The sequence below is a fragment of the Pan troglodytes genome, chromosome 11 (assembly GCF_028858775.2).
Source record: "Pan troglodytes isolate AG18354 chromosome 11, NHGRI_mPanTro3-v2.0_pri, whole genome shotgun sequence".
Taxonomy (NCBI): Eukaryota; Metazoa; Chordata; class Mammalia; order Primates; family Hominidae; genus Pan; species Pan troglodytes.
In genome coordinates, this window is record NC_072409.2 from 29079904 (window position 1) to 29287189 (window position 207286).

The 207286-nt window shown below is 45.1% G+C and overlaps 1 protein-coding gene and 1 non-coding gene across 10 annotated transcripts; both read left to right on the top strand.

Moving 5' to 3' along the window:
- The first annotated feature begins 54577 nt into the window (after positions 1-54577).
- On the top strand, positions 54578-202938 carry EPB41L4B (erythrocyte membrane protein band 4.1 like 4B). Of its 9 annotated transcripts, none has more exons than XM_016961401.4 (28): positions 55174-55479; positions 95448-95552; positions 106576-106618; positions 107458-107536; positions 110006-110050; positions 111927-111979; positions 116719-116839; positions 118536-118623; positions 118792-118880; positions 119174-119243; positions 119337-119506; positions 121466-121575; positions 123507-123537; positions 127318-127351; positions 131419-131483; positions 157813-158036; positions 161144-161262; positions 166909-167034; positions 171229-171296; positions 174616-174714; positions 180526-180712; positions 181790-181864; positions 182577-182654; positions 183030-183143; positions 189327-189443; positions 192138-192206; positions 198249-198394; positions 200290-202938. In XM_016961401.4, exons 1-28 carry the CDS (start codon positions 55174-55176, stop codon positions 200357-200359), a joined length of 2901 nt encoding a protein of 966 aa, XP_016816890.2. In that variant the 3' UTR covers positions 200360-202938. The 9 variants fall into 9 exon arrangements, with proteins under 9 accessions (XP_016816895.2, XP_054514347.1, XP_016816897.1 ...); XM_016961402.4 differs by having other exon boundaries at positions 180535-180712; XM_016961404.4 differs by lacking the exon at positions 183030-183143.
- Positions 178618-178726, top strand: LOC112204525 (U6 spliceosomal RNA). Its single transcript, XR_002938157.1, has one exon. It is a non-coding gene; the product is annotated as a U6 spliceosomal RNA (small nuclear RNA).
- Positions 202939-207286: the final 4348 nt, after the last annotated feature.

Genomic DNA, 207286 nt, shown 5'->3' on the forward strand with positions numbered 1-207286 from the left:
ATCCAAGGTGAGATTTGGGTGGGGGACACAGCCAAATTATATCACCTGGTGTGGCAAGTTCTATACCCAAATTAGGTTCCACCATCCTGACGAGTAGCTTTCACATAGTACAAGTTCACCTTTTGTCCTGCAGGGCTGCCAGGGTGGCTTTATGGTCACCAGGGTCCCACGTTCCTCCCCACTTGTTGCTCGGCCATCCTCAGTCTGCAGCTCCATCACATTCCAGCTAGCAGGAGGGAGGCAAGGGGAGGAGAAAAGTATGATCCCTCCCTGGAGGAGGTGCCACCTGGGTATTGTACATCCTGTCGATCAGAACTTTGTCACAGGGCCATACCTACTGCAAGGAAGAGAGTAGAGGGAAGGTCATTTTTATTCCAGGAAACCATGTGCCTAACAAATTCAGGGCTTCTATCTCTGAGAAACAAAATAATAGGTTTGAGGGACAATTAGTGCTCTCTGCCATCGCTCAACCCTTTGGCTGCCCTTCTTCTGTGACATAGAATCTGCTCTGTTGCCCAGGCTGGAGTGTAGGATCTTGCTGTGTTGACCAGGTTGGTCCCAAAATCCTGGGCTCAAGTGATCCTCCCATGTTGGCATTCCCAAAGTGCTGGGATTACAGGCGTGAGGCACCGCACTTGGCCCACCACAGCTTCTATAGCCTGCTTACTCCTTGGGCAGTTTTGGGGGAGTCCCCAGGGTTACTTTCGTGGTTCAGGAAGACCAGGCATGCAGTTTCTTAGACAATAGAATCCATCAGCTACTCACAGCGGAATATCTGCTCTGCTTCTGCCTCTTCGACATAAACGTGGTTGCCTTGAGGCTGCCTAAAAGAGAAGCATGGGTGGGAGCAACACCCTTAGTCTGGTCTTTGAAGCAACCTGGTTTGCATTTTCTGGCAGAGAAGCCTTATCTGCACTAAGACTGCCACTTCAAGGCCACTGCGCTTAATAGCTGCAGTTTGAAGGACAAAAGCAGTTGTCATTTTCAGTGCTTCAAGACTTTAATCAACTTTGAGTGCAGCTATTGACAGCACCTCTCTGAGCAAAGCAAGATTCCCTCCTGTCTTAGCCTGCTTACTGTTGCTATGCAGGAATACCTGAGGCTGGGCAATTTATAAAGAAAAGAGGTTTATTTGCCTCAGTTCTGCAGACTGTACAAAAAGCATGGCACCCACATCTGCATCTGGTGAGGGCCTCAGGCCTCTTCCACTCATGGTGAAAGGCAAAGGGGAGTGAGTGTGTGCAGATCACATGATGAGACAGGAAGCAAGAGAGAGCGGGGAGAAGGGCCAGGCTTTTTTTAACAACCTGCTCTTACCAAAATGAAGAGAGTGAGAACTCACCCCATCCTCAGGGAGGACATTATTCATGAGAGATTTACCTTTATGACCCAAACACCTCCCATTAGGCCCCACCTCCAACTTTGGGGAATGCGTTTCAACATGAGATTTGGAGAAGACAAACATCAACTGTAACACCTCCCATCTCTGCAAGCTGGCTGGCTGTAGCCCCAGTTCATCTCATGTATAGGACTGTGAAAAGCAACAAGGAGCAACATTCACACTTCTTGCATCCTCCCACCATTTTCTCTTGCTGTGTGTGGCCTCAGTCTGAATGTAGTCCATCTTCCACATACCCAGTAGCAGATAACAATTTCATCAATGTTTAGCCATTACACAAAAGGCAATATTTGTATCTTTGCCATCTGCTGGCCCACCAATTCCACTAAGCCACTGCCACATTTTAGATACTATTTGCAGCATTTTGTCTTCAGGTATCAAATTCTGAATCTGAAAGTCAAAGTAAAGGTGGTTCAAGCAAAACGGTTTATTTTTGTCTCACATAAACACCAGCAGCCCACAGCTGGTACCACTCACTGGGGACCCAGTTTCCTCCAATCTGGTCACTCCACTGTCCTCAACACAGAGCTTCTACATCATAGTCCAAAATGGCTGCTCCAGCTCCAACCATCACATCAACATTCCAGCAAGAAAAACAAAAGAATGCCCTTTCCCTCTAAGTATACCTCCTCAAAATTTCATGCACTACTCTGACTTACAAACAGTTGGCCAGAACTTAATCATATGGATACACTGTGCTGCAAGACAGGTTAGGAAAGGTAGTCTTTATCCTAGATGGCAGTACACAGCCAAAATTCAACAGGCTGAATTCAAGAGGCTTTTATTGAAAAAGAAATTATTATTAGGGCACAATTAGCAGCTTCCCCTGCATATTCTTTGACTTCAGATCTACTAAAGGGCTGATTCATGAGGAGTTAACCTTACTCAAGACCCAGCATACAGGAACAAATGCAATTCTGTCGTTTAAGCAAGACCGACCCACTTTTTTTTTTTTTTTTTTAGACAGAATCTCTCTCTGTCTCCCAGGCTGGAGTGCAGTGGCGTAATCTCAGCTCACTGCAACCTCTACCTCCCGGTTTCAAGTGATTCTCGTGCCTCAACCCCCGGGGTAGCTGGGATTACAGGCGTGCACCACCACACCCTGCTAATTTTTGTATTTTTAGTAGAGACAGGGTTTCACCATGTTGGCCAGGCTGGTCTTGAATTCCCGACCTCGGGTGATCTGCCCACCTCAGCCTCCCAAAGTGCTGGGACTGCAGGTGTGAGTCACCATGCCTGGCTGTGACCCACCGTCTTGAAGTATAGCACTGATAGCTTTTGACAGGATCAGCACCCAACCATTATGTACATGAACCATTTGAGTAAGAATGGACAGATAACAAACTTCTAGAAATCCCAGAACCCTACCCCCTAATTATACAGGCCAGTCCTCATCTGTGACTGCCCTTGTAACCTTTGGTGGTTAGTCTCTAAGCCTCTGGATTCCTTTTAGGATCCAGGAAGTCCCCGGAATTTTCCTTGAGGCTGCCCCAGGACTTTCAACATGATTACCCAAACCAGAGGAAGAACCAGGTAAGACTTGTTGGGATGCAGCAGCAGAGTTCTCAGGAGAGATGGTGGCAGTGAGGATGGAGGTGAAGTGATCACAACCCAGACATGATTAAAAAGAAAAGTAATGAGTTGAGACCTGGCAGGTGTGCAGAGGGAGAAACAGGGGATAGGGCCATTTCATAAGTTGGGCAACTGTGTGGATGTTGGTGCTACCAACAAGAATTAGAAATGGGACAATGGTGAGATTGTTCTTTGGGCCTCTAACACTGGGGACATGTGTAACCAGTCTGAAGAGTCTCAGGCAGCTATGTCTGAACACAAACCTTTATTCTCAAAATGATGCAGACACTTCTGAGTCCTGAGCACTTCAATCAGCCACGGTAAATGCCTTTTCTTTTGTGCCATTCCTATTTACATTTTAATCCATTCAAATGATTTCTTTTTTTATTAAAAAAAAAAAAGAGAGAGATGGAATTGTGCTTTGTTGTCCAGGCTGGTCTCCAACTCCTGGCTTCAAGCAATCCTCCTGCCTCGACCTCCCAAAGTGCTGGAATTACAGGCATGAACCATTGCACTTGGCCCTATTCAAATGATTCTGTAATCAAATCCAGTTATTAAAATTGCCTCTCTGGGGATAAGCATGCAGTTGTCTTAATCTGCTCAGGCTTCTATAACAAAACCATAAACTAGGTGGCTTAAGCAATAGATATTTATTTCCCACAGTTCTGGAGGCAGGGAGTCCAAAGTCAAGATGCCAGCAAATTTGTTTCCTGGCCAGGACTCTCTTCCTAGAAGGCAAATGGCCATCTTCCTGCTGTGTCCTCAAATGGTGACAACAGGGAGCCTGCATCTCTTCCTGTCTTTGTAAGGACACTAATTCCATCATGAGAGCCCCATCCTCCTGGCCTCACCTAACCTACCTCCAAAGGCTTCTCCAAATACCACCCCATGGGGGTCAGGGCTTCAGCATATGAATTTGGGAGCCGACATAATTCAGTGCATAGTGTAGTCGAAGTCATATTTTATCATAATTCTAAACAGAAGTCCAAGTCCTCTCTCTCAGAGGCCTTGTTGTCCCCCAGAGCCCCACAACAAGACAGGTGAGGAGGGGAGGACTGCTCATGTGGGGTCCCCAGGCTCGTCCTGTGTGGTCCTCTGCTGGCTGGTGGTCTTGGCGCAGGCATTGTGTGCTTTCCTTTAGTAGGGTTCAGCTTTACCCTGGCCCTCTCCAACATGGATAAACAACCCTCTTCCTTCCTCTCAGGGGTGTGGGGAAACACGCCATCTTCCAGCCACCACCCCAACCCAGTTTCTGAGTCATGCAGCCCATCACTCAGCCAGGTGGCTCCATGGACAACCTTATGTTTTTACCATCTCTGTTCCTCCATAGACGGCAATGTAAAGGAGGCCCCCCGGAGCTATGCAAGGTAGCAGTACTGACCATGCTTCCTCACATAGACCACAAGAACCACTGTGCCAAATTCTGCACTGCCCTGGAGCTCCGCAGGTATCGCATCGCAACTGATGGCTTTCTGGCCTAACCTGAAACCTGCTCCAGCTGGAACTCCATCCCCTTCCCATCTGTTGACCTTCATACTGCCCCTTTTACCACCCAACAGTCAGCCCAAGATTCTGATGGAATACTTGTTGCAAATAAGCCTCATGCCTTGGAGGCTTTAACTTGCATCTTTTCATTTAATGCCAAGTAGACAATTGTGAGTAAAGGGAGGAATTCTCTCTCCCCTCCCCTCTCCCAGCTTCATACCCCAGGGAGAAATGGTGGTGCTTCTAAAGTGGTGTGGCAAAAGAACAAAAATAAAAATAAAAAATAAACTGGCGTGGCCAGTAACAATGTCAAAATCCCATCTCAGACCTGGTCCCTGAGAACCCCCCTACCACGGCCCCTAAGCACAGAGCACGGCGTGAACTGTTGACACCACTGAGGCCCACCCTACCCTGGACCCTGACTAGATGGGGCCCTGCAACTACCACCCTCACTGTAACTAATCTACATTGTTCATGCTTCTTGGCTTCTCTGAATTCTGATTAAGAGTTGGGGGCAGGCTGGATGCAGTGGCTCATGCCCTGTAATCCCTTTGGGAGGGAGGTGGGAGACTGAGGCAGGAGAATCACTTAAGGCCAGGAATTCAAGACCAGTCTGGGCAACATAGCAAGTCCTCATCTCTGTTTAATAAAAAAAAATAGAGATGATCTCTGGCAGAGCCTAGCTCGTGTGCCCATGCCTAGCTGCAAGGGAGGCTGAAAATGCAAGAATTTGGCATTTTCCGCCTCTGTAATTTGAGATGTGGGAATTGATTTCTGCCTTACACGGTGGAGATGTCTCCAAATGAGAAGCTGGATGATCAAAACAAATGTCCGCTATAGTCCACCCCTTTCGCTCTCAATATTCTCCTCATACTTGTAAAATATAACAGCACCTGGCAAATAATGACCATCCCTCATGTAAGTGAAAATGCTCACCCTTCCGCAAAAGCGGCCAAACAGAACACTCCTCAACTTCAACTAGGGGCAAATCCCAGATCTCAATTTTTTTTCTATTTGGTCATGAGCCTATCTCATTTTCCTGTACTCTATGAGCTAAATTGTGTGTGATAACTATCAGCATTCCCTATAACACAATAAAAGAAAAAGGAGGAGAGAAGTAAAATTAGATATTTTAAATTATACATAACACAGCAAAAGAAAAAATACAATAGAACTCCCTGGTGTGAGAGGGCATTGCCCACCAGGCAGGTGCTGTCTGGACTCTGTCCAGAGTGTGAGTCACTCTGCCCTAGGCCTCTGGGGCTCCACTGAGAAACTGAGATTTCACTGAGGTCAGGGGTAGGGTTTTGGTTGCAGTAAGAGACCTACCCGGCAAACAGGGAAGGTGTGTGAGGGAGAACGTGCTTGATTGTGATCAAGGCCAGTAAGTCCAGTTTCTAAACAAAAGAGATGCTATTTATAAACCTCCATCAAAACTCAGTCACTTGAAACCAACAACTGAGAAAAGCCTAGAAATATACTTTCTAAAATAATGATTAAAGTTACAGCCCCTACCGTGGTCCATTTCTTGCACCAAATCCAGATTGTCCTCAATTACAAAGAGTTTGTAGGAATTCTATTTTTGCCTTGTATAGAATTGTCTGAAAGCGCAAGAGCGCAAGGGGCCAAAGAGCTGATATTTTCCTTCTAGACACCTCCCTGCAAACCTCTTTTACTTTTCTGTTTTCCTATTTAAGTAAATTGGCCTCAGGCAAATCCTCTCTGACAATTTTTTTTTTTAATCTTCATCTTTTCAAATCTACCTCATTCATTTCAGGAAAGCTCTCCTCTCCCTTTTCTTCATACCATCAAAAACTGAAAAAGATGTTCATAGCAGCATTCTTCATAATGGCCAAAAAGTAGATACAATTACAATGTCCATCAGCTAATGAATCAATAAACAAAACATAGTTGGCCAGGTGCAGTGGTTCACACCTGTAATCCCAGCATTTTGGGAGGCCGACGTGGACGGATCATTTGAGCCTAGGAGTTCAAGATCAGCCGGGGCAACGTGGCCAAACCCTGTCTCTACAAAAAAATACAAAAAAAAAAAATATATCCAGGCATGGTGCTGTGCTCCTATGGTCCCAGCTACTCCAGAGGCTGAGGTGGGAGGATCACTTGAACCCAGGAGGTCGAGACTGCAGTGAACCATGATTGTGCCAGTGCACTCCAGCCTAGGCACAAGAGTGAGACCCTGTCTCAAACAAACAAACAAAAAGTGGTGTATGTGCACAGTGGAATAGTATTTGGCCATAAAAAGGAGTGAAGTGCTGACACATGGTAGAACATAGATGACTTTGAAAACATTATGCTGAGCAGAAGAAACCAGACACAAAAGGCCCCATATTATATAATTCCATTTGTAAGAAATGCCCAGAATAGGCAATTCCATAGAGACCGAAAGTGGATCAGTGGTTGCCAGGGGCTGGAAGGAAGAGGAATGGGAAGTGACTGCTGATGGGTTTCTTTTTGGAGTGATGAAAATATTCTGGAATTAGAGGGTGCTGATGGTGGTACAATGTTGTGAATACACTAAAAACCACTGAATTTCACACTGTGAATAGTGACTTCTATGTTATGTAAATTAAATCTCAACTTTAAACAATAGAAGGAAAAAAATTAAAAACAGCCTCATCAGCCCCAGGAGGAAGAGCTTAAGTTGTTCTGAGTGGCAGTTTGTTTGCAGACATCAAAGCCCCATAACATATGGGAAACCACTAACCCAGTAATTTCGCCTCTGGGAATTTGACCTAAGAGAATAACTTAAGGGATTTGTTTTATGATATAAAGACAGTTTTTAATATGATTTTTACAGCAAGTTATCTTTATAATAGTGAAAATTTTGAAACAATCTCAGTGCTCATTAGTCTGAATGTGGTTCAGTAAACATTGAGGTATCTTTGTTACGAGACACCACGCAACTCTGAAAGTGGATTTGGGAACTGTAGGTGTCTATACACAGAAAGTAGCCATGATGGCCAGATGCAGTGGCTCACAACCATAATCCCAGCACTTTGGAAGGCCGAGGCGGGCGGATCACGAGGTCAAGAGATTGAGATCATCCTGGTCAACATGGTGAAACCCTGTCTCTACTAAAAATACAAAAATTAGCTGGGTGTGGGAGGCACATGCCTGTTGTCTCAGCTACTCAGGAGGCTAAGGCAGGAGAATCGCTTGAACCCAGGAGGTGGAGGTTGCAGTGAGCCAAGATCGTACCACTGCACTCCAGCCTGGTGACAGAGTGAGACTGCATCTCAAAAAAAAAAAAAAAAAAAAAGAAAGTAGCCATGATATTTTGATAAGTAAGAAACACAAGTGACAAAATGGTATCATGATGTAATTCAAACTTTTTTTTGAAATAGAATCTCACTCTGTCATGCAGGCTGGAATGCAGTGGTGCTCATCATGGCTCACCGCAGCCTCGAAATCCTGGGCTCAAACGATCCTCCCACCTCAACCTCCCAAGTAGCTGGGACTACAGGTGTCAGTCGCCATGTCCAGATAATTTTTAAATGTTGTGTAAAGATGGAGTCTTGCTATGTTGCCCAGGCCGGTCTCAGACTCCTGGGCTCAAGTGATCCTCCCTTGACCTCCCTGGGATTAAAAGTCCCAGCCACCACACTTGGCTTGGATTCGAACTTTAGCTAAAGTCAGTATAGTGTGTGGGCTAAGAATAGATATTATGGAGCCAAACAATCTAGATTCAAATTCCAGCTTCTCACCATTTACCAGTTGTATGTCCTGGTAAGTTACCTAAACTCTCTGGTCTGTTTTCTTTAACCCTTCGGAGTTTCAGTCTTCTCATCTATAGACTGAGGATAATAATGTCACCTATCTCATAGGGTTGGCATGAAAATTGAGTTGTTACGTGGCAAATTAGACCATTCGTGGTGCATAAGTGCTCTGTTATCTATTACTGTTTTAGATAAATAGATGATAATAGATCAGTGACAAATAAATAAATCAAAGATAGCTCATAGATTGACATGATAGATAGATAGATGATAGATAGATAGATAGATAGATAGATAGACAGATAATAGCAAAAGTGGAGAACCACCAACGTGTTAAGAATGATTCTTGCATGCCTGTAATCTCAGAATTTTGGGAGGCCGAGGCAGGTGGATAGCTTGAGGCCAGGAGTTCGAGACCAGCCTGGGCAACATGGCAAAACCTTGTCTTTACCAAAAATACAAAAATTAGCCAGGCATGGTGGTGCACACCTGTGTTCACAGCTATTCGGGAGGCTGAGGTGGAGGATGGTTTGAGCCTGGGAGGCAGATGTTGCAGTGAGCCGAGATCTTGCTGCTGTACTCCAACCTGGGCAACAGAGCCAGACCCTGTCTGGAAAAAAAAGAATGGCTGTCTAGTCTGGGTGCAGTTGTTTACACCTGTAATCTGAGCACTTTGGGAAGCTGAGGCCAGAGGATTGCTTGAGCCCAGGAGTTCAAGACCAGCCTGGGCAACATAGTAAGACCCTGTCTCTAAAAAAACCCAAACTTGGCTGGGTGCTGTGGCTCACGGCTGTAATCCCAGCATTTTGGGAGGCCAAGGTGTATGGATCACCTGAGGTCAGGAGTTTGAGATCAGCCTGGCCAACATGGTGAAACCCTGTCTCTACTAAAAATACAAAAATTAGTTGGGCATGGTGGCGTGCACCTGTAATCCCAGCTACTCGGGAAGCTGAGGCAGGAGAAACCCTTGAACCTGGGAGACAGAGGTTGCAGTGAGCCAAGATTGCACCACTGCACTCCAGCCTGGGCCACAGGGTGAGACCCCATCTCAAAAAAAAAAAAAAAAAAAAAAAAAACTTGGGAGGCCGGGTGAATCGCCTGAGGTCAGGAGTTCATGACCAGCCTGACCAACATGGTGAAACCCTGTCTCCACTCAAAATACAAAAACTAGCCAGGCATGGTGGTGTGTGCCTGTATTCCCAGCTACTCAGGAGGCTGAGGCAGGAGAATTGCTTGAACCCGGGAGGCAGAGCAGTGAACCGAGATTGTGCTACTGCACCCCAGCGTGAGTGACAGAGCAAAACTCCATCTCAAAAAATAAATAAATACAAACAAATAAAGAATGGTTATCTCTACTTATAGGGTTATAGGTGAATTTCTTTTTCTTCTTTTTGCTAACTGGTATAGTCTGTTTCTGTAATGAACATGTGTCATTTGTAAATTTTTTAAAGGCTAGAATATTGCTACAGAGACATATATATGGAAGAAGGAAGAAACATTAACCTTGGCAGTGAAATTAGATGTAAGAGTCAGAGCCTTTCACTCCTCATTGTGTCAGAAAGGATTCTTTTGATTGCAAGTGACAATAACCCAACTCAGACTAGCTTAAGCCAAAAAGGGTGACTCCTGGGCAAGACACGAGGGAGGTGCCAGAATGGAGGGAAGGTTTCAGGAAGTAGGGCGGCTTGATGGAAGAGTTGGATTCTTGGCTCCTTTTAATTCTGTTTCTCTCAGACTTCATTATCTTGGATGTCTTCAAATAGCCTGGTAGGTGGCTCTTCCTCACAGCTCCAAAGCCAAAAAGGAAAGAGAACATTCCCTCCATTCCAATTCAGCCCTGCTTAGCAGAGCTGTCTGATTGGCCCACCTCAGGGTATTTGCTCACCCCGAAGGCCAATTAGTGTTGACCACCCCAACAGAACTCAAGAGCAGCAGAAAGGAACAGCTCCCCAGAGAAAGGAGGGGTCCATTGGGGTAGACTAAGCTCTAAAAGGCCCTGATATTTTGGCTGGCCCTAAAATCAGCCCATCACTGACCCAAACACTTGACAAACGGGCTTCTTCCACAAGCCCCTGAAGAGTGTCCACAGGCCGCCTTCAAAGTTGCAAGAGTTACCTAGTCCCTGCCTCATGTTATTTGAATTACAACTGTATTACTCCATAGAAATTGAGGATAAGAAAGAAGAAAAGACAAAACAAAAACCAAACTGTATTACTTCAAGGACCAGCCTTCAAGAAGGAGAGGAAACCCATCATTCTATTTCCACTTTGGTTTACGATGTCACCATCCCCAAGGTATTCTAGTTAATATTGCACATATGGTGTGGACGAAGTCAATTTGGAATTCCAAACCTTCATGTGAAGATGACTTGTTTGAACACAACTCTCTTTCCACAAGCCAATCACTTTAAGTTTTTTTTGCCCAGTGCACACATAGTGCCTTCTTACTCCCTCTGACAGGAATGTGACAATAACTTATTTTATTGTGTTTTTTAAAAATAGAGACGGGGGTCTCACTCTGTTGCCCAGGCTGGTCTTGAACTCCTGGGCTCAAGTGATCCTCCTGCCTTGGCCTCCCAAATTGCTGGGATTATAGGCACTGAGCCACTGTGTCCGGCCAGGAATATGACAAGTTCTGTCCTCAGCAATTCCCTCAGCTCTGTCTTCTCCTTTCCTCATATCCACATGCCCCATGGCTTCCCAGTTGCCCAGGTCCAGCTCAAATGTCCTCTCCTCCAGGAAGCCTTCCTTGTCTGCTCCTTTCTCAACTGGAGCCCTGTTTCCTGGAGAGAATCATACATTGTCCATCTCTGTGTCCCTACACAGACACACACACAGTGTTAAGTAGACATTAATACATGCTTTTTGAATGAATATAGGCTAGTACTCTTTCCCTTACACTACCAATCTTCCTTTTTTACATGATTTAATGCCCCATCCTCATGGCAAGAAGTATTTAAGAGCCATGGGGGAGAAAAAATAAAAAGATTTCTAGATCTGACCACACAAAAATTCAGAACACCAGAAACATAATAAAAAAGCAGTCAAGAAACTGAGAAAAGTATTTGGAACAAATATGACAAAATAAAAAATGTGTGTTTTTTTTTTTAGTTTAAACTTGGCAAAAACTAAAAGTCATGTTTTTGAAGCATATGTAGTGATCATTTTGTGAAAAATATTTAAATACAGAAAATCCTGGAAAATCAACAACATTTTAATAGTAATTAGACCAAGATCATGAGCTTATGGGAGAGATTTGTTTTTTTAAGTTTTGCTCTTTTCTAATTTTTTAATAATAAACAAGCATTACATACATAATCAGAAGAAGACAGCAATAGATGGCACCTTTTGCTGAATTTCCTACAAGACTCAATGTTGGTAAGGAAGTGGTGAGATGAAAGATTGGAGCAACTTTCTAGGGGGGCAATTTAATAGAATATATTAAGAACTTCTGGCTGGGTGCAGTGGCTCACACCTGTAATCCCAGCACTTTGGGAGGCTGAGGCAGGCAGATCATAAGGCAGGAGATTGAGAATATCTTGGCCAACATGGTGAAACCCCGTCTGTACTAAAAATACAAAAATTAGCTGGGCATGGTAGCACGCGTCTGTAATCCCTGCTACTCAGGAGGCTGAGGCAGGAGAATTGCTTGAACCCGGGAGGCCGAGGTTGCAGTGAGCCGAGATCGTGTCATTGTACTCCAGCCTGGGTGACGAGAGCGAACCCTGTCTCAAAAAATAAAAAAAGAACTTCCAAAATATTTATATTCTGTAACCCAACTTCTGGTCATTGGTTCTAAAGACTAGAATAAAACAGGACTACAAAAAACTTCCAGTCACTGATTCTAATGACTAGAATACAAAATGACCAGGAAATAAAACAGAAATTGGAACAATGATTTCTGTAAAGCAATATTCATTGCTGAGGTGTCTAACACACAGCAATATTAGAAACTTAAGTATCTAATATTTAAGATGTGGGTGAAAATTATGGTATGGTCATATGGAATATTATGCAATCATGAAAATGCCACTTGTAAATAATATTAAAATAACATGAAGAGTGGCTATGACATATTATTCAGGGTAAAAGACTGGATTTTTAAAAACTAGGTAAACAGTGTGATGTCCAAGATGTGTATGTGTACGTGTATATAAAAAAAAAGGCTCAGATTACACCAATATATTCACAATGAGTGTCTCTAGGTCTATGAATTACAGGGGATCTTAGGGTTTTTCCACTATTACCATGTGTTTTTTTATAAGAAGAAAAAAAATTTTTTAAACATCAGAAATGCACATTACTTTGACCCAGCAATTCAACCATCAGGAACATATAGTCCTCACCTGTGTGAAGTAGACCACACATCCAGTTATTCACTGCAGCACTGTAATGGCAGAAGGTTGGAAACAACACAAATGCCCCTCAGAGAGGTCTACTTCAATAACATGATTTAGACTTACACTGGAATATTCTGCAGTCATAGACAAGAACGAGACACTTTTTATCACTTTATCATTCTATATTAATTTTTTTTTTGAGATAGAGTCTCGCTCTGTTGCCCAGGCTGGAGTGCAATGGCACAATCTCGGCTCACTGCAACCTCCGCTTCCCAGGTTCAAGCGATTCTCTTGCCTCAGCCTCCCGAGTAGCTGGGACTACAGGTATGTGCCATCCACACCCGCCTAATTTTTGTATTTTTAGTAGAGACAGGGTTTCACTATGTTGGCCAGGCTGGTCACAAACTCCTGACCTCAGGTGATCCACCCGCCTCGGCCTCCCAAAGTGCTGGGATTACAGGCGTGAGTCACCATGCCCCACCAATTATTTATTAGTATTAGTAACAGTAAATGTTCTTTTTTTAAAGATAAGTTTGGAGTGTAGTGGCACAATCACGGCTCACTGCAGCCTCAGCCTCCTGGGCAAAAGCAGTCCTCCTTGAAGTAGCTGGGACTACAGGCACATGCTACCATGATGGGCTAATTCTCCTGTTATTTTTTTTGTTTTGTTTTGTTTTGTTTTGTTTTGTTTTGTTTTGTTTTGTTTTTTGAGACGGAGTCTCGCTCTGTCACCCAGGCTGGAGTGCAGTGGTGTGATCTCGGCTCACTGCAACCTCTGCCTCCTGGGTTCAAGCCATTCTCCTGCCTCAGCCTCCTGAGTACCTGGGATTACAGACACCCACTACCACACCAGGCTAATTTTTGTATTTTTAGTAGAGACGGGGTTTCACCATGTTGGCCAGGCTCGTCTCCAACTCCTAACCTGGTGATCTGCCCACTTCAGCCTCCCAAAGTGCTGGAATTACAAGCATGAGCCACTGCGCCCAGCCAATAGTTTAATTCTTAAAAAATTTTTTTGTAGAGATGGGGTGTGGGGACATGGAGGGGGATCTTGCTTTGTTACCTAGGCTGGTCTCAAACTCTTGGCTTCAAGCCATCCTCCCACCTCAGCCTCTCAAAGGGCTAGGATTATAGATGTTAGCCACTACGCCCCGCTGGTAATAGTAAATATTTCACATTATTTTTATCATTATTTACTAACATAATGCTCTCCAAGCTAGAGTGCTAAACAAAAACAGCAAAACAGGCTGGGTGTGGTGGCTGACAGCTGTAATCTCAGCACGTTGGGAGGCCAAAGCGGGTGGATCACTTGAGGTCAGGAGTTCGAGATCAGCCTGGCCAACATGGTGAAACCCCGTCTCTGCTAAAAATACAAAAATTAGCTGGGCATGGTAGTGGGCATCTGTAATCCCAGCTACTCGGGAAGCTGAGGCAGGAGAATGGCTCAAACCTGGGAGGCAGAGGTTGCTGTGAGCTGAGATCATGCCACTGCACTCCAGCCTGGGCAACAGAATGACACTCCATCTCAAAAACAAACAAACAAACAAACAAAAACAGCAGACACAGAACAAGGTATATGGAAGCTTTCAATTATGTAAAAAGGGAGAAAAGAATATCCATCTATGTAGACAGATGTATATGGACACTTGCGTCTGTAGGCATAGCATAACTGGAAGGTTACACAAGAAACTGGGGACACAGGTTGCGTCTAGAGGCAAAGACAGTGGCAGAAGTGAGATGGCTTACTATATGCCCTTTGGAACCTCTTGAATCAGTGACTGTATTACCTATTTGGTAATATGCAATGCATGAAATTCAAGTCAAAATGAATAATCACTGGTTCCTTAACATCATCGTTAAGAGCTTGGACCGTGAATTCAACTTGCCCTTATTTAAATCCCAACTGAATTGCTTGGTGATTGTGTAAACATTAAGGAACTTTCCTCATCCGCAAAATGGAGGAGTTAAAGACAGCTTCCTTGAGGGTTTGTTATGAGGATTAATGAAATTATTAAACAAGGATTAAATGAGATAATCCATTTTCAGTGTTTTATTTTATACATAATAATATATACATTTTATTATTATTCCTTGACTGTCCTGGGGATGGCCACTCCACAGGTGCATTAGAATGTCCCCTGCCTCCCTAGTAAGGAGCATTGTCACCCACTTCATTAGCTCATGAACATGAAACAAGTTAATACATATTTGAAATGCCTGAATCAGTGCCTGGTTCACAGGAAAAGTTATCATTCACAGAAATATCCTCTAAAAAGCCATGCCCATTTATTTCTCACTTCTCTGAATCCACAAGTTCCCTTTATTTTAATCACTGTATTATTTCTTCTCTAAAATTTCTATGTAGATGTTTTTCAAACCTGTCTATTCTTTTCTCATACTGCTCTGCTCTTGCCTTAAGGCTGAAGGCACCTGTTCCCTGATCTCTTAAATTTTGTTTGTTTGTTTGTTTTTGACACTTGAGTCTTGTTCTGTCGCCCAGGCTGGAGTGCAGTAGCGTCATCTTGGCTCACTACAATCACCACCACCAAGGTTCAAGCAATCCTCATGTTTCAGCCTCCCAGGTAGCTGGGATTACAGGTGTATGTCACCATGCTCGGCTAATTTTTTTTTTTGTATTTTTAGTGGAGACGGGGTTTCACCATGTTGGCCAGGCTGGTCTCGAACTCCTGGCCTCAAGTGACCCACCTACCTCAACCTCCCAAAGTGCTGGGATGACAGGCATGAGCCACTGTGCCCAGACAAAAAAAAATCTTTTTAAGACAGCATCTCACTGCTGTCACCCACACTGGAGGAACCCGATCACAGCTCACTGCAGCCTCAACTTCCTGTGCTCAGGCAATCCTCCCACCTTAGCCTCCCGAGTAGCTGGGACTACAAGTGTGTGCCACCATGCCTGGAAAATCTTCAAAAATATTAACTCTGGCTGGGCATGGTGGCTCATGCCTGTAATCCCAGCACTGTAGGAGGCTGAGGCAGGTGGATCACTGGAGGTCAGGAGTTTGAGTCCAGCCTGGCCAACATGGTGAAACCCCGTCTCTACTGAAAATACAAAAAAACTAGCCGGGTATGGTGTCATGTGCCTGTAATCCCAGCTACTCAGGAGGCTGAGGCAGGAGAATCACTTGAACCCGGGAGGTGGAGGTTGTAGTGAGCTGAGATCTCACCACTGCACTCCAGCCTGGGCAACAGAGCGAGACCGTCTCAAAAAAAAAAAAAAATTAACCCTGCTTGTTTCAAAGTTTCAGTCTGTCGTATTATCTTTGGTTTGTAGGGTGCAAAGTCTACTGTTTGTTGCAGCTGCTGACTATGTGTGGCTTATTTCCTTGTGGGTTTGTAAGTATATCTGAAGCTCATCTTCATCAGATTTCTGAGAGTCCGTGATTTCATAGACTCTTAAGTCCCCCAGATTTACTAGTTCTGGACAAGCCTTTCCATGATTTTCTCCACTTGGAATTCTCATACCACACAGATATGCACTCAGACCCCATATCTGCACATGGCCTAGAGCAAAGAGGTAGAGTTTTTCTGGTCCTGCTTCCACGGGGAAGCAGCCCTTTGTGACTCCTAGCTTTTTTTTTTTTTTTTTTTTTTTTTTTTTGAGACAGAGTTTCGCTCTTATCTCCCAGGCTGGAGTGCAATGGCGCAATCCCAGCTCACTGCAACCACCACCTCCTGGGTTCAAGCAATTCTCCTGCCTCAGTCTCTCAAGTAGCTGAGATTACAGGTGCCTGCCACCATGCCTGGTTAATTTTTGTATTTTTAGTAGAGACGGGGTTTCGTCATGTTGGTCAGGCTGATCTCGAACTCCTGACCTCAGGTGATCCACCTGCCTTGGCCTCCCAAAGTGCTAGGATTACAGGTGTGAGCCACCATGCCTGGCCGACTCCTAGCTTTTTTAGGCAGGCAACTCACTTTCATCTCTGTAAGCGCAGAGCCTGTGGCTGGCCTCCCTTCATAGGCAGGTATGAAATATTCCACCCTAATCACCTAGTTATAATACCCTATCAGTCCCTGCCTGTCTTAGTCCATTTAGACTCCTATAACAACATACCATAAACTGGGTGGCTTATAAACAGTAGAAATCTATGTTTCACAGTTCTGGAGGCTGGGAAGTCCAAGATCAAGGCGCTGGCAGATTCAGTGTCTGGGGAGGCCCTCATAGTTGGCCACCTTTTCACTGTGTCCTCACATGGTGGAAGGGAATAATTCTGGTCTCTAGCCCCTTAAATGGGCACTAATCCTATTAATGAGGACTCCAACCCCATGATTTAATCACCCCCAAAGGCCCCCACTTCCTAATGCCATCACATTGGAGGGTAGGTTTCAACATGAATTTTGGAAGGACACAAACATTCAGACCATAGCATGGCCTTTACTTCTTCCATATTATGTGTAGCACATGATATGGAAAAAATATCCATGAATTCTGGACTATGCTGATATCTAAAGACAGAAATGGCCTGTGCAGTGGCTCACACGTATAAACCCAGAACTTTGGGAGGCCGAGGCAGGCAGGTTGCTTGAGCCCAGGAGTTCGAGATCAGCCTGACCAACATGGTGAAACCCCGTCTCTACACAAAATACAAAAATTATCTGGGCATGGTGGTGTGCACCTGTAGTCCCACCTACTCGGGAGGCTGAGGCAGGAGGATCACAGGAGCCCGGGAGGTCAAGGCTACAATGAGCTGTGTTCATGCCACTGCACTTCAGCCTGGGTAACAAAGCAAGACCTTGTTTCAAAAAAAAAAGAAAAATAGAAAAAGAGAAAGGGGCCCAGAAGCAACAGGATGAAACTGGGAGAAGAAAGCAGAAAGTATCTGGCCTAAGTAACTTACTAGAAAATCTATTTCTTTTTTTTTTTTTTTTTTTTTTTGACAGAGTCTCATTCTGTCACCCAGGCTGGAGTGCAGTGGCGCCAACTCAGCTCACTGTAACATCTGCCTCCTGGGTTCAAGTGATTCTCGTGCCTCAGCCTCCCAAGGAGCTGGTACTACAGACGTGCACTACCATGCCCGGCTAATTTTTGCATTTTTAATAGAGACAGGGTTTCGCCATGTCGGGCAGGCTGGTCTCAAACTCTCCACATCAGGTGATCCATCCACCTCGGCCTCCAAAGTGCTGGGATTACAGGCATGAGCCACCATGCCTGGCCCTAGAAAATCAATTTTTCAAAAGCAAATGACACAACCTTGTGGGAAAAGCCTCAGTATTGCAAAGAGATTGTGAAGAAACATACCAAAATGTTAACTGAGCTGGTTTGAGTGTTGGAGGAATGAATGACTTCCTTTTCTAATTTTCTGCATTTTACACGTTTTCTATCCCTTTTACCTTGGGGGACAGGGGAAATTATAAGTCATTTTGTAAAGTGGTTTTCCAATCAGCCAGCAGGAGCTTGCTGTGGTGACAGGAGAGAACCATTTCCTCCTGTCAGAGGTTGGTGGCAAATCAAGGCAGCTGCAGAGAGGGGCTAAACAAGGCCTGGGTGTGGAGGTGGAGGCTTGAGTTGGAGCCCTAGTTCTGCCAACATATTTGTTGGCACACCCACAGAATTAACTTAACCTCTCCTAATCACCTTTTCCTCCTCTGTAAATGGAGACCCATTCATTGGTTCATTCCTTCCACAGCTGTTTATTCAACACGTGCAATGTGCTCAGCAAGGTGGCAGGGCTTGGGGCCACCAGAAAGAACAAGACAGACCCACACTCGAAGTTTGAGTTCTGAGGCAGCACTGTCCGACAGAACTTTCTAGATGACGAAATTGTTCTGTATCTGTGATATCCAATACGGTAGCCACTAGCCACACATGGCCACTACACACTTAAAATGTGGCTCCTGTGACCGAGGAACAGAATTTTTAATTTTCTTTTGTGTAATTAAATTTATTTATTTATTTGAGACAGAGTCTCGCTGTGTTGCCCAGGCTGGAGTGCAGTGGCCCAATCTTGGCTCACTGCAACCTCCGCCTCCCGGGTTCAAGCGACTTTCCTGACTCAGCCTTGCAAGTCTCCTGAGTAGCTGGGACTACAGGTGTAGGCCACCACGCCTCGCTAATTTTTGTATTTTTAGTAGAGACGGGGTTTCACCATGTTGGCCAGGCTGGTCTCAAACTCCTGACCTCAAGTGATCCACCCACCTCGGCCTCCCAAAGTGCTGGGATTACAGGCATGAGCCACCGCTCCTGGCCAGTGTCATTAAATTTAAATTGCCACATGAGGTTAGTGGCTACTGTTTTGGACAGTATCCTAAATAGCAGACAACGCCTCTGGGCCCACCTCAGACAGGGCGTGGGAAGATCCAAGCCATGCAAAAACAGAACTGTGAGGGGGTGTGAGGATGTATCATGCCTCCCTCAGACAGAACAAGCTGTGGGAGGAAACGAGGCTGTGGGGACGTTTAAGACCCGGTGACTGTTGTAAGTGGGCACGGGGAGATGGAAGAAAACACTCAATGCGGCGGAGCACAAAAGCTGCCGTGACTAAGCCCTGGCACGTGGTCTGGGAGCACCTGCCCCGCGGGCAAGCAGCAACTCCCTGCAGAGCCCACCGTATGCAGTAGAGAACAATACCTAACTAAAGCAAGTCTGGTGACACCTGGCTGCGGACTGGTTCTCGCCTCTCCACTGTGGTCGGTTCTGATCTCTCTGCTCCTTCCTTCCCATGGTCCTTCTTCTGTAATACCTGGAGTTCGTTTTAAACTGGGCAGGGCCGCCCCACGTGGTTTCATTCCGCACATACCCACTCCTTCCTCCGCCTCCTTGAACGCTTCATTCCAAATCAAGCCTGCTTTCTCCTTAATTAAGAATATAGGGGCCAGGTGCGGTGGTTCACACCTGTAATCCCAACACTTTGGAAGGACAAGGCGGGCGGGTCACTTGAGACCAGGAGTTCAAGACCAGCTTGGCCAACATGGTGAAACTCTGCCTCTACTAAAAATAAAAATAAAAATTAGGTGGGCGTGGTGGTGCACGCCTGTAGGCCTAGCTACTGAGGAGGCTGAGGCAGGAGGATCACTTGAACCCAGGAGGCAGAGATTGCAGTGAGCCGAGATCACGCCACTACACCCCAGCCTGGGGGACAGAGCAAAACTCTGTCTTAAATAAATAAATAACAAAACAAAACAAAAAACATAGGGCAGCAGCCCTGCCTCCCTGCTGTGCCTGACATGGTGTTCTCATTACTTCCTTTCCCTTCACCTGGGTGCTCTGAAAGCACCTATAATATGCTAGAGTCCTTGCAACACCTCCTCCACCACTCACCCTGCTGAAGGGGAAACCCTAGGGCCACGAACCTCTTCCCCACTCCTTATACCCCACAGCTACTGCTGATTGGCCCAGAGATAAACTGCTGACCCAAAGTCACCCAATCTACAGGATCACTGGCAACCTACAAGGTGGCTTGACTTGAAAAGATGAACTAAGCCCATGAGACACTCTCTTGCAGAAACCAGTTCAGAAATCCCCAGAGAAGGAGGGAATTAGCAATGGAAGATAACATTGAAAAGCCTTGGCCAGGCACGGTGGCTCACACCTGTAATCCCAGCACTTTGGGAAGCTGAGGAGGGTGGATCACTTGAGGTCAGGAGTTCGAGGCCAGCCTGACCAACATGGTGAAACCCCATCTCTATTAAAAATACAAAAATTAGCCAGGTGTGGTGGCATGCACCTGTAGTCCCAGCTACTCGGGAGGCCGAGGCAGAATTGCTTGAACCTGGGAGGGGGAGGTTGTAGTGAGCCAAGATCATGCCAGTGCACTCCAGCCTGGGCAACAGAGCAAAACTCCATCTCAAAAAAAAAAAAAAAAAAGGAAAAGAAGTCTTAAGATGCCATCAGGGCTGCCAGAGGCCATGAAAGCTGGACTTGTCAGGAAGCACTCACGCAGAGAAGCAGAGGAGTAATGAGAGATGGAGAACAGCTGGTCTTGTTGCTCTAGTTCTGCTTCCCAGCCCTGGTGGCTGAAGACACCTGAGAATCTCTTGTGAATTAATTTAGCTTGGGCTTCCTGGAAATAGCCTCTGAGATGGAGGGTTACAAGCAGAAGATTTATTGAGGAATGCTTTGGGAAGATACACCCTTAAGAAGGTGAGAATGGAAGGACTGATTTGGGGAAGAAAAATGAAAGGTAGGTGCAACTGTGCCTCAGTTGATCGTTCAGGGCTCTGTGGAGCCATGGTGGGCTCTCAGAGTTGTCCTAAAATTATGGCAGGGGAGCTGGGCTTTTTTCCCACTCTTTAACCAATCCCTGGCCTTGGGCCACCCTGGGAGGGGGCATAACTTTGGGGTAGGCAGTTCCCTGCTGCTGAAGGCAGTTCCTATTGAGGTGCATGGCTAGGGCTAGCAGCAGCCACACTCCCCCACATCTGGGTGTGGGTGCAGGAGCACTGAAGGGGGCTTGGGTGGAGCACCACAGTACCTATGTGACACATCTCAACACACACTGGGTTCCTCGAGGGCAGACATTATGCCCTTGCCTGGGCAATATGAGGAAACCCCATCTCAACAACAACAACAAAAAAACACAAAAATTAGCCAAGCATGGTGGCATATGCCTATAGTCCCAGCTACTTGGAAGACTGAGGTGAGAGGACTGCCTAAGCCCAGGAGGTTGGGGCTACAGTGAGCCAAGATTACACCACTGCACTCCAGCCTGGGCAACAGAGCAAGACCCTGTCTCAAAAAAAAAAAAAAAAAAAAAAGACTTTATGTCCCGTGGTGTTGGAGGCCTGAGTTGGAGTCCTAGTTCTGCCAACATAGTGTTGGAACACCCACGGGATTAACCTACCTCTCCTAATCACCTTTTCCTCCTCTGTAAATGGAGATTCATTCATCAGTTCATTCCTTCCACAGCTGTTTATTCAACACATGCTATGTGCTCAGCAAGGTGGCGGGGGCTGGTGCCACCAGAAAGAAGACAGACCCACACTCGAAGTTCAAGTTCTGAGGCAGCCTAGCCCCTGGCATAGAATTCTGTTAGATTTAAATTCCACAAATTGAGAATCTATACTGTGCCAGGCATGGTGCTAGGCACATCATATAGATTCTCTCACAGAATCCTCAAAATGGTTCTGTAAAGGGCAAACTTTGTAAAGTATAAATTTTTAGCACCATTTTACAGATGCAGAAATTGAATCTCAGAAAGTGACATGCCCAATGAGCAAGAAGTAAGGGCTAAAGTAGAATTTACATCCCGGATTTCATCTAGGGCTCTTTCCATGACACCATGTATGGCCAAGACAGTTCATTGTCTACCAGATACCTATTCTCTTCTTCTTTCTCACTAAGGGAGCCCTGATTTCATTGGGGGATGACTTGTGCCCAAATAAAAGACTATATTTCCGAGCTCTTTGTGCTTAAAAGGTGGCCAGGGAGACATAAGTAGAAATCATTTGATGAAAATTCCAGAAAGTTCTATGGGAGGGGGGATATTGTCTCAACTTCAAGGTTCACCCTCTTCCTTTCCCACTTTCTTCCTCCTCCTACTTTGAAGTTGACATGATGTCTGAAGGTGCCATTTGGGAGACTTTGAAGATGGAAGACACACTCTCAGATTGGTAGAGCAGAAAGAAGCCTAAGACACACAGAGCTTCCATACCAATCTTCGAAGGCCTACTTGTATCATTTAAGCCCCTTGTTAGTTTAGAATCTTCAGTTCCTTACAGATAGAGTTTGTTTATTATTATCTTATAGATTCTGCTGAATGTTGCACTTGGATTCCCTGGTCCATGAAACTGTATGCTGAAAATGGTTTTTTGCCACAACTGGAAATTCTAGTAGGCAAATATGATATTTTATTAGGTATTATAATGCTCAGTTCTCAAACTAACATATAACATACTTCAGATTAAAGTAATGGTAGTAACACCCTACATTTATTTAGCTCTTTGTGGAATGTGCATAATCTAATTTGGTCTTTACAAGTGTGTGAAGTAGAAAGGGAAGTGCTACTATTTCCAATTTATTAATGACAGAAACTGAAATTCAAGAAAGTCAGTAGAATCATAGCATCCTCAAATCTTGGGACAATAAAAGACCTTAAAGAGTTTGATCATGTTAATCTCATACTCATACTCATCAGTCTCATACTGTCATACTCTGTAGGGAAGTTCTTCTTCTCTACAGAATAGAATCCAAAACTTCCTAGATGGCATTTAAGGCTTTTAAAAATGGGATCCTAGGCTGGGCGCGGTGGCTCATACCTGTAATCCCAGCACTTTGGGAGGCCAAGGCAGGTGGATCACCTGAGGTCGGGACTTTGAGACCAGACTGACCAACATGGAGAAATCCCATCTCTACTAAAAATACAAAATTAGCCAATCGTGATGGCGCATGCCTGTAATCCCAGCTACTTGGGAGGCTGAAGCAGGAGAATTGCTTGAACCTGGGAGGCGGAGGTTGTGGTGAGCCGAGATGGCGCCATTGCACTCCAGCCTGGGCAACAAGAGCAAAACTCCATCTCAAAAGAAAAAAAAGGGGGGGATTCTAACCTAGCTTTTCTACTTTATCTCCTCCCAACAAGAACCTTAATCATAGTATTGCCCCCAGGTCCCAGAAAGAGAAAATATGACTGACAGTTGAGTCTTAGCCTGGGTTTCCTCCAAAAATGGAGACTGAGACAAGAACTTGAGTGCAGACGCCAGGTGCAGTGGCTCATGCCTGTAATCCCAGCATTTTGGGAGGTCTAGGAGCTTGATCACTTGGGTCCAGGAGTTCAAGACCAGCCTGAGCAATGCGGGGAAACCCCAACTCTACAGAAAAAAAAAATACAAAAACTAGCTGGGCATGGTGGCCCACACCTGTAGTCCCAGCTACTTGGCAGGCTAAGGTGGGAGAATTGCTTGAACCCAGGAGTCCGAGGCTGTAGTGAGCTCTGACCATGCCTATGAATAGCCACTGTACTCTGGCCTGGGCAACAGGACAAAACTCCGTCTCTATAATATGTATATGTATAAAAGAGTGAGGTACAAAGGCATGTAAAACAAAGAAAGAGGAAAGCCTGGTTAAAGAGTATGTTATTATGTTAGTCATCATTGGGATAATTGGGGCTTAATCCTACGATTCTGAGAACCCCTCTCAGAATTGTTAGTCAGGTGAGGTAGCGTGCACCTGCAGTCCTAGCTACTTGGAAGGATTGCTTGAGCTCAGGAGCTAGAGACCAGACTGGGCAACATACCAAGACATTGTCTCTTAAAAAAATAAAAAATAAAAAAGTCTACACTAACAGCAATCAGAGGTATTTATCCGTTGACTCCCCTTGACTCCCGTTGACTCCCAGTATTTCAAGGTTGCTCTCAGAAGGCTGTAACTCCCCGGGCTCTTCTGGGGGGCACCTGTGCAAACACCTAGCATCCCACATGGCAGCACTGGAGAAGTCTTGGGGCATAAAATGAAAGGCATGTGCTTGTCCTTGAGGTGAGATGCTGTCAGGCCAAAGCAAATTAAAAGCCCACACAGAGTTCCGTTTCCAATTCTGACTAATCTAAGATCCTGCTAGATGGATTATCTGACAGACAATAGCTATAATATCCTGGCTTGCTACGAATAGTAAGGAGCTCCCTGAAGGCACTAGAAGAGGAACACAAGCAGGCTGATTAAAGGAGGGAAGCTGCACAAAGTGACCTCCCATGTTCATGTCCAGCTGACAGTGTAAAATGGTCCGATATGTGACGAACCAGGAATATAAAACACAGGCTTAAGAGCAAAGAAAATCACTAGGCACAATGGCTCACACCTGTAATCCCAACACTTTGGGAGGGTGAGGCAGGAGGATCACTTGAGTCTGGGAGTTCAAGACCAGCCTGGGCAACACAGCGAGACCCCATCTCTACACATTTTTTTTTTAATTAGCCAGGAGTGATGGCACGTGCCTGTAGTCCCAGCTACTCAGGAGGCTGAGGTGGGAGGATCACTTGAACCTGGGAGGTTGAGGCTGCAGTGAGCTGAGATCACACCACTGCACTTTAGTCTGAGTGACAGAGTGAGACCCGGTCTCAACAACAACAACAACAAAAAAAAAAAAAGAGAGAAAAGAAAAAAGAAAATCAGCTGAAAACAACTCCAAGGTAATCCGGATGTTGAAAGTAGAAGACGAGGGTTTTTAAATGGCTATTCTCAACATACTTTCAATACATTTTTTAAAATAGAAAATATCAACAGAGAAAGAAAAATCAAATGATTTAAAAATGAACTTGAAATTCTAGAAATGAAAGACACAATATCTAAAAATTTTTAAAATGTAACAGATGGACTTAGGAGCAAAATGAAAGTAACCAAGGAAAGAGTAAGTAAACTTGAAAATAGTGCTATAGAAATTATATAACATGAAGAAAAAGATAAACTTTTTTTAAAAAGGAACAGAGTCTATCAATCTGACTCTACCAGACTATTAGATAATATCATCATAATAAGTCTATCATATATGTAATTATAATATCAACATACATGTCTAACACATTTGTAATTGGAATCCCAAAAAGAAAATAAAGATAATTGAGCAGGAAAAAAAATTGAAAAAATGATGACTGAAATATTCCTAAATTTGATTAAAACATGAATTTACAAAGCTGGGCATGGTGGCCCATGTCTACAGTCCCAACTACTCGGGAGGTTGAAGTGGGAGGATCTCTTGAGGCCAGGAATTCAAGGCTGCAGTGAGCTATGATCACGCCTGTGAGAATCCACTGCACTCCAGCCTGAGCAACATAGTAAGATTCTGTCCCAAAAAAAATAAATAAATGAAAACAGGCATTTACAGAGTCATAACTGATACACTCCCCTTGCTCACTGTTACCACAGCTTTACCCATGGGGCAGAGATATTATAGTTAGTGCTCACTAGGTACCTATGAGCTTCCCTGGATTTCTCAGCCTCTGCTGAAGTTAGCTTCGGCCGACTATGTGGTCAGTTCTACCCAATGGACTATGAGCAGGAGTGATGGGTGCTACTTCTGGGTCAAGGCAGTTAATAGCCAATGTACTTCCTCCATCTCTCCTTACCCCACTGTGACAGCACTGTGTTCCATATGGTGTGGTTATACGAAGGAAGAAATCCTCCTAACCTATACTGGACTTTGCACTGGCCAAAAAAAAACAAAAAACAAAAACAAAAAACAAAACAAAAAAAAACCTTTTAATGTGAAAAGCCACTTAGACTTGGGGATAGGGGTTTTCTGTTGCAGCACCTGCCATTAATTACTCTACTATACCCATTCAATTATAGGTCTGTGTTGCTAATCTCTTTCATTAGAATATGATCTATTTGAGGTCACTGGCAGGTGTTCATCTAATAACTCCAGCACCAGTCCCTGTAGAGCCTGGAATATGAAGTGTGCTTATTAAATGTGTGTTGAATGAATTACAAGTGAATGAATCATTCTGCCTGATGTTTCAAGACCTCAAGTAAACACTTACTAGAAACCCAAGGAATTCAAAAATTTCTAGAGCTGGAATTTGAACCCAGAATCTTCTAACTCCAAGCCAAGGGCTTTTTGCACATTATCATTGTGGATAAATGATGGGAACTGTGAATCACCTCCAATGTGTGGCAATTCAGCAGACAGGCAGCCTGTGTGTAGCTTTCTAGGACAATTATTCTGGAAAGTCATTTCTGGGAAAGGGCCCAAGAATCTACACACAGCAGAGGAGAAAGACTTCTTTAAACATTGACTGCTGCTGTTGATCTGGTCTTGAAGCTCTGAAAGCAACACAAGTCAGAATCCTCCTTGGGGACAGAAGAGCATCTGTCTTTTCAAAAATTTAGACATTCCTGTTAAACAATTTCTTGGGAATTAACAAGGAGGAAATTGAGCAGGGAAATTCTTAAAATCCCACAAGTAGACTCGAAAAGTCAATGCGAGTTCAGGGTGGGGAAACATTTTGTGAGAGCTTATGTGAATGTCTGAATTGACTGAAAACTCAGGAATAATACAGATAAATTGCTTTGCTATCATCAGTGAGAGGAGTCTACTGCATGCCAGGTACAGAACTATATATATATTATCCTTTCTTGCTCCTTTTAATAAAGTGGTAAAGTATGTAATTCTGTTCCCACTTGGCAGGTAAAGGAAATGGGTTCAGGTGGGGCATGGTGGCCGACACCTGTAATCCCAGAGCTTTGGCAGGTGGAGGCAGGAGGATCGCTTGAGGCCAGGAGTTTGAGACCAGCCTGGGCAACATAGAAAGACCCCGTCTCTACAAAAAAATTTTTTCTAATTAGGAAAAAAAAAGAAAAAGAAAATGGATTCAGAGTAGTTGTGAAACTTGCTAAAGATTACACAACTAGAAAATGGTTGCTATAAGACTCAAACTCAGGTGTCTTGGACTCCAGAGCCCATGCTCTAGGCTTTTAAATCTGGCCAATGCTGTGGCCAATGCAATTCTTTTATTTGAAAGTCTCAGAAACCCAGGAACTAGTTTAGACAATGGGACTTTATTGGTTCGCAGAATCCAAGAAGGACTGAATGACAATCCACTGGAAAGGCCATGCTATCCTGAGCTTTTGGAGCAACTGCCACCAGATGCCTGAATGCTGCAGCAGTCCCTCTTCACCCATTTCTCTGCTCCTCTCATCCACACCTTGCTCAGCTCCTACCAGGAAAGAGGGTTTGATTTGCTTCCTTCCGGTGTCAGAACTCCCCAGGCAGACATTTAATTGGACAGCTTTGGTCAGGTGCCTCTTCTATAGAAATCCATCTGGCTGGGATCATGGGTCATCTAAAAACAAGTCCTCTCCCTGTTTTGTTTTGTTTTGTCTTTGAGACAGGGTCTCGTTCCGTCACCCAGGCTGGAGTGCAGTAGCACCAACCCAGCTCTCAGCAGCCTCGACCTACTGGGCTCAAGCAATCCTCCTTCCTCAGCCTCCTAAGTAGCTGGGACCACAGGTGCATGCCAACATTCCCAGCTAATTAAAAAAAAAAAAAAAAAACTGTACAGACAGGGTCTCACCGTGTTGCCCAGGCTGGTCTCCAATTCCTGGGCTCAAGCAACCCTCCCGCCTTAGCCTCCCAAAGTGCTGGGATTTCAGGCATGAACGACCTTGTATGGCCTGGAACAGGATCAGTGTTTAAAAAACCAAAATGATCAAAGGAACTAGAAACACTTAGCTTGAAGGAGAGGATACTCAGGGGGACATTCCTGTTATCTTCAAACATTTGAAGGACCAGCGTGAGGAAGACAGAGGATGTGCTCTGGGTCACTATGGGACCAGTAGTAAGAAGTTTCCAAGAGACAGATTTCAGGTTCACATTCAACATCCACTGAGTGCTTCCCATGTGCGGGATATTATACTGAGTTCCTTCACATATATAATCTCTCTTGATCCTCACAACAAATCTGTCATAAATTTCATTACGCCTATTTCACACGTGAGAAGAGACCAAGACAAATAAATTGCCCAAGTGGCATGGATTTGATCCAGGTGTTCTATCTCTGCACTTTTCCCATTACATCATTCTGCTTCTTCACATACAACTCTCTAATAATCATTTCGGTTCAAAGAGAGTTGGTATTTTTCAGGAGCAAAGGGCTGCCCATGTCTAAAGTTGCCCCTGCGAAAGTCCAGTGGTCATCTTCCCAGGACTTGATCAAGGTATGTTGCAAAATGAAAGCCATGGTTGGTCTAGAAAACCCCTAAAGTCCATTCTGACTTTCACTTAATAAATTCTTCAAGCTTTTACAAATTCTTTTTAAAACTCTGTTGGGTTGAGCATAGTGGCATACACCTATAATCCCAGCTATTTGGGAGGCTGGGGCAGGAGGATCACTTGAGCCCAGGAATTCAAGTCCAGCCTGGGCAACATAGCGAGACCCTGTTTCTAAAGACAAAACAACATCAAAAATATCTCTGCTTGATATCTTTTATATGAACACCTCCTAGCCCTAAATCACTCTCTACCCTTTTGTACTCTGCTCTGAGCCTCATGATATGGGTCTGTATGGATTGCATCATGATCTTCCTGCCTGCTGGCTTCAGCTGATTCTGTCTAGCAGGGATCCCCAGGAGATCAGAGGAGGGAGGCAAGTGACAGACACTATGAGGTCACCTTTGGTTGGGTCTTCCCCCAACCGAAAGTCATTGCTCCTCTTACTGTGGCCAGCTGTGTGTCTCTTTCTCCTTCTAGGTTCTGTGAACTCCTTCCTTGCCTCTTCTCTTTCTCCTAGCAATGGTAACAGCTCTGTAGCTCTATACGAAAGACCCTGCAGCATCCCTTGTGATTTCCCCACACTCCCACACTTTTGAAATTAATCCCCTTATCAACGAACCATCCTCAAACCGTTTTGATGTTAGTGTACCACCTGTTTCCTATTGAGGCCCCGACTGATAGAATAACTTTTTCCAGATTGTAAATTCCTGTATCCTAATTATATTTTTCTACAAACTCAGTGTGGGACTTTCAGATATAGACTCAAGAAGAAAATTTAAATGACCTATAATCCCACCCCTAGAAATAGCTAACAGTTGGGGACATTTCTTTCCAACATTTTTCTGTGCACATATTACATACTTCTTTACATTGTGTATATCTCAATGTACGTACAATTTCATTAACACGATAACGTCATGACCATTTTCCCATGTCATTAAAAAGTCTTCATAAACATCAGTGTTTCAAAGTGGTATGCCATACCGTATCATGTTTATTTTTCCACTTCCCTATTTGGGTTACTTATATTTTTTACTATCATAATAAATATCACTGGAACAGGCACGGTGGCTCACGCCTGTAATCCCAGCACTTTGGGGGGCTGAGGTGGGCAGATCACGAGGTCAGGAGTTCAAGACCAGCCTGACCAACATGGTGAAACCCCGTCTCTGCTAAAAATACAAAAATTAGCAGGGCGTGGTGGTGCGCGCCTGTAATCCTAGCTGCTCAGGAGGCTGAGACAGGAGAATCGCTTGAACCCAGGAGGCGGAGGTTGCAGTGAGCCGAGACCATGCCACTGCACTCCAGCCTGGGTGACAGAGCGAGACTCCGTCTCAATAAATAAATAAATAAATATCACTGGTATGATGATCTCCATTCGTAAGTCTTAGTCCAAACATCTGATTATTTCCTTAGGTCCCTCAAAATGTTGATGCTCAAGTAATGCCCAATATATTGAAAACACTAGAGGGAGCTTGAGAGTTCCCTGAAACAATCGTTTTCTGTGCCCTGGTGAAGAATGAAAATAACCTGCCAGGACTGGCAGAAGTATTAAAGGCATTTGAGGGTTTCCCTTTACCACTGGGAAAGCTATGCCTGATCTCACAATAAAACAATGTGGGCATTCTCTTCCCAGGCCTGGTTCCATCGTGGGTCGGGAGAGAGCTTGGTTTGTTATTTCGGCTGACAACAAGTGTGGTCAGGAATCTTTAGATCTGTGGATGACCAAGAGGGTGACCGCAAAGGCCACATTCAGCTTATAAAGAAAGTCGATCTGAGAGGGTTCTGAAAAAAGGCTCCGCTCCAGCCTCAGGGAGCCACAGTCCTGGGGTGGGTTCAGCAGGCCAGACCTTGCTGCAGAACTCGCTGGGCAAGTTCTAAGCAGCTGCTTGAGAGACTGTGGTGGGTAATTGTCCCTAACCAAGGTTCAGAGTCACCAAAAATGAGTGGGTCGCAACTCACGTGATCTGGGCTGTGCTGAGGAGGACGAGGTGGGGGCAGGGACCTGAGCTCCTGAGCCTTTAGCTCCTCTTCTGTTTCCCCTTCCACCCCTTTTGAGAGGGTTCTTACTGTAGAAGACTCTGACACAGGGAGATCCTGCCAGAGCCCGAGCAGCCCATAGTAGCTGGATAAGTGCAGCTGAAAAGAGAGGGAAAAACCCCTCAGCAAGTGACCCAAGAACCCTCAAGGATGAAGATGGCACAAGCTGTTCCCCTTGGGATAAGCATTCTGCCTCTTCCCCCTGGATCTATCTTCCCAGGCATTGGCCCCTCCTGGCCCACCACACTTGACTTGCTCATTTATGCAGGAGACAAATTAAGACCCTCTTTCCTTAAAGCCATAATTGCAGGAAGAACTTAGACTGTATGGAGAGTATGCCTATGACCCTGGAAGTCAATGACGTTTCACAGTTAACAAAGTTGATAAGCTTTGGAAATACCGGGTCTCGGCAGGCTCAAGGTCCATACTTTCAAATACTAAAAGCAACTCAGATAGTTACTGTAAGACCTGCAAGACTTGCCCTTCAAACCCATGCACAATCTTAGTTGTGCAAAAAAAATTACTTGGGGAATTTTTTAAAGTCCTCACACCCAGAGCAATCACAACAAAATCTCTGGGGTTGGGACCCAGACTTTAGTGTCTCTTAAAACTCTCCAGGTGATTTCAACGTGAGTCCAGATTGAGAACCACTGGTCTTAAAAGGATAATGAAAGAAGGCCAACACTTTTAATACTTCAATAGGTATATACATTTTATTTATTTTTTTATTTTTATTTTTATTTTATTTTTTGAGACAGATTCTTGCTCTGTCGCCCAGGCTGGAGTGCAGTGGCACAATCTTGGCTCACTGCAGCCTATGCCTCCTGGGTTCAAGTGATTCTTGTGCCTTGGCCTGCCGAGTAGCTGGGACCACAGGCATGCACCACCACACCCAGCTAATTTTTGTATTTTTAATAAAGATGGGGTTTTGCCATGTTGGCCGGGTGGGTCTCAAACTCCTGACCTCAAGTGATCCACCCACCTCAGCCTCCCAAAGTGTTGGGATTACAGGCATGAGCCACCGCATCCAGCCTCGATAGGCATATAAATTTAATGGCCATATTTCCAATCTGTACTTAGGTGTTCTCTTTCTTTGAATCTTGCTTTATGATGCATTCTGGCCTTCATTTACAAAGCCAATTAGAGATCTATAAATAAGTTATAATTTTAGTAGTTAAATTTAAGAAGAAAAAAATCTTGTGTCACTTGTACTCTGTGAGTTACCCTTGCCTGAGGAAAGTGTCATTGGTTGGCAAACCCAAGGCCACCTTTTTTCACTGAGCAGGCAGAATGGCTCAGCAGAATGAGAGGAAAAGTCAGAGTTCATCAAAGCGAAATCTTAAAGTTAGCAGGTGGAGAAGTTTGGGACAATGAGATATGCATCTAAGGGGCTGGGCGTGTGGCTCACACCTGTAATCTCAGCACTTTAGGAGGCCAAGGCAGGCTGATTACTTGAGGTCAGGAGTTCGAGGCCAGCCTGGCCAACATGGCAAAACCCCATCTCTACTAAAAATACAAAAATTAGCCGGGCGTAGTGGTGGTCACCTGTAATCCCAGGTACTTGGGAGGCTGAAGCACAAGAATCCCTTGAACATGGGAGGCAGAGGCTGCAGTGAGCCAAGACCAGGCCACTGCACTCCAACCTGGGAAACAGAGTGAGACTTGAGCAGAGAATGTTGGAAGTTTTTTTTTTCTTTTTTTTAAGAGACAGTGTCTCACTATGTTGCCTAGGCTTGTTCTCAAACTCTTAGGCTCAAGCTATCCTCCCATGTCAGCCTCCCAAAGTGCTGGGATTACAGACAAGAATCTTGCATTTTAAGTGCAGGAGTATGGCCTACAGGGGCTAGAGGGTGGCAATCAGTCAGGAGCTTATCTGGGTATTCAACTGATATTCAGGAGCCCCTTGGACTGGACTTTGGTTTGTGTTGTAGTCAGGAAAGCTAAGATTCATCAGATCCTGAAGACTCAGCCCTCTAATTTCTGCATCCTCTTTTCTTTTCAACCTCAGCCACCCTCCTCTATGGTTTTTCATGGAGTAATACGGAATATAGAAAGAGCAGGGATCTTGGAATGAGACAGATATGAGTTCACAGCCTAGCTCTGTCGCTGACTGGCTATGTGATGGTCATGAGATGTTTGGCATCTGAGCATTCCGTTTCACATCCATGAACTCAGCAAGTGACCTGAGAATGTGCAGTACTGGTGTGTCAACCCTGCATCACCCATGGATTAACATGGCACCAGCTGTTCTCCTTGGATTAAGGAATTTGCCTCTTCTCCCTGGGTTCGTTGTCCCAAGGATTGGCCTCTCCCGGCAACGCTGTTTGATTAGCTCATTTGTGCAGGAAATGAAGTCAGTAAAACCTTTAAGCTAAGGCAACAGGGGCCCCTGCTGTCATCAACCCTCATCAACCCATCAACTATAAGGCCCTATTCCGGTGTTCTTTTGCCTATACTCGCCCTGCTGGGCAGGGGTTTCATGGGGCCAAAGGGACCTGCCTCTTAGAACAATTGCTTCCCTTTCTTCTTTTTTTTTTTCAAGATGGAGTTTTGCTCTTGTTGCCCAAGCTGGAGTGCAGTAGTGCTATCTTGGCTCACTGCAACCTCCGCCTCCTGGGTTCAAGCGATTCTTCTGCCTCAGCCTCCTGAGTAGCTGGGATTACAGGTGCCCGCCACCACACTTGGCTAATTTTTTGTATTTTTAGTAGAGATGGGGTTTCACCATGTTGGCCAGGCTGGTCTTGAATTCCTGACCTCAGGTGATCCACACACCTTGGCCTCCCAAAGTGCTAGGATTACAGGCGTCAGCCACTGCACCTGGCCCAATTGCTCCCATTTCTAGACCACATTACAAGAGCCAGGACCCTGAAATTCCCTGTCCAAATGAGGCTGAGCCCACTTCTGGGTTCTCTGAAGGTTACTCCCCAGATCTTTCCCCTTGAGGTTGGACTACATGGCCCTTCCTAGGCCCCAAAGCAAGTCAAAGGCATCTGATGGGAAGGGGGTGATCAGAATGGAGGTGGACAGAGCTGGAGCATCCTACTTCCACACAGGTGTGTCCTTGTGGTGGTTCAAGACAGAGTCAGGGTTGAGAAGAGAAGGGGGCAGCTCTCCCTGCCTGGCTACAGTTCAGCACAGAACACTGATGAGCTTAAGAATTCTAAATGTGAACTTGGCCTTCCAGGTCATTAAGAAGACGTGTCAAGTTAGGAGGTTAGCGCATCTTTTAGTTAATAGCTTATTAGCGTAATTTTTAACTTTGAAAAATTGAGGCATATGGTATGTGGACCTCACCCTGGCCCCACAGATGTTACAGGCAGGCCTGGGGAAAATAATACAAGCATTTAGGTTGTTATGAGAATTAAAAAAATATATATGAATGCAGAGTATGCAGAGAAGGTGCTCAGTAAGAATTATTCTCCTTTCTTTCTGGCTTGCCAATTCTGTCTTTAAAAATGCAGTTGTAAAAGAGAATTCTTCTCTAGGTAGGGCCATCGCCTTCCTCCTTTTTTTCTAGGGTACAGCTTCATGCTGTGTTAACACTGGGGCTGGCTAACATGCCCTCAGGCCTTCCCGCTAAGAGGCTGATTCAAGTTTGACAGCTAAGTCAGGAACATTTAGTTAACTGTGGCCAAAAAATTTAAAAATGGCTCTTATGCCAATCAGGAAGGCCTCGGCCCCTCGTGAAGTACCTCTCCAGTGAGGCAGCCTTAAGGTAGGCGGGGCTTCAGGAACCCCAGGCCTTCTGGCAAGACCCACGGAAAGAGACTTCTGGGTGTGGGAAGCAGGGAGGCTCAGCAGCTGCTTTGGGGGCTCTGAGAGCTGTCTGCAGAAGTGCATTGTCCTGAACCAGGAACTGCGCCTGGAAAACTAGCCATACTTCTTCAGGGGCCAAGGAAGGGGTTGATGGGGTGGGACTGATCAGGGGATCAAGAACCCAACAGTTAGGAGAAGCCAGACTTCTCTGATAAGTTGAAAGTAGCAGCTGGGCGCAGTGGCTCATGCCTATAATCCAAGCACTTCGGGAGGCAGAGGCAGGTGGATCACTTGAGATCAGGAGTTCAAAAAAAGCCTGACCAACATGGTGAAACCCCATCTCTACTAAAAATACAAAATTAGCTGGGCGTGGTGGCACATGCCTGTAATCCCAGCTACTCGGGAGGCTGAGGCAAGAGAATCGCTTGAACCCAGAAGGCGGAGGTTGCAGTGAGCCAAGATCGCGCCACCACACTCCAGCCCAGGCAACGGAGTGAGACTCCATCTCAAAACAAAACAAACAAACAAAAACCTAGCAGAACTGGTTCACTGTGCTAAGCATCTCAAATTTGCTGCTGTGTATCTACTTTTTACTTTGAAAATATCCATTTATTTATTTATTATTATTTTTATTTATTTATTTTTTGAGATGGAGTCTCACTCTGTCATCCAGGCTAGAGTGCAGTGGTGCCATATCGGCTCACTGCAACCTCTGCCTCCCGGGTTCAAGCGATTCTCCTGCCTCAGCTTCCCAAGTAGCTGGAATTACAGGTGTGTGCCACCACGCCCAGCTAATTTTGTATTTTTAGTAGAGACAGGGTTTCACCGTATTGGCCAGAGTGGTCTCGAACTCCTGACCTCAGGTGATCCGCCCACCTCAGCTTCCCAAAGTGCTGGGATTACAGGCGTGAGCCACTGCACCTGGCCGAAAATATCCATTTAATTTCTGCATTCTAAACAGCAAGTAGGAGTATGCTAAGCTGTTAGAAATTGGGGCCCAAGGAAAGGAAGACACAGCAGTTTAGGTGGAGGGAACAGTATATGCAAAGACCTGCAGGCAGAAGAGGTAGGGCATCAAAAGACAGGGAAGCATGGCCGGACAAGGTGGCTCACGCCTGTAATCCCAGCTACTCGGGAGGCTGAGACAGGAGAATTGCTTGAACCCGGGAGGCAGAGGTTCCAGTGAGCCAAGATCGTGCCACTGCACTCCAGCCTGGGTGACGCAAAAACAAAAAACAAAAAACAAAAAACAAAACAGTAAAGCATGGACTACAAAGTGTGTGTCGGAGAGGAGGGTGGGAAGGTGATCCGGCCTTATTGAAATGGCTTTGAAGCATTCTGATGTTGCTTCTTGAATCATACAGAAATATGTGCTCAAGACGCTATAAGATGATTTCCTCCTCATTAGAAAAAGCCATCTATAAATTTTGAGAAATTAAAACATTTTGGTTACTAAGTGTCAAGGACTGTTTAACCCATACATACATTGGATCTCTTGTGGCTAAATTTCAAATTAATCTATTTGTCTCTCATCTATCTATGTTTTTAAATCACCAGAAATAGAAAATTATTTTATATTTTTAAATCAAAGACAAATTTATTTGATAAGTTAGGTATCGCACTTAGACCTAAAAAACAGATCCCCTGAAAAAAATCACTATGAAAAAAATGTTCTGGCCAAGAGTGGTGGCTCACTACCTGCAATCCCAAGACTTTAGGAGGTCTAGGTAGGAGGATCACTTGAGCCCAGGGGTTTAACACCGGCCTGGGCAACACAGACCCCTGTCTCTACACAAAATTTTAAAAATTAGCCAAGCATGATGGCACATGCCTATAGTCCCAGCTACTTGGGAGGCTGAAGTGGGAGGATCACCGGAGCCTGGGAGGTTGAGGCTGCAGTGAGCTCAGATCATATGACTGCACTCCAGCCTGGGCCACAAAGCAAGACCCTGTCTAAAAAAAATAAAAAATAAATAAATTCCTGAAGCCCTCCCTCAAGACCTGAAAAACAAACATGACAAATGTTTTCAACGTATTCAAATGCTAAAGAGGGCTGTCACTCTCAGAAACAAGATCTATTCAGTTATGCATCTAGTCATCTAGGGTAGCATTGGCCCTAAAGATCAAGAAATGTATACTCACATTGAGTATACATTTGTACTCTTTTGTTTCAATTTGTACTCTTTACCAAATTTTATCTGAAGGGCCTAGGGGTTAAGGATGCAGTAAATTCACCTCCACACCCATCTTCTCCTCCCCACAACATACATACTTTATATTAACTCCTTCTTGCCTCTCACGTTAAACCCAGGTTGGCTAACTTTGATGATGAAACACACTAGTCCTTTATACTTAAGGTTGGTATAAATGCAACATTGTTTATTTGCCAAATCCCCGAGAGGCAAAGATCTAATTAATCTATTAAGGCTTCTCTTGGAAAAAAGTCAAAATTTTCAGATGGGAAACCTAGGTGGCTATCATCAGGATGTTTTGCAACAGGGCTGGCTGGATTGCTCCAGACGATTCAGACGGCCTCTGCTCATGGAAGTTGTGGGTAGCAGGCTGGGAATGCAAATGAGGGGGCAACTCTGTTTGGGGATGTTCAGCCAGGCCAATGGCCATTGCCCTCTGCAGTGGAACAACTGTTCTGTTCCTGTGCCTCCAGAACTGGGACCAGAATAAGGGAAGGTGCAGATTGAATGGGGCCTCAGGAACCCCCAGGGCATGTCCTTGGAATCTTCCAAACAGCAAACTTGAGAGTTGGGGCTCAGCTCTACTGAGTGAAGGCTTCCTCTGAGGCTTTTGTTGATGGGCATGGCCACTCTTGGGACAGAGTGATCTCCTCAGAAAAGCTCCCAGGGAAGCCACTGTATTGCATGGTACTACTACTAGTTGGCCTAATGAGAGTGAGCAGGGGGAGGGAAGGTTGGTTGGTTTATGTTTAAGCTGCAGCCTTTTATGTTTTCCCCAAACCTTAATGACATTGAAATCCTGGAACTATTCCCCGTTTCAAGGCTTCTCTCTGGCCAGGTGTGGTGGCTTATGCCTGTAATCCCAGTAATTTGGGAGGCTGAGGCAGGAGGATTGCTTGAAGCCAGGAGTCTGAGACCAGCCTGGGCAATAAAGTAAAACCACATGTCTGCAAAATATTTTAAAAATTAGCCAGGTGTTGTGGCAGGCACTTGTGGTCCCCACCGCTTTGGAGGCTGAGGCAGAAGGATCATTTGAGCCCAGGAGTTCGAGGCTGCAGTGAGCTATGATCATGCCACCGCACTCCAGTCTGGGCAACAGAGTGAGAACTTCATCTCTAAAAAGAAGAAAACAAAAAGAGAAAAAGGCTTCTCTCCCTTATAGGAGCACAGAAACAGATCGCCAGCTCATTGAAAGAAGATTATGGCTGCATTGATAGAAAAGACCAAAAGGGGGGAACCAATGAGCCCCCTCTCTCTGCAGAGAGAGAGAAAACCATGAAAAATCTAGAGCCAAGAAGCCCTCCTCAGAGGATTTTTATTACATGGTTTTTGTGCCACTAGATATCCAAACTGTCTGGGTGTGGTTGCTCATGCCTGTAATTTCAGCACTTTGGGAGGCCAAGGTGGGAGAATTGCTTGAGGCCAGGAGTTCAAGACCAGCCTGGGCAACAAAGCAAGACCCCATCTCTATTAAAAAACAAAAAGTCTCCAAGCACAAATACTAAACTCTCAAGAGATTTCCAAACTGGCTTTGTGATATCTGTACCCACAGGGTGGGCACAGCATGACCGACATTTAGCAGGTGGGGAGCAGGGAGGGAACACAGGGACAGAGCTCTGTCCAACAGAACTCTCTGCACTGAAGGAAACGGTTTTCCTCTGCACTGTCTAAAATGGTAGCCGCTAGACACATGTGGCTCTAAAACACTTGAACGTTGCTAGGGCAACTGAGGAGCAGAATTTTCAAATTTTGTTTCATTAAATTTAAATAGCCACAGGTGGCTAGTGGCTCTCATATTAGATAGCACAGCAAGAAGTTCGCTGACCTTGAGATGCTCAGGGAAAGAGGGCATCTTTACCTCTGCCTGGGTTCCTCTTTTATCTTGCAACCCTGGACATTCAGGCTTCTTGTTCATCAGTCTGGCAGCTCCAATACTGAGGCCGCTCCTCAGTTAACCCTACTGCACTGGCCAAACTTCAGCAAGAGGAAACATTACACGATCTGCTTTGAAAAGACTGTGCATGGCCCGGCGCGGTGGCTCACGCCTGTAATCCCAGCACTTTGGGAGGCCGAGGTGGGTGGATCACCTGAGGTCAGGAGTTTGAGACCAGCCTGGCCAACATAATGAAATCCCATCTCTACTAAAAATACAAAAGATTAGCTGGGCATGGTGGTGGGTGCCTGTAATCTCAGCTACTCAGGAGGCTGAGGCGGGAGAATTGATTGAACCTGAGAGGCGAAGGTTGCAGTGAGCCAAGATCGTGCCACTGCACTCCAGCCTGGGCAACAGGAACGAAACTCTGTCTCAAAAAAAAATAATAAGAAGAAAAGACTGTGCATGGCTTTCTCTGAGCAGGATGAGGTTGGCAAGGATCTCTGAAGCTGAGCAGGATGTTCCAAACTGCTAATTTGCTAACATAATTTGGGAAAGTGCTACTTAAAACCCTGACCCAAGTGAAGGCAACATTTCTGAAATTTGTGGGAGGCCAAAGCCCATGCTACTGGAGGTTATATTTGCTAATTGTCTCAGTGGTTGTTTATTACATGGCTATGCAGTATTTATCTCTATTAGAATACTTGGCCAAGTAAGGCAGGCTGGTTCACCTAGATTTTCTACTGTAACCCAAGCTAAAGGGTCAGTTGGATTTCTTATCAACTGGAAATGTGGGATGACATAATCTGCTTTTTCCCCCAAAAGAGCTAGAAGATGTTTTTCTGATTGCCTTTGAAACCAGAGCAAACTGTCTCGTCCATTGGCCCTACTGAGAAGACAGAGGCAGAGAGGCATAGGGGACTGTGTTTTGTATGACCCTGCTCAACCATCTACAGTGGGTGGGATCAGGGCTGGGCACTGACCACAAAGCAAGCTGATTTCATCGGCTGGCCGGTGACCTGTGACTTGGCACATAAGAATATCTTCCAGTCAGATTCTCCCTTTCTGGACTCTAAACTGGAAGCAGAAAGAATCTGACACTGGAAATGGAAGGTAGGGAGTGGGAAGAGAGAAGCCAAACGTAGTCGCTTAGGTAGAGAGCCAAAGACTGATTTTGCACAAATGTGATACCAGCCTTGGACTCTGTGTTTTAAAAATTCCTCAGGGAATTCAAACGCACGAATACCCGCTTCTTAATATTTGCCAGTGTACTTAGTCACCTCCAACAGGACATTTCTACCTCATCTCATACCTCTTCTGTGAAACTTTAGCAAAAGAGACAGCCAGCATTTTACTATTGTCGGTGGTACTTCAGTGTAAGCTTTCTGTTCAATATTTTCTTAGGATAGATTGCTAGCGGTGGGATTACTATGTCAAAGAGATAACTATCTTTGTGGTTCTTGCTACATACTGCCTTCCAACAGGTTGCGTAAATTTACACTGTCATTGTAACCACTGAAACAGACTATGTCAGTTTTATCACAACCTTTCCAGCACTAGGAATACTATTTTGCATTTCCCTCCCACCTCCCCATATTTTTTTTTAGTAAATGTCAGAAAGTGCCCCAAATCTGTTTTAATTTTCATTAACTTTGATTATTAGTGAAGATGAACCATTTCCCATTGGCATTTACTATCCATGTCTTCTCTTTTCCCTGAGTTTCCCAAAAATAATATCTTTTAGACAGCCCCTTTTTCTGCTATTAAGCCTTTTATCCCCAATATTTTCAGAAATAAAACAGAGGTTTCAACATCTCTAGTGACAGCATCCTAAAACCCCACCGGTCAGAAATGCAGCCCTTTTCTGTTTTAGTAAATGCCTGACTGCAGTGTTTCCCATAGGTGTTTTATACACAATGACTGACACACACGCTTATCAAACATCCACGTCACTCTGGTTATGTGGCCAAAGTGTTCGGTGTTCATGTAAAGAAGAGACAACTGGATGAAACAAAATTAAACCGATTTCTCTACTGCAAGACTGATCAGAGCCTTCAATGTTCCTTTAACAAATTCTCAGTGAATCCTTAAGAGGAGAATGTTTGAAGCATCTTTCTGGAATCTATTCTGCCTGCCAAAGGAGTCTCATAGGCTGAAGCATGCTGAAGAAATGGTGTCGTGAAGAAGGTACTTTGAGAATTCCTGCTGCGGCATTACGGTCACCAGCACACTAAATTCACTGTGTGGCCTACAGCAAGAAAAAACAGAGCATCCAGTTACTCCACTGCAGAAACTCACACACGATGTCAAAATGCAAACGCGTCTTAAGAAGTACTTTAAATATACATTTGAAAAGTCAATAAGGATGTTGGAAAGGTATTTTATGGACTGAAAGGGAAAGCTACAACATAGCATGTGGAAAGCATCTTGTTTTTTGTTCAGAAAAAAAATGTATCTGTGGTGCTCCCCAACTCCCCCATACTACTAGAATGTAAATTTCCAAGGTCAGGAATGTGAAATCATACAGACTATTCTAAATTTTCTTTAAATTTTAGGATGTGTTTATATTGGTAGACTATTGCATTTGTTTATTGCACTGTCATGTTCTGTTTTATATTTTATTTAAAAATATTACACTTTTTTTGCTTTATCTAAAGAATGCTGTTTACTTAATATAAAGTTATGCCTGTGTGTATGCACATGTATGGAAATAGAAAAAAATGTCTGAAAAGATGTGTATCAAAATGGTATCTGGTTTTCTTTAAATGATGGGATTGTGTTATTTCTTGTTTTTTGTTTGTCAATTTTTTTTATTTTTATATTTTAGAGACATGGCTGGGTGTGGTGGCTCACGCCTGTAATCCCAGCACTTTGGGAGGCTGAGGTGGGCAGATCACCTGAGGTCAGGAGTTCGAGACTAGCCTGGCCAACATGATGAAACCCCATTTCTACTAAAAATACGAAAATTAGTCGTGTGGTGGCAGGTGCCTGTAGTCCCAGCTACTCGGGAGGCTGAGGCAGGAGAATTGCTTGAACCCAGGAAGCAGAGGTTGCAGTGAACTGAGATCACGCCACTGCACTCCAGCCTGGGTGACAGAGCAAGACTCTGTCTCCAAAATAAATAAATAAATACATACATACATACATACATACATACATACATACATACATAAAACTGTTTTAGAGACAGGGCCTCACTCTGTCACCCAGGCTGAAGTGCAATGGCACTATCATGGCTCCCTGCAGCCTCCAACTCCTGGACTCAAGCCATCCTCCCACCTCAGCCTCCCAAGTACAAGTAGCTGAGACTACAGGCCCATGCCACTTTGCCTGGCCAAACTTATGTTTTTTAAAACTTGTTTCTCTATGTTAGATATTGCCTGAGAAGAATGTTTTCACAAGGAGTATGTTCGTTTTACAATCAAGGAGAGAAATAAAGCTAATTTTGTTTTTGGGAAAAAAAGGCAATAAGGGAAAAAATACTTGAGGAACTATTGTGCTCCAGGCATTTCAACTATGGGATATCTTTAATCCTCTCAATTATCATTCCCCTTTTAAAGTTAAGGAAACTGAGGCATAGATCACTTAATTGACTTGCTCAAGATCATACTGGAAGTGGTAGAGTAGGTTTTCTTTTAACTGTGAATACAGAATTAGGCATGGTAGGGTGCACCTGTAGTCCCAGCTGCTTCGGAGGCTGAGCTAGGAGGATTGATTGGGCCCAGGAGGTCAAGGTTAGTGGGCTATGACTGAGCCACAGCACTCCAGCCTGGGTGACAAAGCGAGACTCTGTCCCCCCCCAAAAAAATTGTGGTAAAATATACATAACGTAAAAACATTACCATTTTAACCAGTTTAAGTCTACTATTACTGGCATTAAATACATTCACAATGTTATACAACCATCATTACCATCTGTGTCCAGAAAGTTTTCATCATCTCAAGCTGAAACTCTGTACCCACTAAATGTTAACTCCCCATTCAGTCTTTCCCTATCCTCTGATTACCTTTATTCTGCTTTCTGTGTCTATGAATTTCCCTATCTAGATACCTCACATAACTGGAATCGTATAATATTTGTCTCTTTGTGTCTGGTTTATTTCATTTAGCATAATGTTTCCAAGTTTCATCCATAACACAGCATGGATCAGTACTTCATTCCTTTTTATAGCCAAATAATAGTCCATTATATTAATATACCATGTTTTGTTTATCCATTTATCTGTTGGTGGACATTTGAATATTTATTTCTACCTTTTAGTTATTGTGGATAATGTTGCTATGAACGTTGGTATACACATATGTGTTTGAGTTTCTCCTTTATTTGTGGGTATATAAACATAGGAGTGGAATTGTTGAATCACAAGATAATTCTATTACAACTTTTGGAGAAACTGCCAGACTGTTTTCCACAGTAGCTGCACCATTTTCTATTCCCACCAGGAATGCCTGAGGGTTCCAGCTTCTCTGCATCCTGGTCAACACTCGGTCTTTTCTGTTTTTTTTTGTTTGTTTGTTTTGTTTTTTAAATAATAGTTATCCTAATAGATGTGAAGTGGTATAAATTATGGTTTTGATTTGCACTTTCCTAATGGTTTGTGGTGTTGAGCAACATTTCATGTGTTTGTTGACCATTTGTATACTTCTCTGGAGAAATAGTTATTCAAATCTTTTGCCCATTTTTGAATTGAGTTGTTTTTTGTTGTTGAATTTTAAATTTTCTTTGTGTGTGTGTGTGAGAGAGAGAGAGAGACAGACTCTTGGATTGTCACTGGGGCTGGGGTGCAGTGGTGCAATCTTGGCTCACTGTAACCTCTGCCTCCTGGGTTCAAGCCATTCTCCTGCCTCAGCCTCCTGAGTAGCTGGGATTACAGGCGCCCGCCACCATGCCCAGTTAATTTTTGTATTTTTAGTAAAGACGGGGTTTCACTATGTTGGCCAGGCTGGTCTCGAACTCCTGACCTGGTGATCCACCTGCCTTGGCCTCCCAAAGTGCTTGGAATACAGGCGTGACCCACTGCTCTGTAAATGTTCTTTATATAGTCTGGATACTAATCCTTTATCATATATATATGATTTTCAAATACTTTGTCTCATTCTGTAGGTCGTCTTCACTTTGTTGATAGTGTCCTTTGATGCACAAAAGTTTCTCATTTAGGCCGGGCGTGGTGGCTCACGCTTGTAATCCCAGCACTTTGGGAGGCCGAGGCGGGCGGATCACGATGTCAGGAGATAGAGACCACGGTGAAACCCCGTCCCTACTAAAAATACAAAAAATTAGCCGGGCGTGGTGGCGGGCGCCTGTAGTCCCAGCTACTCAGAGAGGCTGAGGCAGGAGAATGGTGTGAACCCGGGAGGCGGAGCTTGCAGTGAGCCGAGATCACGCCGCTGCACCTCCAGCCTGGGTGACAGAGCGAGACTCCATCTCAAAAAAAAAAAAAAAAAAAAAAAAAAAAAGTTTCTCATTTAGATGAAGTCCAATTTATCTATTTTTTCTTTTTTTTGCCTGTGCCTTTGATAGTTATATGCAAAAAATTACTGCCAAATTAAATGTCATGAAGATTTTCCCCTATATTTTCTTCTAAGAGTTTTATAGCATTAGTTCTTAGGTTTATGTCTTTGATCTATTTTGAGTTAATTTTTTTATATGATAGAAGGTAAGGGTCCAACTTCACTCTTTTGTATGTGGATATCCAGTTTTTCCCAGCACCACTTATTGAAAAGACTATCCTTTGGCCATTGAATGATGTTGTTATCCTTGTGGGAGTGGGGTTTGAAATCCAGCTCTGTTGGACTTTAAGTGGTGTGGTATGGTTTTAGTAGTAGAGCGTGTGCCCCAGATTTCCCTAAAGCAGCCTTTCTCTCTCTCTCTCAGACCCGGAAGGGCTGTCACAGGCCATGCCTGGAGAGTCCCTGACAGTGCTTCCCAGATGGGAGAGAAAGTCTCAGGCAGTGCCCAAGGGCAGCTGTACTATGGGCAGCCTTCTCCCTACCAGATGCCAGCCTGTACCAGCTAACCCAGCCTGGCTCTGGGACTGCCCAGACCGGTTTGCAGACTTTCTGTTCCCTGGGAGCTTGTTCCCTGGCCACAGCCAAAGCTTGCTTTCTCTCTCTCCCCACCCATCACCACCCCCACTGACCCCCCCGCTCTTCTGCATGGTCCTTGCCAACCCGCAGACCAAAGGCTCTGGGCTGCTGACCTTACTGCTACTCTCCTGCCCGAGGCTTGGGGCCCCTTTCCTCCCTGGGCCCCCTGCCAGGCTAGTCAGGCTCTGACCCAGAAAGTTTCTATTTTTTCAGTGGAAGTAAAATTATCAATAATAACATGACCACTAATGTGAACGATAACAATTCACATTTATTGGGTACTTACCCATCAGAGTTGAGGTGCTTTACATGGTTTACTCCCTACAACAGACCTAGGAGGTCACTACTATTATTATGGCCTCGTAACAGATGAGAAACTAAGGTGTGAGGACTCGAATTCTGTGCCCAAGGTCACATAGCCAAGAAGTGTCACAGCCAGGATTCAAATGCCACCTCCGGACAATGCTTCTGGACTAGATTGTCTGATGTTCACTCTATCGTGGTGACCATGGCTATGTAATGAACAGCTATATATGCCATCCACTCTGTGTGTGTGTGTGTGTGTGTGTGTGTAACGGTTGTAGGGTGCAGGGTTGGGGGGGTAGAGCTCTACCAGGGCAGGCAGGCCCACGGAGAAGTGACTTAACTAAGGTCAAGGGGTGGTGAGCATGGGTAGAATTAGATCTCAAAGATAGTTTTTCAAACCTCAGACTTTTTTTTTTTTTTTTTTTGAGACAGAGTCTCTCTCTGTTGTCCAGGCTGGAGTGAAGTGGTGTGATCTCAGCTCACTGCAACCTCCGCCCCCTGGGTTCAAGCGATTCTCCTGCCTCAGCCTCCTGAGTAGCTGGGATTATAGGCACAAGCCACCATGCCCAGCTAATTTGTGTATTTTTAGTAGAGACGGGGGTTTCACCATGTTGGTCAGGCTGGTCTCGAACTCCTGACCTAGTGATCCGCCCGCCTCGGCCTCCCAAAGTGCTGGGATTACAGGTGTGAGCTATTGCGCCCAGCCTAACCTACAATTCTTTTAAATGAAATTTGTCCATTTAGGCAACAAAGACCACCCAGGGCCCCTTTCAGACTCCTAGAACACTGTGTCCTTTTTGCTGGCGTCCCTTGTCATCAGCCCTGCTGCAAGATTGTCAGTAGGGGAACTATAGGGTCCATCTCCCTTTCAGGAAGTTTACCCTGGGTGCTGCAGAGAGGCTGCAGGAGGAGGCCAGTGCACTGGTCCAGGGGCCTGAGGGATAGCTGGGGAGAAGTTGGGGATTGGGGGTGTAGATGTTGGGGATGAGGGAGAGGAAGAGATGGATGTTTCTAGCTTCAACTGCTATAATGGGCAGAGAGGTCCTGCCCAACTCCCAACACTGGGCAAGTCTCCTTCCTCAGCTCTTCAGAGGAGAGAAAGCTAATCTGATTGGTCGGGTTCCAGTACAGCAGCTAGGCCAAGTTTACTCGCAAATAGGGTCACTGAGTGTAAAAAAAAATGACACACAAGAATGTGGCCCTCTCCTCCTTCCACCCACACCTAAACACACTTGCCTTCGCTTCTCCATCGAGTCTGCTACTGAACAGAAGGAGGAAACATCTCTCAAAGAAGGAGGGCTCGGGCAGAAGGAGAGGCCCTGTTAGGCCTACAGACGGCCGCAGGCTCCATTCCAGCTTTACTGGAGAGCCCTGAGCCCTGGGCAGGCCCCGTAGATAACAAAGTGCAGCCTGTATCCTGTTGCTACGGTCGGTGGCGTCTGGTCCCTTGAGAATCCCACGGGCAGAATGGGGAGTGGCAGAGCAGGATGGTCCTGTCATGGACTCCATCTTACTATTATCAAAATGCCTGCCTTCATTTCTAACAGCTTAATCAAAAGAGAGAAAAGGCCCGGGGGAGGGGGAGATGAAGGGAGGGAGGGTATCTCAGAGCAGAAATTGAAGAGAGGGTGGAGACATCAAGGTCAGAAACTGGCTCCGAGGAGTGGAGAACAGGGGCCCCCTCCCAGTGAGTCAGTCAGGGCGGGAGCCCGTGTGGCCGCTGGGTAGGGCCAGGTTTCAGTTTGAAGAGGACGTCAGCGAGGGAAGGAGGCCCAGCCAAACAGCTGTGGGATCCAGGAGTTCCGATCGTAGACCGCACTGCTGCTTCCCAGCTATGTCACCTGGGGCATGTCCCAGGACTTCTCTGAGCCCCAGTTTCCTCGGTATAAACCGGGGATAAAAACACCTCCCTGCCAGGGTTGTCATAAAGAGTAATTAAATGTGGTAATGTCTGTGACAGCACTTAATAAACCATAAATCTCTGCACAGCATAAAGAGGTGCTATCCTTTTTATTATTCCCTTGGGAATGAAAAGCAGAGTGCCTTTGATAAGCATTTGTCAATTCTCAGCTACACCCAGCTTCCCGGGCCTCATCTTCCCTCCAGCTTCAGAAAACGCCATCTATCTAAAGCAGAAATCACCAGTTAAAAGAAAAGGAAAGGAAGAAAATGCCTTGTATTCCTTCTCCATAAACCTCCTCTTTGTTCTCTGCTGCTCTTCATCCCTTTGGTCTCTCCCTCTCCACAGGCTTCTTCCTTTTTTTTTTTTTTTTGCTCTTCATATACATCAGCCTCCTCAATATTAAAATAAGAACCATGCCCTGGCTGGGTGAGGTGGTTCACGTCTGGAATACCAGCATTTTGGGAGGTTGAGGCGGGTGGATCACTTGAGGTCAGGAGTTCAAGACCAGCCAGGCCAGCATAGTGAAACCCTGTCTCTACTAAAAATACAAAAATATTAGTCAGGGTGGTTGCACATGCCTGTAGTCCCAGCTACTCAGCTATTCGGGAGGCTGAGGCAGAAGAGTCGTTTGAGTCTGGGAGGTGGTGGAGGTTGCAGTGAGCCGAGATCAAGCCACTGCACTCCAGCCTGGGCGACAGAGTGAGACTCTGTCTCAAAAAAGAAAAAAAAAAAAAAAAGAACCATGCCCCTACAACCTTTAATCTCCTTGCCCCATGTTTCCTCCTTCTTCCATTCTTACATTATTATACGATTTTACAGTTTCTAAAGTTTTTTACGCATCAGTTATGTTTTGTCATATAGTGAATGTCATATAGTAATGAAATTTTGAGGTGAGCAGTATTTGCCCATTTTACAGATGAGAAAAGTGAATATCAGATTAGAATTCAGCAGAAGTCCCATAGCTTTTTGGGTTTTTTTTAAGTTATTTTTATTTGAGACCCATGCTAAGGGTCTCACTGTGTTGCCTAGACAGGTCTTGAACTCCTGGGTTCAAGTGATCCTCCTGCTTTGGCCTCCCAAGTAGCTGGCATTACAGGCAGGAGCGACAGTGCATCCCCATGTTCTTTCTTTCACTGCCTCCTTTTGATGCTAACTTTCTTTTCTTTCTTTCTTTTTTTTTTTTTTAAAGACAAAGTCTTGCTCTGTTGCCCAGGCTGGAGTGCAGTGGTGTCATCATAGCTCACTGCAGCCTCAACTTCCTGGGGTCAAGCAGTCCTCCCACCTCAGCCTCCTGAGTAGCTGGGACTACAGGCACATGCCACCATGCCAAGTTAATTTTAAAAATTTTCTGTAGAGACAGGATCTTGCTATGTTGCCCAGGCTAGGCTTGAACTCCTGGGCTCAAGCAACCCTCCTGCCTTAGCCTCCCAAAGTAGTGGGATTATAGGCATGAACGACTACACCTGGCCTGATGCTAAACTTCTAAAATGATGGTCAGGATCTACCATCTGTATTGCCCTGCGTCTATTTTCTCTTAAGCCCATATAAGTCCATTCCTTCCTTGTACCACTGTACCCTCCTCAAGGTCACCAGGATCACTAGCTTCAGGCCAGCTGGCTCACTTCAGAGGCCCTTCACGGCTCTCACTCCTATCAACACTTCACTGGCACGGCTCTGATTCTACTCAAGACATTCTTCTCCAAATTTTCTTTCCTTAGCTTGAACCAGGACTTGAAGTTTCCCAAAGGAGAAGGAGGATATGGGGAGGGTTCCTTTTGTGTCTGTGGTTCCTGTATCTTGGTTGTGTAATGTTAACATAGGTGAGTCACGGGACCCCTACTTTGGAATGCCGCTTCCATGGTGAGCTCTGAGTTGCAGCAGGATTTCAACAGCACATTCCACCACCAGCAGCAGCCCAGCTGCCAAGGGCTTTCCCTGAAAGAACAATTTACCTTGGTTTTGACCAACTTGGCAGGAGCTGGGTTTTTGATTTGATGGCAAAAAGGATTGGAGGTGTCATAGCTTGTGAATTGGCCAGGCATGGGAAAGTTAATGTCAGCAGTCTAGGACAGGGCAAAAGGGGTTACCAGTTGGAACTAGACTTTCCCAAGGGGATTGGACAGGGGCAAGGGAGATGAACCCAATTATATGTGATGGGGTGGGGGTGATGTGGAGTCCTGCATTGTGCAGTATGGTAGCCACTAGTTACATGAGATTATTTAAATTTACTTTTTGTGAATTTAAATTTAAATTTAAGTGAAATCAAATTAAATATTTAGTTCTTCAGTCTCACTAGCCATCTTTCAAGTACGCAATGGTCCCATGTGGCTAGTGGCTGCCGTATTGGATAGAGCAGATGTAAAATGTTTCCATCATTGCAGGAAGTTCTATAGGACAGGACCGATTTTAGTCCATCAAACAGAGAAGAACAAAGGTAAAGCAGTTGGCTAAGAGATTGTAAGGGACAGGCAAGCACATCAGGGATGTCCAGGAAGAGGGAGCATGGCATGGGCAACCCAAGGGTAAGTAACAATGGAGATGGAAGGGGCAGGGTGGGTAGGTGCTATAAGTACCCCCCTTCCACTCTCTGTGTGCATCTTCCATATGGATATTAGGATTATTTTATCAGAGCCACATGTGTTTCCCAAACCAGGATGCACATCCTCTGGGGAAGAAATGGGTCCTCAGATAGGAACCAAGGCTAAGGCTGCCATCAGGTAAGGAGGGGACCCTCCTGTTTCTCTCCAGATACTGATCTCTTGGGGTCTCGATGGAAGGCTAGATAGTAGATGTTTGGAATGGAAAACTAGGGATTAGATGTTGAGGAGGAAGTCAGAAATACCATCTGGAGCAGAGGGAAAGGATTAGCTAAGAATGTAAATTTGGGACTCAGTTGTAGTCACCAAAGAGTCCTTCCATGTTTGCCACTTCTGGATCTAAATGCTTAGATGACTCATTAACTGTCCATTTATTTCTGTACAATTCAGTGATAAGCATTGCATTCTAATTATTTGCCTGGAGATGAGTCCTTTAAATAATAAACAAAGTGAGCACCTATTCAAAATAATGTTTATGTCCTGTGCTCAAGGAAGAGAACAAGAGAACAAAGAGAAGATCTGGGACCTGAAAAACCATTCTAATTCTCTTTAAGTTGTAAATTCCAGGAGCTAGGTCTGGCTTCAGGCATGGCTGAATCCAGGTAGTCAAAATCAAATTGCCCTCTGTGTCTCTCCATCTCTTGACTCTGCCTCTGTTTGTGTTGGTGTCTTCCTCAGGCTTTCTCCAAATTATGTCAAAGTGGGTCTTCAGCAGGCAGTTCCAGGCCTGCACACTTCTCATTCTCCAATTCCAATGGAAAGAAATGGCCCATTCCCAATAATTTCATCCAGAGTTAAAGGGCTGACCTTCATTGGCCTGGCATGGGTTATGGTCCATTCTTGAGCCGGTAGCAGGTCTTTAGGAAATGCAATTCTCTGATTGGCCAGGCCTGATCCTGTGTCCACACCTGCAGCACAGTGTGGGGTCAGCTTCACCTAGACTGTTAGGCCTAGGTGAAATGGCTCCACAAAGTAACCCATGCTCTGTAACCAAAAGAAAGAAAATGGATGCTAGCCTGGCAGAAACCACAGCTGCCTACTATATGGTCTTTAATTAATGATAGCTATTATTACTGTGAAATGATAGAGGAAAGGTTAAGCTGACATTAAACACCTGTGGCAGTAGGGATGGCTTTGTGGCACATAGTAAGTTCTCAATAAATGTTTATTAAAAGAATACATTTATAAGGGAGTGAATAGGAACATACATTAAAGTGTAATCCTGCTCTATGGGAAAAAAAATGGAGCCCAACAAAATGAGGGCACAATGTTGTTGAGTCTAGGAAATGAGCCAGGAAACAAAGGATAGAGACAAATGGCACATTTCTGAGAGGAGTTCCTTAAAGACAGGGCTGAGGGCTGTTTAATTAACATGCAAAATTACTCTGGAGGAAGGGAGTGCATAAGGAACTCTCCAAGGTTTGTTGATGACACAAAACTGAGTAGTGATGGGAAGAATAATGGAAAGTTCTCCTGGAGGAAGTGGGCAAAGAGGTGGTAGTTGAGCTTTAACAAGAAGGCAAGAAGGTGACTCTAGAGATCAAATTCCAAAAGATGCCTATGAGACTAAGGAAGTCAAGCTACTGCTTATGACCAAGAAAAGGATCTAGAAATTAGTGTAGACTGTTTCCTGAGAACTTCAGTCCAAGACAGTTTCAGACAGAAAGGCAGGAGAAATCCTGGGTGTCTTATTCCTTCAGCCTATTCTAACAGAATACCATGAACTTGTATTATAAACAACAGAAATGTATTTCTTATAGTTCTGGAGGCTGGGAAGTCCAACACCAAGTTGCTGACAGATTCAGAGCCTGGTGAGGGCCTGTTTCCTGGTTCATAGATGGCACCTTTTTACTGTGTCCTCACATGGTGCAAGTGGCAAGGAGTCTCTGGGGTCTCTCTCTCTCTTTTCTTTTTTAAGATTACTCAAGTGCAGCAGTGAGAAGGGGAGAAAGAGTCGAACAGGAATTTGATCTGTAACTGACTATGAACACTCAACTGAGATAACTCTCTACCTTCGGACTAGCCTCTGGGGTCTCTTATTTTTTAAAATCTTTTCAGAGATGAGGTCTCATTATGTCATCCAGGTTAGGACCCAACTCCTGAGCTCAAGCTGTCCTCCCCACCGGCCTCCCAAAATGCTGGGATTACAGGCATCAGCCACTGCGCTCGGCTTGGGGTCTCTTTTATAAGGGCACAAATTCCATTCATAAGGGCTCTGTCTTCATGACCTAATAAACCTCCACCTCCTACTCCTTGGGGGTTGGGATTTCAGCATATGCATTTTTGGGGGATACAAACATTCAGACCATAGCACTGGGGGTTATGAATAACCATTTGAAGATCAAAAGGCCCATAAAAGAGCAATGCATTGATAAACAGAAGATATGTACAGCTCTGGCCCATTCACACTGGGCATAAAAGAGGTCCAAGCAAGAGCAATTAAAATCTTTGAAGGGCTGGTTATAGAGTTCAGATAACAAGAATAGGGAATTTTCGGTTCGAAAGACAAAGATTAAGAAAGAGCAAGCATTGAATCACATAATACTGTGAACAGACAAAATGCAAACTTACTCATCAAATATTGAAATTCTAAGGTTGAAACTTGACATAAAATGTAGTCAAAGGAATGCCTGAGCCTTGGCTTTTCCTGTATGGTGGAAAGAATAGTGCTTAAATCACTATTGTGATAAGGATGGAATGAGATCCATGAGGTGACAGTGCCTGACACATAGGAGGTAGAGGTAAAACTAAAGCAATCTGGAGTTCCCGTGTGATTCATGATGACATAGTATTGCCAGTGCTACTATGTAAGAGCCTCCATTCCAGTCTTCATTTTCCCTGTCTCTAAAAGGCAATAACAATATCTACCCCACAGGGCTGTTATGAAGATGAGGTGAGATCTTGCATTCATTCAACAAACGTTTATTGACTGCCTACTACTTATCAGACAGCAGGCTAGGTGCTGGCTGGGGATATAATGATGAATAAGAGAACGTCCTCCAGCATGGGCAACGTGGTGAAACCCCATCTCTACAAAAAATTAGCCAGGTGTGATAGCGAGAATCTGTGGTCCCATTTACTTGGGAGGCTGAGGTGGAGGATTGACTGAGTCTGGAAGATTAAGGCTGCAGTAAGCCGTGATTGCACCACCGTGCTCCAGCCTGGGGGACAGAGCAAGACCCTGTCTTGAAAGAAAGAAAGGGAGGGAGGGAGGGAGGGAGACAAAAAACTCCTATCTTCATATAGCTTAGGTCTAGTGGGAGAGAATGATCATGGATAAATCACAAAACTGAATGGGAGTAGAGGGCTTTGAAAACCATAATGCACCAAAGTAATATATTATTTATCTTTTGTGAAACAGAGTCTCACTCTGTCACCCTAGCTGGAGTGCAGTGGCATTACCTTGGTGCAATGCAGTGCACTGCAACTTCAAACTTCTGTGCACAATCAATCCTCCTGCCTCAGCCTCCCAAGCAGCTGGAAACACAGGCATGTGCCACCACGTGTGGCTAATTAATTTTTTTTTTTTTTTGGTAGAGATAGGGTTTCACCTTGTTGCCCAGGCTGCTCTCGAACTCCTGGGCTCAAGTGATCCTCCCACCTCGGCCTCCCACAGTGCTGGGATTACGGGTGTGAGCCACCACACCCAGCCATATTATTAATAGTGCACTCATATTAGTTTCCTGTTGCTGCTGGAATAAGTTACCACAAACTTAGTGGTTTAGAACAACACAAATGTATTATTTTACAATTCTGGAGGTTTCATGGGCTAAAATCAAGGCTGCATTCCTTCTGGAATCTCTAGGGGTCAATTTGTTCCTTATCTTTTCTAGCTTCTTTCAGCTACCCAGGTTCCTTATATCCTGGTTCCATTATGCTGACTTCTGCTGCCATTGTTGTGACACCTTCTCTGACTCTGACCCTCCTGCTTCCCTCTTATAAGGACCCTTGCGATTACGTTGGATTAATACAAGATAATTGCCCTACTTCAAACTCCTTAACTTAATCACATCTGCAAAGTCTTTTTGGCCACATAAAGGGACATATTCACGGATTCTAGCAATTGGTCTGCGGACATCTTTGGGTGGCTATCAGTCAGTGTGCCACAGCACTCCTGGGCTATATAGTAGGAAATGGACTATCCTTAGAAACCAGTAAGCAGAATTGGACTACCTTTGAACATCTGCTTGTGGCTGTATTCTATTAAATACAGTCTGGGGTGGAGCGGTGGGAGAGGAGTAGATTGGGTACCTGAAGGCCGATTACAGATGCCCTCTCAGAGAACACTGTCACATGGGAGACCTCCATAGTATCATAAAAAGAACATTAGACAATGAGTGAGGGTACTGGCTGCCGCCACTCAGGAGCTCTGAGACCTCGGACAAGGATATTACTTCTCTTAAGACCCGAACTCCAGTCCTATGTGACTTGGGGGTTACATAGAATACCTGGAAAGATTGGAGTGTGGACTAATGAAAATTCCATCCATGAAATCACCTCAGACAGCGCCTGATCCTTAATAAATGTCTGTTTTAGAATGCCTCATAAATGCACTCCTTCCTCTTTGTCTTTTTTTGCTGTGTCCACTGCGTTTTCCAGGCCTCTCAAACATCTTCACTTGCCTGCCAGTCATGCACACACCTCTGCCTGGCAGCAGAGGTAGTGGTTAGCAGCCAACAGCTTTGGAGCTGGGTGAAAGAGCTGGTCTTAACCATGGAATCTGGAGCCCGTCTCTTAAGCTCTCTAAGCTTCAGTTTCCTCCTCTGTACAATGGGGATAAGAACGTCTATCTAACCAGGCTGTTGTGGGGATTGAGATGATGAATGGAAAGGGCTTAGCACGGTGTTTGGCACAAGATTAAGGGAATGATAAATAGTAGTGTTATTCTTCCCAAGAGGCCTGACCTCCTTTCAGCTTCATCCTCTTCCACATTCCTCATTTAGCAGCACTGGTCAACCCTCTTCACTCGAAGCGGACCTTGAACTTGTATACTGGAGGGCCACTGCTTAGAAACAATTCCGTCTCTCTCCAATATTCTCACTGTGTCCTACACTATTCATTCTCAGAGCCTCAGATCTACTCTGCTTCTCAGTAATTTTCAACTTCACTAGCCTTCTCTGTTATTTATCCAGGCCTTTATGTCAATACTGGACCTGAGATCTTGAGGAAAGGTGTTTTCTTGCGTAGCATATTGGAAAAATACTTCCTCTCCTCGCCGGGCCTCAAGTTCCTTATGTGGAATGAGTCCACTGGACTGGAATGACTAAAAAAGTCCTTCCAGCTCTGAGATCTTAAATTGACAGAACTTAAGTAGCAAGGACCTTGTAGATTACCTTGTTGATTACCTAGTCCACCCCTCTCCTTTTCCAGAAGAGGAAACAGTGCTATTTTTTCATGGGGGAAAACTTAGTGCTATTCTGCCTGGTCTCCGGGGCAACGCTTCCCAGAGGGCACGCGGCCTTGTTTTCCTATCGGTGCAAAGGGGCACTCGGCGCCTCCAGGGCTCTGGGCGCCGGAAACACGTGTGTGCTCACCTACGTGTACACACGTGAGCACACCTACAGCAGCAGGGGGCGCTCGGGCCGGCAGGGGGCAGCACAGACCCGGCTTGCAATTACCCGGCGCAGCCCCGAGGGAGGAGGGCGTGCTGCAGTCCCGGCGGCGGCGGCGGCGGCGGCGGCGGCTGGAGGTGCAGCCTCCCAGGTGGGAGGCGGGGGCTGCGGGCGCAGGAAAAGGCGCCTTGGGAGCGGGCGCTCGGCGGGGCCTCCTCGGGCCCCGGGCGCGACGCGGCGAGTGGGAGCGAGCGCGCCAGGACCACGCAGGCGCCCTGCTCCGGCTGGCCCTCGGCCGGCGCGCGGCGCGGGAGCAGCCCGCAGCCCGCCTCCTGCGCCCCCGGCAGCCCCCTGGCAGCCCGCAGCCGCCCGTCGGGAGCAGCCCCTCGGCAGCCCGCGCAGGCCGCCGGCCCGGGAGAGCGCGCAGCGGCGGCGGCGGCGGGACGGCCCCGAGCGCGCCCTCCCGCCTGCGGCCACTCGCAGCCGGCGCTGGCCGGGCCGGCGCGCCCCGCAGGCGGCTAGAGCGCGGCCTCGGCCTCGGCGCGGGCTAGCCGCGGGCCGTAGCCCGCGAGAGGCGGCGCGGGCGGCCGAGGGCACTGACGGCGTCGCGGGACGCTCCCGGGCGGCGGCGCAGCGGCAGCGGCAGCGCAGGGGGCGGAGGCAGGGGGCGCCCCCAGCCAGGATGCTGCGGTTCCTGCGCCGGACCTTTGGCCGCCGCTCCATGCAGCGCTACGCGCGGGGCGCGGCGGGGCGCGGGGCCGCCGGGCTGGGGGACGAGCGCGATGGGGGGCCACGGGGGGGCCCGGCCGCCGCCGCCTCCTCCTCGGCGCTGCCCGCCGCGCCCGGGGGCAGCGTGTTCCCGGCTGGCGGCGGGCCCCTGCTCACCGGCGGCGCGGCCGTGCACATCTCCGCCGCCGGCGCCGCCAAGGCCACCCTCTACTGCCGCGTCTTCCTGCTCGACGGGACCGAAGTGAGCGTGGACCTGCCGGTGAGTGACGGGGCCAGTCTGGGGCACTGGCACCTCGCGCCCCTGGAGGCAGCTCCCCCTCCCCCAGTGCTTGCCTCGGGGGCGCTTCCCTTGCACCTCCCTGGGGATCCCCTCCCCCATCCCCTTCTCCGAGCACTCCTCAACCCTTTTTCTTCTTGGGCCACCCCGTCCCGGTCTCTTCCGGGGCCCCACCTTTGGCCCGCGCCCCCTCCTTGGCACATTGCGCCGCGGGGTTGTGATTTCTCTGGCGCCCACCTAGTCCTTGGGGCCTCGCCCCCTCCCCAGTACACACGGTCCCCAAGTCCCGAGACCCCGCCCCCCCTGGTGTGGGTGGCCGGCGCTCCCCTTCCGTCCCTAGCTTCCAGCAGGGGTCTTCCTGATACTGGGTTATTGGGTAGAAAATCTCAAATCAATGTGAGGCCGTCCCGGGGTGTCCAGCTTGTCCCCCCTCAAACTCGCCATCAGGCCTTGATGAGACAGCAGAGAGGAGATCCCCTCGCTTGCTGCTCGGCAGGCGCCCCAAGTTTGGGAGGCGGGGGTTAGACCATTTCTGCTCTCTGCTGATCCCTTCTGGATACACCCCATTCCCATTCCCTGAGCCCCATCTGCCCCGCAGCCTCCTCGCAGCGGGTAGGGTGACTTGGGAGCTAACTCTAGAGTCGGCTGTCTCAGACCTGCCTGCCTTGCACCGGCAGAGCCCTTTGCTGGGGCGCTGGGAGTCGACCCCGGGGTGCCCGGGGGGCCAGGCGCGCCTGACTTTCTCCCTTGGGCACCGTGCGTGGGGTCGGCGGGGCACCTCAGGGCGGCGGCGCCTGGGCCTGCGTCCCGGGCACCCGCCCACAGGTGGTTGCACCCCCGCCCCGCGCCAGCTGAGAGCTGGGCCGGCTCTGCGGTCCGCTGCAGGGCGTCCAGTTACCAGTGAGTCTTCCTGGCTGAAGGGGCCAGATCAGATCAAATCAAACCACACATTAATCGGGCGCCCACTGTGCACCCGGCGCTGCGGCAGACGGTGCCTTCGGGAATTTCTGGGTGTGACTGAGGACACAGCGGTAATTGAGCTTTAGATGAATGTTACAGATCATCTCGAGGATGTCAAGGGAAGAAATAACATACCCGGACTTCCAAGGAAGTATATAGGCCTTCCCGGGTGGGAGAAATGTTTGGACTTCATGAGAGAACTAGGAACATGTGAAAAGGGTCTCAGATGGGAAAATCAGAGCCTGCCTGGCTTGGAGTTTAACGCTTCCCGGTGTAGGCTGAATTTCGAGACAGTTTCAATTTATGGCAATTTTATTTTTGTGGTTCTTTGTGCTCTCCATAAGATATCATTTTGCTATGAAAATACCCTTTTGGGGCCTTTTTATTGATGGAAAAGGAGCCAACATTCGGGTGCTTAGAGCTGTTGCCTTTAAAATAGCATAAAAATGTTACTGTTCCCCAACAATGAGGCTCTCCAGCTTTTTATTCAGCTGGGAGAGGAGGCCTGAGGAGCCGGGGAGGAGGAGAGGGGAGCAGGCTGCCTCTGGAGTGGGCAGCTTGTGTTAGGAGAGGATGTGGCGTAGTTTGCATCTCGGATCTGGGAAAGGAATGCTATCCTTGGGAAGTTTGACAGTGCTCCTTGCCGGTGGTTTTCTCATCTGTTCCCTGGGGATGATTCGTTTATAAAATGTATTGCTTGTCAGCTCCATGAGACAGGCTTAAGTGGTGTGCATGGTGAATAGACCCAAACAGGTACACAAATGAACAGGTTGGGACAGGAAGGCTGACTGATTCCAGCCAGTGTAGCCCTCAATGGAGCCTGGTGGGGGAAGGGGATATTTGCATCCTAAAAGGTTTCTTCACTTTATAAAAGGCTGCTTGACAAAAGAATTCCCCCGTCCCAGGTATTCCCAGGACGGCAAATTTCTTGATTCCTCTGTGATGTGACTTAGTGAAGCCCACATTGTATTTATGCGCGTGCACACACACACACACACACACACACGTGTATATGCCCCCTGTCCACAGGCAGATAAAAAGCAAATGCTGGCTTGTGTCACATGAGCTCTCAGGGAGGAAAGATGAAGAAAAATCGCCAGTGGGCACGGCTCATCGATTTAAAGATTTATTAGATATTAGGACTGCATCACAGTCTCCTACACTAATCTTCCCAGATCTGAGTGTGTGCTCCTGTAATTAATTCTGAGTTACGAGGTTAACGCCAGGCGGCCAGCTCCCCAATGCATTTGTAGCATTTGCTGCTCCTCAGACCCACTTCACTGGGCTCACTCTTTATGCTGTCCTTTTTGGCATTTGGCCCCGCTTGTCATTATTCTCTTTTGTGTTCCTGGATTTTTACCGCTTCCTGGGCCCTGGTGTTGCCTTGCTGCTTGTCGCAAGATAGGATTTACCTTTGACCGTGATACCCCAAGCTGGCTTCTCAGGCACGCAGGGACATTGCCAGGCTAAATGTCTCCTTTGTAATAAAAACCCTCAGGCGGCGTTAGCCTTGAGAATTCCTTTGCTCAACCTCCTAAAAGTTGGCTATGTGCTGTCATAAACCTTTTTATTAGCCCTAGTTAGGATGCTTGTGTTCTGAAATTGTCTGGAACACAATAACACCCTCAGTGTGACCGTGCTGTGGCACCTCAGTCCAGTCCAGACCACAGTTATTGGGCGTCTCCAATGTGCCAAGCTGTGTGCTGCAGACACAAAGGTGAATGAGATGTGGCCTGGAGGCTCTTGGGAAACGCAGGTGAAAACACGTTTCTTTTATTCTGGGTGATGCTAAGTGATATGACTGGCACACCCAGACAGGGTGCTGTGGCCGGATGGGATGGGGGAATCGGAAGGACTTCCAGGAGACTTTGACACTTGAGATTATGGGGTCTCAGATCCAGTGTCCCTTGGCAAAGCCACAGGCCAATTGTTGTATATAATAAAGAGAAAAGTAGCTGCAATTGTTTCTTCTGACAGGGCTTGGAGCCCCCTTCTCTGGTGATAGGTTGAGTCACCTAGCATCCCTGAGTGTTCTTTTTTTGTTTTGTTTTTTGGATATGGGGTCTCATCTGTCACCCAGGCTGGAGTGCAGTAGTACGACCACAGCTCACTACGGTTTTGATCTCCTAGCCTCAAGCAATCCTCCCACCTCAGCCTCTCTAGTAGCTGGGACTGCGGTTGTGCACCACTACACCCGGCTAATTAAAAAAATTATTTTTATAGACATGGGGTCTCACTGTATTGCCCTGGCTGGTCTCAAACGTGTAGGCTCAAGCGATCCTCCTGCCTCAGCCCCTAACAGTGTTGGGATTACAGGCATGAGCCACTGCGCTTGGCCCCTGGGTGTTCTTAGTCTTTGCTATGGATAGTCAGCAGCTTTCCAGTCTTTGATAAAATAAAATGTGAATAAAAGGATCTTTTAAAAAAAATCTATAACATGCAGTCTAAAGTGGACTTGCTGTACAAACCCAGCCTCCAGATGAGCCCTTGCTCGCCCTACCAACCAGAGTGCCAGCCTGAGCCAGTCCTCTTCAGAAACCCTGGCCCTGCCTTCGACAGCACCTCCCTCTCCTTAGCCTAGCCCAGCCCTGCCCAACCCTCAGGTGTGGTCTGGTCAGAGCAGGGCAGGACTCCCTCCCTCGGCCTGCCCTAGACGCTTTCCTTCTATTAATGCAGCTGAAGATCCCATTAGTGTGCTTGGCAGCGGCACCCACTGTTGACTCATATTAGCTCTCTGTTGACTAAATCCCTGGCATCGCTTTTGCTCGTGTGGCTGTTGCTCAGCCCCGCCTCCCGTTGCCCTGTGTGCTCAGTGTGGAAAGCTGTTAGGATGTGCGGTCGGCCAGTTAGCACTCCCGCCATGCTTTGGAGGGAACGGCCCATGGGCCATTGTTGCATTTGGTGCACTTGCCTCCCCTGCATCTGGAACTCAACATCGACTCATTGTGGTCCAGTGTAAACATGGAGGATTTCAGAATTCGAAGATCTACCTTTGCATATTGCACCCTGGCTCTGCAGCTTTGGGCAATTGCAGCTCTCTGAGCCATTGACTTCCTGATCTTTCAAATGGGGATGTTGGGAGGATTTGGTGACGGGAAGGCCTCACGGTGCAACAGAGTGCTGAAAGGTTGCTAGTAGGTTGTAATCTTAGAAACCTCTCCTTCCTCTACTTTGAACTTTGGAAAGATTTGAAGAAGTTTCTAGTAATAGACATTAAAAAAAAAAAAATGCTGTGCCAGGCAGGCTAACCATTGCTTGGCTCTTCTTTAGTGGAAATTGGAAGTTGGATGTAGTATGAGAAATGCTTTTTAAAAGTTTCACTTTGGATGTGAAAAGTGATGTTTTTTTCAGCAAAAACAGGAGAATCCAGGTTTTTAGAATTTTAGGACTGAAACCTCTGATCTCACATAACATACATGATACAACATAAAGGTCATATGGCTTATTTTGGAGTTGAAAGGGACCCTGGACAGCACCTCCCCGGCCCATTGGAGAAACTGGGAAGCTGTGGTCTGTGGCTATAAAGTGACTTCCCTTCAGTCAGTCAGTGAAAGAGTTGGAACCGGCTGCTTTGGGAACCCTGATTGTCAACGTCTGAAGGTGTCGAGCGTAGGGTCAGCAGTGGGAGGGAAGACTAACCCCACGTCCTAACACAGGATCATGGAAGAAGGATGGGGTACATTCCTGGCAGTTGGAAATAGAACAGATTTTCCCAAACAGTGGAAAAACTCGAGCAAAATGATCCTAACTTCAGTGTTCACAAAGTTCATCTGGGATTTTTTTTCTTCCATTAAAATTCCCAGAGCACACCCCGAGAATTTCTTGATTCAGTATATCAGGAAGCTCAACTTTTAACAAGTTACTCCAGGTGATTCTGATGCAGGTGGTCTCTTCACAGCCAGTGAAAAATCCTGGCCCTAGAACTGTGAGAACAGAGGCAGCTACACCATGCATTATAAACTGCTGTAGCAATGGGGCGAGCAATACCATTGCTGTAGCAATGGTAGGGGGGTTGGCAGTCTTTGAGCTGGGGTTTGACCTGTACTTTAGGGAGCCCATTTTTGTCACAGTGGAGTGGAGGGCTAGGGGAGGGACTGGAGACCAGTCATGCCATTGCAATTGTCAGGTAAGGGGTGATGAGGGCCTGGCTAGGAGAGGGGGGCAACGGTAGAGCAGCTCACAGGTGGAGTCGGGTGAGTGTGTTGGGGAGGGTGAAGGTTTGAGATAGAGCTGTCTTCACTCTTGGTTGGGAAGAATTAAGGGACCCGCAGGAGGTTGAAGACAGCTTCTCATTTCTACCCTTTCCCAAGGCTCTGGCTGCCATTGGCACCCTGGCTTATCCCAGGGCTCTGGGTGGCTTGCTTTTTTTGCCCCTGTAGGGTAGGTATTGGCTAAAGGTGGCCTTCCACTACTTGCCCCACCCACATCCCCTCTCAGACCTGGAATGAGGCCTTGGATATCTAGTAGGTCATGAGTTTGTGTTATTTTTGGGTATGCCTTCTTTGTTTTAAAAGTAAGGCTGAGGTGGGGGGGGGGCGGTGAGAGAGGGGTAATGAACACCCTTCCCAAAGCGGGTGTCGTGATACAAGCAAGAGCACTAACTCCCCTTCTATACTTGCTGGATTTGTCAGTGTTAATAAGGGGCGGGGGTTGGCCTGCAGGGGGAAGGGGCCGCAGCCCAGCCTCTCCAGTGCCGGTAACATGACCCTACACTGGTACAGGGCTCTGAACAAATATTAACTTGCTAAGCACTTTCACGTGCATAATCTCATTGAATTCTGTTCCTAGTACCCTGCAGTGGATGAAGGCACAGGTCTGTTTCGTTTTGAAATAGCAGAAGGTCGATGGGGGTGGGGCCTTCCCTTAAATTCTTGCGTGGGGACTTAGAAAAAAATCCAGCCTGGCAACCACAGAAATCCTCCGCCTACCATTTGTCCTCAAAACACGTGTTCCATCCTTGCCCACTGCTTGACTTCCTTTGGCCGGCTGGGAGTGGGCTCCTCCCCGGGCCTCTCTCTGCCCTGCCTGGAGCCTTCTCCTCCAGTGGGAACTGCACTCCAGTTTCCACCTGTAGCCCGTGGCTGCTGCCTGAGGGCAGGGTCAGCTGCTGATTCATCTGGGTGTGTTTTCCAGGTTCGTGTGTGTGCTCTCCTTTCATTTCTCGTTTACAATGCATTCATCGAAGACCCATTTGAAAATACACAAAGGTTGGAACAACATCTACAGTTTCATTAAACACTGTTAAAATAGGGGTGCGCATTCATCTGTGCTTTATTTCATATTCAGATATAAACATGTTTTTAAAATGATGAACTTAAGTGGGTTGATGGAAGTCTCTGTCTACTCCCACCTCAGCACAGTTGAATAAGGATGGTCGACTTGGAGCTTGTATCTCTTTAGGGTGAGGCCCTCGGCTCTCCTCTCTACATTTCCTGGGACTCTTAGCTGGGGTGGGGAGCCCCCAGTGCTGGTTAGCCATCTGCGCTGTGTGCTGCCTGCTGCCCCTCCCTTGGTAGGAAGCAAGCTGCCTGGCACTCTGACCCTCCTCACCACAATTACTTTCTCTTGCTGGCAGGTTAAAGGTCTTGTTGATGTGACCTCAGAGTCCCCTTGCATCTGAAAGCAGCTGCTATGGGGCAGTCTCGACTCTCGCCAGCCCAGGATGCCTGTGACTCTGCTACCAGCCAGATCTGATCTGGCAGAGTGGGGCTGGAGCCGGGCAGCATCCGTGGTGTGCCCCCCCACCACCCTAATCCCTCTAATCTCACTCCTTCTGCAGCCTCTGTGGCCTCTCTCTAGAGCTGGATTAATTTTACTAGTCCCACCTGATTTTAATTTCTGGTTTATTTTAAATTGTTTTCCAAAATGTTTTTGTTTGCTCACAATATGTTTTCTTCAGTCAGCAAAGGCTTACTGAGCCCTTACACTACATTAAGCATGGGGGAGGGGTATCAGAGAGAGAAGAGTGTTTCTTAAGCTCCCAGTCTTGAGGGGCAGACAGAGTAAACAGATACCCATAAACCAACATGGGGTGGTGCCAGGGGTGAGCAACTGAAGTGTGGGCTGGAGTTGGAGAAGGTTTTTTTTTTCTTTTTTTGGTAACATTGGGGTCTCACTATATTGCCCAGGCTGGCCTGGAACTTCTGGCCTCAGGAGATCCTCCCACTGCGGCCTCCCAAAGCTCAGGGATTACAGGTGTGAGCCACCACACCCGGGCAGCTGGAGAAGGTTTGGTCCCCAGAGTGACAATGGAATTGCCCCAGAGGATGTGTAGGAGTTCAGCTGTGTCTGGGTGGAGGGAACAGCAGGTGGAAACGCGTGGAAGATGGGGGTCAGAAAAGCCCCATCCCTGGGCTCCGGGTTCCTTGGGGTAGGGGATTCAGATGAGTTCTGGCTGTATGCCTGGATCTTAAAGGAGTGAGCGAGTGAGTTGCCTTTGAAATGAAGGTGATGTTGGGAGCCCATCTAGGTGATTATCTTGTTGAATCCTCACAAAAACTGTGTTGATGGTTACTGTTGTTATTCCTGATTCGTAGAGGAAAGAATCAGGGTTTAGCAGACAGGTTAAGAAACTCGTCCAAGGTCACGTAGCTAGTAAAGGCAGACTCTAGCTGGATTTGTGGTCTGGGAAGGTCTCTGACAGCACAGCTGGGCGAGGGGGGTGGGAGGGCTCTGAGCTTGCCCCAGAGGTTCCGAGCTGGATGGGGACCCCTGAGCCCCCAAAGGGTTTCCACCTTTGTAGGCCACTTGGGATCAGATTTACTTCTTTAGTTAGACTCATTGAATGTCATTTCACTCGAGTGCATAATGGTTTGATGGCCATAATTCAACACTCAGATCAGAAGTAGGTGATGTTTTTAAAAAGTGCTTAGTAGAACAACATTAAAATTATCTCAAAGAAAAACATTTTCATATTCCTATCCTGCTGCATAGCAACTGGTTGGTTTCACTTTGTTCCTTTCCATCTTTGTGCTTTTGTATACATGTTTATAAGCGTGGTGTATATCCTTTAAAACATTTTTTTCTTTTCTCCTCCCTATCCACATTTCTTGACAGGCTTCTCACCAGTTTGGTGCCCTCTTTTGTGTGTATTCTAGAATACTTAAATTCAACTCTTATTCTCTGCTGTGTGTGATGTGGTTTGAGTGAGTAATACCTGTCTCTGGGGGCTTGGAGTTGATATGCAAAGCACCTGATCACTTACGCGTCAGGCAGCCCCATCTCCAAGGCATGTAGAATCTGTGTTGCTTCCCTTAATCACTGCTGCCTGGGAAGGTGCACGTTATCATCCCCTTTGCAGATGGTCTCGGAGAGCAGATGGCCTCGGGCCACTCTGCTAGTAAGTATGGGAGAGCCAGATTGAATTTAGGTTTCCGGACTCATTTTCCAGTGCTCTTCCCCTCAGCCCATGCTGTGCACACCCAGCCTTCCTGTGTTAAATATGTGTTCTCTTAGAACTCCCTGGGAAGGTCAGAATTTCATGCAGTAAAATCCCGTCTTTTCTGAACCACTTTGCCTTTCAGCATCTCTGGCATTTGGATTCTGTCTACCATTTCTCAGCATTTTTTGCAGGTTCTTTTCCCCAAAGTCATAGCTGGCTGAGTGCCCAGCATTTTCTTCATGAAGCCAAGAACTGGAAGATGATATCCCAAGGGTCCTGTCCCACCTGTGGGATCATCTGGTGCTTCTTTGTTACCCAGCTCAGTCCCCCCGGGTGGAATGGTCTACCCTGCAGCTGTGAGGATGCCAACTGCCTGGTTCAGCGGGTGCCTGCAGAGCTGGCATCCCTCAGCTCTGTGGTTTCTTTTCCATGCCTGTCTCATGAGCTGAGTGTTGTCTGCAGCATAGCATTCGCTCAGGTGCGTTGAAGTCAGCCTGATAATGCATCTCCTTTGCTCTACCTGTTCACTTGCTGAGCTGCACCTACCCTGAATTATGATTTTTTTTGAAAATCATGGTATTAATATAAATAACATAAAATTTACTATTTTAACCGTGTTTAAGTGTATGCAGTTAAGTGGCATGATGTACATTCACACTGTTTTGCAACCTTCACCACCATTGGTCTCCAGACGTTTTTCATCTTCCCAAACTGAAACTCGGTCCCCATTAAACATTAACTCCCTATTTTCACTCCCCCCAAACCCCGGGCAACCACCATTCTACTTTTTTGTCTATGAATTTAGCTACTCTAGGTACCCCATGTAAGTGGAATCCTACAGTATTTGTCCATTTGTGCTGGCGTATTTCACTTAGCCTAGTATTCTCAAGGTTCATCCATGTTGTATGTAGCAGGTGCCAGAACTTCATTCCTTTTTAACGCTGAGTAATGTTCTCTTGTAAGAGAATACCACTTACAGTTTATCCATTCATGGATTGTGGATGTTTATGCAGGTCTGGACCATCTTAACTCGGTCCTACCCATTCACTTGTGGCACTGCCACCAGAGACTTGGATGTCCCCAGCCCTCACCTCGTGGTGTTATTCTTGGATTCTGACACCTCTTCCCTGGGACTCTTCTGCATCATGCTGATCATCTTCCAAGGCTGTCTGGGCTTCGTTTGGGGGTGTGTGGCAGACAAGTTTTCTCCCCCTTACATTTTTGTCTGAGTTGCGCAGTGTTGGCAAGCCCTCTGTCCAGCACATTCTTTAGATTTTTAAATGATGAAATATAAATACAAAAGACTCTCTGTAACATGAATAGTTTTAGAGAAATAACACAATGAACATCCTTGTGCCCACCACCCAGCTTAGGAACAAAGACCACCACCAATGCTGTGAAAGTCCCCACGTGCTCTGTCTCAGTCACATTCCCCTCCCTCCCTCCCTCCTGAAGTTTGTCTTTCATCCCTTTCTTTTCTTTATAGGTTCTCTGCATATGTACGTTTTCCTAAACAATATCATGTTAGTTTTGCAGGTTTGTGAGCTGTATATACATGAATTTTTCCTTCAATATTGTGTCTGTGAGAATTTGTGTCAGTGAGATGACTGGAGTTCTCACTGTTTTGTAGTTATTCCATTGCATGCATATACCGGAATTGATCCTGTGTGGACATTTGGGATGTTTTCACTTTGGAACTATTAGGGAAAAAAAATACCGCTTTGAACTTTCTGGAATTGGTCTCTGGTGTACATGTGCCAGGAAGCATCTCTCCTGGGTGTGTACCTGGGAGGAAGAGTGGGCGGGGCCCTTTATAATCATACAAAATTGTTTTCCAGAGTCCCCACAGCATGTAAAAGCTTCCCTAATCCATTCTTCTCCAACACTTGGCATTGTCAGCTTCTTTGTTTGATTTTACCAGGATAGTGGGAGTTAGTGGCACCTTTGTAGTCTCTACCTTCCCCCAGTTGTTGATGGGGTTGAGTACCTTTCACCTATCCATCTCTCTCTCTCTCTCTCTCTCTCTCTCTCTCTCTCTCTCTCTGTGTGTGTATTTCTTAATAATAGAGATGGGATCTGGCTGTGTTGCCTAGGCCATTCTCAGACTCCTGGCCTCAAGCAATTCTCCCATCTCAGCCTCCCAAAGTGCTGGCATTATAGGCATGAGCTGCTGCATCTGGCCAGGGTTGAGTGTCTTTCATATGTTGTTAGCAATGTGTAGTTCTTCCTGGAATGTTTTGTTTTATGATTTTCACCTGTGTTTTTAGGTGGAGTTGTATTTTTCTCACTGGCCTCTGGACTCCATGAGATTGTCTCCCGTATCCCCTTCCGCTTCTGAGGTCACCTCGGTGGAATAAGGGAGCGAACACTGTAAGCCCCAAGTTGACAAGCTTCCCTGGCAGGTCTTTCCTCACTAAGTAGGAATTAATGTTTTGACTTCACTTTTCACTGTGAATGAGCTGAAGTTGGTTGCTGCTGGTGGCTTTTTGTGAGAGCAACTACGGGATCTATAGTATTCACATCAGCTCTGCCCACTCTTTTTGAAGTTTTTATTATGGAAATTTCTAAGCATATTCCAGAGTAGTGAGAACTATATATGGACCCTAAGTAGTCATCTTCATTTCCGTACTTATCAGTTTGTGGCCACTCTCCTTTTATACCCCTCCCTACTGCCCTTTCCTGATTATTTTAAACAAATTCTAAACATGTAATTTTTTTTTTTTTAAAGACGGAATCTCGCTTCGTCACCTAGGCTGGAGTGCAGTGCGTGATCTTGGTTCCCTGCAACCTCTGGCTCCAGGATTCAAGCGATTCTCTTGCCTCAGCTTCCTGAATAGCCGGGATTACAGGCATGCGCCACCACGCATGGCTGATTTTTTGTATTTTTAGTAGAGACAGGGTTTCACCATGTTGGCCAGGCTGGTCTTGATATCCTGACTTCAAGCGATCCGCCTGCCTCAGCCTCCCAAAGTGCTGAGATTACAGGCATGAGCCTCCGTGCCTGGCCTAAACATTTAATTTCAAACATGTATTTCAGTAGGTATCTCTAAAAGATAAGGACCAGTTTTAAAAAAATAGAGTTGATTGTGATAGCACACACCTGTAATCCCAGCGACTTGGGAGGCTGAGATGGGAGGATCACTTGAGTCCAGGAATCCGAGGCCAGCCTGGGCAACATCACAAGACTTCATCAAGACTTCTAAAAATAATGAACAATTATTTTTTAGTGTCAGATATTCGGCCAATGTTCAAATTTTCTTCTGTGGTTTTCAGCAAGGTTCTTTCATTGCATTTGATAGATATTCTATCTAAGACTCTTAACCTAAAAACCTTCTCTTCACCTTTTTGAGCCATTTATCTGTTGGAGAAGTGAGGCCGTTTGTCCTATTACAGTTTGTTACTTTCCGAGTTTTGTTGATTGCATCCTCAACATTGGTCACCCCTGAGGTACAGTTAGTACCGGGAATGGTCTTATTTCAAGCATCTGATCAGAGCACACAGAGATCAGTAAGATCCTTATCCTCAAGAAGGCTGAGTGGAGATCAGCTGTTGAATGTCTTCCTCGAGCGTGGGTTCTTCCTCCCTCTAGCTCACTCCTGCTTGGGTCCCCTTCACATACTCGGGAGGCCCTCCATGAACCCTTTCTGTCTCTCCTGGCTGGAGATGCCAGCAGACATTTTAGGGAATGCGGAATCAATGAGAAGGGAATTGGGCCGAGTGTGGGACAGCTTGAACCAGTGGAATTCGCCTCTAAGGGAACCGTTGGAGAACACCTGGTCCAAAATCTCATTCTGGAGGCGGCGAAAGGCCTTTCCCATCTGCCTTGGAAGGCTGCTCACTCCAGTCTGCTGCTGCTCACCTGTGGCAAATGAGCAGTAACAAGGGTGTAATAAGTGTAGCTTCCTGCACGTAGCCCCCCAGCACTTATGAGTGATATCCAGCGAGCCTCTTTGCCTCTCTGAGACTCTGCCATCTCTTCTGAAAGCGACCAGGGTTCTCAACCCTGGCACATGAGAGCTGGGGCTTTCTCCAGCTCTCCTGCCCATGTGATGGACGTGGGCATCATCCAGGGAGGCCGGTAGACTGTAAAAGCCTACCGGGGTTAGTTATTAACCTGCAGCGTACTCTTGACAGCCCATTCCATGGCATTTCACCGACTGGAGTCCTTTTATTGCTCTTGCCTGCTGGGGCCTGAGACCCAAGGCCCATATCACCTCCTGCTCAGTTGGTTACAATCTGTATTGAGTGGCATCAGCACTGCTTTGATGGTAGCAAGAATGGCTGGTTAAAGTCCAGGGAGGGGCCCAAGCTGGCTTGGAACTGGCCCAGGTCATGCACACAGCCAGCAGTGACACATCCAATGGGACACTCCAGGATGAAACCTGAGAAAGGAGGTCTGGGATATGGGATATTGTAATGGGAGAGCAGGAAATTTAAGGTCGGAGGTATTTGTTTAGGATACCTCAGTATTCTAGAGCTATGGGATTTATTTTGCTTTGAAGTCCAGAGGTATTTAGCTTTATTCGAACAGCGATGAAGTTCCTCTTAATTAAAGACGCTCCTGGAAAAAAAAAAAAGGAAAAATTTAATGCTGTCTTTTAAAAGGAAAAGGATTGTATGTACTATAATAGAATTACTGTAACATGTCGTTTATTAACTCGCTTCAGGGAATGAGCTTTTCCACATAGGTAAGTTTTCCAGATAGTTACAGTTGCATCCATTTACTGACAAGAACTGTTTTATTTCAGCTATTTCATTTATTTCTTGAAGAAGAAAAAAAAAACAACAACTGCAGCACATCTAGTGTCTGTAAGGCCCTGTGGGAGGAATACAAAATGGTCAAATGTATGGGCGTTGCTCTAAAGGAGCTCATTTAGGGTGGGGTGTGGATGTTAACTGCATTACCTTGACTTTGCCTTGGTGGCCCCCAGTGGATTCTTGGGTCAGCTCTGTATAGTGTTCCAGCCTTCAAAGCATTGCTTTACTCTGCCTTTTCGAAGGCTGGCTGATTAATAAGTTAATACAACAGTGGTTTTTGATGTTTACTGCATGCTTAGAATCTTCTGGGGAGTTTTTCAAAGTCCAGCTTCTAAGCTATACCCCAGACTACTGCCACCAAGATTGCTGGGCTTGGGAGGTGGGACCCCTTCACCAGAATGTTTTTTTTGTTTTGTTTTTTGTTTTTTGTTTTTTTTGCTCGCTCTGTTGCCCAGGCTGGAGTGCAGTGGCACGATCTTGGCTCACTGCAACCTCCGCCTCCCAGGTTCAAGCTATCCTCCTGCCTCAGCTCCCCCGTAGCTGGGATTACAGGCGCCTACCACCATGCCTGGCTAATTTTTGTATTTTTAATAGAGACGGGGTTTTGCCATATTGGGCCGGCTGGTCTCAAACTCCTGACCTCAGGTGATCCATCCCCACCTCGGCCTCCCAAAGTGCTGGGGTTACAGGCGTGAGCCACCACGCCTGGCCCAGAATGTTTTAAAACTCCCCAGGTGATTCTGAGGTGCAGTCAGGTTTGAGAAACAATGTTTTACAGGGCTCCTTCCCTTCCTTTTGTGTGGTGTTGTAGGTTTAGATCAGGCTTTCACCTTTGATCATTTCATTTAATCCTTATAGCATTTACTCGAGAGAATTTTGGGTGTTCTAATTTTATAGAAAGCTCACCAGTAAGATTTTGGCCCCATATCCCACAGCTAGTAAATACAAAACTAGACTTAAAAGTCATTTCCAGGCTGTTCAAGTCCACTTCTCCGGTTTTTCTTCACAGCCGTCACTCTAGTGGCTCTCTGGCAGCTCTCCAGTGTCCCCTTCACTTCTCACCTGTGTATCTGTACCTGTGCTGCCTTATGTTTTAAATTTAATTTAATTATTTTTTTTGAGACAGAGTCTCGCTCTGCCACCCAGGCTGGACTGCAGTGGCGCGATCTCGACTCACTGCAAGCTCTACCTCCCGCATTCAAGCGATTCTGCTGCCTCAGCCTCCCAAGTAGCTAGAATTATAGGCACTGGGTCACCATGCCCAGCTAATTTTTGTATTTTTAGTAAAGACGGGGTTTCACCATGTTGAACAGGCTGGTCTTGAACTCCCGACCTCAGGTGATCCGCCCACCGCAGCCTCCCAGAGTGCTAGGATTACAGGTGTGAACCACCGCGCCTGGCCTTTTATTTTTATTTTGATTTTTTGAGACAGAGTCTCCCTCTTTCGCCCAGGCTGGAGTGCAGTGGCGCAGTCTCCACTCACTGCAACCTCCTCCTCCTGGGTTCAAGTGATTCTCCTGCCTCAGCCTCCCGAGTAGTTGGGATTACAGGCACCCGCCACCACACACAGCTGATTTTGTATTTTTAGTAGAGACCGGGTTTCACCATGTGAACCAGGCTGGTCTTGAACTCCTGACCACAAGTGATCCACCCGCTTTGGCCTCCCAAAGTGCTGGGATTACAGGCCTGGGCCACCACATCCGGCCTGTGCTGCCTTCGTATTGGCTGATTCTTATCCCTTAAGGGCGTAGCCATCTTTCAGGGCCTGTCTCAGATGATGCCACATTTATGAAGCTTATCCCATCATTCCCCCCATCCTCCTACCCCCCCACCCCACCTTCCCGCGCTTCCTCCACTTCTCCCATATAGCATTCGCTCTCCTCCTAGGAGCTTGCAGGGCATTTTTTTGCCTTGGGTGGGACCTAGCACATGTTATAGTAATTATGTAGTAATTCAAGCAATAGATGACATTATTGACCTTTTTAGTTTTTGCAAGTGATTTTTTAAATTGTAGTAAAATATACGTGACACAAAATCGACCATTAGTGACATTTAGTACGTTGACATTGTTGAGAAACCATCATTACTATCTGGCTCTGGAATATTGTCATCACCCCAAAAGGAAACCCTCTACCTGTTGAGCCGTCATTCCTCCCCTGTTCCTAACCCCGACAGCCGCTAATCTGTCTTCTGTCTCTCTGGATTTGCTGTCCCTGGGTATTTCATATAAATAGAATCATGCAATATGTGGCATTTTATGTCTGGCTTCTTTCACTCAGCATTATGTTTTCAAAGTGGATTGACCATTACATTGTTCCAAGCCCTTTCCATGGCTTCACTCTGACCCCTCATCCCCCCATGGAGTAGGCAGTTCCTATTGTTATCCTCATTATATAGGAGATTGAGGCACACAGAGATCAGGCAACTAGGAGAGAACACACAGTGCCTAAGTACTCTTGGCCCCTGCACTGTCCTGCTGGTGTCTGCTGTTGACTTTGACCTTTAGAAGGGCAAAGATGAAACATCAAGGAAGAATTCATCTATGGTATAAGAACAACATATGATACGGCTCCAGGAGCAGAAATCATTAGAGGTGCCCCTCGGGACTGCAGAACAGAATTCCTGGGGTTGATTGTGCGCTTAAAGTTCTTGGCTTAATTGGAGTGAATCAGTATTGCTGTGAATTTCCCTCAAATGTTAGGGGTCAAGTATAGGATTGTATATCTAGTATTGGAAGCCAGCTGGCGTTCTAAGACCACTGAAATGTTGAGGAATGAGTCTTAAGGACTCAGAATGGCAGAGGTACCCCAAGTAAAGGTTTCTTTTCAAAGTAGTGCTTACTGTGTGCCAGACACAGTTCTGAGCACTTTATGTATCTTTACTTGGTTAATTCTCACAAAATCTTTACAAGGTAGCTACTGCCCTGTTTTATGGATAAGGAAGCAGAAGTGCAAAACTGCTAAATTACCTCATCAAGGTCTTGCCACTAGAATGTGGTGGACCCAGGGAGTCTGGTTCCGGCATCCATCTGCTTCATTCTTTTCCCTTTAAAAAATTTTAATTTTCTTTTTTTGGTTATAACATACCTTTCCCAAGACAGTGAGAACAGAACAGCCTAGTTGCTTGAATAGGAAGAGAAAAAGGGAAAAAACATGATGGGAAAAGCACTGATTTTATTTTTTATAAAACTTATCCGGTCATATCAGTTCTGTGCCTTTAAAAAAAAATAAAAGGCTGGATGTGGTGGCTCACACCATAATCCTAGCATTTAGGGAGACCGAGGTGGGAGGAGTGCTTGAGCCCAGGAGTTCGAGACCAGCCTGGGCAACATTGCAAGAGACCCCTTCTCCACAAAAAGAAAAGAAAAGAAAAGAAAAAAAACCCAGCCAGGCATGGTGACTCACACCTTTGATCCCAGTACTTTGGGAGGCTGAGGTAGGTGGATTGCTTAAGCCTGGGAGTTTGAGACCAGCTTGGGAAACTTGGTGAAACCCTATCTCTACAAAAAACAAAAACAAAAAAACCCAGCCAGGTGTGATGGCGTGCACCTGTAATCCCAGCTACTTGGGAGGCTGAGGTGGGAGGATTGCTTGAGTCTGGGAGGTGGAGGTTGCAGTGAGTCGAGATCACGCCACTGTACCCCAGCCTGGGAGACAGAGCAAGATGCTCTCTCAAAACCCACCCCCCAAAAGAAATCCACAACTTATAAAAATAAAAGTAATACATGTTTATTTGATAATGTTTAGGAATTATTGATTTAAAAAGTTAAAAAAAATTTTTTTTTTATTTATCACTTTCACCAAGTGATCACCACTTCATTAACATTTTGGTGTATATTCTTGCCTCTTTTTTTCTAAGTATGGAGAAAAAAGTTTTTTCAACAAAAATGGGATCATACTATGTATACCCTTTTTTTCCCCTTTTTTTCTTTTCTCTCTTTTTTTTTTTTAGAGATGGGGTCTCAGTCAGTCACCCAGGCTAGAGTACATTGGCATGGTCATGGCTCACTGCAGCCCAGAACTCCTGGGCTTGAGTGATCCTCCCGCCTCGCCTCTTGAGTAGCTGGGACTACAGGCGCATGCTACTGCGCCCAGCTTCTTTTTTTTAATTGTGATAAAATGTAAGCTTAATCTTTATATTACACTGTCTCTTATGTTTGAGGAAAAGCTTAGGGACATCTGGTTCTCATCATGGGAAGGAGAAATCTTATCTTTGCAGCCAGGGAGGCAGCTGCACCCTGGTACAGAAGGATCCAGAATGGCCATGCTGTGAGAAGTCACATTACTGGGCCTTTATGACTCATCATAGGACCGAAGTTGGCCAGCAAGCTCTAAGATCCTGTGGAGAACGTTGGATCTTCGGGTGTGTTCTTAGTTCTCATATAGTCCCCTAGGTCAGGATACCTCAGTATCCTGACAGGGATGACATCCCTGTCAGTCATGGCAGAGGAGGTTCTGCAGTTCCAACTTGGCTAAGGAGGTAGCTGTTTGGGGCTGAATTGTGGCCCCCTCCATTTTCCCCAAATTCATCTGTTGAAGTCCTAACCCCCAGTACCTCAGAATGTGACTGTATTTGGGGATAAGGTCTTCAAAGAGGCATTTAAGTTAAAAGGAGGTCCCAGGGCAGGCCCTAATCCAATATGACTGGTGTCATCTAAGAAGAAGAAATGTGGACACAGACCTGTACAGAGGGAGGACCATGTGAAGACACAGGAGAAGACGACCATCTACCAGCCAAGGAGAGGCCGAGAGCAATGAAGAGACAGGCATTTATTGAGGACCCGCTGTGTACACAGAACCAAGCCAGGCTCCAGGTAGATAAAGACTAAGTCAGGGATGCCACTCTTTCCCTGAGTAACTGCCACTTGGGTAAGAATATGTGTCTTTTGCATCTGCAGAGAACTCTATGGTTTTTACATGCTTTTACCCAGTTTTGGTCTACTTGCTTCTCTGGGGATGTTGAAAGTTGACTCTTGGTGGCCAGAGCTCTGGCATAGTTGTTTTGCTGCACTTGAGGTGCAGGAACTGGCATCTGTTACATGGGACTAAGGGAAGAAGCAGGACTTGAATAGTTTATTGACAAAAATGGTTCTGAATCCAGTTGGAGTTGTTTGTTTATTTATTTTTGAGACAGGGTCTTGCTCAGTCTCCCACGCTGGGGTACAATGGCGCGACCATGGCTCATTGTAGCCTGGAATTCCAGGGCTCAAGAGATCCTCCCACCTTAGCCACCTGAGTATCAGTTGGGGTTATTTTTATCGGAAATATTTATCTCAACGCGTTGTAGCTTACCCATATAAGATGGCACAGGAAGTATGTAGATGTGTCTACATGAGATTAGCCAAAACTGCATATTGAAGGCTTTTTTAATTCATATGCATTATACTGAGTGAAATTAACCTTAAAAGAGTAGCCTCTGTATGATTCCATGTACACGCAGCTCTAGAACTGGCAGAACTAATCTGTGGAGAAAACAAATGAGAATAACTGTTGCCTCGGGGATAGGGAAGCTCAGGGATTGACGAGGAAGGGGACTCCAGGAACTTTCTGGGGAGATGAGAAGGGGCTGAGTGGTAGAGGAGTGTGGGGTACACCAGTCCATTTGTCAAAGTAGGATAACTTAGATTTGTACATTTCAAGGCAAATGCAATTTACTACCATCCCCAAAAAAGTATAAAAAAATTAACGGTGGGCCAGGGAGGAATGAATAGAGGAAAAGATGATACATAGTGTTGATCATTGTCAAAGCTGAGTGACAGGTGTTTACTGTACTCTTCTGTTGACTTTGTGTTTATTTGAAATTGTAATCTTTGTTGATTCCTCCTTCTGAGAAGTCAGCCTGTTGCCTCTTGGGGCAAATGCAGGATCTCAGGGCGGTGGGGCTAAGTGACGGCAAGAAGAGGGTTTGTTTTGTGTTTTCAAATTGCCATTTTATTTTTATGTTGTTGGAAATATCATTAGTGATGTGGAATAAATTAGGCATATGTAAAATTACAGGTTGAGCAGGGCTATGGTGGCCATGAGTATAGGTATAATGAGGCTATTATTTTTTGTTAGTTCTTGAGTGATGGCTCATTTGGGTAGAAATCCTGTTAGTGGGGGCAGTCCTCCTAGGGATAGTAGAGTAACAGGCACTATGGATGTTAGTAGTGGTAACTGATTTCACATATAGGATAGTGATAATGTTGTAGCACTTATATTTGTATTGCTTTTTTTATTGTTGTTGTTTATTTCTTTGTTTTTGAGACAAAGTCTTGCTTTGTCGCCCAGGCTGGAGTACAGTGGCACGATCCTGGCTCACAGCAATGTCCATCTCCGGGGTTCAAGCGATTCTCCTACCTCAGCCTCCGGAGTAGCTGGGATTATGGGCGCCCATCACCACGCCTGGCTAATGTTTATATTTTTAGTAGGGACAGGGTTTCCCCACGTTGGCCAGGCTGTTCTCAAACTTGTGAACACAAGTGGTCTGCCTACCTCGGCCTCCCAAAATGTTGGGATTACAGGCATGAGCCACCATGCCTGGCCTGTATTTGTATTGAATAATATAAATATGGTTACTGTTAATATCAGGTAAAGTAATGGATTTAAGATTGTGATGGTGGGGTTGTAGGTTAAAATTGCGGCTGTTCAACCTATATGAGCAATTGATGAATACGCTAAAATTTTTTGGAGCTGCATTTAATTGAGTCTCCCTCAAACTCCCACTGAGATGGATAGTGCTGCCGTTGTTAATAGTATATTTAGGTCCATTGAGGGAAAGATTTGGAACATGATAGAAAATTTGGGCTAGTTTTTGTCATGGCCCCAGCCACCCTGGCTGTAATCGCTGGACTTGGGTATTCTCTGCCCTGTCGGTGACCGTGAACTTTTAGCTTCTTACCTCTGGCACTTGCCACCGCCCTGTCCCTTCGCTTTCCCTTTTATCTGGGAACAGACCCTCCTCTTCGGTTGACTTTGTCCCCCGCCCCACCTAGTCTCTTCTTATCTCTGCCTCCTCCCTCCTTCTGTGACTCGGAAGCCTTTCTTCACTGTGGTGAATCCACTTGGGTGTTATTTCTGTTCCCCGTAGGGTTATGTTATGGCACTGGTGTGTCTTTGTTCATAGCTGCAAGCTCTGCTGTGAGTGCGGGGATGGGGGTGAGTGGACCATCCCCACACAGCTGTAAAAGAGGCATGCTATATGATTCCATGTGTATGAACTTCAGCACAGGCAGGAGGAATCTGTGGTACCCGTGGGAGGAAAGGAAGGGGTAGAAATTGGAAAGAGGCACACAAGGAACTTTGCGAGGGGTGAGGAGTATTGCTGAAAATGTTCTGTATTTTCACCTTCATGGTGGTTGCCAGGCACATTCACTTGTGGTGATTCTTTGAGTTGTACATGTATGATCTGTGCACTTTTGTCTAGGTATGTGATGCTTCAATTAAAAAAACAAAACAAAACTTGCTGCACATCGTGGCTCATGCCTATAATCCAAGCACTTTGGGAAGCTCAGGCAAGAAAGAGAATCTCTTGGGGCCAGGAGTTCAAGACCAGCCTAGGCAACATAGCAAGACCCGCCCCCCCATCTCAACATAAAGGAAAAAAGTCACCTAGGCATGGTGGTGCATGCCTGTAGTCTCACCTGCTCAGGAGGCTGAGGTGGGAGGATTGCTTGATTCCAGGAAGTCAAGGCTGCAGTGAGCCATGATGGCACCACTGTACTCCAGCCTGGGCAACAGAGTGAGACCTTGTCTTAAAGAAACAAACAAAAAAATCTAGAGAGCCATACAAGGTTCTTAAAAATCTTCCCATTCTACCTAAATAAATAAATAAGTAATCACATTTGTATACTTCCTTGAAAGATTGGAAGATCTGATAGCACGGTCTGATTTCCCATGGAGTGGCAGTTGGCTAGACCTGTGTAGTGACTGCCCACCTCCATTCCTCATAATCCACTTCGCTCGTTAGAATGTCCCCTGTCCTTACAGCATCCAGCAGGAATTCCTCAAAGTGCCTGGTGTGTGGGTGGCAAATGTGTAACCCCATTGCAGAATTCCCTCCTATTTTTGCTTCTCTAGGTATCTTAGAAGGTATAGGGACTGTGGGGGGTTCAGTGCCTGGTCTGGTGGTACTCTTGCAGGGGTACCTTTGGACATGGTGTACTTTTTTTTGTAAGAATACTTTTGGACAATAACTGGGACAGTGGAGCCCTGTGTGCTCAACCATTCCAGATAAATTTGCTCTGCTTGAACTGGAGAAAATTGGGGTTAGCGAAAATTGGTCAACTCTTAGCAGTTAAAAGATGACGAGACGTTACCTAGGTGTTTGGTTCTGTAAATCATTTCCTATTTGTGTCTTCTAAAGTAATATTTCATCATAGTACCAGTTAACACTTGTTCCTTGGCATTCAGTTGTTGCTTTTAAAAATGCGTATATGGGCCAGGCGCCGTGGCTCACGCCTGTAATCCCAGCACTTTGGGAGGCTGAGGTGGGTGGATCACAAGGTCAGGAGTTTGAGACCAGCCTGGCCAACATGGTGAAACCCTGTCTCTACTAAAAATACAAAAATTAGCTGGGTGTGGTGGCAGGCGCCTGTAATCCCAGCTACTCAGGAGGCTGAGGCAGGAGAATTGCTTGAACCCAGGAGGCGGAGGTTGCAGTGAGCCGAGATTGCGCCACTGCACTCCAGCCTGGGTGACAGAGCAAGACCTTGTCTCGGGAAAAAAAAAAAAATCATATATGATTGGGAAATTTTCTTCTTAGTGAATGGGTAAGGAAAGTCTAACTTTTTGTGTGGTGAACTTATAGTCAAGATTCTATTCACAGTGGCTCACCCTAACCACAAACCACAGACCTCAGGGAAATAATCTTGATAATCTGTATAAATCCAAGCCTAAGGAGAGGCTGTCAGCATCACACCTTTCTTTTCTCCAGCTGAACGTGTCATTCTCTGCCTTCTTCCTGCAAGAGGCAGTGACTTTTTTTTTTCTTAAGACTACTGACTCACCCAGAAGAAAAAAGGCTATCTATAAAAAAACAACTTTATTTGTATACTCCTCCATCAGATGAATGGATAGTGATGCCTTAGTTATAGTTTTATGACCCTAACAGCCAAGCTCACCATAGACAGGGTTAAAGGAAAAAAGTTCATGTGCTTTTCCACTCATTCACCTTTTTGAAAATCTTACACGCAGAGCCAAGTACATAGCTCTAAAGTTCTGCTTCTTATGTACAGAATACCAGGCATGAGTGGGACCCAAGGAGCTTGGGGTTCAAGACTGTGCCTTGGCCCAAGAAGCATCCAGGCTATTAGGGACAGCTCTCACCATCAGTTTCAGTTCAGGGGAGTACCGTGCAAAACATCCAGGGGCTGCCATGCAGCGAGACCCCTGATTGCCGCAGGGATGCTGTGGGAAGTCCTGGGGCTTAGAGTCAGAGGTCCTGGGCAGAGGCCCTGGCTTTGCGGGTGGACAGCCGTGACTGTGCCACATGGCGCATCTGCACTGGTTCTCATTTCATCCTCAAATCACTCGGTGGGAAATGCGTGCTATCACCTCCGTTCACAGACAGAAAACAAGCTCAGAAAGGTGAAGGGGCTTTGTTGGGGTCATGCTGGTTGTAAGTAGTGGAGCCCAGATTCAAACCTGCCCTCTAACTTGAAGCCTGTGTTCTTGTCTCTTGTTAGTTTGCTAGGACTGCTGTAACAAAGTACCCCAGACTGGGTGCCTTAAACAACAGCAAGCAATTTATTTTCTCACCATTCTGGAGGCTGGAATCCAAGATCGTGGTGCGGCAGGGTTGGTTTCCTCTGAAGCCTCTCTCCTTGGCTGGCAGATCCCCCCCGACCCTCCCCAGCTGCCTCTTCTCCCTCTGCCTTCATGTGGTCTTTCCCCTGCGTATGTGTCCCTGGTGTCTCTGTGTGTCCCGATCTCCTCTTTTTATAATGACACCAATTGTCATCCAATCAGATTGGATTAGGGTCATTCTAACAACTTCACTTCAGCTTAGTTACCTCTTTAAAAGCCCTGTCTCCAAACACAATCACATTCCAAGGTACCGGGGTTAGGACTTTAACATATTGATTTGGGGTGGGGGGTGTGACACAGTTCAGCCCATAACACTACCCTGTCTCTTAGCCACCATGAGCTCACCTCCCTCATTTTTTTTTTTTTTTTGAGACACGGCCTCGTTCTGCAGTGGTGTGATCATAGCTTACTGCAGCCTCAAACTCCTGGGCTCAAACTCAGTCTTCCCACTTCATACTCCCCAGTGACTGGGGCTACAAATATGTGCCACCATGCCAGATAATTTTTAAAATTTTGTGTAGAGATGGAGGTCTGGCTGTGTTGCCCATGCCAATCTCGAATTCCTGGCCTCAAGTGATCCTCCCACCTCCGCCTCCCAAAGTGCTGGGATTACAGGTGTGAGCCACTGCACCTGGCCTCACCTCCCTCTTCTGTAAATAGGCATGCTACCTAAAATGAGGCTACCTTCATCCCCAGGCCCGTCCCATAGGTGAACCCAGGCCAAGCCCTGTTAAATTCATCATCATTTCATATAATCCTTATAACATCCTTGCTAGGTAAGAAATTTACTGGACATCAAACTTAGCCCAAGCTGAGTAATAGAGTTAGGATTCAAACTCTCACCTGCTGACTCCCGAGTCCATGTCTTCAGTGCACTGCATCATAAGGTGTATTATGAGATTCCAAAACTATGATTTCAGGGCTATGGAAGCTTCATGGCTTATGGGGGAACAGTCACTACAGGACTTGGAAGTTTCAGGAAGCGTCATGTGCGAGATAGCATTGACATGCCTTACTTTTCAAATGTTCTCACATTCCTAAGTTGCAAGGATGGGTAGGGGCAGTCATCCACCCAAAGTGAGTCCTTTCTGTTCACGTTTCTTGGCTAGATTTCCTGGGAATTTGTTGCATATTTATTTATGTGGAGTTATTTGCTTTCAGAATTGCATGGAGGGGGAATCTGCAATCTGGCTGCAAAAAGTAATTTGGCAATTTATTTTCAGGGCTGCCCTTCTTCCAGCAGCTTGTTTCAAATTCAACCTCTGGCACAGAGACATCCATCATTTTAATTGCATGTTACTGTTTAGTGAGGCACAAATTTGTTTCATTTTCTTTTTCTTTCTCCTGTAGTAGTAGGTGGTTGTGGGTTTTTTTCCTGATTTGCCACAAAAAAGAAAAAAAAAGAAAAAAAGAATTACCTAAACCACTTTTTTATGGCCAAGGAGTTTATAACACTGAGCTGTCTGGGGGTTTTTTTTGGTGTTGCATATTTGGTTCTTAACCTTTCAGTAGCAGAAATGCGAGCCTTGCCTTTTCTTTTCCTGTTCAGATAATGTCCATAATACAGTCGCCTGAACATAGTCCCAAGAAGGAAAATTGTATTGGTCTCAGGGTCAGAAGGTTTGCTTTTCATTCTGGTTTTGCAGTGACTGCCTGGCTGTGTGACCTGCCTCTTGCCTCACTTTTTCCATCCATAAAATGAAGGACTTGAATGTGCAGATTTCTAGAACATTCCTATGTTCTTGTGCCTGTAATACTGAGTCCTGGGCAGGGTGGCCATCCAAGTATGTCCACTGAGGAGCTTGTCTTGTTCCATATCGTGATGTTCTTATTCTGCTGGGTTGTGGATTATGGTGCTTTAGTTCAAAGTCAAAAATCAATCCTGTATCCCTGAGCAATCTTCTAAGGGATAAAAATATTGTTTACATAAAATTAGCTTGGGTAGAAAGTTAGCTTTGGTGTTCAAAGCTAAGAACTTAGCTTTCATTGCTGCATATACTTTGTTTCTTGCTGTAAAAGGACGTGGTGTCTGTGAAGTTAGGCACAAAGTCCAGGAGTGCATCCCCTTTATAAGGTGCACCAAGCACTGGGGCGTGGGGACAAAATGTGACTCAACGTCCGTAGGTGGGTGCTGAGTTGGGTGCCAGGACTCTTGTGTATTGTGTTTTGTTTTCACAGTGTGGAAGAGATTAATTGTTAATGGTTTGGAGTAATTTTTTCTGTCTGCATCTCGCAACACTTTCCTCATCACCGTGGATGTCAGACTCTTCACCCAGTGACCTGGAGTCTCCAAGTCAGGGCTCAGCCCACACTGTGCTGACACCCTCCAATCCCCAACTCCTTTGCACGTTACAAAATTTTGTTTTAAGTGTTTATTATGGAGATTTAAAAATATACAAAATATCGAGAAAGTGTGGTGAAACTCTCATGTACACAACACCCACTTATGATTCTGAAATATTTTAAAGCAAGTCCCAGGCAACTTATTGTTTAACCTGTTAATACTTAAATATTCACTAATAAATACTTATACACACACACACACACACATACAGCCACAATATCATTATACTCCACAAAACGAACAATTATTTTTTTTTTTGAGGGGGTACGGGGTCTCTGTTGCCCAGGCTGGAATGCAGTGATGTGATCATGGCTCACTGCAACTTCAACCTCCTGGTCTCAAGCAATCCTCAATCTTCCTCCTACCTCAGTCTCCTGAGTAGCTGAGACTACCGGCATGTGGAACTGCTCTCGGCTAAATTCTTATTTTTAGTAGAGATCAGGTCTCACTGTGTTTCCCAGGCTGGTCTCAAACTCCTGGGCTCAAGCATTCCACCTACCTCGGCCTCCCAAAGTGCTGGGATTATAGGCATGAGCCATCATATCTGGCCTAACAATGATTTTTTTTTTTTTTTTTTTTTTTTGAGGCGGAGTCTCACTCTCTCTCGCCCAGGCTGGAGTGCAGTGGCGTGATCTCGGCTCACTGCAAGCTTCACCTCCTGAGTTCACGCCATTCTCCTGCCTCAGCCTCCCGAGTAGCTGGGACTACAGGCGCCCACCACCACGCCTGCTAATTTTTTTGTATTTTCGTAGAGATGGGGTTTCACTGTGTTAGCCAGGATGGTCTCGATCTCCTGACCTCATGATCTGCCTGACTCAGCCTCCCAAAGTGCTGGGATTACAGGCGTGAGCCACCACACCCGGCCAACAATGATTTCTTAATGTCACCTGATACAAAGTCCTTGATGGGTTTAGTGCAATTATCTTAAAAACCTTTTATAGTTGGTTTGTTTAACCAGAAGCTACTACAGACCACACATTGCATCTAGTAGATATGTCTCTTAAGTTCTTTTTATCTGTACATCCCCTTCTCCTCTTTTCAGTGTGGTTTATTGAGTTCTAATATGGAGTTGGTGATGTAGCGTAAGGCAGCCTCAGAGAGTCCAATATCGTTAACATCTTTCTCCTAAACAGAGTTAGTGCCCTTCAAAAAGCAGTTTTTAGTTTATCTTTTTTTTTTTTTTTTTAAAGAATGTGTATGTTGTCCGGGCATGGTGGCTCACCCCTGTAATCTCAGCACTTTAGGAGGCCAAGACAGGTAGATCACCTGAGGTCAGGAGTTGGAGACCAGCCTGGCTGACATGAAGAAACCCCATCTCTACTAAAAATACAAAAAATTAGCCGAGCGTGGTGGCGGGTGCCTGTAATCCCAGCTACTCAGGAGGCTGAGGCAGGGGAATCACTTGAACCCAGAAGGCAGAGGTTGCAGTGACCTGAGATCATGCCATTGCACTCCAGCCCTGGCAACAAGAGTGAAACTCCGTCTCAAGGAAAAAAAAAAAAAAAGAATGCATATGTTTATTCTGCTTCCTTGTCTTCAAGCAAATGAAACCTAAGTTAAGGTCATGCTGTGGGGATGTCTTAAGAAGAAACATTTTTTAAATTATGAAAAACATCATAAATACAAAATCTTTTATGTACGCATACAATACCATGCATACACACTGTATCTGTGTATATATATGGTTTTCATTCTGGTAATCTTTTGTTGCATAACACACTCCCCCAGTGCTTAGTGCTGTAAAACATGGTAGCTGGCTCTTCCAGAGCAAGCTTCCTAGGAGAACTGTCACCTAGCCTTGGAAATCGCAGAACATCATTAACACCATATTTGATTTGGTTGATGCAGTGACAGGCTCTTCCAGATTCAAGGGAAAAGGACAGAGACCCCCTCTCTTGATAAGAGTGTCAGAGAATTGCAGCCATGTTTGTAAGCTCCACAGTTTAAAAGAATAATACTGAAACTGACACCTTAGGTATTTGGCTACCTGGTACTTTTTAAGTCCCCATGTACTTGCTTGTCTTTTGGTGTAAGATGGAAGCCACTGGGATGGGAGGCACCTGCCTTAGAGGTCATTCAGGGTATCTCCTGCCTCCCATTCCCATTCATGAGGGATTTGAGTGGACTCAATTGGGCAAGCGCACTGTGACAGTTTACATGACTTGCCTTGCCTGATGATAATGGCAACAGTGGGAGGCTCCCAATACAAACTTTAAAAGAAGTTTGTCCAGTGGACCTTTGTGTTAGGGAGGCTGCCTGATATTTTGTTAATGTCCCTGTCAGTAGGGATAATATATTAGCCAGTGTGTCTGCTAGTATTGTGACCAGAAAAAGTGATGGGTGAAACCAAGTCTCAGGGCAGCCAGAATCAAGTAGCTTTAGGTATCCTTGGCTTTAGTGAGCATCTTGAGGAATAAATGGGAAACCCATTCGTAAACTATTGAATCACTGGTGTTAGACATGTTTGGACAGAGCTATAGGTAGACAGGAATTGAGGTCCCTAGCAGATGTTAGGTGTTCTGTGTTGATTGAAAGAGGGTTCATAGGAATGTGACCAGTGGGGTCACACAGTCCTCATAGCAGCCCTGTGAAGGAGATGCTGTTAAAGGAAGAAATGAGCGCTTTGAATCTCTGCAGAGATCTAAATGCAGCATGGCCTAAGGACAGTTTATTGGCCTGGAACAGAGGCTGATCAATAGCTGATCAATAATGCAACACAAAGTCTCAGTGTTTTAAATTGATCCCTCCGTGAGTCGAAGCCAGTGCGACTATGGTTCTGTGGTGGAACAGTTGAGCCTAGAATCTGCCTGTCTGGGCCTCCTACAGCACATTGGAAGCCCCTTGCCCATGGAGTGAGGAGGACCCTGGTCATCCGTGGAACTGATCATCAATGCCTCCTTCCACGGACTCGCACACCAAGATGACAGGCAGTCACTTTCTTCTAAGATTGTTCTTACTTCCTTGTTGATCAAAATTAAGGACAGTTGTTTTGTTGCTTCCTCTGATTTCTAAGAGATTGTTAGCCTGGCAAGTCAGGAAATTAATAACATGTGCTCTGTTTTACCAGAATTGAATTTCCAGGAGCCGCCTAGACTGTTGATGTCCCTTCTCACTACAGCGTCTTGGCCTCTGTGTTAGTTTGTGAGCAAATAATCTGCTTTCCCTGTGCTGCAGCTTTCCTGCCCTTCAGACTAAGTGGGAATTGGGAATTGCCTCCCCACCGTGAGATCTGTTTGTTGGACTGTGTGTGGCCTTGTATCCCAACCCTAGCCAAGACCATGCGTGGAGTAGGCTTTCAGTATGTATGTGTTAAATTGGGCTTAAGAAATATTTCTTGTTTGCAAGGCATATTGTATGTGCTTGGAGCTAAAAAGGTGAATGAGATGGCTAGAGAGGTAGTGGGATGAGATAGAAAGAACTCTGTCCTAAAAATCAGGAAGGCTGGGCCCCTATTATAGTTCTGCTACTTATAAGCGGTATGAACTGATGATGTAATTTCCCTGAGGCTCAGTCTCATCTGCGAAATGGGGTCATAGAACCTTTGTGACATTGAGGCACCCTTCAACTGGGAGGTGAAATTTATAAGCTGGACAGCCTGGCCATAAGTCCAGTAGACCATGGACACTTCTGCATGGTCTTTGCATCATCGTGTTCTAGTTTTGAGTCACCAAATCTTGCTGATGGCTGAGATGGTATTTCTTACTCATGATGAAATGTTAAGGTAACTTATTTGGTAATTTCAGATATTTGTATTTATGATGTCCAAGAGTAAACAGTTCATATTTGTTTATGACGGCTTAGCAGTGTTGGCAATGGGAATTCCTGGGCCACTTGGTGGGGGGGGTGTGTGTGTGTGTGTGAGGTATATATATGTATGTGTGTGTGTGTATATATATATATATATATGGCTAGTTTCCTGCCAAGGCTCATAGAAAGTGGCAAGTTATTGGGGGGAGAGCAGAGCTGGTAACTAATCATGAAATCAGCACTTCCTAGAAATAGCTGAAACAGGCCTTGAGGTTGGTGCCTTCTGGGAACTGCTGGCTGGGAAGCCAACTGCTGATCCCAGGTGGAGCTCTGGGACAGCAATTTAAACTAGGGGTGTTTAAGGACTGGGAAAAGAAGGAATTGATCTCTAGGGATGAACATGGGTTTACAAAAGTCCCCAAACCAGACTAACCTCAATTTTTCTTTCAGTGAAATTACTAAACTTCACATACCTCTATTTTTATTAAGCATCTGACAAAGAGCACACCATGTTATTCCTGTGGACAAGTGGGAGAAATAGGTTTCGATGAAAGTCACAATAATTCCTTTGTGTAGAACACCACAGGGCGCAGTGTATGCTCATTTGCTATCTTGCTTTTTCGTTATTAGCATGATTTAGCAAGAGTGACAGGGCAGATGAGAGTACTCCAAAACTTGGAGGTGCCTAAGGCCATGGTCATATTGCTAGAGAAGTGGTAGAACTAGTTTCCAACCCACCATTTCTGCCTCACAGAGTCCCAGGGCACAGCCCCATGTGGTACAGCTGTGTGCGGTCATGCCTGGGTTTGAAGTTACCATCGGACAGGTGCCGTTAGGTACTGTCGAAGAACAGAAAGATACCCCAGCACCACCACTCCCCACGTCAGACCTGCTTAGCAGATTTCCCACGTGCCATAAAACAGGTATCAATCACTGATAAGTGGAATAACAAACTGAGACTTGTAATGTTCTTAATAGGATAGATCATAGGCCAATTTAAATAGGATGCAATTTAGTTGGAACAAATGCAAAGCCTGCACTTGGGGTTAGAAACCATCACTACAACTATTTTGGTTGTTTTCTAACCTAGGACTTGTTAGCATTTTGTACATAAAAGGCATAGCATTTTGTTAGCCACAAGGATAGGCCATAGTGAGATATGGCTTCCAAAACATCAGTGTCCTAGTGTGCATTAGGACAGACGAGGGGTCTGGAAGGGATGACAGGAGTAACAGGGTTCTGCATCCAGGTCCTGGCCAGCTACAGAGAATTCCAGTGGATTTGGACCAGGCAGATCAGGCTTCTGAAAAGTGAGTTGTTTGAAGACTGTTGTAGGAACTGAGGATTCTCCTTAATCCACATTAGTGTTTATGTTTATTGAGCCTCAGAATGTCAGCTGGCAGAGAAGCAAATATGAATAGGGCAGGGTGCTGCCAACAAGGAAGCTGAATAATGAAGAGTGTTACTTGAAATTGGCCCTGGAAACTGGCTTGCTGCAGGTGGAGAAAGGAATGGGGGTGCGGGAGAAGGGCATCCTAGGCAAAGGAAGGACACGAGCCAAGCCTGAGAGGCGGGGCCTGCTGTGTATGGTGGGGTGGGCCTTGTATTTGGAGAACAACACGCTTCATAGTTTGACCGGAGCCTAGGGTACATGTAGGGTCCTGGGAGGGATAAAACTTGAATTAGGTTGGGCAGGGTTGATGGGTGCAGAGTCCCTGACACCAGGCTGAGGAACCTGCACTTTATTCTCTGGTGGATGTTTTTTGAGCAGAGAAGTGACTAAGACGAGGGCTGTGTTTACGGAAAGACCATTCTGGCAAACACAGGAAAGGTGGGTGTCAGGAGGGACCCACTGGGGGGGTGGGTGTCTTAGTCCTTCTGGGCTACCGTGACCAAATACCTTAGATTGGGTAAATTATAAACAACAGAAACTTTCTTTCCTTTCTTTTTCCTTCCTTTCCTTTTTTTTTTTTTTTTTTTTTTTTTTGACAAGGTCTTGCTGTGTTATCCAGGCTAGAGTGCAGTGGCATGAACAGCTGACTGCAGCCTCAACCTCCTGGGCTCAAGTGATCCTCCCACCTCAGCCTCTTGAGTAGTTGGGACTACAGGCATATACTACCACACCCAGCCTTTTTTTTTTTTTTTTTTTTTTGAGACGGAGTCTCGCTCTGTCACCGAGGCTGGAGTGCAGTGGCACGATCTCGGCTCACTGCAAGCTCCGCCTTTTGGGTTCACTCCATTCTCCTGCCTCAGCCTCCCGAGTAGCTGGGACTACAGGTGCCCGCCACCACGCCCAGCTAATTTTTTGTATTTTGTTTAGTAGAAACAGGGTTTCACCGTGTTAGCCAGGATGGTCTTGATCTCCTGACCTTGTGATCCGCCCGCCTCGGCCTCCCAAAGTGCTGGGATTACAGGCGTGAGCCACTGTGCCTGGCCCTAGTTTTTTTTATTATCTGTAGAGATGGGGTTTCCCTGTCTTGCCCAGGTTGGTCTGGAACTCCTGGACTCAAGCGAACCTCCTGCCTTGGCCTCCCAAACTATTGGGATTATAGACGTGAGCCATCATGCCTGGCCCAGAAACTTTTTCTTACGGTTCTGGGGCCTGGATATCCAAGATCACAGAGCCGGTAGATTCAGTGACTGGTGAGGTACTTGTGGATGGCACCCTGTTGCTGCATCCTCACGCAGCAGCAGGGGCAAGGCTGCTGGCTTCAATGTCTTTCATAAAGGCACTAGTCCCATTCCTGAGGGCAGAGCCCTAGTGATGGGGCCTGAAGGCCCCACTTCTTAGTACCATCACACTGGATATTAGTTTTCAATGTATGAATTTGGACGGACGCCGTTATTCAAACTGTAGCATGGGACCACTTAGGGGCCTGTTGCTGTAGTCCAGGTACAAAGTGACATGACTTGAGCTGTAATGGAGATGGAAGGGAAGAGGCCTTCCCGAAGCTGGCCACAGAAAGACTTGCCAGCCAGGATTGGTGGCTCACACCTGTAATCCCAGCACTTTGGGAGGCTGAGGTAGAAGGATCACTTAAGCCCAGGAGTTTAAGATCAGCCTAGGCAACATAGTGGGACCCCATAGTGGAGTGCACCTGTGGTCTCAGCTACTCGGGAGGCTGAGGTGGGAGGATCGCTTGAGCCCAGGAGATCAAGGCTGCTGTTAGCCATGATGGCACCACTGTAATCCACCCGGGGTAACAGTAAAGACCCTGTCTCAAAAAAGAAAGTCACATCATCTGATGGATGTGGGGCAGGTAGATAAAGGGGAGCCACGTTTACCCTCAAGGAGATGGTTCCTGAGATCACTTTGACTGCATAGGCACCGTGCTTTTGCAATTCACTTCACAAGTAGGATGTATACATCTGACTGGCACGCTCACATACAGCTTATTTCCTCCTTTCAAACCTGCCTGGGATGGCTGGCATCTTATGCTATTGAGACTAATGAGATTTGATGGGTTGGTTTCTATCTTCTTTGTTCTTCCGGGACCAGGTCTGACCTGTTAATGTTGCACCTGGGTCAGGTTGCAGTCAGACATTGTCAGCAGCATCTTACCTAAGAAGGTCAGGATAGTTCATTTATTTTGGGGGGCAGTTAAGACATCAGCTGTCCAGCAGTCTCCCTTATCAGGAGCACAGCTAGGAACCAGTGAATAAGCAAAATGAGAATCTCAGGCTGGCCAGCAAAGATATCCCAATGTCCATCCCTTGTCCTGCTTGCTGCCTGCCTGCCCCAGTCTTTCACTGGCAACTATGTACTCTTATTTTACACATGATTTTAATGAGCTGGGTTATTTTTAGCTCATGTCATCAGAAGGAGCTGCTACAGAGACATAGACTGACTCAAAAACACCAGTTGTTGGTCTTTGGGAAAAGTTAATGTGTTGGCAGAAAAACTAGAAAACATTGATGCAAGAACTCAAAGGTAGGAGCTCTCTGGAGTCTACTGTGTTTGGGAACAGCTCACCATACAAGTCTGGAAGGAGATGGAGCATTATTGCATTTCAGAACGGGGATCCCAACTTAGCTGTCACATTCAGTACATTCTGCTTAAGAAGGCAGGGAGGGAAATGGTGTTGCAACCTCTGGGTTTGCGTTTCAACCCTGTTTTGGATGACTTGGCCCCTCAAGAAGTACTTGTTCAGTGAGAACTTCCTTTAGTTCCTATAGGGCTTCCCATAGTGAGGGAGTAACGTGAGTTGTGTCTGCAACACCCAGAATGGTGGTTGGGACTTGATGAGCAATTGGCAAATATTTGTTAAATGAGTGGATGAATTCGTCACAGAGAGGGAGACCTGGGTAACGATAAGGCAGCAAGAAATGGCTTTCCAGGCTCGTCACAGTAACTCGTCTTCTGTTATAACCACTAGACAACGCGTCGCATAATGGCAACAAAATTATGCTTAGGTAAACAGCTTTGGCAGTGCACACAGTTCCCTAGGTGCTTGTTCATGGAATACTTCATTTGAAAAGATTTTAATGCGTGTATCCTCTTTTTTAGGCCTTCTGCTGGTAGAGCACCACCAGTCTGTTGTCAGTGTTGTAGCATGGCTCATCCAGAACATCTCTTTCTTGGCCCCAGATCTTACCCACCTCCTGCTGCTATCTATCCTTCCATTCACATCCATCCATCTACCCATCCATCCACCCATCCATCCATCCATCCATCCACCCACCCATCCATCCATCCATCCATCCATCCACCCATCCACCCATCCACCCACCCACCCACCTACCTACCCACCTACCCTCCCCTGCATATAATAGTCATTTATGGAGCGCCTGCTGTGTGCCAGCCAGGCACTGTGCTTTGGGGATGGAGGGACAGAGATGTGGGTACTCAGATGAACACAGCTGGTCCCTGTCCTCAGGGAGGGAGTGCTCTCAGTCAGAAGTAGGATTCTGACACAGGAGCACAGGCAGCTGCAGTACAGTGTGATGAGTATGTATATACTTAAGGCACACACCTGCTTACGGGAATGCTGAGGAGGGAGCACTTACTTCTCCGGGGGCGGGAGTAGAGTTGGGGAGGCTCCTGAAAGACGGAATGTTTGGGCTAAGCCTGAAATGACAGTTTGTGTCATCTCAGATTTGTAGGGGTTGCCCCGGGTGGGGTGTCCAGGCTGGTGGTGCAGGCAAAGTAAGTTACCTGGAGCTTTCTTAGTTTTGAGAGGGGACACTGCAGGCTGGGAAGAGTGAGAGATGGTGGTTTCAAGGGCAGTGACCTTGATCACCTTGTCTTCATTCTACCTGGTAACCCACTGGAGACCCCTGTTTGGAGGATCCCTCCATTCCAGCCCTCATAATTTAACCAGATTATTCTTGAAGCTGGAAAGGGCTGTTGGGAATTCTCTCTTCCAGCAGAAGGTAGCAAACAAAGAACATACTTGGGGGACGTATGGGAGGGGCAGTTACAGATATATTTAAAAAAGCATCAGAGTTGAGTAAAGATGATACCTATCCCCCAGCCCCTGCTGTCTTCCACCTCCGAGCCAGCTCAGTGAGCGTCTAGCATGGCAGGAGGGACCTGCCATCCCTTGAAAGATCCCTTTCCCAACCTCCACCTCGAGCCCCTTCTACACTAAGAGCCATTTTAGAAACATCAGAAAAGTGAGATTTGGAATGACCTAGACAGAAACTTAGGCTAACCCTCTTCATTTTACGTAAGTAGAGCTGTGATGGTTCAGTTAATACTCTGTGTGATGGGATGGTCAGCCCAGAACCGAAACAGATGCAGGTGGGGAACGGGTTGGATTTGGGGCCATTTGAGTTTTGGTGGCCCTGTGTATTCAGGGCACCATGGCAGATTTGCTGCTGCAGGATAAGTCTGGGTTGGCGATATGGATTTGGGGAAATTGTGAATTGCTTAAGGTCGCAGTTGGTGGTGCATCTGGGACTAGAGCACAGGTTTCTTGCTTCCTCCTGGCCCAATTTTTCTGCCACATCCTGCTGCTAAAAGTGTTACTTAACTAGTTCTGTCCCACTAGCAGATTCTCTAATGAAGCACTTGAGCCATGATAATAGGTATTGTGTAGAGCCAGTGGCAATGGATAGTAATAGGGAAAAAAATATCCAAAGGGTGGGTTGTTAAGGTCAAGAAGGAAAAGTACCAGAATGGTGATTTTTAAGAAATTGTATTTGGTCTCTGACAACTGCCAGAAGATCACTGTTAAAACTTGGGGAGAAGCCAGGCGTGGGGGCTCACGCCTCCGATCTCAGTGCTTTGGGAAGCTGAGGTGGATCACTTGAGCCCAGAGTTTAAGACCACCATGGGCAACATAGCAAGACCCCACCTCTACAAAATATTTTAAAATTAGCCCAGTGGGGTGGGGTGTGCCCGTAATCCTAGCTACTGGGGAGGCTGAGGCAGGGGGATCCTTTGAGCCCAGGAGTTCAAGGCTACAGTGAACTATGATGCTGCCACTGCACTCCAGCCTGGGCGACAGAGCAAGACCCTGTCTAAAACAAACAAAAAACTTGGGAACAAAGCCATCTGCGGTTTCTCTATGCTTCATCCTAATATAGATGGTTTCCAATTTACAGTGGTTTGACTAAGGATTCTGTGGCTTTATGATGGTGTGAAAGTAATAATGCATTCAGTGAAAACCGTACTTTGGGTACCCATGCAACCATTCTGTTGTTCACTTTCAGTACATTATTCAATAAATTACGTGAGATATTCAATACTTTATCATAGAATAGGCTTTGCGTTCAATGATTTTTGCTGAGCACGTTTAAGGTAGGCTAGGTTAAGCTGTGATGTTCAGTAGGTTAGGTGTATTAAGTGCGTTTTTTCTTTTCTTTTTTTTTAAGTCAAGGTGTCACTCTGTCACCCAGGCTAGAGGTACAATGCAGCTTATTGCAACCTTGAACTTCAAGTGAGCCTTCTGCCTCAGCCTCCTGAGTAGCTAGGACTACAGATGCATGCCACCATGCCCAACTAATTTTTTTTTTTTTTACTTTTTTGTAGAGATGGGGTCTTGCTATGTTGCCCAGGCTGATCTCAAACTCCTGGCCTCAAGCAATCCTCCAGCCTAAGCCTCCCAAAGTACTGGAATTAGAGGCATGAGCCACCATGCCTGGCCTTAAGTGCATTTACAACTTATAATAGGTTTATTGAGATGTAATCCCATCATAAGGAGCATCTGTACAACTATTTTCATTTTAGCAAATTTCCTGTTTTTATCAAGCAGTCTATGTACATAACACATATGTATTTTTATTTAGTTGCAATCACAGCTTGCTTATTCCTTTAAAGTCTGTTTACCTAACATTGTCATTAAAATTTTCCTTGTTTTTTATCTCATCTTCGTAATTATCTTGTATAATGGCTGAACAGTATTCTGGAGTGTTGATGTATCGTGGTTCTGCGTCCCTGTGGTGGAGAGATGAGGCCGTCTCATCCCCCCAGCCTCCTTTCTCCAGTTGCATATCCTGCCTTCTGCTTCTGTTGACCTGTTGCCTTCGGAGGAGTATGTCGAGGAAGGAAAGAGCCTGAAGGCTGTAATCCCATGATGCGGTTTTCATTCTTTGTTTTTACTTTGTGTTACTGCTGCTATGTGTGTCACACAAATACAGCTGCACAAAGGAAACAAAGGTACCCAGTTTACTGGGTTACAAGAAGGCAGACATCCTGGTAACACTACACAAGTCAGGGGAGAACCCTGCCCACCGCCCAGAAGCCCTTAGTGTAACCTTGCCACAAGATCAACAATTACCCTGACTTTATTGTGGCTGCTTCCTTGTTCTTCTCCAGTTTTGTCACCCAAGTGTGCATCTGTAGACGTTGCATTTTCATTTTGCCTTTAAGAAAAAAGTGTATTTTAAATCTCTTTTAATCTGTAGGTATCCCCTCTATCTCTTCTCTTCCCTATATTCTGCTTGTTGAAGAAAGAAATGGAATCATTTGGCCGGGCGCGGTGGCTCACGCCTGTAATCCCAGCACTTTGGGACGCTGAGGTGGGCGGATCACTTGAGGTCGGGAGTTGAGACCAGCCTGGCCAACATGGTGAAACCCTGTCTCTACTAAAAATAAGCCGGGCTTGGTGGCGCACGCCTGTAATCCCAGCTACTCGGGAGGCTGAGGCAGCAGAATCGCTTGAATCCAGGAGGCAGAGGTTGCAGTGAGTCAAGATTGCACCACTGCACTCCAGGCTGGGCGACAAGAGCAAAACTCCATTTCAAAAAAAAAGAAATGAGATCATTTGTCCTGAGTGGTTCTCACAGGCTAAATCTTGCGGAGAGAGAGGTTGGGGAGCAAGGTTACATCTTAGGTGATGGGGTGTTCTTATCAGGAGGTACGTAATGTCTGTTTGTCTCCTGTTGTGATGTTAGTAGCCACTGATGTTCAGTGCTTAGAACCTACTACCCGTTAGGGGTTGCAAAGTGATGATATTGCAGTTCTGTTATTTCTTCATTTATTTGTTGAAATACTTCAATAAAGAAAAACTCCACCCACCTACTGTTTTTAAAAGCTTTCTTTAGATTCACGTGTCATACAGTTTGCCTATCTAAAATGTACAATCCAGCAGCTTTTAGTGTATTCACAGAGTTGTGCAGCTGTCACCACAAGCAATTTTAGAACATTTCATTTAAATCCCCCTTCCCCCTACAAATAACTATACTCCCCTTAGCTGTCGTCCCCCAAACCCCTTTGCCCGAAGCAACCACTAATCTAATTTCTGGCTCTATAGATTTCCCTCCTTTGGAGGTTTCTTATAAATGGATCATATGATGTGTGGTGGCTCCTTGTGTCTGGCTTTTTTCACTTAGCATAGTGTTTCCTAGGTCCCTCCATGTGGAAGCACATATCAGCACTTCATTCTTTTTTACGGCCAAATGATAGTCCATTGTACAGTTATACTGTCTTTTGTTGATCCATTCATCAGTTGATAGATATTTGGGTTGTTTCTACCTTTGAATATTATAAATAATACTGCTATGAGCATTTGTGTACAAGTTTTTACGTGAACATATGTTTTCATTTCTCTTACCTAGAAGTAGAATTGTTGGGTCATGTGGTAACTAACTCTATGTTTAGCCATTTGTGGAACTGCCAGCCTATTTTCCAGAGCAGCTGCACAGTTGTACATTCCCATCAGCAGTATATGAGGGTTTCTACTTCTCCAACATTTGTTATGATCTGCCTTTTTTTATATTTATTTATTTATTTATTTATTTATTTATTTATGAGACGGAGTCTCGCTCTACCGCCGAGGCTGAGTGCAGTGGCACAATCTCGGCTCGCTGCAACCTCCACCTCCCCGACCTCAGCCTCCCGAATAGCGGGATTACAGGTGCCCATCACCATACCCTGCTAATTTTTGTATTTTTAGTGGAGACAGGGTTTCACCATGTTGGCCAGGCTGGTCTTGAACTCCTGATCTCAAGTGATCCGCCTGCCTCAGACTCCCAAATTGTGGGGATTACAGGCATGAGCCACTGTGCCCGGCCTTTTTAATTACAGCCATCCTAGTGAGTGTGACATAGTATTTGATTGTAATTTTGATTTGCATTTCCCTCATGACTAGTGATGCTGAGCATCTTTTCATGTGTTTATTGACCATTTGTATGTTTGGGGGGAACTAGCTCTGTGTACCCTCTGTCCATTTTTAAATTGGATACTTGTCTTTTTATTATTGAGCTGTAATAGTTCTTTATATATTCTAGATTAAAAATCTAGATTTGCAGACATGTTCTCCCATCTGGGTTGTCTGCACTTCATGTCTCGATGTCCTTTGAAGCAAAAAAAAAAAAAAAAAAAAAAGTCTCACATTTTGATGACGTCCAGTTTATTTTTTCTTTTGTTGCTTGTGCTTTTGGTGTCATAGCTAAGAAATCATTGTCTAACTCAAAGTCATGAGGCTTTATGCCTGTGTTTTATTCTGAGAGTTTTATAGTTTTAGCTCTTACATTTAGGTCTTTGATGCACTTTGAATTAATTTTTGCATATGCTGCCGTCTACTCTTAGGTTACCCAGTGCTGCAGTTAAAGGGAGAGTCAGTGCTGGATTCTTTCCCTTTCTTTACCAGTTTCCATAATAAGGAGTTGCCACCGAGTCATCCTATGGAGTTGGTTTTTTTTTTCTTTGTGATTATGGCACTTAGATTTAAGCATATTTGTGTTTGGATCCATTGACAATGATGTCGTTTTATCTGAGAAGTGTGTCTGCTCCGCTTGGGTGACTATTAAGAAGCCTTTTCATTTGTCAGAGACTTCAGTATCCTTGTGGTGGTTTCTCATTCAGACTCTCTCTCAGTTTTCCCAAGGAGAGGTGGGGAGAGTAGGTATCCTGAGGCCCGTTTTACAGGGGCAGGAATAGAAACGTTAGGAGGAGTGACTTGTACGAAGTCAAGTGGCAGATGCAGGACTTGACCCCTTGTTTCTCCGACTGCTTTCTTGTGCTCATGCCCCATGTGTATACCACATAGTCAAAACCTTGGCATGAACCTGGAATTTGAGTTTGAGTCCTGGTTATGGCCTGTGACCTCCAGCAGGTCTTTGGGTTTCCCTGAGACTTGGTTACCTACTTTGTGAAATCGGAAGACTGGAAGAGCCAATTTCAGAGGATGAGCTTTCTTTCCTAAGTAAGGTTGCCTGCATTGAGAAACAGCCCAGCTTTTGCTACGCTAGAGTAAGGCCCTGTTACACCCTTCTTCAAGCGTGTCTGATTTTGGCAAAGCTTATCTTCCCATGTAGGTATTCATCCAAAAAGTATTCTTTTTGTAAGAAGAGACTAGCAAAAGTTAACAGGGTTATCTAGATTCTTAACTTTATGCTATTATGTGGCATTTGAGTTTCTTTAATCATGAGTTTGTATTACCCTTATAATCAAACTAATTACAAATTTAAAAATTTGTGTGTGCTGACATGTATGCAATTTACAAAGAGAAGTGGGTTTTTTTTAACCTTTTTTTTCTTATCTAGCTGTCTCACCCTAAGTTTTTTCATCTTCCCAATTGTCTTCCAGAAACATGCCAAAGGCCAGGATTTGTTTGATCAGATTGTGTACCACTTGGACCTTGTGGAAACAGATTACTTTGGCCTCCAGTTCCTCGACTCTGCCCAGGTTGCGGTAGGTTATTGCTTTGATTCATTTCAGAACAGATTGGCTTTTCATTGCTAATTGCACGTCCACAGTTGCTAGAAATGGGTAGAGAAAAACAAGACTAAAACTGTGATACTGTGCCAGTAACAGGCATTGGGATGGAGGTTGTGGTGCCCAGGTGCCATGCGTCACAATGCTTGTAGGATGCCTCACCCTTGAGGTGGCCAGTAACCAGGAGAGGATGTGAATGGGATTCATTAGGGATGCATTATAGGCACATTTCTAGAAAAGGTAGAAAGAAGAAACATCATTATAGAAGTTCTTTTAGGCTGGGGGCAGTGGCTTGTGCCTGTAATCCCAGCACTTTGGGAGGCTGAGGCAGGTGGATTGCTTGAGTCCAGGAGTTCAAAACCAGCCTGGGCAACAAGGTGAAACTCCATCTCAACAAAGAATACAAAAATTAGCCAGGCATGGTGGCATGTGCCTGAAGTCCCAGCTACTAGGGAGGCTGAGGTAGGAGGATTGATTGAACCCAGATGGTCAAGGCTGCAGTGAGCTCAATCGATCCTGCCACCTCAGCCTCCCTAGTGGCTGTATTCCAGCCTGGGTGACAGAGTAAGACCCTGTCTCAAAAAAAAAAAAAAAAAAAAGGAAAAGAAAGAAACTCTTCTAATGGTGCTGCTTTTATTTTTAACCAGCAGAAGAGGCTGTGCCACCATCTTCTTGCAGAGTCTGGCTGGGTAGAGAGCAGGTGCTGTGAACGGAGCTGAATGCCAGCCAGGCTTAGTGGGGTTGGGGGTGGATGGGGTCGGAGCAGGTCTTGCTGTTGCCGAGAACCATCTTGCAGGTTCCAGGAAGCTGTGTTAGGTCAGCACTTTACTTACTTTGCCTGAGACAGAACTGTTCACAGTGGAGATGTTAGAATGAGTGAACTCCACAAAGCTCAGACCCACTCTTTTTAAAAGCAGGAATGACTTCATAGTTCCCCTTCCCAACAAAATCTAGCTTGGGGTTTCAAAGATAATTTATTCGACAATCTAAATCTATTTATGGAGTGCCCATTATGCACTGGGCCCTGTGCTGAGCATTGCGGATAAAGCAGTGCACATAGATATGTCATATGCCAGATGGTAATAGGAGTCAAGAAAAATAAAGGCGAGGAAAGGGTGGACTGGGGGGGAGGGGAAGCACTATTTTAGACAGTGTATTAAAGTCTGGGTTCCCTGATCAGGATGTTTGAGCTGGAGACCTGGAGCTCCCATAATGGTTAAGGCTGTCTACTGGAAGATACTTATCAGATACTTCCTGATTGTATCTGGAAGTTGTCAGGTGACATGTGACATTTGTAAGGTGAAGATGTACAAAATCGGTACCTGGGAATTAGGTCTGCTGGAGAATGTTAGTGACATGCTGAGTCCTTCGGTGACAGATTGGAATCTGGATGGGAATGCATCCTGGCTACAGTGCCTCTGGGGTGGACACTCCCACTGGATGTCCCTGTGCAGATGTGTCCCTCAACCTCAGCCACTTCCTCTGCATCTTCAGGACGTCCTGTTATGCCACCCCACCCCACCCCCAAACTGTGTCCTCCTCAAACTGTCCTCCTCGAACCCTCCCGGGTTCCTTCTCATTTCTCAGCCAGAGACTCTCACTCCGTCCACCGGACCTGGGAGAAGGGCAGAACAACTTTTTCTCTTTCCACCTCTGAGTTCAATTCCGCTTCCTTTGAGGTTGGGCCGACCAGTGTCCTACCCTCTGACCTCATGACTGTCCTTCGCATCCCTCGAGGCCTTTGGTGTCTCAGTTTTTCTCTTCCTCTGGGTGTAGCCTCAGGACTGAAGTTACTGGCCCTCCTACATATTCTGGACACTGTTTCCTGTCATTTAAGCTTCATTTGAGCAGATTGACAAGACCCACATAGATTCTCGTGTGTCCTGTCACCACCTGCACTCCAAGATCCAGAATTCTGCCAGTCCCCATTCCAGGATAACTTCCCTTGATTCCTTCCATTTTCCCAGTTCCCCTCCCTCTGGGCTTGGCCCACAACGGTCTCCTTCTGCCCTTTGTCCCCTCCCAGCCTTCTCCTGCCCTGGCCTTCCTCCCAGCCCCAGCCAGGCCTCGGCCACCTCACCTGTGTCCTCACTTGGCCTTTGATTCTCCTGCCCCCGTGACTGTCCCCTGGCCTCCCCTTGACACGCAGGCCCATCTGTTTCCTCTGCGGCTTGTCCCAGCCTGCCAGGCGTTGCTGGAGAGAGCCACGGTCTGTGCCTTCTGGCATCAGCACCGATCACAGGTTCAGCAGAGTCCAAGCTCCCGAGCTGCTCCCTGAGCCTCAGTAGCCCCAGATTGACTCTTGGCCACCCGACAGGTCCATGTCTGGATCTGAGCACAGACCTTTAGTCCAGTCCCCACGGAGACTTTGTTCCAGCAGTTGCCTCACCTGCTGAGACCACCGAGGTCGTTCAGCTAAAATTCCTTGAATTTTCTTCCCCTACACTTCCGATTCTGTCTGTCCATCTTTTTTTTTTTTGCATGTCTACTTCTCAATCTACTCTCTACACCTGGAGCGGCAGGCCTATTTCCACTTGCTTCCTGAATGCCATATTTAGGGTTCTCTCTGTCCCCAGCATCCTCCACCTGTTTCCAGCATCTGCCACTCTCCAGCCCTCTTCTTCCCTGGAACTCTTCTTGATTCTGCCTTCTCTGTGTGTCTTAAAGCGTGTGGTATTTTTGGCTTCAGAATATCTGTGGCCCTGAACTAGAAGTCAGACTGGACCTTGTTCCTGGCTCTGCGTCTGACTCATTTGGTAGGCTTTAGATAGGCTGCCTTGCTCCTCTGGCCTCTGTTTTCTCATCTGTAAAATGGGGTACTTGGACCTGTTCTCCAAGAAAACTTACACTTCTAATGTTCAGTCATTCTGAGTCTAAAGGGGAGGTTGGCATGTCTGCTGCAAATGCGTTCTCTAGTTAGAAAGGAGAAGGTATCTTTCATTTCTGCCCTTAGAACCTATGCCTGTTACCTTGGCAGCATGTCCTCATCCCCAAGTGACCCCTCATTAGCCACTCAGATTCCCAGAAAGCCAAGTCTGTGACTCCATTATGAAGGCCTTTGCCATGAGCCTCTGCTGACTTGGCTGGCAGGCTTTCCCGCCCGCCAGTGCCCTGTCACTGTGCAGCAGGAGGGGTGTTCACAGCAGGGTACAGGCGGCTTTCCCAGGCCAGACACCTGAAGATGCTCAGGCTCTCAGGCCTTTCCAGCATCCAACTCTACAAATTTGAGGCAGCTCCAGCTCTGAGGATGCAAGAGCTGTGCGGCAGCAGCAGTTCCCAGGACCCTCTAGTCATTCCCATCTTTGCTTTCTGAGCTGGACTCCTTACAGTCTGGGTCTTATGATGCCTGCACTTATCTCTGTGCCTTTGCTTGTGCTGTTTCTCCTTCTGCTGTTTCTCACCTGTTTAAACTTCCAGCCATCCTTCAAGACCATCTCAGATGACCCCCCCTCACCCTTCATGAAGCGTGTCCTGAACTCTCAAAGTGTTTTTTCTACTATGCAAATCTTATTTTGCCTTCTGTGGCCATTTGACTGTTTGGCCTTGGGTTTGTTATGTGTGTGTGTGTGTGTGTGTGTATGTATATATACACACACGTATATATTATGTATATATACACTATATATGTGTATATAGACATATATAATATATATGTCTATATACACATATTTATGTATATACATATATATTATATATATATATAAAAAACTTTAAAATTAGATCCTAAGACTTAGGACCTCCTCCTCTTAACTCGGTGATTCTTGGGGACAAGGCACATAACCTAGAACCTTCTTTTTTAGCCCCAGAAGGAACCTGAGGGAGAGGCATTTGTCAAATCTTTCTAGATCTTTCTTTTACCATCTTCTAGATGGTGAAACCAAAGCCCTTAGACCTTGGCAAGTCATTTAGTGAATAGCACAGCTTGGACTCAAATTCAAGTTTTGCAATTTCAGGTCTATGTGCTCTTTCTAGTACACCCTACTCTTGAGTCTCAGTTTCCTAGCTGTGAAGTGGAGGTAGTGTAATAACATCTGTTTCATGGGGAATTTGAGGAGCTCAGAGAATTAATGGAGGAGAAAAGTTTTTGTAACCTGGGACGTGGATATGGGTCTCCTCTTTGTAGCTGGGCAGTGTGAGGGGGGACCGGAAGTCATCACTGCCCCCAGGGGTGAGCATGCTAAGAAGGTACAGTTAGCTGATTGGAACCTGTAAGGCCCGCCTTGCCTGTGGGAGAAACCTTAGCCAATTTAATCAAGAGGCTTTTGGGAGAGTCTGCTGAGATGGCTTTTGGGGTCATTGATTTTCATGGGACCTGGGAGGTGATTGGATGTCATAGGAGGTGTTTCTGCAAACAGTAGGGTAATAGATGGACCCGGAAGGGAATGGTTCACTTGGCTATTGGCTTATTGCCCCATAATTGAGCCTCCTTCAAGCAATGGTGTTCCCACCCAGCCCCTGACATGCAGATCAGAGGTTGGCAGCTGCAGGGCTCTTGGCATGGCTCTCTGCATACCCAGCTTATATCCCCAGCTCCCTGAAAAGAACCACGCCTGGTTTCCATAGTGCCCTGCCCAGCCCTGAAGCAACTGTCAAAGCCTATTGATATCACCTATTTTTAGCAGTTGGGACTAGGACCTTCTGTTTCCCTTTTCCATGTCAAAACAGGAGGCCATCCAGGAACCCACTCTGCAGATTTCACTTTGGTACAGCTCAAAGCAGGAGCTGGGAGTCTGTGTCTACATATCAAAGCTTGCTTCTGAGAGCCAAGGGCTCAGGCCTGCACTGTCTCACTTTCCCACTGCCTGATCACGATAAGTGCTGTTTACCCAGTTCTCGCCCTGAGCCCAGCACTGAACTACAGTCTTTGTGTAACTCTTGTTTAATATTCATCACTGATCTATAAAGTAGGCCATAAAACAGAACCATTTTACAGATGATGAAGCTGAGGCTCAGAGACGCTGATGTTCCTAAGAATGTTGTAAAGGTTAAAGCCAGGATTCAGAGCTTGGTCTCATTCCAAAGTCCAGCACTTTCCACTTGGCTATACGGCTTGAATATGCACTTGGTTCATGCGTACATACATATATAGAAGGAAGAAAGGGAAGGTTCAGTCAATCCCATTCAGCCAACTTTGACTTGGAGCTCACTCAGTGCTGAGCTCTGTGGTTGCACAGATGAGCTGGATGTTGTCCCTGCCTGCCACATTCTGTTGGGAGACATAGACAAGTAATCCCCTGAACTACGGTGTATTCAGTCCTCTAAAGAACCAGTGTAAAGGTCCCTCTGTGGGTCTGGAGGAGAGACTGTCTACGTATTACTGATAAAATGAACAAGATATCCAAGAGGAAGGGTGAACACTGATGTGGGCCACAGAGAATGAGAGGAGTTTGCCAGGCAGAGGAGGGGCAGGGATTTGGGGCAGTGGTAATAACAGCCCCACCAAGCAGGAGCCTCCCTTCCTCTCTTGGGAGCAGGTGTCCTGGAGGGTAGATGTGGCCACTGTAAGTCCTTCCCTAAGCTGCTTTTCAACATGAAAAGGGAGCTTTTTCTGATGGTACATTTTGCAGTAAGGAATCCAAAATAGATTATTTTGACCTTTGTCTCAAGACTTGTCAGATGTGCGTCCTCTGGCCTTTGCAGCATAGAATCTGGCAGTGAGAGGCGCAGGGCTGCATAGTGAGGTTGGTACATAGATATGGCGCCTGCTGGGAGGGTTCACTAGCCACTAAAGGGACTCTTGCAGCTCCTTTGGCTTTGCTTTAATGATTGGTCAGAATGTCATCACATTTGCCACTTGTGTGGACACTATTGGGTGCTCTTGCCATCTCAGATGTAATTATAAGAAGAAAAGAGTGACTATTAGGTATACCTGGAGGGGACATAGGAGAGTATAAATGCTAAGAGTGGGATCTATGGGGATCTATGTTACAACTGCTGGAAACAGACAAAACCCCTTCCTTCCACCCACTGGGTTCAGTGCAGTTTCCATAGACAGTGCTTAGGGGTTAGTTCTGTTCACAGGGGCTGAAACTGAGGCTCAGGTGCCCGTGCTCTGAGGTGGGCTGGGGGTGTGGGGGGGCTTGCTTGTGGCCACACATGAGGTGAGTGGCAGAGCTGCAACTTGAACTCTAATCTTCTGCCTCCTTGCATGGTGGTCCAAAGAAATGTAAACTGCACTCAAGAAATGCCACAGGGCGTGGTGTGGTGGCTCACGTCTGTAATCCCAGCACTTTGGGAGGCCAAGGCAGGTGGATCACCTGAGGTCAGGAGTTCAAGACCAGACTAGCCAACATGGCAAAACCCTGTTTCTACTAAAAATATAAAAATTAGCCAGGCGTGGTGGCACATGCCTGTAACCCCAGCTACTCGGGAGGCTGAGGCAGGAGAATCACTTGAACCCAGGAGGCAGAGGTTGCAGTGAGCCCAGATCACACCACTGCACTCCAGCCTGGGTGACAGAGCGAGACTCTGTCTCGAAAAGAAAAAAAAGAAAGAAATGCCACAGGCCTCTCCTCATCCTGTCTCTGAATGCTGGGAGGCAGGCCGAGTGTTTTCCTGCCTACGTGCAAATACTGGTGCTGAATCGGAAGCTGCTAAAGGGGTCTCTACCACTGATTTAGATGATTCCAAGGAAGTCATCTCACACCAGCAGGTAGCTGGTGTTAAGTGAGTTTATAGGGCTTGGTCATCATGGGGAGCAGGAAAGAACCCCCCACAGGCAGAGAAGGCACTTTAGACTAGTCCGTGGTGTGGAAACCTAGAGTACTGGATGCTGACGCTGACAGGGGTGTGAGTTTGAATTCCAGCTCTGCCTCTTATCAAGGCTGCACCTCCCACACCCCAGCCTTAGTCAGAGGATGGATGTGATACAGTAAACTCCAAAGGCGTTCATCCCCTTCCTTCTCTTTTCATCCTTTGGGTACAATTTGATTATCTCTTCAGATTCCTTCCAGCTCTAGTTTAAACACAAACTATATATATATATATTTGAGATAGGGTCTTACTCTGTCACCCAGGCTGGAGTACAGTGGTGTGATCTCGGCCCACTACAACCTCTGCCTTCCTGGTTCAAGGGACTCTTCTGACTCAGCCTCCCAAGTAGCTAGGACTACAGGTATGCACCACCACACCTGGCTAGTTTTTGTATTTTTAACAGAGATGGGATTTTACCATGTTGTCCAGGCTGGCCTTGAACTCCTCACCTCAAGTGATCCACCTGCCTTGGCCTCCCAAAGTACTGGGATTACAGACGTGAGCCACCACGCCTGGCCTATTTTTAATATACACAGGGTCTTATTGTCACCCAGGCTGGAGTGCAGTAGTGTGATCGTAGCTCATTGCAGCTTTGATCTCCTGGGCTCAAGTGATTCTCCCACCTCAGCCTCCTCAGCAGCTGGGACTACAGGTGTATGCCACCATGCCTAGCTATTTTTAAAAAAGAAAAGTTTATAGAGATGGGGTCTTGCTATGTTGCCCAGGCTGATCTTGAATTCCTGGGCTCAAACGATCCTTCTGCCTCAGCCTCTCAAATTGTTGAGATTACAGGTGTGAGCCACCATGCCTGACTCAGATGCTCTTTATAAGCCAAGAAAATTTGCAGGTCCTAGAAATCCCGTTATGAGTTTCATCACTCAGACTTAATGGTGAAGGCTCAGGAGATGTTCCAGCAGAGAGTTGTTAGATGCTCTTCAACTCCTGAGCTGCTCTGAGGCCTTGTAGTTCCAATGCTCCCATGTAGATTTTAGATGATTAAATTCTACAACCAGCCTTATGGGTGTCATATTTCCAGAATTGATGTACTATTGGAACAGATGGGCCTTGCCAAGATCATCTCACACATCTTGATTTACGGAAAGGATTTTGCCAGATGGACTTGGATGAGAAATTCAGATTAGAAACCACCTTTCTAACACCCGTTAGAGTGTTTGAGTAAAATGTCCTGCCATTGGAACTCAGAATTGCACCTGTCTGTTTCCAGTGACTGGTTTAATGGTCTGCTAAGAGGGCCGGAGCCGTTTGCCTTGGCGTTTACCCACAGGCGGCATGGCTATATTTAGCCAAGACACAGGTGAACATCTGAGACAGGTCCCGCTGCTGCTGAATACAGTCCTCAAAGCCGAGCGTAGGATACAGTTTACTAAATGCCATGTTGGGCTTTCATTGCCCCAGTGTTCAAGCCACAAGGTGGTCTTGTGGGATAAAATACGAGTGATCAGAGTCTGGAAGGCCCCTGCAGCTAAGAAGAAAGTCAGATCATTTTGAACTGGTTGGATACAAGATAGGTTTTGTCATCTCTCATTTTAGGATTGTGACTGGGTTTCTTATTGCCTCTGATGCAGGCAAGCAAAACCTGATCTGAACACCAAGGGGTCAAGGAGCTTTTAAAATGAGGAAGCCGTTTCTGATTCCATTCTCGGCTTCACCAGCCCCAGACCTTTCATAGGCATCTATCCTGGCAGGTCCTGCTTTGGGCAGGGCTCTGTGGCTGAGCAGGAAGGATGGAGCCCAGCCCACAATGGCTGAAGGGGTGCCTTTTGCAGTGTGGCCAGAGGGCAAAGCAGTCAGCCACCCGGTACCAGCATCTGGCTGTGGTCTGCCTGTGAATGCACACCAGCCACAGATGTTTGGCCATTTCACCTCTTGGACTAGCCTGTAAAACCTGAAATTGCTTGAGATTTTGCAGAGCCCAAACAGCAATTTCGAGAAGGGGTTGTGCATGTTTCAAGATCATCAGAACCTCTTCCTGAGTAGGAGAGGATGTGGAAAACTTCAGTACTAAATATTTAACGGGCACACTGGAAGCATTTATGAAAACTGATGCTCTGAGACTCTGTTTAATGAGTCTTGGGTGGGACCTGAATTTTGACTTTTTCAAAGTTCCTCAAGTGATGGTAATACTAATACATAGCCAGGATCAAAAAGCACAGCCAAGGAGACTGCACAAGTTGGGCTTGGCTAAAGATGAGACTTTGACAGTGGAGGGAGAGGAAAGGGAGGCCTAAACTTGTTCTACTCAAAATGGTGGTGAGAAGACTAAAGAAAGGAAAGAAATGGAACAAGCTCCTTTAAGTGACCAGCCTCTCATGGGCTAATTAGACTAGGGGATGAATGGTGACTTCTTTTGAAAGTGAAAGGAACAGTTTTAGTCATAGCCATTAGCATGTTACTTGGTAGGAAAGTAAATATTGGGCTTAAATCAAGTTGGTATCAGCCCCCTCCAGGGGCCAAAGTTGGGGGTTTTCAGCTTGTTTGAGGGCACTGGCAGCATCTGATTCTAATGAGGTGAACTCATAAAACAACAAATGAATATGGACGTGACAACCCAGCCCACCCCCTAAAAATAATATTCTCATTAAAATAAACAATTATGCAGCAAGGTAAAAAGAAAGTAAATGGCATTCACAGCCCCACCATCCCAAAATAACCTCTACAATTCCTTCTGGACGTATCTAGATAGAAAATAATAATTTTATATAAATGAGATTCCACCTGATTTTTTTTTCTCATGTAACATTGTGCTGTGGATCTCTTGTCACATCAATAAATACAGGCCTACATCAGTTTTAAATAGTATTTCATTATATGGATGAGCCATTTTCTAATCCGTCTTTGTTGATGGACATTTAGGTCATTTCCAATTCAAAGCTATTAACAATGAGATAAAGCATCCTGCACATGTGCGTCTGAGATACACATCCTGCTGCGGTGACATTACATGGCTGCCTAGCCTGGAGTGGAGATGACAAAAGCCCCACAACCCACGTTCTCCCATGGCACTGCCCCCAGCTTATTGTATTATCAATCATCTGTTGTTCGCTTTTGTGTTTCCTTATCCCCTTTCTCCCACACAGTCATAATGGCCTCTTTGGTTAGGTGTGGAGTACACTGTCCTGGTTGGGTCCTGCCGCTCCTCGTTATTAGACTGTGCAGAGCGCAAATGTGTCTGAAAGCTCATTGGCAGTCAGCAGAATGGCCTCTGACTCTGAGTAACTCATGAGTAGCCCACTCTGCTTGTATCACCCCAGCCGTCTTTCTAACAGAGAAGTTCCAGCATGCATTAGGTCCACATAAAGTGATGGGAACAGTCCCTACTTGCCTCACTTTAAAAAAATAATTTATATTTAATATTTATTTATTTCTCAAGAGTCTTAACAGGGGCCTGCTGGGTGCCATATCTTGTGCCTGGCACAGGAAACAGTCACAATTAAGTGCACGGTCCCTGGCCTCCAGGAGCTGATGTCTGTCTGCACAGAAGGGCTCAGTAGAATGCTCCTAAATGCAGTTCTCCATGGAAGTTAAGTGGCTGAGACTCCTTAGGACAGCAGTATCAACGACTTTGACTTCATAGAGAAACTTTTGTATGAGGCAGATGATTTTCTAATCTCCTCAGATAAGACTGAAGCAGTTCTTTTGGTCAAAGCTAGAGGAAGTTAAAATGCCCTCATTGACCAGAGCAAAATGATCTTAGGCAAATCCCTGCCTGCCTTTGCATTTGCCGTGTGGCTCATTTTCCTGGCAAAAGAATAAAGGGGTTGTGAATTTTAGTTCTGTACTTTAAAGAGTTTAGGACGACAACCTCAAGACCAGTGCATAATGAGAGATTATTGGTATCATAGCTTGTACTTTTTGCTAGATTAATGGAGACCTGGAATGCTTGGAGAAGATTGGCTGTAACTTGAGAAACTCAGAAGGAAAAGGCAGTTGGTGATTCTGCTGATCAATTAGTTAAGGGGTTTTATGTTCTTTCAGGCACCACTTTGTAAAACTTCCAGAAACTAGGGAGTCCCCTCCCCAGAAAAATGCACATATATGCATAAACGTTGAATTTTTTATACCATCCCAAGCAGTTTGCAGATTCCCAGCCTAAGAACCCATGATATGATCCAAACCCTGGTTTTTGTGGGTAGAATTACTAAGGCTTTTAGAGGAGGGTAACTGTGAGGGCTGAATAACCTTGCTGATGAACTATTCCTAAAGAAACTTTTTTTCTTTCTTTCAGCACTGGCTGGATCATGCCAAACCCATAAAAAAGCAGATGAAAAGTAAGTAAGCAGAATTTAGCTCACTCATTTATTTTTTTTCTGAGAGTAAACTCCTTTGCCAGTGTTTTGAGGTGTTATGTTTTCATTAGAACTTGGAAGCATTTTAAAAATCAATTCGGTATTAAGTGGATGATTTTTAATTTCTTAAGGCTAGCCAAAGATGAGAGTTTAAAATTTGAATAAAAATGTTTAGTGGATATTGAAAAACCAACTGTGCTCTCATTTGAAATCAGACGCCTCTGCCAATGAGAACTGATTAACCTACTATTCAGAAACTCAGCTTTATACCTATTATATCTACTTTCTAATGAGTTACAACATAGACTCAGAGGATGAGAGAGTAGGAGGGCTCTTTGATAGTCTGCTACAGCCTTCTCAATGTACAGGTGTGGAAACCACGTTTTTTAATGTTGTTTATGCTTGGGTAATTTTTAAAAATTCATATGCTCTTAAAAGTACTTTAAAGTATTTTTAGAGAACAGAACACTTTGCATCACTTTCCTTTAGCCTTTGTACTTTGTAAAAACTAGCTGTCAGTTTGGAGTATTGTGGCATCAGGGGTGAAAATAAAATGTCAGCTTTTAGTAATCTGTCTAAATCACTAGGGTTTTTCTCCTGGAATGAGGTTACTAGCTAAACTATCTTAGTCAGCACAAAAGTCCATCCATCTCAGTTTCCCGGATGAGGACTGAAAAGAATTGGCTAGTGTCGCGTGCCCAGTTATGCTGTCCTGATGTTGTGCTAAATGTTATAGATTTAACGTGCTTTCCCTTTTGTCCATCCTGTGATCTTCAAAACTGGGGAAAAACATCTTCAACCTTCCATCTCCAAATGTTTAGTTGGACCTGCTTATGCTTTACACTTTCGAGTTAAATACTATTCTTCAGAACCAAACAACCTTCGTGAGGAGTTTACAAGGTAGGCCACGATGCAGAATAAGCTCCCGCCCAGCAGGGCTTGCCTTACATGTCATTTATGGCTCTTCTCAATTGTGGGTTTGCCTCTTCTTCTGTCTGCTGTCTATTTCTCAGCAAGAGTTATTAGTACTTTTCCGGTGTTTCCGTGTTCCGTTAAAAATCCACAACTTTGCTTAATTTGACATTTTTCTGAGTGAATAGAAATTAGAAGATACATTTTCTTGTCACACTTCTATTTTCTTGGACCCTGGGTAAATTGATTGGTTGCTCTGCGGCGTTTTATTTTTATCTCAACTACAAAAAGGGAAGGCAGATATTGGAAAAGCATTTCTCAGTCCTTAATCGCCATCTTATGTTTTAAGAGATCGCAAAATATTCTCTTGATTGTTACAATACAAGGAACCTCTTTAAGAAAAACAGAGTAATTATAGCAAAGTTGTTAAAATCCCTTCATGTTATCTTTTAACTCCCCTGAATTTCTTTTTTTTTTTTTTTTTTTTTGAAACAAAGTCTTGCCGTGTTGCCTAGGTTGGAGTGCAGTGGCACGATCTTGGGTCACTGCAGCCTCCACCTCCTGGGTTCAAGCGATTCTCCTGCCTCAGCCACCCGAGTAGATGGGATTACAGGCGCACACCATCACACTCTGCTAATTGTTGTATATTTGACTGGAGACAGGGTTTCACTGTGTTAGCCAGGCTGGTCTCAGACTCCTGACCTCAAGTGATCCACCCGCTTTGGCCTCCCAAAGTGCTGGGATTACAGGTGTGAGCCACTGCGCCCGGCCTGAATTTCTTTTTTGTTTTGTTTGCCCGTGTCTATGTCTTGGACTTCAGAAACAGGGAAGAAGAAAAAGAAAATTTGAGTAACATTTTAAATGTGGAGTTTCCCTCTACCCTTTTCCATCAGTGAAATTCTCTACAAAGCCTTTTCCTGCTTTTGATATCCCCAGAGCCTCCTTGTCGTTGTTTGTGTGATGGACTGCAGTGGTGACATATAGGCTATGTAGGCTGCTGGGTGGTTCTTAGGGAGATGACCCCTAAATAATGCCTTAAAGACTGACTGGTTATCACCATTTCCCCTGGGCTTTTTTTTTGGAGACAAGGTCTGGCTCTGTCAACCAGGCTGGAGTGCAGTGGCGTGATCACAGCTTACTGCAGCCTCAACCTCCCAGGCTCAAGTGATCCTCCCACCTCAGCCTCCCTAGTAGCTGGGACCACAGGTGTGTGCCACCACGCCTGGCTAATTTTTTGTATTTTTTAAAATAGAGACAGCGTTTTGCCCTGTTACCCAGGCTCCTGCTAGGCTGCTATGGTTAGTTTTTCTTATAGGAATCAAGAGTTCTGGCCATGTTTATACTGTGTCTCTTGTGAGATGAGTATACAAGATGGTATCCTGACATTCAGAAGTGAAGTTCAGTGGTGGCCAAACACCTGTCAGGAAGCAGGAACATTCTGGAATGTACTAGAACCTTCAGCACGCCCGATCTCCTTGATTTCTGGCAAACAGTCATTCTAGTGTTGCTCCTCAGAGTCCTCTATGAATGCTGCTTCTAGCTGTCATCAAAGCGGTTGGTTTTTAACCCAGGTTGTGTGAATCAGAAACACCTGGGAAGCTTTTGAACAGCTCAGATTCCTGGGGGCCACTCTTGTGTGTAGGATTCTGTTTCCATAGGTAGGGAGCAGAGCACAGGCAGTTTTGGTTTTTACAAAGCCTTGTGAGTGGTTCTGATGCCTACATCCTCCTGGTAAAAAACAAACAAAAGATACCCCTCTTATTTAAGCCAAGACATTTATTTTTTTACTTGAGTAAACCCCATGCGTGTTATTTGCTGGCTTCTTTCTCATTTTTTGTTACCCCTCTAACCATTTGCAGTCCAGTGCCAGGATTTTTCTTGTTTCGTGTGTGTGTGTGTGTGTGTGTGTGTGTGTGTGTGTGTGTGTGTTTGTGTGCCTGTGCCTGTTTTGTGTTTTAAAAGAGTCTGCAGTTACACTGCATCAGGGGAAAAGAACCCCCAGTGGTTTTTTGACTAGAATCAGCTGCAAACTTTTTGTTACAATCTACCGCAGCAGATCTGGAATCCGCTGGTGGAGCTGGCTGAGAGCCAGACCCCACGGCCCCACCCTGCCTGGGTTATTGGACATGTTGCATGCCCATGTGCCACGTTCGGCTCTCTTCTCCAGCACGGAGGGGGTTGTGGAGGCCGTCATTGGACCATGACGTGTATCATGTTCCATCCTACAAGTATCTTGCGAGTTCCCCACATGCACTCACCTTCCTAGCGTGGTTCTGGGATGCCTTCCTGGAGACCCAAGAGGAGATGCTTCCACCAAAGTTCTCATTTGATTTGGACTCCTTTTTTACAATGCAAAACTCCATGCTGTGTGTGGGGTGGGGTTTGCAGTGGGAAGCTGGGGATTGGGAGCAGCTGGGAAAGAGTTACCCTCTGTTGACTTTTGTATATGTTTGTCAGGTACCTGTTTGTTTTACAACTCAGGCATGACATTCTTTCTGGAAAGTAAGTATGTTTTTGTTCTAACTCTTAACGCAGGATAGATCATAGTGTATTTCAAAATAATTCACTGTTTTAACTCTTTTACCCTTGTTCCCTTTTCAAAATTCAAAAAAAGTGCACCAGGCATTGTAAAGTGAGTCTAATACTTGTATCACTGTCATTATCATCCTATTTTAAATGATTACTATATGGCTTGAAGCATTTCCAAGACTATTTAATATCTTACGTGATGTGTATTTGGGAATAACTCTCTCCCTGATCACATCACTGTCCCATTCATAATGGCTTTTGTCGTATTTGCAAGCAAGATACGTTATTAGTATGTATACACTTACAAGTATTTGGACAGTCAAAAAGTGTCATTCATCACCATCTGCATATATGTAATGGAAAGAGGTTATGTTCTGATTCCAGTAGAAAGTTTTAGACATCTCATCTCACTTCCTTTTCTCCTCTTAAAAATGGCTTTGAAATACTAGGCCTCTGGCAGCACACAGTGATCATTGAGTATAAGAAGCATTGGCACTGAAGTGGTTGATTTCGCATGCAGTCTTAATTTACCGTAAAGATAAGAGGTTTCAACAGGCATAGCTCTTATAACTGTGTCATTTTTCAGCATCTGTATTGAATATTTTCTATTACATGAAAAACTAAGGCTATATTGAGTCTAAAAAGTAACCCCTGCTATTGACAAGAATACGTTCTGATTTTGAATATAATCTGAAGGAAATTAAATATGTAATTTCCGAATTTGCAAACTCTCCATAGAATATGTGCTATAAAAACCTCAGTGAAATGTAATCCATAGACCAATAGAACAAGTAGATTGTACAGTGTATACATTTGCCTTATTCAGCCGTGCAATACAGACCTTTGGTTGGTGTGTGTATTATGAGTGTGTGTACTTTTTTTTAATCCTCTCTCCCTCTCTCTCTCTCTCTACCTCTCTCTCTCCATACCGTGCTCCTCATACTAAAGGCTGTGTAACTCTAGAAATTGTCCTCGGTTTGGAAAAATATTAATGGCAACACCTTGCATTTGTACAGTACTTTGTAGTTTACATGCAGTTTAGCCTGCTTTGTATTTCAAAGCAGAATGGTGTTCAAGTCCCAACATTGCTCCCTTCCAGCTGGATGACCTGGGGCAAGAGCCCTTAACACTGAGTTCCTCATCTATATAATGGGAGATGGGTCGGGGGGGCTCACTGGCAACACCCATCCTAAAGGTTTACAAACTTGATGCATTGACCAAATTGGATAATATAAATGAAAAGGCTTTGAAAACTATGAAGTGCTATACCAATGTATGTCATTATTATTTTTCTAACCAAATTTGAAATATTACGTATGAATGAGATCACTGAATTTGCAGTAGTACTCTTCTATGGCTGTGCCTTAGATAGACTTAGAATGCTGAGTGTATCCAGCCATGCTGGCAGTGTTCGATATGGTGTCTGTGTGTTTATTTTTAACGCTATGACCTTGTTTCAAGAAAGATTTGAAGGCAGCTTTAAAAAAGATGCATGTACTATATCAAGATAAAATAAATTTAAAATATGTTTAAAAATAATAAGGCAAAGGGAATACTTTTCATTCTGTTTTCCAAACTTTTCCATTCTTGCCAAATTCAGTAAAATTGTACACGATTGATAGAAACTATACCTACATTGGGTTATTTTGCCCTATGATGAGAATTGACTTTGGGAAATTTGTAGTGCAAGTCAGCTTGTTGCATTCTTTAATGTAGACAGCAAAAATATGACTAAGAATACAAGTCATTATCTAAATATCGCTACCTTTTGAAAAATGATTTTAATGACATTTTGTATGGTTGTACTTAAGTTCCTATTTCGAATTAATTTCATTTTATTTTTTTCAAGATTGAAATGCCCTTATGAAACAGCTGTGGAATTAGCTGCTCTCTGTCTACAAGGTACATTAATCTTTAGTAGTAATTAGCATTTTAATGTTATTGCTTTTTATTTCAACAAATGAGTGTCCACAGTATACCAGGCCCAGTGCATAGCTTTGGGGATATAAATGAATATGACACGGTCTCTGTCCCCAAGTGGCGTGCAGTCCAGTGAGGAAGGCAAGGAGTAGCAAGGACTGCAGTGCAGTTCCTTCAGGAACAGAGACGTGCAGGAGGTTTGGACAAGGAAGGCCCATTGTGGGGATGAGAAGACCATGAGTCAAGGAACCAAGGCACAAAAGTGCAGAGAGGTTAGCAGCAGTTGAGTGATGCTGCAGAGTGAAGTTCAAGCATTTGGACAGGTGGATGACCTCGGGCCCCATTTAAAGAGAAAGAATTTCATGCAGTCAGCAGTGACACCTTTGAAAGCTCTTGAGAGGGAGCAGGCCTGGCCGGATATGCACTTTAGAAAGGCCACGTTGGCTATATGGGGAGAAGGGATCAGAGCAGGACCAAGACTGGGACTGGGAGTCCAGCGAGGAGGTGCTGCTGTAATAGAAGGGAAAGGAAACTAACTAGGGCAGGGGTTTGCACACACACACACACACACACACACACACACACCAAGAAATAGCATTGGCAGTACAAGGAGAAGGACTTGGTGATTAGACTTAGGTGTTGAGGGAGGAGTTTGAGATGATTCTCAGGCTGTTTCTGGGGATGGATAGAGGTTAGAAGAGGTGGACTCTGGTGGAGGAAATGGTCTGTGTTGGGTCCCTTGGCTAAGAGGTTCTAGAAGCTCCAGCAGGTTCTTGAGTACCTGAATCTGGCTCACTCAGAGAGGTCAGGCTGGAAGCATTAATGTCAGGACTGGTGGGGTGCAAAGGGTATTTTTGCATGTGAATGGGAACTGGATGGTAAGAGGTCTGCCTGCATGATTGTCAGCATTGGCCGTTTATCTGTGTGATGCCCTGGTGGTGTGTAGTTTCGGATGCAGAAGAAACACTTGCTAAAGTCTCTAGCACTAATTAAGAGAATACTAATGTGTAACTGCATATCCGGGATTTCATTAGTACATCAGATAGACATATGTTGTGCACTCGTTTGCCAGCATGTTCATCAGCTTCTACTGGATTATGGATTATGACATATTCATTCATAATTAGTGATTACTTATGAATACCATAATGAGAATTGACTTCTCACTTTTGTATTTGGCCAGTTTTTAAAAGTGGAACTGAGAGGTTTTTTCAAATTATAAAATTAGTACACACTTACTACAGAATATCAGGACAACAACCCACCAATAAGACAAGCATAAGGAAGGAAGGAACCCACTGTCCTACCACCCACAGGCAACCAGAATTTCTAGCTATGAGTTTTGAGTGGACTTTTGAAAATGTTATTTTGATCAGTCATCTGCAAATTTTTGTATAATTTTTTTTACTTGGTATTTTTAGTATGTGTATTTTGTCATGTGTACACTCATAGAGATGGTTTTTAATGACCGTAGGATGCTCCCATTACCTGAAACTTCTATTCTTCAGTCACCTTTTAATTCCTGTTGTCTTGAACTCCTGGCCTCAAGCGATCCTCCCACCTCAGCCTCCCAAAGCAGTGGGATTACAGGCATGAGCAACCGCACCCAGACTCTTAATTCTTATTATCTAATGGGGACTTGGCATATAGTAGATGCTTGGTAAGTGCAGAGTGAGTTGAATTATTGAAATTGGAGAGACCCCCCTCACCCCACCCCCGCCAAGAACTTTAAAGGCAGAACCTTTAAACTGGTGGTAGAGTTGATGGTAATATCATCTGTAGCCATCTGTGCCAAATACAGTGCTCAGTGCTTCCTGTGTATTTTTCTGATATGACAGTCTTTATGGCAAGTGCTATAATGACAGGCATGGCTTGGAGAACATGGCAGTGGCCTCTTCACTCCGGCCACTCACCCACTTAGCAAGTGGCTTTCCTCTGCCCTAGAGTTCCTGAGCTGCCAGAGGTCATACCATCAGGCTTGACAGCCCAGCAGTAGATGTCAGGGTGTCACTAATGAGACAAAAGAGACGCAAGGCCGTTAATCCACTGGAAAGGTTTCCTCCTAAAGCCATTGGCACAATATTGCAAGCTTGTACGTTGTCCTGAAAGATCAGAGGATGAGGTGCACCTATTACCATCCCACCCCATTGTAATGAAGCCCTCACCACACTTAACAGAGTAGTGTAGAACCAAAACCTTGCCCCAGAGCCGAGACAGACACAAATAAGGTCAGTTCTCTGTGACCGTTCTTGGAGAAATTATCCTTTGAGCTGAAATCATAATGTCAGTGTGATTTTAAGACACAATTGTTGGCCGGGCGCGATGGCTCACCCCTGTAATCCCAGCACTTCGGGAGGCCGAGGCGGGTGGATTACCTGAGGTCCAGAGTTCAAGACCAGCCTGGCCAACATAGTAAAACTCCATCTCTACCAAAAATGCAAAAATTAGCCAGGCATGGTGGTGGACATCTGTAATCCCAACTACTCAGGAGGCTGAAGCAGGAGAATTGCTTGAACCCGGGAGGCGGAGGTTGCAGTGAGCCAAGATTGCACTACTGCACTCCAGCCTGGGTGACAGAGCGAGACTCTGTCTCAGAAAAAAAAAAAAAAAAAAGATACAATTGATTGTTATGTCAGATAGAAATAAAAAGACTTGGCTGGGCATGGTGGCTCATGCCTGTAATCTCAGCACTTTGGGAGGCTGAGGTGGGTGGATCGCTTGGGCCCAGGAGTTTGAGACCAGCTTGGGCAACATGGCAAAACCCTGTCTCTACAAAAAATACAAAAATTAGCCAGGTATGGTGGCGCATACCTATAATCCCAGCTACAGACTGAGCTGGGAGGATCACCTGAGCCAGGGGAGGTTGAGGTTTGAGGTTGCAGAGAGCTGTGATCACGCCACTGCACTCCAGCCTAGGCAACTAAGACCCTTTCTCAAAAGAAAAGAAAAGAAAAACACTGAAGATTTAGACACAAGGCGAGGCTCTTGTTACATTGTCCCTCCGTGCCCCCTCTCCCCAACCCCATTCCATGAGTAAATGCTACAGTCTGCTTTCCACCTCACCCACAGCTGAGCTAGCTTGTCTGGGACTCTAAGGATCACTAGAGCATCTCTGTAGGTTTGAATAAAATGAAGCGTTGTGTTTCCTCCTGTGCTTGAGCCTTGAAGACATGTCTTGCTGTGGTTGTCCTCGATGCCTCCTGAGTTGTGATACAGTGGCCCTGCAGGGAGGCTGTGCTCTTTTGGGAACTAAATTTGTGGTGGATTTAAAAATTAAACCAGGTAAAAGGAAAAGAAGGGAGAACTAATAGGCCACTCATCTGTTGCATGCCTGTGCTCCTTTTTCATTCTTGTAACAATTCCCATTTTACAGATCAGGCACCGGAGACCCAGAGATGTTAAGTGACTTGCCTGCAGTCACATAGATAGATTATGATAGGGTTGGGATCCAAGTCCTCTTGTGTCTGAGCTGTTTCCACCACCCTCCACGGCCTCCTAGAGCTGAGGCCTGGCTGCAGAGATTGCAAATTGAGTGAAGTGTTAGTTGATGGGATCTGATGTGTGCAGCAGAGGTTCTTAAAGTGTTTTCCAGGGTAGCCACATTAGCATCACATGGGGACTTGTTAGAAAAGCCAGTTCTTAGGCCGGGTTCCAGACCGAGGGATTCAAAAACTCTGGGGGCGGGGCCCAGTGATGTGCATTTTAACCAACTCACCAGGTGATTCTGATGCGCACCCAAATTCGAAAGCCACTATTATAGATCAGTGATTTTTCCAACAAATGGGCAGGCCTGTGACCTGGGCATCTTGTTAAAAGGCAGGTTTTGCTTGAATAGGTCTGGGGTGGGGTTTCAGGTTCTGCGTTTTGGGCAAGCTCCCAGGGGATGGCAGTACTATTGGTGTGTGGTCCACACTTGGTGTAGCCTAGTGTTAGAGGGAACTCTAGAGGATTCCTTTTCATTCTGGGGTCTGCTTCCTGAGCTGCAGGGGGTGGGGGAGAGTGGATTTTCTCATCATCCCTGGAGGAGGGGGCCACCTGTATCCTCAGGCCCTCCATCCTTTGGGGGACTTGGCAAGGGCAGCACAAATTGCAGCACAAATTGGGCTTCTTGCTCGGATCACTCGTGTGGCTGCTCCTCCCTCCTTTCTGCACAGCTGTCTCCCTCCCAGGTTCTGCCTGACTTCCCGCAGTTGCTCCTGCAGCCCTCGCACCCCTCCTCCCTGCCTCCCTCTCGCTCTGCCTCTCCCTCCCCTTCCTACTTTCCCCCTGGATGCTGCATGTGCCGAATTCTTGATCTATCCTCTCCAGCACTGCAGACCCTGAAGTGCTGCTCTGACCTACTCTTAACGAGAGGCTTGTTAAATGGATGTTTCTGGGCAGATCCTCATTCCCTGCAATTGCCTTTTATTGCAAATTCAGGGTTCTACCCCTTCGTGGGGAAAATGTAACTGGCGCTTCCCTGGGTGGGAACAACGGTGGAGAGAAAGACAGTAATAACTAGGATGATGCTGTATCACCCAACAGGGAGGACATTAGAATGCTTCTAGGATTTTGAGTGTACATATGACTACCCAAGTGAGAGTCTTCCCGAAAGGAGAGAGTTATACATTGGGGCGGGGGGCTGTGCTTTATAATGATGCAAAATGCCTTTGGACCTGGTTGCAGCAATAACTGAAATCATTCAATGTCTCCTATTTTCCTCCCTTTTATGAAACTTACAGCGGAGCTTGGGGAGTGCGAGCTTCCAGAACACACACCAGAGCTTGTGTCTGAGTTTCGGTTCATTCCAAATCAGACAGAAGCAATGGAATTTGATATCTTCCAGAGATGGAAAGAGTGCAGGTACCTTGATGCAACCGTCTAGCATTCTGATATATCTATTTTGTCATAAATAAGTGTTGATCACACTCCTTTATCTACCAGTAGAATTGTTCTGTTGATGGCCATAAAACTGCAGCGCCAACTCTTCTCTCCTTGTGTCAGTCCTGTTTTTCCAAAGGCCCACATCTTGTCCTTTTTATTTTTGAGAGAGTCTCGCTCTGTTGCCCAGGCCACAGTGCAGTGGCACTATGTTGGCTCACCGAATCCTCGACCTCCCAATGCTCAAGCAATCCTCCTGCCTCAGCCTCCCGAGCAGCTGGGATTATAGGCGTATACCACCATGCCTGGCTCATTTTTCTATTTTTTGCAGAGATGAGGTTTCACCACGTTGCCTAGGCTGGTCTCAAACTCCTGAGCTCAAGTGATTGTCCCACCTCAGCCTCCCAAAGTGTTGGGATTACAGGCAGGAGCCACCACGCCTGGCCGTCTGTCTCTTAAGAGATGTGCAGCAAGAACCAAACCACACTCCTTTTCTCTCTCTGCAAACAGAGCCTGGTTCTGATTTGTTTATTGCAGATGGGGGAGCCACCACTGTCTTAGTGACACCCCAGGGCATCCCAGGCACTCTCACATACCTGCATCTCTGGGACCTCAGGGCCTGAACCTTCTGAAACAAGCACTAAATTTAGAAATATACCCTGTAGTATAGGAACATACATATTTGAGACCGTGTGCTGTACAGTGTTACATTTCAGGAAATGTGATCATCATACCTAAATCCAGCAGTGTCATTTATCCCCTTTGTTTTTTCCCTCCATTCCCCCTGCAGGCACCATTTTCATGCCTGGACTACCAACGCCACCCCTCACTCACGGGTTTCCTAGATGTTAACCTTTCCTCCCTCCCATCCCATCTTCCCCAAACACTGCCTCCTCCAGGTCACCCTTGGACTCTGGAGCTTAGCATGACTTTCTCTTATCCCTCAGTCATTCTGAAAAGCTCCTGTGACTATTTTAGTGGAAGGTGGCATTAGTCCATTCTCATTGTGTAACACTGAAGCAACGTAAATGTCTGCGGGTATGGCACACCCCACCCACACACTTACACATCTACTCTCCTCCCTGCAGGAAGCCATCATTGGCAGCCTGTAGTCTTTTCCTTTTGCATTTACATATACAACTTGTTTTGTTGTTTCCTTAAGTGATCATATTGTAAGCACTGTTTTGTGATGTTGTTGTTGTTGTTGTTGAGATGGAGTTTCAGTCTTGTTGCCCAGGCTGGAGTGCAATGGCACGATCTTGGATCTTGGCTCACTGCAACCTCCGCCTCCCAGGTTTAAGTGATTCTCCTTCCTCAGCCTCCCAAGTAGCTGGGATTACAGACATGTGCCACCACGCCCAGCTAATTCTGTATTTTTAGCAGAGATGGGGTTTCACCATGTTAGTCAGGCTGGTCTCGAACTCCTGACCTCAAGTGATCCACCCACCTTGGCCTCCCAAAGTGCTGGGATAACAGGCGTGAGTCACTGCGCCCAGCCTGTTCTGTGGTCTTTCTAGTCAACTAACAGTAAGGTCTTGGGAATCTTTTTGTATTACTATAATTTGGCATCCCTCATTGCTTTAATTGCTGCATAACGTTCCATAGTAAGGCCGTGCCCTTCAGAATCCTGTGGGCTTACGAGTCGCAGTTTACATGTATTTCCATTGGTTTTTCTAAGGGGAAAGAGCCCTGCCCAGGCGGAACTCTCCTATCTGAATAAAGCGAAGTGGCTGGAAATGTATGGGGTAGACATGCACGTTGTCAGGGTAAGAACTGTGTGTGTTTAAGTAATTTGGTTTTGCTGTTACTGAAAAATGTATGAACATTATGCAAACAAAATAACTTGTGGTGAGGAAACTGTTTTTGCATTTTGCATTCTGCTGTGTGACGACCTGTTAGAACCCTCTACCGATTGTCACTTCGTTTGTTTGTAGGGAAGAGATGGCTGTGAATATTCTCTTGGACTGACCCCGACAGGCATATTAATCTTTGAAGGAGCTAACAAAATAGGCTTATTCTTTTGGTAATTTAGTTTTGTCTAATATTAAAAATGTCTTTTCCTATTTTGTGGTGGAATTCTATGTGATGGATGATTATTGAGGGGTATCTGCAACACCCAGATTCATCCTCAGAGCACACGGTGCTGCTGTTGTGGGTCTGTGGCAGTTGCGCTGAAACTTCTGGATAATCACACTTGAATGAATGTTTTTGTTTTTTTTTTTAGTCTAAGCTTTAAAAGTAGAAAGGAAACTGCTATTTGATGTGTAGATAGTTTTACTGCAGATTGTGCTTTTAAAATGCTTTCTGTCTGACTAGGCCTAAAATTACCAAAATGGATTTTAAAAAGAGCAAATTGACACTCGTGGTGGTCGAGGATGATGATCAGGTAGGCCTGGCTCCCATTTCTTTCCCCTTGCTGTGAAAATCCTGTGTTGGGGTTGCAAACGCCCACTCGAGGCCCTTGTGCTTCCTCTTTAAGGGACGTGAGCAAGAGCACACGTTTGTGTTCCGGTTAGACAGTGCCAGGACCTGCAAACACCTTTGGAAGTGTGCAGTCGAGCACCACGCATTCTTCCGACTGCGGACGCCAGGAAACAGCAAATCCAATAGATCCGACTTTATCAGGCTGGGCTCTCGCTTCAGATTCAGGTAGGGAGCCATTTCTGCAACACGGATCACGTCTTCTGAAGGAGGGCAACTGTGATTTCTTTCTTGTATGCGAATAGAGTAGTGGATTTGAGTCCAGAAACTTAGGTTGTGTGTCCCATCCCCACTTTTCTTAAGGTGAGTAACTGAAGCTCTTTTGACCCCCACCTGGTCATTGATAAAATGGAACTAATAACAAAATTGTTAATAACTGACATTTAGTCGAGCTGTGCTGTTCAATACAGTAGCCACTAGCCACACGTGGCAATTTAAGTTAATGAATATGAAATAAATTTTACAATGTAATTCTTCAGTATCGCTAGTCGTATTTCAAGCGGCCAAGAAGCCACATGTGGCTAGTGGCTACCATATTAGACAATATAGACACAGGACACAGGATCATTTTGGAAAGTTCTGTTGGCCAGCACTGTGCCAGAACTGTTCACACACCCTTAATAAGGTAGGTTGATTATCCCCATTTTACAGATAAGGAAACCAGGGCCAGAGGCATTACGCTTAAAGTCACACACAGCCAGTAAGTGGTAGAGCGGAGATTCATCCCTGCGAACTCTGGCTGTTAAATTTCTAACTGCTACTGTATTGCCTTTTGCATGCCAATGTCCAGAAATTTGGGGTAATTAAGAATGAGAGCAGATATCAATGTGTAACCCAAGGTAGGATGAGTAGATATTTGAATCTGAAAAGAGCCTGAAAACATCGAGAGCTTATTCTGATATATTTTTGCTTATCATCCTAAGACCATTTTTCTCAAAGTGTGTGAAAACTTTCTTGGTGTTTGTTAAAAATGAGGACAACAACCTCATCTGAGACCTTTGCAGTCAGAATCTGTGGGTATGCATGTGTGTGTATGTGTAAGGCCTGGCAGTACGCATTTAAAATGTGCTCCCAGGGTTTTTGAGGCCTGTTTACATTTGAGAATCTCAGTTACGATATCTAAAACTTCACATGGTTTCATAACCTCTACCCACACATGGCACATCCCTGAACTCTATTTAAATGCCAAAAGATTTGCTCATTTCAAATGTTTCTACTGTGTGAGGAAATAGCTATGAACTTCTGTTTAAAGAATTATTTTGTTTTAAATGCTCCAAGGGGTCGGGGTCGGGGTGGGGGGAAGACCAAGCTCTTTTTGAGAAACAATCAAATCCCAGGGTCCTGTGGAGGATGCAGAGGTTACCGGAGACACTCCACAGAATGCTGGTGTCTACTCGGAGTGGAGTGAGGCGGGAAGGACAGTCAGGGCAGTTGCCAAGGCAGGCTTTTCTCTCCTGGGAGGAAACTGCCCCAGGCTTAGTCCCAGACCATGTTCCTTTCTGCTCCTCTGAAAGTGTAAGAAGGAAGGGAGTTTGGAGGAGAAGAGGTTGCCCTTAGAGGCACGCAGAGCAGGTGACAAATGGTGACTAAGAGCAACTGGAATGAAGCAGTTGAGGAGTACATCAGACGAAACCAGCAACCTCCTGGAATCTGCAGCCGGGTGTCACATTGGTTGAAACCCAAAAAGCCTTAGTGAAATCAGTAATGTTTGCCTTGGCATAGCAAAGAAAGCTGAGACCTAGTTAAGTGGGTATTGATAACAGTCTTCTAAAAGATGGGTTAAATGTCTATGCAGTGTGTTCTGTGAAAGGTTATTTTATGTGAAAATCAATGTTCTCTTAATGAGATGTATCAAACCCGCTTGGTTTGTGCAGCCAAGTGGCTGGTACCTAAATTGCAGGTTTTGCCCTTTGGTGGAAATATCTGCCCCTGGACTGTAGCCTGGACTTGGCAAAGGAGATTTTATTTCCAAATGGAAGGCTAAACTTTGTGTTTCTTTACCCAAGTGAGTTCAGGCTAAGTTGAAACGTACATTGGAGCTCTTGGAAATAAAAGTGCACTTTCAAAAACAGGTAATGTACTGAGATTCTGATATTGATAACACACAAGAAAATATTTACTTCCCAGTGGGCGGACAGAATATCAAGCTACACATGGCTCCAGGTTACGAAGAACCAGCACCTTTGAGAGGAAGCCTAGTAAACGTTATCCATCCCGGAGACATTCAACGTTCAAAGGTTGTGTGTTTTTCATTCTTTCTTGGAATTTTACATTATGCTTGAGTCATTTAAGTCCTCGAGGAGCTTGGTCAAGCAGCTTATGAAGAAAGTACCCGCAGTTCTCCAGTCTGGAGCTTTTGGAAAAATAATCCCAGTGGTGTTCTTTTAACGGGACCTGGCCACTTCCGCCATCCCTCTGTCATCAGTGTTTGCCGTGGATGTGTTCATTTATTTCTCCCCTTTCTCCATATTTCTTTCCATGTGCCTCTTTGCTTCTTCTAGACCTGGGCTCAAGCCCCGGTACCTGAGGAATATCACAGGGAAACACCTTTCTTGCCTATAGAAGATACTGTATCTCCATCATCTTGCAATTTTAAGTGTGGACATCAGGCCCATGCTAACTGGAATTCTGACCACGTACAAGTACATGAAGAACTTTTAGATACTCGGCTCAAGTCCCACAGTCAGTCCAAACTTTCCTCACCCTTAAATTTAGCCAGACCCTAGAATGCCTGCCCCCTTCCCCTTTCCAAACCCCTTCAACCTTGTCCATCAGTTACAGCTGGGGCCTCATACCTGTATGAGGCCCGGAACACAGTACAACTCAGTCAGTGAATGAGCAGGCCAGTCTCATTTCTGTTGGATCCCAGCCTCCAGATCCCATCTTGTAGCTCTTCTTTCTCTACACTAGGTTGCTCTCCGACTTAGGACGCCCAGTTTGTACTCAGTGTTTGCTCTTTTATGGCAGAGCCTCTGCACTCCCAGCCTCCTGGCCCCTTCTGTACATGATTTCCTTGTGGCCACTCCATGCATTTTTCTTGGCTCAGGACTTAATGGGCCTCCATGGGACTTGGTACCTCTACTTGTTCCCTTCTGGAATCTGTAACTTTGTGTTCCCCACCATTCTTTCCTTTATGAACCGATGGTGCAACAGCATGACTACCTGAAATTCTTAGTCACTCCCAGCTGCTTTAGTGGAGGGAAAATGCCCACAGCACAGGAAATAGTCCTGCCCTTCGAGAGAGGCCAGGGGATGGGAGCGTGTCCAGAGAAGGGCGATGGGTTGATGAAGGGTGGCCACAGCGCCCGGGAGGAAGGGGCCAGAACGCTCTCTGTTCTGTTCCATGAGGAGGATTATGCTGGTGTGTGTAGTCCACTGGTTCAGAGTTGTCCAGAAATAGCTCAGTGTAAGGAACAATTTTCCAAAGATCAAAAGAGCTGTCTCAAGATAGCAGTGCGCTCCCAGCCCCTACAGGTGTATACAGCACAAAGGGAGGGACCCCCTGGTGTGGCTGTCACAGAGGGAAGTGGACGTCCTGTGGTTTGACCCCACCAGATGGCTTTAGAGATCTTCTGGGCCCCAGGGTCTGTGATTCTCTTCCCCCTCCCTCTTTTCTCTCCCTTATTTCACTGACTTTTTTCCAGCCAGAGTTCTAGCATCTTCTTTGTCAAGCTTTTAATGATTTTCCCTGCCACATCTATCCTTTTAAAAACAAAATGGAGTGTAAGCGGCTAAGCTGTACCTCATTCCCAGGGCTCTGTCCATGCAGGCCCTCACGGCGTCCCCGAGGCCCCTCAGTCCAGACCCATGCTTATATTTCATCCCTGATCACCGTGTGCTGTTTTCCCTTTTACCCACTTCTCTGTATCTGCCTTTCTCTGTCTCTAGACACGGAACTTTTGAGAGCAGAGACTGTGTCTCTTTGTCCCTGCCTCCCAGAGCGCCCAGCCCTGGGAACCTGCTGAGTGGATGGTTGCTGAGTGAATCAGAGGGAGGGATAGTTTACTCTCCCTGAGGAAAGGAGAAGTAGCCACCATGCAGTTCTGCCTGGGTTGGAGTTGGAACGGCTCTGTGGTGGTAGAAGTCTCGCATGGCCATTATCTGTCATTGCATGGTGAAAGCGATAAAGTTCTCTAAGATGTCATAACTTTCTGTTTTTCCTTTATAGCAAGCAACCCAGTGATAGCAGCCCAGCTCTGGTGAGTGTCCTTGAGCTCTAGAGCACAGCTCTCCTCTCTAAGGATCGTATTTATTTGCAATGTTGACTTTTTCCTTACTACAGTGAAATCAGAAAGTGTGTCATCTGGTAATTTTTTTTCCCCTTTTTCTGCTGCCTGGCTATTCCATGCTCGTGGCTTTCAATAAGTACACAATATAATGTTCCAAGACAGTTCGGTTTTTTTGGCAAACACAGCTGCTTTGTTTGAGTAGCTGTGTGCTTTGTTTATGATAACAGTGGGTGGGAAAGGTAGAGGCCTGTGCGCAGCACACTGTGCTCATGGCGTGGCAGGCAGTGCTGGGAGAGGAAGGCCTTGCTCGCGAGCAAAAGCTGGACGAGAGCAGATGCTAGATTTGCTCAGTGACGTGCAGGTTTTACATCATAGAAGACATTAAACACCTTTACTGAAATTCCTGCAGGAAAATGAACTTATCAAAAGAGTGAAAATTGCCAGCACAGGATTCAGCAAACATTTTCTGTAAAGGGCCACATAGTCCATGTTTGAGACTTTGCAGGCTCTGCTGTGTCTTTCACAGCTACTCAGCTCTGCTGTTGTAGCTAGAGAGCCGCTGTGGAAAATATGTAAATGAGCGAACGTGACTGCATTCCAATAAAACTTTACTTATAAATATCAGTGGACCAGATTTGGCCCAAGGGGTATAGTTTTTGCGGGCCTCTTCCCTGGCACAGGTGTCCAGGGTCTTGCCTGTATAGTAGAATGATCTGGTGAGCATAATTATCTGAAACATCCTCCGCAGCCACACCCCAGGCGCATTGAATCAGTCTCTCAGGGTGGGACCCATATAGCTTGTTTTTAAAGCTGCCCAGGTGAGTCTGCCCGGCATAGACCTCTCTTGCTCTCTCTGAAACAACTGCCTGTCTTACGTGAGTTTTGGCTTGTTGAGTAGACAAGCTGTCATGTGAGAGAACCACAGACTTGCATTGTTTGGACCTTTGGTCTGAACTGCAGCCGCTGGTAGGTAGGCCAGGTTCATTAGGCTCTCAGTCATCCCAGGCGCAGGTCTCAAGGCGGCTGAGAGGGTGGTCTTTGAGATGGGCACAGCTTGACTGTGCCATGCACTATCAGTCAGGACAGTTGGCAAAACGTGGCATGGGGTGGAGCGGGTTGCAGATACCCCGGTGAGCGAGGAGAGCCCTGGCTGAGGCATCAGGAACCCTCCCTCCAGGTACCAGCTGTGTTCTAACCCAGCTCTGGAGACTTAAGCCTTCCTACTTCTGGGCCTCCGTTTTCTTTTTTGCAAATCAGGAGGTTGGGCTAGATCAGTGTTTTTCCAAACTGTTTTACCCTCTGATTTTCACCCTCTAGAAGAAACCTGATGTCAAAGCCCAAAATACAGAACAGACAAATGTGGAGGTCCTCCGGATGAAGTCGAGTGGGGAGGGAGAGGCCAGTTCCTGCCTGCTCTTCTGCCACTCCTCCCACCCCGTAGCTCCAGGGCACCTTCAAGGAACCCAGGGTTCTAGAGAACACAGCTGGTCCCTCATATTACACAGCTGGAAACTCAACCTCGCATCTCTGATTCCAAATCCTACTTTCAGCGTCATTCTGCCTTTTGTCTCTGGGTTTTGTTCTCAGCATCTGATGAAGGGGCTCAGGGGTCCTGTTGAACTGCTCTGTGTCGCCCCCTGCCCCGGACGGTGGGAGGAGGTTGCAGTATTCTGGATGGGTTAGTTGTAGGTCTCTAGATTCACCCCATTTCTAGGATCCTTCTGGCAGATAGTATGCCAAATGGTATCTGTACGTTTCTTAGCTTGTTGGGGTGTCTTGCTTTTAATTCTCTGGGGCTTGTAAGTTACAGCCCCAATTTCTTTCCTTTGCTCTCTAAGGTAGTGATTGTTTTGCTTGTTTCTCCCTAATAAAATTACATTTTCCTCCCAGCATCTAGTGGAGATTATATATTGGGAACCAAAACAAACTAAAAAAAAAAAAAAAATTCTGCCCCCCAAAAAAAGGCCTGATAAATATACCCTTTAGGAACAAATGAGCTAATAACTGCTGTTCGCAGCTGTTCAATTGCTCTTCACAGCCTGTGGGATCCCGGGGTGAGTAGGATTGCTATGGGAGCTGTGGATGAAATTGTGCTCTGGGCTCCAGAGATACTACTAGAAAAATAGCACCTTGCGGAACGCTTAACTTACCTGATGAAGTCCAGCCAGAGGTGATCTGGCTCAGAGCCTAGCTCTGTGTACTGGTCCTCCCTGAAAACCAGAACACAGAGCCATTTAGACCCCAAGCAAGACTTATAACAATGATCTGTTTGCCTCTCAGTGTTGGAGAAGCCAGCAATAACACTTGATTTCAAGCACACCTCCTGGCAATAATGATTGCCTGCTCTGTCCATATATATATATATATGTATATATATATATATATGTATATATATGTGTGTATATATATATACACACACACATATATATACATATATATATATATATTTTTTTTTTTTTTTTTTTTTTTTTTTGAGATGGAGTCTCGCTCTGTCGCCCAGGCTAGAGTGCAGTGGTGCAGTCTCGGCTCACTGCCAGCTCTGCCTCCCGGGTTCACGCCGTTCTCCTGCCTCAGCCTCCCGAGTAGCTGGGACTACAGGTGCCCGCCACCACGCCCGGCTAATTTTTTGTATTTTTAGTAGAGACGAGGTTCCACCGTATTAGCCAGGATGGTCTCGATCTCCTGACCTCGTGATCAACCCTCCTCAGCCTCCCAAAGTGCTGGGATTACAGATGTGAGCTACCACGCCCGGCCTATATATATATATATTTAGCATTTAAGATCCCATCAGCCAAGCACAGTGGCTCATGCCTATAATCCCAACACTTTGGGAGGTTGAGGCTGGAGGATTGCTTGAGCCCAGGAGTTCAGGACCAGCCCGGGCAACATGTGAGATCTCATCTCTTAAAACAAACAAAAAGATTCCATCGAAATAGGATCATGATGAGGAGCCCTGAGCCTTTTCTCAGTCCCTCTAAGAGCCAAGTTGGTTTAGCAGAAAGAAGACAGGCTTTAGGATTCTGCAGATGTTGATTCTAGCCCTGGCTCCCACTGACCAGCCAGGCGACCCTGAGCAGGTTTCCCAACTCTCTGTTAGGCAACTGTTCCTTTATCTGTAAAACGAGGTGGTCACATTTGTTGACCTCATAGCCTTGTCGTGTGGATTAAATAATAACAGATGTGAAGTTCCCAGTACAGAGTCTTGTCTGGAGAGAACATTCCAAAGTGGTGGCCAGATTATTGACAGTGGTTTTAATAGCAAGGGGACCCACATGTGGCTCCCACCACAGTACCCAGTGGGAGATGCTCAGGAGGGACTGGTGCCTCCCCCTGCCGTGGGAAGAGGCTCTGCGCATCACTGGAGCTTCTGGTGCCAGTGCTGTGAGGTCTCCCAGCAATGCCAGGGCAGGCCTGAAATGGGAGTAAAATTACTTGGTTTGCCCAACTGAAACAGGACCTCCTTTTTGTCACCAAAACATGACATTGAGACTGCATTCTGGAATATTTCCTACTGTTTCTGTTTGTGAGCTCTAAAAGGACAAGTGAAAGTTGCTGTCTGTGGTTTTCCTTGTTATATGTTCATTTTAAACAGCCAATAACCAAAAAAAAGTCATTATGTGGAGGTTCCTATTAGAGTATGTAGCACATAGGAATAGTTCATGATTGTTAAATAAATCATTAATAATGCCACTCTACAACCTAAGTTATTTTTCTTTTTTTTCTGTTTTTTTTGTTTGTTTGTTTTTTTAGCTCTAAAACAAATCCAGAAGTCCATAATTACCAGGTAAGATACTGCTTTTAAAGGTTTTCTTTAAAGAAGGAAAATTTTAAAAATAAAATTTAAAAAAAGTTTTTGTAAAGTTTCTAAATTTTCCATAATGAGCAGTCATCATATTTGTAATCAGATTTTGAGAAAATAATAACAATATTTGTTTTTTTGAGAAAATGGTAAGAGAAGAGCGCTTTCCTTCTGACCCCTGCCACTTCTTGGCCATCTGAACTGCCTGTTTTTCTTAACCTTGTCAACTGGCAAGCATCAGGGACATATGTTTAAGTTTCTGGGTGGCCACACACAGCCCCTTAGTGGCATTCAAGTGAGGCAGCTTTTGGTCAAAGTGTGTTTTAGGCCCAGGGAACATGAGTCCCTTGAGATGGGCTTCCAGGAAAGGATGTTTTGGTCAAATGTTTGGGAAATGTCACATCTTTCATTCCCCTTCTTGGATTTTACAGTGTCCATTGAGGTATGAAAGTACTGAGAAATCCTGCAAGAAAGACATGTTTTATTTTTTTTAATTTATTGTTTCCCCAAATTATTTGCGAATTGCTCCCCTCTCACGCCCCTGATTTAAAAAAAAAAAAAAAAAAACTTGTCTTGAGCTGGCACGGTGGTGTACATCTGTAGTGCTAGCTATTTGGGGGAGCTAAGGCAAGAGGATCACTTGAGCCCAGGAATTCAAGGCTGCAGTGAGCTATTATCATGAATACCACTGCACTTCAGCCCAGGCGACACAGTGAGAACTCATCTATTTAAAAAGACAAACACTAGCCTCAGCCCCTTCATCTCTTTTTTAAAAAAACGCTAGCCTCAACCCCTACCATTTTTTGGTGGTGGTGAACTCATTAACGTGAATAGATACATGGTTTCTAGAACCTGCTTTGTAAAGCACTGTGCTAGGCGATGTGCTAGGCCCATCGCCTGCAAGAAGGAGCACAGGTACGTTTCTATGGCTGGCGTCTTGCTGTTTCTCAGGACGGCCAACCAGGGCCTGTGCCGCCTGCCAGCTCACCCATGCCTGGTAGCATGGAAGGTGTGGTTTACAGCTCAGCCTGGATCAAGCACATTCTTCCTAAGCCACTGTGGGTGGCTCTCTCTCTGGCCATTCACAGCCTTATACCACCTGGTTCCAACTTCTCTATTTATTTCTCACCACTCCCATCACGCTCCATATGTTCAACTCACAGGGAATTGCATAATTGTTGCCCCATAATTTCTTCCCACCATTCTTTGCCCATGTTTGTCTGCCTGGAATTCCTTTGCTTCCTATCAGTATATTAAAGTATCTCTCAAAGACCAACTCAGAGTTGGCCACAGTGGCTCATGCGTGTAATCCCAGCACGTTGGGAAGCCAAGGCAAGAGGATCACTTGAGCCCAAGAATTCAAGACCAGTCTGGGCAACATAGTGAGACCCCATCTCTATTTTTAAATAATCCTGGGTTCAAGTGATTCTCTTGCCTCAGCCTCCCAAGTATCTGGGGTTATAGGTGTATGCCACCGTGCCCGGCTAATTTTTACATTTTTAATAGAGACAAAGTTTCACCATGTTGGCCACGCTGGTCTCAAACTCCTGACCTCAAGTGATCCGCTCGCCTCAGCCTCCCAAAGTGCTGGGTTTACAGGTGTGAGCCACCGTGCCCGGCCCAGGGTTCTTGAATCTTGTTATTCACTGATTGTTTTTTGTTAAGGGGTTTTCAGGTTGAGTAACTGAAAAGTTGTAGAGACAGGTAATTGATAGGTGATCAGTGCTTGAAGGAGAGAAAAATTTTGGAAAAGCAAAGCAGCTGAGCACTGCTTGTGCCCTCTCCACATAGCCCTGTGGTGTGTTCTCACTGTGCGTTTTCTGCTTAGAGTGAACATCGAGGCGATTGTTGAAATCAGATCTACTGAAACTCATCTAGGCATTGTTATCGCAACATCATTGGCAACCACGGGTCCTTTGGACCTTGCCAGTCTTAGAGGTCTTGTGTTCTATCAAGGGTTGGGAATAAATTGACCGGGAAGAGAACATCCTGAGAAGTGGCCTGATTGGCATGTGAATACCGTGAAGGGTATTTGAGAGGATGGTGTTGCAGCATTTATCTTATTTCAAGCACTGCAAGGTCAGCCAGCTGCAAAGGATGGATCTCTGTGTTCTCAATGAGGACGCTGTTGGCATTTGGGGAGGGAGAGTTCTTCATTGTTTGGGACTGTCCCTGGAATTGCAGGATGATTAGCTTCCCTTTTCTCTGTTACTATGACAAGCAAACATGCACACAGTCATTTCCCGTTGTCCTCCGAGGGATATGAGCGTACCAGTCGAGAACCAGCTGGGTTAACACTAAAATACTCCTTGACAGTTGAGAATGTGAATAAATTGCCAGAGGAGACCAAGGAAGTTTCCAAAATCTTTTTCCAGGTCTGTGGCTAAGGTTCCCACCTCTCTCTCTGATGAATCTGATTTGGTTGTGTTTAAAGCCAGAGGAAAACATAGAGGGTCCAGTTCTAGGTCAGCCTTTCTCTATTGTTGAACAGCCAATGAATGGAACCTCATTCTGGGCCTGTCTATGTGATCAAAACACCTGGAACAGTTAGACTCTGGGCAAATCATCTAAACTCTGTGGGTTTCTGTAGCCCCTAAAGGAGAAATATGCAGAGATTGCAGCAGGGAGATGCTAAAGCCCTGGTCAGCTCCCAGATCCTGCTACTGAGGTATTTTCTCCAGATTCCTTTTCCTGCAGCATGTTCTTCCGGGGGCTGCAGAGTCTGCTTGCTGACAGGCGTCTTTGAAGGAGAAAGGAAAGGCTGCTTGAATACAGAACAGGCAGGGAGGGCGTCTCAGGTCCATGAAAATGGAACGAACAGAACTGCTGAGATTCTCTGTGCCAGAGAGCAGGCCACTGCTTACTAAGCAAAGTATCCTGAGAAGGAGGGGAAGAAATAATTAAAAGAGTAACAGTGGCAAGACTGTAGTGACTTAAATGTCAGGAGGGCCTAATTTGCCCCTTAGGAGATAGAGCCTTGAGAAGCCCCTGACTTCTGCTGATGTCTAGGACCACTGCCCTCTGCAGGCCAGAAGTGGAAAGGCAGGCTGCTACCTAGCCGGCCAGGGCTGCACCTCAGTCCGTTTGTGAGTACAGGGTCTGTGTTCTCTTCTTAAAATGGACAACTTCCTTCAAAATTAGCGGGGTGTGGTGGCACGTGCCTGTAATCCCAGCTACCCAGGAGACTGAGGCAGGAGAATCGCTTGAACCCAGGAGGTAGAGGTTGCCAAGATACTGCCATTGCACTCCAGCCTGGGTGACAGAGTGAGACTCTGTCAAAAAAAAAAAAAAAAAAAAAAAAAAGACAACCTTCAACCTCCTTCCTTCTCTTCTTTCTCTTTCTTCCTTCCCTTCCCTTTTTCTTTCTTCTCTCCTTCCCTACCTGCCTTCCTTCCCTCCCTCCCCTCATCCCTTCTTCTCGAACTCTCTCCCTCCCTCCCGTTTTATCAGGATGATAAGCGCTCTGGATGGTTTTGTTTGTTTTGGTATTTTGTTTTGGATTGCATTTTAGAAGATTATTTTTATTGCATAAACCAGAGAGAAAGAAAAAACCTTCACCCACGGCCCTGCTGCTTCACTTAGCATCCCTGTCCAGTCCTTGTCTGTGTGCAGATGTAACTGTTCCACATGGTCATTGTCATTTTCAGCAATGACAAAAATTGTTTCTGAAGAGAGAAGTTGCCTCCCACTCTCCCCATCTCTCTGACACCTTCCGCCTCTTCCCTTGGGAAGATGAATACAGCTTGTCTCTGGTACTCCGGACGACCCCCTTCAAGGCCAGTGTTGTCACCTTCTAAGGGCAGCTTCCCAGCCCCTTCACAGGGAGCCGCCTCTGGAGAGGGCAAGAACCAGCACTGGGTGCCAGCCCCCAGCCTTTGTCAGAGGGGGAAACGTGATCGTCCTGGGAAACATCCACCCCCTAGCCAGGGTCTATAGCCTTTCCATTCTTAGTCCCCCAGCCCCTCGGGTGGATGCCAGGAACAGACAAAGCGAATGAGGACCATTGAAATTAAAAGGTCATCAAATAATCAAGTTTGGTGTTTTATTTCTAGCCTCAATATCATCCTAATATCCATCCCAGCCAGCCCCGGTGGCATCCTCACTCTCCAAATGTCAGGTAAGTGCTGGTGCTTCCAGAGCTGCACCTTCGAAAGCTTTCCTTTCTCTAGAAAAGTTCAGATTCTGCTTAGTTAGGAGTAGAAAGTCTGCATCAGAAATAACCCTTAAGGGATGCATTGTCATGGCCGAGATGAATAAATTTTCAAAGCAAAGGTAGCCAGTGATGTGTGTGGATGTATCAAAGGTATGCTTTGTGAAATAAAAAATGAATTGATTTTTTAAAATCATTCTGATCTCATATATTCTTGGTTTTTAGTTTTGTGTTCAAGATGTTACTGAAAATTTCTAAGTAACATTTTTCTGTCCTGAGAATTTGTTTACTTCAAATGTGATGAAAGCTTGGGGATTTTGTTGTCATGGGTTTTTTTTTTTTTTTTTTAAGGATTTTTTTTTTTTTTTTGCGGGGGTGGGCTGGGGGAATGAGTTTGCTTTTTGTGGCAATAGATATTTTTTCCCTAAACTGAGGGGTCAATAAACTTTTTCTGTAAAGGATCAGACAGTCAGTATCTTCTGCTTTGTGGTCGCTGTCACAACTCCTTAACTCTGCCATTGTACTTTGAAAACAGCCCTAGACAATCCATAAATGAGAGGCTATGGCTGTGCTTCAATGAAACTGATTTAGAAAAACAGTGGGATTGGGCCGAGGGCTGCCATTTACCAACCTTGGCCCCAACCTACCATAATCCTTTCTAAGCCAACTGGCATCTGCTGGACTGTGTTTATAGTTAGGCTTGACAGGTTTTTTTTTTTTTTTTTTTTTTTTTTTTTTTTTTTTTTAAGGCTAGCTTTGTGAAAGCAAATGTTCCTTTTAAGATTTGAATTTTAGATCAGTCTTAATTGGTGTTTATGTGTGAAGCTATTTCAGAAACATAGTTGGCAAGTTCAGTTTGCATAAAGGTGAGGTTGCTAGCCTTTCTCTGAGAAAGTATGGAGAATAAAATGCTAGAAATAAACCCACTTAGAGCAAGGCCAAAAAAAAGTTTGTTGGGGAATTTTGTAACCCCAAAGCGTGATTGTTTATAAACACTTGGTAGTCACTTAACTTTTTAAAGCAGATTAGGTTAGTGGAGTAATAATTCTAAATCTTGCTGTATTTCAAAGGTGCTTTATTCTTCAGACATAAGAAACAGAAGAGATTTCTAGAAACGCTATTTTAATTAACATTGTTTTTACAAAAGTTTGTGCTTATCATTGCCTGTTTTATCATGTTAGTTTCCTTCTGAGGCATGGCCTAGCAGCAGGCCTTCTGAGGAAAGCCGTAAACAGTGCCTCTCTGGGGTGGGCCTGCTGTTGGCAGCTTTAGTGTCATCTGGAAGCTTGTTAATGCAAATTCTCAGCCCCACCCCAGACCTACTGGATCAGAATCTATGGGGTGGGGCCCAACATTTTGTTTATTTTCAAGCTCTACAAAGATACCCCATGAAAACAGAGTTTGTTAGTCCAACACTTTTGGCAAATGCTGCCTGAGGCATTCATGGTGCACGCTGGCATGCCTCCAAGCAGCCCTGTAGTAATGGAACATTTTCCACCTTCACTTAGCTTTCTCCAGATGGACTTGACCCATGAGACACCCTTTGAGAAATGATGACTTGACCATAGACAGACCCTTGCTCTGCTTGGAAGTTCATAGGTGATCTGCATCTGAATTTTTAAAATTCTCACTAGGAAATCCATTCATTTCCATTCATAGCCATCCCCATTCACATGGCTCATGGTTCCCCCTGCCCCATTTCCTTTGTGCTTGTGTTGTTTCACTTACATTTCTGCATTTTCTTCCATTCTCCCACTAACCATTCGCTCTGCAAACAAAACAGGCCATCCTTTCAGGATGACAGGTCGCATTGGAAAGCATCGGCCAGTGGAGATGACAGCCATTTTGATTATGTCCACGACCAGAACCAGAAGAACTTAGGAGGGATGCAAAGTATGATGTATCGAGATAAACTCATGACTGCACTTTGAGAGACTGAAGCATCTCTCTTCCATTCACCTTCATAGTTTCATTGCATTCCATGAAAAGTGTCTTGGCCTCAGATGGATGGATGTGTTTGGACGAGTGTCTTTAAGGAGTAGTCCTGAAAGGTGTTTTTGATGTCCGTGTAAATATTTGAAGATAAAACCACTATAGCTTGTCATAATTTACTGTTGACTGCATTCTCATTAAAATGAAGGTAGTTAAAGGCTCAGGAATCATATTGATGTTCTGATTTTAAAATTGGAGTCAAAGTCTATGTTTATCATTTTACTATGTTCCTATGTTCTTTGTTATTTAATTAATGGGAGCAAATAAAACCAGAAGAGCTTGGGAAGATTGCTCAGCATATATTCCTGTCGTAGAAGTTGAGATTGCTAGGGTCCAGTTTCCCTAGTGTGGCCTGGACGAGTCATTGCCCCTTCATTGACCTCATTTTCCCCATCTGAAAAGAGAGGGTTGGACTAAGTGATCTCCAAGGTCCTTTCCAACTCTAAAATTCTGCAATTTGTTAACATTTCATTTTGTTTAGGTTGAGGACATACATTCAAACTAATTTTATCACAAGGAAAACTGCAATACCCACTTCCTTGACAGAGTTACTCCTTTCAGAAGCTAAATAAATTATATAACTTATTAGATGTTATATAGATACAGGGGGACTTTGAATTTCACATCTTAAAGCAGTTGAGCTACTTTGAATTTAAGCAGTCGTACTAATCTTAAATTGCATAGCATTTGTTTTGATCGAATTTGCTGCTCAAGTATGGGAATAATTTTTAATGTCTGAATGATTGGTGCTGCTAACTTGCGTGATTTCAGAAGACATAATTGTGAATACACACTGTCAGAATTGGGGGATTGGTTTTTACCCTAGACTTCACTCTTAAAAAGCAACGTGCAATCAAGATCATTTATGGCTCAAGTGAAAGCATATAAGGTTTTCTTGAAGTTGTGCCAAAGCATTCTGTAGAGTAGGATGAGATGGTTGTTGCCCTAGTCTGTTGGTAGAACCAGAAATCAATATGTTGTCTTTTAGGTTAAAGCTTGTACCAAAATATTTATTTCCCCCATTTCAAGCCCTGAGTCAAACATTTTTTTCTCTTAATAATAGACCTGAAATGTTTTATTAGTATTTCTGTGAAATCAGTTGATTCTTGTGCCATTTTTGTATATGTAATTGTAATTTTGCCCATGTTAGGCCCTCTAAAAAATGTTTGACATCCTTTGAGATATTTTATTACTAAAATCTGATCTTTTTTGGCTACTGCAAAAATCTATTCAGCAAGAGAAGGTATCAGCTGCATACCTTGCACAGTGGAGCTGACTACCTATAAACTCTCCCTAAGGCATTTGTTTACAGGTGTATTCCATTTTAGCAGACGTTCTGATGCTCACTGTATGTGCTGCATACAAATGCATGTGTTCTGAATCTTTTCATCTTATTGATAGCATTTTTACAAATGTGTTTCCAAGGAATAAAGATTATTCTTGCTTTTTTTTGACTCCATCTTCATTTTTTAAAAATTGATTCTTGTTGCTATGCAGAAGTCTCATTTGTGAATGACCTTGGTAACAGAACAGCTGGCTTTTGGAAGTCTGAAGGTGAGCATTCAGTTAGGTGGGTGGAGCAAGATCATCCTAGAATGAGGCTGCTCTTGGCAAGAGTGGATCTTATAGGCACAGCAGCTGATGCCTTTCTTCATCTGGGGCAACTCTGGTGAAGGTTGTCCTGCCTGTCACAGGTGCTGAGTAGAGAGAAGTGGTGGCAGTGGAATTTCCTCAGTAATAGTCCTGTAAAGGTAGGTGTTTGTCCTGGCTACTTGTGCTCTTCCTGGCAGGAAGGCATCCAAACCCTTATCTGTGGGCTCCTGGAAATTGTGTATGCCATATAATACCCTCTAATAAATACCTCTCTGCTTAAAGTAACTTGAGTGGTTTCAGTTGTCTGCAACCAAGAAGCCTCACCAGTATGCATACTTATGATATCCTGATTGTTAAATGAAGTGTACACTTTTCATTCCTTAACTTAGTGGACCTTTCTCTACAGCAGTTGACCAGTTCAGTCTTAACAGCCTCCTTTTCTGCCATCCTATTACCTGTTGGTGTTTTCTAAAGGTCTTTCTTCTGCTCACTGCTCTTTTCACCACAGTCTACCCAAGTCTTCTCATTCTGTCATGATTTTGTCATGCTGTTGACTCTGAAACCATCCTCTGTAACCCAGACTGTCCTGTGAACTTTTGGACTGACATTTCAACTTGGGTATCCTGTGTACACGTCAAACTCCACCTATCAAAAATCAAATCGATCATCTTTTACCCTCCTCCCACAAAACTTTTCTTCTGCCTGAATTCCCTTTTTTACCCACAGTAAGAATGTATACATCATCTACAACTCTTCTCCCTGTCGCCACCCATATCCAAACGGTACCTAGGTCTGTTCACCTCTGCCTTGGTATTCATACTTGGGCTTTCCTCTCTCTTCTTACTGGCATGGATCCCATAGGAGCATCTTTTCTCTGGCTCAGAGGTGCCCTTCCTGATCTCCCTGACTGCAGTTGCTCCTGACAAGCTCTTGCTCCTCCCAGTCACTAGAGTGATCTTTCTAAAACACAGTCGGCCTGTGCCATTGCAGTGCTTGCCATTACCCTGAGGATGAAGTCCAAGGGCCTCTCAGTGGAATTCCCCACTCCGTGTCTCCATCCTCTTGCTCTAGCATATATCCACCATTTCTCACCCTACTGTTGAAAATCCTTCAATGCCAAATTGCTTGTGGTTCCTGGCATGTGCCACACCCTGCTGTTACTCACATCTGTGCCTTTGCAAATACTGTTCTTTCTGCCTAGAATTCTGTCACTCCCATCCTTTCCCCTAACTCCTGCTCAATGTCTGCCTCTGCCCAGACATCTTCTCCCAGGGACTCTTGACGGCCCCACCTCTGCAAATTGGGTTAATTCTGTGCTCCAGTAATAACCCCCTCCCTTTCTACCCCCATCTATAGCAATGTTGCACTTACAGCTTTGTATTAAAATGGGCTCTTTTGTTTATCTCATCCTGAAACCTGTACACTGCATCAATCTGAGCTTTGTGTCTTACTTGCCTTTGTTCCCCAGCACCTGACAGATAGCAGGTGCTCAGTGAATGTCTGCTCAGCAAATGGATTATTCCACATTCATTTGAAAGGAGATGTCTAACCAGATAACAGGCAATAATACATCATCTCTGGGCTGGTCTGAAGGTATCTGAACAACCTTATCCAGTATGGGGGCATCATACTGTGAGTAGGACACTGACCACCATGTGACTTCTAGATTCAGTTTCATTATCTGAATATTACTCAGTGTGTCAACTGTGTTCTCGTTTGAGGCATTGGTATCATGCTGTACAGGGCAGAAGAAAGTCCAGCCACGTGACATTGGAAACCCCGGTAGGTAGACATTGATCTGCACTAATATATAGGGGCTAGTCATCTAATGCTAGGCTTTGCATGTGTCACTTCACTTCCTGACCACTCTGTGAGATGGGTAGTATCCTGTTTTTCATAGATAGGGAAGCTCAGGCTTAGAGTTTAACCAAGCAACCTGTATTCCAGAGCCTATGGTCTCAACCACAGTGCTCTCTTGCCTCTCACCCTTCATCCCACCATTTGCAACCGTGGGGATCCACATCTCCATGAGACTGCTAGATGATGTTGAACAGTTCACTCCACTGAAATCTAATTGCTAACCAGAGAGCCATCCACTCCCTCCAGCCATCTAGTAACCCCTGTCCATACAGCCCCCACCAGTGTGGCCTGGTAACCATGTTCCCTCCACCATCACCACTACCAGTCATAACTGTCCATACCTCCCACTCACACACACCAGGGCTGGTAACCTTGTTCATCTCCATCACCTGTGATCTAATAACGCTGTTTACTGCCTTCTCCCCAAACACACCCCCTCCAGTGGTCTAGTAACCCTCTCCACACCTTACCACCCCTCCCCCAGTCTAAAAATCCTGTCCGCACAGGCATCATTCAGCAGTAGTCCCATTTTCAAAGAAGCAGAGATTGGACATTATTCTTAATGAACCACTGCTTATTTGAGATGGTCCACTCTATGGCTTCCTTCCAAAGAGTTCACAAATGAACAATGTCTTCTGGAATATTACTTGACAGTAAAACCACACTATTCCATAATTAATGGAATTAACTTTTACATTTTGGAACTCGGGTATGTACTGGTTTATCATCTATTCATGTTTCTGTGGTCCCTCAGAACATCCAACAGTGTATTGACAGTTGTCATTTGATTGATGTAATTCATGCCAGAAGTCTCTAAATCCTGCCAGGTAATTAATTACCTTGGTCTTCAAAACCCTTTTGCCTATTTCATTTATTGGTCTACCATTTCTGTTGAAGATGGTTCTCCTTAACCACAAAGATGGAGGAATAAGGACAGTGTGGGAATTCCTCTCAGTCCTTCTTGCCTGTTAATATTGCACCATCCTTCCAGGTCAGCGACTCCAGCCTCCTGGGTCCCTCTCTGAACACAAGTAATGACAGAGTCTTTTGTTGCCCTTGACTTTACAGCTTTTAACTAGTCCTTTAAAATCTGAGCTCATTAAAGAACTCACTGAACAGCCATATTGATCCCTTCGGATCAGTATTTCCCAAACTTAAGAGTTGTAAATCAATTCCCTGGCTGACCAAGTCTTCCAAACGTACCAGGAAAATACCCTACATTGGTCTAGGATGATTTGCTTCCACTGTCTCGCTACAGGAGGCAGTGGACAGATGCAGAGGCGAAGCATAAGGGGGCGGAGAGAAAAAGCAAGTCACTGTTAAAGGTCCCTTGCACATGAGAAATGGCACATTGTAAGAAACCCTGGGGATATCAAAAAGACAAACATGTAAAACGGACATTCAGCTAAGCCTTAGCAAAAGAAATCCTCAATAGTTCTGCAGATAGGCCCACTTCTGCCAAAATTAGGGAGCTAAAGAATGGCTTGGACAACTTACTAAAAATGTGGCTTGTGGCATTCTAAATGGTCAGTGGTAAGACCCAAGATCCTGCATTTTAACAGCCCAGGACAACCTGAGGTGGGCAGTCCAGGTTTGCTTTTCACTTTGGGAAAGCAAAGCTACTTACCTGCTTGTGTTCATCGTTATTTTAATGCCTCAATTTTAACTGTCAGTAGAGGTCAACTCTTTTTTTTTTTTAATAGGCATAATGTTAAGTCAATGGATGGACACATCATAATAAGTAACTAGATCTGTCTGCTCAGCAAAGCTATGCACTTCCTTAGTCCCAAGGTGAAGCAGAAAAATGTGAGCATTCTAGTGGTTCTTTGTATGGCTTTAATTTCATCATTAACTGGCCCCCTGCAATCTATCAAACCAAGTCTGTGTTCTGCCCTCCGTTCCCACTTCAGAAGCAAGGGACTAGTGAATTCCAGCTGTTGGAGAAGGACAGGGCGTGTGTATACACCAGTCTAAGCACCTGGGCTAAGACTGGAGCCCATGATTGGGAAACAGATGGAAGTTTGCAGAAGTAAAATGGCAAGACATTGCCAGCCAGATGAGAGAAGGATTAAAGGGTCCACAGTGTGGTGGTCTGGTTTTGTCAAGGGACAAGAGCCCCATAGTTCTCTGATTAGGTGAAGTGTGGAAGCTTTGGAATCTCAACACGGTTTGAATCCCAGCTTTGCCACTTACTAGCCATGGGACCTTTGGCCAATTTCTTCTGGACACCTCATTTTCCTCATCCCCAGATGGAATTTACCAGTATCTCACTTATAAGAGAATTATCAATAAATGACATTATATACAAAAGATATTTTGCGCAGTGTTTGATGCTAGATGGTAAGAATTTTTAGTGGTTCGTAAGGTCGTAGCTGTCCATGTGGACAGAAACAGGCCAAAGAGATTCAAAATAGCTCAAGGCCGGGCGTGGTGAATCATACCTGTAATCCCAGCATTTTGGGAGGCCAAGGCAGGTGGATCATTCAAGGTCAGGAGTTTGTGACCAGCCTGGCCAACATGGTGAAACCCCGTCTCCACTAAAAATGCAAAAACTAGCCGGGCGTGGTGGTGTGTGCCTGTGTAGTCCCAGCTACTTGGGAGACTGAGGCAGAAGAATGGCTTGAACCAGGGAGGCAGAGGTTGCAGTGAGCCAAGATCACGCCATTGCACTCCAGCCTGGGTGACAGTGTGAGACTCTTATCTAAAAAAAAAAAAAAAAAAAAAGTCTAGCTGAAGAAATGGTGTTTCTAATAGATTGATGGCTTGAGATGTATATTCTAAGTTTAGAAAGGGAAAGGGGTGTTTGGTTCCAAAGGACAGATCAGATGTAAGAGCATTAACACATATATAAAGACATGTCTCTTTGAAACTAACAAACTCAGAGCAGAAACACCATGGGGATCTTTTGAGGAAAGAAAAAAGAAATAGAAATGATATTTCTGTCCGAGAATACTAGGAAATAACTGTCCAGGCAGAATGTGGACAATGCTTTCCCATCTGCACATGGCAGAATTGGCATAAAGAATTGGTGAGATGGCTGAGAGTCCATTCTGCTGCTACGATTGGGACTCAGAGGCTTGGAGAATTGAAACAAGAGTGTCTGCTCCATTCCCACTTTGTCTAATTTGGGATTTCATCTTAGACGAATTGGAGGAAGATTTTAACTATTAGGAGACTGAGTGGAAAGTTAGTAACAAAAGGGAACCACTGTGCTTTGTTGCCATTTTGTTGTTGTTTTTGTTTGTTTGTTTTTGAGACACGGTCTGTCTCTGTCACCCAGGCTGGAGTGCAGTGGTGCAATCATGGCCCACTGCAGCCTCCACCTCCGGGGCTCAAGTGATCCTCTCACTTCAGCCTCCTGAGTAGCTGGCATGCACCACCATGCTTTGCTAAATTTTTAAAAAATTTTTGTAGAGATGGGGTCTTGCCATGTTGCACAGGCTGGTGTGAACTCCTGGGCTCAAGCGATCCTCTTGCCTTGGCCTCCCCAAATACTGGGTTTACAGGGGAGAGCCACTGCACCTGGCCTGTTGCCTTTTTTAAGATAGATAATACAAACAATAGTAAAAATTCAAATACAAATAGCCAAAAGTTACTTTTCCTTTCCACCTTCTTATTCCCCAGTTTTCCTTGGAAGCAAACATTGTTAGCATTTTTCCTTGTCAATCTAGAGCTACTCCATGTATAAATGAGCATATATTTAACCAATCAATATTGATGGACATTTAAGCTGCATCAACCCCCTCAAGTTACAGTGATGCTGCCATTCTTGTACCTTGTGTTTGTGCACTTGAACAAATCTATCTGTAGAATAAATTCCCTCGAAGTAGCATCCAGGTCAAAAGGTATGTGCATATTTAAGTTGGATATTGTCTAATGAAATTTCTCTCCAAATATATTCCACCTGTTTATACTCCCCCCAGCTCACAGACACCCCCAGCAATTATGACAATGCCTTTGTGACCTCACAGGAAGCAAATCATAGCCTTTGCTAGCTTTTTTTTTTTTTTAACTTAGTCTGATGGGTAAAATCCAGAATTTCTGCTTTAATTACATTCTCTGTGAACAAGGCTATGCACCTTTTAATCTTTCTAAAGACGGTTTGTTATATGTTTTCTGTGAACCATCTGAAACCCCTATTCTTGAGTCATGCTCCTTAATAAAGATCAGGCTGATGAAGTACAATTAACCATGTCATCTTAGCATTTATAATAGTGAGGAAAGGGAAGGCTTGAATGAGTTGATATTTACCATTTTTTTAAAAGTAGGTTTCCAGGCTAAGCGTGATGGCTCATGCCTGTAATCGTAGCACTTTGGGAGGCCAAGGTTGGTGGATCGCCTGAGGTCAGGAGTTCAAGACTAGCCTAGCCAGCATGGCAAAACCCCATCTCTACTAAAAATACAAACAATTAGCTGGACCTGGTGGCGCATGCCTGTAACCCCAGCTACTCAGGAGTCTGAGACAGGAGAATCGCTTGAACCCGGGAGGCGGAGGCTGCAGTGAGCCAAAATCACACCACTGCACTCCAGCCTGGGTGACAGAGCGAGACTCCATCTCAAAAAAAAAAAAAAAAAAAAAAAAGTAGTTTCCCAGAAATTCAGGTAACAGTCAGCATGATACTGCCCGGCAGAGCTGAAAAAGGGAATGTGGGCAACATAAAGATAGCAAAGGGAAAGGAATTGATTTTGAATATCTGTGTTTCCTTTCCTGTTTGGGAGGGTATTGAGAACTTTCCACTCAGGCTTCTTAGATACCCACCCAGACATCATGAATTTCCCTGGTGCATTGACCAAGGAAGGATGGATGTACTTCTAGTTACAATTAAAGTTCCAATATATTGGAACTGAAATTACAGCCACATCCCAAGAGTCACCTGTGGTTTTATTGGATGAAAGGCTGCAGAATTTAAAATATTAAAACTGCTGTAGTCTAGGCCATCCACTAAAAAAGGATTAGAATAATTAGAGGAACATCCCTGTAGGCTCATGTTATAAGAAACCCACAGAAACCTCCTAATCGTCCCCTACTGAATGGTGAATGGTTTAAACATCCACGTTCTGCACTGAGACCTCAAAAGCAAGAGGTGTTGCTATGCTAATGCTCAACCAGCTTCATTCCCTGGCTGAATAATGGACACTGTCTGTATTAAAGGCAATTAAACCATCAAGCCCTTAAAATTCATATCAGTGTTACAGCTTCGGAGGCCAACTAAGGATGTTCATAATAGAAGCTTCTGAAAAACCTGCAAGAATTGGGGAACAGAGAGAGGATCATTTGCAGAAATTTTTAAGCACTAATGAATACCAAAATCAATTAATCCTCATCTGTATCACCCTAGAAACACGTACCCAGTGTTCAGCTCCAACTCTGGCTCACATTGGTGTCTTGTGCAATTAGAATGTCTAAAACCTACTCTTAACAGATTATGCATCTTATTCATCTAACCTGAACTACATTCCGGGATGAATAATGTTTTAATTTCATTCATTCAGTGAGCCGGATGGCGTCTGGGGAGTGGAAAAATAACACTTCCCAGCTCATGCCTGAGTCTGCCGTAGCTCTGTCAGAGTGCACAGGATGACAAAGAATCTGCTATGTGGACATTATTTTACACTCACAGCTGAGCTTTCATGACAATGATTATTTTTGTCTTACTGTCCCTTTGGGGGCTCTCATATAACACTGTTTGAGGATGTATTTAAAGAAGTGGTTAGGGGAAAGTCTGTTAATGCTGTTGCCACCTGAAAAAACAGAATAAAGGCACAGGAACACAGAAATGAGACGCACCAAAAAAAAAAAAAAAAATCTGTAAGAAACCCAGAAGTGACTGGGCACAGTGGCTCATGCTTGTAATCCCAGCACTTTGGGAGGCCAAGGTGGGCAGATCATTTGAGGCCAGGAGTTTGAGACCAGCCTGGCCAGCATAGTGAAACTCCATCTCTACTAAAAATACAAAAATTAGCCAGGTGTGGTGGCACACATCTGTAATCCCAGCTACTCGGGGGTCTGAGGCAGGAGAATCACTTGAACCTGGGAGGCAGAGGTTGCAGTGAGCCGAGATTGCACCACTGCACTCCAGCCTGGGCAACAGAGCGATATTCCATCAAAAAAAAAGAAACCCAGAATAGAAAGTCTAGCTTATTAGAAGTGACTGTTGTAAGGCAAAGCGACTATATTTGTATTTTTTTTTCTTTAGGCAAGAAAAAGATTGAATAAACTTGGTCATGAGCCTCTGAGCAAAAATCAACTCATGAAATAGTAATTCTCTGGACTGCACACACATGCACACCTGTGAAGGCACACACACAATGAGGAAGCCATTGCAAAACCTAGCAAGAATAGCATTGCAACAAAACAGCCTTTCTGGCAGAAAAATGTCGGGACCTGCTTACACCTATTTATTGAAATCATTTGATAGTTGTTTGCCAAAAGAAAATTCCAGACTCAGAGATGGAAGCACATATCCTGTCCTACCTCACACAGGACTCAGACCCAGGAACTACTGAACCCCGAAGGCTCTTGTCAGTCCTTAGGATGTGGGATGTTAATCTGCAGTTTTGCAGAGACTACATAATGTAGTTAGGAACAAGTAGGGAATTCATGTCAAAAGTGCAACTTTTATGAATAGATACTTGATAAATTACCTAAGGAGAATTAAAATTTAAATGCACTAAAACTAATTAATTGAATAAAGTTCTGCTATGTTTCTGTGCCGTGCTGGTATGTTGAAGAAGATGCCATCTTTGGCTCCAGGTAGCTAATCATCATCAGATCAAGAGCTCCCCATCTAGCATGGATTCATACATCAACTGTGCTAGCATCAGAATTGCTTGCAAAGTTGATTGGAACATTTCTTGAAAGAAATACAAATTGGAAAAGTTTTGGGCCAATTAGCCTCTATAAAGGAATCTAAACTACACCCAAAAAATGCAGTTTTGACCTTTTTTTTTGAGATGGAGTTTCACTCGTCACCCAGGCTAGAGTGCAATGGCACAATCTTGGCTCACTGCAACCTCCACCTCCCAGATTCAAGCATTTCTCCCACTTCATTCTCCTGGGTAGCTGGGACTACAGGCGTGCACCACTATGCCCAGCTAATTTTGTATTTTTAGTAGTGTTGGGTTTTCATCCTGATTGTTGGCCAGGCTGGTCTCGAACTCCTGACCTCAGATGATCCACCTACATTGGCCTCCCAGTGTTGGGATTACAGGCGTGAGCCACCACGTGTGGCCAATTTTGACCTTTTCTGAAAAGAAAGATGAAGTAGAGTCAACCTTCTCACTAGTCTTTTTTTTAGATATAGGACCACTAAGTTGCTATAAGAAATCATCCCTAATTAATAGATACAACATTCATAATGTATGACACTTCTAAGATGTTGATACAATTTTCTTCGAAAATCCATTATGAAAAAAGTACAGTGTTTCAAATATAGACTCTACTTGCTGCCAAATAGTATGCTTTCCCTGAATTCAATAAGAACATGTAACAATATATCAGTCTGTTTAGTCTCTACCAAATTAAAATTGAAATAAGCGACAGCTATCTGGGAAACCAGAATGAGTAAATTGTACTTTCTCTCATCTCTCAGTCGGACATGGCACAGATCAAATTATATCATTGAGCTGTAGTTCCTGGCATACGAATGCTTAATGTCCAAAAATGCAGTGTCTGCCACCCAGATAAGTGAGTTACCTAAGGTCACGTAGGCAAACAGCAGCAAAGCCAAGCTAAGTGCCAATGCATGTTCCTTTTTTGTCATTAGATTGCTCCTTCCAAACACATGGCAAAGCAGTATTGCCTAGTAATTCAGAGAGCCCAGGTTACCTGGGTTCAAATCCCAGCTCTGCCATTTACTAGCTGCATGACTTGAGGAAAGCTCCTTGGTCTTTCTGCTCCTCTTTCCTTATGTATGAAATGAAGATAATAATAATTGTCCTTTCTTCAAATGGTTGTTGGAAGATTAAGTTAACTGATGGTAAAGTACTGGGCACTCAAAAATGTTAGATTTTGGGGTTTTTTGCTCTGTGAATATTTAAAGAGCATGATTAATGCACTGGTATTCAATCAGGAGGTATGATTCTGGCTGACACCATCTGCTGTAAAAACACACTACTTGAGTCAATTATCCTAAGAGAGTCCCAATTGGAGAGCCACAGTTCCGGGCGAATGGACTGGGTATGGACTAGTGGCAGGGCTTCCTGACTTTTTCTTGTCCTTGGCACACATAGAAAGTGACGTATAGCATGCTGGGACAAGCAGACAAGGCTGCTTGAAGCTCCAGGCTCCCCATGTCCTGCCCACTTACTCCAAGGACTGGGAGAATAAATGGTTCAGCCCACTTGCAACCCTTCTGAGGCTTACCAGTTGGAAAGTTCTACTGAGGTCCTTGTCAGCTTATCCCCAATGTGTTAATTCTGATTAGGAATATGGAATTGTCCCCATTGAGGCTAAAGTAAAACAGGAACCAGTTTGTCCCAACCAGCTCCTCCAGAAGGTGTGTGGAGAACTTGTGTGCTACCTGTGAGTCTACTGTGTGGGCTACATATACACTGATCCCGCCGCCAGGAACCCCAACTTGGAGTGAAGACACATGACATAAATAGCTGAGGAGTAAGTCCGAGTTCAGGCAGCACTTGATACGTGTGCACTGAGCAATCCAGACGAGATGTATGCGACTTTGGATAGGGGAAGTTCATTGCATTTCCTACTGCATCAGCTGGCGTAGTACCTATGGGGGACTTCTTGACCATCCAGACATGGGCATTCTGGTAAAGGCGGGGAATCTGTTGATTTCTTGGCCTGCCTGGCTGATGATTTGGTTACTTAGGAGGTAGAAGAAACCCTGCAGTTATTACTGTTGTAAATTCTGTTCAGCAAGGAAGACTGCATTGGAAATGTGTAAGTAACAAGATCCATGGAAGAAGAAAACCCTGACATCTCAGAATCATGAACATGAAGTGAGTGAAATCCAGGGCTTAATTCTCCACACATATTCTTTTTCTTCTTCTTGTTGATATTCTTTTTTAAAATTAATTTGTGTGGGTACATATTAGGTGTATGTATTTATGGGGTATATGAGATGTTTTGAAACAGGTATGCAATGTGAAATAATCACATCATATATATTCTACTGTTTAGAAAATCCAATTTCAAAATGTCATAGAAAATAGACTTGAATATTTTTTACATGGGCTGTGAATTTAGAAAGCATAGATAATCCGAAAGAGAAAGGCTTTATGAGCCTCTCAGATGAACCCACAATTTGTAATAGTATTTTAAAGAGTAGGAAGGTGAAACATATGATCAAAAACAAAGGGACACAGAACTTTTTTTAAGGACTCCAAAGTTTTGTAGATGCTCACTTCAGTTGGGGCAAAAAGATGAGCAATTTAATGACACCCAGTTTTGAGGATGGTATGTGAGACTAACAGGCAGAAGCAGAGCTACCCGACTTTTGTTGTGCTTTTTTCTTTTTCAACAAGGAAGCTAGTCACTATACTAACTGCAGAGAGTGAAGAGAACAAACAGAAGAAAATTGAAGTCCAAGATAAGAGAAGGAGTAGTCAGGAAATATTTTACTGCTTTTTGATTAGCTCAAGTGTTTAGGCTCAGAAAAATGGTCTCCCAAAACACTGAGAAAATTTGCACTTGTCATTGCTGAGTCAGCATCAATACCTTTGAAAAAGTCTTGGGAAAATGCTAGACAAGTAGATGGACAGTTTTTTTTGGAACATGAGTTCCAAAAACTAGACTGATAAGCTGGAGTGCAATACTGAGGAAAGTTTGAGAACAGTCTTTTGTAAGCACTTAGTAAAGGAAGCAGTGTTGACTTAGAAACAGCACAGATTTGCTGAGAATAAGTCATGCTAATCTTTCAAGATTTTTAGTAAGCTAAGAGTGGAAGAACTGTCTAACCTGATAAGTAGAATTTGTCAGAAACTGACATTTAATGGTGAAACACTAGATAATGTATAAACTTCAGAAATAAGGCAAGGATAACTGCTGATATTCAATATTATTCTGGAGACCTTACTAGTGGAACAAGCCAAGAAAACAAAATTAGGAATAACTACTGGAAAGGAAGAAACAAAATTCACGTGATTCTCTTCTTAAAATCCAAGTGAATTCCAACTGATAAGAGTTGTGCAAAGTGGTCAGAGGCAGAAATATCCTAAAGTCAGCAGCTTTGTATATCCATCTAGTCATTAAAAAATTAGACGATAGGGGCCAGGCGTTGTGGCTCACACCTGTAATCCCAGCACTTGGGGAGGTCGAGGTGGGCAGATCACGAGGTCAAGAGATCGAGACCATCCTGGCCAACATGGTGAAACCCTGTCTCTACTAAAAATACAAAAATTAGCTGGGCATGGTGATGCACGCCTGTAGTCCAAGCTACTCAAGAGGCTGAGGCAGGAGAATCGCTTGAATTCAGGAGGCGGAGGTTGCAGTGAGCCGAGATCACGCCACTGCACCCCAGCCTGATGACAGAGCAAGACTCCGTCTCAAAAAAAAAGGGGGGGGGATATGTAATAATTAATAAGATCTCATTTTCAATTGTGACAAAATTGAAAAATACCTAGGAATAAAGTTAATGTTCTGTACCTTAATGAAAAAGTTTAAAAATTCTAACTGAAGGACATTTTAAAAGATCTGAGTAAATGGAGAGAAATATGTTCCTTGTGAATATATTCTTTCAAATTAATCCATAATATGTAATGCTTTAAATCAGAATTCCAGTGGGATTTTTTGGAAGTAACTTGAATTCTGGAATTCAAGAATTCAAGTTACTATCACAAAAGGAATCTAGAAGACTAGGCACATGATAACAGCTAAGAAAAAAAAGAAAAAGAATGATGTGAGAAAGGGAATAAGACTTATAATGTCACATATGCATGTATATATTAAAACAAAAGTAATTAAGACAGTCTGATATAGGGTTAGATTAGTAGAACAATAAAAGTATGAAGAGGCCAGGCACAGAGGCTCATGCCTGTAATACCAGTGCTTTAGGATGAGAAGTGGGAGGACCGCTTAAGACCAGGATCTGAGACCAGCCTGGGCAACATGATGAGACAGTGTCTCTACAAAAAAAATGAAAAATTAGCCAGGTGTGGTTGTGCACACCTGTAGTTGTAGGTACTCGGGAGGCTGAGAGAAGAAGATTGCTTGAGCCCAGGAATTCAAGGCTGCAAGTGAGCTATGATTGTGCCACTGCACTCTTGCCTGGGCAACAGAGGGAAACCCTGTCTGTAAAAAAAAAAAAAAATATATATATATATATATATATATATATATATATTCTTTATATATATATTCTTCATATATATATTCTTCATATATATATTCATATATATATATATATTCTTCATATATATATATATGAAAAATCCAAAAAGAGGTTTTGATTGTATATAAGTCATGGGCAATCCGAAAACTGAAACTACTCTAGGCATTTCTTACAGAGGGAATTTAATTCAGGGAATTGGTTATACAAGGGCTGAAAAAACTAAGAAACTTAATTGGACAGTGAGGTAACCTATAAATTAGCAACAACCAGAACCTGCTTATCACTCCTAGAGCTGGAGGGACAAAGGGAAGTGGCAGTGTTATAGCACCCAGGAGCTAAGGTAGCAGGAAGACAGTCTAGAGGGAGCTGGAGCCACAGAGAACTCATGGCTGCTTTTGAAAACGTCACTGGAGGCGTGAAGAAATGAAGGAGAAATACCCTGACTTGTCTCCTGTATTCACCCTCCAGTCCATGTCAGTGCCTCCCATTGGCCAAACCTATGTAAAAGCCAGAGGACAGGGAGCCTGAGAAGTAAAGTTTCCTGTAAACAGTGTAAGTTGCAGGGGAGCAGAGAAAGGATCTGAGAGCACTCAGGAAAGTGGCAGACACATATGAAGATGGCATCACAAGTTCATGGGGCAAGGGTGAATGATTCTTTGGGTGATCTTAGAACAATTGGCTCTCCATTTCAGAAAAAGTTAGGACTTTACTTCACAATATACACATAAACTCCTGATGAGTTCATAATCGAATTGTGAAAAATAAAAGCTGGAAGTTCACTCTCATGCCAACATGGAGCTCAGGCAAGTCCCCTCTCCAGTTAGCATGCATTGCCAACTCCAGGCCTTAGCACATGCAGTGCCCTCTACCCAGACCACCCTATGCAGTCCCTCCCCCAGCCACTGCCATCATCCTTCAGGAGCCAGGACCTGCTTCAAGCATCACTACCCCAGGAAGTCTTCCTTGTTGGTTCCACTTGGGTTGGGCACCCCTACCCCATGTATCAAGGTAGCAGTGAGCTCCTTGAAGGCTGATATGGTTTGGCTGTGTCCTCGCCCAAATCTCATCTTGAATTGTAGCTCCCACAATCCCCAAGTGTTGTGGAAAGGACCTGGTGGGAGATAATTGAATCAGGGGGAAGTTTCCCCCCTACTGTGGTAGTGAATAAGTCTCATGAGATTCGATGGTTTTATAAGAGTTTCCCCTTTCACTTGGCTCTCATTCTCTCTTGTCTACTGCCATGTGAGATGTACCTTTCACCTTCCACTATGATTGTGAGGCCTCTCCAGCCACATGGAACTGTGAATTTATCACACTTCTTTCTTTTGTAAATTGCCCAGTCTCGGGTATGTCTTTATCAGCAGTGTGAAAACGGACTAACACAGGGCAAAGATAACATCTCATTTGTCTTTACCCTTGTGCATGGCACAGTACCAGGCACAAGAGCTGGCCTTCAAATATGTACCAAATGTACTGATATTTCATTTTGTTCTCCGTCTAACCAGTATTAGCTGAGCACCTGCTATGTGCTTAGTACTTTTCTTAGCACAGTGGAGGACACGAAAACATGTGATGTGACAGTCTCTGTTCCTACAGAGTTAACTGTATGGCTGGGAGGACAAGATACATACACAAGGATGTCTTAGCCGGGGGGTTCTGAGGAGGACTTGGATTTTCCTGATGAGTGCTCTTGCTGCCTTAAATAGAAGCCAAGACAGATGGGAAGAGGCAGCAGATGGGCAGCACTTGAGGCAGCGAGCAGAGAGGCAGGAGTCTGGACTGTGTCCCAGGATCAGGCAGGTACCTGCTGTGTGACCTGGTCACCTCCCTCCCCATAGCGAGCCCCCATCCCCCCATATGCAAAATGAGGAGGTTGGACTACTACAGCAATGGTTCTCAGCCCTGGCCACACATTGGATTTAGAGATAGATTATGATGTCATTAGTCTGGGGAAGGGCCTGGGCATTGATACTTTTCAAAACCTCTTCTTGTGATATTTTTATCAGCTTTAAGATACACATCAATTGTACAACTTAATGTTTTTTAGTATTTTCACCAAGTTGTGCAACCATCGCTGCAATATAATTTTAGAACATTTTCATCACCCCTAGAAGAAACTCCACACCCATTAGCAGTCACTCCCCCTTCCCCGCTGTCCACCATCCTCCCTAGTCCTAGGTAGCCGGTAATCCACTTTCTACCTCTATGGATTTGCCTATTCTAGATGTTTTATATAAATGGAATAATATAATACTTGTCCTTTTTGTGTCTGGCTTCTTTCATGTAGTATATCATGTTTTCAAAGTTTATCCACATCATGGCCTGCTCAATATTTCATTCCCTTTTGTGGCTGAATAATGTTCTTTTGTATGGATAGACCATGTTCTGTCTATCCATTCATCAGTTGATGGATATTTGGGGTGTTTCTACCTGTTGGCCCTTATGAATAATGCTGCTATGAACATTCACATGTAAGTTTTTGCATGGACCTGTTTTCGTTTCTCTTGGGCATATACTAGAAGTGGGCTTGCTCGGTCATATGGTAACTAATGTTCAACTCTTTGAGGAACTGCCAAGCTGTTTTTCAAACTGGCTGCACTATTTTGCATTTTCTCCAGCAGTGTATAGGAGTTTCCCCTGGTTTATTTTATTTTATTTTATTTTATTTTATTTTATTTTATTTTTGAGAAAAAGGCTCCTTCTGTCACCCAGGCTGGAGTGCAGTGGCACAATCTCGGCTCACTGCAACCTCCACTTCCTGGGTTCAAGTAATTCTCGTGCTTCAGCCTCCAGAGTAGCTGGGATTACAGGTGCCCACCACCACACCTGGCTAATTTTTGTATTTTTAGTAGAGACAGAGCTTCGCCATGTTGGCCAAGCTGGTCTCAAACTCCTGACCTCAAGTGATCCACCCACCTCGGCCTCCCAAAGTGGTGGGATTACAGGTGTGAGCCACCGTGCCCGGCCTCCCCCTAGGCACTTTAATATTTATCCAGGTTTTCAAACCACCGAACTGGATGATATCTGAGGGGCTCCATTTCTAAAATTCTGTGATTTCTTATCCAGGATTAGATCCCCAGGGCTCCCCTGAAAAGCCCATGTCACTCAGAGCTGGGCTGAGCTGTAGAGTCTGTGATTGGCTTTTTGGAGCATTGATCACTCAGCCTTGTTGAGAGAAAGCCATGCCCAGCACTGGTCACAATTCTGGTGGTGGATTCCAGAGGATACCATTATGCAATATGCAACAATTTTTTTTTTTTTTTTTTGAGACAGGGTCTTGCTCCTTGCCTAAGCTGGAGAACAGTGGCTCGATCTTGGATCACACTGCAGCCTGGACCTCCCAGGCTCAAGCAATTCTCCATCTAAGCCTCCTGAGTAGCTAGGACCACAGTATGTGCCACCATACCGGGTTAATTTTTTGTTGTTGTTGTGGAAATGGGATCACCCCATGTTGCCCGGTCTCGAACTCCTAGGCCCAAGCAATCCTACTGCCTTGGCCTCCCAAAGTGCCGGAAGTACAGGTGTGAGCCATTGCGCCCGGCCTAGCATGCAACAATTTTGACTGAGCACCACATGTTTGGTTGTCTGGCAGTCCAGGGTCAGGGAGAGGAGAGGCTCTGGTTGGGGGTACATAAGGGATTAGGCAGGGCTGGAAGAGCCCCTGTAACATCACTTGTTCTGCAAGCAATAAAGTCTCTTATGGCTAGGCACCAGTAGGAACACTAGCTTTTCTGGAGTTGGAGGCCAAATGGGAACTGGGTCTTCCCCTGAGAAAAGGGAAGAGGAGAAATGAGATCAGGGTCAGTTCTCACTCTGCATTTACTAACAGGGCACATTACTCCCTTTCAGTAAGCCCCAGTGTCTAAGGGGGCACCAGCAGCTTCCTTGCAGGAAAACTGAAAATTAACCATTAAAGTGCCTAGCACAGTGCTAGGCACATAGCAGCCCCTTCTTCCACACTAGATTTCTTTTCAACTGCCAGCTCTTGAAGGCAGAGACTGAAGCCTACATCTGTCCTCTGTCACCCACCCTGAAAACCAGGATGTGGGACCTCCTTTCCAGAATGCCAGGAGTCTCATGAACCTCAGTCTCTGGTGATGTTGAGTGTGCAGCAGGCCTCATCTCCTGGGCCTTAGCCAAGGTCCCTGAGTACTGCTGGACCTTCTAGGGTGGGCTTGACCTCTGAGGTCTCTATGAAGAGGGAAGATGCACAACCTAGTGAATGTCATTTACATTGTAGTCGGTGAGTGGCATCTCCAGGAGTTCCGCAGGGCACAATCCATGAAGCCATGAGCAACCCCACAAAACTTCTCCATGTTAGAATCTTCAGGATGATCCCCCAGGCGTGTGAGCTGAGAAAGCGCCCAAGTCATTCTACTGCTTGCTTAGGAACCTTTGCTCTGCGAAAGACCTTTCACCTGAGCAGATTCAGGCGGCTTCAGGCAGCTTCTCTGACCCTCATCTATTTCTCTTTTCATTTGTTTCTTTCTCTGCCTCTCTCCAAAGTAGCTATAAGATGAAGGTCACACATGCATATTTTATTTGACGTGTTATGAAATGCACTTTCTCACTCCCTGCATATATATCTTTTTACTGTTTAACTCTTTACTCTGGGTTTCCTTGAAATAAAAAAGTTTTAAATACCACTCACTTTTAACTTGGAAAGACAAATGCATGATGCCACTGTGCTCTTCCAAGTCCATGGCAGACATCAATAATCAATCACAGCACTCTTTCCCCCTGAGTTGGGCACAACCTCAGACTCCTTCTGAATCTTGCACTCCAAGCAGAGAGTGCAAATCAATTGGAGTTGGCATGACAGATGATATCTATTTGCCATCCCTCAGGAACTCTTACTCAAAGCTTTCCAACTCCACCTCCAGCCCTGAATGTACGCCAGATCTCTGCTACAAGACATCTTTCCCTTTGGGTGTTCATTCTCACACTCTTTGTTACCCACGTGATGGTCGATCATAATTTTCTCTGCTCAAAGCAGACCTCATTTGCCACCTCCTTTTTTCTATTAATGACATGCCATTTGCCTGGTCCTCTAGGCTAAAAAATAATTGGAGTTTTCTGACCCTTCCATATCTCCACGTTCTCCCTTTCTCAAATCCAGCTAGTATCCCTATCTTTTCCTTTTGATGTTTCTCTGATTTGTCCCTCCCACCTAGACAATGATGGTGTCAGACTTTTAATAAGCTGGCGGCAGCAAGGAAGAAGGGCAGGGTGGAAGACGAGCCCCTCAGTTGGGAAGCCCTCTCCAGGCCTTCTAAGCAAAGGGGAATTTTCTCTGTTATGAGTTCCCAGTCTCTGCAGCTCCTTAGGACAGATATTATTTTCAACATATTTGCAAGACAGGAAAAATATTAACAGGCTTTGGGGTCCACAGACCTGTTGTCAAATCCTAGCTGCACAACTTCATTAATCCATCCTTCCTTTCATTCTTCCTTCCTCCCCCTCCCTCCCCTCCCTTCTTCCTTCCATCAAATATTTATGGAACACCTGCTATATAACAGGTAAAAGTCTCCATGTTTTTAAAAGGGAATCTTTTCTGTAAAATAGCTAGCACAGTATCTGAGACATACAGCAAGTACTGGATAAATAGTTGGGGGAAAGGATGATTCTCAGATACCGAAATTTGCCCAGAAATCGCTTAACCCAACTCACGTTACAGTTGAGGGAATGGAGGCTCAGAGTGACTGCCCAAGCTTCTCCTGCAAAGTAGGGGCAGAACTAAGACTTGAGCCCAGGTTTTTCCACTCCAACTCAGGGCACTTTTTGCTGCCTCCATGGGGCATGAAGAGGGTGAATACTCTGGTTATGTTTCAGGTTGGAGAGGCGAGGAGGGATGGTGTTTCCCAGAAGCCAAAATCGTGCCTTCTTCCACATTCTTACACACACACACGCACACACACATATGCTCACACACACCAACACACGCACGTGCACACACGCACACACACAGAACCGTCCTTGAGCAAAGTCTCCAGGAGGCAGCCAAGATGGGTCAGAGATGCAGCTCATGGGGCAATGTAGGGGACAAATAGTGCCATTTCTTCTGGACTGTCTCCTGCATCTGCAACACAGTCCTCAATGACACCTCCTCCCAATGTCCCCAAGTGACAGGTCTGCAAGCCCTGCTTACACAGCTTCAAAATATCCCAGAAGGCAGTTCACCTCACTCCATCCACCAGGTTAGTCTAGATCCCGCCCTGCGGCAGTCTCCTAACAGAGAGATACTGGAGTCTCTCCCCAACCAGTCTCCTCCACACAGCGCTCAAAACGAACTCTCCAAAATCTAACTCCCTTGCTTAAGCCCTTTCCTTGATAACCAGGCACTCTAAGCCCTTCATAACTAGCCCCAGCCTGTCTTAGTCTCCCTTCCTGCTACTTTCCTCCTCACTTCTCCAGACATCCTGCTCTTTCAACCACCGTTCCTTTGCTCATACTATTCCTTAGGCCTGGAACAACTGTTTCTACCTTTTCCACTGAAAAGAAATTCTACACACACAAATGACAAAATAACACACCTCCTCTGATTTCAAGCATGTGGGTTATTAATTGGAAAAACCCAAGTACTTCAAGCAATAAATAAATAAAGGCATTTACTGGAGCTTATAATTGAAAAGTTCAGTGGTAATGCCAGCTTCAGGTGTGGCTGGAACCAGGAGCTAAAATGATACCATTAAGTTTCTTCTCTCTCTGACTACCTCTAACCTCTGCTCATCTTGTCTTTCTCTGTGCATTGGCCTCAGTCTCACAGGGACTACTTCTCTGTGTCCAAAAAAGATGTTCACAAAGAGCCCTAACTTCCATCATCCTTACAGCCAGAGCCAGCTTACCCATTACACACAGTAGGCACACAATACTTAGACTCACAATACTTTCAGTGGCCCACGAAAAGGTTTTAAATATTTTTTAAAATAAGAAAAAAATGGATTTTCCGTTGAAGAAAATGTTTTAGTATATGTTATTAACATATTTACTTTTATGCAGTTGTGAAATTTAATTTTTAGTTAATTTTTATAGAAAATGGACAAAGGTGGCCAGGCACGGTGGCTTACGCCTGTAATCCCAGCACTTTGGGAGGCTGAGGCGGGTGGATCACAAGGTCAGGAGATCGAGACCGTCCTGGCTAATACGGTGAAACCCCATCTCTATTAAAAATACAAACCAATAGCCAGGCGTGGTGGCAGGTGCCTGTAGTCCCAGCTACTCAGGAGGCTGAAACAGGAGAATGGCGTGAACCCGGGAAGCGGAGTTTGCAGTGAGCTGAGATTGCGCCACTGCACTCTAGCCTGGGCGACAGAGCGAGACTCCGTCTCAAAAAAAGGAAAGAAAATGGACAAAGGCAAAAGTGCTTGTGGCACAAAAAGGCACAATAAGGCCCTGCTTGCCTGTCACAAAGAAAGAGAGAGCCTTCCTTTCAGTTTTCATGTGTTAAATCTTAGGAAAAACTCTGATTGTCCCTAATTGGATGACATTCCAGAACACTCTCATTAGAAGGATGCAGGACTCTGATTGGCCAGGCTCAAGTCTCAGGCCCACCCCTGAGGAGGAAATGTCAATCCCATACAAACACAAGGAATGGGGTTTCCTATAAGAAAGAAGATTCTGTTTCAAGAACTGTCCAGCAAAACCTAACCGTCTTCCCCCGAATGCTCTTTCCCTTACAAACACCTTCCCCCAGGAGAACTGATTGCTTCCACTTCTGCATTTTCTTAGCAGTTTGTTCTAGTATGATTGTAAGTGACTGAATCACAGAGCTTCCTACTCTGGAGTGTGAGTTCCTTGAAGACAGAGTGAAAGAGTGGGCAGTAGAGATCTGAACCATGGGAATGAGCAGAAAAAGGGGTTAGCCCTGCCAGGGAATAAGAGGAAGGGATCTTTATCTGGGTCTTAAAGGCTGGAAGTCTTCCTGGAAGAAGGGGTATTTTCACTGGGTTGACAGATGAGGAAGGACTCCAGGAGGCACCAAGAAGTAAGAGGCATCGGGATGGGAAGGAGTTAGGGTGGGAAGTAGAAGGATGTAGCAGGAGATGAGGCTGAAAAGAGAAAGGGCCAAGACTGGGGGCGGGGGGAGGTGCTGTCAGTGCCACATAAAGGATTGTGGCTTTTATCCTTCAAGCCAGGGCTCTTCACCTGGGTCCATGGAGAGGCTCTAGAGGGCCTGATATTGTGTGTAGAATGTTGTTTGTTGGTACAGGGAAGTTTCGTGGTATTCACCAGATTTTCAAAGGGGTTTCTGTCTTAAAGTGGTTAAGAATTATTAGTATTAGGCTGGGTGCAGTGGTTCATGCCTGTAATCCCAGCACTTTCGGAGGCTGAGGCGGGCAGATCACTTGAGGTCAGGGGTTTGAAACCAACCTGGCCAACATGGTGAAACCCCGTCTCTACTAAAAATACAAAAACTAGCCAGGCATGGTGGTGTGCACCTGTAATCCCAGCTACTCAGGAGGCTGAGGCATGAGAATTGCTTGAGCCTGGGAGGTGGAGGTTGCAGTGAGCTGAGATAGTGCCACTGTATTCCAACCTGGGCAACAGAGTGAGACACTGCCAAAAAAAAATAATAATTATTATTATTAGTATTAGAGATATATTCAAGCTCCTTGAAGAAGGAGAGCATGGTCTGGAATGTAATTAGAATAGCACTCTGGGAATTACTCTGTAGAGGATGGACTAAAGGAACGAGCAGAGACGGGGAGAGCCAGCAGGAATCTGTTATAAGAGTCTGGGTGGGAGATGACACGGCCTTCAAATGGGGCAATCCTAGTTGTTTTTGGTTTTTTTTTTTAAAAGGAGGTGGTCCACTGGAATTAAAAGATGTTGTAAGCTGGGCACAGTGGCTTACACCTGTAATCCCAGCATTTTGGGAAGCCCAGGAGGGTGGACCACTTGAGCCCAGGAGTTTGAGACCAGCCCGGGCAACATAGCGAGATCCTGTCTCTACAAAAAATTTTAAAAATTAGCCAGGCATGGTGTCATATCCCTGTGGCCCCAGCTGCCTGGGAGGCTGAGGTGGGAGAATCACTTGAGCCTGGGAGCTTGAGGCCACAGTGAGCTGTATTTGTACCACTGCACTCCAGCCTGGGCAACACAGCAAGACCCTGTCTCAAGAAAAAGATGTTGTAGCACTGATGTTAACTGGAGCTTTCTGCATGTTGTGGGTGACAGAGAGGAAGAGAAACTGACCCCAAGACTTCTAGTTTGCATTATGATCTTGTCATAGGATTATTTACAGATGATTTTTTATTATTGTTTTTACCTCTTCCTCTCATTTAGAGAATGCCTTTAAAAAAAGAAATAAATATTATTTCATTTAATTTCAAATACTTCTTTAAGTTACAAGATTTAAAGTCTCTGATATATACAAACTTCCACTTTGCTCTTTTTCTTAAGTATAATATTACCATTGTATATACTTTATAATAACTACAGATCTATTTTTTGAATTTATTTCTTTCAGTGTTTAATGCCTAGAAAACGTCTTTGAAAGTACACAGAGGGCTTGCAAGGCATTCTGCTTTTCTAAATCCTGACTGTGTCACCCTCCACAGCTACCCGCTCCCTTCCCCAGTGCTCAGCAGCTCGGACCGGTTGCCTTTTGGCATTGAGGAGAATGGGGGCACACCGTTCCTCACCGCAGCTTCAGGAAGGCATCACCACCAGCACCAGCACCAGCATCAGCACCAGCACCACTCAAACTACAGCCTCTCACTGACCCTGGAGAACAAAGAGGGGCCTCTGAGGTCCCCAAACTCCAGCAGCAAGTCCCTTACAAGTGAGTAGGGGTGGAGGGGGCAAGGCAGGAGAAGGGGGAGCAATGCTGCAGGACACGAGAGTTCCCTAGATTCTTAAGACAGACCCTTGTGGTGCAGCACACAATGGTTGTCATGTTATGCTGGGCTACCAGGTTTGGGCCAGAGTAGACAAGAGCCTTATGCATTTGAGTAGAAGCACTTTAGGGATTATGGCTTACCAGTAAACTCTAATTTCATTATAGGGTCACAGTTCTCCACCTCCTTTCTTTTTCTTTTTTTTTTTTTTTTTTTGAGATGGAGTCTGGAGTCTGGCTCTGTCACCCAGGCTGGAGTGCAGTGGCACGATCTCGGCTCATTGCACCCTCCCCCTCCCAGGTCCGAGCAATTCTCCTGCCTCAGCCTCCCGAGTAGCTGAGATTATAGGCATGTGCCACCACACCCAACTAATTTTTGTATTTTTAGTAGAGACAAATTTTGACTATGTTGGCCAGGCTGGTCTCAAACTCCTGACTTCAGGTGATCCACCCATCTCGGCCTCCCAAAGTGCTAGGATTACAGGCGTGAGCCACCATGCCCAGTCAAGAAGTGAAGGCTTTTGAAAAGTGATTAAGTCATGAGAGTTCCACTCTTATGAATAGATTAGTGCCTTACAAAAGAGCTGGATGAAAAAAATCCCAAAGTGCTGGGATTACAGGCGTGAGCCACAGTGCCCCGCCTCCACCTGCTTTCTTAACAGTTCTCTGCCTCTGCAGTACCCAGAACTGGCTTGAGCAATGGAAAAGAGAAAGAGGGGAGGGGAGTGATGGCTGGACTTTCTACTTTCTTCATCATAGAAAAACACATTCTATCCCATTTTTGACATTCCACTTGGGAGAGCAAAGTGATGTCAGGTAGATCCAATCTGTCTACTGTTATGGGTCCCAGAAAGAGAAGTTACAAAAATAGAGAGTGAGCAATTAGAAATTTTATTATTTTATTTTATGACAGGGTCTTGCCATGTTGCCCAGGATGGTCTTGAACTCTTGGGCTTAAGCAACACTCCTGCTTCAGCCTCCCAAAGTTCTGGGATTATAGGCATGAGCCACCATACCCAGCCCAGAAATATTGTTACCAATATGATAGAATGAGTTTATATCTTTTAAATCTAATAAAAATATGGGCTTTGATTCTGCATGTCCGTTATTTTATTTTTCTAGAAACTCATTTTTATTATATGTTACCAAAGAATTCATCTTTGGTATGAAAAGAACCTGTTGTTTATCAAATGTGGTTTGAAAAGTACTGAAGGCTGGATGCAGTGGCACATGCCTATAATCTCAGCTACTCAGGAGGTTGAGGCAGGAGAATCGCTTGAAACTTGGAGGCAGAGGTTGTAATTATGCTTGTAATCCCAGCACTTTGGGAGGCCGAGATGGGTGGATCGCCTGAGGTCAAGAGTTCGAGACCAACCTGGCCAACATGGTGAAACCCTGTCTCTACTAAAAATACAAAAATTAGCTGGGCCTGGTGGCGTGCACCTGTAATCCTGGCTACTTGGGAGGCCGAGGCACGAGAATCACTTGAACCTGGGAGGTGGAGGTTGCAGTGAGCCGAGATGGTGCCACTGCACTCCAGCCTGGGCGACAGAGTGAGACTCTGTCTCAAAAAAGAAAAGAAAAGAAAAGAAAAGAAAAGTACTGAAGTGGAGGCTTCGATTCTAGCTCTTACCCTTGAACTGAGTTCCCTCTTTGATCTTCTATTTTCTCATCCATGAAATAGGGTAGAGGGTATTGAGATGATGACCAAGGAATCTTCCAGCTCTGATATTGTGTGAGTCTGTGAGCTGGTGAGACAGGATGGGCCATCCAACCTTCACCTTGGGGCCACAGGGAACAACTCTGTGTCAGCTGAGCTGGAAATGGAAACTCGACACCCACTTGGTATTGAAGAATCAGAACTCTGTCCCTCATCACTATCCACACTGCCCATGCCCTAGTCCCTGCCTCATCTTTGTATATCTAAATAACTATAACAGCCTCCTAAGGGGCACCCGCTCCAGGACAATCTCCAAATAGTAGCTGCCAAAGTCATAGTTCTCCACATAACTCTGACCACATGCCATAAGACCTTTCATTAGCTCTTCACTGTCTGGGATAAAGTCCTCGCTTCTGAGCAGGGCCATACACAGACCTTGTGTATCCTGACCCCTGCCAAGGTCTTCATTCTTCCCTCCACTCCTCACCATACTCTAGCTACACAGAACTACTCTCTTCTTACAAAATACTCTACTGGGTCTCAACTCTGTCCTTTGCACCTGCTGTTCCCTTTGCCTGGAATACTTTTCCCCACCTTGTTGAACTCCTACACATCCCTTAGCAGCCCATTCAAATGTTCGCTTGTCAGTGAAATGTTCTCTAACACCCATCCTCAATTCCGTCCTGCTCCTTTAGCAATTAAATAAACCTTTTCTCAGTCTTCTTCAGAATATCTCCACATGTGTCCATCATCCCCATTAGATTAAAATTGTGTCTCATTCACCTCTTTCTTTCAGCTCCCAGATCCCAGTTGCTAACGATACTTGGCACAAGTTTTAATATGTAATGAATATTTAATATTTAATGAATATTTAATGTATTAATGAGTAAATTCAAGCTGGAAGGAGAAGTAGTGGCAAATGAATCCAAAGTAGCACAGAAATAAAAATCAATGGATTTGATTTTAGGAACATAACATGGCTTTTAAGGGCACGTTATATGCCTGTTTGCCTGAACACTAATCTTTCCAATTTGCATAATGCTTTTCCATTTTTAAAGCATTTATACATAAATGACTTCATTGGATATTCGCAGCAACCCTGCAAGGTAAGTAATTTTATTTTCATTTTTAAATGACTCAGAGGGTCAGAGAGGCAAAACAACGTACCCAGGGGCGTGCAGCTCATGTGTGGGACAGTTAGGCCTTGAAACCTTGACCTCAGATATTCTCACACCCTATCAGCTGATGCATACTGAAGGCATGAGAGCTGCTGGAGGAGGAGGAGGCCGGCAGAAAGGGTGCTGGGAATCAGGCGCTGGCAAGTGTCCCTTTTCCCCTGTATCTATCTGTCCTTTCAACCTTCCCTTATTTATTTCTCCTGGCTGCTTTGTAGAACTGAGTCCAGGAACACCTGCCTTGTTCAGTGAAGCCGCTGCCCATCTAAAGAAGCTGGAACTGGAAACTGTGAAGGCTGCTGGACCCTGGCCTCCTCTGCACATCAACATAAACAAGGTGCCAAGGGCCGGGGCTCTGCCGTGACCATGGACTTGGTACTGACATCAAACCTCTGATTACTACCCTAGCCTGCCTGCTAAACCAAGTGCCTTTGCCTTGGAGGGATCTCTATTCCATCTTCCCTGACATTTCTGTTCAGGCTGTCTTTTAGGAGCAAATATTTACTTACCTTCCTTTTGGGTGAATTATAGCATTAGGCGTCGTTCCCAGTGTTTTGCCTGACAGGCTAGATCTGTTTGTTAGTTGTCTCTCCCTCCTACTAGACCGAAAGCTCCAGAGGGAGCATCCACATTTACCGCTTTGCATTTCTAGCCCTCTATCTGCCTCTGACAATGCCTGGCACATTGTAGCTGTTCAGTAACCATTTGCAGATGGAAGGAAGGGAGGGATTAAGATACAGAAGGAGAAGGAGACAGGGCAGAAGCCAGGCCCCCTTTTGACTAGACCTATTCTTACATCCAAATAGGCAGCCTTATAAAAGTCAAATTTTATCTTAGAACGATACATAGCACTGCTGGATTCAGTCTGCCATTTAGTTCAACCTTCTCAATGTCTCAGACCAGAGGAAGGGAAATGACTTTCTCAAGGTTGCACAGCCCTTGACAACCTTCTCAATGTCTCAGACCAGAAGAAGAGAAATGACTTTCTCAAGGTCACATGGCCCTTCACAAGGTTGCAAGGCCCTTGACTCTCGATCCAGTGTCCTTGGCACTCCAACATGCTTCCTCGTTTTCTTTGCCAGCGTTTCTCAACTTTGGCACTAGCAACATTTTGGCCTGATGACTCTTTTTTGCAGTGGCTGTCCTGTGCATTGTAAACTGTTTTGCAGCCACAATGCACTAAATGCCACTAGGGACCCCCATCCAGTTGTGACAACCAAAAATGTCTCCAGACATTGCCAAATGTTCTCAGAAGGACAAAATCTCCCTAGTTGAGAACCACTGTTGTACATACATTTTAATTTTTTAAATCCCCTAAGGAAGAATCTTTTTCATTCATGGTTCCTTTCTTCCACTTTAATGCTTAGCTTTGTCCCTTTATGAGAGGGAATAGGAAGAATTTGGAAGAACTGCTCTGTGCAGCATGGGAAGGTTACACCTCCTGCCCTTCCCGTCCCTGACCTTTCCCATAATCCCTCAGCAGGGCGGCCTGAAGTTCCTCTGATTACTAACGGACCCCAACTGCAGGTTTAACCTTCAAAGCCCTGCTCATTCACTTTTTTTTTCTATACCACCCTCCATGATTACCAGCTAGAGAGAATTCCTCCTGCAGGATGGCTCTGATAGCCATTCAATCAACAGATCTTTATTGAGCAGGCTTGCCCTAGCTGCTAGGGATTCAACCCAATGCACCGTGTGCCCCCTGATTGGTCTTCTTTTTCTTAGTCGCCTGGTTTTCAACTTTTCTTCTGCAGTATACACAATAAATGGTTTTAATGGGGGCTTATCCAGAGTTTGGCAAAATCCAAAAATATTTTGCAAGGAAATACAGCATATAGTGTAGCACGGAACTCACAAGCTCTATAGTGATTTGCAATTGCCATGACTATTGGTGGAGCATTGACAATAGCGGTTTGCTCTGGGTGAAGGCCTACCTGAGACATCTGTGGGTTATCGAGCATCTCCCTGGAGGTCAAGTTACAACTCCCTCCCTATCTCCTCCACTCAAAGAAATTGGCCTGGCATGGTGGTTCATGCCTGTAATCCCAGCACTTTGGGAGGCTAAGGCGGGTGGATCTCTTGAGGTCAGGAGTTCAAGACCAGCCTGGGCAACATGGCGAGACCCCCCCCCCCATCTCTACTATAAGTACAAAAATTTGCAAGGTGTGGTGGTGGGCACCTGTAGTCCCAGCTACTAGGGAGGCTGAGGCAGAAGAATCGCTTGAACCCACGAGGCAGAGGTTGCAGTGAGCTGAGATCCTGCCACTGCACTGCAGCCTAGGTGACAGAGCAAGACTCCCTCTCAAAAAAAAAAAAAGAAAAGAAAAGAAATGCATTAGTAATCAAGTAAGCTAGAGTGATGTGATTATACAGATAATTTTGACTTTGTCCTGACACACACACACACACAAAATATATTACTTCACACTTTGATTTTTTTTTTTTTTTTTTGAGATGGAGTCTCACTCTGTCTCCCAGGCTGGAGTGCAGTGGCATGATCTCGGCTCACTGCAACCTCCACCTCCCGGGTTCAAGCAATTCCCCTGCCTCAGCCTCCCAAGTAGCTGAGATTACAGGCACGCACCACCACACCTGGCTAATTTTTATATTTTTAGTAGAGATGGGATTTCACCATGTTGGTCAGGCTGGTCTTGAACTCCTGGCCTCAAGTGATCCACCCTCCTCAGCCTCCCAAATTGCTGGGATTACAGGCATGAGCCACTATGCCTGGCCACACTTTAATTTGTTGTTGTTGTTGTTGTTATCATCCATGAAGCATTCCTTGCAACAGATCTCCCTTCTCACTTCTGATCATGACACCAAAATTGGGAGCCACTGGCTTGGATGGCTTTTAAGGTTTTTTCCAGCCTCAAGGATCAAGAATCCTCTGATTCTTCTAAGGTTTGGATAACTTCCGCTTCTTGATTGAATGGTGAGATGTCATTTTCACTGTCCAGTTCCAAAGTTTGTGCCCAAAATTAACACAAGAATTTAATTCTCATCAGATTTTAGATGTGTAAACAATTTGTATAAACAATTCAAATATACATCTGATCATTTCTTTATCCCCAAATTATATCCCCAAACAGATGGACTATTTCCAACTGTAATAATATCAAAGCCTAATTGTCATTCATGTCTATGTTTTGAAATCTGTAATCCCATATTGAACAACAAAGTATCTTTCCACAATTCAAATTGACTGAACATAAAATACAAAATACAGTCACAGGAAAGGAGAAAGCACAACATTCTTGAAGCCATCCTCCAGGCAGGAATGATACGGTCTTGGAACCCAGATGCTTATCTGCCACAGAGATATCTTTTATACAAATTCATATGACGACACACAAATTTCCCAAAATGTATATTGGCCTTCACCTGCGTCAGTTCATATAGCAGAATATTACAGGTCTTGCATTGTCCAGAATGAACAAGAACAAGCCAGCTTGAATTTTATGTCCAAAAAAGCAGTTTAGAATTAGTAAATTCAAGGAGAAAATCAGTGCTAACTTTTCGTTCTTATTTTAGCAGCATTCTATTTTTTGAAGTGGGTCTTCGGTCATTACTGCCAGTATAACTGCTTACCCTTAAGCAATTGTCAAAAGCCTCAAATGGGCTTTATAACCAATTTGACTCCTGTATGCCAGTATACCATTCCGAAAAATTAAATCTAATTTTAAAACTATCTCTTCATGCACCAGTGAAATATCCATTCAATTATCTTGATGTAACAGGATTTACAAACACAAGATAAATTATCTTAAGGGTATACTGTAAACCTCACCTTTCAAAATAAATGTTACTTATTTGCCTGAAGGAGAACGTGGAGGCCCTCAGGATGATGAATCCAGTCAAATGAGCCAGCTTTCTTCAGATTCAGCTTGACGGCTCAGGAACGATTGATAGCTCAGGATCGATCATTAGTGTTCTCACATCCAATGCTCTTTTTTTTTTTTTTTTGGTTATGTATATTTGCTAACTAAAGAATCTAACCTGAAAGTGCCATTTATATCTGTTTTTCTCACTTGAGCGCCATAACAATCCTATGAAGAAAGAAACAGATTCAGAGAATTTAAGGGGAAGCAGTACGATTGACTAGTCAGGAGCTCTGGCTTTGGAGTAACCAACATCACCATTTCTGGCTGTCAATCTTGGCTCCTCTGCTTACTTCCTGTGTGACTATGGACAAGTTACTTACCATCTATCTGCTTTGTTTTTTGTATCTATAAACTGGGGATAATGATAGTAGCTATCTTGAAATGAGATGGTTACATGAGGGGACTCGGTGAGACATGCGTATGAAATGCATAGTCAGTGGCTAACCCATAATAAGCTCTCAGTATATGTTGGCCACTGGCACTGTTTTTCTTTTTATAAACAGCATCTTTTTTTTTTTGAGACAGGGTTTTGCTCTGTTGCCCATGCTGGAGTGCAGTGGTGCAGTCTTGGCTCACTGCAACCTCCACCCCTGAGCTCAGGTGATTCTCCCGAGTAGCTGGAATTATAGGTGAGGGCCACCACGCCCTCTTAATTTTTCTATTTTTAGTAGAGATGGGGTTTCGCTGTGTTTCCCAGGCTGGTCTCCAACTCCTGGGCTCAAGTGATCCACCCGCCCCGGCCTCCCAAAGCGTTGGGATTACAAGTGTGAGCCACCGTGCCCAGCCCGTGATCCTTTTTTTTTTAATGGTCCAAGTAAGTGAAAGAGCTGAGATTCAAATCTGTCTCTGCCTGTCTTGCTATTACATAAAATTGGAGAGTTCTGCTTGGTCTACCAAATGCTTCTCCATATGTTTGGAGGTCCCCCTGGGAAACTCTACCTCATTTCTTTATTAAACGATATTAGCTGGCCAGTTGCTCTATACTTCCTCTAGCTTTCATAGCACTTAGTGTGTACCAACATGCTCAGTAGGACTTCTTAATTAGTGAATAAGATTAATGTTGGAACTTGAAGAACTTGAGAGCTTTGGGACATTTGATTCTTGCTCTGGTGCATGGTGGCTGATATGTCACATTTAGTCCTAATATTACTGAACTGACCTCTAGCAATCACACGGTCCTGTCTTCCTTATTAAACACGTCTCTTCTAATACTGTATATTATCATAACCTTCTTTAGTAGGTATTTATTGGACATCTACTATGTGCCGGGTACCATATTAGCATTGGGATATGAAATGACCACAATAGGCATGGTTAACAATAAGACATTATTTCCCAAAATGTAGTGTGTATACCATCAAAGATGATTTCAGGTTGTACACATGGATGAGTACTTTTTATTTTAATAGTGATGTAAATATCATCATGTTTATTATAATAGTCACAAAGCCTATAATTTCAAAGATATTATTGCTTTGGACACAGTTCAAATATGTGATCCCAGGGTAATTCACCTTAACTGGATCACATGAATTATAGATACATGTTCAGTGAATACATGAGATATGGCAAAAATTATAAAGGTCATGCAAATTACTGAAGTGCAAGACACTCTACAATAAGCTAACAAATATAAATTTCTTATTGAAAATCACAATTTTCTGCAAGATTTGTTGTCAAACTACCAATGAATATTTTGTACCCTTCCCCTGGACCCAACAAGTCTCAGAATTGAATTTTTCTATGTAAGAGATGGCAGTTATGGGGAAAATAACACTGGACTGAGGTTAGGAGACTTGAACCAGGAGATGTCCTGTTCTGCCACTGGCTCTTGCCCCATGATGCTGGAAAAGCCTTTTCTTCTCTTTAAACCTTTACCCTGGCGTCTGGTAGGTCGTCACCCTATTTCATGAGGGAATGACATGCTGTGCCTGAGAACCCTTTGCAAATAGTGAAGTACTGATAAAAATATAAGGAGTTGGTGACACCCCTGTCTATGTATGTAGGTCTGTGTTATATGCAGTTATGATTATTGGGAAAAGTTAATGCACATAGTTCTCTCTTTGTTTACAATCTGCTGTTTGTATTTTGGTTTGTCTCAGGCTGAAGAAAAGAAAGTCTCGGAGAAAACTCTTCAGACTCCACTTTTGCCTTCCCCTGTGGCGGATCATGTGAAGTGTAACATTCTGAAAGCCCAGTTGGAAAATGCTTCCCGAGTGAACCTCCAGGTGCGCAGAATGCATACATTCCTTTGATTTCATGTTATAGGATTTCCTCAATGCCACAGAGAAGAAAGAGGCATCGTAGGACTGAGATGCTGTGTCAGTCAGGGTCCAGTCAGGAGATGGGAACCGGGTATGTGAACCATACCTGATATGTGAACCAAGATTTTAATTTAAAAGGATTAGGTACATGAAAGGGTGAAAAGAGAACTTGAAGGCAGCAGTTCTCAAATGTTATTGTGCATAAGTCACCTGGAAAACTGGGCCCTGTCCCCAGAGATTTGGTAAATTGGGGTGGGGGCTCATGAATATTCCTCTCCTCTCCTCTCCTCTCTCTCTCTCTCTTTCTTTTTCTTTCTTTCTTTCTTGTCTCACTCTGTTGCAAAGGCTGGGCTGCAATGGTGGATCATGGCTCACTGCAGCCTCAACCTCACAGGCTCAATCATTCCTCCTGCCTCAGCCTCCCGAGTAGCTGGGACTACAGGCATGCACCATCACACCTGGCTAATTTTTGTATTTTTTATAGAGACAGGGTTTTACTATCTTGGCCAGGCTGGTCTCGAACTCCTGGACTCAAGCAATCCTCGCGCCTCAGCTTCCTAAAGTACTGGGATTACAGGCATGAGCCACTGTGCCAGCCTGAATATGCATTTCTAACAAGCCCACAGGACCACATTTTGGGCCACACAACTCTAAGGTACCAGAGGTAGCAACTGCAGGCCACACTTTCCATCCCTATAGCTGAGGGAACAGAGATGCTGTCAACATTAAAATTTAGATATTTGGAGGAGAAGCCCTGTGGAGACTAAACTCAGACTTCTAAGCAGGGGCCACTGTGCCTGGCGCTGGCATTTCTGAGCTCTTAAGACATGCCTGTGGGTCCTGGACTCAGACTGAGGAGGGGACATCAGCTGGCTGGTGCTGATATGTCTGAGGTGGATACCATGCAGCTGGATCTGCCAGTGTTGGAAAACTGCAAATTGTATTCAGCTGTGACTGCAGGAGGAACTGCTGCTGCCCACATGAAGCAGCAAGGCTGGGGTGACTTGCAGGAGCAGGAAGCAGACAAGAAGGAGTGCCCCATGTGGACAGAACCTATCATGGAGCCACCTGGCAAAGCAGACATGAGGTTTGCAGGCCCCTGGGCCAGCTCCATAAAATAGATGTTTGAAAGGTGGACTTGGAGATAAAAGTTGCTAGTTTAATAGCTGCCATAAATTCTCCCACTTGAACTCATAACAGGTATCCCTGGTGGACCATGACTCTTTCCCTGTGACCCTAAATGCAGCCTCAGAATCACTTTCTACATGGTGGGTATTCCAAGGAGTTACCACCTGTTGATCAGAGTTGGCACTCAGGTGGAAGCCCACTTGTCATCTTTGTCCTGGAAATATTATAAAAAGCTGCAGTCCGTGATTTCATTAGAAAAATATATAACTATCTTCTTCACCCTGGGCACAGTGGCTCATGCCTGTAGCCTCAGCACATTGGAAGGCCAAGGCGGGTGGATCACTTGAGGCCAGGAGTTTGAGAGTAGCCTGGTCAACATGGCGAAACCCTGTCTCTACTAAAAATATGAAACTTAGCCAGGTGTGGTGGTGCATGCCTATAATCCTACTACTCTGGAGGCTGAGGCAGGAGAATTGTTTGAACCCAGGAGGCAGAGGCTACAGTGAGCAGAGATTGCTCCACTGCACTGTAGCCTGGGCAACACAGCGAGACTCCGTCTCACAAAAAATAAACAAATAAATAATTAATAAAGTAAAAAATAAGAAATAAATTTTAAAAACTATCTCCTTCATTCCTTATCAACCTAATGTATATGCTTATGTTGCCAAGGGTAAAGTAAATACTCAGTAATCTCTTCTATTATTATTTCCATTTATATATGTAGCAATCTGAATAATTTAGGTCCTTCCAGAACATACCATGAAAGTCAAGAGAAAGCTTACAAAATGTCTTTTATTTGGGGGTTGTGATATAAACAGGAGGCAGTAAGATGTAGAACACAAGTTTCAAAGTCAGATGGTCTGGCTTTGAACCTTGATCTGTGATTGATCAGGAATGTCACCTTAAGCTTGTTTGTCAACCTCTCTGAGCCTTAGTTCTCTCATATGAAAATGGAGATAACAACATCTATCAGGTTATTGTGAAGATTACATGAGATTATCTATGCAGAGTACCTGGTGCAATGCCTTGCTCCACCACTGCGGAGGTATTGACAACAGTGGTCACAGTTGTGGCGTGATGAAATTGCTGGGGGCACTGATTGCTTACAGATAACAGTAGTAGCCCTTTTTAGAGGATGGTCAGGTTTATTTCCCATCACAAACTCAGGAATATCAAGGTTATAATCACAAATTCTTTATTTTCAGTCTACCTCCGTTGATTTCAGGTATGCCATTTTTATACCATCACAGAACAAACAAAACTGACACATATTTTGCAATTTACAAAGCTGTAATTATCTACATTAGAAAGTTGTAACATGTTCCCAATAACCCCATGCTGCAGGTATTATCTGTGGAGGACCCATATTTCTGCTCCATTGGAGAAGTGCAGTATCTCGAAAATATTCTATTTTGTAAAGTATAGGGAAGAGATGACAAATAGGTAAGAACACATTTCCTAGCCAAAAAGACACAGCGGAAGGGCATGAAAGCAGGAAAAAAGCGGGGGAGTATGAAGTCAGTAATTTGACATTAGCGTTTCCCAAGATGTTATAAGGAACACAAGCCCCACAGGATTCTCCCTGATAATTCTGGAAATGCTGCACATGAAATCCCATGGGACAGTCCCAGTACACATCAGCTTCTTATAGGCTCTGAAAAGTCCTGCAGGAAAGAAGCCTGTTTTACTTTCTTTCACACCTAACTGGCCATAAGTAGCTCCTACTGTTATCTGTAGAACTGAAATTCATAGGAACACAGAAGCATGCTTTGGGAATCCATGGTTTAGAGGGTTTTGAGGGGTTGTGATGGAGGGAGAGGAGGTTGATGCACAGCCAAGTATACTGCTAGGGGTTTAAATGTTAATCCCCTATTGGCATCAGTGCACAGTGAGAGTATAAGGAAAGGAAGCAGAAGTCAAACAGACCAATGGTACTATCTGTTGCTAACTCTAAAAAAGGCTTTGGCTGGGTGTGGTGGCTCATGCCTGTAATCCCAGAATTTTGGGAGGCCAAGGTGGGCAGATCGCTTGAGCCCAGGAGTTCAAGATCAGCCTGGGCAACATGGCAAAACCTCGTCTCTACAAAAAAAATATGAAACAAATTAGCTGCGTGTTGTGGTGTGAGCCCGTAGTCCCAGCTAATCTGGAGGTTGAGGCAGGAGGATTAATTGAGCCCAGGAGGTCAAGGCCGTAGTGAGCCATGATCATGCTGCTGCACTCCAGCCTGGGCAACAGAACAGACCCTCTCTCAAGAAATAAAGAAATCAAAAACAAAAACTAAAAAGGCTTTGATTAGGATGTAAGACTGGATCTATATGTGGGCAATCTTGACAGGCTAATAATGCCATGTCCTCCAAGCCAGCAGGCTTGAAATCTTTGCTCAATATGTATTTAGAACAGAGGCCAAGCTCTGCATGTTGTGATGATCGTGAGGGCTGCAGGCCTCTGCATGTTCTATTGACCACTAGTGTGTGGTCAGCTGGCCTGGCTGGCTGAGTGGGTGTCTCTTCTTCCCCCACTATTCTTTGTGGGACTCATCAGAGGGAGGAGGACAAGGTTTCTCTCAAAATCATATGACGTGATTCCTGCCAGGCTGTTATGGTTGTTATGCTGATGTGAAAGGACAGATTCCAAATTCCTTTGTAAACTGTAAGTGCTATGTGAACATAGAGCTGATTATTATTCCTGACCCAAACTGTGAGGTGAAGGATTAAACTGCAGGTTTGGCTTTTCCCACACTATCCCTTTCTAATTCAAGCATGAGCTGGCATGTAGCAGGTGTTCAATAAAAGCATGAATGCAAGAATTGATTGCATCTGAATGATTGTCTTAATCCTATTACTCAAGAAAACATTTTTTGTTAACATATATAAACACCAGTGCAAGATTCTCTATTGATTGAGTACTTGGTGAACTACCTCTTTGGTCCACTTGCCAATTTCTATAATCTTTTGAATGTAAGAGACTTGAAAACATTTTTTGCATGCCAACATATTCAGTTTTGACTAACCTGAATGCTTTCTTTAACAGGGTGGAAAGGAGGAATCACCGTTTGTAAATATCAATAAGAAATCCAGTCTTCAGGACGCTAGTGTAAGGTCTGTTGCTCCTTGTCTGAATGGGGAAATGATATTCTCTATATCATCAGCATTATCCTTGAAACATTGCTCACGAGGTCATTAGCTGATAAAATCAGAGGACAAATAAAACAGAGAATAGGAGCCCAAACAGATGGAAAAAGACTGGCTTAACTAACTTTCCGCAAGCCTCAAAAATGTTGCTTATTCTCAGTTTTAATATCTCTGCCTGCTGCATTAACAAAGAAATCAATCACTTGGGGTTGTCACTCAAGCAAGTGGGCTTCACATTGCCATCCCCCTGCTTAAAGCCCTTTAAAGGCTCTGTTTACACTCAGAATGGAATCCCAACTCCTTAACAGAGTGCAGGAGGCCCTTCAAGACCTGGCCTCTGCTCACAACTCCAGCTTGGACTTGGGCCAGCTTCCCTTGGCCCATTGATGTGCCCTGCCTGCTGAGCTTCTTGTTAGTGCTGGAGCCACATATGTTCCTTTTAAAAATGTATTTATTTAATTATTATTTTTTAAGACAGAGTCTTCCTCTGTTGCCCAGGCTGGAGTGCAGTGGTGCAATCTTGGCTCACTGCAACCTCTGCCTCCCAGATTCAAGCAATTCTTGTGCCTCAGCCTCCTGAGTAACTGGGATTACAGGTGCACGCCACTGTGCCAGCTAATTTTTGTAATTGTAGTAGAAACAGGGCTTCACTATGTTGGCCAGGCTGGTCTTGAACTCCTGACTTAAGTGATCCACCCACCTCGGCCTCCCAAAGTGCTGAGATTACAGGTGTGAGCCACCACACCTAGCCTACTTTTTCTTTGTATAAATTTATGGGGTACAAGTGTAACTTGGATCTGTGCATAGATTGCACGGTAGTGAAGTCAGGGCTTTTAGAATATCCATCACTCAAATAATGTACATTGTGCCCATTAAGTAATTTCTCATCATCCACTCTCCTCCCATCCCCTACACATGTTCTTTAAAGCTTCCAGGCCACCACCACCCCAAACCCAGAGGAAGTCCTTCCTCTCCTGATCTCACAGAGAACAGGAACTCTTTCCTTCTTGGCATGGTGGTGGTGGCCTCATTGCCACCTGGTGGTTTACTAACACCAGCAGGGTCTCCTTAGGGTAGTTTCCCAAAATGTGTCCAAGGACCACTGCATCAGAGTCTCTTCTTAAAAACACAAACTCCTGGGTCCTACTCCAGACCTTTTGGATCCTTTGTGTGAATGTGTGTGGTGGGGATTTGGTGGGTGCCAGTAGAGACAAGAATCATCATGTTAACGGGCACCCTAGGTGCTCTGGGGAATTATTATACTTGATGCCAAAAATCAAAGCTAACATTTCTCTGTATCACCTTATGATTCCCAATCTGTGTTCTTGGTATAAATTTGTCTTACTCCTGAGATACATACCCAGCTGCCTCCAGGGCTTTTCAAAAACTTAATTCATCTCTTCCCACTCCACCCCACTAACCTTCACCTAGTTTCCATTCTTAGTCAATGGTATTATTACCTACCCCTCACCCAGGCCTGAAACCTGGGAGTCCTTGCTTTTCTCCTACCTTATTCCCTCATCTAATTGGTCACCAAGTCCTGGCAATTTGACTTTCATTTTACCTTCCACATCCATCCTCTTTTCCTCTTGTCTATACCTTGAGCCCTCATTGTCTTCCGGGTCTACTGCTGCCCACAATCCTCTAAGATGCTTCTGTCCTCCCTTTCACCTGGTCCTCTTCATTGTTCTAAGGACCTTTCTGTAATGTAAATCTGACTATGCCACTCCTTTGCCTAAAACCTTTAGAGAGTTGAGGTCCATTGCCTTCAGTGTAGACTCCTCAGCCTGAGGCCCCATATGACCTGGCCTCGACTTTCCCTCCAGTTAAAACCCTCTGCTCTTCCACTGAGACCTCACCAGACGGTAGTTCTAGTGCCCTGCGTTCAGCCAGTTCTCCACTCTGCCTCTCTTCTTTGTGGTCTTCGCTCCATCTGGAAAGAGGAAACTCCTCCACGTAGCTTTCCCCGATGCTGACCATTCCACCCAAGCAAATTCATGTGCTCCCGCAATAGACTATACGTTCTTCAGGGACCATGTTCTCTTTACTCTGGAGTCGCAGCTTGAGGAAACCATGAGTATAGAATGCATTGACTCAAATCCTCTATTTTCTCATTCATGTGTTTATTCAACATACTTTTTTTTTTCTTTTTTTTTTTTTTTTGAGACAGGGTCTCATTCCATCACCCAGGCTGCAGTGGAGTAGCGGAGTAGCATAATCATTGCTCATTGCAGCCTCGACCTCCTGGGCTCAGGTGATCCTCCCACCTCAGCCTCCTGAGTAGCTGGGACTACAAACATGCGCCACCATACCTGGCTAATTTTGTATTTTTTTATAGAAACGGGTATTATCATGTTGCCCAGGCTGGTCTCAAACTCCTGACCTCAAGTGATCTGCCCACCTCAGCCTCCTAAAGTGCTGGGATTACAGGCGTGAGCCACTGCACCCAGCCTCAACATGCATTTGTTAGGCCCCGGCCACATACTAATCACCATATTGAGCACTGACCCAGAAGTGTCAGTTGACTTGCCAGGGGTCCCTTTCAAGGACCTCAACTTGTTTTGATGCCTTGTTGGTCCTAGGAGGTAATGAACTGATTTTTTAAAAATGAAATTAGTCATGACCACTACAAAAATGCATTAAAAATTTTCCTTAAAATTACTATTTTCAGTAGGGTCCATTGGTTACCTGAAATAAATTCTTGAGTAAAGATAAAAGTGACGCTTAATTTTTAGCATTTTCACACATACATGGAATTAAAATGTGTTACAGCAAGTCCTAAAGGTCTTCTGATTATGCATTTTTCACACAAAGTATAGTATGGTTCTTATCTTTTTTTTAACAAAGTATATAGTCTGTGCTATGTTTAAAATAGAATAGCTACCAGATTACTTGGAATTAAAAACAGGTTATCCATAGGTTTCTCTTCATTTTACTGGCAAAACCTGGTTATGAGCCAAACCCTCATTCTGGTTCACCCCTCATATTGGGGGGCAGGGGTGGCTGTTATGGGGCAGAGAAATTTTATTTGGTGCCTCAATTATGTTTAGTTGCCCCACTTGCTATATTTTCTTCCCTATGATTTTTTTCTTACTGTTTGGATTTTCTATGGTTTTAAAATATAATTATAATTATTAACTAAGTAGGGTAGAAAGGCAAAAAAAATGGATTTCTTGACTATCAATGTTATTAAGGTGTGCATTAACTGAGAAAGCAGTCCCTATGGCTAAAACGAGACCATAAACCTTTTTTGATGGTATTGTTCTGTTTTTCGGTGTGTCTCTAGAAGTCCTATTCCTATTCGTGTGGAAACTGCCCAGCCAGCTGTGGAAAAGCCGGAAATCAAGCCTCCCCGAGTGAGGAAGTTAACAAGACAGTATAGTTTGTGAGTTCTGTACTGCAACTTTTTCAATTAAAACAACTATGATGACTAAATGTTTAGGTACAAATGCTTCTTAGCCCTTCTGACTAGTCCCAGGGAGCAGCCCCCACATTCCATTTATTTCCAATTTAGGTAATAATGAGACTAGCCCTTTCTCCCTGAAAACCTTACATAGTTAGCATAAGGATTCATTATTGACTACTGGGTAATAAATTACTCCCAAACTTAGTGTCTTAGAACAATCCACCTTTATCACCTCACAGTTCCTGTGGAGTGGGGGTCGGGGCATGGCTTAGCTGGGTCTTCTGTATCCAGGGCTCTTACAAGGCTGCATTCAAGGTGTCAGGGCTGCGGTCTCATCTGCAGGCTCGTTTTTACGGTTGCTGACAGGGATCAGGTCCTCAAGGACTCTTGGACAGAGGATGCCCTCAGCCTGTAGTCACATAGGTCTCTCCAGCCTTCTCCATCAGAGAAAGCACATAAGAAGAGCCAGAGAGAGTGACAGCAAGGCAAAGGCACAGTCTTTTGTAACCTACGCACAGAACTGACATCCCATCACTTTTTTTCTTTTTGAGACAAAGTCTTGCTCTGTCGCTCAGGCTGGAGTGCAGTGGTGTGATCTTGGCTCACTGTAATCCGCCTCCCAGGTTCAAGCAATTCCCCTGCCTCAGCCTCCCAAGTAGTTGGGATTACAGGTATAAGCCAATACGCCTGGCTGATTTTTGTATTTTTAGTAGAGACGGGGTTTCACCATGTTGGCCAGGCTGGTCTAGAACTCCTGACCTCAAGTCATCTGCCTGCCTCGACCTCCCAAAGTGCTGGGACTGCAGGTGTGAGCCACCGCACCTGGCCCCCATCACTTTTGCCATATTCTGTTCATTAGAAGCAAATCCCTATGTCCAGCCCACACTCAAGGGGAGAGATTACACAGGGGCATGAATACTAGGACGGGGATCATTGCAACCCACATCAGAAGCTGCTTTCCATGGCATATCCATGAAAAGGCAGCCCCGTCTGTCAACAGAACCAAAGCTAATCACTGAGCTTTGACACCTGGAGGAGGAGCCATTTCCCAAAATGTCCCAGAATCACCAGGGCACATGTGTACCTGACTGTTCTAGGCATCGTTGGGGAATAGTAAAGTGACTTTGACAATTCCCATCCAAAGACTCACACTTTACTGGAGGGAAAGACAAGAGTCACAAATAATTATAATCCAAAGCAGAAAGATAATTGCTGTAATCAGGGTGGTGAGTACTAGTAATAGTTGTAGTACTGATCACAATGGTAGTTCCCTTTTTTTTTTTTTTTTTTTTGAGACAGAGCCTTGCTCTGTCACTCTGTCATCCAGGTTGGAGTGCAGTGGCACAATCTTAGCTCACTGCAATCTCCACCTCCCGGATTCAAGCAATTCTCCTGTCTCAGCCTCCCAAGTAGTTGGGATTACAGGTGCCCGCCACCACACCCAGCTAATTTTTTTGTATTTTTAATAGAGACAGGGTTTCACCATGTTGGCCAGGCTGGTTTCGAACTCCTGACCTCAAGTGATCCACCCCACCTTGGCCTCCCAAAGTGCTAGGATTACAGGCATGAGCCACTGCGCCCGGCTTGTAGTTCCCATTTCTTGACCTTAGCTATGGCATGGGTACTGTGCCCAGATGTGTCATTGGTCAGAGAATAACTGCAGGGGGATCTCTGGACGAATGGAAAGGATGGGGGCTTTGGAGTTGGAAAGGCTTCTGTCAGGCCCCTGGCTAGTTTACAGCTGTAAGCTCTTGGAAAAGTGATTGTTTGATCCTCTCTTCCTTTCTCTGTGAAATGGATGAGATAATACCTGCCTCTGAGGAGTTTTGTGGGGCTTAACATGAGAGAATGTGGGTGAAGCCCCAATACCCTGGCCATAGGATGAGGTCCCCTTTCTTTCTTCTCTAGGACCTGGAAGCTTCTGAGGAAAGATGGAGTTTAGGGGGTACCCAGAGTGCAAAATGTAGGACAGGAAATGGGATTCTGGATGCAATTCTCTAACAGCCATCTCAGGTCTGCCATTTTACCTGTGAAAAGGAAAAGAGGCATGTATGGGGGATATTAAGGGAGATATATCCCACCTCATATCCTTCATAGAAACTTCTGGTCAGCTGCATTTCCTAGGAAAGCCAAAACAAGTAAAGTTCAAATAATTAACAGTCCTAATGATCTCTGGGGGACAATTAAGCCACGACAGTTTGCTTCCCTCGAGGATAAGGCTGGCAGAACTTGCCATTCCTTTTACATTTTGAAACTCAAAATGTTACTATCACTCATTTGAGAGATGTAATCATGTTTGAAACTGACTGGCTGATATATAATCTGGAAGGAAAGGAAATTTCACTAACTCACCAAACTCACTCTTTTTTTTTTTTTTTGATACAGAGTCTCACTCTGTCGCCCAGGCTGGAGTGCAGTGGCACAATCTCGGCTCACTGCAACCTTCGCCTCCTGGGTTCAAGCGATTCTCCGGCGTCAGCCTCCCAAGTAGCTGGGACTACAGGCACATGTCACCATGCCCAGCTAATCAAACTGGCTCTTTTAAGGACACTCTTTTTCAAACCTTGAACTTTACATGTGTATTTCTTAAACTGCCCCAAAGTATTCTGCTTTGAAAATCAAACAATAGCAGCATTTTCCCCATTAGTAGAAAATAGCAACATCCATGGATGAGATTTTCCCAGTGTTATTGTCCCATAAAGAGTTCTCGAATCCTTGATGCTGGCTACCGCTCATTTGCCCATCTTTTTATTATTACTATTATTTTATTTTTTTGAGGTGGAGTCTCACTCTGTCACCCAGGCTGGAGTGCAATGGCTCAGTCTTAGCTCACTGCAGCCTCCGCCCCCTAGGTTCAAGTGATTCTCCTGCCTCAGCCTGCCGAGTAGCTGGGATTACAGGCGTGTGCCACCACGCCCAGCTAATTTTTGTGTTTTTAGTAGAGACAAGGTTTCCCCATGTTGGCCAGGTTGGTCTCGAACTCCTGACCTCAGGTGATCCGCCCGCTTCAGCCTCCCAAAGTGCTGGGATTACAGGCATGAGCCACCACACCTGGCCTTTGCCCATCTCTTTAACTCTTTGATATTGATAAAGTTGGCATGTGATCAAGGAATATAAATGGGAAAACTCAGATCTCTGATTTTCTGGAAAATATTTTTTACATCATCATTTTTGAGATACAGATTTGTGTGCACACATTGCCCTTTTGGCTGTTGTAATATTTCTAGTTCCTAGGCTGGAATAAGGTGTAGTCAGATTTTAGGTTGCTCCACCAAAAGCATTGTAACATTCAGGTGCTGTGAACAAGTCTTCAAACCACTGCTTTTAAAGATACAGACAAAAATCTCAGCCACATTATTTCCTGGAAATATGACAAGGAGGGAAAATGTGGCTGCTGCATGCAGTGAGAATGGAGAAGTAGAGGGGCTCTACAGAGAGTTTAAGGCAGGCGAAAAGGTCTTTTTTTTTTTTTTTCGGAGACAAGGTCTCACTCTGTTGCCCAAGCTGGAGTGCAGTGGTCGATCACAGCCCACTGCAGCCTCAGGTGATTCAGCTCAGGTGATCCTCCCACCTCAGCCTTCTGAGAAGCTGAGACTACAGGTGTGTGCCACCACATCTGGCTAATTTTTGTATTTTTTGTAGAGACAAGACCAGACCACATTGCCCAGGCTGGTCTCAGACTCCTGTGCTCAAGCAATCGCCTGCCTTGGCCCCCCAGAGTGCCGGGATTACAGGCATTAGCCTCTGTGCCCAGCCAAAAGTGTCATTTTTTATTGATACCAGCTAGTATGTTTAGAAAATCATGAGCTATTTTATTTTTTCCAGAAATATAACTTCACTGTTTATTTAAACATAGTGTAAAAGTCTAAAAAAAATTCAATAGTGCTCACTTTGGCAGCACATATACTAAAATTGGACTCATACAGAGAAGATTAGCATGGCCCCCCTGCGCAAGGTGGACCTGCAAATTTGTGAAGCGTTTCATATTTTAAATTTTTAATTAAATAATAAAATATTTATAAGTTAATTAAAATATTTAAAGAAAGGAAAAAAAAGTAAATAGGCAAGACAGAAGAGAAAAGTAGCCAATTTCCCAGAATCAAAAATAACCAGGGTTCATAGTTGATGACTGTTACATTAGACAAGTTTCTATGCTTATATATTGTTAAAATAGAAACAACTTCAAAGCAAAAAATCATTCTGTATGTAAAATTTTACTTATGAAACTGTTGTTTTATGACTTTATCGTGAATTTACCTTAGAAACAGGTAAAATTGGAAGACTTGCTGAATTTTAGATATGCTTCTTGGCCATAAGATCTAAACTAAGACAAAAGATAAAAACCATGATGAATTTGGAGTCTTTTTCAATTTTAGGCGGTATCAGTTGACTCCCTTCTGTGAAAAATGAGCTATGGTTTTTAAATGGCCTGTTATATAAAACTAAATAATAATAACTATGCTATTGAGGTGATAATTTTTTAAATGAGGTAAAAAGAAATTTTAACCCCGCTCCTCCACTTAACTAGCTATGCGAACTTGAACAAATAATTTCACAATCAGCTGCTAAATATCATCTGATTCTCTGAAAAACGGAGATGGTAATAGGGTCGGTGTGAAAATTAAGTGGGTGAATGAACGTGTAACCCATCTGACCTATGTCATCTATGTGGATCCAAATACTTGGTGTATTATTAATTTTTCCATGTACTTATTCAATTCTCACCTTTCCCCCTTTTTAGTAATGAGCCCTAAGTCCTTCCCTTGAGGCTTCTCCATACACAGAATAATCTAAAACCTCTCAGGGACCCCTCAGTCAATCCCATCCGCACTGCAGCTTTGTCTCACAGCCTCATGTTCCCACGTGGCCCCGTGCTGGGCTGAGGCCTTACCAGTGATCTGCACAGGCTGCACTGGTGCCTACCTGTCATGGGTCTTGTATCTACACTCTTGAGCTCAGCCATCATTCTAAATCACAACCCCTATGCAAGGGTGGCTTCAGAAGCTCTACATGGCAGATCCTTAGGGACAGTGTGCCTGGAGTCCCCAGCACCACCCTTAAAGCAGAGAGTCAGACAGATGTTTTTACACCCATGTTCATGGCAGCATGATTTATAATAGCCAAAAGAGTGGGAACAAGCCAAGTGTCCATCAACAGATGAATGGATAAACAGAATGTGGTATATCCATATAATGGAATGTTTATATTATAAAAAGAAATGAAATTTTGATATATGCTACAATGTGGATGGACCTTAAAAATATTATGGTGACTGAAATAAGCCAGACACAGAGGAACATAGAGTGTGTGATTCCACTTATGTGACGTTCCTAGAATAGGCAAATTCATTGGGACAGAAAGTGGAATTGATGTTACCAGAGGCTGCAGGGAGGGGCTTGGGGAGTTATCGTTCAATATCAATACAGAGTTTCTGTTGTCACTGATGAAAAAGTTTTGGGGACAGATAGTGGCAATGGTTGCACAATATTGTGAATGCATTTAATGCCACTGAATTGTATATTTATAAGCAGTTAACATGATAAATATTATATTGTATATATTTTACCACCAAAACAAAACAAAACAACACCCTGGCAAATGACAGAAAATTCACCCCAATTTGTTTTGGCAAAAAAGTCAGCGTATTGGATCCTGCAAGCTGGACATCTGGTGGACATCTGTTTGGGAACCCCCAATCCCCATCCCTGGTCTTCCCACCCCTGCCCATCCTCCGTCCACTCCTCACAGCCTGTTTATTATTGTAATGAGCAGAGCTTCATGTGCTTTTAGTAACCGCAGTGATGAAGACGACCTCCCTCCAGACCTGGCCGAGGCAGTGGGAGTGACCACATCTACAACCACAAACACCACAACGGCCGCCACACAAGTCTCCGTGCCGCTGCCGTCCCCCAAGGTCCAGAATATCAGCTCGCCTCACAAGTCAGAAGGCAAAGGCCTGCTGTCCCCTGGGGCCAAGGTATTGGGGGGTGGAAAGCCCTGGCGAGCAGCCACACTTGCTGGGAATTCAGTATCAATTTACTGAGTAGCATCTGGTGCATGTATTTAAATTTTGCATAATCAATTATGTATACTTATAAAACAACAGCAACAACCAGAACATGTTTTTATATAACTTGACCCCAAAAAACAAGCCAACCATTTGTGAGAGAATGAGTGAAATATAAAATCAGGTTCATTGTACTTTTATTGCAATGTAAGAGATTTTTGAGGGCAGTTTTCATTTAGAATCTCGTCTCTATAATAAGCTATTAGTCCACTGTAAAGATAGAAAGAGAGAAATGATTCCCCCCCCCAACCACAGTGAACAGTTTGGAGGAGCAAAAACATAGAAGTGTCCCCATCCCTTCCCTTATGTCATATAGCCGGTGTTAGTAGTTTGAAAATAGGAAATATTATTCCATTTGCTGGTTTGAAATTTCAGGAAATTGCCTGAGATGTGAATGGGCTATGACAAAGGCTTTACACAAGATGTTTCTCTTGGTTTTCTTTGAGAGACCTCTAGCTATGATCACTCTTTGGCAATTGGTCCAAATACAGTTGAACGTATTGCTATCCAAGTGGATTCAAGTCAGAGGTTGCAGTGGTTCATGCGACTACACAGAGAAAAGGTGCATGCATGAGGCAGGTGCCCCGAAGGCAAGACCGGAGCTTCAGAGGCTGTTCCCAGCTCTTCCATTCATAAGCCACAGCACTCACTTCCAAAACCTTTATTTCTTCAAGCCTCAATTTCTCCCTCTTAAAAATGGGAATAAGATCTGCTATCTTGCCGTGGCTGGCGTCAGGTTCAGTGGAGGTTAAAGTGCTCATGCAAACTGGATGCCTGAGGCTTTTGCAGCTTCAGGGATCACAATTCCTGGTGACAGCTAAAGAATAATGGTCCAGGGCCACCTCCTGCATTACCAAGGCCAGTCTTTCACCTGGTGCCTTCCCTGGGTGTCTCTGGAAATATCTCTGCTTAGTGTTCTGCACAGAAACCTGCCTGGAGTGCTCAGCCAGCGACTGGCCAAGACCGAGGTTCTCTGCTTCTCTATAGATCACCTCCACCTATTGGCATCTCAGCCTGGATTATCCTCCACTGTGTGGAGCCGCCTGTACAACTTTGTCTCAGGTGTGGACCCAGGCTCCTATCACATATCCCACACTGGTTAAAACCAGGCTGAACGAAACATTTACGAAACAGAAGGGGGTTGGGGTGGCGTGGAGGGGATGCAAGTGGCATCCCACCAAAGGCCACAGGGCTCCCTCTCCTGGCCATCTCTCTCCCTGGGGCCTTGCTTGAACCACGTTGATGGGACTTCTTTTTTCTCCCTTAAAAGACCTCGAGGCCATCCATGCAGCTAAGACCCCAGAGCAGGAGGGCAAAACATTTTCCAAAAGCAAGCAACATAATCCACATGCCATCACCTGCCATGAAGATCATTGCTCTTAGTGTGCAGATCAGTTTAGCTCCTGGAGGACCCTGGATTTGATCCTCTTAATCTAGGACAAGGTCTTTGCTCTCTCTTTATACATTCAGAGGACTCTTTCAAGTATTTTTTCCCCAAAAGACCAGTCGAAGAGCACTAAGAGCACTTAAGAAAAGCTGCCTGCAGCTCTGAAAGGGACAGCTCTCTGCACCATGCCTACTTCTACCTATGAAAAAATTGGGGTTCAAGTCTCAACATTTTGTACACTACTTGGCAAGGGAAATACAAGGGGATTGTCATTGCTAATGAGATCAGTGTAGAGGAAAGGCTGGGAACCTCTGCCTGTCTTTTCTGGTGAACTTTATCATCAATGCAGTGCCGTCTCTAACCAGGGGTGTTTGTCTGTCTCCCTAGAGCCCCTCTGACCGAGGAGGTGCCTTTACCCTGGAGCCGGGTGATCTTCTGATGGATTTCACAGAAGCCACTCCTCTGGTAAACTTCCTATTTTGCTAAAACCAGAAAAGTCACAGACCATAGAAACATCTTGGCAGTGGGACGGATGGACAGAGGTGGGCATTGCTGTTGAGGAGCATCTTCCTCTTGTCCTGGAGGCTCAGGGATCAGCTTTCATCCAGGGGTCAGGCACTGTGGGTCCCTCCACCTCTAGAGCCCTTGAGGGAGGAAGGGGTGCTCCTTTGCTCCGAGGGTAGTTGTGGGGGTCCTGCCCATGCCTGTCTACTGCACTTCGAGTGTTATAGGGCTCCTCGGTGTTTTGTTCTCGGCTTCTTGGCTTCCTGGACTGCGCCCTGCATGCCCACCCGTGGGGAATCTCTTGCTGTTGCTTCCGACGATCCATCTGGTCTGAAGCACTGGCTCAAGGCCACACCCCAGCTTTCCAGGCCCCTCGCACCTCCTGCCATCTTCCATCCTCTGCATACAGGTCTCCCCTTAGGGATGGCAGCCCTTGTGGGACTCCTGCAGGTGAGAAACCCTTTTCAGGGAACAAGTAAAGGGCCTGGTGGGTCTGAGAATTAGGGTCAATTTCCAAAAAAAGAAACATGGTGGCTTTGACAAGAGTGATGAGATTCCCTTAGAGATCATTGTGTTGCAGGTCCAGCTTGTAGATTTAATTACTTATAGATTTAAATGGTCTTTTCTTTGTTTGAACTGAACAGGCTGAGATGAGAAAGGAAGCAGCATCTGGTAGGGAATTGGAGATGCCATGATCTGAGGGGCAATGCCTGCCAAATGACTGTCCAGCCTCTGCTTGCACCCCTTCAGTAATAGGAAGCTCATTCTCTCTCCCCAAGACACGCTGCTCACATCTCAGGGTATCTCCAACTTAGCTATGAAATGGGTATGGGCCTGTTTCACTGCTCAGGCATGGGACAACTGAGGTCCTTGCACTGCACTGAGACACAGCCACCACTTCACAGCTGAAGTTTGCAGTGAATGTGTGTCCTCAGGATAAAGCATCCTTTGAGGCATGAGTGTATGTATGCAGGCCTCAGGGAGAAGGTATCCTGGGCATCTAGCTTTTTGGCAAGAGCTTCCTTCATTTTGGGCTTTCCTTGGTACCATGGGCCTTGACCTCACTTTGTTCCAGAATCCTATTTCCATGAGCGCCAAAGGGTCCTAGAAGGGAAGAGGGGACTCCAGCCATCTGCTTCTCCCTTTGGTCCTCCTCCCTCCATCTGCTTCCCCCAGCATCAGAAATGCAAGCAGCAGCCCTCCTACCTGTTGGTAGGGTGATGGAGAGGTCTCTATCTCAGGGGACCAGGCCTGCCTCCACAAGTCAGTGTCCTGGATGCTGCGGATGAGGGCTGCAGAGGGGCTTCCTTATCCATGGGAGGAAGGAGCCAGAAGTAGAGGGAGGCAAGGGTGACCCCCGTGCCTGACTTGTGACCAGGGCTTCCTCAACTAACTGGCCCCAGCCTGTCAGGTGAAACAATGCCTTGGGACCATCTCATCCAGTCCTTCACATATAGATGGGAAAACCAAGGCCCAGACAGGGGCAGACACTTGTCCCAAGTCACATAGCAAGTGTGTATCAAAGCCAGTTCTAGAACCTAGACTCTGGGCTGCCATTCCAGTGGCAGATGGCCCAATCCAGGATGTGTCTGTCTCTTTCCCTGTTAGCCAGTCCCCTCCCTCAAAGCGGGTCAGATGCCCTGGTCTCAGTCTGGGCTGTGGGACAGCCCTGGGACCATCTCCAAGCTGTCAGCCCAGGTTTGGTCCTCAGAGTTGCTGAGTGGAGCATGAGGAAGGGAAGTGCTCAGGTACCTTGGTCTAGGAGACTCAGCCTGGATGAGCTATGGTTATTTTGCCGCCAGCCCTGTGCCCTTTGCCTGTGGCTGCTCTCTCTGGGTCTTCCCATCAGCATTTCCTGCTGAAGAGGAAGCAGCCCTTTACAGGCATGAATGTCAGAACTTCCCATGTGCTACTCATCACACAGGCAGTGAATTACCCCTCCTTGGTGAATACTTTTTCCATGTAGTCATTTCCCAAGCTTACAGCCTATCTCTAGCCCCCTGCCTCCTACTGGATGAGACTCCTGAGGCCCCACCACTATCCTGGTCCCTAGGCCCAGTGCTGGACCAACAGGGAACTGGAGATCTTGCCTTCATTCAGCAACGTTCCACCAAGACACTATCAGAACCAGCGTAACCTAGCCGGGCGTGGTAGTATGTGCCTGTAATCCCAGCTACACAGAAGGCTAAGGCAAGAGAATCGTTTGAACCCAGGAGGCGGAGGTTGCAGTGAGCCAGGGTCATGCCACTGCATTCCAGCCTGGGCAACAAAGCGAGAGTCCATCTCAAAAGAAAAGAAAAGAAAAGAAAAAACTGGGCACAGTGGTATTATTCCTGTAATCCCAGCACTCTGGAAGGCCAAGGCGGGTGGATCACCTGAGGTCAGGAGTTCAAGACCAGCCTGGCCAACATGGTGAAACCCCATCTCTGCTAATAATACAAAAATTAGCTGGGCATGGTGGCACACATCTGTAATCCCAGCTACTTGGGAGGCTGAGGCAGGAGAATCGCTTGACCCCCAGAGGCAGAGGTTGCAGTGGGCCGAGATCGCGCCATTGCATTCCAGCCTGGGCAACAAGAGTGAAACTCCGTCTCCAAAATAAATAAATAAATAAAAAGAAAAAGAACTAGCATAAGCCTTTCACTTTTATCACTCTTGATACTTGTGGCCGGTCTCTGTGTAGAGTGGTTTTCAAAGAAGCACAGTCCAAAGAGCCCAGAGTAATAAAAAGTTTCAATCTGGAACAGGCATCTCTCAAAAAATCATTAAAGAATATTAAATTAACACCTCCTGTAACACATCTTGATCTCTTTTTGCCTTTTCTTTTATTCTCTTACATTCCTCCTTGACTCCAGGGACTTTCATTCCCAAACTCTCCGCAAAGAAACACTCTTTCCAACTTCGCTTTTGTAGGTTTCTTCCCCCTCCTTTTCCCAAGCCTTTTCCTCTCTAATCCCCAACTCTTTTATTAGGTAGCTCAATTTAGCAATCTTAAGCTTTAGAACTTTTGCAGCTTCACGTCTTTCCATTTCCGATTCTGTATCAGAGTTCGTAATCAGATCTGAATTTCTGCCTGGGTTGCAAGAGGTGGAATACGTGGGTGAGAAGGGAAGGAGGCAAGTGAGTCAAGACAGCACCTGCTCTCCAGTTGGTATTTTCTTTAGGGTGTGAATGTGAGCAGGTGCTTGGGGGCATTGGCGTTGATTGAGCGAGGGGAGTTGGGGGAGGCTACATTGATGCATTAGTGATGTTGACCCTAGAATGCGGAGTCCTGCACACTACTCCAAGTCTACCGTGCTAGCTTCCCTCCCCAGGTAACACAGACCATGAATACCTATGCTTTCTGTGTTCTTTACTCTTTCTCTTTGGGGCTCGTCCCTCTCTGATCCCCATGCTTCATGAACCACTTACCCAACTGCAAAGCAGAGCCAATTAACACCCAGATCCCTTCTGGGCCATGACATGTTAGTCAAAAGTTCATGTGTCAGGAAGGACAGGGCCCTGGCCAGAGGAAGGCTGTGTAGGGCATTGGAACAGGCCCTGGGTTAGGTGTTAGAAGGGAGTTTCCATCTGGTGCAATAACTTACTTTTATTTTGAACTTAATTATACCAGCAGGGCTGAAGCTGAATCTCAAATCAAATTAGGGTACCCCTTCTGTGATTTTGGCTGTGTTCCCTAGGGCACAGGGAGGTGGAGAGAAATCTATTTAGTCCATGATGTCATCTGTTCACTGATACATCTAGGCCTCTCTTTGGTTCTTTCGTGGCTGTTTTGGGTGGGTGGAGATCACTCTCCTGCCAGGATGTGTGACTCTCTACCTGTTGGACAACATTCTGTTCGGAGGCCATCCTGTCCTGGGGCCTGCCATCTCCTCAGCTCTACCTGAGGGGGTTGGCAGGGCTGGTTCTTGCTGCTCTTCAGTCCCTGCTTCCCAGCCTCAGTGTCTGGAGAAAGTTGCACAGGGCCCCTTTGCTCGGTACTCACTAAAGTCTACTCCTCCTCCCTTTCCCTCTGACTTTTCTCTCCAGTGGTCAAACTAGCCATCTCTTTTCCTATCTGGATGATGAAGAAGCCTTACACATTTTCATCATCATGTATCTATGCCGAGAATCTTTCTGTTTCCCCGAGAGTCAGATTTTGAACTCAAAAGCCAAGCACGTACAGAAGAATGTAGCTGCTTGCCTGCAGAAAAGACCCAAGGAAGAAAGGAAATACTAGGAGAAAAAAATTAAGTGGTATTTCAAAATAGCCTTTGATTCCATGTGTTATCTTATTTCCTTCTCACTTAACAACAGTCTGGAGCGTGGGAGCCCCAGGATGTTCTTTTGTTTTAATCCAATCAGATGTATATTTAGAAAGGTCAGAAAGGCTTGTGTGGTGAATCAACACTTCTTTACCATGAAAGTCAAATGCTGGGCCATCCCTTAAGGCGCTCATTATGTTCTTCAGTTGGTGGCCAGGACACATTTTGGCTTCTAGGCAGTGTGGCCATGTTTCTTGGTCATTTGTGCCAGCTTTTATTTTCTTCAAAAAATACCCATTGCGTGCCTGCTATCATCAGAGAAGAAAAGACCCAGTGGCCTGGGTCCCCTGTTGTAGTTGTTTCTGGTTGGAGTATGGATGCCCTGGGGCAGTAGTGGGAACTGTTCCTGAGGGTAGCGGGGAGACATATTTCCGCAGGATATACCCTGAGGTCCATAGAGAGCAGCAGGAGGGTTTTAAGTAGTCTGGTAAAAGTTAACTGCAGGTGACTCAGATGGATTCACTTGACTAAAAACTAGATTTAGAAACAGTCAACAAAATGAACCACGGACTTAGACTTTGCAAATGCAATTTCTACATCTCCCAAATTTGAATAGTAAAACAGGCCATCGTGAAGACCATTGTGAGATAATAGTTGTAAAAAGCCCTTTGGAAATTGTCCAGGACTGCACAATTGTAAAGAGGACAGAGATAGATCACTTTGGAGACGGAAAAGAGGCTGGCAATTTTCTTGATCATTTTTCTATGAAACTTACCCAGGGGCTGTGTTTTATTCTTCACAGCAGGATGATATCAACTATTTAAGGAAACTCTCTTGAGATAAAAGACGTGTATATTTGTTCTCTGGAGCAAATGGTCCCTCCCTGAAACCCAAAATAACCCTGTCCGTGGTTCCCTCTCCTAACATCAAGCATCCTCTGTCCTCCAACCTCATCCTCACCAGTACAAGCTGTTGGACCTCTGCTGGGCGCATGGTGCTATTCAAGGATAAGGTGGAGAACCCTGCGTATCCCAAAGGATGTGGCACTTTTTTCACAATGTTTGGTATTTTCCAGCTAAGTAGCAGGGTGTCCCAGTGTCAAACGAGATGCCACGGCTGGGCCCATGCATCTCGTCATGGGTCAGGGTCAGTTTGTTTTCTGAACACAGATAACAAAGAGCCAAGACATATGAAATCCTCAACTATATGTTACAGCTGGGCACAATGGATCATGCCTGTAATCCCAGTATTTTGGGAGGCCGAGGAGGTGGGGAATCTCTTGAGGCTGGGAGTTCAAGACCAGCCTGGGCAACATAGTGGGACCTCGCCTCTATAAAAAAGAAAAATTAAAATATTAGCCAGGCATGGTGGCACATATCTGTAGTCCCAGCTACTCAGGAGGCTGAGGCAGGAGGATCGCTTGAGCCCTGGATTTTAAGGCTGCCATGAGCTGTGATCACACGACTGCACTCCAGCCTGGGTGACAGAGCAAGACCCTGTCTCTTAAAAAATATGGCATGGCAGCTCACACTTGTAATCCCAACACTTTGGGAGGCTGAGGCGGGTGGATCACTTGAGGTCAGGAGTTTGAGACCAGCCTGGCCAACATGGTGAAACCCCATCTCCATTAAAATTACAAAATTAGCTGGGCATGGTGGTGCATACCTGTAGTCCCAGCTACTTTGGGGGCTGAGGCAGGAGAATCACTTGAACCTAAGAGGCAAAGTTGCAGTGAGCTGAGATCATGACACTGCACTCCAAACTGGGTGACAGAGCGAGTCTCAAAAAAAAAAAAAGGAAATTAAACGATATGTTTCTCCCCATGATATATTTCTTTCCTGGTGCCCTCTGTTGATATCCACTCACTGACATACCACAGTGTGTGCCCTTGTTCAGCAGAGTGCAGGAGGGCACTGAGCATGGAAGGCAAATGCTTCAAGTGTGTGGCCACTCCTCATTTCCTCCATGGCTCACATCACTAAGTCATCCTGGCTATCTTTCTGGCTTGGCCTGGGTAATGCTTCAGAACCCTCAACCGCGTGCCAAGAAGCCACTACCTGTCCTGTGCAGTTGGCACAGGAGATAGCCTCTACCTACCAGGCCTGGGAATGGGGTCTTAGTGTGTCATCTGCTCAGATGATGGAGACAACAGATGAAAGACAGAAAGGAGAAAAGAAGGCTGAGAGAGAGGGTGGGGGGTGGGACCAGAAGCCAGTTGGCCAGAGCCTGGAAGTAGGCTGTGGGTGAGGCTGGCTTGAGAACAGTCTGGAGTTGCCAGATCTGTCTTGCACTGTGCTGTCTTTCTCTCCTTTCCCTTCCCCTATCTCCTCTTCCTCCTCCCCTTCTCTTGCCACCTCCTCCTCCCCTTCTCTCCTCTCCTCGTGAGCAGGCAGAGCCCGCCAGCAACCCCCACTGTGCCCACTCTCGCTGTTCTCCTCCACTCTCTCTCCCCATGAAGGAAGAGACCACTGGAGTTTGCATGTACCCTCCAATCAAAACGAGGCTGGTAGGTACCCTGGCAGGGAGAGGGGCCTGGCCAGGAGAGGTGAGGTGGGCAGGAGCCACCAGGCGAGGTGGAAGCCTGGGTGGGCGTGCAGAAGCCCCAGATCTCGGGCAGAGCCCATCGACAGGTGCCCTCACTCCAGATGGATGGAGGATTTGGAGTCCAGCTGGCCCTGGTCAGTTTGGAACATGCAGCTATGGAGCCCCCTTCACCTCTAGGTCTCAAGAATCAAGAAGAGTTTGTTTTCCTAGAATTTTGATGAGCATAGATGCTTTCCCCAGAGAGAAATATATGCTTTGGTACTCACCAGATGGACTCTTATGTTGCATTTCTATTGAAAATAAAACTTCTTTAAACTTGTCTTCTTCTGCTATTTATCAAGCTAATGATGTAATAGGAGTGCTACCTGACAATGTGAACAAAATTACCTGTCATCCCAATTTAGCATGATTTTTTGTCATTTTTACATATTTCCTTCTATTTATTCATATCATTCATAATTTTACATAGTTAAATCATAGTAACCATATTCTCTCCTGTTTTCCTCTTTTCACTTAATGCTGCTATGTTGTTTCTATCTTGTTCTTGTTACCACATTAGATGACTATTTGTATTTCATCAAGTGAATGGTCTACCATTTATCTAACACATTCTTTACTACAGGATGTGCGCTTTGTTCCCAGTTTGTCATTATTCGGGAGAACACATATAGCTTTTTGCATCAGGAATTTTATTTTCTTAGGCTATACCCTGCTGGATTAAACATGGTGACTTTGGCTTTTGCCCCCTTTCTAAAGTGGTTGTGCTAACAGATAGTGCCATCAGAAGAGAGTGACTTTGCTTTTCTCCACAGCCTTAGCAACACAGAGTGTAATTGTTGAAATCTATTTTTCTAATTTACAGCAGGTATAAAATAATTCTTTGAGATTGCTAACTTTCACCTTTCTTTCATAGCAATAATAAACCACTTTCTGGCAGGGCACAGTGGCTCACGCCTGTAATCCCAGCACTTTGGGAGGCTGAGGCAGGCAGATCACCTGAGGTCAGGAGTTTGAGTCCAGCCTGGCCAACATGTAAAACCCCAACTCTATTAAAAATACAAAAGTTAGCTGGGCATCGTGGCACGTGCCTGTAATCCCAGCTACTCAGAAGGCTGAGGCAAGAGAATCATTTGAACCTGGGGGACGGAGGTTGCAGTGAGCTGAGATTGCGCCACTGCACTCCAGCCTGGGCGACAGAGTGAGACTCCGTCTCAAAAAATAAATAAATAAACCACTTTCCCTTGCTGCTTCATGATGATCTGAGAGTCTTATCTGTCTGTTACTTTCTGCTAGGGTATTGGTCTCAGAGCACCATGCTGACTCAATAGGCAACAAGAGGAGAATGTACCCCAAGACTTCACCCCAAGGGTCCTTCTCTCACCTGAGTCAAAAAGGCAATTTCAGGCCTATTCTGGCAATTTTGAGATGTGTAAAGAGACCAAAGAAATTTGGGGGAAGGGGAGCAGGCTTGGGCTGGACATCTCAGTACACGTGGCAAGGATATTGTCATCCCCACATCGGGGAGACTTGCTTTACCCATTTGGGAAAGCTTGGCTGATTTGGGTCTGAGCTAATGTGTTCTTACTCATCCCTGCCTCACCCTCCCATTGGAGCCACTGAAGAGCATCGAGTAGCTATCCCAGTGTCCACAGGCAAGACCTCGAGACACACAAAGCCGGCTGCCCCTGGGCAGTGGTGGCCTTGGTGTCTTGCCTGCAGCCCTCTGCTGGCGGGTGCTATGGTATGCATTCACCAGCAGGTGTGCAGACAGTTTCTGTCCCCCAGGAATTGTGCACAAAGCTGGTGTCAGAGTCATCTGGTTCCTGGGCCTGATGACATACCCTAGGCCAGCTTGAAAAAATAAGCCCTCCCATTTCCCAAGGCCTCCAGGAGGCCAAAGACAAAATGACCAAAGAGAAAGACATGGAAGTCAAGAGTCTTTTTCACCACCACTACCTGATCAGCTGTTCATCTGGCCTTTTTCAGACTAGCTCAGTACTACAGGTACTCCCAGCACTGGGCATCTTTGTGCATCAAGCCATCTGTTCCCAAAGGCCGTGGGGGGCAGGATTCTCCCATGCTTCCACGGGTTTCCCTGAGGTCTCCCTCTACTGGCCAAAGCATACAGGGAGTCCAGTAACTGAAGTGATTAGACAGGGAATACTTTCTAGCTTAATTAGCCCAGCCTCCTTGTACCCTGCCTGCTGTGAGAGACCGTGTCCCAGGATGTGACCTCTCAGCAGCCTCTAGGCCATTCCCACAGCTATGGAGAAGTCATCAGAAGCCACCTCAGGCAGCTCTGACTCCCTCATTTATCCACCTTGATTGTGGCTTTTTATGAGTCAGGCCTGGAAGGCCAAGCAGATCCCGCTGAAGGCAGCTCCAGGGGGAGGCAAGTGTGGGGGCGCTCTAGGAACACGAGACTCCAGGCTGTTATCCCTGTTGAGGCCCGTCCTGCAGTCCAACTCCAGGCACAGATACAACCACCAGCTCACACTCCTGAGGGACCCTTTCTATGTGCCCTTACACGAGTGATGAAGGCTCTGCGGGGGCACCCCTGAATCCTTCGGTTCCATTTTAAAGGTGCTCTGCCAAAGATTGCAAAACTTTGTTTTCTAATCTGAAGGTAACCCCCTTGTCTTTCTCTCTTTTGAAGATAAAAACGTTCCCGGTTGATACAATGAACCCGTTTCCTGATACTTTCACCGCAGGGCCACAGTTTACTGTAAGTAGATCCAGAAAACAGATGTGCATTTTAAACCCTTGTTGCCATGCGGTGTGCTTTTCTGCGGGATGCCAGACAGCAAGGTCAACCGCTTCTTTTGATCACCGTTGAACTCTGTGAGGTCGGGAAGAAACTTGGATTTGCAGTCTGCCTCTATTTTACTGATGTGACATTGACATAAAATTAACCATTTTAAAGTGACAATTCAGTGACAGTACATTCACAGTGTTGTGCAGTGACCACTTCTATCAGTTCCAATACATTTTTATTGCGTCCTCCAAAAACCTCACACCCATTAAGCAGTTCCTCCTCGTTTTCCCTTTGTTCCTACCTGCTGGCAACCACCAGTCTGCATTCTGTGTCTATGGATTTACCTAGTCTGGATATCTCATATAAATCAATTGTATCATATGTGACCTTTTGTGACTGGCCTCTTTCACTTAGCATAATGTATTTGAGGTTCATCCACGCATGTATCAATACTTCATTTCTTTTTTTGTTTGTTTGTTTTTGAGACGGATTGAGATCTGTTCTATTGCCAAGGCTGGAGTGCAGTGGTACGATCTCGGCTCACTTCAACCTCCACCTCCCAGGTTCAAGTGTTTCTCCTGCGTCGGCCTCCTGAGTAGCTAGGATTACAGCTGCTTGCCACCACGCCTGGCTAATTTTTGTATTTTTAGTAGAGGTGGGGTTTCATTATGTTCGCCAGGCTGGTCTCAAACTCCTGACCTCAGGTGATCCACCTGCCTCAGCCTCCCAAAGTGTTGGGATTACAGGCGTGAGCCACCATGCCCAGCCTCATTTCTTTTTATGATGGAATATTATTCCATTGTATCTATATACTGCAATTTGTTTATCCACTCATTTATTGGGGGTTTTGGGATTGTTTTCATCTTTTGGCTATTGTGAATAGTGCTGCTATGCATATGTGTGTACATGTATCTGTTTGAACACCTGTTTTCAATTCTTTTGGGTTGGATCTTGATAATGGTGTGGTCTTAGGTAGGTCACTTTACTACCCTGACCACCAGCAGCTTTTTCTTTTTCGCTTTTAGAGATGAGGTCTCACTATGTTGCCTAGGCTGGTCTCGAACTCCTGGGCTCAAGTGATCCTCATACCTTGGCCTCCCAATGTGCTGGGATTACAGGCATGAGCCACCATGCCTGCCCCCTCTTCTTACTTAAGGTGAAAGTAGTAGTAAGAATATCCTCCTCATATCCTGTTGGGGCAAGGATCAAAAGGGACCAAGAATTTGAAAGTGTTTTACCAACCACAAAACATCCCACACCTGTCAGTTATGATTGTTGTTTCTCAAGGCTGGAGAGGCAGGGTGGTGTGATGAACAAGAACCAGTCGCCCTGACAACAGACTTCTTGTCACCACCTCTCTGGGTGTCACTGGGCAGCTTATTTATTCTGCCAAGGCTAGGCACAGTGGCTCATGCCTGTAATCCCAGCACTTTAGGAGGCTGAGGTGGGAGGATCGCTTGAGACCAGGAGTTCGAGATCAGCCTGGGCAACATAGAGAGACCCTGTCCCTACAAAATAATAATAATAATAAATTAGCTGCCTGTAGTCCCAGTTACCCAGGAGGCTGAGGTGGGAGGATCTCTGGAGCCCAGGAGGCTGACGCTGCAGTGATCTATGACTGCACCACTGGATTCCAGCCTGGGCAACAGAGTGAGACCCTGTCTTGATTTTTTAAAAAATTCTGCCAAATGTTTAAAAGCTGTAGTTTCCTCATCTGCAAAATGAGAGAGTTTGGTAATGTTCATGCTTCTTTTCAGGGCTCAACTCATTCTTTAAATGAAAGCTTCTGCAGAAGCTCACTGTATAATGAGCAATTAGATGGAGCAGAAGTGAGGAATCTGGGGTCCACACCTCCTTCCTCTCACTCTGTCCTCCTCCCGGGAACCAGAGCTTGCAATTTCTATGATCCCTGAAGCTCCTTCCGAAGGGTTTTTGTGCCATCTGGAGGATCTGTGAGGTGGGCTGTGGGTGGCTAAGGGTAGCTCTAAGTGCAGTCTTATGAGATGGATGATGGCCACTACCCAACATGGCTTCAGCCACACAGGGAGGGAGAGAGCAGTGGCTGATTCAAGTTTCAGAGGATGTGCAGAGGTGGGAAGGTGTCCAGCAGGGCAGGCGGAGGGAAAAACAGGTTCCTAGAACAGTCCATTTCTAGGGTCATGAGCTGCTTCCAGCATCTGCCTTTTAAGAATGAGAGGGCAGAGACACGGGGCTCTGCCAGGATGTTAGATGCTCTTTCCCTGACACTCATCCTGGCTCCCTGCAGTCTTGCTGGACACAGCTCCCCAGCTGGAAGCTCCGGCTCCACCTCCCTTGGTTGGCCGTAGTGGGGCACTCTGGCCTTCTGCCCAGCCTTGGCAGTGCTGTGAGACACTCAGGGAAGCCCTTCCCGAAAGCTGGGGGCCAAGATGGAGCAGGAAGCCAATGGCAGAAACCACGCTGGGACTTTTAAGAACTGAGCAAGAGTGGCTCGAAGACAGCTGGAGCAGCAGAGGGAACAGCATGAGCCAGAACCCCAGGGCGGGCGGGGTCATCACACATTCAAGGGACTGAAAAACAGGCCAGTGGGACTGGGATGCGGAAAGCAAGCAGGGCTGGGTGAGAGAGGAGGAAGGGGATGTAGGTGGTGATAAAACTGGAGGGGCACAACCATGTTGGCCTTGTAGGCCACAGTAGGGATTCTGATCTCCATCCTACGAGCAACAGGAAATCTTTGAGGGACTTTGAGCAGGGCACTGACAGGGCAGATGCACTTGGAAGGGATCCCTGTGATCACAGTAGGAGGACAGTGGCATCCAGGCAGAGTGGATTCAGGACAGTAGCCTGGAAACACAGGACAGTGGCTTAAGGGAGAGAGAGCAGAGAGCTTGACCCACAGTGGTTTTGCTGGTGGAGGTGGACAGAAGCGCACAGATAGGGAAGATATTTAGGAGGCTGGTAAGATTCAGGATTAGATGAGGCAGAGAGAGGGTCAGAAATGGTTCCCAGATTTCTGATTTGCAGAATGTGGATGGACAGTGGGTCCATTCACTGAGATAAGGAAACTTGGAAAAAGACTTGGTTGGGAGAGATGAGTTTGCCTTTGGCCATGATGGATTAGAAATGCCTTTGAAACATCCGGGTGGACACAATGAATGGGCAGTTGGAAATCCAAGTCTGTAACTCAAGAGAGTGGACTAGACTGGAAACAATGACTAGGGAGGCAGTGACAGGTGGATGGTAACAGAAGCCAAGCTCACAGGCTTCAGCTTCTCAATTTTCTCACCCCTGTGTGTAGTGTTCTCATCTCCTTCCTGCCAAGATCATGACACTTGAACTTTCTGCAGGTTTGGCCTCTCCACAGGCCTCCAGACCTATCCTGGCAACAGTGACAGGGGTTGTTTAGCAGCGCTGGGAAGCTCTGCACAAAGTTGGTCTGGCAGTCGATCTAGCATTGATGGAGCTGGGTTTCAACAGCTGGGCTCTTGCTTGATCCCAAAACCAGTTTCTACTTTGTATTCAGGTGTATTAACTGGGTCTCTGCTGATACTCAGCCGAGTATGTTGGTCCATCTAGGGTGGGGAGCCCTGCCTGGCTCTGGCCAGATTTCTGCTCCGCATGCTTCTTTCTAACCTGGCTCTGTCCTTCTGTTACCTGCTTTGTTCCAGTGGAAGCTTGTTCATTCATTCACTCATTCATTTCCTCATTCAACAAATATTAAAAAAACAGATACTTAGGGTTGAGATTTAATAATGTAATTTTTACTGCTTCTTCAAGGTCATTCTTTAGTGAAACTGGCTTTTTAAAAATTTTTTTATTTTTTTACTTGAAGTATATGGCAATCAAGTACACAACGGCTACTAGTAAAGTTTGGTGCCACTACCTCAATTCATGCCAAGGCCCTGCCCCATTTACTTACTATCACCTTTGCACCATCAGTGCAAATTTGCCTCTTTTTTCAGAAAGAATAAAAAATGGCATCAAAGGCTGGGTGCAGTAGCTCATGCCTGTAATCCCAGCACTTTGGGAGGCCACGGTAGGTGGATTACCTGAGATCAGGAGTTCGAGACCAGCCTGGCCAACATGGTGAAACCCCGTCTCTACTAAAAAAAAAACCCAGTTATGGTGTCAGCTAGCCCTTGTTCTGAATACTGTTCTTAACACTTACACTTACTAATACAAAAATTAGCCGAGTGCGGTGGCAGGCACCTGTAACCCCAGCTACTCAGGAGGCTGAGGCAGGAGAAACACTTGAACCTGGGAGGCAGACATTGCAGTGAGCTAAGATTGTGGCCTCCAGCCTGGCCAACAGAGCAAAACTCCAACTCAAAAAAAAAAAAAGGATACTAAGATACTGCTCATTTGATGATCAGAGTGTCTTCTTTAGAAACTCATGTAATAAGTTTCTCCAAGGTCAGGGCCAAGAACTAGCATGAAAAATCTAGTTATAAAATATATAGCTGGTATTATCAAAAATATAAAACAAACAAAAACTATGCATTGAAAAAATACTATGATGGCCAAGGATGGTGGCTCACACCTATAATCCCAGCACTTTGGGAGGCTAAAGTGGGAGGATCACTTGAAACCAGGAGTTTGAGACCAGCCTGGGCAACATAGTGAGACTGCGTTTCCACGAAAGATTAAAAAAATTATCCAGGCATGGCACGCACCTGTAGTGACAGCTACTTGAGAATCTTCGGCAGAAGGATCACCTGAGCCCAGGAGGTTGAGGCTGCAGCGAGCTCTCATTGTGCCACTGCACTCCAGCCTGGGCAACAGAGTGAGACTCTGTCGAAAGAAAGAAAGAGAGAGAGAAAGAGAGGAAGAGAGAGAGAACCTGTGAGGAAATATACTGATGACAACAGTAAGGAATTATGGAATTTCTTCATTGATCTACTTTTTTTTTTTTTGAGACAGAGTCTCGCTCTGTGCCCAGGCTGGAGTGCAGTGGCGCAACCTCGGCTCACTGCAAACTCCGCCCCCAGGTTCAAGCGATTCTCCTGCCTCAGCCTCCTGAGTAGCTGGGATTACAGGCGTGCACCAGCATGCCCGGCTGATTTTTTGTATTTTTAGTAGAGATGGGGTTTTGCCATGTTGGCCAGGCTGGTCTTGAGCTCCTGACCTCAGGTGATCCACCCACCTCGACCTCCCAAAGTGTTGGGATTACAGGTGTGAGCCACCGTGCCCGGCCTGATCTACTTTTATATATCTTCTAAGCTTTCTATATAAAAGTAAACAGAATAGTTTGCTATATAATGAAAATGACAAGAATATATTATCCTCTCCAAATGAGACAGTATACTCTAGACCAGTAGTTCTGAAGCTTTATTGTAATTCCTCCAGAAGAATCACCTGGAGGTCTTGTTGAAACACGTATTGTTGGACTTCATCCCCAGGCATTCTTGGGTCCCAGTGGTCTTGGGTGAGGCCTGAGAATTTGCATTTTTACCAAGTTTTAAGATAATGCTGATGCTGCTAGTCTGGGGCCCATACTTTGGGAACCACTGCTACAGTAATGAAAAACCCCAGTTATGGTGTCAGCTAGCCCTGGTTCTCAATACTGTTCTTAACACTTACTGTGTGACCTTGGGCAGATTACTTAACCTCTCTGAGCCTCACTTTCCCCCATAAAATCAGTTTTAAAATATACATTTTTTTTCACCTTTTAACATGTCCCGATATCAGAATGTTTACTACTGGGCATGACAAAGTTTGATAGTGGGCATGACAAAGTTTAAATGGCTACATGTTTCTTTCTGATTGGCAAATGCAAAAATGGTGCATCTTACAACTGATGGTGCCTAAGATGTGAGGAAATATAATCGCTACCTTAAAGGGTTGTCAAGAGTTAATATGTGTCAAGTACTTAGCATGGTGTCTGGCACAAAGTAAAATCACTTAAAATGACAATCGATTTTAGCTGGTAGTGAAAAGGAACAGGAACTGTAGAGTAAGGCTTAGGGAGCAACTGACAGTGTGAAAATGGAACCCAAATTGAGATTGATCTCCTCTTTCCTGTTTCTTCTCCAGGCAGACTTCAGAGACAGTAAATTACAGTGCTGTCCTGGCCCGACTTCCCCGCTGATCCCAGCAGCGACCCTGAGGCCTTTGACAGAGACCATCTCCACAGTGCAGACCATTTATACCACCCGGAAACCTGTTTCTCTGGCAGCCAGGTAAGTCAGGTCAGCAGGTTCCGACAGGTAATTCTGGTGACAGGGAAACCAGGGAGACTCTAGGTTCGTCGTGTTTGTGACACCTACAGCCTTTTCCTACATTCTTTCATTTATTCTGTAAGCATTTATTGAAATGTCTATAAAGGGGCCAGGTGCGGTGGCTCTCATCTGTAATCCCAGCACAAGGGAGGATCCCTTGAAGTCAGGAGTTCAAGACAAGCCTGGCTAACATGGCGAAACCCCATCTCTACTAAAATTAGCCAGGCGTGGTGGTGCACACCTGTAATTCCAGCTACTTGGGAGGCTGAGGCAGGAGAATCACTTGAACCTAGGAGGTGGAGGTTTCAGTGAGCTGAGATTGCACCACTGCACTCCAGCCTGGGCAACAGAGTGAGACTTTGCCTCAAAAAAAAAAAAAAAAAATGTTTACAAGGGTAGGCTGTTAGAGGAGATAGACAACAAATGAGTGTGTGTGTGTGTGTGTGTGTGTGTGTGAGATATTGACAAGGGATAGGGAGGTAAATGAAATTGTGAATGGCAATAAGGTATTCTGGGATGGCCTCAATGAGGTGGCATTTAAGCAGAGCCCTGAAAAGGGCTGTAGAGAAAGCTGCAGATACCTGGGAGGAGTACTGCGCAGAGCAACCAGCCAGTGCTAAGGCTCCTGAGGAAGCATGTGCCTGACATGGTTAAGGAAGTTTAAGGGGCCAGTGTGGCCAGAGCAGAGTGAATGACAATAGAGGAGGCCTATGAAGTTGTGGGTTAAGGCCAGACTGCGTAGGTCCTTGTTGGCTACAGTAGAAACTTTGTTTTCTACCCTGAATGAAATTATTAAACTTGGTTAGTGCCTTTAAAGATGTGTATTTTGCCAGGCATGGTGGCTCGTGCCTGTCATCCCAGCTACTCAGGAGGCAGAGGTGGGAGGATCAGTTGAGGCCAGGAGTTCAGGAGTTCAAGTCCAGCCTGGACAACATAGCAAGGCCCCATCTCTAACTAAAAACAATGAAAAGATGTGTATTTACTCTGTGTGTGTGTGTGTGTGTGTGTGTGTGTGTGTTTAAACAGTGGAGACAGGTTACATAGATATGCAACTGGACCTGAGGTCCAAAAAGTCAGAGGCAACTTCTCAAAACAGCCAATTTTACTTCATTCAGTTTGATTCATTAAAATATAATTAATTATTTGTTACAACATTCCCTCAGATATTCATCAAATGAAAGCCTGGGAGAAAATGCATATGAAACCAATTTAAAGCATGATTTAAATAAATCTAACCCCTGGACATCTTCATTCAAAAGACTTTACTGAGGGCCGGGCTTGGTGGCTCATGCCTGTAATCCTAGCACTTTGGGAGGCCGAGGCAGGTGGATTGCCTGAGCTCAGGAGTTCGAGACCAGCCTGGGCAACACGGTGAAACCCCGTCTCTACTAAAATACAAAAAATTAGCTTGGCATGGTGGCATGCGCCTGTAATCCCAGCTATGCTGGAGGCTGAGACAGAAGAATCGCTTGAACCTGGGAGGTGGAGGTTGCAGTGAGCCAAGATCACGCCACTGTACTCCAGCCTGGGTGACAGAGTGAGACTCCATCTCAAAAAAAAAAAAAAAGACTTTACTGAGTGGCTGCCATGCACCAGATACTGCGCAAGGCTCTGGAGGTTTAGAGATGAATGACATATAGTCAGCCAGGAACTCTCAGCATGGTGGGACTGAGAAACCAGTAAGTAGCCAATTTCAGATCACTGAAATGCTAGCAAATGTAGGTAGTCCTCAAGGAGCCTAAAAAAGAAAGTCTAACACTGAGATCAGGAAAGAACCTGGGAGATGATACTTAAGCTGTCTGCTTCTGCAATTTTTGAGGGATTGTCTCACTATTTTGTCACATACTTTTTTTTAGTGCAGAGACACTCCGGCAGGAACTGGAGAGAGAGAAGATGATGAAAAGACTGTTGATGACCGAACTGTGAAATTCTCCCCTTGTCACCTGGAAGATGGCATGGTGCCTTCTGTCCGTCTTCTTTCTTCGGGCTTTGTGTGCTCACTCTAGCACAGCATACAAGTGTGTGCTCTGTTCGCCCAGGTCTCCATGGTTAGTTGAAGCCAATTTCTGGCTTGACTTTTATGGGAAAAGTTATTTTATGTCTCCTAAGCATTAGAGTTTTTCTATTACTCTATGTAGTTGAGACAGGATTTGATAAGTCTAGGAAAAGAAAGATGGGAAAACGGGATTCCTTTTCAGAAGTACCTGTGTGTATCTGTTAATAACCACAGGGGTTAATATGATGTAGGATCTTTTACTATCAATTTCAACCATTTGATTTTGTATGATTGAAACTTGCACCGAGCTTTGACTGTTTGTTAAAGAGTCATTTTTAATGAAAGAATAATTCTTTATTGCTGGTTTTTCATTTACACTGATAAATACACAGATCTTATAAAGTCTTTAACATTCATTTGTATTCAGATGTGAGTAGAAAAACTAAAAAAAGAAAGTTACATATCACTATGACTGAAGGTACTTCAGCTTAATCTGAAATATAATTTAACTTGTGAACTCTTTGGATATGATATTATTTGGAATAAACAGAATTTATCATTGAACCCAAAGTAGGAAATGATAGCTTACATTGTCTAAAAATCCTTACAAGGTTAAGATGATTCAATATCAAGAAGATTCAGAAAATTATTTCTAAAGTTGATCGATTCATGTCGTATTGATAGAATCTTGACCAGAAGAAATTTTGCTCTTTTTATATAGTTTCAAGAAATGTGTTTTTAAATTTTTATTAATGCACTTGAACAACTTTGCAGGAATAAAGCAACCCCCTAACCACAAAATATCCCTCTAAATTAGTTCCCTAGCTTTCTCAATGAATACACACATATTTTTACATAGCTATGATCGTTGTGTACATTCTCCTTTGTTTTACTTCTCGGCCTAACACTTGTCTCCTCTTGTCAACACAGATTCTACTCTCACCAATTTAAATGTCTTTATATCCATGTAACATGGGTAACCTCACTTCACCCCATTATTAGATATTTGAGTTATATCTAATTTTTCACTCTTATAAATAGTGCTGCTATGAATGTCTGTAAAAAAAAAAAACTGCTCCTTCTTTTGGATTATTCCCTTAGGAATATCTCCAAAGAGGGATTACAAGGTCAAAGAGCATGAAGTATTTTATAGCTCTTGTTTTATATTGCCAGATTGCTTTCTAGAAAGATCCAATCTTTGGGTTGGAAGGACCTTAAAGGTCATCTAGTTTAGCCTCCCCACCCCCTCTGAATGCTTGAATCCCCTCGACAATTTATGATGCCACCAGCAATGTATAAGCATTTCTGTTTACCAATAGCTCTGCCAGTATTGGGTTTTGCCATTTTTATTTATTTTTGCTAGTTTAATAGGTATGTATAGTTGTTCTTGAAGAGTTGTTTCATTTCATTAATTGCTAGCAAGGCTGAGCACTTTTCCATGTGATGATTTACTAGTTGTATTTCCTTGTGTGTAAAATGTTCATTCATTTCTTATGACCACTTGTTAAGAGGAACTGATCTCATATATTTGTATCAGAACTGTATTTTTATGTTATATTGTATAGTTTGCTCTCCTGCCCCTCTCCTTAAAACTGAATGGTGCCAATAATTTGATACTAATGACTACAAAAAAAGGTAATGCCTCATTTACTAGTATTGTTGTAAAATGAGGAATGTATGTGAATATTCAGATAACCGAGGATTAACCCTTTAAGTGCTGAATCTTTAAAATTTTAATTTTTTTTTTTTTGAGGGAAATCTTTCTAAAATGTATTACGCACTTCCCTGCCTTAGTAAACAGAGTATACTGGAGAGTATTTAACCTTTTCTTGATGAGTCATGGTCATGATTATAAACATCAGCCCCTTTTATACCTTGGTACGGTGCAGTGATATCATTAAGAGCTATCAATATGTGTAGGGCTTGGCTTGGCCTTTTATAGGATATTATGCTGTTCTCACTGATGGTTTTTTACTGCTCTCTGCTCTGTCAGTGGAGCTATCCGGGCAATTGTAGCGTTTGGGGCCTTTTACCCCTATGTCCCCCGGCTATACTTTTAAAACAGCTTTAGCTGTTCTTTATCTTGTGCACATGATACAAAATATGTTCCCGTACAATATGGGGCTGTCACTTCTTGCCAACCCAGCACCCTCTTCCTCTTCTAACCTGCTTTCTGAGGCTTCTGCTCTTCACCTCCTGCTCGCTGATGGAAACCTCCAGGGCAAAGCTGAAGGTTTCTTGGGGAAGCCAGGAAAGCCAGTATTTCCTATGTGTCAGATCTGCTTGGCTTCCAAGAAGGGATGCATGGGCTTTTTGGCCAGTGTTTCCAGGAGGCTCTGGGCTTCCCGCTTCTTCCCTGCTTCCCCCAGAGTTCACAGATGTTGAAGTTTCTGAAGGTTGACATCACTGGAAGTCTGACCACAAACAAGTTGGCTGTTACTGTATTTGAAACCCAGTACCTTTGGCAGCTCACCTCTAACCAGTAAAATAAGAGGATTCCATGGTTTCAGCAGTTGTCCTGGTTATTTGCCTATTTAAGTGAATGATGGGTGCTTGGCATTGTGACTGAGAAGATGAAATTGTGCTGGATGGATTCATAGGGATGAAAATGAATTGGCGCAATTGTTTCACATTTTTTATATATTTTAAACCCAAACAACAGCACCATATGGGCACACAACACACACCTTATGTCCGGGGGAAACAATCAGCTTACTGACATAGTCATTCCAGAGCTAGGGCTCCAAACTGTAGGATGCAGATTCCCAGTGGGCATGGAAGGTTATTGCAAGGGGTCTGGGAAACCTGCAACCCACAGCTTTATGGATTGTAAACTGCATAGGAAATTCTATGTTTGAAGAGTTTGAGATCCTAGGGCATTCAGAAGATCCCACTTGCATGCACCCAGAATTTTATATTCCCCAGGAATATAGCAGAGGAATATTCTGGTATCATATTTATCTTTCACCATCTCAAAAATTACAGTTTTAAAAACTCAAATAAAATTCATCACTATAACCATTTTAAAGCATACAATTCAGTGGTTTCTAATGCATTCACAATGTTGTGCAGACAATACCACTATCTAATTCCAGAACATTTACATCATGCCAAAAGGAAACCCCATATCTGTTAGCAGTCACTACTGATTCTGACCCCTGGCATCACCTGGCGACGACTAATCTACTTTCCGTCTATGGATTTGCTTATTCTGGAAATTTCATATGAACAAAATCATACAATATGTAGTCTTTTGTGATTGGCTTCTTTCACTTAACATAGTGTTTTCAAGGTTCATCCATGTTGTAGCATGTATCAGAACTGCACTCCTTTTTATGGCTGAATAATGTGTTATTATATGGATATACCATATTTGGCTTATCCAGTCATCAGTTGCGTCAGTTGATAGATATTTGGGTTGCTTCTGCTTTTTGGCTATTATGAATAATACTGTTAGGCTGGGTGCGGTGGTTCACACCTGTAATCCCAGCACTGGGAGATCGAGGTGGGCGGATCACCTGAGGTCAGGAGTTCGAGGCCAGCCTGACCAACATGGAGAAACCCCATCTCTACTATACAAAATTACCTGGGCATGGTGGTGCATGCCTGTAATCCCAGCTACTAGGGAGGCTGAGGCAGGAGAATCACTTGAACCCGGGAGGCAGAGGTTGCAGTGAGCCAAGACTGCACCATTGCACTCCAGCCTGGGCAACAAGAGTGAAACTCCATCTTAGAAAATAATAATAATAATAATAATAATAATAATGTTGTTATGAACATTTATGTACAAGTTTTTGCGTGAACATCTGTTTTAAATTGTCTTGGAATTGCTGGGTCATATGGAAACTCCATGTTTAACTTTCTAAGGAACTGCCACAATCACAGCTTTTATTTATTACAAAATCCAAAGTGAAAAATTATATATACTAGACAGTCAGAAGCCTGGGCAAATCGGTTACTCATCAGATACCAAGATGCAGCAATGATTTGTGGGAGTTTTTAATTGCAAAAAAGGTTGAGTCAGAGAAATTGCTTTGAGGTGGAGAGAAAATAAAGGTACTGTCTTTCTTTTTAAAATGAAAATGAATTTAAATCTGGTTCATCTCTAAGTTTTTGTTTGAGTGGACAGCTCTTGTACAGCCAGTGGTCTCAGAATGTTCAGGCAAAGTTCCTCCCCAGAAAATTTGCACAGTAGAGGAAACTACAATATTTCTTAGCTGTTCTGTAGAGTCACATTGGTGGGGAACAGAGGGTCTCTGCAAACCTAGGATGTAACTAAGAGGGGAGCATGTGCTTAAGGTTGGAATAGGTCTGCCTCCACTCTTTCCAGGACTTAAATCATGTCAGAAAACATGAAGAGAAAGAAAATCCCCAAAGGCAATTTGAGTGGATGGGAGAGAATCTCATGAAATGGAAGGAGCCGAATAGGTTGCTAGGCCCTGAAAAGGCATAAGGCTTGAGTGACCCATAAAAGCTATAGGTTTTCCCAAACACTGCATGTTCTCACTCATAAGTGGGAGTTGAACAGTGAGAACACATGGACACAGGGAGGGGAACATCACACACCGAGGCATGTTGTGGGGGGTGAGGCAAGGGGAGGGAGAGCATTAGGACAAATACCTAACGCATGCAGGCTTAAAACCTAGATGACGGGTTGATAGGTACAGCAAACTACCATGGCACATGTATACCTATGTAACAAACCTGTACATTTTGCACATGTATCCCAGAACTTAAAGTAAATTTAAAAAAAAGTTGAACATGGAAAAAATAATTCATAAAAAAAGCTATGGGTTTTCTCCCTAGAAAAACTCATACATCATAACATTATTCCAGCACTTTCATAAGGTCCTCATATCACCCCTGAAGCCTATCTGTGGCCCCCTGTGAGTCTACATGAGTAGAGAGAGAATTGAAATCCACAGTTTACCTGCAAACTTCATTTTAGGCTGTAGTTGCAAACCGTCCCCAAAATACCCAAATACCCCCATAAAAACAATACAGAAAGCCCACGTGGTGGTGTTTTTTTTTTTTTTTTTTTTTTTTTTTTTGAGATGGAGTCTTGCTCTGTCGCCCAGGCTAGAGTGCAGTGGCCTGATCTCGGCTCACTGCAAGCTCCGCCTCCCAGGTTCACGCCATTCTCCTGCCTTAGCCTCCCGAGTAGCTGGGACTTCAGGCGCCCGACACCATGCCCGGCTAATTTTTTGTATTTTCAGTAGAGACGGGATTTCACCGTGTCGGCCAGGATGGTGTCGATCTTCTGACCTTGTGATCCGCCCGCCTCGGCCTCCCAAAGTGCTGGAGTTACAGGCGTGAGCCACCGTGCCCGGCTGCCCACGTGTTTTTATATCAGATTAATTTACTCGGAGAAGAATGGCCTGGTTTTCATTTGCCTTCTATTTGGGCACCGTTATTGTTAATTTCAGTAACCAAAATGAAGGGAATAAAAAGGAAAGTAAGAGGTAAAAGCTTGTATTCCCAAACCAGAGAATCTACACTGAAATCAAAAGTCTAATGCTTTATTTTTTTGGCTAAACTTTGGTCCATTCTAAGTTGACCATACCTTCCCTGGTGAACAGAAAGAGAAGAAAAGAAAATAAAGAAATTTTAATTTTTAAGAAAGGTTTAAGGTTTTTGTTTTTGTTTTTGTTTTGAAGTACTACACTTTAACAGATTTTCAATCTGTTGGATCAGCTTTTTTAGAATGTTATGCATTGCCAAGCTATGCTTTTTGGGAAGAAGTCTCTTGAGTTTTTAAAGTAATCATAGTTCATCTTACCTTTTTCAAATAATCTGATCTATTTTTTGTGACAACTGCTATGTTGGGGGACCTAGTGAAACCCAAGGTTTTCATGAATTACACCTCAATTCAGCCATCAGGATTAACATGTTTAAATTCCAGTTGGACAGCCCACTGTTAGCTGATACCTAATAGAAAATACCTGACTTCTAAGTCCCCTATCATGTCTCCCCTATTTCAACAGCACTACCCTTATCTCTCAGCCAATCAGGCCATAAAGGGTTAAGATCGCTAGTTTCCTTTTGAATATTAACATTTCACAATATTGTGTACATGTGTGCATGCCACTTACAGCACTGAACCCTATTGATCCTAACCTCTATGATCTTCCCTAATCTTCATTGCATCATGTCAATGACTAATCATGAGAGATCAGGCAGTCTGACTTCTAGGTCGGCATTTGGGACCTCTATGCTTTTCTGCCTCCATAATTATTTTGTTTATGCAATAAAATAAAATAATAAAATAGGAAAAGCAGGTTAAAATGCTGGCTCTGCAACACCAGCCTGAAAGGAATTGCGTCCGCCTCTCTGATGGAAAACAGCTTAGCAATTCGAATATATCACCCCAACAACCATCATCAAAAGAGAACCCTGGGACCTGCCATAAAGCAAATGCTTGGTGTGAATCAATGGATGGCTGAGTAAATAGCCAAAAGTGAACTACGAGCAGCAGGAATGGATTTGAGAAAAATCAACAATTCAGCATGGCCCTCAGATATGGTGTGGGCCTTCCAAGGCCTGCGCGTGCTTGCTGCAGGGAAAGAGAGTAAACCAGAAGCCTAGTTTTGAAGGGGAACAGTTTACCTACTGGCGCCAGCCTCTGTTGATTACACACCGCAAGAGCCTGGAGAGGAAGCAGGTGAATCCAGTCTTCTCTGTCTCTAAACACCTCAGTTTACCTAGCTCTATTGTGGGGGTCTTGCAATTTCAAGTTCCTTCTGTGATGATCCAAGAAATAATAGGTCTAGCAAGTGCTTTATGTAAACCAAAAAGTGCCGGCACAAGGTTGAGGAGGCAGCACTGACCAGGTGTGTCCAGGGTAAACTCTCTAGAGG

Excerpts from the sequence above, each read along its gene's own strand:
- EPB41L4B (XM_016961401.4), top strand. The coding sequence starts at position 55,174 with ATGCTGCGGTTCCTGCGCCGGACCTTTGGCCGCCGCTCCATGCAGCGC. Across the intron at positions 123,538-127,317 it reads GTGATAGCAGCCCAGCTCTG|CTCTAAAACAAATCCAGAAG; the intron begins GTGAGTGTCCTT and ends TTGTTTTTTTAG. Across the intron at positions 189,444-192,137 it reads CTCCAATCAAAACGAGGCTG|ATAAAAACGTTCCCGGTTGA; the intron begins GTAGGTACCCTG and ends TCTCTTTTGAAG.